The sequence below is a fragment of the Amblyomma mixtum genome, chromosome 2 (genome assembly GCF_055824585.1).
Source record: "Amblyomma mixtum isolate Tamu chromosome 2, ASM5582458v1, whole genome shotgun sequence".
Taxonomy (NCBI): domain Eukaryota; kingdom Metazoa; phylum Arthropoda; class Arachnida; order Ixodida; family Ixodidae; genus Amblyomma; species Amblyomma mixtum.
The window spans coordinates 176,141,123-176,418,325 of NC_143013.1; the positions used below are offsets into that span (position 1 = coordinate 176,141,123).

At 46.7% G+C, this 277,203-nt stretch overlaps 3 protein-coding genes, 1 long non-coding RNA gene and 1 pseudogene across 4 annotated transcripts; 2 read left to right on the forward strand and 3 right to left on the reverse strand.

Annotated features, from left to right (window-relative positions):
* Positions 1–45,865: 45,865 nt before the first annotated feature.
* LOC149361717 (fatty acid synthase-like) lies at positions 45,866–178,020 on the reverse strand. Its single transcript, XM_089568134.1, has 28 exons — positions 177,888–178,020; positions 173,710–174,036; positions 172,777–172,977; positions 163,724–163,846; positions 161,982–162,215; positions 158,668–158,969; positions 153,020–153,409; positions 151,151–151,340; positions 149,225–149,454; positions 143,442–143,645; positions 139,055–139,312; positions 125,831–126,047; positions 109,845–110,102; positions 107,500–107,673; positions 100,631–101,846; positions 99,007–99,158; positions 97,425–97,638; positions 76,887–77,212; positions 68,015–68,134; positions 63,187–63,542; positions 62,232–62,585; positions 60,488–60,731; positions 58,537–58,773; positions 53,695–53,919; positions 51,854–52,098; positions 50,405–50,653; positions 47,647–47,904; positions 45,866–45,985 (listed from the first exon to the last, which is right to left on the reverse strand). Exons 1-28 carry the CDS (start codon positions 178,018–178,020, stop codon positions 45,866–45,868), a joined length of 7,557 nt encoding a protein of 2,518 aa, XP_089424260.1.
* Positions 104,189–104,899, forward strand: LOC149361718 (uncharacterized). Its single transcript, XR_016288971.1, has 2 exons — positions 104,189–104,374; positions 104,772–104,899. It is a non-coding gene; the product is annotated as an uncharacterized LOC149361718 (long non-coding RNA).
* Positions 115,313–120,509, forward strand: LOC149361719 (uncharacterized). Its single transcript, XM_089572778.1, has 2 exons — positions 115,313–116,508; positions 120,302–120,509. Exons 1-2 carry the CDS (start codon positions 115,414–115,416, stop codon positions 120,431–120,433), a joined length of 1,227 nt encoding a protein of 408 aa, XP_089428904.1. The 5' UTR covers positions 115,313–115,413; the 3' UTR covers positions 120,434–120,509.
* Positions 178,021–203,300: 25,280 nt separating the features above from the next.
* On the reverse strand, positions 203,301–203,906 carry LOC149361720 (uncharacterized; annotated as a pseudogene).
* Positions 203,907–220,971: 17,065 nt separating this feature from the next.
* LOC149361721 (fatty acid synthase-like) lies at positions 220,972–272,192 on the reverse strand. Its single transcript, XM_089568135.1, has 7 exons — positions 271,881–272,192; positions 270,248–270,601; positions 269,247–269,490; positions 256,904–257,140; positions 254,342–254,569; positions 222,992–223,077; positions 220,972–221,094 (listed from the first exon to the last, which is right to left on the reverse strand). Exons 1-7 carry the CDS (start codon positions 272,109–272,111, stop codon positions 220,972–220,974), a joined length of 1,503 nt encoding a protein of 500 aa, XP_089424261.1. The 5' UTR covers positions 272,112–272,192.
* Positions 272,193–277,203: the final 5,011 nt, after the last annotated feature.

Here is a 277,203-nt window from a genome sequence, read left to right on the forward strand (position 1 = left end):
GGGTCGGATGTCTGCAAATGTATATTCTGCCGACGCCCTTTTTATACCGTGGGAAGGCTGGAGCATGGCACAGTTTCTTATTCCTCTAAATTTTTCTGCATGATAATCAGTTTTTTTCATCTCCCTATCTTCCTTGTAAATGCTGTACCGTTTCATGGAGGCCGCCAAAAAACTCGCGTTGTAAAGGCGAGGAAGTTCACGATACCGACTGCTGCTACATTGCTATCTTTTGCACAACATGTTTTTCCTATGCCCTTTACACTTCCTGCCGTGGCACTGTACTTCCACTAGAGAAAAAAAAATATCATTGAAACATACCACAGTCTTCGCAAAAGATGCGGCATTTACTGCACTTCCACGAACGCTATCATAAGTACTCTCCTCCAACCTTCGGTCTTCAAGAAGCATGATTTCACAGAGGTCACAGAGAAAACCTTCCTTACGTGAGTAAGGAATGTTTCATTGCAGTTGGGCTGCCTTCCGTCAGCCAGTAAAATCACTTAGAATAAGGCCCTAAGTGAAAACTTCCTTCGTGTTCCCCTCCGTAAGGCAGCTTGAATTCAAGCTACCTTCATGCGTACTTTTACCGCTCCCAGGCCTGGACGAATGCTTTCCCTTACTGCTACAAGTTCAATTATAGTTGAGCTTCAATTTAAAAATTTTTCGAAGAATTTTCCTTGTTTTATTGTTGAAAGGCGTTCGCGTAAACATCCCCAAAACTACTCTCCAATCCACACGTGCGGCATGTATTCCTTACCTTATGACAGCGCTCTTTTCGCGAGGATGCGTAAGAAGAACTACCAGAATACGCTCGCTTCCTCCATCGAAAAGGAGGCATGAACGCTACCTCACGAAAGGTTAGAAAGCGGTCGAAGCAGAGGAAGGTTCCAAAGTTTTCGCCGTAGTTTTACCAATTATAAAGCTGAATTAAGCAATCGCAGCTGCGGTTACCGTGTGTGAAGAGTTTAAGTAAGCAATGCACACAGTCTTCGCAAATGTGGCAAAGGAGGCTGAAAACCCTTTAAATTATACATAAATGTCCTCACATGCCACCTGCACGGTTAGCTTTAGCAAACCCTCAATGCCAGCCTTACCAGCTGCTGTAAGACAATATTATATTAACCCCCTTACAGAGCAAAACAAAAAAAAAGAATTACGTGTTGATGTTATGCTTGTATGAGGTCCACCCACAGGCAAGAAGACAACACGTAGGTCTTCAGCAGAAGGCTACCTGCTTTTGTAGGAAAACGTTGCGAAAGAGTGCAAGGCCTCCAAAATGCTGATCACAAGTCGTCCGTGCTGACAAAGATTTTTTCAAGAATGACAGCATCCACATTTTGAGGACATAATTCGTTGCCTCTTCTGACTTTGATTGCTTAGAATTATTAGTAAATTGCAGGCTATCAAATAAGGTAGGAAAAGAGGATAGTTAACGGGGCGGCAAGGCATTTTGCATGAAAGAAAGCCTGCAAAAAAATAAGGGGAAAATTAAATATCGTTACCCTATGATTTTACGATAGCATAGCGCCGCCGTGCGTCTGTTCTGTACTGCGTTGTACCACACCATATGTAGAGGGAATGCACGCACATAGGCATCCCGTTCACTTGCAGGGGTTTCCCACCATGCTCACAGACCTTCTCAGGCTCCATAACACAGCTTGACACATCCGCATGCATGCCGAGCGCAGCTGCCGACTGCCGCCTCGTCCGCCGCGGGCCTCCGCTGATCACGTGGTGCGTGACGTCACGACAGTATAAGCAATTAAGAATAAAGTGACAGAAGACGCTCGCCGCATTTTTGCCGCTGAGGCTTCTACTGCTGTCGCAATAAAAGATGTCATATGGCAGAAGCAGCTGCCCCGTCCTTTTCCTTAAAAAATACCTATTTCATCCCTAGAACGACCAAACTAATGACTTCACTTTTGTGTGGCGTCAGAAAGTAGACAGTTGGAACTGTATACTTACCCTTGAGTCGGGACCATGGTATTCGCTGTTAGAGATTTGAGACTGCAAAAATGCAAAACGAGCCATGAGTATTCACAAGAACGAGTGTACCGCGTTTACGCCCGCATAACTAGCACCGGACGTATGCTCGTAAGATTTCAGTTCTCTCGTTCGGCAGTTCTGAGACGGGACTATGTCATTGTATGCTACTCCTTCTAACTTAGCACCTAGTTGGCGGTGCTAACAGGGCACTCTTTTTAACGCGAAAACATTAGATTGCTCAATCTCAAGATCATATTCGCAAAACGTGCCGGCACAATGAGTCGACGTAATGCGATCGCGCTATGAATACACAACTTGAATGTACGGTTGGTTTGGTTTATAGGGGTTTAACATCCCAAAGCGACTCAGGCTCGTAGGAACGCCTTTGCCGGAATCACTCATGTGTGAGTGTAATATAATTGAGTCATAAATTATTTAGTGATTCAATGTGTCGTGAAGTTTGATTACGTGATGTCGATTAGTAATGTTAATCATGATAATTAATGAGAACTAAGAAAAATGAATTGAGGCAAATGATATTTAGGATGACAGCGATGATGGAAGTGATGATGACCAGTTATGACGTCATACAAAGTCATATTACAAGGTGGTGCAAAAACTTTAAGTCACGTGAGAAGTGAAAGCGATGACGTAATCTCAAAGTCAAGTGACAAGGTGGCGAAAGACGCACAAAGAGGCAATAGGCGCACAAAGAAGGCGCTTAATCTTTGCAGCAGCACATGCTTTTGCATTTATTCAGTGCGTGTCGCTTCAGTGTTCCGGAACGTTTCCTTTTCACCGCCTAAGGTATGGTTTCACACCTGCGCAGGTGGCTTCCCTTGTATAAAAATGTTAGCGCTGAGGTTGAAATACGCCGCATTCTTGCGCGTTCAGTTTCTATCAGCCACGATGTTGGCGAGATGGACAGTAGAGTGGCGCTATCAAAAAGACACCACCATTGCCCTTAGAGTTAGCCCCGTAATGGGGGCAGGGGGTGAAGGGTTTGTGGCGCGGTGACAAGTACAACTCTTTGTAATACTCGCGAAAAAGGCCGTTGATGGTTGGTTGGTTTTATGGGGTTTAACGTCCCAAAGCGACTAAGGCTATGAGAGACGCCGTAGTGGAGGGCTCCGAAAATTTCGACCACCTGGGGTTCTTTAACGTGCACTGACATCGCACAGTACACGGGCCTCGAATTTCTCCTCCAAAGAAATTCAACCGCTGCGACCGGGATCGAACCCGCGTCTTTCGGGACAGCAGCCGAGCACCATAGCCACTGAGCCACCGCGGCGGCCAGAAAGGCCATTGAGATGGAGTTTCCGCAAAATGGTACTTTCGAACAGCCGATTCCTGTGTAGTCTGTACTGGCTCAAATATGGTGAGATGCAGCAGCCATGAAATATGTTAACTGCCAGCTTCTATTTCATGGCAGGACTGCTGCCCGACTAGTGTTATGACGACATCAACGGCAATATGATGTGAATAGTGGCCCGTGTATCTTTTTTACTTCCATTGCACTTACTCTTTGTGCTAGTATTCCAGGGGTTTCGAAACGCTAACCGTAGTGCTCACACATTCTTAACAAACGGGCCAAGGTTTTTCAAATCAACGCTGTAGTCCGCATGTGTTATGGATGGCACTGCTGTAATCATAGCTCAAAGGTGAACGCATATGACTGAAGAAATAAATATCGGAAACGCTGCGGCAATTTTCACCACTGGAAAACATCTCTCACTTCTATCTGTTAAACTATCCTTTGCTGTTGCGCGGCTTTAAGCTACGGCCGAGGCTTTCAGAGCAGCTACAAACGGTTTCTGATATCCGCCTTAACGTCGTTGCGTGAACAGATTGAGGTTGTCATCCGTAGAATTTACTCGCTGCGGTAAGATACAGAAACGTTGGTCTCTGTGTCACATAATTTCCCGCTGAATGGAATAACTCTTTCGAAAGCCGACCTGCGTAAGCCTCCTGGGCTTTCACATCTCGATGCCACATGACGCAGGTCGGGTCGATTAAACCGGACTGAAATATCGACTATAGTCGCTAGCTTTCGCGAAGAGGAGAGCTCGCTAAATGACTCAAAAGAGCGCCATGATGCGATAAATTCGTTCCACGTTCTCGCTAAAGTAAGCCAGACTGCATTTCAAGAACTGTGTCAGCGTAACCTTAACGCAATCCCCTAGCATTATCGTGGCTAAACCTGCGTGAAAACGTTGTTAATCAAAAGTGGGCTCTCACCGAGGCCTGAAGGAGAAGTCGATACTCTGATGGAAGGTCCCGAGGTGGAAAGAGCAGCCTGAGCGGCTGAAGAGTACGTCTGAGCAGAGCGGGTCCGAGAAACTGAATTCCGGTACTGTTGCGCTCGCGCTTCTGGGTCCGCAGCTTCTTCTTTTTCTTCTTCACCTCTTTATAATGGCACATACCCACGTGGGGGGATTGGCCAAGGTGTAGTGGTATACATAAGAAAATTTACATAGGATTAAACGTTAATTTTGAAAAATGTATTCATGATAAACGACAGAAGAATATTTGAAGTGAAATAACAAAGAACATTTTGGCGAGAATAATAACAATTAAAAAAAAACTCCGAGACTTTTAAAGGAGTTAGCAAATCAACCTACCAGTTGCAATTATGTAATCATGGAGATTCGCACTAATTGAACTCAAAGCAAATCCTTTGGCGCTCGCTCCGAACGATAACAACACTGGCAGAGAGAACGGGAGCCCTAACCTGGAGAGAAGGACCTCCAGGTAAATCTTTCTCTGAAGTGCGAACTTTGGACAGTAGAGCAGGAAATGGTCCACAGATTCAACGACCCCGCATGAGTCACATAGGTTTGTCGCAGACCACCCACATCTGCATAGGTATAAATTTAAACTGGGAATCCTGCACCGCAGTCGCGTCATTGATACGTCATACTGCCTGGTTTTGCACGAACGGACGTTCCATTTATACGCTAAGTGCTGATAAACAGCAGTATTTAGTAGGGGATCGTGTAACCTGTCTGATATGTGTTGGAATCGCTGAAACCTGGAGATCGCCAGCAGACTGAAATTCGGGACGGGATGCGTTACTGGCCCGTCAAGAGCTGACCTTGCTAAATAATCAGCCACCTCGTTGGAATGAATGCCTGCATGACCAGGAACCCAGACAAAACGGACCTCCTTTAAAGTGGACGGGACAAAAAATCGCAGGAAGCGGCACAAAAAATCTTTTTGGGAAGTTTCGATGGAGACTAAAACTGACAAACAAACAGCCAGGATGATTACGTGAGATACATGACACGGAATTTTGTGCAGGGCCATTCCAAGAGCCAAAAATTCCGCAAAGAATATAGGGATATAATCTGGGATGCGGACAGAAGGACTGCGATCTTTCTCTTCTTCCTCCGCTGCCCATGCGTTAGCCTATGTCCAAGCAATCAGCGTCACCTGTCGGGAACTGATCGAAAGGGCAAGAGCGGCTGCAATATCACTTCCGGAATATGTAATACGACAATCGATTTTCAGTTAACATAAAAACGATTCAATGGCCATCATCATAATTAAAGGGCAAATGAAGCGGTTTTAGAATTCCATGAGTTTAAGTTTGCCGAATGTGCGAAATGTGCTGGTAAAGCCTGCGAAATTGTTTTGCTCTAGCATTTGAAATGGTGGCGTAATAGCCGAATAAAGTCGTCGTCGGCGTTCAGGCTTCTCTGAAGTGCACACCGACGGGCAGAGGCCCCGATAATGACGTCACGTATGACGGCACTACGTTTCTAGCGAAGAAAGGGTTATTTCATCGAAGAAAACCGACGCCATGGAAGGTGAAGCTCACAATGCGTTGTTTGGCGCCATGTGACGACGCACAGCAGCATGCAGGTGTAAGCAACGGACATTTGAAGTTTCGGCGATAATGACGTCACTGCCGAGTTTCCTCGCACTCCTTCAGCGTAGTAAGGAGAAGCCTGAACATCATCGCGGTTTTAATTGACGATTATGTCACCATTTTAAATCCTAGTGCAAAAATACTTTGCATGGTTTATCTAGAAGCTTGATAGATTCGAATTCTTGAATAACCTCGAAATCTCAAAAAACCGTTTCAGCTTCCCTTTAAGAAAAATTCTCAGTACTTTTCATCGTCGAGGATAGGCGTAAGCAAGTGCATTGAAGCGAACCCGTTGCACATTTCAGGATGAACCATAGTCCATTGGAGGTAGTTGCAGCGTGACATGAAAGGAAGTCTAAAAATTTTATACTCCTCGAGGCAATGCAAACCACAGTGACGCGTAATCGGAACTCGCGATCGGCGTCCAAGTGTGTCCCGCGCGCACAGCCAGTAGCGGCCTGGAAAGGTAAGTGAGCTAGTGCATTGAGAGCACTGATAGTGGGCGCATTTGTTTTTCAGTCCCGGACTGTCCGGGACTACTTGCGGACTCGAGTCCGGTATTTGTTTTTCTCGGGCAGCCCGAAAGCTCCGCCCACCTGCTTGCATCGCCATAGCAACGCGTTCGTTTTTAGCCTATGGCAGTCCGCGGGCTCCTTGGGGCTGCTGAGAAGGCAGCAGACGATAGCTGCGCGCCGCGCTGGCAGCCATATTAAGTTAGACTCCGTGTGCATTTTGAGTGATTTTCGTGTTCCTGGAGGTCGATATCATGCGTTAAACCTTCACATGAGCTCCGTAGCTCCTCTCTGAGCCATCGCAAGACTTTTTGTTCTTGCATCTTCGTTTATTTTCTTGAAATCCACCACACACGGACGCGCGTTCGGAGCTGCGAGCGCGTATTGTTAGCTCGTGTCGTCAAGAGGTTCTTGTTCGCTTGTTTTGCCACATGCTGTCTGTACGCTTACCTGAAAGCATCGCAGGTGAACCACTCGTATACTGGAGCAGCTATAGAGCTTGTTGTCAACATTTTTGCGGAGGCTTTCGTCTATCCGCCTTTCCGCAACGAGTTGGGCTACTTTGTGCGAACTTCGCCGCAAGCAGTAGCGGCGAGCATACCTCCGAAGCTGAGTTCTGTAATGCACCTACGCTAAGCTGACAGTACAGTCTTTAAATCGACTCAGTATCATGATCGAGCGCACGGCGTTGCTTCGGCGTCGTAGTGGCCGTGGCTTGCATCGTCTGCTAGCAGATGACAGCGTCCTTGTACGGTAACCGAGGGGGAGCCCGGCTCTGGCGCCGTGTTCGAAAGCAGCCTATGGCAAGTAGGCCATGTGACCATGACGCTTTTCCTGTCCGAGCGGAAGCCCAGACCTGCCAGCAAGTAGTCCGGGACTGGAAAAACAAATGCGGCCAGTGAAACCAAGCATTGCGTCTCATCCCTATCTTATTGGTCACATGAATGCGACCACGCTGCAGAAAGAATTCTACACCACTTGCTGCGCTACAACTGGCAACAGTGTTTATCCCACCGAAATGCGTTCACGCCATAACTCATGTAGCAGGACTGAGCTGGTCGACCTCCTGGAGGAGAACTTCTTGGTCTCGGTTTGGTAATCATAGGGCACTAGTTCAGACATTCAGTCCGATTCAAATCGCGCTTTCATAGCATACCATAAGCGAAAGCTCGTGCGTTTGCTGCTAGCACAAGATCATATTATTCTGTTACATTATCAGCATTCAGAATAATGTTCTGGAGGCGACGAAGTGAAACTTGGGACCGAGAGTGCGGGCCCACAAGAACATGCGACCTCAGATCCATCACCTCAGGTACAAGTAGTGGCTGTACTTGCGGAGAGAAAAGTGGCAGGACACTCGTATGAGACAATCTCACCAGCGTTTTGCAAACTACGCTTCCTTGGACTTAAACTGGAATGGTAGAACTGAAAGTATTAGGTGAATTTTTAAGCAAAACCAACACTAGAATGTACGCATGCACTATATAGAATTCTAAAAGTGAACAAACCATTAGAGAGCTTTAGAATAGGGGGACCCTGATGGTTTAGGGTTATGACAATAGGGGGCACATGTGCGCATGAGCAGAACAATAACCTCAGTGGCGTTACTGTTGTGCGCATGCGCACTAGCGCCTTATTGTTCTACACCAGCACACTGGCGCCCCGTTTTTCCCTTACTCCCTAGCTCCGATTGTATGCCCTTTCTAAAACTCGGTAAGCACTAAAAATGATAGAGTGCAAAGACGGACGGATTGTTTTATCAAGGTTTCGTTCAGCTGAAGGGCCAACCAAGCTTATGAAAATATATAGGATTCAGAGAGAGCGGCTTAGTAAAAATATTTAGGCATTAGAACAACTCTTGTTGCTGAAAAACGGTTAGCTGTCCATAATTTCGGTCCCTTCTTCAAGCCAGCTCTTACATCAATTCAAATAATAAACCACCCTTCTCAATGCTTAATTCCATCATCATCATCATCAGCCTGATGTCACCACTTCGCGCACTTCAGCGTGCGTTCCCAGACACCCTTAAAGCGTGGGGGGGGGGGGGGGGGGGGGCAGCGGTCTCGGACACAAAGGAGATGCCCTCGACTCAGCGTGGCAAGCTCAGCAGAGACCAGCTACCATGCGGCAAGAGGTTTCTGGTCGCTTGGTGCACAATCTTCGCCGGTCTCAAGCCAGAGAATGGGTCGGAGCCAAATGTTCACGAACAAAACTTTATACAGCATTGAGACGATACAGAGGATTTCACAATAGCTCGCGCGAGCACCTACAAAGTGATTAACAAAGCAATAAAACTCGTGCAAAGTTACACTCGAGAGAGATTACAGTACAAATCAATTATTGCACCTAAAGTGCACTAACAAGAGAGAGAGGCAACAAACTAAACACAGTTTGTTCACCGGGCACTGCGACAGTCAGACGAGCAGAGGTTCACGACGGTGCCGTCCCGCAGACTGGCACGCGCTGCCTCGTAGATCCGTGGCAGGGCGAGTCGTGCTGTCCCGGCAGTCAAGCGGGCGCACTTCTCTGAAGCTTAAACGGCGGCTCGGGCTGGCGGACTTCGGTCTACGCCCTTCATATATAGGCCATCTCTGTGTCTGTTTGTTCTTCGCGCCAAGCAAGGCGCGCACATACAAATAGTATCGGCTGTGCAATCTCCTCCACTTTCTAGCGCCGGGCGCGCGTCCCCATTGGTCAAGCGCTGAGACTGTCTTTGAGTTGCTTCGAGATGCTTCTGTTGCGGCGCCGTCGCCGACGCGCGAGTGAAGAGGGGGAAGGCATATCTTAACGCACGCAAGGCTGTGCGTTCCCCATCAGCATCGAATGAAAATGACTCTGCCATTCTAGCAGGTTGGACGTCATGGGCTGACGTAATTCCTTGGCGCGGTGTCGGCGACCTATGGTGGAAAGGGGAGCAGCACACACAAGGCTAGCGCTCTCCGAGGTTTCTTTCTCCCCTTTTTCTAAAGACGCGCGCTGGGGAGAGTCCGCGTGGGGCGGTTCTTGTTTCTTTTTTTTTCGAAAAAAATGCGCCGAATTTTGTGGCACCTGACTATGCCCAATGCAGGGCAAAAGCCTCTCCCAAGTCTATCCAATTAATCCTATTCTTTGCCAGCTGCGGCCACCGTATCCCGCAAACATCTTGCTCTTATCCGCCCATCTAATTTTCTACCGCTCCCTTCTACGGCTTACCTTCTTGTCTTGGAATCCACTACTTTACACTTAAAGGGCAAATCCGGCGATTTTTCAGCCAAATTAAGTTAATGGCTGTTTTGTGTTCCTAAGTAACGTGTACGATACAAAGTTCTGAAAACCAACCCTAAAATAGTTTTTAAACAGGAAAAAACGCAAAACTCGAAACCGAAACCGCAAAACCGAAACCGGAGAGGTGCCTTCGTGCGGTATTGACTGTGAAGTCACTGGCGTGTTCGCTGCGCTTTGAAGTCCCCGAAAATATCGCAACTACCTTAGCCGCGCTGTCGACATGACTGAAAGCGGAGAGAACAGGTTTTCCGAGACCAACGAGTCCTTAGAAGAGGACTCATTCGACGATTATGGACTAGACGAGTCACCTTTCAGGTATTATCTACCGCCGCACGGGCCAGCCGAGTCACACCACAGGCTGCGTCACCTACAGCATGGAGACGGTCTGAACTCGGGGAAATAAGTACTTGAGTCATTTCTCGTGCATGCATTTGTGACACAATTGTCAGAACAAAAGTGAATGTGATGCTCCCGCTGACAGCTGCTCGTGTGGCGAGTGCCGACCAAACCAGTCTGATGAAGGAATCGGCTGCCGGATAGTTGCCGCCGTGCACAACGTCCTTACAGCGTCCTCTCTTTGCGAAGCTTTGTCCCGTCGGTAAGCTTTTAAAAGTTAATTCACGACAGCTACAGTTCTACAATCCAACATACTCTGAGCACGCTTACCGTGGTCCGGTTCGTCTTGACGGTCGCGCTTCGTTCAGCTGGCCGTTGCGATGGGCGGTTGTACTCGAATAACGTTGGCACAGAATCTGCCTTCAAGCACCGGTGGAACGAAGCCTTAGCGAGTCCAAAGCTCTATCTGAGGTACACGCTGTCTTCATAGCAATCTAGCGCTAAATGCTCAGAGCACAAGCGGGAATTCTTCCTCGGAGACCAGCTGACACGGCGGACAGCTCTCACCCACAAGGTTCTTATCGCTAGATCACGCCCGTTGTCAAAGATGAATTCTTGCACCCCACAGCACAACAAATGTTGCCGTGATCTATCACTCTGGCGTACACATCACATCAGGCACGTTGAGATGGTACAAAATTGCGCAGGTGGTCGAAATAATTCGGGAGACCTCCGCTACGGCACCTCTTTCTTCCTTTCTTCTTTAACTCCTTCCTTTTGACGCGGTTCGGGTGTCCGTTACTACGTCATTTACTTTCCTTAAAGCCAATTTTCAGTTTTCCCCTGCACTGCCAACGCCAGCGCGCGCCCGACCAGCCTGACACGCCGACTCGACACTGACATCACAGTACAGGGTGGCCTGTAGAAGTTGCTCGATCAATCGGTGCCGCTCGCGTCAGCTCGCGTCGAGGAGCACTTGTCTTCAAAATTCACTTGTGGAAAAACTACGCCGTTTTCAGGTGCGAAATTTTACACGAGACATCAGACTACCATAAAGAATACAGACTTAAAATTTCATTTTGATCGTTGAACATCGAAAAATCGCCGGAGTTGCCCTTTAAGGAGGAGCTCATGCTCAGAGCGCCTACCATCTACACCCACCATTTTGCCTTTGCGCTCCATGCCCTGCCAAAGCCCATTTCATTACTTTGATTTCGACTGGGATGTCATTCACCCGCGTTTGTTCCCTAACTAACCCCGCTCGTGTCCGTTCTTTTAACGTTACACCTGTCATTTTTCTTTCCATAGCTCGCTGCGTCCTTAAAGGTGCACTGAAGAGGATTCTGAACTTGTCTTTTTGCCGCGGGAACTCGATCTACACGTTCCTAGCATTCTTAGAAACTGCAACTTATCGCCCTGTATGGCCGATTTCCCTAATTAAGTCGAATTAACGTCCGGCTCCCGTACTTTATTTTTGAATTCTGCCTCGTACGATGGGCGGAGTCGGCCAACGCGTGAAGTTCCTTTCTGCCAGCTCCGTGGAGGCTTTGCTTTCGCTTTATTTTGTTTTTTAGGTTTCCATGAATAAATAGTTTCATTCGCAGATAATATAGCCGCAAAATAAGCCCGCAGAAATAAAAATACGCGCGGACTATTTGCTACTACGGACTACTACGTATTACTCCGCCGATGGCAGAGCGGCAAGCCGCCACGGGACTGGGTGAAAGGCACTCCACGCGTTGGTCGACTCCGCCCACCGTACGAGGCAGAATTAAAAAAAAAAGGGCGGGAGCAGGGCGTTAATTCGATTTAATTAGGGAAATTGGCCACACAGGGCAATAAGTCGCAGTTTCTAAGAATGCTAGGAACGTGTAGATCGAGTTCCCGCGGCAAGAAGACAAGTTCAGATTCCTCTTCAGTGCACCTTTAACTTAAGCTGAACCCTCTTTGTTAGCCTCCACGTTTCTGCCCCATAGGTGAGTACCGGTAAGATACAGCTGTTGTATACTTTTCTCTTGAGGGATATTAGCAAACTGCCATTCATGATCTGAGAGAACCTACTATGTGCTATCCACCCTATTCTTATTCTTCTAGTTATTTCCCTCTGATGATCCGTATCAGCGGTCACTACCTGCCCTAAGTATACATATTCTCTTACTACTGCGAGCATCTCGCTACCATTAGCGAACTGCTGCTCTCTTGCTACATTGTGGAACATTACTTTGTTTTTCTGCATGTTAATTTTTAGCCCCAAAGTTATGCTCTGCCTGTCTAACTCATTGATCAGGCTTTGCGGTTCTGTCCTGAGTGTCTTGGCAAGGCAATGGCATCAGGAAATCGTACATTCCTTTGGTAATTTCCATTAACTTTTACCCCAACTCTTCCCATTTCAGGCTCCGGAATACCTCCTGTAAGCAGGCGGTGAATAGCATTGGCGAGATCGTGTCACGTGCCTGGCATCTTTCCATATTGAAATTTTATTGCTGACTGACTTTGCAGTCGTTATAGATTCCTTCTTGTATTTTCACGTAAGTCTGCTGTGCACCCTGACTCCGCAATGCCTGCATGACTGTGGAGTTTTCCAGTGAGTCAAATGCTTTGTCGTAATAAATGGAGGCAATATATGGGGGTCGTTCAGCTTCTGCGCATTTCTCCATCACCTGGCTGATAGTAAGATAATGGCTTATTTCGAGTATTCTTTAAGTTGATTGATTGACGTTGGTTGATTGAAGTCTAACGCTGTCATGACTGAGTTAGCGATTATCTCAGTTAATACTTTGTAGGCAACGCACCGTATGCTGATCGCTCTGTAATCTTTTGAAGTCCTTGGCGTCTTCTCTCTTATAAGCTATAATTTACGCATTGAAAAACTAATTGTGCCTGGACTTTAGACCAGTTTGTAAAGTAGTCACCCTCTATAAAGGGCGTTGATTGTTTTGAGATAATTGAAACATGGCGGCTTGTGTTTTCATTAATGTCTTTTTGTATTCTTGTACTTTGTATTTTTGCAGATTGTCTTCTTTTATTCTGTGAATTTAGAATTGAATTGTATTTTGATGAGTCTGTAACGTGTGACGGTTCTATGAAGTTTTGTACCATATTTTGTTTCACTTTTTCATGCATTGTTTTTTTTTAACATTCTTTTTAGGCGCCTCCTGCTCGACGCCATTGCGAGAGCCTGCTGTATTTTCTAATTAAATAAATAGATATAGGTTTGCAACAGCGGTTAAAACTCTTTCGCTACCGCGGAAAAATGGGCGATTTGGACTGTACTGAAAGAAAAAGTTTTTTTCACAAGAAGTAACACCCAGCACGTATTGCAAAGTATGAAATTGTAGCCTAATAGTTACACTTCTAAATAAAACAAACAGCAGAGTTTAGTGCGCAAAAGTACATGAACATTTATTTGTGAAATATGACAAGGACACGAAAAAAGTGTAAAGCAAAAGCAAAAATTTCCGGCTCCGCTGAGCCAGAACTTGTATGGAGGAAATCTGGAATATAAAAAGTGTTGCACATGTTTACAGCTGTCATTATTCCAAGTTTCAGCTGTGAGGAAAATTTATTGCACTTTCAGTGGCCGGTGAAGTCAGGCGTCCTGACTGCGGTGCCACTGTGAAAAGCAATCAGGGGTGATGTGAAGCAGAGGTAAACTGACAGGTGCTACACATAACGTTTGATCTTTGTTCCTGTCTTGTTCTCTGATTGCCGAGCTTGCAGTTTCTTCTTTTTTTTTCACTTTTTTCGGTTGGTGACAACGGGTTCTATGCAAGGATTGAGGCGTGGACTTTATCTACCACATCATACCCAAAGATTTGTTGAATAAGCTGTCCGTGAAAGCCAGCTTATCAAATTTGACATTTTAGGCAAGCTATAGAACATCAGAATGGATGAAGTTTTACTGATTATGTTCAAAAGCCAGGACACTTTCCAAGTCTTGCCATTAGATGCTGCTGCCACTGAATCCTCCGGGTCAGCTACGTGAAAAAAAAAGCGAAAAAGCAATTTTGGGAAATTATTTTTGGTGAAAGAAGGCCAGAATAGATTACCCCTGTGTTTCAATAGAGATGTAGTCGTGGCAGGTCAACAATTCTAATGTATATGATGATTCCACTGAACTTCAGCATCTCCAAAGGGTTCACCTCTTTCCATGAGCTGTCACGCAATTCATCCATGCATACTTGTTAGTATTTTCACACACGGTTTTCCCCACATCCGCCGTGAAGAACATGAAAAAAAAGTCGAGAGGTCGACCGAATCTCCAATCGCCGCTCCGCAGCAATGCGCCGATATGGACACCTGGCTCTCGTCTTGCTTGAAAAACGGGACGCGACCTTGAGCATTTGGCTCACTGTCTTCGCCGTACGTTGTGAAGACCCTGAAGCACAAAACTAAACCACTTACATCAATTACAAACTGCATGTACCGCAGAAAACGCGGAGCGAACGAAAACAGAACTTACATGCAAGTACGCGCTGACGGTCAGGACGCTGTGGCATAGTCTCGCTGCCGAAACCGAAATCTGACCTTTGTACATTATTGCCTAACTCATAACCGCTGCTTTCCTTCCAAAAAAACGAAACCGGAACCGGCCGGCGTGCACGGTGTCAGCTTTCGTTCTCGAGGAGCACGCGGCGATGCGGACGCCATTTTCTCCGGTTGATGCTGCTGCGGCCGTTCAAATTTTTATTTTTCACGGCGGCCCCTCATATCGAATTACCAAAACAAAAACTGAAATCAGAAAAGCAGTTGTTGAGCACAAAAACTAGATGACACAGCACGTCCACGACGCTCGACGCTTCGAAATCAGCTTTTTTTTTGCGGGCGGTTTGAATCGTTTATATGTGGATGATGGCCTCAGGCATGGTAGCGAAAGATCGCTGTCAGTGATTTCTACGGGATTTGGCAGAAATTCTAGGGACTTCTTTCTCTGCTGCTGGGGTGATTTGTTGCTGTGAGTGGTGGTATGGGGAATCCGAAAAGCTTTTGTTGCAACCATGTCCCTCCTTCGGGTCGCCACTATCGAATTCTCGCCATCAGCAGTAGATAACTGTGCTGGTAGCTTAGTGCGAAGTGTCTTTGCTTGGCTGTTGCACGGCTGTTATCGTTCATTATCTGCGCATAGAATGCTAGCACAAAAAAAACAGCAAGATGCGAAGGCAGGTTAAGGAGCCAAACGACGATATTATGTAACTTCTCTATCACTCGACACGTGCAAATGCCTTCTTGCATGCTTCTGTGGGAGCGGTAGCATAGCTGTGGAAGAAATAGTCTTACAGTTTTTAGCCCCTCTAAAGGCACGCAGATGATGCACGCTTGATTCGGGAAGGAAATAATGCGATTTTAAGAAACGCACTGCACGTAACATCATGTGTTCTCTCAGTGTATGGCCGAGGAGAAGGGGTGCTGCTAGGATGCTTGCATGGGCCAAGGCGGGCCCGTGCTGAGCGATGGTACGCGGTGTTACATTACCCGGGAATGAGCAGCTGTATGCAAAAGCACAATAAGTGGAGAGCGGTAGAGAGCGCTGCTCAGGTGTGAACGCTCACGCCGGCACTCTGGGGCAGTTGGCATGGCACAGCGAAACATAAATCCGCATTCTCGCATGCATGCGCAGGCGCGGCAGAGACTGCGTTCTGCGCCTGCTGTCCGGGGTGCGTTGCCCGTTCTCTTGACTGACTGCAATGTTCGGGGACACTGGGCACTTCAAAAAAGGGAGCGTAACACTTTTCTCTCATACTTTGGCGTGCAGCGATAGCAATAACATAAGTTATGACGCCTTAACAGGAAAGGAACAATGAACTCTATTTAGAATTGTAATTCCCGATTATGTCGACGTGGCAATAGCCTAGTGGGTTGAGCATTCCTCTCGTACGCGGGAGGGTCGAGGTTCGATCAGATACCCACCGATTTCCAAAAAACAATAAGCTTTGTCCTCCGCTTTACTGTAGTGAAATGCCTTGAAAATACTTCTTTGACCATACCTTGAGTGGACTGAAACACCTTGTGCCATGGCGCTATTCGGCCAAGTTGCGCTTGTGCCTTTGAAATCCATCATCATCACCTAGGTTATGGAACAGAAAATCGGTCTTGCTGGTTGGAGTGGAAGACCTCCTGCTTACATTTGAAAGTCCTATGTGCTTTTCCATTTTTTCTGTGCATTTCCCCCAGTCAAATAGATGCGCATTTTTAAGATATGTTGGAGGACCTTTTAGTGCAAACTTGGTGAACATAAAACCTGACATTATTAAGAGATCTTAACCATAATTTCTTCTCCCAGGTTAGATACTGCCTACTAGATTGTCTGAGCACCAATTCCGCATTTCCATTCTAAATAAAATATGAGGTATTACCCGACAGGAGCATCTTAGTAATAAACTTACAGGTTCTTGTACTCATTATTTACTATTTGTACTTTATGTCGAAAGATGATCGCCGGTATTGCCGAATGAAAAGTGCTGATCATTATTTTGTAGCTGAACTTTCTTCCTTCTACTCGAAGCGCTCTTTTGAGTTTTAGTGGTACATAGTTTTTTGTTCATGATAAGAAAGTGGACAGTTTGGTCAGTAAATACAGCCGGAGTTCCCTGACCAACCTCCTGCATCTCAATACCCCTTTCTCGACTTATGCCTCATGGCACACTTCCAGAATAAAAAAAAAACTACCTGGAGGTGTGTGAACAACATGTATTAATTTCACAGATCGTTTCAAGTGTTTCCGAAAGTTATCATGTGCAGAAACCAAGGATAAAAAAAAAAGTGACAATGGAATTTCGATTTGAACGAACGAATGTAGAAAATGCGGGAACCGATCGAAAAAACTTGTCGTTGAAAACTAAAACGGCGTTTTAGTTTAGAATACTAAAGAGTTTAACGAATCTGATATTTCTGTTGCCAGCAAAGGGGAAAAAAATATAGTGTTCACGTGCCTGATCTTGCCACAAAAGTCATTCGCATACATTACAGACGTAAATGAAGACCTATCCAAAGCGATTTCATGTTTTTCGTGTGTCAGGCGGCCCGGTTATGCGAATATTACAGTGATAACTCTTATGACTTACGAGGGTCGTTCAATATTGGTTGGACTGGAGTAAACTTTATTTGTGCCTGCAGTTGGGCGCTCGCGCGCCCCGACGAGGGCCTACGTCGTCTACGAGGCTGCCGTTATTCGGCGCGGGTCTCCGCTCGCCGTTGCCGGCTCGCTGGGTCCCTGCCTTTCGAGCGCCCCGAGGACCTGCTGGACGGCCCATAGCTGTTGGTCATGGTCGTTGCTCTTCGCTGCTGCCTCCAGCCGCGGTGGGATTGTTCCTGATCTTGCTTCCTTTGGATTTCTGATGCAGTCCCACAAGATGTGCGTCTGATCTGCCGGCTCCCTCCGGCAGACTCTACACGTATCGGTCGGGTAGGTCTCGGGGTACATGCGATGCATCAGTCCCGGGCTCGGTAGCGATCCGGTCTGGAGCTGTCTCAGTAGTACCGCCTCCGCTCGACTCAGCCTCGGGTGCGGGGGTGGGAGAGTCCTGCGAGCCAGGCGGTAGGCCTTCGTGATTTCGCTGTAGTCGGTCATGCGGTCCTTGGCTCCGAACCACGTCGGACGTTGTGTTGCCGGGGCGCGGTTGGTTAGCGCTCGCGCCGCTGCGTGTGCCGTCTCATCGTGGTTCGCACTGCGTTCCGACGCGTCGCCCGCGTGCGCCGGAAACCACTTGATTCTTACTCTTCTGTCTTGCAGTTTAGTCGCTCGTAGTACGCGCTCGGCCTCCCTGCAGACTTGGCCTTTGGCGAAGTTTCGCACCGCCTGTCTCGAGTCACTCAGCACCGTGTAGCAGTCTGCGTCGGCGATGGCCAGGGCGATGGCCACCTCCTCCGCTTGTTCCGCTCCGGCGCCTCTCACGCTCGCTGCCGTTTTCGTGGCGCCGGTCGACGCCTCTATGACGACCGCTGCGAAGGCGTTCCGTTGGTATTCGGCCGCGTCCACGTACCGCGCGTGCTCGTCGTTGGCGTGCAGGTCGATGAGAGCCTTGGCCCTCGCCGCTCTTCTTTCCTTGTTATACTCGGGGTTCATGTTCTTGGGTATGGGGTCGATTCTGGTCTGGCGTCGGACCTCTTCGGGGACGGGGAGCTTTGTCTCCGCATCGTTCGAGTGTCCTATTCCTAGGTGGTCCAGTATCTTCCTCCCGGCTTTGGTCGTGGACAGCCGCTCCAGTTGAGAGGTCCGTTGCGCTTCGGCTATTTCTTCGAGCGTGTTGTGGATCCCGAGTTGTAAGAGGCGGGTCGTGCTCGTGGACTCGAACAGGCCCAGCGCCGCCTTGTACGCTCTCCTGATGATTACATTAATTTTGTTGCGTTCGTGTTGCAGCCATCTATGGTAGGCTGCAACGTACGCGACGTGGCTGATGACGAAGGATTGGACGAGCCTGATTAGGCTCTCCTCTCTCATGCCAGCCTTCCGGGAAGTGACTCTTTTGAGGAGTCGCATAGCGTTGGCCGCTTTTGCCGTGAGACGGGCGATGGTTTCGCCGTTTCTTCCATGCTTTTCGATGACCATGCCTAGGATCCTGATTTTGCTGACCTCGGGGATCACGTTGCCGGATTTGGTTACGATTCTGATTTTTTCGCATTCGCGTTGTCTGGTCTTGCATCTGCCATTGTTGGTAGGTGGGAGTATGAGGAGCTCCGATTTGCTCGGCGAACATCTCAAGCCGGTGCATTCCAGGTGGTCTTCTATCGCGTCGACGGCGGCTTGCAGAGCGCCCTCGATGTGGGCGTCGCTGCCGCCGGTCACCCACAGTGTGATATCGTCCGCGTAGATGGTGTGCCTGACGTCTTCGATGTCCGCGAGCTTCTCAGCCACTCCGATCATTACCAGGTTGAACAGCATCGGCGAAATGACCGATCCCTGCGGTGTGCCGGTGCTCCCGAGCTTCTTCTCTTGCGTTTGTAGGTCGCCTGCTCGTAGCTGGGCGGTCCTGTCCGTGAGGAAGTCCTTGATGTAGTTGTAGGATCTTTCGCCCATGTTGAGCTTAGAGACTTGGGACAGAATCGCCGAGTGTTTCACATTATCAAAGGCGCTCTTTAGGTCGAGACCCAGGATTGCCTTGTTGTCGCGGGCGCTGCCGCCATTGTCTATGATTTGGTATTTGAGCTGCAGCATCGCGTCCTGCGTGCTGAGGTGCTGTCTAAAGCCGATCACCGTGGCCGGATACAGCCCTTCTCGTTCCAGGTAGTCTTGCCACCTGTTGAGCAGGACGTGCTCCAGCACCTTGCCCACGCAGGACGTGAGCGAGATGGGCCGAAGGTTGTCCGTGTCCGGTGGCTTCCCCGGCTTGGGTATCAGGATAGTCTTGGCTGTCTTCCACTGCTTTGGTAGCGCGGCCGCCCTCCAGCACTTGTTGAAGTATTTTGCGAGGTTCTCAATCGAGCTGTCGTCGAGGTTCTTGAGCGCCTTGTTCGTGACGAGGTCCGGGCCAGCTGCCGACCGGCTGTTGAGGGCGTGCAGGGCCGCGCGGACCTCCTCGACGTCGATGTCACGATCGAGCTTCGCGTTGGGTAGGCCGCCGTACGGCGCGTGTTGTTCGGTGGGCGTAGTGGGCAGGTATTTGTCATTGATGCGCCTGGTGACTGCATCGGCGCCCTGTACCGAGACAGCCAGATGTATGAGCTTGGCGAGTCTGTCCCTTTGGTGCGACTTGGTCTTGGTTTCGTCGAGCAGGTGCCGCAGCAGGTTCCACGTCTTCCCGCTATGCATCTGCCCGTCTGCCGCGTTGCAGATCTCGATCCACTGTTGCGTGCATAGAGCGCGGCAGTGCTCCTCGATCGCTCGGTTGACCTCCGCCACCTTCTTTCTGAGTCTGCGGTTGAGCCGTTGGTTCTTCCAGCGACTGAGTATTGACTGCTTGGCTTCGATGAGATGCGCTAGCCGGCTGTCCACTTTATCAATCGCAGCGTCCGTTTCAATTTCTTTGGTCGCGTCGCGTACGCTCTTGGTGATTTCGGCCGTCCACGTCTCTATGTCTTCGATCTCGCCGTCAGCGTCTGTCTTCTGGCTTCCGGCGTCTCGGAAGGCATCCCAGTCTCCTCATCTGTGTGTTTTGATGCTGGTGTCGTTGTGTTGCGGTACGCTGATTTCCACGATGGTGTGGTCGCTGCCGAGGTCGGTTCCCGTGTTTCGCCAGGTGATCGCTCCCCGGACGTCGTTCTTGACGAACGTGAGGTCCGGAGTGGTGTCCCGGGACACAGAGTTACCGATTCTCGTCGGGTGCGCCGGGTCCGTGATGAGGGTGAAGTCGAGTTCCATGGCGTCTTGGTACAGGTCGCGGCCCTTTGCTGTGTACTTATTGTAGCCCCAGGCTGGGTTCATCGCGTTGAAGTCGCCGCAGACGATTAGCGTGTTGCGGCCTGCCGCGGTGCTGGCTCTGTGTAGTATTTCCCCTGACCCACTTCCTTTGGACGGAGAGCAACAAAACTTTGCAGATTTATTAGTCCTTCTGTACGTAGGTGCCACCCAGGGACACGCACTTCTCCCATTTTTTTATGCATCTGTAAATACCTTGCTTGTAGAAGTAAACACGTAGCTCCAAAAGCCATGTTGTGACTTCGGAAATCAGAGTCTCATCATCTGGAAAATGCTTGCCCTTCAAATATGACTTCATTGCTCGAAAGAGGAGGCAGTCCGATGGTGCGAGGTCGGGTGAATAAGGGGGATGCGGTAGAATTTCAAAGCCGCAGCAGCGTGCTTCCATCTGGGCAACATGAGAGTTGTGAACTGAGGCATTGTCTTTCAGAAGGCGGACACCTTTGGTGAGCATGCCACGTCTCTTGCTTTTGATGGACTCCCGCAATTTCCGCCGCAGTGAAGCATAGTATGCCCCAGTAATCGTGGCACCATTTGCTAGGAAATCCATCAAGACTACTCCGTGCTGGTCCCAAAAGACTTTGAGCATGACCTTGCCCGCCGAGGGCTGGGCGCGTGCCTTCTTTGTAGGCGGTAAGTCCAAGTGCTTCGATTGCACCAACTGGACACTAGTCTCCGGATCATAGTAATGGACTCAGCTTTCATACTGTGCAATCAGTCTATTGAAAAAGTCCTCCTGGTTTCCATGGCACATGGTAAAAAGAGCCTGGGAGCATTCGACTCGTTCCTGCTTTCGGAAAGGTGTGAGCAGCCGGGGAACCCAGCGAGAGGATACCTTACCCATGCGAAGATGGTTCTGAATGATTTTTTCCACGGACCCCACACTAATCTTGATATTTTGGGCTAGGTCTCGAACGGTTACGCGGCGAATTTCTAAAATGGCGGCCTCTACTTGCTGGATGGTGTGTTCATCGATAATGGAGTGAGGTCACCCTGCAATCGGAGCTGTTTCCACCAGAGTCCGACCGCATTTGAATTGACGATGCCAGTTCTTTACTACACCATATGATGGGGAATCCTCCCCATAAACTTGTTTTGTCTCATCGAAAATCTCCCTTGGAGTGCGACCTTTCAAGTACAGGAACTTGATGACTGCTTTGTATTCCACTGTATCCATTATCACACCTCACACCACTTCAGCACCTGTGAAAGGAAGACCGTTATTAGTTAAGAGTTGCGTATTAGCACGTGACCTATAGGGACTTAAGTCATTACACATGCGCAGTTTTATCATCCTGCAATAAGTAGAAGTGAGTCATGGGAAATCTTTATTGAACGCCCCTCGTATAACCAAAAATGAACTTTTAACTTTATCACCATAAAGTCTTCCTTTCGCATATAACTATAATATTTTTATCCCTGACATAACTCACGAAAAGTGCATCTCAGAGACGAAAAAACAAAGATTGAAACATTCACAAACCTATTACTAATTTATCATGTATTAAATGTACTAGCTGAACGGTGCGACTAAATATTTTTATGCAGAAAACTAATTTTCAGCAGCCTTGGAAGGAAAAGAAATTTATGGTCGGTAGCGAGGCGCTGGAAGGGGTAAGGGAATATGTCTACATAGGGCTGGGACTCGAGGGAAGATCCATACAACGAGAAGAAAATGTCTAGAAGATTAAGAATGGGGTGGAGTGCATATGGCAGGTTCTCTCAGATCATGAATGGCAGTTTGCCAATATCCCTCAGGAGAAAAGTCTAGAACATCTGTGTCTTACCGGTACTCACCTATGGGGCCGAAATCTGGAGGCTAATTACGAGGGTTTAGCTTAAGTTCATTACAACACGCAGCGAGCTACGGAAAGGAAAATGATAGGTGTGACGGTAAGAGATCGGAAGCGGGCGGAGTGGGTGAATAAAAAAAAATGCCGACGATTACGTTACTTACTAATGCAAAATCTCAGCTCAGCTCATCAGCTGTTTCAGCTTTTCGATAGACTGAGGCAAAGAATTGAAGCAAGACATGTGTGTACAATTACAGACAACTTATTTTTCACACACATTCCTTCTTCAAGAAACACTCCAGTAACAGTCTTTAATTGTCATGAAGGAAGTTTTGTGGACGGAGAAATAGATGGATATATGCTCGACTTGCTGCACCAATGCCTGGTTCTCAAAGACGAGGTCTGCACAAGTGTTTTGCGAGGTTGTCATAGCTGTTCGAGCTGTTACAAGCGAGAGGAACTGGATGTTCTCCCGCATAAGTGGTAAGAAATTGTAAAATTGTAAATTGGTTTTTTGAGGAAAGGAAATGGCGCAGTATCTGTCTCACATATATCGGCGGACACCTGAACCGCGCCGTAAGAGAAGGGAGGAAGAAGGAGTGAAAGAAGAAAGAGAGGAAGAGGTGCCGTAGTGGAGGTCTCCGGAATAATTTCGACCACCTGGGGATCTTTAACGTGCACTGACATCGCACAGCACACGGGCGCCTCTTGCGTTTCGCCTCCATCGAAACGCGGCCGCCGCGGTCGGGTTCGAACCCGGGTACTCCGGCTCGGTAGACGAGCGTCTTACCACTGAGCCACCGCGGCGGGTTAAGAAATTCCCGCTTGTCTTTATATCCACACTAAAGACCCCATCCACTCTGCCACCCTGGCAGGTGGCAGCGTTTCTGATATAACGTTGTCAATTTCCAAAGCATGCAGAGCACATCTGTCACTACCACCACGTAGCTTAAATCACAATTGAGGTGTCCACTGTTCAAAGAGGGCAGTTATGCGCCTTTCCTCTGGTTCAGGTGTCCACCGAGATGTGTGAGACAGGTACTGTGCGTTTCCTTTCCTCAAAAACCAATTTACAAATTTTACCCTCTGCTTTCCAAGCCCCCGCTCTATAGGTTTCGCAGCTGTGGGAGACAGATACTGCGGATTTCCTTTCCTCAAAAAAAAAAATAGCGAAGACACTGAAAATTTTAAAGTGTGCTTGGCGAAAGCCTTGTGGTCAACCCACTGCCGCTTATTTTAATCCGGTCTATACATTCAAAGATATTACAACATATTATTAAAATTGTCATCGCCTTTACCCTAGCCCATGTAAAGGCCTGAAGAAGGCGGATGAGCGGCTCCTTCTCCGCCTTCTGACCAATACATTGCTGTGCCCAGCAGCGCTAAAACATTTTGACCCCTCCTTTAGCGGCAGCTGCCCACACTGTAGTGCATTTTCTTCTGACACCTATAAAATGGTGTGGGCCTGCCCCTCCAACCTCGCTATTCCCCCCATCCCCTACCCAACCCGGGAGGACTGGGAGGCGACCCTGCTCGGCTGCCACAACTTACAGGACCAATAAGCCTTAGTCGGGCGCGCCCGGGCGGCGGCAACCGCCACTGGGGTCCCATACTAGGGATCTCCACCTAGTGTTTGTAAGGATCGGTCCCTTACGGGCTGATCCAAACATTCCTCCTGTTCATTCTTAATATTTGTTTTCGCCACCACCACTACCCCCGAACCGCTTGGCGCGGAATCACTGGGCTGCTTCGGAGCCACGCGTCTCACTAACTCAACTACAACGAGACGTCTGGCGAAGGAGCGGTGGTGTAGCTGCCCGCGCCAACGCGCGCGCGATCGTTCTACCACTACTGTGTGACGTCACGGTTGCTATGAGCAGAAAAGTTAGCCTAATTTGGACTCCCGCACACGCGTCCATTCCTGGCAACGACGCGGCCCACGAGTTAGCCCGAGCTCTCTACTTCCGGGTAGCGGTGGAGCCACCCGACTGCCAGAACATGGACGAGCGTCTGCAAAATTATACGGAAATTGTTGAAAATTATAGGTTACAGAGGAGACTCGTGCCACCACCGGATAAAAGTCTAAACAATAGGAAGGCAATCGCATGGCGACGCCTCCAAGCTGGGAACTTCGTAAACCCGGTCTGGGCCTATCATGTTCATAGAGATAAAGAAAACGATAAGTGCAATAACCGTGGGGCGACATGGACCCTCGACCACATAATCTGGGAATGCGTTAGCTCCCCAGGGGCTAACGAAAACATAAATTGTAGAGAAACTTGGGAAGCCCTGCTGTGGAGCGGGGCCCCTGCTTCACAGCAACAAGCCATCTGCCTGGCGGAAGAAGCCGCGAGGAATCAAGACCTCTTCGCCTGTTTCTAATCGCGGACGTCCCGGCCCCCGTCACCAAGGCCTGCGTGCCGGAGACGGAGATTAGGGGCTTCCTTATCTGGTGGAAAATAAAGTTGTTATCATCATCATCATCACAGCTGCGCCTCCCACTGGCGCGCCGGTTGCTAAAGACGGGAGGCGGTTGCGCTTTTCCTTTCTGTTTTCCAAGCTCCCGCTCCATTGCTTTCCCAGCTTAAAGGGTGTCTATTGGTGATTACAACGGACAACGGCGACGGCGACGCCGCGAAACGCAGAAACGGGCGCCTGAGAGCTGCGCTCTGAAACGCGGGTTAATGACATCCAACTCGATACCAAGAGGATGAAATGGGCCTGGGCAGGGCATGTAACGCGGAGGCAAGATGATCGATGCTCCTTAAAGGTGCAGTGAAGAAGAATCTGAACTCGTCTTTTTGCCGCGGGAACTCGATCTGCACGTTCCCAGCATTCTTAGAAACATCAGTTGATTGCCCTGTGTGGCCGATTTCCTTAATTAAATCGGATTAACGTCCGGCTCCCGCCTTTTTTTTTAATTCTCCCCGTACGGTGGGCGGAGTCGACTAACGCGTGGAGTGCCTTTCAGGCAGCTCCGTGGAGGCTTTGATTTCGCTTTATTTTGTTTTTTCGGTTTTCGTGAATAATAGTTTCATTCGCAGATAATATAGCCGCAAAACAAGCCCGCAGAAGTAAAAATACGCGCGGGCTATTTGCTGCTACGGATTACTACGTATTACTCCGCAGATGGCAGAGCGGCAAGCCGCCACGGGACTGGGTGAAAGGCACTCCACGCGTTGGTCGACTCCACACACCGTACGGGGAGAATTAAAAAAAAAGTTGGGAGCCGGCCATTAATCCAATTTAATTTGAGAAATCAGCCACACAGGGCAATAAATCGAAGTTTTTAAGAGTGCCCAGAACGTGTAGATTGAGTTCCCGCGGCAAGAAGATGAATTCAGATTCCCGTTCAGTGCACCTTTAAGGGTAACGGAGTGGATTCCAAGACAAGGCAAGCGTAGCAGAGAAAGTTAGGTGGGTGGATGAGATTAAGAACTTTGCGGGGATGAGGTGACCGCCGCTGGCACTGGAGAGGGTTAATTGGAGAAACATGGGAGAGGCCTCTGCCCTGCAGTGGGCGTAGTCAGGCAGATGGTAATGATGATGATGACGACGATCAAATGTGCCCTTGATGAAATGTTGTGCAAACATATGATTGCTTTTCGTGAGAAGTACGGTCTCCTGCTTGACGTGCGGCAAGGCTTTTGTAGCGGGCGTAGTCCTCTTGCCCTACTAGAAAATATAACTGACATCGTAAATAATAAAATAGACGCTAACATAATATTGTCAGGTCTTTCGCTAAATCTAAGAATTCCCGGAACGCTGAAAACTGAAGTTGAAAGTTAGGGAATTGTCGATTATGGTATTTCTGGGAACGTACCAGTCATTCTTCTCCGCTTTTTCTCGCGAAATGTACATAAAATAAACGCAGTGAATATTGTTACGGGGAAATACTATTTACATTTATTTGCAAGCAATCGGTGAATAGTTCCTAGCGGCGAGCATCAGGAAGCACCAGCAACCTCTTCTTCTTCGTGCGACCCTTTCACGCGAGAGACCACTTCGACTTTCACTTCCTCTTCGTCGTAGCATGACCCCCGGGGGCAGGAGCGCCGTCCCGGCGTTAGGCCGGTGATAAAGGAGCGGCGTGGTAGGGCTTGAGGCGCATAACGTGAACAATGTCGGTGGGTGATGGACATGAAGAGGATGCAGGTGTATGAGGAGCAACTTCATACGTCACATCGGTGACCTGACGCACAACACGATAAGGACCATGGTAGGGAGACAAAAGTTTTTCAGAGAGACCGACGCGACGGGAAGGAGACCACAGAAGAACGAGCGACCCCGGTTCGTAGGTGACATGACGATGGCGATTATCGTACAATGACTTCTGCGCTTGTTGGGACGCTTGGAGCCGAGTTCGGGCGATTTCGCGAGCGTCTTCAGCTTGAGCAATGGCGTCCCGGGCGAAGGCGGTGACGGGACGGTCAGCGGATGGCACGAGTGTGTCCAATGGCAGGACGGCGTGTCTGCCGTATGAGAGATAGAACGGAGAGTAACCAGTTGTGTCATGCCTGGAGGTGTTGTAAGCGAACGTCACATACGGCAAGGCGAGATCCCAGTCTTTGTGGTCGGGGGAGACGTACATAGACAACATGTCTGTTAATGTTCGATTCAAACGCTCGGTTAGCCCGTTTGTCTGTGGGTGGTATGCTGTGGCAATCTTATGCTTGGTAGAACACGAACGCAGGATGTCGTCGACAACTCTGGACAGGAAATAGCGTCCGCGGTCTGTGAGTAATTGACGAGGGGCACCATGTTGTAGAATAAGACTGTGCAAAAGAAAGTCAGCGACATCGGTCGCGCAGCTCGTAGACAGTGCACGGGTGATCGCATACCGAGTGGCATAGTCTGTGGCTACTGCGATCCACCTATTTCCGGAATCCGAGGTCGGGAATGGTCCGAGGAGATCGAGCCCTACACGGTGGAACGGCTCCACAGGCACGTCTATAGGTGCAGAAGACCAGGAGGTGGTGCCGAAGGCTTCTTTCTGCGCTGACAAAGGTCGCAATTGGTGACGTAATGCCGGACTGTACGGTATAATCCAGGCCAAAAGAAACGGCGCCGTATGCGGTCGTAAGTTCGGGCCACACCAAGGTGGCCAGCTGCAGGCAGGTCATGGAGTTCTGCAATTATAGAAGACCGCAGCTGCTGGGGAATGACTAGAAGGAGTGAGGGCCCGTCAGGACGGAAGTTGCGGCGATAGAGAATGTCATTTTGAGTAACGAAGAGCTGCAGGGAGCGCTTCAAGCTTCCAGAGCTGAGACCCTCGATGATGGTTTGCAAATATGGGTCTTTGCGCTGCTCCTCGGCGATGTTGTGTAGATCAGAAATGCCAAACAGGGAAAGGATATCGTCAGTGTCACTGAGAGCAGGTGGCTCGACAGGGTACCGAGACAGGCAATCAGCGTCTTGATGGAGACGTCCAGACTTGTACACGACAGTGTACGAATATTCCTGAAGGCGTAGCGCCCAGCGGCCAAGACGCCCAGAAGGGTCTTTCAGCGAGGACAGCCAGCATAGGGCGTGGTGGTCCGTGACAACAGAAAAAACACGCACGAACAAGTATGGCCGGAATTCAGCTACAGCCCAAACCAGAGCGAGGCACTCACGTTCCGTAATGGAGTAGTTTCGCTAGGCAGGTGAAAGCAGACGGCTAGCATACGCAACCACGTGGTGTGGGCCCCGGGAGCGTTGAGCCAGCACGGCTCCGATCCCGTAGCCACAGGCATCCGTGCGGAGTTCAGTAGGGGCCGCGGGATCAAAATGTGCCAGAATCGGGGATGATGTCAGCAGCCGGGCAAGCGTGGAAAACGCATTTTGTTGATCACAGCCCCAGGTAAAGTCTGTGTCCGTCTTCAGGAGGTCAGTGAGGGGACGAGCGATAAGGGCAAAATCTTGAATAAAACGGCGAAAGTAGGAGCACAGCCCAAGAAAACTGCGCACGTCTTTCTGAGAATTTGGGCGAGGGAACTGTTGCACCGCTGCAATTTTAGCTGGATCAGGACGTACACCGGAGGCATCGACGAGATGTCCCAGAATGGTGAGTTGCCGGCGGCCGAATTGGCATTTGGACGAGTTGAGCTGGAGCCCAGCCGTACGAAAGACAGTCAGGATACTCTTGAGACGTTCAAGGTGCGAGGCAAATGTGGGCGAGAAGAGAACAACATCGTCAAGGTAGCAAAGACACGTAGTCCACTTAAATCCGCGAAGGAGTGAGACCATCATCCGTTCGAAAGTAGCTGGTGCATTACAAAGTCCGAACGGCATCACTTTGAACTGGTATAAACCGTCAGGTGTGACGAAAGCTGTCTTTTCGCGGCCTTGCACGTCAACGGCGATTTGCCAATAACCGGAACGAAGGTCAATGGAAGAAAAGTATTGAGATCCGTGGAGACAGTCGAGAGCGTCATCGATCCTGGGGAGTGGGTAGACGTCTCTTCTGGTGATGCGGTTCAGGTGGCGGTAGTCGACGCAGAAACGCCAACTGCCGTCTTTCTTTTTAACAAGGACGACTGGAGAGGCCCAAGGACTGGACGACGGTTCGATTATGTCCTTAGCGAGCATCTTTCGACTTCCTGTTGTATCACTTGGAGTTCGGAACTGGACACCCTATAAGGCCGGCGGTGCAGAGGAGTGGCGTCACCAGTGTTGATACGATGCTTCACAATAGTCGTACGAGCTAAAGGGCGGTCATTGAAGTCAAATATGTCCTGAAAAGATGTCAGAAGATGGGTAAGCGCCTCGGCTTGGTCGACAGAGAGATCTGAAGCGATCATATTGGCAAAGTGGTCAGGTCTCGAAAGAGCTGTGACATGATTGTCCGGAGAGGACGATACACAATTTGTGACTGCAGAGATCACGTATTCATCGGTAGGGGACAGCGTGGCGAGGCACATGCCTTGAGGAAGCGTCTGGACGTGCGTACTGAAGTTGCGAAAAGGTAACCACACGCCGTTTGCCGAGACTGCGACAACCGTATGGGCAAGGGCAACATTCTTTGTGACGGGCAAATCAAGGACAGGGGTGATGATATACTGGCCGTTAGGAAGAGGTGGAACAGGTTTAAACAATACGTAAGTAGCGGCTTCAGGTGGTAAGCGGGTGAATTCGGCAGTACAGAGACGGTGCACAACTGGGGCAGGTGGTTCTGAGAGGTACGGTAGATCCAACTCAACAACACTTGTAGCACAGTCAATAAGGGCTGCGTGCTCACTAAGGAAATCAAGGCCGAGTATGATGGCATGAGGGCACTGATGCTGCCGAATCTGGAGGAGCGGCTTCCGTCATTGTAAGCCGTGGAAGGTAGCGGCGGCGTGAAAGGTACGTCGGGGGTGGAAGGTAGCGTCCGCTGCGTAGTTCCGTCTTGCCGCACCTCCACCAAGATGTTACGGGGAAATACTATTTACATTTATTTACAAGCAATCGGTGAATAGTTCCTAGCGGCGAGCATCAGGAAGCACCAGCAACCTCTTCTTCGTGCGACCCTTTCACGCGAGAGACCACTTCGACTTCCACTTCCTCTTCGTCGTAGCAATATCATGCGATTTTAACTTCTTTTGAACAATTCGGGAATGAATTTCAAGCTCTTTACATCTAATTAATATTTAAATGATCAGGTTCAGATAATAATAATTTATACTTTTTTTAGCACGCTGATGATGATTCTTTGGTGGCGCCAAGTTCTAACTCCAGCATCATTGTTCCTCTAATGAAAAATATATAAAATATCTTGGCCCGGCTTCACAGCAAATATATATCGTTGTCAGTAAGATTAAAACACACTAAAGCCAAATTCTCAGCAAGGCTTTATTCGCATAAAGAAAGGCCTAAGCATTGTTCATTGGATAGTGTTAGTTATTCTACTAAATTCTAGGGGTTTGCGAATAGTACTCCTTCCAAACCGAATCGAATTCGAATAGATTAGCTAGAACCGAATCGCATAAGAACCGAATATTTTATTGCGAAAGCAATAGTACTTGCACTTTCACGCCTTTGCCGTGCCGCGGCGGTGACCACCATCGTGTCGCGGCGGTGACCACCATTGACCTTTGCGAAAGCAATACTACTTGCACTTTCACGCCTTGGACTGGACTGGACTGGATTGGATTGGATTAGATTAGATTAGGTTAGATTACATTGCATTACATTACATTACATTACATTGGATTGGATGGGATTGGTTTGGATTGTATAACCGATTCATCACCACAAGTCTAACCACAAGCACCACCACCAGCTACACTACCAGCTGAACCATGGCGTAGGTACGGATATTGCTTTCGCATTTACCGTGTTTAACCAAGCTAAGCCACAGCGAATTTTTTACAAACATTCGCTACTTGTCTGAATATTGAATGAGGAATCGTGCGAAAAAGTGAGGTGCTGCTTTCGCACTAATACCTTTGTCTGTTAAAAGATGGGACACTGATCTCGATTTCAAAGGTCGCAACACGAGGTCAGTGTATTAACTGCGCCATTGTGATGTTGCGCTCAAAAGAAAAAGTACATTTTGTTCTTTACAGCAGAAGATAATAAACAAGCGCCGCATCTCGTTGCGTGACACAGGCGAGGGCTACGTATAAGGCATGGCCCTCGTCCCTTGAGTCCTGAATTGTGTACGTGCTCAGCTCAGCTCGGCCACCTGAGCTCAAAGACAGACCTGGTCCTGGCACTAGCGCAAGTAGCAAATTGTACACCGTGAGTGATTGTAGTCACGCACAAGCATCAAAATGCGTGCAGGTGCGTTCATTAGAAACTGGAATTCGAAAATTAGACACTTTCCTTACAGGAAGTGAAGAGACTTTGAGAAAGCGAACTTACATCCATTACCAGCATGTGCCTACCACAGTTGGCAATTTCAATTGTGCAACATGTGAGAAATGTTAAAAGGCAATAGCATGCTCCTTTAGCTCTTGCCGTACCTGTGCATGATCAAATATTAAGGGGATCCAGAAGGACATGATTTCATTCCCTTTAATGAAGGATTGCTTCATTAGGCAATGGCCGTCGCGGTGGCGCAGTGGTTATGGCACTCGGCTGCTGACCCGGAAGACGCGGTTTAGATCCAGGCTGCGGCGGTCGAATTTCGATGCAGGTAAAATTCTAGAGGCCCGTGTACTGTGCGATGTCAGTGCACGTTAAAGAACCCCAGGTGGTTGCAATTTCCGGAGCCCTTCACTACGGCGTCCCTCACAGCCGGAGTCGTTTTGGTACTTCAAACCCCCATAAATCTAAAATATTAGACAATGAATTAAAACGTGCATAAAAACTATAGTTGGTTTCCTTCGAAAACGAGACAAAGGGCAAACGCTTGCTAAACGTGCCAAAGATTACCCGTTCTCACGATTTACTGAGTCATCGCAAACGGAAACGTAAAGAACGGGAGGTATCTCCGACAGCGCTTATTTGCGGGAGGGTGTATCGCACAGAAGAGTGGGCAAGTGCTGAGCTGTTTCGTAGATGTGTTTCAGTCAGCTGGAGGCCACCACAGCTCCCGCTGGGCCACGCATGCTATGCATACGTTTTATTGCGAAAGCAATTCTACTTGCACTTTCACGCCTTTGCAGTGCCGCGGCCGGTGACCACCATTGACCTTTGCGAAAGCAATACTACTTGCACTTTCACGCCTTTGCAGTGCCGCGGCCGGTGACCACCATTGACCTTTGCGAAAGCAATACTACTTGCACTTTCACGCCTTTGCAGTGCCGCGGCGGTGACCACTATCGTGCCGCGGCGGTGACCACCATTGACCTTCATTTGATTTTGATTGCATTATATTGGATTAGATTAGATTGGATGGGACTGGATTGGACTGGACTGGATTGGATTGTATTGGATTAGATTAGATTAGATTAAATTACATTAGATTGTATTGTATTGGATTGGATTGGAGTGGATTGAATTGGATTGGATTGGAATGAATTGCATTGGATTGTATAGGATTGGATTGGATTGTATAACCGATGCATCACCACAAGTCTAACCACAAGCACCACCAGCAGCTACACTACCAGCTGTACCATGGCGTAGGTACGGATATTGCTTTCGCAATTACCGCGCTTAACCAAGCTAAGCCACAGCGAATTTTTGTTTCTTTGCTCTGGCAACACTGCCATTTCGCCCAAGAGTACTTCCTGTGTGAAGAGGGCGCAATTTTCGAGCAAGCAGTTCCCGTAGGGAAAATGAGCAGCATCGAAAGGTCGCGCGTCACCTGCACCGGCGCCTTATCAAACACTGCGCGGAATACTTAGCATGTCGCGCTGCCTTATCAAATCCAGCTCGAAAGGCTTCGTTAGCACCGGCGCAAAGTTTTTCAAACGCTGCGCCATTAATACCGCAAGCGCTTTGGGGCTAGGGTCACCATCAGCACCCAAGTTTGTTTGTAAACGACAAAGCCGTGTAGACGTAGGCCCGCCTTGGGTCGCGTATGCTATATACATGACAGTTTCACACATTCGAGCTGGCTTAAGCAAATCAGTAACTCAAGCTGCACGGCTGGCCTAAACTCGTTACAGTAGGATGAGTGGCACCGAGGACGTGCGACTGAGCGATCGAGCGATTGTCGGTGCGCTTTGCCAGTATGTGTAGCCATCGACTTCAATTATTGTGTGTCAGTAGTCGTTTCAACCTGGAAGATCGGGTGCCTGTCTGCGACTTGTGTCCTTCGTGGCCGGCAGGTGGAGCGTATCGCGTTGAGATCACTTTTGCTTCACGGCGGTGCTGGCACTGGGGCGGCTTACTAGTATGTCTCACTACTCGCGCCTGAATAGGAGCTTTGAGTCTGGGTGAGCCGGCACTTATTTATTTACACTGTCAGCTGCGCATTAATCCTGCCGTTACTCAGAATCAGGCGGACCCGACGCGGCCCGGGATACTCAACACACCTAACTTTAAGCTAACAGTAAGCTAAGTGGGTGAAGTGGAAACACCTTGCACTAAGCAAATTGCGCATTTTTTTTTAATATATGAATGCCACACAGAAAAGTGAACAGCATAATAAGGATGATTAAAACTGAATTACTTTCGAAATTTTTTTGTCTGAACCCGTTAACACCGGTAAGGTCAGCTCTGAACCGGTTAAATAGGAACGGAATGTCTCTCCAGAGCCGAACCCAAAACGACACTTTGTGGGTCACCAAACTGTATTCGTCTGCGGCCTCTGAATAATTTGTAATGTAATTTTTCTCTCATGCTATTTATGTTTCGTTTTCACCACCTGTGTGAGGTCAAAGTGGCGTTTAGATCACATGATATGAAAAAACTGGAATATAATCGCTGTTCTTCATTTTTTCTCATTCCAGCTATTGAGGAAGGCTGGATTTATACTATTACCTTACGAGCAATTACAAAATATCCCATCTAATAAATAGGTGTCTATAGCCTTTTAATTATACTTGCTCGCAGCGGGACCAAGTACCACTGAGTCTAAATAGGATGGGTGCGCGGCTAACAACCCATTCGAAATTTTTTATAACTCATCAGCGCAGGTGGCATGAAGCTCATATCAGCGTTACTGGAAACCGCTCTTTCAACGAAACGTGCTGTGCAAAGTATATACCCGTGATCGTGGTAGAAAGCGAAAATCGAAGTCAAACCAACGCTTGAAGCCATGGAGGTCGGACTATTTGGTGGAGTAGCAATAGTTAGTGACGCCCCGCTCCCCCAGCTTTCCCTTCATCGCCAAAAAGTTGTCACCGTGTGCAGTGAGCCACTGCGGCGAGTGCCTGATGGAAACACAGTCGGTAAAACCCATATGACAGCGTTCCATACGACGTGGTCGAATACAGGGGCATAGGAGGAGGTACTATTGTGAGACATTCCAGCGGCTAAAAAGACAGGGACGAAGGCAGACGAGACAGGACGAACATCGGACTTCAAGCTCGTTCGTCCAGTCTTGTCTACCTTCGTCCCTGTCTTTCTAGCCGCTGGAATGTCTCACAATAGTACTACCAACCAACTAGCCCAACTTTCTACACTGAATGGGAGAAAGTATAGCGGAGAAAGAGAAAGGGACGCACTTCGAATGGCAGGATTCGGGTGAGAAGGGAACATAAAGACCTCTTTTAGGTATTCCACTGCAGTCGTCTATTGCATAAAAAAAGGACTAAGGCTTGTAGTAGATGAGAACGTAATGTTCTGCGCCATTTTGACTTCAAAGCTGTCTGAAAACATAGCAAATAAAGCAATACAAAAGGATGTCGCGAAGGTAAAAGCTACTGACACGCACGTGAGAATCATACAACCTCATCATACTCATCACAACATCATACTCTCAACCTTTCGCTTCGGCGTCCTTTACGTCCTTTCGCATAGGACCCCGATGACAGAATAGGACGCCTATGGGAAAGGTTGAGCGGGAAGCTCAAGAAAGGCGTAAATAGCCATGACCAGCAGACAGGTGCGTTGGGAAGAAAAAAGCTTGCAATCATTCCTTATGTTCCTTGCATTTCGCATCGCCTCAAGAAAGTTGGTGCCAAGTATGACGTCAACGTCGTCTTTCCGGCGGGAAGGAAGCTCGGCACCATTCGCCAATCTGTTCGTCGCATCAAGCAGGGAGGAGAATCGAAAAATGACAACTGCACGATTATTCTTCAATCGCTCATCGTGCCATGCCCAATGAGCCCAGTTTATAAGATTCCCATCTCCAGTGGTAGCAGCTATATCGGCCAAACGGGCCATTGCTAAATAAGCGCCTCTTAGAACACAAGCCAGATCTGACAGCCGCCCAGCGACCTAAGCTTGCACTTCAAGAAACCACAAATGTTATCCAATATTAGAAACAAAGTGAAGCCATCTTCCGTCATATGAACAGAACAGTCAGGGAGATAGTAGAGGCATTTTGCATTCATAAGGCCGGCGGCATGTGGGTTGGTACTCCCTGTATCGCGCAACAAAAAAGCGGAATTCCAATATAAGAATTTTGTGTGAGCTTGCTTTCGTTTCTTTTTTCCTGTATTCCTGCTTGTGCATGTCTCTTTCTTCCGCGTAAATAAACCTTCAGTTGAAAGATAGCGTCTGTCTGGTCCTCTTCTCCTTTGTGTTCGTTTCTTATCGCTATGATGCAACAAAGGTTACCATTAACACCTTTTACCATCGATCGAAGCAATGGTTTTGAGGAGGACGCAGTCATTTGCGAACAGCCTTGTGCTGATAGACATCTTGTCAACTAAAGCAATGAAAGTGTTAATATATATTAAGCCAACCACTTCTCTGGAAGTGTCGCAACATGCATCTTATAGTTCTGTAAACTATTCTACAAGTAAGGGAGCGATCCCGACATGCCCGTAACGTGGGTGAACATCTGATCGTGCTTTGAAGGAAGGTATTAGGGAGCGATTAAAGAGGAAGAGATTTCAGAAGAAAGGTAACGTTTGCTCTCGCATACTCTGAATTTCGTTACTTACACAGCATAGCGCAAGTGTATTAAATTATTCTTTATTAGCCTTTGCTGATAATTCGTGGGAGGGAACAGCGCGAAACATCCTCCTCCCACATCCTCCTGTTCCCTCCCACGATGTATCAGTACAAACTCGCCCAGTTATCCATCCTTCTTTTGCTGATAATGTAGCGCAATATTTCCCTGCACTGTATTCCTGTAGCGCTCAGCGGTGCGGAGATGTGCGGAATTCTTTTCACTGGGTAAGATTTCGTTCTGACATGCTCAGAATATAGTGGGAGTGCTCAGACCGCATCAGTTTTGCGTTTCAAAAAGGGAAAAAGAAATTACCAGCCTGAGTCGCGACGAAACGCTGTGTAAACGATTAGCAATTATTTATGATCAATTCTTGCGCAGCAGCCGCCGCGGTGGCTCAGTAGTTATGGTGCTCGGCTGCTGACCCGAAAGACGCGGGTTCGATTCGGGCCGCGGCGGTTGAATTTTTTTGGAGGAGAAATTCTAGAGGCCCGTGTACTGTGCGATGTCAGTGCACATTAAAGAACCCCACGTGGTCGAAATTTCCGTAGCCCTCCACTACGGCGTCTCTCATAGCCTTAGTCGCTTTGGGGCGTTAAACCCAACAAGCAAACAAACAAGCGAACAAAAAAACAAGCAAAAACAAGCAAAAAAACAAGCAAACAAAAAAAACAAGCAAACAAGCAAGCAAACAAGCAAACAAGCAAGCAAGCAAGCAAGCAAGCAAACAAACAAACAAACAAACAAACAAACAAACAAACAAACAAACAAACAAACAAACAAACAAACAAATTCTTGCGCAGCATACCAAACTTTCCAATTCTGTTCGCGTAGAACAAGCGTTTGTCCTGCGTGCTTCTTCTTGTCCCAGTCTTTTTATTGCGCTTTGCTAAGTTCAACATGTATTACCAACTCGCCCAACTTCCTGCATTGCGCGTAGAGTCGTTTAGTGTCGTCCAGATTCTCTAAAAACACTGTATAGGTGCAGGAGGTGCCATGTTTTACTGGTTTACTGCCGTCCACGAAGTGTGACAGTGCTTTTGCGCAGCTTAGGTTTCGCAATGTCTTCCGACGGTGCCAGAGCTGGCGGGGCAAGTTGCACGGATGAATGCGACGTGGTCTTCATCGTTCCAAGGATCGAGAACAGCGGCGTGTCGGTGGCGGACTCGCTCCTCATACGAATGCCCGGCTCTGTCTCCTCACCACTGGGCCGTGGCGTTCATCTACGACGATGGGGACGCGCTCTACTGCGACGTAAACCGGGACTCCAGTTCAGGCGAACTAGTGGGCGGGTCGTCTTGGGTGACTGCCAAAAAGCTCGAATCCATGGACATGAACAAGGTGAGTAAAAGTGGTATGGAGCAGAGGTACAGTATGTGAACTACGGGGTTCAACGTGCCGCATCTGCGCGTGGGCTGTGAAAGACGCCGCTCTGAAGGGTCCCGGATTAATTTCGGCCACCTGGGGCCCGTCGCGGGGCACTGATAACGCGCAACACAAAAGATTTTTTTAATACAACAGAATTAGAAGCCCCAAGGGGACAAAATATGTGGTTTGTCATAAAATGCGCCCATTGGCTGAAGGAAGGGCGTCACCAGACCGTATGAGAGGTCACCAGAACAGATAAGACCTGACGAAACTTCCAGTGAAGGCATCCCTAGCTGCTAGTGGTAATACTAGGTAAAACGAGCCATTCCGCACGACAGTGGGGTTCCTTATCTATGTAGGCTCGAGAGTTTCCCAAGGCACATACATGTGAGTACGAACCTGGCTATATAGTGAGGATCATCTCTACTTCTATACGTATCGCTATTATCAAAGCATTAATTCTTCACAGGATAGATACAAAATTGACTCGGCGAAGCGAAGCGCTCAGGTCTTCCATTACTCGTTTATCGCCCACAAATGTCAGCTGTGTGACAAAGTTATTGGAACGTTAAAGCGTTCGCGATGCGTCGCGCGATGACGATGCCGTCGCCCACCGCTGTCGCTGGCGCAAACCCCACGAAGCGACGGGACTCGGCGTCAGAGCGGTGCGCTTTCACAGTTGCTCGACTGCTGATACTTCAGCGTTCAGTCATTTTGCGTTAATTAACGCGACGAACAACGTTCCTAAGGCTCCATACAAGATAAAACACAATAAAAACATTGACAAAAACATATGCGGGCAATAATTTTATTTTTGTCTAATACGCAAAGTCACGTGACAAAGAAAAGTGCGCACATTTTTTCTTTCCTCCATCAGCGCGTGCTTTTTCCGTCTCCGGCCGGCGTCCCCAGCGTCCAATTAAAAAAAAAATTATTTCCGACTCGCGAGGGGCATGTCGGAACGTCGAGCAGGGCTGGGTACCGTATCTAGCCTACCGCATTCTTCAAAACAGCGTCTACACCGGTGACCCCGCGCACCGGCGTATCGTTTGGGCTCCCGCTCACATGGGCCTTGAGGGAAATGAGGCAGCTGACGCCGCCGCCCGCGCGCTCTCTCACCGGACATTCCCCTCCGACCCTGACGATTAGGAAATCGAATTTATTCCAGCTTACACCTTCAAAGACATCGTTTTACTCTATCAATCTGGCCATTGTCTTTATCCCCGCCCGTGTAAAGGTTTCTCAAAGGCGGAGGAGCGGCTTCTGCTCCGCCTGTATACTAATACTTTGCTGTGCCCGGCAGCTCTGAAACACTTCGACCCTTCTTTCTCTGGCAGCTGTCCGCACTGTGCGGAGAAGTCTTCGGACATCTACCACATGGTGTGGGCCTGCCCCTCCAACCCTGCTATCCCCCCTCACCCCAACCCAACCCGGGAGGACAGGGAGGCGACCCTGCTCGGCTGCTCTGACCTGCAGGCCCAACGGGCCTTGGTCGCGTGAGCCCGGGCGGCGGCCGATGCCACTGGGGTCCCGAACTAGGGACCTAACCTAGGATGCATAACCTCCTGTATTATACCTGTACATAAATGTTTTCCACCACCACCACGGAAACTGGCATTATTCAGAACCTGCCATGGTGAGGGGTACGTCGGATGCTGCTTCGGTGACAAAAAAAAAGAAACGACTTTCGTGTGCAGAACGGCTCGGAAGTTGCGCACCCGCAAGACCTACCGTCATTGGCTAGTCTCGCGCGCCATTTCCGGACGATGGGCGAAATTTTCTGCAAACCCAGAAACTGGGCGACGCGATGAGCGACAGTGGTTCGGCGGCCCTCAACTCATCGCGAGGCGTGTCGACGTGAATATCGCCTCATGCGGTTAGCGCCTAAGGGGCTGAAAGCGGGAGTGAGGACACGGAAAGGCGGACATTTTTCATCAGGCTGAGGAAGACTCAAACTACAAAGTAAGGGTGAGGGAGGGCGAGCCCACTTTGGAGTAAAAGAAAATAGAAAGAAAGAAAATAAAGGAGAAATGAATAAAAGGATAACCGCTTTGCCAGCCAGGAACTTGCGCTTTCGTGACCAAAGCCAGGGACGGGACACTTACGCATGCGCATTCACTTGCACAGAAAGCATACTTACGCACCTGTAGAATGACAGACGTCATTCCAGCCTAAGACCGTTTAGAGCTGAAGCGTTGGCGCAGTTTGGTTGGTTATTGGGGTTTAACGTCGCAAAGCAACTCAAGCTATGAGAGACGCCGTAGTTAAGGGCTCCAGAAATTTCGACCACCCGGGGTTCTTTAACGTGCACTGCCATCGCACCGTACGCGGGCCTCTAGAATTTCGCCGGGATCGAACCCGCGTCTTTCGGGTCAGCAGCCGACCGCCGTAACCACTCAGCCACCGCAGCAGGGCTGTTGGCACAGTTTGATGTCCAGCAGGTCTGAAAATGTTGGGAGTTGATTCTAAGACGTTCTTGCGATCTGGTTGGTTCATATTTCTGGATAGGTTAAAACTGCGCAAAAGACGAGGACATGGGCAACCAGGAACAAGGAACATAACAAGGCACACCACGGACGAACCCCGTGGTGTTTTCGGAGTTCCTCGTTGCCCATGCCCTCGTATTTTGCGCAGTTCTAACCTTTCCGGAGGTAGCTTACCAGCTTTGCACCAATTCAGCTACAGGTTGTGAACGGCGCACGCTGACGCAACACGGAGCACACCACGGCGAGATAACGAGGCCGTCGCCAGCAAACATGTGCGACCTGAGCCGTTCTCACCGCGAGGTCGAGATCGCCCACCGGAACGCAGAATTCAGCGAACCGCTCGTCGTGGCCCGGGCAACCTTTGCTATCGGTGCAACCAACCGGGGCAGTTCGCCCGCGCCTGCGGCCGCACTCCGTACCAGGAGCAAACATGGTCCTGAAATCCAGAAGCCACCGGTGATACCCCTCGACTCTGTGCGACGTATCCTGAGAATACAGTTTTGTTTGCACCTTTGGTACGTCGGGTCAGCTAAGTGAGGCACAGGACGCATTCTTAGATCAGTCTGCTTGGCTAAGATAAAAACACCGGACAGCGCCTTAGGCGAACTTCTTGACACGGGCGTTGCTGTGAGGTCGAACAGCCTCTGAGTCTTCCGTGCAGTCTTATTTCCAAAGAAAGACAATAAGAGTAGGATTTGCGTGGAAAAGCGCGGTGTGAATGAGGTTACGTACTTTCTATGAACCGTTGCTTGTTTAGTGCGTAACCTAGGTGGAGCGAAGTATTCTACGATGCTCCAGGCTAGTCGCCGATATTTTCAGGTTGAAATGGACGAGCATGACAAGCAGAAATATGATTTTACTTTTCACAGAGGGTTTTTATGTTCAATACAATGTATCTAAGGAAAATAGCAGTGCTGAACCATGCAACCAGAAATGAAGAAAGAACAGGACACAAGCGCAAGCAGCTTGTAGGACACAAGCGCAAGCAGCGCTTGTGTACTGCTCTTTCTTATTCTATGGTCAATGCATGATTTTGCGCTGCTATTTTTCTTAGGTTCATAATGCACCAAGTAGCCCTAAAAGAACTTTTGATGGATACAATGTATTTTAGCTTGGTAGAAGCGCACGTGAATAAGAATAGGGTGGAGCGCCTATGGCGGGCTCTGTGAGATCATGAATGGCAGTTTACCGATACCCGTTAAGAGAAAGGTATACAACTGTTGTATCTTACGGATACCCACCTATTGGGCAGAGAAGTGGAAGCTAAAAAAAAGGGTTCAGCTTGAGTTAGGGACAGCGCAGCGAGCAATTGAATGAAATATGATAGGTGTAATGTTAAGAGATCGGAAGCGGTTAGAGTGGGTGACAGAACAAAAGCGGGTTAATGACATCCGAGAGGAAATTAAAAGGCATAAATGGCTTACTGCAAAAATGTAATGCGAAGACAAGGTGACCGTTTGTCCTTATGGGTACCGTAGTAGATTCCAAGAGGAGGCAAGCGTAGCAGAGGTAGCAGAAAGTTAGAGGCGGTTCAAATTAAGAAATGTGTGGGGATACGTTGGCCGCAGCTGGCAAAGGACAGAGTTGAATGGAGAGACATAGAGAAGCCGTTGCTCTGCCTTGGGCGTAGCCAGGCTGATGGTGATGATGATTATGGGAAGCGCACAGCGCCTAATGGACCTTTTTCCGGGAGATGAGGAATGACAACATGCGTTCCCATACATACAATACATCGTACTTACACATCGTATAGTAGTAGTATAGTACATCTTACTATACTATACACTATACATCGTGCAGTGTACTCACCTATGCCACTTCAGGGATGTCGTATAGAGGCTAAGGTCCGCGGCAATTACTTTTAACCTGGACAAGATACAGATTCTTCAGCCCTGTTGTCTTTTTTCCCGTCACCCATACGCTTCTTCCTTAGGAGCGCAACCACCGTCGTACTCCCCCAATTACGAGGCCGGCATTGCAAACAACGGGCTGCTGTGACCTCACGATTGCCCATTGCAGTCCACTGTATCTCTTCGGAATCGAAAGACGTTAAAGCCTATGTTGGAAGCGTAGTTATTGCTTTATTTCCAGAAGTATGCCTTGTGCGGAGCACTGTGCCCCTTCAACTATTCCATGCGACTGAGAACATTGGGGAAAAGTTGCTCATAGCGATTTACCTAGTTGTCCATGCTTTGCATTACGTGCAGTTTATATTACATGCAATACACTTTGCGCGTAATGCATCCTGGAAAGGTCTGAATACATACGGGCTCTGTCACATCATTCACCTCACATTGAAACCATAAGGGTAGCATATATGAAATGTACGGAATATGTTCGGCAAGTGCACGCATTTTGACACTTTTTTGTAATACGTGGACTAAATATTTCCACAATTCTATAAGCGCGAGCCATGTGAAAAGTTTCAGTCTATACCCAAAAGGCTCTAGTGGGGGAAAAAAGAGGTAGGTTGTTGGGCTGCCCTCAAAGAATTCTCGATGGTCAGCATACCCAGGACCCATGGTATGCGTTGTACGTAAAAGGCAAGCTGTAACTTTGCCACTGTGGAATTCATGCATGATATTTCTATCCTACCTTCTACATTCGGCCCAGTGAAAAGCATTAAAAAGTTCTCAGCCGTTTTCTTTTATCCTTGCGACAATCCAGAGGCCACTTGGGAAGCACCGTGTTCCTGAAATCAGAGTGGCGGCCGCCATACGCGACCTCCGCGGCCTCGGTCCTTACCACTTCACAAAGAACAACTGCCAAAAGTGGGTGGCCATGCTGCTCGCCAAGCTGGACATCAAGATGCCTCCGTGCTGTCCCAACGCAGAGGAAATCGTGCACGAAGTTGTCGCTCCGGCAGCAACGACGATTGGAATCTCCGCAGCAGTGGTGGCAGCGGCGTTCAGTGTGGCGCGTAGCCTCTACAAACAGTGAAATCTAGACAAAATAAGAAATCAGTCGTCATATGAGGCCGATAACTACCGGTCGAGCTTGAGAGCCTAACAGCGTCTGTAGCGGCCACTGCCAGTGACCGCTTGCAGAAGTTCGCAATATTAACCAAGACATAAAAAATGGCTGCAGTTTAGATCAGCTAAGCTAGGTTCAGTATAATTGTCCCGACGACGTAGACGGCTCCGGCCGACTCGCTGCGTCCGTAGCGATACCTGCAAAGCGAATGCGGCTCCTCTGTTTAGCAAACAGCGAGTCACGTGGTATGTCACGTGGCTGCTACACCTCCACCGCTCGTCCACTTGAAGCTCAAATTGCGGTGCCGATGACCTTGGCTTGACTATGGCAGTAAAGCTATCGCTTCTAAAATTCCTTGGTTCACTCACCGTCTCATTTCTGGCTCCGGTTTTTCCCTGCCCTGTCAGGGTGCTACAAGCTGATTGAGGGTCCTGTTAGCAGTACCGGAGGTTCGGGCTGTTCTTGCTTAACCTTATGCCAAATTGCACAGACTTTTTCATAGCGTACTTTCAACAGCAGCCCTTGCAAGGGCTTTCTTCGTTGCTTCGAGGAAACCGGCAAACGCTATGTTCCGGCACGATAGAAGGAAAGCTATTTAAGAAATGCGATATGAGCGTCAAAAACGATTAGGTCACAAGAAACAACCGCCACCGTCGTGTTATTTCTTTCGTCCTTTAAAACCCGAACCACCAAGCCCTTTCCTGCGCTCAAAAGGCTTTCATGAGTGCGGGTGGTCCAGCACTAGCGTAATCTAGAATAGAAAGGAGTAACGAATGGTGCGCACGGCTAAACGCATTCGCAAGATCAATTTGAAGCATAGCAAGCTTCTCATGATAACAAGACTATAGAATATATTGGCACTGCTCTACAAACCCTCTGTTGGCTTCAGCGGTCCCATACAGGCACTTTTGCATCCCATAAATAAATAACGTATTTTTCTTTTTATTAATATTATTATTACATACCGCTACATACCCCCGCTACATACATACACCCGGTGTCTAACAGCTTGTTTTCACTAGTGAATGCATTCATTGGTTTTCCAGAGTTCAAGTTCCTCACTTTTATCCGTGTATGAGAAAAAAAAATTAATGTGATCTTATGAAGCTATAAGAAAACTAACGTTAATCATTGCCAGATTCTTGATAACCACTTTTAGTTCCCGTGGCTACCACCACGTGGCGTTTGCTTTGAAGATTAAAAAATATCCCGTTGACATCATCCATGGCATAAGAAAAATAGTAACCGAGTGGCTGCAGAACAGAACAAAACGTTGTAGCGCCCGGCGACGCTATAAAGCGCAGGCGCTGAGAACGGCGTTCCCGCGATAGAAAAAAATAAAGAACGACAGCGCGTGCTCGGAGCGCAGGCCCGGCGCGGGCAGTCCGGAACTAGAAGCCTGCCACGCTGGTCGTCTCTGTCTGGTGCTCCGCTGCGACCTCCGCAATCCTTCAACAGTGGTGACCTGGCGAACCGTGCGTTCTATCGCAGCGGCGTTCCAGCATGGCGTACTGGCAGCACCCAAGTTTCGACCCGCCGCTCCCAGCGTTCCGGCCTGCAGGCGTCGGCGGGTGGTTCGCCCAACTGGAGGCTGCGATGTACCTGAACGGCATCACCATCCAGCCGTTCAAACACGAAGTCCTTTGTGACATCCTCCCGGCCGACCTCCTGCGTCGGCTCACCTACTCTGCCTTCGGCGGCCGGCCATACGATGAGCTGCGTGCGGCCGTCTTGGCGGACTTCGGCGCCTACTACGTTCCGCCGCCGCTCTACGACGCAGCGGACCCGTTTTCGCCGCCGCCAGCCTCTGCCCCTGCACCGGCCTCGCCCGCGCCCACGCAGCCTTCATCAGAACCCGGCCCGCCTCAGCAGCCCCTCGCCGCATCGCCGCCACTCCCGTCCAGCGTCTCCAGCCCGGCTGTCTCTCTCGACGCCACACCAGGTGGGATCCGCACGAGCTCCGCCTCGCGTCCTGCTCCCACTACTATCCGACCCGCGTCTCTGGCTCTGCCTCCTTGCGCTTCAGTGGCGTTGTCGCCAGAGCCTCCTGCAGCCAAGGACGACTCTGCGGCAGCAGCCGTGCCGAGGCTTCCGGCATCTCCATCTACCTCGTCACTACCGCCAACAGCTCTACAGGCCTCTGCTGTGAGGTTGAAGCCGCCACCGCAGCATATGCCACATACCAGCCCCACTACCTCGGCGGCCACACCGCCTGCCCAAGAGGCCTCACCCCAATCCCTCAGTACGGTCAACCGCTTCTCGGATTCTGACCCTGGCAGCTCGACACCGCCGCAGCAAGCGTCTGCTTTGGTGCCTGCCTTGAGCTACCTTCAGCAACGAATGGTAGAGCTACCCGCACCGAGTAGCGCGGCAGTTGTCCTTCCACCAGCTGTGTCTGTTGCTGTCAGCCAGCCGTCTGATGTGCGCGTCTCAGCTCCACGGCCTGTCACTGGCGCAACCTTCTTGCAGCCACCCACAGCCGATCATGCCCACACGCGCATCAGCACTGGCCAGTTTCTCCGGACTGCCACTCTCGCTTCACCCAAGCACCTGGCATTGAGCCCAGCAACTTGCTCCGGCATCGTCACAGCTGTCGCCGCTATGTCGACGGTCCCACCACACCTGCTGTCAGTCCCTGGAGCCGTTTCGGCCGCTCCTGTGCTTGTGACCACGTACACGGCGCGTCGGATCCCCATCGACATCAGCTGCAATGTTCCAGCACCGACGACGCTTGTGTCCGCGGGCAGCACTGCAAACGGTGACGGCCCGACCATGGTCTTCCCTGCCCTCATGTCCATTGTCAGTTCGGCACCCTGCCTCATTCGCCCGTTGCGCAGCAGCCAGGCTCGTCCACCTGAGCCCGTGCACTCCACCCGACAGCTTTTCCCGGCCCCTGACCTGAACTTACCGGACCTTACAGCGACCCCGTGGGGACACTGTTACTCTAGCTGCCTGCTTGCCTGCCGTGGCTACTCCCATCTCTGCCCCGTCGGCGCGTACATTTCGACGTTCCGTCTAGGCGGGGGGCCCTGTAGCGCCCGGCGACGCTATAAAGCGCAGGCGCTGAGAACGGCGTTCCCGCGATAGAAAAAAATAAAGAACGACAGCGCGTGCTCGGAGCGCAGGCCCGGCACGGGCAGTCCGGAACTAGAAGCCTGCCACGCTGGTCGTCTCTGTCTGGTGCTCCGCTGCGACCTCCGCTAATACCTCAACAACGTGAAAGGCCATTAGGCTCAGTGTCAGTGCCTGGGCACTGTCCCGTATACTTGGCAATGGTTCTAACTTAAGAAGTGATATTGTTCTGGTGTCAGGAAGGACCGCTCTATGCACGAAGAAACGGTCGTTAGGAAATTGACAAGAATGAATGGTAAAATGGGAGAATGTGAAGCTCAGACAGAGAGGAATTTCCTACGAGCAAGCAAAGGCAAATAAAACACTTGGAAATGAGTGAGAACTTTTTATTTCCAAAGTCTAGATTTAAACTTAACAATACCCCACACAGGCACGGCTAATTCCACCGCTGAACCAGGTTACTGATGATAGAGGCGCAATCCTGAGCACTTTGTCCAACGATGAAGCTTTCATGAGACCCATCCACGACCTTGATGTCAACTTTCCCTTCGCAGTGCTGAAAGTAGTGAAACAGAAAACGCACACCGACGAGCTATGCACATAACATACTAATACAAAGTGCCAACACGAAAGGCACACAGTGAAGCCGCAATAAAAATGGTGAACCATTCATCAAAGTCATCCACCCGAGTGGGCGTTTACAGCATAACAAATAATGTGCAGTGCGAAGCGGGAATTTCATTTGTGTATCGCACCAATAAACTCATTTACCGAGCTGGCTTCCCTGAAGAATAAACAAGCTGCATGGGCAACACTCACAGGAGCAGCGTTAGCCCTGACGCGTATGTTACCATCGTATTCTTTCAACTGGACTCGCTTCAACGACCATCATTGGCCTCGACAGCAAGCGTTGCCGGGGCTCAAAGCTAAAAAGCAAGACATGTTGCCTCATTTCATATCGCACGAACACTTGCCTAATAAGGAAGGCGCATAACAATATAATGAAAACGCTTATATACAAACTACAACACTAGACTAATTTACTGACTCTATTCCCCTCTCAAGCTGCTTGTCAGTTTCTGAAAAAAATGTAGGTGATTTTTTAAATGCCATGAGATGAAAGCGTGAACTCAAGTGTAATTGCTTCGGTTCAGATGCACACGTAGTGATGTAAAGAGAGGAAAGGCGGTTGCGGAAAAATGCGGCGTCAGCACATTTGGTCTGCAGCAGGCTAATTGTGAGTTCAATCGTGCAAAGAGAGACACGGGGCCAAAGCTTTGAAATCCGCATGCAGAATGATGTGCATTTAAAAGCCCTCCTTTGAACTCTTTCATTGTGCACTGTTGTTTCGTAAGCCGGGCTGACAAGACGCACGAAAGTGCTTCAAGTTGTGTCCATAGGTTAACATTACAATGCGCGAACCGGACATGGGGCCGCTTCACGGTTAAATTTGAGTTTTATATTTTTGGTCGTTAGAAACACGCTTGGCGTACTTGCAGGACACTTTCTAAATTGCAGGCTAAATCAGCGAAATTATTAAGCCTAAATTTGATCTAAGTTTACAACACAGAAAAAACATAAACGGATGAACTCATTCTATCTTCAAAGTTGGCGTCACCGGGCACTCGATCTCTATGTTTCTACTCGAAAATGATGACGGCATATTGTGTGCAGCTCTCATGTGCAGACTGGAAATCCGCCCATCGCAGGTCCTGAATCCAAATGACTATGACCCTTTACGTTATAACATTTACCGTTTTTTTCGGTAGGAATATAACTTTCAGAAGGGAAGGATCGCGGTACACCTCTCATGTAACACCTGTGCTAAGCGTGCTGCCCTCGGCAAACATACAACAATCTTGATCTAAAGGGGTAGCAGTTTCTTGAACTCGGTTTAAGGGCACTTTTTTATTCAGAGGGCAATTCTCGCTCTGCGACTAGGCGTTGCGCAACAGTAAACGTTCTCAATTGTTGACATTTGAGCTAAATTTTCTTTGAAAAATTAAGGCATCGAGTGACACTTCCATTATAAAACAGACGTCACATGGAAACGTGGAGGCGTTCTTCTGCACGTTGAACTGGGTCAAGAAATAGTTAGACCTTTCTAACGAATTTCTGAATGAAGGTATTATAGTTTAGCCAACGGGCTTTCTCTGAACAGCTTGTCTCTGCGCCGTTAAGTAATAATGCTTGAGCAAAAAAAAATTAAAAGCTTACCTCTGAAGCACCGTAGTCAGGAGGCAGATGAATGCCGGAGAAAAGCGGCCTGGATGCTTTGATGAGTGTTATGTCGCCGTCGAACTTAATTTTGGGGCGATAATTCATTGCTGCCTTGCGTAGCTCGAGGAAGGTGCTCAGGGCAGTAGTGATGTCCTTTCTGCGTGGCCGCATTTCAGGGTTCAGTTCTAGGAGCATTCCCACTGCAGCATCCTTCTTTGCCTCTAAATTTTTGTGTTGCTTTAGGTGCTCATGGACCTGCGGAAACGTGTTAGGTATTGCCGCATGAAGCGGCACCCTGGAGCCACAGTTGCTATTCGACTCAAAAGTACGTACGAGAAACACTGCTCACTGTAAAGTCATATGCTACAAAAAAGAACAACCATGGAATCCTTGGCTGTGGAATGGCGTCTGATCGAAAATTTTTTCGAACTTTAAGACTGAACCTGTTCAGTCAAGTGGTTAGCTTTGTTTTCAGATCATTTTAAGCCATAATTATTATCAGCTAAAGCTACGCGATTACTTATTTGCTGCCATCTCTACGTTACCTACACCTCAGAGTTTTTTCAATATTGCCTTGAGAGCAAAGAAGACTACCTTCTATGCGAGGTTCTCAAAGAGCGCTTCATTCACAGCGGAAATGTGGGCCTAAGGACACTTCGCATTTGGCTTGACTGATCCTGCGCAAAAAATGCATGGGTTAGCCCCGGAGGTGGATTACCACATTAGCCCCGGAGGTGGATTAGCACATGGAGGTTCCCAGTCTGTGCTGGTTAGATTTTTTTTTTATTAGAAACGTTTACACCGAGATGGTGTATAAGTGACACCACGCGGGATAACCGTCAGCGTACAAGTTCGATTCGTGAGGTGGAGAGAAAGAAGAAAAAGGAGAGTGAAAAAGGGAAAGAAGCCACTAGCACTTACTATTCGTATTGTTAGAGGTCTCTATTGGTTCAAAAAAGTAGAAAGCAAAAGTGCCTCTTGCTTGTTGGAATGACCGGGCGTTTACTATCTGCATACGTACACGGTGCTTGACTAACGCAATAACCCAACAGCAGCCATAGCTTAGATCGCTATGAGAGCTTCTCGCTTTATTAACCCGTCCTACAACTGTGTAGCAGGAAGTGCTTATTTCTCACTTGAATCAATTCACAGTAAGTGAATGTGCTTTTACCAGGTTCGCGCTAAAATCACAATATCATTCCTTTGAGCCTTGCTTCGAGGAATTGCTGCGATTAAAGCAACGCTTGTCATCAAGCAAAAGCCAATGCCAGATACGAAGTGTCCAGTTCCGTATATTTTTCTCTCTAGGCATTTTACAGTCGTCCACACACCTGTCTAAAGCTCTCGGACTGCGCACCGGAGGGTGCACTTGTTCCCTTTATGAGTGTCCTAGGGCTATAAACTTGACGTCATCGCGTGTGACCGTTCTCAGGGATGAGGAGTTTAACTCCTCATCTAGCTGCATTGGGCCTGGCAGGCAGCAGAAATTGTCCTCAGTGCTCGACAGAGAGTGCCATTCCAACGTGTTAGACAAGTGCATTCTTGTAGTTGTTCACCAGGCATGTAAGACCACTTACCTAGTGGTCGCGGCTCGTAATCACGTAAGAAAGCGAAACGTCGGCCCCAAGGAGTGCAAATGCGCGAGTTCTCATTTGGTACATGGACATCGCGAACGCGCATCAACGTTTCCTTGTGAACCGTGAATACAGAACTACTGAATTCAGAAGTCCTTGTTATGTGGAAACATTTAGATGCGTAGTCTTTCCGCATTGTACTCCACATCTCTTGCATGAAGTTATATGGCATCTTTAATACCTTTCCTCATGTGGCGTGCATATATTCCTCGTAGATTCAAACTCTCCGTGTCATATCCGTGCAAGCAATAAAAAAAACACGCGGAATTCGTGCAGTGGTGACACGGAACCGTTTCACAGCACCAAGTGCAAGATTTATAGTTCTGGACACAGTGGTAAGCTTTGTAAGACAAAAACCCGGAATACCTCACGGCGCCGCATGATTTTTCACTTTGGAACGACTACAGTGAACAGCAGTGCCGTCAAAGCAGAGGCTCGGCGTGGCAGAGGCAAATACTACACAGAAACTGCGTTCGCAGGCGTCCTGTCGACAGAGATCGGCTATAATTAGCCGCTCGGTTTCATAACTTGGGGACTTGCCTCGCTCAACTGGGTTTTCTCAGCACGTAGACGCATAGGCCAAGTCAGCCAGCATTTAAAAAAGCGCTAACATGTATACAGCCTGTGCACAACAGCAGGTGACGCAGCAGTCTCTACGCCAAAACGTTTGAGACCTATTTAACCAGCTAATTGCTCTTCCATAGTTCCGACAACGAAGCACAGCCTCGGAGCTCGGGAACCGAAATTGCTGATTATAAATAATGTAATATAAATTAATTACCGCCAATATATAGACCGCGGAGCGTGTATCATGGCTTCCGAAGCAATATGCATTATTTCAAACTAAGAACGCACAGACTGAAAACTGGGTGCTTCCACGTCTCAAGATGGTACTGGCAGGGGTAACTGGCAGTCGCCGAGAAACCTTCTGATTAATGTCTGCAGGGGGAACATGTTTTTAGGCATTATTTTTACGCCTGCATTTCTTGTCTAGCTACAGAGCGTGTGAAGCTGCTAGCACGATCAGAACGTGCTGCCAAAATCAAGTTGAAGTGCACCATAGTGTTTGTTAAGGAATAAGTTAATTTCATAGCAGCACGTGATGTATGCTGCCTACGAACCTTTGAAAAATTTATGTCGAGAAACTGCATGATGTACGCGCACAGCAGTGTGGTGTCTTCGTCGCCGTCGCATTCCTTCATAACGGTCATGGCGGTCGTCACGTAGAGGGGAGCGGCATCCAGGAAGATGAGGCTACCCACTGCCACCCCGGACGCCTGGAGCTGCACTGCCATCTCGAAGGCCACTGCTGCGCCGAAGGAGTACCCCACCAGATGGTAGGGGCCCCTGGGTTGCACACTTAGTATTTTCTAAAAAGAAAAGAAAGACATCACCCAATTAAAAATTGTTTTGGTTAACTTCAAGACGACACAACCCTTAGAAATATCCAAAACGAGGTGTGAAGACAAGACCGCCTAAGTGTAGCATCATCGCGGCTTCACACTCGGAACGTATCGTGTCAATCAGAACGGGAAAGCTATTCACCAAGGTTGCTTAATTTTGGTGTTCGTCTACTGGTTCTCAGGCCGCGGAATCGAATCGGTACGACATAGAAAAGCGGCCTGGTGCCATGCGCCTAATAGCTTACCCTAATGAACCACAGCGTGCATAAACTAATCCGGAGACCTCCTGTATACGGCTTCACTTAGAGCGCCCATGTGTCACTTCGGGATGCTAAACTTTGCATACTGGGAATAACGTCCTTGTCCACACTTGGGGCGCAGTATGACCCCAGAGATAGCGATTGAAAACGTGCTGGACGTTATTCGCTTCGCAGCAATCCATGCAGAGCTACACATCAGGACAGTCGTAGAGTTTCGCTGGTTTAAAAGTGACTGTTCCGGTCGAACTAAGAAAGCAGATTCGGTTTATATTTGTTGTCAAGGGCTATATGCGATTGCACACCACTACAACGCCTATAACACAGCGGAAACACGAAGAAAACTGACTCTGTGATAGCGTGTGTGAGCCTTATTTGACCTACGTTTACCCTGCAAGCAGGAAAGCGACGAGATCCTTAGCTCTGTGCGTCGTTATGCGAAGAAATGGGTACTTAGCGAAATCATAACTTTTTCTGAGATTGCGCTGCATCTTGTAACCATTTAGTTCAATCAACAATATTTAGCAGCCTACAAATAGTGAAGCCAACCATTTTCTGACAAGTTGATTGGGCCACTGGTACCTATAAAAATATTTTCCTGGTTTTGTACCGCCATGGGCACGTTCAAGAGTGAAAATGATGGCACGATTTCTGGGGTGTTTAGCTGGCAAATGCAGGCATTTAGATGTTAATTTTTCAAGCCAATGTGAGAGTTTGCACAAAATTTCGCGCACACGTGTAAAAAATTAGGTGCTCGTATTTGGCGTTGGAAAACCAATGAATCTAAAGATTTCTCCTTCTCCCGGCCTGGATATACTAGGCTATGAAAAAAATTGCTTTGAATCGAAATAAGCATTGGCGTAAGAGCGGCTAATTGAAATGAGCTTCGGCGAAATCAGTATCGACGCACCCGCAAGTACGTGGTGGCGATCTTCTCGACGGTCTGCACGGGTGTGTCACGTGTCCACTGCACTCCCAGGGCGCGCACGGGAAGGTGTCGAGCCAGCTCCAACAGTGCGTTCACATGACCTTCGATCGGGTGCACAAAGAACACAGGAGTGGATCCGTGTGCCCCATTCATTTCGATCAAGGTGCTCTCTGGAACGAGATTCTCGAGCGGCCTTAGCCGGCGCACAGCAGGCGGTACCGCCGTATCTGTGCGAAAAGGAAGAGAAAACGTAGTCCGCATGAGCTTTTCATTCCCGCGTACTTTTTCGTGCTGGGACGGCACAAACTGAGCTGCCTACAAGTATCCTGGAGACTCCTCATGTCGGTAATAATTTCTAACTTCTGAATAAGAATAGCTTTTGAGCTTTGCTCCTGCAAAACACTAAATCCGAAATGAAAGCAGAAAGAAAAATGCAGTCTGTTTGAAGCAGAGTGCCAACTAAAAACTTGAGCTTGAACTGAGATTGTTGGCTCTTTTTTATTTGAATGTACCGGACACCCTCCGGGAGGGGCACGCTGTTTCTAGAAATGTGAAAAATGAACAAATTGAGTCCACATACGTTAGGAAGGCCAGAAATGTCAGAGGCCTGCCCGCAGCGGCTAATGCACGACGAGTTGCTTCACAGCCAGTGGTTCTCCCGTATTTTTGTTTACAATTTTATGTGCCTTTAAAAAAAGCGCGGATTTCCGTAAGAGCGCACATAAAGATTTCTGTTCTCGTGGTCGCAAGTGCCCCAATCAGTGAAATTGCGGCTATGGATTGCTACGCTTATTGTAACCTGCAACGCACCAGCACTGATCGAACCCCGCTTCGCTCATTGAACGGATCGGCTCTTCGTGTTGTAAAGCACAAAACGCGGGAATATTACAAGACACTCAACTGTTAACTTCGTAGCTAAATGAACAACCTTTAGCGTCGCCAAAGCCTGTCTAGCTCCTAATGAAATGTGCGACAGCACAGGCCACGCTGAAATTGATTCCGAGAATGCCACGTTTGAAGCAACATTACAATGATAATTTGGGGGTCCATTTTATTAAGCGGGCAGACCGCAGCGTTGACGAGCTGCTTTATTTATTATTTGATGCATTCCGATTCCATGAGCTCTGTTCCATTTAATATTTTATATGATCAGGCATATGTGTTGCTCTGGTAGGCAGGCGCTCCTTTTCCTGCTGGCAGCAGTGATATCGACGCGGGAAAAACGTTATTCTATAGTGCAGCAATCAGTGCTGCCTGGGTATGTGCTGGAAATAAAGGAAACCCGAAGACGCAGATTGGAGCCGGCATGGCTGAGAGCCAGCAGGCGACACTGTAGTATGTGCCCTCTGTTTCACGTGGCTCACTTTCCCGCTGTTATTCTAGAGTCAAAACATTGCGACCGACATTTCTTTATTTCTTAGCACATTCCATCCGTCCGGGCTTCTATAGGTCCTCATTTGAGCGAACATAGCGGTAGTGAATACAAACGCACGACTCTTTTTGTACGGACGTGAAACCTAATGCGGAACTTCTCAGTCAAGTGAAAGTGCTTTCTGAAAAATATGCACGCCAGAATAACAGGCCGTTATTATCTTGCACTTGGAGCACTGTTAAGCGTTATTCGTGGGTGTGAAAATTCACCACAATAAATTAAAAGCGTAAATAAACTTCTTTCAGTTTAAAGATGCTAATTTGGCAGATAAAGATAACTCGGATATGATCTCCTTCCCCTTTCGCTTCCTATATCGCGAATAGCTAACGAATAACAATGTCCCCCAATCTTTCCCGCCTATGGACCTTAAACGACAGTTTGTGCCACTCACCGTTGTGCCGACATGCCATAGTGTCCCGAGAAGCCGATTCGTGGGGGTCTCTGCCTTCGGTGATCTTCTTTAATTCATTCAGGCTGAGCCGTTTGATCTCTTGAATGGACAGAGTGAAGTCAGTCTCGCGCTCGATCGTTTGCTTCACCTCGACAGCCATGAGGGAGTCCATCCCCAGTTCGCGAAGGCTCGTGTTCGGGTTCAAGCTTGATGGATCTTTCACGCCTTTCACGCAGTTGATTTGGAAATGTAAAACAAAATTAACAGAGAAAAAACACAAATCATGTTGAATTTATGCATTGCGCTTTGAAATGAAAATTGTCAGTTATTGACGCCACTGCTTGGACTGTCTAATGCAGGGGAAAAATTGAATGTAGACTGGCGTAGCGATAGTTAAATTCCGTCAAGTTAAGCTTGCCATGCGGAGGTTAGCGTTTAGGTCTTCTGCACTGTAGACTATAAAGATTTCCGACTGACAGCTGTATGCAGTGACTTGGATTATTTTTTGTTGGTGCCATGACCCTCCAATGACATAATGTTGCTGGCTATTAAAAGGACCCTGAGGCTTAGATGTGCAAATCGCTGCTCTTTGTCAAAGGTCGAAGTCAGCGTTAAGGATCTAATAAGCGTACGGTCAATCATTAATTACTTTTTTTTTCATTCGCCATGAAAATGTCGCCTGTTACCCTCAATGTCCTTGCGCCACGAGCCAGAGAACAAGAAGCTGGTTGAGTAGGCTATTCTGGCCTCGCTGATCACGAGTGGGCTAGGTGTGGTAATTTTTTGGTTCATAGAATACATCGCCTTGCTAGTTGCAGCTGGTTCCTACCATCATTTCTTTTTTCAAACGCTTTACCGCAGCGAAAACATTGCTGCTTGCTTAAAAGACACTTCTGGCAATGGAAAATATGATGTTCGCAACAGTACTGGGACTCAGTGCAGTAATCCGCACCCACCTTCCTCCCCTCTCCCAAACCCCCTTAATGCGCTGATGCTTGTGGTGATCGATAACTAAGCCAGCATTCGCGATGGCGCAGTGGCACAATTATACAAGCCGCTATAAGTTCTAGTAATTTTACCGACTTTGAGGTGAAGCTGCAAAATACTGCAAGAAGAGCATTCTATCTGGTATATAGAACAGCAGTAAAACAATTGCTTTTCCTCAGTTGGAGCTGTACGAGGAAGTAAGCATGCTTTGAAGGGTACAGCCTCGTGATTCTCTTTACTACTAAGTTTGAGCCGTTGGTGCAAAAACGCGATGAATGTACCGAATGCGGCTTGGTGTTATGGGGACATCCCTTTAATAATTGCGACACAGGGTTTGCTTATTAATACACCGCGCAACATAACAAACACAACCGTATCGCTGTATGCACAAGTGCCACTGCTGGCCGTGGCCGCATCCCTATCGTAGCTTCTCGTTCAAGACTTGTTGCAACGAGTGAGACTGAGAGGTCGCTCTTAAGTTTGGCTTTGTTAGCAAAAAAAAAAACATCGCATGTGGCAGGCAACTCGATGTCTTTATCTTAACCTCCGTCTTCAGTTAGAATGAACATATTCCCGTCGGCCAGAAGTGGTCACTGGCGACCCCTCTCGGCATTTATTGAAACATTCTTCAAGTGGGTAGGTGTGCTTTGGGGAACGACACACCGGTTCATTTCTGCGCGAAGTCAGCGCACTTTTATTTCGCCGTCTTTGCATGGCCGACTACTCTGGACTCAGCACTATATTCGGCAACTTGTGCCGGCCAACAGCCCTATGTCGGCTTCGCATTGACTCTTGGGACTGGAACTTTTATTCCTTATTGCAGCGCTGACTTCCTGAACATATTCTTAATTGCACGTAACTCGTCACTAGCTAGAGGTTCGACATCAATTTTCTCATGCGTATTGGTTGCTTTGATGCCGCATATGCTAGAAGCCATTGTCAAACAGCTTTCTTCCTGCTATATTCTTCGGAATTAACGGAACTGGCTCCCTGGGTTCGTTGTAAATGCCGGTGGTGGGGCGGTTCTTCAGGGATGCTTCCGCTTCGACCGCAGTCATTTTCAGCGCCTTATTGGTTACTGTTCGTTCCGCTATGGTTTTTCGTACCGATGTTGTGATGCTTGGATGAGAAGTTTGTAAAACACCCCCACCACGGAGCACTTTCCGCTCTAGTTTTCAAGTGAATCTGTGGCCCAGTTGAATAATCCTGAATCTTCTCGTTGGCGCTGAGTATCTTCAGTATCTTGAGTGTGATGCTTAGTACCTCGGGAATATTCATTTCCGCTCCTTATAGGTGCTGAGAATCTAAGAATAAATTACTCCTGGCATTTCTCGTCTTGCGACAATCTTCGGAAGGCTGTAGAAAAGCCCCTGCGGATATGCTGGCTGGCGCCTCTAAATGCTGTGCTCTTTTAGCTGCGTAGGTAAAAATGGCAACACCATTCTTGACTTTTCCGCATGTACCTTTTGCATTGAGCAGTACTTCCGGAGAAAAACAGTACACCAAAATATATAATCTGTCTTTTAGATTGCTTTACCAATTTGTTTCTCGTCTGACTTGCGCTTTGCGTCATGCCCAACTGTTCTTTTTGATAATACTACCATACCAGTTGTGATAGTACAGAGTGTGTCTTCATGTCATATTCAATTATTGTCTGGTACTCCGTATGAGCGGTCTTATTTGTCGTGAACTGTTTCCAGCTGCCCATTAACTTCGTTAGGCCTCTGCGCTATTCCAGTCATTTGCGCTTGCGGTGCGGTGAGATTCCGTTTTGCCATGGCTACTCCATTTCATTTCACTGCTTTATTTTCCCAGAAAACAGCTGTTGTCACAAGCTGTGTAATGTGGGTTCGTAACACCTTCCCCTTCTATACTAACAGGCCCTTCATCATGAAAAACGTGGCTAGCATCCGCTTACTTCGCAGCTGCTGTGTTTCCTGTTGGGCGTTTACTCGGATTAATCTCCTCGTGTCCGCTAGGTAGCGCAGCTGCTACGCAGCCACTCTCTCCCCTGCTACTCCAAGGCAGTGTCCTTTGTATTGGCGCATGGATCAGTATCCTGGTAATGGCATCATTTTCGTTAGAATGAACGAGAGCAGCAGCTTGCCTTGTATGTTTCTCTTAAAACAAAATAGCGTTGTATATGCTGCCCTTGAAAGAACAGCACATATTCACGCGTATGGCAGGCGCCTCGCTTTCTTCATCTTCCTCTTTGCCCTCTCTTGAAAATATTTGATACGTTCGAACCGTGAGCGTAGCGGGACTTCAAACATCGGAAGAGAAGACATCGTGCTTTTGCCTGGCACTTACAGTAAAAATACGAATGCGCCCTAGTAAAACAGCACAGTATGAAACGGGCTGGAATTTCGCGTTGTGAGGTCTGTGTGTGTAAATTTGGAAGGACGCACTCAATAACGGGCTTGACGTCACGGCAAGTAGTCATCACAGTTTCTTCGCCTAACGTCTTTTACAATGATATTTTCAAATGGAAGACTGGGGTTGCTCCACCACCGGGTCTCGGCGACGTCCTTTCGATTCGCCTTGGAGGACATGTCTTCAATATGCGGAGAGTGCTTTTCATAGGCCGCCTCACCTTGGTGGGCTGCTTTGTAATATCCGCAACTAGCACTTGAGTCGTATAATGTAGTCTTCACTCACCTACATATTCCAATGCTTGACAAGCGCGCTCGACAGCAGTTCTTATTAAACCATTCTATTCTCCGGTCAAATAGAATTCGCACCAGGCAGTTTCCACAAGGGAACACCAAACATGCCCATTCTGAAGCGGCAGCTCGCACAAAGCTTTAGGGCATCCGACTGACATTTCTGTGCTCGTTTCTTCAGTCTTTCCTCTTCTTGCATGCGTAATCAGGCATTACATTAGGGGTTATACAGCAGCGAGAGCATCACTGTATATAGCCTTTCCGGAGCTAATTTCGAAGGGCATTTTCGAGCTCTGAAGTGCAGTCATTACGAATATAGCAATAATATACGTTATCAAAACGCACAACATTATTTTTTTTTTGCGCTCAAGAAATTTTGCTGCAGTATTTTGGAACCTGACAACAGAAATTTGTGTAGTATTAACAAGATTCGCTCTAGATTTGGGCAGCTTCCTGTCGGAAAAACAGAGTCAGTTCTGTCGCGGCAACAAACAACTCTTCAATACAGCATAATAATCTGTCGTAACGACAAAACCTCAAAATACTTTCTTTTATTTAGCGACCGGCTTGGTCGCATTTTTCGACTAGGATGGCATAAACCCTGCTACACTGTCACTCATGGACAATTCTTCGCCTTTTCACAAGAGTAGTTTGCACATCGACATTGGCATAAGGTGGAGATACGAAGGACACCTCTTGTTGGGGTAATTTTTAATGTCATATTTTTTTAACGCAAGAAACAATTAAAATTTTGGGTGAACAGTGACGGGTCCACTTCTTTAACTACAGAATTCCTGACCTCTCGCCCTACCGAGACGATGAGGAAGTAATTTATTCCTCGCAATGCGTATATTTACATGCGATCCTGCATCACAGGCGGGCAGCTTTAGAGGGCGTTTAAACCGGTACTCACAGGCTTACTGCGACGCATTCTCATCTAGCAGCTCATCGGTGCCGGTGCGTTTTGTGAGGGCATACAACGGTAGCGTTGACGAAGTTTACCCTACAAAAAGCCCGTTAGGTGTGCGCTACTGCACAAACTTACGATATTTGTTGGTAATGAGAACCTTATATGAATAAGTCAATTTGAAATATATAACTGCGTTAGTTGAAGAATAATTAGGCTCTGTTAAAGGGGAATTTTCCTAAAGCTCCTAGTACAGCCGAATCGAAACAGGTTGTCACAACTCACCGAAGACGTGGGCAATAGATTGGATGAGGTCACGCTTCTTGTGGACGTCCACTTTGTAGGAAAGGTCAGCCTTTACGCAACTCGAAACTACAGTTCCACCGTGGCACATAAATCTGTCCAGCACCTCCAAGCAAGAAGTGATCCGTTGTGATACCACCCCGCTGACCTCCGCATAGTCGCCTGCCATCTCTCGGAACACGCCAACATCGCCGATTGGTCCCCACTGGATGGCCAGAGCTAGAAAGTAAAAAAAAAATAGCAGAGTGCTTCAATAACTATTTCATGAGTTAACAAAACTTCTGTTCGGGCTAGATGGTGCATAGATTATATTGAAAGGCTGAAGGAAATAAAGATACTTGGCAGAGGCGGTGATAAGACGGCACGTGAATTATTAGAAGCCTTTCACATCAGGAAGAGGGGGTATGACTGTGTGAGTGACACGTCAGTTAATCCTTTGCAGGCAGAATACAGATATCTTGAGCACGCATTGTGATATGACGATCTGTTTCTTTACTGCGCATGTCTCGTTTTATGTATATATTTTCGCTCTCTTACCTGCGAATAAATCAGATGAAGTTAGCGCCTGTCCTGAGTGTTTCCTCCTCTTGTGTGCGTGTTCTTGTGCGCTTAAATTCATTTCAATATAAACTATTTCATGAGTTCAGTAGTTGGCTGAGAAGTACGGTTACCGCATTATCTTCATGTATTTGTGTTCATTACTTTACTGTATGCACTCATGTGCTTGCAGCTTGCTTACTGGTAATTATTTTGTGTTCAGGACTATTAATTTTAAATTTGCCCTGAGTCTCATCGATCATTGTTAACTGTTGACATCTGTGGTGTGCGCATTGTGTTACCGATGTTGTGTTATGCATGTTCTTTGCAGCTTTGTTTTATTGTGTTCAATGTCCTCAGCTCTAATGGGATTTTTCTCCTATGCGAAGAGGACAAGCTGGTGCCGCTGTCAGGCACCAATCTCGTTGTGCACGTCTATGTGAATGAAAGAAAATAGTCATGACGGCGAGTTTCAAGTCTGGATACCTGTTGAATACCAGTTTCTTCGCGCTTTTAGCTACGCTCTTTAACTTACGACTATGACGATGATTTGACAGCTGGACAGGAGCTCTCACGCAGCAACTCAGCACGAACTCTAAATGGTGGGATCTTTTACAGACAGGCTGATTTAGAGGCTAGAAGTTTGATACACCAGTTACAACGCCAATACGAGTCATTGTTACGAAGGCTCAGACCGATAAAGAAAAAAATCGTCGATGGCCAAGTCGTCAAAGGTGACACGAAACGAAGTTCCTCGATATGCGCCGGCGTAGGTTGCAATTCAATTTGGAGAGTCGGAATAGACAAGTTTCTTTTTATTTTGCTGAGTACCATACTGGAGAAAAATCCTGCCGTTGAGATCTCTGCTTTCAGCATGAGTTTCTGCGTCAGTTCCGGAGCTGGTTTTTCTGTCGGCATACCAATACCTTCAGGATGATGTTACATTGAGTGTTGCAAAAGTGTAAGTTGAAATTATTCCACACTAAAAAAAAGGGCTGAGGTGCATTCTTCTCCAGTGTATCGTTCTTGATCTGACACTTAAAGGTGCGAAATTAAGAAAACAAAATAATTACAATGTTGTGAAGCTCTCATCATATATTAACCTTAACCTGAGTTTTGTCATGGGGCCACACAAAACATAGTGTTTACGTCACACTTCAAAGCAGCTCTCAAGCAACGCGTAGCAGAAAATAAAAATAAAAATTAGCCAGCAACTGATGGCTTCCAGGTAAAGGGCTCATGTCCAAGTGGCTTACATGCATGTGTGCATCTATAGACTTCTAGCGTTCCCGTCAAACCTAGCAGTGCTGTAAGATGCCACTTTATTAGGAGGACAATGTATTGATTAAGCTCTCCACAGAAGTGGGGCACCTGCGGTACAAAGGCAGAGACTCACCGGGCAGTCCACCTGCGGCCCGGCGCTCACAAATGCGCTCCATAGCGGAGTTCGCATAGCCATAGTTTGTCTGCCCAATATTGCCGTAGCCAGACGATAGCGATGAGAAAACGAGGAAATGATCAAGATTCGGACACAGGCGTCGGGAGATAGTATCCAAGTTCTGGGTGGCAGCAATCTTGACTTTGAACACGCTCTCAAAAGCCTCGGCACTTTGGTTCTCGAGAAGTCCATCACGAAGCACCTGGAAACGAAGACAAAGTCCGGCCGTACCTCGACATTTTCCTCGTAAGCTTGAACGGGGCAGCACGACAATGGAAACACGGGTGTGCATGTACAATAGCTGGACTGTAGGCTTAACATGCAAATATAGTGCGAGTACTCAGCTTCTGTCACCAAGTTTCATTTTTTTTTTCAAATTGCGGGAAATTATATAAACACAACGCTGGACACACTTCCCTGCTAGGCGTATTTTGTGGACATATTCCAATGGTCTGACTGTTCAAAGGGAAAGGTGGAGAAGAAAATAAGTTATTTGCTCACGTCCAATAAACTTCTGTTTTTGAAAAAGTTCTGTAATGCATTTTTAACATCAGTGAACCTACAAAAGATATTGAAACCCGTGAACGGCTCAAAGAGAAAAAGCAACAACTTCATCAAGAGCGTACTCCCGCAAATTGCTGGATACCACAGACGTGTACTGCATTTTTTACATTGTCATGCGGTAAACAGTATACCGGACAATGATATGCTGCGACAATCAGTACAGCATGATACTGTGCGTGCCACGCGATCTCGACCTAAAGTGGCGACAATGGGTTTCCATTCTAAAGATCCAATCGAGCATGTAGCCGGGGCTAAAAAATTCACTGAACAGGAAGAGCATGAAGGCACGTCAAATTACAAATATAAAAATGCTTCCGTCATTACCACATTGTTCTCCTCTGTAAGATATCACTGTTCTCCAGAGCACGAAGTTGAAGTTTACTCTCTGTGCGTTGTGAGCGAATTGTTTGTCTTAAAACGCATAAAAACAAATAAATGCACAAAAATAAATACTACATTTAATTTGAAAGCTGTGCGTTGTGTTCGCTCGCTCACCGTTATCCCTCGCTTCGTGTTCTTAGAGCAGCGATCTCCAAGGCAGTGCATGAACTTAATGCGAAGGCTATGAGAAGGAGTAGTGTCTTTATGTGTAGTCTGGGTCATGTGCTTGCACACAGCCCCATCTGAAGGGTTTGAGAATCCCTCTCTTGAGCTCAGTGCAAGCACACCTGCACGAGGACACTCTGAAAATTAGTGATGCTCCATTATGGAAAACTCTTTCTTAGATACGCGACAGTCTTGTATTTGATCGGAGGAACAGAATTTTTTGGATGAGTATTATACTCAACCACGCATGGAAGGGCTTCACGACAACTGTTAAGCAGAGTGCTATGTTTCTGGAACATTTTTATAAGCACAAGATAAAGAGGAAGTGCAGATAATAAAACAGGTCCATGAAAAAGAAAGAGGGCCATGGGCGCAGCAAATTTTGAATGAAAGAAGAGAGAGCAGCCTATATTTTTTTTTTTGTTATTGAGCAGTAGCTGTCTTATAGAGTGGTAAGTTAGACCACCTAAGATTTCCCGTAATGAATAATTGATGAGCTGTTCCTAAACAACACTCAGAGCCATACTTGAGGGTCGGCTTATTACGGTGGACCAAAGAGCGGATCGTGAAGCATGAACAGAATTAAACTTACGACGCCCAGGTTGAAGATACCTCCGACACAGCCCATTTCCGCTGCTTCGGCGATGATTTCCTCAGAACCTTCAGGCGCTGAAGCGTCTGCCTTGCTTACAATGACGCAGGCTCCAGCCTGCCGCCACCGATGCAGGCAGAACTTCTGGTACCCTGTCCGCACTCCAGACCGGCTAGTAAGTACCAGCTTGCGGCATCCACGGTTAACCATCCAGTCAGCTAGTTCGAGGCCAAAGCCGCCGAGGCCTCCGATGACGACGTACGATTTGTGCTGGTAGAAGTAGGTACGTGGCATCGCTTCTACGGTTATGGGATTGGCGGGCATCACCGCCCGCGGGCTTTCCTCCGGTCTGATCTGCGTGCGTATGCGGATTTGCAATTTTCCCGTTACAACGAAGCGGCTTTTTGCTGCTTTGCTCTCTTTTGAAAAACTGACCTGAATGAAGCCCGTACAGGTCTTCCTACCACGCCGTGCCGAAAAGGTAGCATTCGACACCAAGCTAGCGCATATGGGGGACCTGAAGTATTTTCCCCTCAGTTCTCCGGTGGCTTTCTCTAGCCGCTCTAACCTGACTACTCTAACCGCCTGGCATGCTCAATTACGCTGATCAATGTGAAAGTTTTGGCGCGAATATCTCGAAATATACTTGCGCTGGGAAAATTCTACAAAATAAAATATATCTAAAGAGAACTGCCTCATAGTTTCGAATATAAAGATGCCGGCTTACTGGCGCGCCCAAAAATGTAATTATTCGATTTTACTCAATTAGTTTAATAGAAGCGACAGTTCGCATCTCACTTCGTGCCCCCGCGGCCAGAGAACGCATGTGCGGAGGCACATTTTACAACCACTCAGTGTCTAGTTTTAAGATATCTGTAAAGAATAATTATGAACATCCTGTACTGCAGTCATAACATCTGGCTAAATTGACAGAGAATCAACAACGGGTGCTCACCTCGAGTACAACTTTTCCAATGTGCTTTCCGGAAGCAATAAACCGGAAGGCCTTTTCTACTTCGTCCAGCGTAAACCGGCTGGTGGCCAGCGGTCGGACGGCACCCGAAGCGATGCCCTCTTGAATAAACTGCACTACGCGTCGCCTTTCTTCCAAGGCAGACGGGGTGTCGTCGTGCAAGGTTTCCAGCAGGATTCCGTGGAAGGTGACGCTCTTGAGGAATACGGACATACCCAGGGACGAGTCTTTGAACAGATCAACCTTTCCGATCTCCAGGAAGCGACCGTGGGTCGCCAGACAACGCACACTAGCTTGTAGCTTCTCTTGGGCCAAAGAATTGAGCACTAGATCCACGCCTGGTGTGCAGATGGAAACAACACGAAAAATAAAGTCGCAGGTGCATAAATGGAATATTTCCATGAAATGGGTGGATGAGCAGGGATGAATGCTGCGCAATGAGCGCAGAAAAAAAGTGTGGAAACATGGACACTGCACCAAAGGAAAATAGCCGATCACAATGCTTAAAAATATTGGTAGGGACACTTAAGCTCCACTTTAAGGATACGATGCGAAAGTGTAATGGGTTAACTCTCATATAGCAAAAGATCATTGTCTACTTTAAGTCATAGATTTCAGAGAGTCTTCGCAGTTTTGCAGTGGCCAAGCGATGCTCCACTGCCCTGCGATGGCAGGTGCTCCTAGCGGTGGGCCTTGTGCGACCCAGGTTACTTTTCGTGAGCGACCAATCATTAACTGCCACCTGCCACGGTGGGCAGTTTGCTCTCTATTCGCTGGGCAGGTTGTGATGATGCCGCAAGGTCACGTGACCTAGGTGGACCACCTGCCTCCTTGGTTGCTGTTTGGGGACCATCTGCCAGAGCCATGTAGGTGATTTTTTTTCACTCCGCTGACGCCGCCGACACCGGCCTTGTTGGTGAGCGGAGCCTTTGATGCTATTACATTAAAATTAGTAGCATTCGTAGAAGCTCTAAAATGTGTACAGTGTTTTTAAGCCGCCGCGGTGGCTCAGCGGCTATGGTGCTCGGCTGCTGACCCAAAAGACGCGAGTTCGATCCCGGCCGCGGCGGCTAGAATTTCTTTGGAGGAGAAATTCTAGAGGCCCGTGTACTGTGCGATGTCAGTGCACGTTAAAGAACCCCAGGTGGTCGAAATGTCCGGAGCCCTTCACTACGGCGTCTCTCATAGCCTTAGTCGCTTTGGGACGTTAAACCCCATAAACCAAACCAAACCAACCAAACCAGTGTTTTTAAGAAAGTCGCTCCCTGTGGGATACCGCTTAGTAGCGGGGCTTGTTCTTCCTGCGATCGCTTTATTGTTCTAATTAGGTCCACATAAAAGTGAAACATTTAAGGCCGCTACTGGGCGAAAAACGAGTGTTTCGGACTTTCGAGGTGGTTTTTAAAACTTATTGAGTTCTGCCAAACGCTGTGCAAGCACTACACTTTTTCGAATACATAAATTAACAGAACTCATTACTATGCATACTTTCAGCCACACCTGTGAGGCTTACATTTCTAAGTTATATTATCAGGTTGAGCTAATTGTTAAAAGCAGAATGATAGCCCGTAACTTAAAAACTTCAATCTAAATCGTTCAGTAGTTGAGTAACCCAGACAGGTAGAGAAATTTCGTCAAGTTGTGAAAAAGTCGCGGTCTTAAACCAGATTCAGTGTACAAAAGTCATGCCGTTTGCTTGAATTTCGGAAAGGCCTTCATTATAAACAACTAGGGCAACCGTAGATTAAAGCTAGAATGATAGTGAGCACAGTGTTAAAAGCTTTGCACCATGCACTTTCAGGGACCAGGCAAACAGGATATTGTACAGCAACCATTCGATTAAAAAAATTGGTAAAATATTTGCTTTTTACATTTTGAGACCAATTAAATTACTTTAGAGGATGCTTTGGAAGTGCTCGAAATTACCCAGTCGAATATGGCAACAGAATTTGGCAGTTACGTTTAATTGAGCAACTTGATCATAGCTTCCTGGTTCAAAGATACAAAGGTGCTCAAGAACGGCCCAAGAATAGAACAACGAAGAAAACTGCTATGAAGCTGAGAGGAATCCGCAAAGAATCGGCTTTTTTCAGCGCCTCATTCGTATGACATTTGCAATATATAAATACCGGACAATTTGTAGTCAATGAAGGAAATCATGGGACGAAGCACTGCGTTGGATGGAGTTCGCGCTGGCTGTATTTCGATAAGTTTTCTAGCCTAGTACTTCGGGACATGTAAATTGGAGTATGTAACATAAAGTCCATAGCTTCAGGAACGAGCTCGCAATCATGGCGTTTAGTGTACTTTTACTTTGAATTTACAATTTTTTTATTGTAAACTCGATGCAACCGAAAGGCACTCGTGGCCGTTGGAAAGAAGAGCTAAAACGCATTGCCATGAAAGTTGCGTGGAAAAGAGATCTCAAGTTTTTCTTACTCAAGTATTGTCAAGTAATCACTTAGGACGATAGCATTTCCGGAATTCTTGCAGTTTTTTAGAGGCCACCAAGAAACGCCTGGTGTAACTCTATACGCTGCAGTGCGAACGGAATGGAAATGAAATGGGAGGTATTTTTTAAATAACTAAATATCACTGTGCCTCTACCTGTGCCCTCTAGCAGTTGCTTGCGCAGCCTTCTTAATCCTCTGCAAATTAGGTTAACTCTAAACGATTAGTCCCTACAACTAAAGTTTACCTGTCATTGTCATTCGTAAGCCATCGACCACTTGATCCATACAATGTTCATCCCCTTGCGGCTTCTCCTGAGTAAAAGCCAGCCTTAGATATATTCTACTTACCTTCGGACCTGCTGTAACTGCAAAGAACCACCGCTCATAACGTTTGCGCAATATTGATCTTATTAATGTCCAACTTGTCATCCTTTAGGTGGAAATATTAGCCCTAGCTATACCTTTGTGCCATTAACTTCAACCATGGTATCCGCTAATGTGCGTGAAGGTCACCAACATAGTGCTTTCAGAGCTGCATCAAATATTGCGTGCGAAAACGATGGCCACATTTTGAAGGAGCACCCGACACTTTAGTAGTCTAGACACAAAAATACTGGCATACTGACAGAAGAGTCAGGCCTTTTAGAGAGTAGACGGTCTTTGTAGGACGGATGATTGCTGTACGATGGAAATATGCACTAAACCAACCTTGTAAATTGGTCATCTCGTACGCTACTGACTAATGCACATCTTTCACCTTCAATAAATTCCAGAGGCTCTTTATCAGCATTGTTAAGCCGGCTTCTGTGAATAGCTTGAATGCCACAGGGGTGACCTAGTAAAATAATAACCAGTCGAAAGAATTGCAGGGACTGCTGGTGACATTCTCTACGAAAACAAGTAGGTTATTATTGTCCGCAAAGAAGAGGGGCAGTTTTCATGACATGTAGCAGAGGAAGCAACACTTGAACGCAACAGTGTTTGCCATATCGAAACATTTTCGAACTGCTAGCTTGCATTCAGCGGCAAAAATCTGCTGGCACTGCTTCAGTAGGCTTGCTTGCACAAGAAGAGAAAAAAAATTGCTGAGGCTCAGCTTGGCTAAGCCTGGAGAATGCGAAGCATATTAGTGGCTAGGCTTGGTAATACATGGCTTTCCTTGGTTGAATACTTGGTCATTTTAATACAACCACTAGAAGCCTTCGTCGTGGGGGAAGACAACGGCATGGCTACAGCGGAACACCGACTAACCCAGAGACGCGCGTTGGGTGAGCGCCTGGATTGCCACGGAAGCCGCGTCTGCCTGCCCGGTGGAGCGAGCGTTTCACCTACACCGAGTGTGAACGCGCGTTCGAAATGCGCGGGAATGCGCGGGTGTGACGGCTAGGGGTCCCACGGCGACGGCGCGAGGTGGAGGCCGGCTCTCTCATCCGATGTCACGTGGTGTGACGTCACGGTGTCACGTGTTGTCACGTCACGGTGTCACGTGGGGGTCCCACGGCGACGGCGTGAGTGGTAGCTCTAGCAATATGCTTCGCATAAAAACAATTCTGGGACACCGCCTCACACAGGTAACGAGGTTTGCTTGGCCTGGCGACTAATTTAGGAAGAGGGACATCATGCCTCCCTATCTCAAACTACATTACTCAGTTGTTCTGCAGACAATGCGCATAAAAATGTGCACTATAAAATACACAATTTACACTACTTTGAAAACATCAACTGGCATCAGATGTGGGAGATTACCTTAAATACTTCATAATGGGGCCATATGACATTAACACGCGCAAGATCCCTTACCTACGCATACAAACGCAAAAACTAGCCTGGGTTATTGGATAAAAACTTTAATATTTGAATAGATAAATAAATAAATTTAAAATCATCATTTCAATACCTGGAGCCAATAAATATGCCATAAAATTCACAGGTGATAAATACGATTAATAGGGCAGAGTATGCGTTGGCATTAGGGATCCCATGAACTGAACAGCCGCTGCTGCTGACGCGTTCCGATCGTGCTAGTGTATGGCGTGACTCAATCCATCAATCACCCTTGACTTTATGCACCAGCCAGCTCACCAAAAAAACCATCTTAGTCAGAATCGAAATGTCTTATTAGGCGCAAGCTGGGAAATACAGCTAACTGTTGTTACGGAGACACAGAAGGGGGGACGCCCAAATTAGTGATCAGCAGGGCTTCTCGAGTCCCCTTGCACGCGAGTAGAAGGAAGAACTATGCGAATATCACCGGTTTCGTTCTCAAGAAGCTGAGTTAAAGGGTCAGCAGCGACAGCCAGCTGATGTTAAAGCTCCCGATGCCGAGAAGATGACACCACGGTCTCGGTCCCACTTACCTCTGCCTTTGGTTTCTCTGAGCACGTGTCGCTCGAAGGAGAGGTCACGCGAGTTTGCGAAATTTCTTTCTGTCAGCTGTGGGAAGCGGCGCATCAGGAACTCTCTCTTTTCTTGAGATCCTGGGAGAGTTTACAAAAAACGACACAAAAAAAGTGTCATGACCGTTACACACGATATATTGGCACTTAAAATGAATATCTGAGAAATTTTCCGTTCAGAGCTCGATGCTGTACAGCAGCCAGAGTGGCAAACCATGAAAAATGCTTCGAGTAGTCGTTTTCAAATTCAGGACGCGGGTCAACGATGCAGGAGTTCTCTGTGGCTCTTAGATGTGCAACAGTGTACCTTCCAGTCAATTGCTCTGAGAAAAGCGATAGCCGATGCCTACTCTGAATCTTCAACTGTCCGAGAAAGCTCACTTATTGACCTGCATAACCAACACGATGGCGTGCTGATCCTGTGGGTTACACAACCACATTGCATTCTTTCTAAATAACTACCAAGCTGGTTTCCGAGCCCACGCACCATGATCCCATTTAGTGCTGAAAAGAAAACCGCATGATTACTCTGCCAGACATAATTAAGGCCACTGCTCCAGGATCTGCGACTCCTGCTGAGAGAACATCACAAACCGCGTAAACTTAGGATTTTTTTCGTGAACTCGTGTGAGCTCGAAGCTGCCTGAAATGCAGCCAAAAAGTTTACCCAGCAGACACGCGACGAATGCACAGTAGCCACTGCATTGTTTCTTCGCCTGTTGAAAAACTTTTATGTGCACTTGTCCACTACTGCTTAAACGTGCTCGAAAATCTCGACGGGATGGAAGAAAAGTGGACAATTTCCGCAAGGTCATTTTCGAGCCAGCAAATTAACTGCACTGGACGAGCGATACATATGCAGTAGCTGTTTTTAAAGCCTGGAAATTAGGTCTAGTTAGTAAGGAATGATAGTTTTGCAGCACTACAGGACGGACACGCAGAAGAATAAAGCACAGGGCGAAGGCTCGCTAACAAATGAGCAAACATTATTAAATGCACGCAATATATACACTCTAAGAACTGCCGCCGCGGTGGCTCAGCGGTTATGGTGCTCGGCTGCTGACCCGAAAGACGCGGGTTCGATCCCGGCCGCGGCGGCTGGAATTTCTTTGGAGGAGAAATTCTAGAGGCCCGTGTACTGTGCGATGTCAGTGCACGTTAAAGAACCCCAGGTGGTCGAAATTTCCGGAGCCCTCCACTACGGCGTCTCTCATAGCCTTAGTCGCTTTGGGACGTTAAACCCCATAAACCAAACCAAACCAAACTCTAAGAACTAAAGGAGTGCGGGGAACTCCTTTCGATGGAGTATACGCTTGTCCCATATTTCACTCCTTTTTCCAGAGTCGCCGCACTCCTGCTAGGCGCACTCCCTCTGCAGGAGTAGAAACACTCCTTTATTACGAATGGCTGAAAAAAAAAAGCTGCGCCAGAGGGAGGATTCGAACCGGGAAACTCTGCATTGCGAGCCGAGTGCGCTACCTCTCGCCTATACTTTTTTTTTCTTTATCGCATGGAAAAACTTCCCTAGAAAGAAGGAAAACATCAATCAGACTGGTTCGCGTCTCAAGTTACCGGGCTGCTTAATAGGAGCCCGCCATAGCCCTAACTCACCACTGCATCCCCATCAAAACATCAAAATTCAGGGAGGCACACACATGCATCTAGGCACGGCAGCCAGCTCGGAGGTTCCTCGCGTGCAGCATATACCACTCACCAAAGCACACTGTTCACGAAACACAGATTTGGACGATCTTGGTGGCTCGGCATGTCTGTCCATCATACGGCTTTTCCAAAGACTGAATAGTCCCATCAACATAAACAGATCATAAGGCACAACAGATTTTTTGTCAACAGGCAGAAGTCTAATAGTGTATGGTTTAATTTCAATGTCCTTCTTAAGAGTTCGTTGTAGTATGTCCCAAAAGAACATGGCATCACGGCACAGGGTGAAGCAATGATCAATTGTCTCAGGCACGTTACACAGACGGCAATTCACATTCCAGGGTACAAACATCCCCTTGTCATTAAGAAATGTCTTGACAGGCAGCGTCGCTGTGTGTAGTTTAAAAAAGAACGTTTTAGCGGCTGCCTGAATGCACATCCGCCTAACACGCTTTAGAACACTGATGTCCAAAGACCCCAGATAAGGCTGCCGATACAATGGTGTAGGGAACAAAGACTCAGTGAGAGCCAGGGTCATCTGTTTTCTCGAGAGGCTATACAGGTAATCTAATGAGAAGCGCACAGTGAGGAAATTGAAAGTGTCAGCAACCTCCTTAAGGAATCCCCATAAAGTCCCCTCACGAGCCTGCACAGTCGGTGCGAATAAGTAAGACAAATGAAAACTAAGCCGCCTAATGAGCACAGCTACCAGAAACGGGTGGTGTGCCGATTTGAAAAAGAAAAAACGGGAAACAAGTTGATGCACGAACAGGTGAACAAGGCCCACTCCACCACCCTCTAAGGGAAGGAACAAGTTGTCACGCCTCATGGACTCCTATTGAGAGCGCCAAACGAATGTTGCAAATATTCTGTGTATTGCTTGCACCTTCCTCCTCGCACAATGCAGGACTTGAAGGACATACGCGAGCTTTGCAAACAAAAATATGTTACAGACCTGTGCCCTCGCAAACACTGAGAGTTCCCAACCCATCCAAGCCTGTGTTTGCCGCCTTAGAGTTACAATTTGTGAATCCCAGTAGGCTGTACTGTTGCGAACTTGATGCAGCGGGACGCCTAGGTACTCAAGAGGGCTACAGTCCCAGCATATGCCACCGAACTGGCTTGGCTTAGTTCCCCAATAACCCAACCAAAAGCCTTTCGATTTCTCTAAATTAAGAGCGGCGCCTGATACATCGCAGAACTGTTTAGTCAAGTTCAGAGCTTCAAGTACACTCTTTTTGTCAGAACAAAAGAGGGCGACATCATCAGCGTAGGCTAAAACTTCAACTTCACATTGAGCCAGAGAGAAACCGCGGATAGCTGCGCTGTTAATTATGCTGAGACCGAGGGGTTCCAGATATAGGGCAAACAACAATGGAGACAGTGGACATCCTTGACGAACAGATGCTTCTAGTGGTATTGGTTTCGTTGGCTCCTGATTAACAATAACCCTTGTATAGGAGTTCTTATAGCACAGCCTTATGCCTTTGAGCAAGACGTCACCAATATTCGCATTCTCCAAGACCGCGAACAAGAAATCGTGCCGAACTTTATCAAACGCCTTCGCCAAGTCAATTTGAATCAGAGCTGCTTGGCCTGTCTCATCTGATACTGTCTCTAATACTGAACGTGCAATGTGGATATGTGTTTGAATACTGCGGCCTCTAATACCACAGACCTGATGCGAACCTATCAAGTTCATAATGACGAGCTGCAGACGACTGCTAAGAACCTTGGCAAAAATTTTGTAATCAACATTGCAGAGGGAAATTGGACGATATCCCTCAACAGTTTTCAACCGATTAGTATCTTTGCTTTTGGGAATTAATATTGTGTGCCCAGAATAGAAAGTGGGAGGCAGGACACCCACATCATAAGATGCTTGGAAAACTTCCATCAAAACAGGCACTAGGCAAGGCGAAAATGTTTTATAGAATTCGCTAGTAATACCATCTGGCCCAGGAGATTGCTGGCTCTGCAGGGCAGAAATGGCTGATTGAATTTCATCCAAAGTGATAGGTCCCTTCACTATAGCACTCTTCTCATCGTCAAGTCGAGGGAAGTTTCCGAGTAAGCAACTGTAATCGAAACCCTGATTTGGATCTTCGCAACTGCCAAACAGCTTCCGATAATAGTCGAAGAAAGCAGCAAGAATACCTGGCGCATCGCTGTATGTGCAATCACCATACTGAATTTCCAATATTTCCTTTGCAAGAGCATTCTCTCTTTCATCACTTAGGTCCCGACGAGAAGGTTGCTCGTCATGAAACCTTCGGGACCTAGATCGTACCAAGGCCCCCTTATATCTTTCGGTCGCAAATTGTTGAAGATCGGCTTTTACGTTATTAATCTCTTCGAGATAGGCACCCGGGCTTACCCTCTCTAGCTCATGTAGCTCCGTTAGGGTGCGCTCAAGATCACGAAGGTGGTGTCTCTTCAGGAAAGCGATTCTTGCTGAGGCCTCAATTGCCAAGTTTTTGATATCCTGTTTAAACAAGTCCCACTTTTGAAAAACGGACAGATCACGGCGTGACCATACGTCCTGCAAACAAGTAGGTACAGCACACTGATAGATTTCGTCTGAGAGCAGACAGTTATTCATCTTCCACAACTCCCATCGAGGGTGAAGTACATGCCGAGTGTACCTCGCTATCTGAAGAGACACCATACAGTGGTCACTGAAGAAGAGGGGCCGCACCCAGTAGCCAAACACACTTGCTAACGCGTCTACAGAAACGTAAATTCTGTAGGAAAATTGAAAATGAGTGAAATGTATACTGTCGCCTTTTTCCTGTCCCACATCCACAAGACTATATTCAGAAACCAAGTCGGTAAGTAATGCAGCACTAGGGTCGTATCTCTGACATACCACTGATCGGTCCTCATCCCTACAAACGCAATTAAAATCTCCCAACAATATACTTTTTGCGGTCCGTGCACAAATGTTCAACTAATGACAGAAAGAAAAGCCTTCTATCGCGCTGCTTTGTGGGGGCGTAAACACAAATAATCCGCCACTGTACTCCTGAAATTGTGAGATCACAGCATATAAGTCGCCCCTCGTCATCTATGCAATAAGACATGGCTGTCATCTCTAGCGTGTTCGCCAGGAATAGCATACAACCTCCGGAGAAGCCTCTCGCGTGGCTAACAATAATGTTGTATTCCGGCAAAAAAGGCTCGAGAGCAGCTGCTGTCTCTTCATCAGAGGACAACTTTGTTTCCTGGATAGCGGCTACACACACACTCCATTTCTTTAAGAGATGCTGTACCTGCTGTTGCCTCCAACGATTACGCATACCCCTAACGTTAAGGGTAGCGACTTGATATGCTGCGACGCTCGCCATTTTTGGTGCCAGTCTTAACAAACGCCATCCCCTGGAATGGGGTGGCCCGCCTCCAAATTGGCGGCCTCTCGGGCAGACATCGCCCTCCTCTTTAACACCACCCTTCCTGTGGCCTCTACACATTGTGCCTTGTGGTCAGCGCCATCGATACACACCTCGTCAGCATCTGCTGGACGTTTCAAAAGTGCGGTGCTGTCCATGTCTTCCTCTGAGACAGCCAAGGCCTCATGCACTGCGCGATGTTAGTGCACTTCGCTTTGGGATGTCGCGATGTCAGTGCAGTCGCTTTGGGACGTAAAATCCATTGAAATCAAATCAAATATGCTGTATGAATGCAACGCAATAATGTATACTTGGGACGAGTGTTAATGCTTTTCAGTAGTTATATATGATAACATTTCGAGTTCAGCGGCAGTTTCGTGCGAGTAGATCGCTGGCTGGTTATAGTTGGCACAGCTCAGTAAATGATGAAACAGTGAAGGCAACATCTGAATGCCACAATGCCACGGTAAATCTTTACTGGACAGCAATTTCATGGTGCACGGTACGTTGACTCGCCCTTCGCGAACGAGTTAACTGGTGTCCCGATGCGCTATTATTCGTATTAAAATGATGTGTAGCTTCCCTAGAGCACTCGTTGATCATTCATACCGTAGTAGGAATGCCATATAAAGTGTTTAGACTAATGTTTCGCCGTCGACCGCGAAGGTTTACGGGATCTGACAGAAGTGTTTTCCTTTAATAGAAGCATCGCTCGTTTCTGCGAACCGCTTTTCCTTGGAGGTTGTTGTGCTGAAATAGATGTTGCAAAATGTGAATGGCGGTTCCGAAGAGCATAAAATATATTCACACAGCAATAAACTAATTTTTAGGATAAATTGCGACAGTTACCATGACAGTCTCTTCTTATACGCATTCTACGGAAGTGCATGACTTCGCTGAATGGTATGGACTATTCAGAACCCCGCTGCGGTCGCATTTCGATGAAAGCGAAACGCCAAAGCCTCATGCACTGCGCGATGTTAGTGCACTTCGCTTTGGGATGTCGCGATGTCAGTGCAGTCGCTTTGGGACGTAAAATCCATTGAAATCAAATCAAATATGCTGTATGAATGGAACGCAATAATCTCCAAAGTGTACACTGCACGTATCGGTTATGTACAAGGTCTGGCTCTGTGGGCGGAGCACAGCGCACTTTCTTGTTTGTTTGTTTTTGCTTATAACTAGTTTGCATGAGATGCGAGTCACAGGTCACTATATATATGGCTCCGCTGCAGTACAAAAGCTAAGAAAATAAACAACCTCCAACTCCCTCAGGCCCTAGAGGGAGTGGGCTCGCAGTTTTACTCTTTACCGAAGGAGGCGTTTCACTCCTTAGGGAATTTAGGCGGAGTAAGCTGCTGCTAAAGAGAGTGCAGTAGCCGGTATACTCTATCATAGAGAGTATCAGTTCTTAGAGTGTACGAAAATGATATGGACCGAATAAGGACAGTCCAGGTCATGGGGCAGGAGCTGATGCGCAAAGCAACGATGGTTTAGTCACACACTTTTCAATGATCTTTCTTATTCTGAAAGTTTCCATGTTTTCCTGGGCAGTATTGTGTCTGCGCTTCCAAAGAACACGAGTTGCACGAAACAACGGTATGAATTTTTGGCCTTTGATATTTTCTGTCAAGGGCGACCCCGGACCACCGCCTAGGCACAATGCCCCGGCGGTCCAGTGTAATTAAACCTGCAAGTTAAACGAAAACTACAAATCGCTCCTCAAACAAAAGTTAAAAGCGGACCGGAACGGCTCACACTACAGCCATTTTTCCTCTCCCACAATCCGGCAAAACCTTTAGTACCATCACAGACTCCACCTATCCGGTTTTCTGCCGAAAACACCTGGTCAAAGTCACAGTGGAAAGCAAACTTCTCAAGACTGTGTAATACAAGACGAATGTAAGTCAGGACCCCAATGAACTTGAGAATGAACACGTATACCTGGCAGCCGTCCGGTGAAAACGTTGGCTTTCTTATTCAGCTTGAGATCTGTACTGTCTTTGTTGCCGAGCATTTTTCCTAACACAATATTCGCAAGGTTTTTTCATACTTGTTCCATTTCAAAGAGCCTTTTTGGTGAAAAAAGAGTGGCATCATGTTTCTCAGTTTTGGTTTCGTTTCTTTGTGTGAGGCGTTCCTATGACACTGTGCAATGAATGCCGTCTCAAACTCGTTCTGTGTACTGCTAATATTGACGACGGATTTCACACGCCTTTTTATCAAATAACACGACATTCTGTCGAAATTTACAAAATGGCTTAAGAACACTTCGGTTCAATTGTGGAGAGAAGGAGAGAAACAGCTCTTTATATTCGCTGACATGCTACTGTGCGTAGGGGAGGATATAAGAAAGTAAAGATGATAGAAGCTCACGGCGCATAAAATTGCATTCAGTTTAGTTTTGTCTTTAAAGACCGCGAAGCTCAGTATATGCGTTTAATTTTATTAAAAATGCGAATCTGCGTTGACCAAGCGGATACCGCTTAAGCACTTTCGATCGCCGCTAGGTGGCGGGCGCTGACAGCTGTGTCTGACATAAAATGGGCGACTGTCGTAAAACATATCGCCTTTTATCGTGATGAACACGCCTGTGTTTTTTAGCTTTACGTTCAGTAAGACGTAGCGTCTTTGCAAAAATAACGCATAAATATGAGACAAACCTCCAGCATGGAAGGCGAAGGCACACTTTCGGCAGAGACGGACCGCCCCCAGTTCTCGTTACCAGCTTGTTTAATCCAGCGGCCGGCACGCCTAGTTGCATGTGCTTGAATATTTTGTTTCTAGGAGAACGTGAACCAATTTCGTGTGTTATGGTCTGAATAGACACCTAGTGGTTTAAGTGAAAAGCGATAGAGGCACGATCACAGACACGACGAGCGTATCCGCTCACAAGCAAATTGTCACTAGCAAGGACCGTCCGATGGAAGCGCCAGTGTTAGTTACCCTCTTGATCCTTCCTGCGGCGTGTGTTTTCTAGAATATCTCCACCATAGGCAGACATTACAAAATCTGCTGTTGTCTGCCCTATTCCCAGCATCTATCGAACATAAAGACACACCATCCCCCCCCCCCCCCTAATAGTACACCCTACAGTAATAACTTGCAAGATGCAGATGTTGGCAGAATAAGCCGCAACAGAAAAATTCACTTGTAGACGCTCAGCCGCAGCGGGAGGAAAGTACAGAATTTAAGTTTCGGCCCAGTAATTCACTCAGTGAGCCTCAGGCAAGGCAGCCGAGTTAACATGTCTAAGAAGCAGCTTTGCGGATCACAGAGAGTTGACCTTCAAAATGGGTAGTTTCTTTTTAGGTGAACGATTCGGAAAAAAAAGTTAGGCAAGTAGAAGGTGTTTAAGCGATTATTTGCTACGTAAAGAACTCAACATTTGAAGAATACCATTTCAGGGGCCAGTTAAATATGAAGGAAAGCATCTGCAAAGAACAAAATGAGATAATTCAACAGGTCGCCAATCAGTCGCGTTACAAACTGGCCGCTGCGAATTTAAGTAAAGAAGCTGAAGTTTTCCGGCAAGTACGAAAACAAGAAATATGCCAGGCATGACTTGCATACGAAAATTTTTTTCACTCAAAGGATGCTGCCCCGGATATCATACCGGGGCAGCATGCCTATACGCAACTCTATCAGTCAATGCAAAACACTTTCGTTTACATTGTATGTCGGGGCACTATGGCAGATTCGCAGTAGGTGCGAATACTGTGCTTTTCGGAAAGTAACCAGCAATGTCGTGGGTCACCTTAACAGTAGTTTGTGATGCTCACCCACAGTAGTGAAGACAGTGCATCCCATGGAGAGGGCCACAGAGATTGCCGCCTGTCCAACGCCTCCGCTGCCAGAATGGACAAGTAGCGACTCTCCCGGTCGCATGTTGCCACGCACAAGAAGCGCATAGTAGGCAGTCGCGTACGCCACTGGCACCGTAGATGCTTCTTCGAGGCTCCAGCTGTCGGGCACCTCCCATAGGAGATCGGTGTTCATCTCGACCATAGTTGCCATGCCTTCATGGGGCACCAGTCCCATGACACGGCGTCCCGAGTGGTCGCGACCAGAGAACTCCAGGCCCAGGAGGCAGTCAGAGTTGGTCCGCCTAACTACATGAAAACAAAATGTGTTTACCTCACGATCTATTCCAGGGATTACTGCACATAGCTCCCGATAGCCGATGTTTGTCACCCCTTAGCGCCAGTGGCGGTCCCAGCGATTGGTTCTAGGAGGGAGGGTGGGGGGGGGGGGGCGGACTTCCGTATATAAAAAAAGCAAAAATATAAAGAACAATTTTTTTATTTACACTCCATTTGTAAAACATTTGTTCTGCACTTTGTTGTTGAAAAATCAATGGCGAACGATATGATGCTCTACCATAACTCATGGTTTGAACGCCAATGGTTACGTTTACAATATTCATATGTAATTCATATATATTATTAATTTATGTATGAATACTGCTCACGAAACCATTAACTTATATAATTCATATATATTTACATGGCGGTCGAATTTCGATCGAGGAAAAATTCTTGCGCCAGCGCACTGCGCGATCGCAGTGCACATTAAAGAACCCCCCCTTAGCAAAAACTAATACGTTTGGAATATACGGTGGGCTATTTAAATTGTATTTTAAACATATTTTGTATTCATGAATGCACTAAAAATATGTAGGAAATGCGTTCCTGAAATTTCATGCTTGGTATTCGAAATATATTTTTAAAATGTGCCAAAAATACCTCACTTAAAGCATACTTCGAGCACTTTTCAAATACGTGAAAAAATATGTATGCAGTTTTAGCATCTTGTCAGTGTATTAAAAGTGTATTTTCGGAAATATGAAATTAATTCATCGAAAGTATACTTCAATTCTAGAAAACGGGCAGCCCTTGTAAACGTATATGTATGTAGTTTTAGCATCTTGTCAATGTATTAAAAGTGAACTTTCGTAAATATGAAATTAATTCATCCGAAATATACTTCAATTCTAACAAACGGGCAGTCCTTTTAAATGTCTTTGCACACTTCTAGCTGCCGTTGAATAGTCGAGTGCTCGAAATCGCGTTTCAGGAAATGGCATTTGCGTGTCGTCAATGTATTTGAAGTGTACTTCCGTAAATACGCAATTAATTCGTCCAAAGAACACTGAAATTCTAGCAAATTGGCAGTCCGCATTAGCATGTTTGCAGCGCACTACAAGCTGTCGTTGAACAATCTAATGCTCAAAATCGAGTTTCGGGATCGCATTTTGGTGCTGGCCATCTATTTAAAGTGTACTTTCATAAATACGCAATTAATCCGTCTGAAGTATATTTAAATTCTAACAAATGGGTTGTCCGCGTAAACATATTTGCATTACACTTCAACCTACCGTGGAACAATCTAGGGCTCGAAATGACGTTTCAGCGAAGAGTGAAAACTTTCCCTTTCTTGTCATCCTTTCGTTTATGGTAACTTCTAGCAGGAAGGTGATCACCACTTATACCCCTGCTACACGGGCGCTTCGAATGCCTTCCAACCGAATGTCATCTAACGATGGTACACGTGTTCTGTCTAAGGGAGTGCTTGAAGATAATATTACGCCAATGAATATTAACCGCGTCAGCATGAAATTTCCCCGGGAGTGCGCCGATGAGGACGACTGCACTCATACTGTTGTTTACATCGCTTGTTTACATAACATAACATAAAACGCAATCTGCGCTTTCGTTCTATTAAACAATCTGTTTTCTTTTTTACTAGTTGTACTCGTGCTTGTTTACGCAGTGCGACAATGTGTGGGAAGCGATGATGCGATCGCGCGCCTGAGAAAGCCGGGTTGTTGGCATCGCGCAGGACTGGCGCTTCTAGCTTCTTGTCCCGGCTTTCTCCGATGTGACCAGTACTATTTTTTAAACTACGTTATCCAGAAGTATGTCTGGCGACTGTTATCCACAAGCTAGCGACGGTGACGACTGCTGCTGGCCGTAAAGCACGGCTCGGCAGTCTGGGTCACACCGGCGATTCCCGTTCATCGTACGCGTGCCCTGGGATGCAAGCAATAGTTGATTTCAGGTCACTGTTGCCAAAACTACACCTGGTGACTATTTGCATTCGCTAAAGCTTGTGATTCGCTCTTCACAACCGCCGAAATCACAGATCCAACCCTGCTAACTCGCTGGGCCTAGTCGTCGCGGAAGGGAACAGAGCCGTCGTCGCCTGAAATTGATTTGGCAAGCGCTTATTGCTGGTGAGTGTTCAGGTGTGCACACGTGAAATATAGCCGTTCGTTTCGCTCATTTAGAAGCGCGAGCATATACACACCGCCGCCTCATCACCGTGCTCTCGCTCAGCCGCCGACAAGGCTGACCGTCCGCCGACCGGATTCGTCGGTGTCGTTGGCCTGAAAAACGTGTCCCTCTAGAATGATATTATAGTCAACTAGATATTTCACTATAATTACATGATGTTGTTCAGCGTGATATATACTGTCGTTGTCGGACTAGTGTGACCGCCGTCGTCGTCGTCGCTGTACACTGAAAACGAGCTGAGGCTTTCGAATGCGTTTCGAAAGTGTCGTGCAGCACCGCGGCAGTCCGTCGAGTCCGAATGTCATTCCTATTCTTGAATGTCATTCCACTCAATGTCATTCGAACATTTACGTGTGAGAACGTGATAGCATTATACCAGCAAAAGCGCCATGGGTACTTCTGGGTCCGAATAAGCCAGCGGAAAGGACCCCGTCTGGCAAGGCAGACCGGCTCCCTTACACGCCCATGTATCTGTTGGTTGACAGTTCGACTCTTGACCTGTGCCTGATGCAAGTTTCAACTAGCAATTCCGTCCTAAATTAACCCCAGATTCGAACGCGACCAGTAGGGTACTTCTGCGATAATTTGGCAGCCCACAGTATTTGCGCAAAAAAAGGCCTCACCGTGCAAAATAGTGCGTCGCTTTCGCTGGGTATATATACGGCAAGCCAAGTATAGCGCTTGTCGTAGGATTTGTGGTTTGCTGTGTCGCTGTCGTCTTGGTATGCTGTGTGTAGTTATCTGCCGTTCCCATTCAATCACGTGACCTTATAATATCAGACTCCTGTTGATTAATGATAAAAACCCGTGTACGATTTGTTCTCCAGTTGAAGAATTAACCCGTGTGATTCCATGGAGCCGCCCAGTAGACTTTTTTTAAGCCCGAGTAAACATATTTTTAATGTATTAAATGTATATTTTTGGTATATTTCTAATGTATATTTTTATTATATTTTTAATGCATTATAAATATGCTCAGCGGGCAAAAATGTACTTTTCACGTATTTTTAAGAGCGTTTAAAATATTATTCCTAGTATACTTAGAAAGCATCCGTATTGCAGTTTAAGCATAGGGACAAAAAAATGCGAAATAAATATGAAATTAATACAATACGTTTGAAATGCATTTTTAGCACATCTTCTTTTTCGCTAAGGGCCAGGCGGTTCTTGAGCCCTTACTTATGGCGTCCCTCATAGCTTGAGTCGTTTTGGGACGTTAAACTCCCATAAAACACACAAACAAAACAGGTATATTTATCACAAAATATTTCAAATTGAATGATAGCGCCAGTCATGAAGCGCAAAAGTAACTGTGAGGGCACGGCAGGACCACGATACCTTTGACAGTCACGTATGAATTGCACTCTTATAACTACCAATTTGTTGCATAACTAACATTGTTGCAAGACAGCATTAGCTTACAACATGACTTGCTGTAGCAGTAGGAAACTGGCGTGAAAAATGGCAAATGTCTTTAAATATTGCTAAGTGTAAGGTCATGCATTTTCATAGACGCTCCAACTTAATATCCCATAGCTAGTTTTATCTAGGGTTCTCGTTTGCATGCTACTAAAGCATACAAATATCTTGGATTACACCCGTCGGACGATCCTACGTGGTCAACGCACATCAATCACATCACTGCAGCGTCCAGCCAATCTGTTGGCTATCTTCAACGCTCAATGAAGCTTGCCCCAGCACATGTAAAATTACTAGCCTACACCACGTTAATGCGCCCAAATTTAGAATATGCAGCCGTCATTTGGAAAACACATGAAGAATTCCTTTCTCACACCATAGAAACTAACAAAATCACGCCATTAGATTTGTTCATTCCGATTACTCATCCTAAACAAGTGTAACCGATCTGAAGAACCGATCCAGCTTACAGTTATTAAAGCACCATCGAAAACCAGCTAGTTTAGCCCTTTTCATCGCTTGCGCTATTCATTTCCATTAAGCATCTACGTCAGAAAATATTCCCTGTTTTCAGCTCGCCACAAAAACAGTCAACAGATGTCATAACTCCGCCCAAAAACACAAGCATTTGTGCAGCCTTTCTTTATCCGAACAGCAAAAGATAGGAGCGGCCTTCCAAATGCCACTGTAATAATAGAAGACACGCTTGCATTCATACATAAGCTTAAATCTTTTGACACATTTTAGGTTTCCGTGTACCGTTCTCCTCTAACGTTGACCTATTGCACTTTGTTTTACTATGCGGTTTTTTCTGTTGTCTAATCCGTTATTGAATTTTTACCCAACGTTCAGCGCTTCTTCATGTCTTTTATTATTGTGTTTTTTTTCTTGTATTAGAAAGGATTTGAGCATTTTGTATCTTGATTTTCGGGGCTGTTTGCCTGTTTCATTCGTATTTTGAACCTTGATTTTGGCATTGTACAGAATGTGCTCTTTTTTTGTCAATATTTCGGTAAAACCAACCCCTCATGTAATGTCACTTATATGGGGTCTTTGAGGTACTAAAATAAATAAATAAATAAACCTGTAGAACGTAAAATTGTGTGAAATAAGGCAGCGGCTAAGTGTCATGATATTGTGCGCGACTTGATGGTTGATTGACGCCGAAATTATAATTAACCGGGCCAACCTGCCTACCACTGCACTCTTCTCAAATTCGGAGGGGGAGGAGCGACAAACTTCTTATACCCGCGTGCCAAAGATGAGATTCGACTGCTGACTGAAATCTGCAAGCCAACTGCCCGGCTCGTAGTTTTCCTTCCGCCTCGTTCTTGTGGCAAACAAAAAAAACGAGTACTCAAGGCCCAGTGCGCCAACGATTTGCGGATGTTGAAAGGGCGGGGGGGGGGGGGGGGGGGGAGAACCACGAAGAAAATGAGAAGGAACGCGAGGGAGAGCCACGGTCCTAACGAGGAGCGCTGCTAACTGGCGAAGGTCGGGAAGGGTGCCGGGCACATTCAACCGACTGCCCCCCGCCCCCACAACGTGCAAGTGCTCGCTACCCGGCGGTAATACTAGGAGGAGGCGGAGTAACCTTGACCCTTCAGCGTCGCGAGTGGTCAATCATCCTTGCGGGGGGGGGGGGGGGGGGGGGCAAAATCATCGCCCATGCCTGCGAAAAACCGGCGCTGTGGGCACCTCTGCCGCAAAAGTAAAAGAAAGCAAGGCAGGCCCGACTTGTGAACGTACAAAGTAGGGGAATGCTTGATGCATCACCGACGAAAAAGCTTTCCATTTCTACGTCAAAATTCAGATCTCGCCCTATGAGAGCCCGAAAACGGACGTTCGGGAAAATGTGCCAAGGCGTTTGGGGAAGGCGACCGCCCCCTCCACCCCCCCCCCCCCCCCCCCCCTTCTTGGGACCGCCACTGCTTCGTGCACTTTATCGTGTGTTCCTAGACACCATTAGACCGTATGGGGGTAGGGGTCTCGGTCACAGAGGAGATACCCTCGACTCAGCGCGGCAAGCTCGGCCAGAGATCAGCTACCAATTGACAAAGGGGATGGTCGTTTGCTGCCCAGCTTTCACCGGTCGTAACATAGAGAATAGGTCGATGCCAAAGGTTTACAAACAATTCAAAGTTCAGACAGCAAGAGACGATACAGAGAATTTCCCAATAACTCCTACGAGCGCATGCAAAATGATTCACAATACAATGCAACTCGCACAAAGTAACACTCGAGAGAGATTGAAACACAAAAGAAATATTGCGCCTAAACCACGGTGTAAGAGTAGGCTATGTCTTTCACCGTGGCCTAAAGTGCACTAACACAAGAGAGAGAGGCAAACAAACGAAACAGTTCGTTCACCAGGCACTGCGACAGTCCGACGACAAGAGGTTAACGACGAAGCCGTCCCGCCTCTTTGGACCATGGTTGGGCGAGTGGTTTTGTCGCGGGAGTGGAATTCACTCAAACACTGTGCAACGATCGACGACGCGCGCTGACATAATTTCCTTGGCGTCGCGCCGGCAAGCGAAGTGTAGAGGGCAGCAACACGCACAAGGTAAGGCGCTCTCTGAGGTTTCTTTCTCCCCTGTTCCAACGATGCGCGCTGGCGAGATTGCTCCGCGCGGCACCCGTTTTTTTTCATGCTTCGAATATGCGCTGAATTTGTGACAGTGCCCCTTTCTTTAAGAATATTGTGCAACAATATTCACAAAACACAAAATTCGCGCGCACATGCATGCGCTCACAAAGTGAAATGACAAAGGCCATGACACATCAATACACTGATGTTTACGTATAAGACACTTGACAATTGATTGACTTGAGTACACGTCGCAATTCGGTAATGCATTAACAGATTTCAAATAAGGAGCACACAAGTTCAAGGCACACTTAAGCATATATTCCCTACTTATGCTTCCGCAGTGTTGTAGGCGTTACCGAAAAAAAGTAACTAAATACGTTACTCGTTACGCTAAGAAAAAAAGAACGCGTTACCGCCCTACGTTACCTACAAAAAAAGGTAACGCGTTACCGTTACCGAAAAAAAAGTATCGCACGTTACTTTGCCGTTACTCCATGGCCATGAATTTTAATCAGTGCGTCTTCGCTGTAACTGTAACCTATAACTCGTCTTCTCTGCAAGGCTTGTTTTCCAACCAAAAGGTATCAAACCCTGACGACACGCTCATATCCTTCAAGCGAATGGAAACTCCGGATGGTCGCACTCTGCCTGCAACAGAGTCTAGGCAGGAAAAGGAGGAAGGCCGTCCTTGGTCACAGTCCTGTGGGGTGTGCGTTGTTCCTTGTTCTGGCTAGGGGAGAAGGGGGGTGGTATACCTATTGCCCGTTTCACATGATGCGACTCTTGCCACAGCGCACTGCGATTTCAGCCGCACTGCGACAGAAGGGCACGCCGCTCCCGTCGCAGAGCGGCTGCGGCAGGCTTCCAACCAGTTGGTCGCACGCCGCACAGTCGTAGCGATCGTTGCGAACGAAGGGGCCGTCAGCCAATAGAATTCAGAGGGGTGACATCACAGGAAACGACGTAGCGTAAGCCGGCGAAACTGCACCAGAGGTATTTTCACTTTGTTTGGAAGCGCTGCCGGTTGATTTCTCAACATGTCACGTGCATTATTTAACGAGCTGCTCATCGTAGTTGCGTGCAAAAGCAAAAACTTAAGAATACCTTCTTTGCATAAAGTACTTGATGTTTTAATAAAAATGCATTAATTCAATAAAAAAGTGAAACTTAAGCGTATTCTACGTTTATTATTAGTAAATTATGCCGGTGCCGCTCGTGCCGCACCAACAGAAATCGCAGGCGCCGCAAGCATGTGAAAGGGCTGTCGTGACTGGCGCCGCTGCGACACTGCGACTGGACCAAAGTTTTTCGTGCGCATCGCGTCATGTGAAACGGCCATATGTCGGGAGAAAGTTGGAGCGACAGTGTTGTTGAGCAGAAAGTTTTTAGAAAGCTTTGTATCACTGCGCCGGCACAGGAACAAAGGCCCATTTTCTTTTTTCCTCTACTACGGTGCTACAGCCGGTTGACTGCAATCCCCTTTTGTGTGCTGTACCATTGTACTTTTTCGACGGCTCTAGGGCCATCTTGAAGTAAACTGGCGACATTCCTGAGTTTAATCAGAAGAGGAAACTGCTTCCACAAAGAATGCGAGAGTGTCGCCTGGGAACGAAACCTTTTGGCTGGAAAACAAGGTTACGGATAAACTGACTTACAGATTTCTGCAAATGGTCCATTGGTGGCTCGGCATGCGTCCACTCTTTAGATGGTTGTGTGTGTGAGTGGTTTGGGGGTGAAGACAAGTGTGTGAATGAGTGTTCGTGCTTTTTTGTAGTTTAGTGCGTCGTCAAGGGCAGGTGTTTTCTTGCATGCATTTGAGCCGCAACAAGGATCGTCGAGAGCAACTGTAGATTTTGTTTATTTGCAACGTCATTTTCGGCGTTTTTTTCTCTGAAAGAGAGGCGGAGGGGGAATATTTAAAAAAAAGTAACTAGTAACGTGACACCTCACGTTACCGAAAAATGTTAACGTAAGTACGTTACCCGTTACAGTTCCGAAATGGTAACGAGTACGTTACTAAGTTACCGAAAAAAGTAACGCGTTACCGGTAACGCCGTTACTTGTAACGCGTTACCGACAACACTGTGCTTCCGTAATGAGGGCGTGGGGCTCTCCACACTGGTTTCTTGATGCAACAAGGGTCTCCGACTTGGCCTTCTGTCGTTTCCCCTTTTGAAAATTTCGGCATATCCATACATACAAGAATGCTTCGAGCCGGCATGCACATACGAAACAGGCAATTGACAGATTCCAAGGCACATGTGTTAGAGCACACAGGCTAACAATAAGGACCGGTGTCAGCACAATTTTCAACACATTCGAGAATTTGCCTGTAGGACCGAAAGGCAGCTGAGCAAAGTGTACAGCAGCATGATAAACATACAGTCTAACCTAAGTTGAGCTTGGCGGGAATTTTGAACACTGTCCTCTTGCGCTGTTTTATGCGAAGCATATTGCTAGAGCTGCCACTCACGCCGTCGGCGTGGGACCCCTAGACGTCACACCACGTGACACCGTGACGTCACACCACGTGACGTCGGATGAGAGAGGCGGCCTCCACCTCGCGCCGTCGCCGTGGGACCCCTAGCCGTCACGTCACGTGACACCGTGACGTCGTCGTGACGATGCCATCGCACAGACGCCGGAATGTCCTCGAGCGGCATTCCCGCGCATTTCGAACGCGCGTTCACACTCGGTGTAGGTGAAACGCTCGCTGCACCGGGCAGGCAGACGCGGCTTCCGTGGCAATCCAGGCGCTCACCCAACGCGCGTCTCGGGGTTAGTCGGCGTTCCGGTGTAGCCATGCCGTTGTCTTCCCCCACGACGAAGGCTTCTAGTGGTTGTATTAAAATGACTAAGTATGCAACCAAGGAAAGCCATGTATTACCAAGCCTAGCCACCCATATGCTTCGCATCTGACTAGGCTTAACCTTAGCTAAGCCTCAGCCATAATTTTTTCTTTCGCTTTTCCGTACTTCCCTCTGCGCTTCTGCTTCACTACGAACATTCGCTGGCCTTTCCTTTAGCCTTTTGCGGCTTTCCACTTTAGTGCCGCATCTTTCTTTCGAAAAGTTTTCTCTTCCGCGGAGCGTTAATCCTTTGCATTTTTACGTCCTTCCTTCTCAGGTGTCTCGTTTACTGCTTCTGTGTTTGAGCTGGTACACTCTCGCTTCCTTCGCCATTTCTTTTTCCCTTGACGATCATTACGACGTCCCGACGTGCAGAATTCGATTTGCTCTCCCTCGTGTCTACTTACTGGGTCTTTAGGAAATGTTACTCCCCTTTATGATGCCTAATATGAGGCCGCCTATGGGGCGTTCTATGCACAGAACAGTAAATTTTCTGCTGTGGTATGGTATCTGCACCTGTACTGCAGCTTCTGGCAAGCGCTGAAATGAGCCGTCCACTAGCCGCACAAGGCTCTTCGTTCCAGTGAGATACTTATCGCGTACCAAGCATCATTTTATGATCACAGCGTTGCTTCCTGTGTCTCGCTACACTTAAAATGTTTTTTGCCCTATCTTCCCTTTCCGGGCAGGCACCCTGTTCATTACGGCTTCCGGCCGCGCCTTCACTACGGCGTGCCCGACGGGAACCATCTAGGTTGGTTGGTTGGCCTCAAATAAAATGGCGCATACCCACAACCGCAGTCGTGGCCTCGTGGTAGAGTAACCGCCTCGGCTTCGGGAGGTGTTGGGTTCGACTCCCACCGCTGGCCGGGTACCCACCGGTTTCCTCAAAATGGGTTCAATGCCTCGGCGTGGTGCTCGGCTCCCTTAGGGTTGCATTGCGTGGGAAAGGAGCCTGCGTCTTCAAGCGCGGTCGGCGACTGAGGTGAACGAGTTCTGCTAGCTCCCCGAGTTTCCAGGCTTGGGCTTCTCGGCCGCAGACGTCCGGGCCACCAGACCTGGACAGCCGTCGTCGAGAGCCTGGGTCTCAAGACCCAGGCGCCACTTTTCCCATCCAGTCCGACATTTTTTGGACAGGGGCCGCCTCCGTCGACACTACTGCTTACCCGGGCTACCGGACCTGGGGGCCGTGCTCGGACCCCACAGGTGTGACTACTTCCTGCGGCTGCGGCACCGCAGCTGTGGCCTCGTGTTTGAGTGCTCTCCTCGCCTCGGCTACGGGAGATCGGGGGTTCAACTCCCGCGTCCGCTGGTCCACCCAACCGGTCAATCCAATGGGAACAGGCGGCCCTCCGGCCGCCTAGCGCTCGGCTCTCCCGGAGTGCACCACGTGGGAAGGACAGCCTGCGCCTCGAAATTCCCGTCGAATGTGGGAAAGAAAAACGCAGCCGTGGCCTAGTGGTTTGGTCGTCCGCCTCGGCTGCGGGAGGTGGCAGGTTCCAAGCCCACCTTCAGATACCCACAGTATGGGTACAGGCTCTCCCCGACCTGGTGACCGGTTTGTTCAGGAGTTGCAGTCCTGGGAGAGGCTCTGTAGACCCTGCTGTGCCCTTCGGGGACGTACCCTGTTTCGAACAGCCATTGAAGGAAAACGCTGAGAGTGCTGAACAGTACTCAAGGCGGAAAAACGTCGATCTGCATGGCGTTTCCTATAAGCAGGGCGAAGATCTGTACAAAGTTTTAGAGGGACTGAGCGCAAAGCTAGAAATAGCGACAGTCGAGCGTCACTCACTAGAAGTCGTTCACAGGTTAGAACAGCAGAAAGATAAGATACCTCCAATCATTGTCAGACTTAAGGACTTGGCTGATCGTGACCTTTGGATTTCGAAGAAGTATGCACTGAAGTCTGATGACATTTACATAAATGAAAATCTGACACGAGCACAAAAGAAGTTATTTTGGCAGAGTAAACAGAGGGGCACACAGCAGGGCTACAAGTTTGTCTGCATGCTCAATGGCAAAATTTTTGCAAGGCGGGAAGAAGGAAGTACTGCTATCAACATTGCAACGGAAAGTGATTTGGAAAACATGAACTAATGGCTGAGCTCATGCCTTCTTTTGAGTGGGATTCTCACGTAAACCAGGTTTCAAAAGAAGAAGGGTTGATTCAGGAACGAAGTTTATTGCATGTAAACATGCGTAGCATAAAAAACTGGGATTATCTATGTGCTTATATGAATAGGCGGCAGAAGAAAGAAGATGTAATTGTCCTAACCGAGGTTAATCTAGACGCAACCCAACAAAACATTTACAGCCTTGTTGGTTACTCTCATTACACTTGGTGTCGAGAAAACAGAAAAGGAGGAGGTGTGATCGTGTTTGTTAACGATACCTGGCTGTCGTACGAAATTGAGGTATCCACAGACACTGCAGAAATGGTTGTTGTTTCTCTTAACAAATTGAATGCAACTTACACTGTGTGTGCAATATACAGACCACCCAGCAAGACCACTACTTTATTCCTGGAAGAACTTAGATCACTAGTAAAAACATATATAACGAGAAGCATATTATTTTAGCGGGAGATCTAAATATAGATATAATGCAAGAGTCAAGTAGGGTAGTCAGTGACTATCTCTATCTACTGGCAGAATTCGGATTAGCTAACTTTATTAATAAATGTACTAGAGAGGAATTTTTAGGTTCCAAGATAACTACATCGTGCATCGACCATATAGTTGTTCGCATGGCAGACAAACACTGCTCTTGAGGAGTAATTAACTGAAACTCGCAGATCACTACTTTGTGGCGCTAGTAACCATGACAGAAACTTCAAACTACGAAGGTAGCGCGAACATAAGACCTATAGCTAGAAACATTTTAGACAGGAATGTAGACAATGCAATTCAGCACACAATCTGGGATGAGATGTTATCTCTGGATCACATGACTTTGTATAATACATTTCTTGCAAAGTCGCACCTGTGGAAACGAATTTATGCAGCTTTCTTGATTATACTGGGCCACATGTATTTAATCGTGGTCAGGTAGATGCAGTCTACTTTGACATGACTAAAGCTTTCTATATGGTTTCCCATGAGGTACTTCTGATGAAGATTGAAAGATACGGACTGTGCCCCATATACTGCAGATGGCTCAAAAGCTACCTTGGCAGCCGCCGTAACATGGTACGATTTTCCGGCTGTGTGTCCAACGAATTTCTGTCATCTTTGGGAGTGCCTCAGGGCTCCAAATTAGGACCGCTGTTGTTTTTAGTGTTTATTAATGACTTGCCGTTACATGTCAAGAACTCCAGAATTTTGCTCTTCGCAGATGATTTCAAATTATTCCGTAATATTAGAGATATTGAGGACTGCCGCCAATTGCAAGCTGACATTAACAACGTTGAGAATTGGTGTTTGATGAATTGCTTAAAACTGAATATTAAGAAGACTTCCGTCCTGTCTCTAACTAGGAAACGCGACACAGTTACGTTTGATTACACACTTTTGGCGGGTGAGATTTCTCGCGTGGCCCATGTACGAGACCTTGGTGTTGTTGTTGATTCAAAGCTTGATTTTAGACTGCATGTAAATTCAATTGTGTTACGCGCATTGAGGCATATTGGTCTTACGTCTAGACTAACAAAAAAATTTCGACGGCACGAATGTCTACGCACTCTATACTGTGCCCTTGTGAGACCGCGTCTTGAGTTTGCGTCAGTAGCCTGGAATAGCGTATCTGTTGCCTATTGCACGAAAATTGAAAATGTCCAGCGTAAGTTCATACGCATCTATTATGATAGATATATTGGTCGCCGTCGTTTCTACGACAATGATTCTCTCTTGGCAGACCTCAATATGTCTACCCTTGGCGACAAGCGACGCATACGTGACATGCAGTTTCTGCAAAAAGTCGTGCGCGGTTTCATTAACTGTGGGACCTTACTGATGTCGCTGAATTTTCGTGTGCCGCATGCAAAAGCTGCAAAATGTTTCGACACATTTTATCCCGATTTGCACGCCCTTTGTCCGATGACTCGTTTACAAATCTTATATAACAAAACGTTTATTGACATGGACATATTTGCCAAATTGTTGTTTTCGTGCCTGCTTTTAAATGTTTTGAAATGGTGATTTTGATGTATCTGACCTAGTGTGCGCTCGTTTAGGCCACTTGGCTGTTGAGGCACACTCAAATAAACATATCTACCTATCTAAACATATCCATCCATCCATCCATCCACCCATCCACCCACCCACCCACCCACCCATCCATCCACCCACCCACCCATCCACCCACCCACCCATCCACCCATCCACCCACCCACCCATCCATCCATCCATCCATCCATCCACCCACCCACCCATCCATCCATCCACCCACCCACCCACCCATCCACCCACCCACCCACCCACCCATCCATCCATCCACCCACCCACCCACCCACCCATCCATCCATCCATCCATCCATCCATCCATCCATCCATCCACCCATCCATCCATCCACCCATCCACCCACCCACCCACCCACCCATCCACCCACCCATCCATCCATCCACCCACCCACCCATCCATCCATCCATCCATCCATCCACCCACCCACCCACCCACCCACCCACCCACCCATCCATCCACCCACCCGCCCACCCACCCACCCACCCATCCATCCACCCACCCACCCGCCCGCCCGCCCACCCACCCACCCATCCATCCATCCATCCATCCATCCATCCATCCATCCATCCACCCATCCATCCATCCACCCATCCACCCACCCATCCACCCACCCATCCACCCACCCACCCACCCATCCATCCATCCATCCATCCATCCATCCATCCACCCACCCACCCACCCACCCGCCCGCCCGCCCACCCACCCATCCATCCATCCATCCATCCATCCATCCATCCATCCATCCATCCACCCATCCATCCATCCACCCATCCACCCACCCACCCACCCACCCACCCATCCACCCACCCATCCACCCACCCATCCACCCACCCATCCATCCATCCATCCACCCACCCACCCATCCATCCATCCATCCATCCACCCACCCACCCACCCACCCACCCATCCATCCACCCACCCACCCACCCACCCATCCATCCACCCACCCACCCGCCCGCCCACCCACCCACCCACCCACCCGCCCGCCCACCCACCCACCCATCCATCCACCCACCCACCCGCCCGCCCACCCACCCACCCACCCATCCATCCATCCATCCATCCATCCATCCATCCATCCATCCATCCATCCATCCATCCATCCATCCATCTATCTATCTATCTATCTATCTATCTATCTATCTATCTATCTATCTATCTATCTATCTATCTATCTAATATACTCGACATCATACAAATCTGTGAAAATTAAACAAAGAAAAGCAGACAGCCACTGGATAATGCAGGAAATTATGGAGTTGTGTTACTTAAAGGATAAAGCCTGGCAAAACTGTAAGAAGGACCCTGAAAACACCCCACTTAGACCGCAATTTCGCACATTGCGAAATCTTGTAACAGCCAAAACGCGACTGGCTGAAAGAGGATACCTATCCCAGGAGTTTGCACTGAACAGGAACGATGGAAAAAATACATGGAAATTATCAAACAGTTTAATGGGCCGGGTCAAACAGTCTGCGATTGAGGAGACGATCGAAAAAACTTTCCGAAGGAAGAAACACAGTCATTGTATGAACTGTTTAACGAGACATTCATTCACGCAACAGATAAGCCGCGCGTTGCTCATGGAACAAAACGTCTAGAATACAAGCCAATACTTGCATGCGCACAAACAGCGTACCTTCCCGAGTTAACAGAGGCTGAGTTGTGCAACATCATACGGAGAATGAAGATGTTCAAGCCGCCAGGTTTTGATAAGATCCGTGTGCGCGATCTGTACTGCAACTTTAACATATTAAAAGGTGTGATCCTCAAAATACTAAACGGCGTATTAGAAACCGGAATAATGCCCGGACAATTGAAAATATCGATAGTGAGGCCTCTGTATAAAAGCGGAAAAAGAAATGACTGCGCAAACTACAGCGCGATTTCTATTATATCGGCTCTTGCGCATATTTTGGAAAAACACGTGGGATCAGTTACGCAGTCCTTTTGCGAGAAGTTTTCTTTAAATAACCGGGCACAATACGGCTTTACAAAGAACCGGAACACAAGTACGCTCTTAGAAGAAGTCTCGGATTACGTTAACATCGCAATTGAAAACAATCATCTTGCATTAGCACTATTTTTAGACCTATCGAAAGCCTTTGACACTATTGATCACGCATTAATGTTGCCAAAATTAGAAAACATGGGTTTCCGGGGACGGTTTCATCAATTCTTTCAGGGATATTTCACAGACAGAGCACAGTGCGTTAGAATTGATGACAAATGCTGTAAATTTAAGGCGATCAAATGTGGTGTTCCACAAGGAAGTACACTGGGCCCATTACTATTCAATGTGTACAGTCAGGCCGGAATGAAACGAGAACACGCATATGTCATACATTTCTGCTTTCCAGCGAGATATTCCTTTACAACCTATTTTCGATTATGCATTTCAGTAGGCCCTTTACCCAGACACATGAATCAGGCTTGTTGTACACTTCAGCTGAAAGTAGGCAGGTAAAATATTTTGTTTTCTTGACATGCTCTGTTCGCGTTTCATTCCGGCCTGACTGTAGGTCTCTGAACTCGATTTTTTGGAATTAACGTCAAGAATCTTTCAGTATGCAGATAACACGGCACTAGCACTAGAATTCACTTATCTTCATTTGGCAAGCAAAAGCTTTCAGCAGGATATGTGCAAGGTAATAGACTGGCTTGCTGAAAGCTAAATTTATATAAACGTGCAAAAAAACGAAACTTCTCTGTTTTAGAAACCCGCACAAGCGAGTACTCCTAAATGAGTAACTTTTTTTGCATGGCTCACATTATGATCCGTGCACATGTAATGTCATTCCATTTGAACCTTCAGTAAAATATCTCGGAATAATATTTGGTGAGCATATGACATGGACTAATCATGCGCAGTATATATGTAACAGGCTTAGAGCCGTGTCCGCGATGATGTACAACCTCAGAGGTAAGACTTCGATGCACTTAAGGCGCGTCATATTCACGGCGCTAGCTGAATCTATTATAACTTATGGCATTAAATTATATGGCACTTGCTCTGATCACAAAATGGGAGCCATAAATCGCATAATTAAAATAATTGCAAACAGTATAACTTATGGCACTATGCTGCAGGAGGTTGAAAAGGAGGAAAAATACAGTAGACTAGGTGTACTGGAAATGCGGGAACTTTTTTATTACACAGTGCTCACACGTCATTACTTTACAAATGCTTTCAGAATACCCGTCAAGAAAAACGCTGCCTTAAGAAAGACAGAAGCTTATATTGAGCCGCGCTGCATTGCGCATTATGAGAAAAAGATCAGAAGATATTATTTGCCGCAGATATTCAATAAACTTGGTGAAGAATTTTACAATTTCAAACCAAACGTAAAATGACTAAAGCAATAAGAAAATGGTGCTCATCCTGGCAGATAAATCACTGATGGCCTCTTGCATGCTATAATCTACTTTCCTTGTTTTTGCTATAATCTACTTTCCCTGTTTTTGCTTCGTATTTTAGAGTTGTATAGATATGGCTCATTTCAAGTCATGATGACGTCTGTTCATGTTTGTTTTCGTTTTTCGCGAGTTGCATTCCTATTTGCTCAATATGCATACAAAATTTTTGTATATTACGCATGTACTAGTGTTCTTAATTTATTATTTCTTGGATAATTTTTTGTACACATTCGGTGATTCACTGTACTGCCTGAACAACCAACGAACACGCTGTGCTTAGGTTGGACGGGAAAACTCATGTACTAAATGAAGATGAATAAACCTGAGAAAGGTAGCTCGATGTATGTTACTGTGTCGTCTCGTGGTTGTCTCAGTGCCGTCCAAGTGTTACATGTCAACCCTCTTAATGGGTGATGCCCAGGCCATCAATGGCGGGCAGAAGAGAATAAAAAAAAGGGCCACAAGTTCGGCTTTGACCGCACGATGCGGATATAGGGTTGCTTGATGGCGGAACTTATCTCTGATCCGTCAAGGCTACTGTGGTCAAAAACCCTTTTCCCAAGGATCTCAACCTAGAGGAGCCGAGCACCAGGCCCGGAGAAATCTTGCACCCATTAAAGTAACCGGTGAGTACCCGGCGGCACTGGGGATCGTACCCAGCACCTCTCGAATGCGAGGCGGATGCTCTACAACAAGGCCGCGCTTCGGTGGCCAACCTTTTTGGTTGGTTGGTTGGTTGGCCTCAAATAAAATGGCGCATACCCACAACGGGGGAGTGGCCAAGACACCGGCGGTGAACTGCTGTAAAGAGGAGCTTTTGTAGAAGACGAAAGGAACTTTCTTGCAGTTGTTCAGTTCCACAAAGCCATTTTCATCTTCTTCCTCCAAGTGGTCACCTGAGGAGGCCCGTACGCATGATACCAGGGGAACGGACTTGCCCGGGTTTGAACAAGCCTCGGCTTTGTGCTCCTTCTGGCCGCACGTAAAACACGCTGTGGGACTACTATTCGTAGCGCTGTTGCGGCAATTATTTTTTTTTTATTTTATTTATTTCATACTGCAGATCGTCTTACAGATCCAAGCAGAACAAGATAACACAGATACACGAGTAACAAGTAAAATAAAAAGAAATAACAAGTAAAATAGAAAGAAAAACTAAAAATAAAAATAAAAAGGCATGCAGGATGACTATGCGCTTACATTTTATCATGTCAGAGAATTCCACTCACTGATGGTACGCGGGAAAAAGGAAAATTTAAAAGTGTCAGTTCTAGCAAAGTACGGGGTAAGTGAACCGGGATGATGGTGACGTGTGATGCGTGTAGCTAAAAACGATAAATAGGGTGCAGGATCAAGAGCCAGTTTGTTATTTATGAGCAAGGAAAGAAATTCTCGTCGAATATTTTTTCTTCTTATCTCAAGAGGTTGGATACGGTTAGATTTCATTAGCTCAGACGGAGAATCAAAAGGTGAAAATTTAGAATAAATAAATCTTATGGCTTTTGTTTGGATTCTTTCAATTTTCTTAATATTAGTATTAGTATAAGGATCCCACACCACGCATGCATATTCGAGCTTAGGCCTGATTAGTGAGTTAAACGCGAGAAGTTTAACCTGCGGGGGAGCTTTGGAAAGTTTATTTCTTAAAAAATAGAGTTTGAGAAAGGCGGACGAACAGATATTTTCCACATGTGAATTCCAGGACAGATTGTTAGTTAATGTTACACCCAGGTATTTAAAACTGGAAACTTCCTTTAGTGGTGTTTGTCCGAGATGGTACCTGTGCTCAAAAATATTTTTTTTACGTGTCACGCGAAGGAAGTTTGTTTTTTCTTTGTTTAAAGCCATGTCCCATTTCTGGCACCAGGTAAGGATGTTAGTTAGAGAAGTGTTTAGGTCAATCTGGTTATTTGAACATGTAATATCTCTGTACAGCAAGCAGTCATCCGCAAACAATCGAATCTCAACGCCCGGAACAGTTGTGTCGACGATGTCATTAATATATAGTAAGAACAATAAAGGCCCAAGTACGCTCCCCTGAGGCACTCCAGAAGTTCAGACACGTAGTGGCCTGAATTGTGGCATAGGTAGCATATCGGCTGAGGCTTTTGGATGGATCGGGCGTCGCGGCCTTCGAATTTTTAGCCGTTTTCAGAATTTGCGTTTTAATTTCGCTCAGATATGCTCCTGGCTGAGCTTCCAGGAATTTGTCTGCAAGGTGAAGCATTTCGGAAAGAGTCTTGGGTTTTCTCTAATTCGGGTCCAGACACTCTTGGATGATACGTACTCAGGAAATGTTCCTTGATGTGCAGCTCACAAAGTGCACTGTGCTCCTGCGCCATTTTCGAAAGGTCCGTCCACCGTTCAAAACAGTGATAAAATCGCGCCAAATGCTGGGATGCCTTTTCGCTGTCTGTGGGCTTCTCTGTCCTGAATTTATCTCGAAATCCCTCGGTGGTAAGTTATAATAGTTTAAACGTGGCACTTTTGAGTTAGCTGTAATTTGCTGCATCTTCAGGAGACAGTCGTCCGAATACAAATAAGGCTTCACCGCTCAGACACATGCTAAGAACGGTAGCTCATTCACCCTCTGACCAATTCTGGCTTCCCGCGATCCCTTCGAATTGCTTAAGGAACGCATTGAGGTCGTCCATTGCGAAATCAACCTAGGAAGCAACCTGCTGGCATCTAACCGCAAGCTGATACTTTTTTTCTTTAGTGCTATGAACTTACTCTGAGGGGCTCGAAGATCGTAGGAGTTGAAGCTTCATGTCAAGCAGTTGCTTTTCGCGTTCGAATTTTCTCGCTCTCTCTTTTACGGCTTCTTCTTGAGCACTCTGTTTCATTTACAGCAGCCTCTCTCAATTTCTCCGCTTCTTTTCGAGCTTTTTCTCTTTTTGGCTTCATCTCGAGCTCTTTCTCTTTTTCGGCTTCTTCTCAAGCCTTCTCAGCCTTTTCACGATCCTTTTTTTCTCTCTGCTTCACCCATTTCCGCAGTTAAGCTCCGGACATCCCCATCTAGATGCCGACCTCTAGTAGTTCCTACAAGACGTTTGGTGTTTGTAAGCGCAGAGAACGGAGAAAGAGGCGGAAGGGGTTCATGAAGAGGTCGTAAACGGGTGCTTAGCAATGGAGCGATATTATGAGGTGCCGCTTTGAAGCGGTTAGTGAGGTTCACCGTGTAGATGTAATATTTACCTTGAGAATTTCGGAGGCCGAACTTTTCAAGGTTTCCCTGTCCCGCCAGAGTTGGCATGGCTCAATTCTTAAATGAGGGACGTCCATGCTTTTGCTTTGCTGGTGATGTCGGCCTTCTTTCTGCGGTTCTGTGCAAGATTTTTTCCCTATATTTATGCTCGTGTGCAGTACAAATGCAGTGAGGTATTGGTGAGTGCTCATGTGTGTGTCCCCTTCTTGTGTCCCGTTTGTTTGCGCTGTGTACTTTCAGAATGTTAGCACGCTGACTTCCCAAAACGGCGCCACATTTTGCCTTTTCAAAAAAAAAATACGGCTGCATTTCATTGCGTATTGAGTGCCATTTAGATCTTTTCTTCCAAAGTAAAACACTTACCGGGTAAGGCATCGGATGACAGGTTTCCTGTAGCAAGCATGACGTCCCGAAAGTTCAGTGGAGCGTAATACACGCTGCATAAATTCTTCCTTTGGACACTAGATGAGGAAGTGCAGCGCAGTGCAGACTCGTACCACTGTAGGCTAGACAGGTCCCCTAGAGTTCCAAAGTTGAGGAAAGCGTATTCCATTGGCCTTTTGTTGAACCACTCTGTAGAACATGGGCGCAAGAAAGAAAAGAAAGCATGGCGGTTGCATTAGACGAAACGGAGGGAGACGGTTCAGATTGGCAGTAATACTTTCGCTGGGAACTAGTTAGACCCCTTTTATAAACCAAGTTCTGAGTTACCGCGATGGTGCAAAACTCTTTTCAACTCTTTTCTGTGTGGTAACAATGACGCTAATTACTTGGCATGCGAACCAAGTTCTGAGTTACCGCGATGGTGCAAAATTCTTTTCAACTCTTCTCTGTGGGGTAACAATGACGCTAATTACTTGGAATGCAGCTATCGATGATTGTGATAAAGTTAGATTTCATATCGTGAAAGTACCGTTTGCCGACTACTTCTGTCATTGCAGGAGATGCGTATTTTTCGCAGCAGCCAGCCCCGAAGATTCTAATGGTGAACACCGTAATTAAGCTGTTGCTGCAGCTCATTGTGTTACCCGGTCGTAGACTACAGTATGTCCACTCAAGCAGAGAGATAAAGCGTGTTCCTGCATGTGTGAAGCCTCATGCTCCTCTGCCCAGCCGAAGGAAGCGACAGAGTTAGCTGTATGGTTATTACTCATGTGTTTGATTAGTGCGCGGATCTCAGTGTCTGCGTGGATCTCAGGACAATCGAGGGCTCAGTTTTGAGAGCACCCGCCTCCCCGTTTTGTAGGTAAACCCTATGACACACATGGAAAACATAAGCTTGGGTTGCTAAGTTAAGTGCTAGAGTGTGTTTTATGGCGAACAACTGTCGCGCACTTTACATTGGAGGCTTTATTGTTTACAGAAGCTCATGAGAAGAAGGGTTTTCTGGCGGGCTAGTTGGTGCTTGTCGTTCATGATTAAACTGCGCGAAAAAAACACGGACAGAGACAGAAAACACGTCTTTCTCTGTCCGTGTTTTTTTTTTTTTTGGCGCAGTTTAATCATGACAAGACCAAGGGCGAAAATGCGTGCGCAGTAATTTGAACAAGTTTTTGCGTTAAATGCTGCAAATTTTTTGTAGAGTTTATAGCGCCCTACATCTATGGCTTTCAGTTTTTATGGCAGCGTTCAATCATGACTACGCCCACCCACGTTCCTGCTTTTACAAGTGGGAATAAGACAGCTCGGTTATTTTTCAGGAAAAAAACGCATTCACTGTGCTAGGTTATGGCAGTGGGGCTTTCCCTGACTGCATAATAAAAATATTATGTATAGTCTGCGTAACCCTTCTGTAGAGCGATCAAGCTGCGAACCGGGCAACAAAAACTCAAATTAGTGAGCCAAAGTGACCCTTTGTGGTCTTTCTGACACTATTTCTGGCACCTGGAACCTAGCAGAGCCCTCTACACAAGAGTGATGCGGACTGTACAAGATACTCACTCGAAGTTGTGCCAGTACGCCTAAAGGAACCCCATTCTCCGTCGCGGTAGACATTCATGACGAGATCTTGACCCAGTATGATGCGTAAGATAGGGTTACTCGGCCGAAAGTCGATTGTCTCTTCTGACTTCAAGCTTGCATTCATCATGCACCTGGAATGTAGTAGTAAGGACCGGGAAATGTGGAATGTGTTTAATGATCTGAGCTCTCACTCTAATGCGAGAGATCTATAACCGGGTCTTTTGGTACTTCCTTGCCGTTTAAGAAACACCGAAATAGCGGTATGACATTGGTCCTCAGCACTAGATAACGAGGCCGCTGCGCGGCGCCGCGTCCATTAGAGGGCATCGCTTTCTATTAGAACAGAAGCTGGCGAAATTAATGTCCACGTACCCCCAGAGAAAACCTAGTTTTGCTTGTCCAGCTCATGACATGTAAATCGGCCGTTGTGGTTCAGTGGTTACAGCACTCGGCTGCTGACCCGAAAGACGCGGGTTTGACACCAGCAGCGGAGAACGAATTTCGGTGTAGGCGAAATTGTAGAGGCCCGTGTACTGTGCGATGTCTGTGTATGTTAAACAACCGCAGGTGGCATAATTTCCGAAGCCCTGCACTACGGCGTCCCTCATAGCCTGGGAAACTTTGGGATGCTAAACCCACAAAAACTAAACATTTAAGACGTATGATGGCTTTCGGAAGCTGTCTCAGTCCGGCATTTACTGCATGAAGAATGAGACAGATATGGTCTACCTAACCCCATTGCACCCTGCGCGTAAGAAACAATAGTTTCTTAGACGCATGAGCAATAGTTCCTTCATGATTGAACTGCAGCGTGATACCATCTAAACCATGCCGGCGCTTCTTTTAGGGCTTGATTTTGTTCTTTTGGCATGTTGCGCGAAATTTCATGATGAACAGAGCAATAAAATGTGCCTGCTATAATAATCCACTCGATCAACGAATTTATTAACTTCGGTAGTATATGAATCATCATTCCAAACGAAATGTTTAGCTGTTAACATTAGATCTCACAAAATAAACGCTTCCATGTTCCTGGTTGTGTCATGTAGAGGGTGAATCGTGAACTACTTTATTCTACATGAATGCCGATCCGGATTGTACCGATACGTTGCGACCTGCATCATTCTTCGTTCAATGCATCTTGTTACTAAGACCCAGAATACCTACCATGGAGTTAAAAAAAAGACAGTGTTTAGAATTTCATACGATTGACATGATGAAGTCTATCACTTATAGTCTTCAGTCTGAATCACCGAATGGAGCCGGCAGGCGGTGCTTGTTGTTTTTAATCTAACGTTTTGATCTATCGGCGTAACTGACATTATACAAGAAAAAGTGCAGAGTATTTCCTCTTATGGTTGGATTTACCTATTACATTTTTTGCCCAAAGTGCATGTGCTGCTTTTAATTAATGGCTCAGTGCACTGTGTGCCAATTTTTTGGGGCCACCCTTACAATTCTGTTTCTACATGGAGTACATCTGTTCATTCTGTTACGTGGTATGAGCTGATATCTAGACCCTGTTCGAAGTCATGTGCTGAGCCGCGATATCAACATTCCTATAAGAAGAGTGCATTGTCTTCAGTATGTTCATAAATATTACCTGACACGGCATTCAGGTGCTTCCCTGCGAAGGCAGTTGGTCAGCCCAACCACACCGCTGGTGCAGCTGTCCTCGGCGATCAGCCAGAGACTCTGTCCAGACGCCTTATTTTCGTGGTCCCGAGCTTTCGCTTTCAGTGTCTCGACCCAGTCGCATTGCATGTTTTTTACCATTACTGTTTCGACTTTCACCATTTCGGAGCCAGTATCAATCTTTCTCACAAGCAGCAGCACCGAAATGTTGTTAGACTTGAGAGCAACTGTGCTGAAGCCGCGTGAATGAAGAACTGACTCAACAGTATAGATGGCATGGACAGAAAGCCGAACATCAGCCACCGCTGACAGGAACTTTTCAGCTGGAGCCAATCGCGTACGCATGGCCAGAAGCACAAACGCGTGTTGTCTACACAGCGTCGGCAAGTGCTCGAGGAAGAGCACAAGGGACTCTTCAGCACGGACAGGCAGCCATGCAATTACCAAGTCAGCTTCTGGCAACTTGCTCTTGGCAGGGAAGGCCGGGTTCCAAGTTACTAGCTGCACTCCGTCAGGAACTTGCGCTCCAGTGAGTTTTTCAGGAGACGGGTGCGCCAGCGTATATTCGGTCTTCAGTATGATGTTCTCGAACGAAGGCACGAATGGTGCAAGAATGCAGTCGCTTCCTGAAGCCACTATTTCAAGAACACGAAGCCTGTTTGCACTTGTATTCTCTTCCACAATGTCAATAAGGTTCTTCAAAGAGTCCCCTTCAAAGAGTGCTGTGTTAAGACGGTCCCTTTCTAGATCCTCTCGGTAGGTACACATCAGCGATTGGACAGCGGTCATTACGGACGATGCGGAATCGTCTACTTGCATCTGAATAGCCGCGAGGACTCGCAAAAGCCCTTGATCTGTGGCCATGTTTCCAAGATATCGGCGGATCACTTGTTCTGGAGCCTCGAAGAAGTCTTCCATTACTTCTTGTACCTCTGACTCATTCTTGCCCATCGATTGGAGCACTCTGCGCGCGACAGCGCTACAGACGTCGATATACTCTCGAACGGCGGATTCCCTTTCCTCTCTTGTAGACTCCTTGTCAACGTATGGCACGAAATGGTACTCGTTGAGCACCACAGCCTGATCCACTGTCTTTCGGGGAGTCGTGATGGACTTTACACCTTGTATGCTAATGCCTCCCGCTTGGCACTGTGTGATGTTTTTGTCGTAGACGACATCCAACCCTGCATTGACACGGGCGAGAAAATGGAAATCAAACAGGTGAATTTCGAACATGCACGTACTTAAGCCTTTTGTGTTCTTTAAGAGAAGCCTCTCTAATTGCCGGTCTTAAAATTGTATATAATGAATTTGCGGATTTTAAACATGTAGTCTAATATTACAGTTCATCTCTTTTTCTATAAGGCAATAAAGATTTTCACTTAGACAAATGCTCAGTGCCTGATCTCGAATTTTTGAGTTGTCCAAAGTTTTCATCACGCAGCATTGTAGAAGTAACGAAAAGGTATTCGGAGAGGATTATGTAGCTTATGTAGCTATGTAGCTCGACGAAGTGATACCACGATTTATTGAGAAAGAAAAAAGAAGGAAGGAAGAGACAGGTTCCAGATGCGGCAAGTGCGGTCTATATACGCACCTCCCATGCTGCTGGCGAAAATTAAAACATATAGAACAGACAATAAGGAGGTGAAGCAAAGACAGCAGGGATAGCATGAAAGAATATCGAAGGAACAGCTGTAAACAAAGGAACCATCACGCAGCACATTCACATCAATAATACAAAATAATAGAAATGGTCGGGAAAATGCACCTGTCTATGAAGCGCTCCACACGCAAGCGGTCGCTATATAACAGTTTACGCGCACACTATTTGCCCCAGGTATGCGCATGTCCTGTTAAAGTCCATTACAAGCGCGGCTCGCCATTTACTAGCAGTGGTTGTGACATTCCCAACGGCTTCTGTCAGTAAGCACCACACCCGAAGCGTCCTCTCACTGCGCGGCTACGTCCATGGGAGTGGTGGGGTGTCATGTTCAGACCGCTACTTGACTCCTTTGCCAGGCCGCTCGCAGTGACAGGGCGCTCCGGATGTAATGCAGATAATTCACCTAAACTGAGGTGACAAAATGATACAGGAATTGATGGGAGATGACAATCCTATGACGTCTAGTTGCCTGTCGACGCAACCCAGCAAACCACAAACCTCCCATAGATGTCCAGATTAAGTCTGAACGTCTATGTACCAAACCAAAATCTCTCAGACGTCTTATCTACCAACCTTTTTTCGTGGAAAAGCTGCAGACGTACCCACGACATCATATCTGCCTTAACCTAGACTTCTCGTAGATATTACTTGTCACGTCCTGGGTATGTGAGCGGGATATATAATTGAAGAATTCCATATTTTTCAATCGTTCGATATTTCGTGTTGCCTTACTGCATTTAAAGTTTGAAATCGCTGTTGACTACAAATTGGAGGCATGACCAGCGCTGCCTGTGTTTTTTCGTGCTCGCTTCACGGCAACATTATCCTGCCTAGAAAGAAGAAAAATACGGGAAGTAGTAAAGACAAATCTGAATGCACACGCATCAGGTTTCTGACTCAACTGTACGCAGTTGGTTTGAAATGCCAGTCGCTTTGGTCAGGATTCGCATTGTTATTTCATTACTATTCTTTCATTCAATTTATACCTTGTGCTACAGCCTGCAAGCTATCTCAACCACACTGAAAAGTGAGGACACACTAAAAAACTTGTTTGTTATTTAGCAGCCAGGACTATATAATAACCATTTTTTCTGATTAAGCATGTTTTATTCAACTTATCCAACTATTTAAAATACAAGAATTGGTTCAGTTCAATTTTTGGGAGTTATTTTTTTTTTCAAAAATGTCTTAAATATGCTAATCGCGCTAGCAATGATAACTATTGGAATGTTGAGCTGAGGAAAGCTTAGGCATTTGTGTTGCTGAATGTGTGACCTCATATTTCTTGAGAATAAACTTCTTGAGTCCCGCTTTTTACCATCGTGTCAACACTGTAATCATGTCCAGTGCAGGCCAAAAATTTCTCCAGTTAACCCTGTGCCAGCGGCGGCCCCCTTATCCCAGCAAACTTCCGAACCTCATCTGCCCACCTGCCCTGATCCTCTCTGCTGTGCTTGCATTCTCTCTGAATCCAGCCCGTTACCCTAATGATAATTGGTCATCTTGCCTTCATGCTACATGCGCTGCCCATATGCCTGTTCTATGCTGCGGACAGGCGGCGGCGGGGAAAGTGCGGTGAATTGTCTAAGCCGCCATCGCGTTGTAGTTCGTATCGTATTTTATCAATAATAGCGCAAACTGCGCATGGCGATTGCAGGTGTGAAAAAAGTAATATGCTACAATTTAAAAATAATTAACTTATTTTTCATGCCACACCAAGCCTGCTACTCAGTACAAAAAAGAGACGATACAAAATATGTGACAGTTTCGCACATCCGCACGAGGCTAGGTTCAGCCATGGCGGCAGTGGTAGAGCGCAGGGCGTGTGCGATTTCAGTCCTGTTCCGTGGGAACATTGTGTTTGAAGAACCTCGACACAGAATTAATTATTCCCTTATTATAGCTGGCGAGATTGTTCAACCGTTCTTTCCTTGATGGAGCTGAAGGAAGACAGTTTGCTTGCTTTTACTACTCGGCGAAGTGGACCCGTCAGTACGAATTAGGACTACAAGTCGTTTTCACCGGCTGGGATCGTGACCTTTCTTGGTGCGTACTCAGTCTCAGTTTACTCATTGAAGTGTATTTTATGCTATTTTTGCGTTCGTAATGAAAAAATTCTAACGCATTTATCGGCACGTTATATTTTTACGCTTACTCCTTTGGCTGTTTTGCCAAACTCGCTGTGTATTGAAACAAAGGCTGGTGATGTATGCAACTGGCCTCTACTACCGAAATGTGGGCATGCGTTCGGATGGTGTGCCGAAGTGCGTGTGCAAGCACACTCCGCTCAGCACGACTGCCTTTTAGTGCTCCAAGGGCAACCTTTCACGCTTCATAGACTTGCGTTGGTAAAAGTGGCGTAAATTACTGGGTTTGTTTGTTGTGGTTGCTGTGCCATTCTCTTGTCACCTGTAAAAGTGAACAATTATGCTTTCTTTTGCAGCAACCCTGGCCTATTGGGCTCGGCAGAAGAGTATTGATGCCACCGCAGCTGTTAACCTGACGATTATGCTCAACGAGAAGATTCAGTGAAAGCGCCGAGCGCAATAAAATACTGACGCACTAGGAAGTCATCTGCAGTGTTTTGGGCTCCCATGATGGCCATGTACTCGCTTACTCAACTGTATTTGAGCTATCTGGAGTGCTTGGACGTCCCGACGACTCCATAGGGAAGTCTGTGGCTGGGATGCAGTAGGTCTCCGTTCCATCTGGAATTGTAACAGGTGTCAGCTGCATCTCGTATTGCAGCTGGTTCCAGTCTGGAAATGTGTCTCTTAAAACAGTAGGACTGGAACCAGTTAGAAATTTTCACCTGGATATTGATCTATGTATAGTCATATTCTCTTTATATAGACGTCTAGGCTACGTAGACTGGGCGTACTTACATGTTCACAAATATCTGATAAATGTAGAGCGTGATGTCTGCAGTACGTACCTACAACGTGAACTGGACCCCAATTTCCATGTTGTAGGTACGTAGATTTTTCGTAAACGGTACTAATATGGATGTCTAATGGAGGTGTCTAATGTCCAGCGTAAATATCTTGCTGATGTCTATGGTACGTTTTATGGTTTACTGGGAATGCACGTCAGCCCTGCCGCGCATAGTTTATGCCAGATCTTCATGCCAGCTGTCAAAGACGAGGGTTATAAAAAATTTTAGCCTCCTCAAGAGACCCCGCCTCCCTCAAGAATATCCATGCTCAGAGGATGGCGCTGCTCCTTCTGGCGAGCAGAAATGGTGGCGTGTCACCGGGACAAATGAAGCTTCATTCTTGCAAGGTAGTGCTGGCGGTGACTTGTTTTGGGTTTAATCGGAGGAGCGTCTGTACGCGTGGACAACTTTCTAGTCCACGTGCGTGAAGGTACAAGGCCCGCAGTAAATGCTTCGAAGAAACGTTAATCTATTCGGAAAGTTAAGCTCCTTTGCGCATGTTAATAACGGCTCTAGCAGTGGGAATGAGAGAAGACGAGGGACCGGAACGATACTAGCGCTGACAATGAAGTCCACATTTCTTTAGAAGACACAGCTTGAAAAGGCGAACAAGAAAATAGAAAAAAATCAAAATAAAAACTTTTTAAAATATGCAGTGTGCTGGCCGCCGTCCACTTCTTTTCTGTCGTGTTGGCTCATTTGCGCTGCTGCCTCGAGTTACTTCATTTCGAAGTCTAATACACAGTGTATGGCAAGAAGAAATCTAGGCGGAGAAGTGGGCAGAGAAGTGAGTTGTGGAGAACTCACTGGAATGTTTTATTCTGCAGGACAATTGATTTCTTTGGTAGTTTTCATACAAGAAGGTTTGACTCTCGTCAGGTTGTACAACCAAGAGGGAACATGACGAAAAAAAAGAATTGTGAAACCCGTCTCCCAGACAGATTAAGGCGCGCTGGTATAGGTATGTGCGGTGGCTATACTACACAAAATCTGTATCACAGGTTCTTTGCCATGAATAGTGCGCAGTTGTCAAGTTCTGCAGCCAGCGTTCCGCTCGCATATAATGGGTGCAAAAGGCGGTCAGGACAGACATGTTCCTGCGCATGCATCCGAGAGCCCAATGTTTGCATTTTTTTCTGGGATAGAGTAACGAAAAACCGTTTTCTTTGTCTTTTGTTTGCTTCTTTCTTTCTTTTTGTCTGTTTATATTTTTTATTTTCAGTAGTTCTCTATATTCCTCACCACATCGAGAATAACATCGTGCCTCATATTAAAATTTGGTGTTAAGCCTGAGGTTCAACTATGTCTGACAGTAGTCATTTGTGTAGCGCTGTTTCTTTAATTGAGCACAGCTTTGACAACATGTGCCGTCAAAACAACCAGACCCGTTTGAAGTTTTTCGACCTATCGAACATGGAAGGATCAGGCAGAACTCCGTGGACAACCGTTGTGCTCTCTTATGTCAAAGTTGTACGGCAGGGTTCACTCACACGGCATACAGTACGGTGCCGAAGCGCTATAAGCAAGAGTGTGGACGTCGATATATGCGGTGTACCTTTAATACTCGAAGACAATATGTAGAGGTGCACTTGACAAATGCCCTCGGCTCATCAGTAGCAGCTCAACGGTATCCCTCAAGAACAAAGCATGTACGATAGTCTGCATCTTACCAGTACTCACCTGCTAGGAAGAAACCAGGAGGCTAGCATAAGGCGGGGTATAAAATTATTCACAGTGCAGCTAGCATGGAATGGAAGAAATATGAGCACCATATAGAGGCAGGGAAATAGCATCATTGCTTAAGGAACAAAGTGAGTTCATGGTAGCCCAACAGAAGAGGAAATATACACGGGTAGGGCATGAATCGCAAGCAATGACAGCCGATGACCCTTTTGGGTAACAGACAGGATTCCAAGAGAATACAAACGTAGAAGGAGGTTGCATAATCTATTGTTCAGGTGAGATTAAAAAACCTTCGCGACCATGATGAGGAAAGGTGATGGAGGAAATGATTAATTTCTCCTCTGCTTAGTGCTTTAGTCTTCCACGTTTCTGGTGGTTTTAATTTGCTTGGGACAAATATTAAAACACGAAATCTTTTACACGACTTCGTGCGGGCTAAATCCATTTTCATTGTCGCTTTTGTTTTTCTTACACCCTTCACAATTGTAAAAATGAAATTGCTATCGTGAAAGGAAGCTGTCCAGAAAACGATGTGACTAGCTTCGGCAATTACCTGCGTTTTGGACCTTCTCGACGGCCTGGGCGTGGAGCAGGGGGTCAATGATGCATTGCCTGATTCGAACCGGTAACCGCAACGATCTTCCAGGAGCGTACAGGATACTAAACTGCAGCATTGTGTCCATGAAGATCACCCAGTTATCGTCCAACTTGAGCTTGCCGTACGGCTCTGAAAGAGAGAGGGGATGGGAGACGGGAAGAGAACGACTGAGCTTACAATTTAAGGACACTTTTTAATTTCAGGCCTTGTCGCAGAGCGCCCGCCTCGGCTTCGGGAGGTGGTGGGTTCGACTCCCGCCGCCGGCCGCGTACCCACCGGTTTTCTCAAAATGGGTACAAGCTATGGCCCGGCCTGGTGCTCGGCTTCCCAGGGCTGCATTACTTGGGAAAGGAGCCCGCGCCTTCAAATCCCGTCACTGTGGGCAAAGAGTCGTGTGAACTTTTTATTACACCATAAAATGTTTATGTATTTTGATTTTAGCCCGGCTAAACATGTTGCAGCAAGAACGTGGCTTCTCCAGGGTTGTTTATCGCTAGAGCGGTTGAAGTTGCTCGCGACACTCACGGCCACTGACAAACTTTTTTCGCCGCTAGTGTCACATAGGGCGGTGATGTTCGGAAAATCCATCGCAATAGCAAAAAACTTAGTAACAATAAATATACATGATAACATGACCTTTCAGAGATTCCCTATTATGTCTAACGTCGTCGGTATCTGGCCTAGTTGAAATACATCTGAGATGTTATTCATGAACCGCACTTTTGCTGTTTCACTGAAGGTAGGAAATGGATAATAGAAGGGTTACTGTTGCAATGATGGGCCCCTCTTAGTGGTGCCGAGTACTAAGTACAAAGATCATTATCTGGTGATCGCCTTTTATTTTAGAGAGGCTCCCCGCAATAGACTAAGAGTGAAGGTAGTCAATTCGCTGCAATAGGGCAAGCAAAAAGAAAATGTGCTAGCGATACGAATGGCGCGTTCGGCGTTCCTGATAGGCAATGTTGTCGCTCAAGTTTGCTGAATGTACGTCCTGCTATACTCGAGGTGGAGGAGCAGGTTTTGTCAGATATAGTACCTTTTTTCTCCCGAGATGGTTTTTTTGTTGTCATTCTCTCTGCTTACATTCAAAAGTTATTTTTATTTGCTATTTGGGTGATGTGTCTCGTTTGACTTCTTTTTTTTTGACGCTGTGCTTCTTATTGCTGTGGCATACACATTCTCTTTTATTCCGTCTGCAAAAAAAACCTGGTGTTTGGTGGTGGAGAGGCTGTTGTTAGCCGATGCACTGATTGAAGAATATGCTTCAGCTTGCGATTGAGCGCAAATTAAATTTTGTAAAGATAATTAGTGCAATAATTAAGAAAATGTTGCTCCATTCCATTAAAATGTTTCGTCAAGACTGGAATAAAAGTACCGTGTACAGGAGATTTACGCATTGTAATCGTACGTGCCCTGATGATATAGCACTTAACACTTATCTCTTCCCCAAGGACTGGAGGCCAACGGCGAGTATTTGCGCCTGAGCGCTCTTTCTCAGTTGAAAACAACATTCACGGATGATACGGAGTCGCGATGCACAGAAGGTACAAGAGAAGAATAGTAGGGATTCATTTGCAAGTGGAGAAACGTTTTACATGGAAACAGATGATGTGTACGCAACGTGCTAGCGTATAGATTACAAAGGTTAAATGTTATGTCCCAAGCCTTTACAAACAAAACGATGTTCTTGTCACTCAGCTCGAACCCGACGCTTTATCACTATATTCAAGCTGAAAATGGAACACAGTGTAATGTGCAAGGTCAATAGGCATCTTTCTAAAACGCATGACCAACATTCTTCACCAAAAAGTTTGAGTATTTGAATATCGTAAGGTAATATTATGAAAATATTGAAGGCTTTGTCTATTCTTCCATTGCGTAGCAAAATCTTTCAAAGTTTGTCAATCGCTGGCGTAGAGCACTTAGGACTGCCATAAAAAAACCAATTCAGAACGTTTTCCACGCCGGTAAACATTTCCAAGCCTCCCGATCGGAGAGCTGTGGATATATTGATTGTTGTATTGAACCCTTACAATGTATGAAAAGATTGTATTCATATATTCTTTCTCGCTGAAAAATGCTTTTGTCCAGAATTTTTGGGTATAGTTTTATGAAACTCACGGGACCTTGGTAGAACGTTTCGACTTTACGTAGCCTTAAGTGGGACCGCAAAAATGAAAAAGATTTCTTCCCGCTGCTCGTCATGAACGTGGTACACAGAAAGCGATCACTAGAGTCCACTACTAAGGAGCTGAAGGTGGCCGTAGGAGGAAAATGGTAACGAGTACACAAAAACTTACTGTTTATGTCAGCTTTGAGGATGCCCTGGAAACACTCTCCATACTCATAGCCACGTAGCCGGAGCTCCTTGTAGATGTCCTCAGATTCCAACTCGTAAGCGACTTCATCGTTCAGAGCATCAGCCGACTTGGTGCCGAGAAGGAGATCGTCGCCCTCCTCGACCGTCCGTATACTGCCAGTCACCACCACCGTGCCGTCCTCGGAGATCACGAACTCGCCCGTGGCGCGCAATATGCTCACGTGGAAACGTACGAGGCCTGCGCACAATTGCCCTGCTAAGTAAAAGTATTTCGAAGCATTTATTGTCACTTTTTACAGCCTTGGCGAGGCGCCTCAACGGAGGCAGGATGGCGGCTGCAAGAAGGACTACTTTTGGGACCATCCAGAACAGTTTCACCGTTTTTTTTTTAATTTCCACGTTTCATTCGCGTCAATTGCCTGGTGGCGAACGCTTCCTGTAAACCAGAAAGTTTCCCAGTATTTGAGCCCTTTCCAATCACGCTCAGTCTACAGCCGGTTTCGCCACCCGTCTTGCAACTTTCTCACGCTCCCTGCCCTACTCCAGTCTTGCGGCTGCAACATCATCACCACCACCGCCGAAGCAAGGCACGGGGCATTGATAGCTGCGCTGTATAAGAAAAAGAAAAGTTTTTCGTAAAGGCTTCGAAACTGGCTTGTGCGCGTTCCCGCCAAAAACTCTATCAGTTCACGATAAGAATGCCTCAAACCTAAACTGAACATTTCGTTGCTCATGGATGCCTACACATAGCTACTAAAGTTTTGCTCCACATATTTGCCTTCGATTTCCCCATCTGGCACGCGTCATCGATTCCGCTTGCGTCTGAGCCTTCCTTCGCGGCACCCGGCCTTTCGGCATGGAGAATGTCAATAAAGGTAACGCAAGTTCAACCATTAATAATTTAACATACCAGTAAGCACCGGATTACCGTAGTATAGGTAGTAACGTGCTGTGACGAGGCGTGAAACGCAAACAGTCTGCGTCCGAGGCTGGACGTGTAGGATATACGCATGTGAGCGCGTATTCCCGGAGGGCTTCAAAGGTAGGATATGCTTAGAGCAGAAAAGCTCGATAAACACCCAGCGTACCAGAACTGTGCCGAAAGGACAGGAATCACTGAAGGGATCTAAGAGGTGTGTTCTGGTTACCACATAGGGCAGTGCTACACAGAGGGAAAGCGTTTGGAGTAAAACCTCTTCCTAAAGAGGAAGGACGCCAGTGGGGCAAGTGTCACGTGGTGGGAGAACATGGTACGTGTTGTGGTAAAATAAGTTTGTGTGTCTGTGTGTGGGCCAGACTTGTAGCCTGCGAGAGGCGCGGGATTTTTGGAGTATGGGGAGCTGCTCCCTATCTGTCTGCAGATCATTCAGAGAGGCATGTCTGGTGTAGTGCTGGGGTAGAGGCTTTACACCTAATATGCAAGAAAAATAGCCGATACAGTGAAGAGTTTTTTTTGGCCCAGGTTGGAGTTTACAACTCGCTGGAACTCTCATTCCTGACAGATTTGTTCGTAAGTACTCAAGTACTTCCTGACCAGCCATATAAGACATACTTGCTGATGAAACGCACGTATGCTTACCAATTCTGACAAATAATCTACTGAAAAGAAGTGAGCAGAAACATTCCTTATGCGGTGTTCACTGTGCCTCGTTGGTGTGAGATTCTCTCCATAAATGAAGCGTTTGGTTTGCTTCACTTCAGGTTCAGTCGTACTAAGCTCAGCGCAAGCGCCTTTTCATATATGTCCTATCTAAGGTGCAGATTTTGTCATGCTGTTTACAAGCACAGTGCTCCGTGGCAAATCAAGCTCGTGAGCGGACAAAGCATAATTTGCAATTCTACTCTGATCGTGAAGAAGCTATCAGTGCTTATTGCACACCAGAAGCGGGCGCGCCGTAGTCCCGGAGGGCGTGAAAGAAGAACCAGCTCCGCGCGCTGATTCGCTCGTGTCCGCTGCCGCAGATTGCAACTTCACAAGGGGCAGATTGACAAGTCGCGGATGTCAGCAAATAAATATATGAATAGGAGTAAACAGCCGGCGCACTGCATCGCTTGGATCCTCCGCGGAGTTCGACGCATTGTCGCCTGGCAGAGAAATGTGTTAGTAGCAACTAACAGGTATTGATAGGATCCATTAAGTCGCAAAGAATGGTCCTTTGGAGTATTAGTTCGAAGTGTTTATAATAATATACCTCAAGTGTAGCCCTAACCTTACCAGTGGAATGTTTTTAACAAAAAAGCAACGTGTCAGTAAATAAAGTCCTTGGAGGAGAAAACTATAACGTGCGTGCTTCAGCAGTAAGGTGCAGTGGTGCTCAGGTTCTAAGGAAACGTCTTACCGAGCATTACAAAATTGGGTTTCTAATTTTCGAAAACCTACTGAGTACAGTCAGGCAAGTTACAAAAATTATAAATATTATATTTAACAGAACACCCTCTTTTATCCACTACTGGTGGAAGGTCAGCTTAGCCAGAATGAGCCAAGGTATCAATTTTTACGAAGAACAGTATATTTGGATGGAATCGTTTTCGGCATTCTTTGAACGCATTCATCCCACTTCACTGCAGTGATCGGACGCCCTCAAAGTATTAGTTTTCCTCCTTATGAAATATTACAATAAGAAGTCTCTTCTCAAGGTCTTCCTTTCAGTGCCCTAAGTAAGAGACTTCTGATGCAATTACTTCCATTAAAATAAAAAAAACGTTGGCGGGCACTGCGGAAATCGCACTGGAGTAATGCGAAAGCACTGACACCTCCTCCCCTTTAATTGCACCTCCTTGCCTCTACGTCGATTGTGCGTCGTGTCTGACAATCGAACCACATAATTCACCTTAAGCCACAGTCAATGCACTTTACCCTATAGTTAACTCAAATTCAGTTTACAATCATTTTATTTGAATACAGCGAATTCTCTCAATTCACACTTTTGACACAATTAAACCGAAATTAATAAATTGATTTGGTATTGAATTCAATTAAACTCAGAATTAATTATGTAATGTGGAAACTCGCACAGTTAGTACGGACGGCCACAGTCCTAGTCCCAGCGGTGCTGCTCAGCAAGCCACCGTTCACAAGCGCGAACACGAACTTCGTCGGCTTCGCCTATCTTCTGCTTTCTCGCCCTCGTCGGCGCTAGCTGCTGGGGCATCAAACTCCAACTCTCGTTCTTACAATACCACCGGGGTGAAAAGGCGCCATCCTGGCGGCCTAAGGGCATGAGACGATGGCTGGGTCGTAGTAGGGTTTCAGGCGGTGTAAGGGCACAATTTCACGGCCGCGGCGGCGATTATCAGACGAAGGCGTGATGGGCTCGACCAGATAATTAACTGGGGATGTCTGGTGAACAACGCGATAGGGGCCCTGGTATCTGCTCAGCAGTTTTGTAGGCTGTCCTGAGCTGGAGGAGGGCACCCAAAGCCAAACCAAGGATTCAGGAAGATATGACGGTGGCAGACCGGAAGAAGCGGCGCGGGCGGTTTTCTCACGGTGGTGGTCGTGAGAAGTAAAGGAGCGGGTGAGTTGACGGCATTCTTCGACATGCGCAGCGGCCTGAGAGACGGTTGTAAAGTGGGACGAATCGGGGCGGTAAGGGAGTACGCTGTCCATGATGGAGGAAGGATCGCGTTCGTAGAGAAGAAAATACGGGGAAAAACCAGCAGTGACTTGCGTTGCAGAGTTGTAAGCGTATGTAACGAAAGGTAGAACGCGGTCCCAGTCGGAGTGATCGGCAGAAACGTACTTGGCCATCATGTCGCCGAGGGTCCGGTTAAAGCGCTCGGTCATGCCGTTCGTCTGCGGATGGTACGAAGACGTCGTGCGATGAACGATATGACACTCCCGAAGAAGGGCTTCCACGACGCCAACAAGAAGACGCGACCCCGATCGCTGAGCAATTCCTGAGGCGCACCGGGACGAAGAATGATAACCAGTAGTATGAAACCGGCTGCGTCAGAAACCTTCGCAGCTGGCAACGGAGCAGTTTGCGCATAGCGCGTGAGATGATCCATGGCGACGATGATCCAGCGGTGCCCTGCGCCAGTGTTGGGAAGAGGGCCATAAAGGTCTAGTCCAACACGGTCGAATGGCCAGGCCAGACACGGTAACGGTTGCAGAGGAGCAGGTGAGTGTGGTGGTGGGTTCTTGCGCCGCTGACATTTCAGGCAAGAGCGTATGTACTGGCGGACAAACGGTACATACCCCGCCAATAATACCGAAGGCGCAGCACATAGCGGGTCGTCGTGATAACTGGCACAAATGGCGGAGCGGAGATGCCTGGGGATCACGAGCAGCCATTTGCGACCATTGGTGGGGTAGTTCCGACGGTACAGCAGCTGGTCACGCACGACAAAGTGATGAGCTTGACGACGGAGCGCTCGAGAAGGGATGCGTGCTGATCGGTTGTCTAAAAAATCCAGAAGAGAAGTAATCCAAGGATCTTTGCGCTGCTCAGAAGCCATATCAATAGTATCAAGAGAAGGTGTGAGGCCGGAAATAGATGGTGGATAAGGGTCAGAGATCACAGGGGAGCGCGAGAGAGCGTCGGCGTCGGAATGTTTACGACCGGAACGATAAATGACCCGAATGTCGTAATGTTGTAAACGCAGAGCCGAACGAGCGAGGCGCCCAGATGGATCTTTGAGTGACGACAGCCAACAAAGGGCATGATGATCTGTAATGACATCGAACGGGCGCCCATATAAGTAAGGACGAAATTTTGGATCGCCCAAATAATCGCCAAACATTCTTTTTTTGTGACGGAATAATTAGTCTCCGCTTTTGTGAGCGCACGGCTCGCGTAAGCAACGACGTACTCATTGAAACCAGGTTTCCGCTGAGCTAGAATGGCATTGAGACCAATTGCGCTGGCGTCTGTGTGCAGTTCTGTAGGCGCGGAAGGGTCGAAATGGCGCAAGATCGGAGGAGAGGTGAGGAGCTGGCGCAGCGTTGCAAAAGCCTCGTCACATGCAGGGGACCAAGCCGACAAGTCCTGGCTACCAGCGAGAAGTTGCGTCAGCGGGGCGATGCCGGTAGCAAAATTCTTGACGAACCGGCGAAAGTAGGAGCAAAGGCCAAGAAAGCTTCTGAGTTCTTTCAGAGATGTGGGCTTTGGGAAATCAGCAACTGCGCGGAGCTTGGCAGGGTCCGGGAGTACACCATCATTGGACACGACGTGGCCTAGGATAGTCAGCTGTCGAGCGCCGAAGCGACACTTTTTCAAGTTGAGCTGCAGGCCAGCGTCACTGAGACAGCGAAGAACACTCTCGAGGAGGAGGAAGAAGAAGAGGAGGTTCCGCTCCGGCCGCCTTTCGGTACTGTCACCTCTTCTCGGCTTCTTTTCATGCGCAACAAGCGCCCAAGAGCTCACCTCTTATGCACAACGTTTCCTAAAGGTGAGCGCTTTCCAACCGCTACAACCATTACTAGATCCAGTCCTCTCTTCTGACCGCACCGACGTCGTAAAGTTCGCTCCTCGCCAGCCGCCGCGCTGGGCCTCGCCTCGCTGGAGGCTAGGCCTATCACCGGCAGCGCACCTACCCCAACAGCCATGGAGGTGCAAGCGCAGGGCGACAACCTCGACCCTGAAACGTCCAGACCCAGTGAGTGGACCGCAGTACTCCGCGCATACCAGGTTCGAGAACCAAGCCCGAATACCATGGTTGGATTTCCACAAACAGCCGTGTCCGCCGTCGGTGCTCAGGCCGCGGCTGCCCCTGCGCCCTTTAAGCCCACGTACCGTGCTCAACAGCAACAGCTGCGCGTGTCGCACGCAGTCTCGCAGCGAAGTAAACACCTTGCTTCACTCCCGCCCGGCACTATACGGGTAGTTTTTCGACCGAGAGGCGGGCTCGCTTTGAACGGAGCCATGGCGCAGCCCCTTATGCAAGCCCTGCAAGTCACCGCCGATGGCCGGGACCTAGGGGACATTCACCTCCGGATCCATCCTACGAATAACACATTCACCGTCGCTACCCACCAGGAGACAACCGCCCTGCACCTCGTCCAACTCAAGGAAGTGGTGCTCCAAGATACCAGTTACCCTATCGCCGCCTACATCGCACCGCCGCCAGCAGCGGTACGTGGAGTCGTCTCGCAGGCCTACTGGGCGGAAACCCCGGAGCAGATGCTACGAGACCTCCAGACCCGCAACCCGGACGCTGATATTATCGCAGCACGCAGAATGGGGAGGACGCTCTCCATATTAATCACTTTTGCGCATGGACCAGTCCCTCATACCATACGATACATGAGTGTGGTTTATAGATGCACGGCGTACAAGGGCAGTCCAGATGCCTGCACCAACTGTCGCCGACCGGGCCACAGATATGACGTCTGCCCCCACCCCAAGACTGGTCTCTGCACGCGGTGCGGGGACAAGCATGACCCGCAAGCTGTTCCTTCCTGCATCCCGATCTGCATTCTGTGTGGGGGCGAGCACCTCACGGGTACCGGCTCATGCAAGGCAAGACATACAACTCCGAAACAACGCAGCCCGCCGCCACAGAAAACAAAGCCCTTTAGCAAGAAGGACTTTCCCCCGCTGCAAACGACCCTTCCCACTACCTCTACGTGGGCCTCCAAGGCCGCCAGGACTCATTCGCCGACCTCCCAGGACCACGAAGTGACTGCTCTGCGGGAAGAGGTAAGGCAGCTCAAGGCAGCCATCTCTACCTCCACCCGCGCTGTACCCCCAACTCCTCCACCCTCATCCTCTCCACCCACCTCGCCACCTGTCGAACCTCCTTCGAAAAAGAGGAGGCCTGATGAGACGCCAGCACAACCCATAGACTTGGAAGCAAAATTTCAGGACTTCGCCAAAAACTTAGAAGCTAGGCTCGCAGAGCGCATTACTGCACAGGTCACTGCACAGTGCCAAATTCTGATTGAAACTACCATTACCCGTTTAATGGATACTGTCATAACTAGCATCATGGCCAAGGTAGAGGAGCGTTTACCTCTCCTTGTTAATAGCCTCTCACCGGCCTCTCCTCCCACAGTGCCACCCTCCACACCCCTCCTACGCCCCTCCACCCTACAGCATGGCCCCTCCGACGGACCATAATTCTTTACATATTATTCAATGGAACTGCAGGGGCTTTCGGCGTAAGCGCGATCCTCTGCTGCAGATTATCGCTACCTCCTCATCCCCACCAGACATCATCGCAATTCAGGACGCAAATGTTTGCAAACAACTTCCAGGATACGCTCTTATCCCCTCGGACTCTACTGATCTTCCTCGGGTGGTCACATACGTCTGCAACTCTTTGCATTACATGGAACACACAATTACCACACCTATCGCTCACACCTTCATCGAAATTTTACCTCCAACCCCTGCTCAATCTCCCTTGTTCGTTCTTAACTGCTATCTTCTACCACGACAGCCAGTTAATCTACTCCCTCCACTCCTCAAATCCGTGACGCAATTGGCTGGATCAAATCCCCTCCTCATTGCCGGTGACTTCAACTGCGCACACGTGGACTGGGGCTATCGGCGCACAAACCACAGAGGCACAGTTCTCTGCAATGAAATGATGGTGCTCCACTTGTCCATCTTTAATGATTTCAGCCTGCCTACGCGGGTTGGTAACAGTGTTACTACAGATACCAGCCCAGATCTCACGCTTGGAAGAAATGTGGCCCACCTGCAGTGGGAAAGAACCCAAACCACACTAGGCAGCGACCACCACCTAATTCGCATAACACTAAGCTATCGCCGCCCTCAGCGAAAATTTACCGTTAGACAAACTAATTGGGACCAGCTACGAAAATTTCGCCAGGAACATGTACAGTCAACACAGGTACCCTTCGACCTAGACACCTGGACTACCCAGTTACAGGAGGACATTCGCCAACATACCCAAACGCTAGACACTACCCCAGACACCCCCGTAATTGACAGTAAGCTCGCGCACCTCCTTCAAGCTCAAGAACGCATAACACACAGATGGAAAACTCAAAAACACAATAGGAAACTAAAACTCAAACTGGCACAGCTTCAGACCCAAATAGAACACCACAGTACCACTCTTTGCAAAGCTAACTGGAATCAGATTTGTGACAATCTCCGCGGCAATCTCTCCACAACCCGTGCCTGGCACCTCTTACGCCACATGCTAGACCCCACGAAATCTAAAACCCAGACACGCCTTAGCATTCGCCGCCTTACTCATAACCACAGGCAGGACACGAACGCCTTCCTCGCGCAGGTGAAATCAACATATACCACCCCAGGTTACCCTTGCAAGCACCCCGAGTACACGGGTCCACCTCAACCCCAGCTTGACGCCCCTATTACAGAGGCGGAATTTCGGATAGCCCTTTTGAAATTACGCAATACTGCACCCGGGGAAGATCAAATTACCAATGCTGCCATCCGAAAACTTGACGATGCCTCCATATCTCATCTAGTCACCCACTTTAACGAGTGCTGGAAGTCAGGTACACTCCCTGCCACCTGGAAGCATGGAAAAATCATATTTATTCCTAAACCCCACAAACCCATCAACATAGAGAATATCCGACCAATTTCTCTGACATCTTGTCTCGGCAAGGCATTCGAACACATAATTCTTGCCCGACTAACCACGTACATGGAAGACAACCACCTTTTTCCGCACAGCATGGTGGGCTTTCGTGCGCATCTATCAGCACAGGATGCCCTACTACAAATTACACATGACGTGCTTGATGACACGATCCCCCACCTCACTAAAGCTATTCTGGCGGTTGACCTCACAAAGGCATTTGACAGGATTCGACACGATGCCATTTTGCGAGAACTACAGGCACTACAGGTAGGCTCAAATACCTACAACTACGTTCGCGCCTTTCTCTCGGGCCGCACTGCCTCCCTGCACATAGCTGAGCTGAGCACACCACCTTATACACTCGGCGAACTTGGAACACCCCAAGGCGCGGTCCTCTCCCCCCTTCTATTTAATATTGCTCTCATCCCCCTCGCTCATAAACTCGCTCTCATCCCACACCTAAGGCATACCTTGTACGCTGATGATATTACGGCATGGACCACTCACGGATCTGATGGAGAAATTGAGGAAACTCTTCAATTAGCAGCTGACACCATCTCCGCTCATGCGTCATCTATTGGGCTCGAATGCTCCCCCTCTAAATCCGCCCTTCTCCTCATAAGACCGAAATCTGCAGCTAATTCGCCCATTCAAATCACTTTACAAGGAACCCCTATCCCCGTCACCCCCACCCTCCGTATCCTTGGCCTTTACTTGCAGGATTCCGGACGCAACGATCATACCCTTAAAACACTCAAGGCCTCCACGCAATCCGTGTTGCAACTTCTACGCCGCGTATCCTCCCTGCACAAAGGTTTAGACGAAGCGGATAGCATGAAAGTAGTGCATGCTTTTACACTTAGCCGCATTTTATACGCCACCCCATATCTTAAGCTGAACCGCATAGAAACAGAGCGAGTGAACGCCATGATTCGTCTAGCAACCAAGGCAGCCTTAAACCTACCCCGCAGCACTAGCACAGCCAAGCTCTTTGAATTAGGCATGCATAACACCATTCAGGAACTAGTAGACGCGCACCTTCAGACACAGTATCTAAGACTTGCCGCGAGCGCAACTGGCAGGCATATCCTCGCTTCCCTTCGCATCAACATTCCCGCTAATCAGACATCCCTTATAGCCATTCCTCGACACATTCATACCCCCCTCGTTGTGAAACCCTTTCCCCGGAACATTCATCCCCAGTACCACATCCCTCGCCGCATGGCTCGCGCTAAGGCCCTACACAAGTATTACGGACAAGCCCAGGACGCCATTTGGGTAGACGCCGCGTGCACAACTCATGAAGCTGTAGCAGTAGGTTACAATCCAGCCCTAGCACAGCCCCTCACACACCGCCTTCCCTCTGGCTGTACGTCTGAGGAGGCAGAGGAAACCGCCATCGCCCTAGCCCTTGTACATTCCAATGCAAACTACATCTTTAGCGACTCCAAAACGGCTCTGTTCAACTTCGCGAGAGGCAGGATTCACGCCCCTGCTTGGAAGTTGTTGAACACCCCCTCCAAAAACTTACCACGCAGGGTAGAGCTCCAGTGGGTGCCGGCTCACTCTGGGAATCCAGGAAACGAGGCTGCCGATAAATTGGCCCGAGGTTTGATTTGCCGGGCTCAGGACGGCCTCGGTCCAGGTTTCTCGAGAGAGCGGGCGCACACCTTTGCAGAGCTCACGCAAATGCCCCGCTTGGACCGTCGGACTTACCCTCCTCCACACCCCTCCCTTACCCATTCCCAACAGATCCTCTGGAGACGCCTCCAGACCCGCTCTCTCTCATCCCCTCAGCTGCTATCTCTCTACTGTGGCACCTCCCCTGCATGCACCCTGTGCGGCGACCCTCACGCCACACTCTCCCACATCCTTTTCGGCTGCCCTGCTGATCCTCCCCCGCAGGGACAGCCCGCGTTATCAAGTTGGGAGGACTGGGAGGTCGTGCTCTCGTCTCCGGACCCGCCATCGCAGCTTGCTGCGGTGCTTCGGGGTGCCGACGTCATGGACAAACACCGCATGAACGTTACGACGTAGAGTGGGACCGTGCGGTGGTCCAGGGACCCAAGGGGGGTCTAAACACACTTGCCATGATAAAGTTTTTCTCTCTCTCTCTCGAGGCGAAGAAGATGAGACGGAAAATTCTGGGAGAAGATGACAACATCGTCCAAGTAGCAGAGGCATGTTTGCTATTTAAGCTCACGGAGGATGTTGTCCATCATACGCTCAAAAGTGGCAGGCGCGTTGCAGAGACCGAAGGGCATCACATTAAATTCATACAGCCCATCAGGAGTGATGAAAGCTGCGTTCGGGCGATCGACGTCGGCCATCAGCACCTGCCAGTACCCAGAGCGCAGATCCAACGAAGAAAAGTACTCCGCTCCCTGCAGGCAATCTAGCGCGTCATCTATACGAGGCAGGGGGTAGACGTCGTTCCGAGTAATTTTGTTTAGCCGGCGGTAGTCTACGCAGAATCTAATGGAGCCGGCCTTTTTCTTGACGAGCACGACCGGAGAAGCCCACGGGCTGTGAGAGGGCTGGATCACGCCGCGGTTTAGCATGCCGTTCACCTGTTCATCAATGATGCGGCGCTCGGCGGAGGAGACGCGATAGGGGCGTTGGCGCAAGGGTCCATGGGTGCCAGTGTCGATATGGTGGCGAACCGCTGTGGCACGACCCAACGGTGCTTGAGAAGAGTCGAAGGATGCGCGGAAGCGCTGCACAAAGCGATGAGCTGGGTGCGTTGGTGTGGTGGTAGAGCGGCATCGACAAAATGGGAAAAAATATCCGGGGAGTACGGGTCGGCGACGTCGGCGGGAGGTTGAGGGCGTTGATGTCATGGGCGTCAGAGTCATCACGGACAGGACAAGCGTCGTCGAGATCGATGACATCAACCGTGCCAAGCGATTCTCCCCGAAGTAAAGTGGTGGGGAAAGGCAACGGGTTCGCGACGTACAGAGTGTCACAACCACCAGCAAGTTTGAGCACGGCATGAGGGAGCGACAGACTTGCGGTGCGCACCAAAAGGTGAGGGTGAATAAAGGACAGTAGCGTCAGAGAGGGCAGCACAAGTCAGCGGCACGAAAACAGAAGAGAAAGCTGGCACGTCGGCGTCGTCAGCGGCGGGAATAGGCGCGGCGGTAACATTGGAGGCGTCCAGAAGAGCATCACACAGCGGCGACAAATCAATGTCAGCACGTGCACAGTCAATGATGGCGTGAAAATTCCCACCCGAGGATGATGTCATGAGAGGAGCGGGCTGAGAACGAAGAACTCCATGGGGTAGGAGAGGCCTTGGATGACGAGGCGGGCAGTGCACGCTGCCAGTGGGCGATTGGGGTCAGCGCTGGCGGTGCGAAGCGAAAGTTCAGAAAGCGGCGTCATCACTTTTCTTAATTTGCGGCACAAGTTGCGACTAATGATGGACACGGCAGCACCAGTGTCAATAAGCGCGTCAACAGTAACACTTTCAACGATCACTTCAATAAAGTTCATAGGAGCGGTGATAGGGCTTGAGATGGTCGTTTACGGCGCATTTCTTGCCTCCGGAACTTCGGCGCCTAGTTTTCCGCTTGAAGGGGTGGGGACCGGCGGCGCATAGGAGAGAGCGAACGGCGTCGAGGAGACGGTGACCGATGGCTTGGGTTGTAGGAGTCGGGGCGAGGCGGAGCGGGATTCGGAGGCGGCAGAGGAGAAGAGACAGGGCTGAGGGCAATGAAGCGTCGTACGTTGGCGGGCGCCGGTAGTCGTAAGGACCGGATCCGCGCGTTCGGCACCAGCGGGCCACATGACCAGCGAGACCGCAGGCATAGCATATTGGGCAGTTATCTGGGGTGCGCCACGGATTCATACGGCGGGGACCGGTGCGAGCAAAGGATGGTGAGTGCGTGGCAGTGCAGGGGCGAGCTGCTGCTGAGGGTACATATTGACAGGTTGCGCATAAGTCGGAACAACCGGCTGAGGTCGTGGCCGGATGACTGCTTCAGCGTATGTCAACGGTGCAGTGATCAGAGGAGTTGGATTAGTGGGCGGCAGGACCTCAGCTACCTGCTTCTGGATTACACGCTGAATAGGAGGCGATAGCGATGGCGTTGGGGCGGGTTGGGAGGTAACCAGCGATAACGGACAGGCGACCCCCTTTCGCGCAAACTGCTGGATGTGCTGAAGAAGGGTCGGCTGATCGTTAGCAGGACCGCCTACTCCCAAGCTCGAAACGTAGTCGTCCGGGCAAATGACACGCCGGGTGGCATGACGCTGTTTTCGGAGCTCGTCGTAGCTGTGACACGAAGAGACGACGTCTGAGACGGTTTGAGGATCTTTAGACACCAAGATTTGAAATGCGTCGTCCTCAATCCCTTTCAGAATGTGATTGATTTTGTCAGCCTCGCTCATAGATGGATTGAGCCGCTTACACAAGTCAACTACGTCCTCGATGTAGCTGGTAAAATTCTCGCCATTCTGCTGGGCACGACTGCGCAAACGTTGTTCGGCACGAAGTTTTCGGATAGCGGGGCGGCCGAAGACGTCAATCAGCCTGGTTTTGAGAGCCGCCCAGGTAGTAAAATCTGCCTCGTGGTTGCGGAACCACAAGCTGGCGAAGTCGGTCAAGTAGAAGATGACGTTCGTGAGCTTAACTACGTCATCCCATTTGTTGTATGCGCTCACGCGTTCGTATGAGGCGAGCCAATCTTCTACGTCGGTGTCGTCAGTGCCGCTGAAGATCGTCGGGTCGCGCTGACGGACGGCACCGGTACAGATGACAGGCTGGGCAGGTTGGACCGAGGTGTCGGACGTCGTGGTAGAGCCTGGTAGCCTGGGCATCGTGGCGTAGGTCCTCGGGGAGAACAAGCAGCACCTCCACAAAGTGTAATGTGGAAACTCGCACAGTTATACCCCTGCTACACGGGCGCTTCGAATGCCTTCCAACCGAATGTCATTCGACTCGACTGCCGAACTAACGCTGCTACACGAAGTTTTTCAACGGCATTCGGTTCAGATGACATTCGAGTCGACGGAGCTCCGCGGAGACATTCTAGATTTTGGAATGCCTTCGAAACGCGAAGACAGCCCGAACCAACCAATAGCCGTCGCCGCCGCCGTCGCTTCGCCCGCCCACCGCCGCGCGACTGCTTTCGGCTCTGTGGCTGTTCATTAACTTCATTTCGATACCCGCTACTCGCTTTTTTCTGCTGTTTGTTTAGCAAATAGTTCGTGTTTCGTCTAAGTGAGTGCTTGCAGATAATAGTACGCCAATGAACATTTAGCGCGTGTGCATGAAATTTCCCCAGGAGTGCGCCGATGAGGACGACTGCAGTCATACTGCTGTTTACATTGGTTTACATCGCTTCGTATGAACAGCTCGTGCTCGTTTGCAAGACACAAAAATAAATATGCGCTTTAGTTCTATTAAATAATCTCTTCTCTTCTGTACCGGTTGTACCCGTGCTTGTTTACAAAGTGCGACAATCTGTGGGAAGCGCCGACGTGATCGCTTGCCTGAGAAACACTTGACAGCCGGGTTGTTGACATCGGATGATCGGCGCTTCTCGCTAATTTTCCCGGCTTCCTCCGACGTGCCCAGTACTTCATTTTAAACTACTTTATCCAGAAGTATGTTTGGTGACCATACGCGTTAACTGAAATGGCCTAACTTGTTAGTCACAAGCTAGCGACGGCGACGACTGCTGCTGGCCGTAAAGCATTGCTCGGCAGCTCGAGTTACACCGCCGCTTCCCGTTCATCGTATGCGCGTCCTGCGATGTAAGCAATAGTTGATTTCATGTCAGTGTTGTCAAAACTACACTCGTTGACCATTTGCATTCGCTTAAACTTGTGAATTCGTTCTTCACGACCACCGCAATCACCGATCCAACCTTGCGGACTCGCTAGGCCTAGTCGTCGCTGAAGGGAACGGAGTCGTCGTCGACTGAAATTAATTTGGCGAGTGGTCCAAGTGTGCACATGTGAAATAATGCCGTTCGTTTCGCTTATTTCTAATACGGATAATGTGTAAGCGCGCATGTATTCGCACTGTCCTCTCATCAGCGTGTTTACGCTCAGCCGCCGAACTCCCGAGGGCATGAAGGCTGACCGTCCGCCGATCGGATTCGTCGGTGTCGTTTAGCCAAAAAACTTGTCCCACTACAATAATATTAAAGTGAGCTGGATAGTTCACTATAATCACATGATGCTGTTCACCGTGATAGTGCCGTTGTCGGACTAGTGTGACCGTCGTCGTCGTTGTACACTGAAAACGAGCTGAGAATTTCGAATGCCTTTGGAAAGTGCCTTGTAGCACCGCGGGAGTCCGTCGAGTTCGAATGCCATTCCAAGTCTCGACTGCCATTCGACTCAGATGTCATTCGAAAGTACCCGTGAAGCACAGGTATTAGTGTGGACGGCCACAGTCCTTGTCCCAGCGGTGCTGCTCAGCAAGCCAGCGCTCGCAAGCGCAAACAGGAACTTCGTCGGCTTCGCCTATCTTCTGCTTTCTCGCCCTCGTCGGCGCTAGCTGCTGGGGCATCAAACTCCAACTCTCTTTCTTACAATTCATTTATTTCATGCTTAATACACAATTTACTTACTATTATTCATCTTTAATTAATTTCAATGCATCATCAAGTCACATTACACCCACAATTATTCCACCTTAATTTGTAATTAAATCACCTTAATTCATTGCAATGCGCCGTAATTAATTGATATTTATATACCACTGGCGCTTCTACAATTTCTTATTATTGATTAGATTTCTATTAACTCCAAAGCCCCTTCATTTCACCTCGGTATTCATTTCGGGCATTCAAATTTTGCGCCGGGCTTTAATTGGCTCCGCCACCTTTCCGGTCATGCGGGCCAATCTCGTGGTAGGTTCCATGGGGCCGTCGCGTGGTACGATACTACCGGCGATTGAAATTTCGAACTTCTCGCGCCCCAACCATACCCGCTTTTGGTTGCTTTTCTGGCTCGAATTAAGTAACTAATGATCCAATTGGCACTACATTTTTGCCCGGCATTCTCTCATCAACCCCAGTCGATTAGAACCACATTTTAGACGATATCTCTTATAGTTCCCCGCCACTGCAGCCGACACGTTATTTTAGGACACAAATCCGCCGACATACTCTACTAATGCTTTCGAATTAATAACAGAAAAATTATTCTGCTCTGTCTAGTTCCCGGAGTACAGTTATAACGCAAATGAAAGAATGAAATGCTAGTACACCGTATCAACCCTGAACGAAAGAACCAATAGAATCAAAACGTGATAATATTGTAGGCTTGAACTTATCTTAAAAACAACTTTTGGTGATCTGTTTTACGCGACGTAATTAAATTAAGATTTCAACATATGTGGAACACTGCAAAGTCCGGATATGAAACCTTTTTGACGTACATACTTTCGGCAAGGATGTAACCAAATTATAAACTTACTGCTCTTGTGTAATACGGTGGCTCGGTGAAAGGTGACATCTTGTAACACCACTGGCATCTTATCGAATGGCTTGCCGGCGCGTTTTGCCAAGAATTTCCAGGCTAATACGATGTAGCCAGTAGCAGGGAACAGCACACGTCCTTCAATTTGGTGACCAGCCAAGTAAGCGTCTCTCGAGTTCGCATCCATATCGACCTCGACAATTTCTTCCGACGACTGCATAAAGAATAATTGTTGAGTGTAGGGATGTGGTAGCGCTAACGTTGTGCAAAAGAAACAATACAAACATTTTTGCTGTTAGTACGCCATTGTCCGTCGCTTTAATCAGCTCGGTTGAAATGTCTTACGTTGGGTCGCATTGGTCCACTACATATTCTGAGTGGTAGTGATTTCGCTTTTCAGAATAACAGATCTTTACATAGTGCATAAAGCACCTCACAATTTGAGTGTATGAATAAAGACATGATATTAAAAAGAACTTCGAAAATCATTCGTTAGAAGGAGCTGACTGTGCTGACTTGAAAGAGGCATCGATGAACTTTTACAGTGACCGATCTACTGCAGATATTTGAGGCTACTGGAGAAAATTTTGATGAGGATTACTAACAACTTACAAGTGTTGTTTGATTGGTGACGTCACGGTTGAACAAGGCACAGAAAATAGCGTTGTTCTTAGTAGCTATTCAAGATTAGCTTTTCTAGTTTTTAATTTGTAGACGCATTGTTACATAAGAACAGCCTGACGATGAGCTAAAGTAGGTCGTGAAGCCTATTCTCTTCAAGAAACGTAAGCAGGCTCCGGCACTTAGCGTTGTAAGTTAACCACAAGGAGAGCTGATCCTCCCTTGCACCCGTAACTCCAACTTCATCTAATCACCTTGACAATTACTGGAAGTTACATGAGCTTTTCTCAGCAGCTAGTATTTCTCTAGGTAAGTGTACAAATCTACGCGCTGTTTTAACTGAGGCATCTCTCTAACCGAAGCGCCCACTTTACACCAAATAATTTTAAAGCTTTCTTCAGCCTTCAGCCAAATCATTGTTGTGATCACAACTTCCGCCGAAAGAGCAGTCGATTTTAACTGTGATACATGACAAACTTTGCTCGACATGAAGTAGCGTCATCTGTTGACCACTAGTAGCGGAAACCGCATAACTGAATGGCCTTATTTGTAACTTGTAATTTTTTGAAACTGAAAGAGTACTGACAGATTCTACGCGAACATGTATGTCGTTAGCATGCCTGACACTTCCTCCTCGCTGCAAAATATGGACTTTAGAATGCGTCCTACGCTTACTCTTACTGTTTCTAACGGCCAGAGAAAATCAATGTGATGAACCGTACATTTGAAATTCCCGTGCTGACGTTGAGTATTCAGCGCCTCGCAGAACGTGGTGGCAGCCATGCAGACTAGAAGCATTTGTTCACATTTCCTGTGCTTTAAATCTGAACTCTTGTTAAATCCACACATGTTTACGATGTGAGGCTCCTGGAACACCCTTTGCAAGCATAAGCATAGCAGCTGCAGAGAGTATAAAAATGACAGCGTGAAGAACGCACCTACTATAATCAATGATTATAAGTGTTTGATCTCTTTACACGACTAATATTACGTTATTGCAGCAGTAAACTCTGCGTTATGTTATTGCCGGTTTCCAGTTTGCAGTAATTTGTATTGTATCATTTTCAATATGTTCGGGGCTGTTATGGAACAGCTGTTCGAATATTGTTTGCCGAATTGCTCAATTTGTGTTTTATTCCACTGGGAAACCACTTTATGTGGTCTCATTTACGTCGGCACAAAAAAAGTCTCACATCTGCATAGTCATGTGATCGAAGGGCTGAAGCGACCTCGCTGATTTTTGCCTTCCTGGCAGACTTTCTGGCTTCCTGGCGACCTGGCAGACTTCTCGCGACGGGGAAAGTGGCTCTACATCACGGCTTGGCTGCTCCAGCCCTTTGAAATGCGCCCGCGCCCCGATCCCCCTTTTTTAAAATGACCTCAAATAGCATGCTCCGCACAGGGATCATTTCTCCATCCAAATGTGCCTTTGGGCACAGGCTCCGGTGAATATCATTTTCTTTTCTTAGCAAAAAGAGCGAGTTCTGACTGACAGCACACTGGGGGGGGGGGGAGGGGATCCGACTGTGCAGCCTGCTCGTTGCCCCCTCCTGCCACCGGATACGGGCCGGTGTAGTTTCGGCTACTGGGCTTTGTTACGGTGCAATGCCAGCAATGTGGATGGGACGGCCGGGACCCATCCTCCGGGGATGCAAAACCCCATGGGAGTGGCAGCGACTCCCAGGCGACTGTGAGGGCCAGTCACGCGCGTGAGGTCCGATGCCTGAGCGGAGGCAGGCCTGCGTTTATACTCAGGTTGGACCCACGAAATCCGGCTCGGAAGGCATGTCCAAAGAACTAAAGGTTTTCAAATACATGCTACCTTCCTCCGCACGCGGGGGCGTGCAAGTCTGGCTACCGACGCGTCGGTTTCTGGTTACGGAGAAACCAGGTCCGCACGGAGGTTTATAGTGGCCAGGCTCTGAGGACACAGCGCCTCGGGGAAGCGGCCTCACGGCCAGCCAGGCTTAACGGCCTTGCGGGACGCCGGGGGATGGGGGCCTAGTACGACCTCGAAAGAGTCTGACAAAAACCGTCGATGTTGTGGAGTACCGGTGGAGTAGGCCCGGGCCATCTCACCCTAAGACATGTTCTTGGTTAGTGGCCCGGTCGCCCATCCTTGAACACTTTCTCGTCAGTAGGAAAACAACAATCTAGGGGAGGAAATAAGTGCATGGATGGATGGTAGGAAGCACAGATGGGTCCCTACGGAGTGTGTCAGCTCCGAGGCCGAGGGCCGGTGAAGATCTGGGCCTCTACTGGCCGGACTCATCACACATACTTCCGGAGTCTGAAAAACCGCGAAAAGCACTCGACGGCGAGTAGCCGGCAGGTTGGAAAAGCCTCCTAGTGTCGTGGAGGAGCCCGAGGTAGCTACTGACCCCGTGTTAGGTTTTCCTGTCTCCGATGGTCGGAGCGCGATGCGTATGGTGGGCGGTCCGGCATCCCGTGAGTGGGGCCGCACCATTTGGCAATCTCGATGCTCTCCCTGCCCAGGCCAGGCAGGCCAGCAATGGAGTCGAGACAATCGAAGGATGTGAACAAAAACCTCGCTGTCCCCATTCCCAGCCTTTGTCCCAACCTATTCCCTACAACCACTCTTCCCATCCATTTGCCCATGCCTTCCGCTACTTCCCACGGGAGATCAGAGGAGTCTCCCCGGGCCCGCTCCCGCGGCTGTGGGTCGCTATAGTAGCTTTTCCGTTTTATTTTACTTTTCCACCCATGGGCCGCCGCGGTGGCTCAGTGGTTATGGTGCTCAACTGCTGACCCAAAAGACGCGGGTTCGATCCCGGCCGCGGTGGCTAGACTTTCTTTGGAGGAGAAATTCTAGAGGCCCTTATACTGTGCGATGTCAGTGCACGTTAAACAACCCCAGGAGGTCGAAATTTCCGGAGCCCTTCACTACGGCGTCTCTCATAGCCTTAGTCGCTTTGGGACGTTAAGCCCCATAAACCAACCAAACCAAACCCTTTCCACCCACGGGTGGTGAAAATACAATTTGCCTACGGGCCTGTTCTTTTATTTTCGAATTGGGTTAAGCCTGTTGTACGTAAGTGGTGCAGGCAGGGGCTAATTATTTTTATTTCCGTTTCGGTTGCCCCAACCTATTCTTTGACAGCACACTACGGCAATGCCCACACGACTGAGCGTGCACAAATAGCTTTCTGTAGGTACTCAACATCAATTCAGCAATGTCAACAAAGGCGGCTAAAGAAAACTTCCATTCACCTCCGAATAACCCTGTGCTGTGCCATCTGCGGACGCACGATTTCCTCTAGCCTTCTAATCACATTGTCATGTGATTTTCTGCAATGCCTTTTACGTTTCTGTTTCATGGAGAGCAGATCATCTATTTTTCTTTTTTTCGTTCGCATTACATGTCTCTTTATACGTCTAGATTTCCGCTAAGATACCAATACAAATAAAAATAAATATGCCTCTGCTATTTTGAGCCCTAATTAAAATTATCTAATAAATTCCCTAAAATCAGTACAAAATCGAGCCACAAGATTCATACATTCGTGTTATTCATATAATGTCAGTATATCAGCACTAAAAGCAGAGGCAGGCTTAATATCCCTGGCTTGTAGGTGTCGTATTACTAGTATGTGCTTGTTTCACAAATTTTATTTCAGCTCACTTCGTCGTCCTCCCTACATCAATCCGCCGGCACGCATTTCCCTCCGCATTGGTCATCCCCATCAAGTAGCCCGGCCATGTACGCGTACAACTACATTTGCATCGTCATTCTTTCCACGCTCAGCCAAGGACTGGAACAGCCTTCCACACGACATCGCCGCAATCACCTGCCCATCAACATTTGCGAACTGTTTAGCTGCTACCTTTAACAGCGAATAATATTTGTATCTTACGTTTTTTCTTTGTTTATTCAATCTGATTTTTCAATGTAACCCACCCCTTATGTAATACCCCCAATCCTGGGGGCCTCTGAGGTAATAAAGTGAAGTGAAGTGAAATCGCATTTGACAGCATGCCCACTGTGCTCTCTGCGTATCTCTTAATGTTATCGCTTTTTCTTTTCACAGCTTGTTGCAAGGTCATCGATTTAATATCAAAGCCTTTTGCTACTGCTTAAATTTCTGCCCCATACGTGCGCACTGGATAGGTGAAAGTATTAAATCTGTTATTTTTTCGAGATGCTACTAACGTTGTAATTACGGCCTCAAAGCACCTGCCAAATGAACTCAACCAGTGTCTTATAACCTAACCATTTCTCTCCCGGGCTCAGGATGTGCACACGCCATCTGCCCAAGGTTACTGCGTTCCCTGAATGGCTGCAATGCCTAGTTGTCTAACGTAAAACGTTTGTTGGCTTACAAAGAGCGTGCAGGTTAGTTTGTTTTGATTCATTAGATTTTAGGCTAGCGGACCTTTACCTACCACAGTCGCCAATTGTGCACTGCGGATAGATCCATGAGGTCCATATCCTTCAATTTTATCAGAAAAAAACAAACAGAAATTAGTAATGCGTTCAGTAGCGTTAGTTCTTGAGCTAGTTGTTATTCTTGATCAAAAATCAGTTTTTCAGCGCAACCGCACACGTAACGGCATTGGAGGTAGTCATAGAAATGGTTTCGGAAATGTTGGTAATAATAATTAATAAACAACGTATTACTATTTAAACTCATAGTTTTTCGGCGCAACGGCGCACGGCCAAAGAAAACAAGCAGGAAGAGAAGAAGGACGAACACAGCGCTGACTTGTGTAGTGGCTGTGATGCCTCCCGTCCTGCCTAAGTGGATTAAGGCAGCGGACTTCCTTGACCGGGGGACCACGGTGGCAGCGGTGAAGGTCGAAGACCGCCGAAGGACGACGATGCGGCGACGATGGCGGCATCAGGTGGCCGGGTCTCACCCTCGGGTCGCCGGACAGAGTGCTGATGTGCTAGTTGAAAGACGGCTGTGACCTCGACAGAGGTCTCATGTTTTGGAAATCCGGCGGGGAAGCGTCAAACACGTGCACGAGGAAGTTCGTTCACCTGCTGGTAGACTGGGGGAGATTCATTTCCAGCAGTGTTTGATTACTGAGCCTCTAACCCTTTCCCATCGACCGAGCTGCGGGACAGTCAGCACCGCCCCTGCCGTGGGTGGTATCAACCGTGTCCACAACTGACCATCTGATTGGACGTCATTCTTCGAAGTTTATTCCCCAGTCAGGGATCTGGGGAACATGAAGACTACTTAACGGGAAGTTGTTTTGTGGACTCCAGTGCACTCCCGTTGGCGAAGAAGGTACCCCGATCCCAATACTGGCAACTGTTTATTTAAGAACGCACACGCAGCTTAAATACACTCAGACCAGCGCAGGCGCACGCTGTGCAAGGTAAACAAGAAAAAGAGGAGAAAAAACTCGCTGCACTCCTTTATCGCAAAAACTTTGAAAGGAACATTTTTTCCACTGCATACAAAAGAACTGAAGTATCGCTGACACACTCTGACCCTGCTCCCTGAATATAATATGCCTGTGTCATTTCAGGGGTTGTTTTTATTTTCCTTCTGCTAAGAATCGTCAATCCCGAAAACACCGGTATGCAATCCTTGCAAGTAGCGCAGTGCTCGACAAGGTTAGCACCTTCCCTATTTCATAAGAGTAGCGAGGAGTTCTATGGATGTCGTTCAGTTCCTAAAGACAACCAAGATATAAGATATGCTTTTTCGGTTTACGTTGACGACCTTTTTTATTCCGTTCCACATCAAGAACTGTTTGCTGCTGTCAAGGAATGTATTGACGATAACGGACCCGTTCAGTTTCAGAATGCGTCGAGGATGACCGTAGAAAACTTTTTAGCGCGTTTAGAATGTTATTTGTGTAGTACGTTTATCACTTTGACAATGAGTTTTATGTGCAAAAGAAGGGGATTTGTATTGGGTCATGCGTTGCCCCGGTTTTGTGTGATATCTTTTTAGCGTGCATTGATCGCCATTTGAATAATCATTTTAATCATTCTAAGTGTGAATGTGTTACAAAAGTGTTTCGTTACGTGGGTGATTTTTTAATTCTTTTAAATAAACGTTGCGCCATTCCCAATGATGATACACTTATGAGTATACTGCATGACTTCGAAAAGCATGGCAGGGGGCTCACTTTCACGTACGAGCCCCCAATTGAAGACAGCCTGCAGTTCTTGGATTTAAGAATTAGGTTCAGCAATAAGCATGTTTCCTGGCCTTACTCGCCCAGAGGCACAAAAAGAGGTACTGCTTTTTAATTCATCCCATTCTAAAATTGTGAAGAGAGGGATCGCTCAACTCTGCTTAGAGTCTGCACTCCAAAAATCATGTGTACATGATATGATAGTTTCGGGAATCAATTGGCTAGGCTTGAGGCCGCTGGTTTCCCTGGGTCGGTTGTTGTCGCGGTAGCAGAAGTTCTCTTGAAGAATTTGAAGCCCGGGACTGGCAAGGAGGCAATAACCCCTCCGCAGGCTAAAGTAAGGCCTGAAGTGATGCCATACGTGCATAAAGTTTCCCATGGGCTCGAAAAGGTGCCGAACCGGCACAACGTGCCGTTGGTCTTCTCAGCTCCTCGGAAGCTTGGCCAGTTGGCCTGACGCATCACAGGTGAAAACGAAAAATCTGGGTGTAAAAGGAGGCACGTGAGACCCTTTGCCGAACCCGCCACAGGAGTTGTATACGAAATTTCCATGACGTGTGGCAGATCGTACATCGGGCAAACTGGGCGCTGCGTCAACGACCGGCTCAGGGAACACGCAAGAGATCTATGGAATGGGGAGGGTGATAACCTTGTCTATCACTGCGCTACTTTCAAGGATTGCACACCGGTGTTTTCGGGATTGAGGATTCTGAGCAGAAGCAAAATAAATACAACCCGTGAAACGATAGAGGCATATTATATTAAGAGAGCAGAGTAAGAATGTGTCAGCGGGCCTTCAGTTCTTTTGTATGCTGCAGAAAAGATGTTCCTTTCAAAATTTTTGCGATGAAGATGTAAAGCCAGTTTTTTTTCTTTTTTTTTCTTGTTTTCGTTGCACGGCGTGCGCCTGCGCTGGTCTGAGTGTATTTAAGCTGCGTGTGCGTCCTTAAATAAACAGTTGTCAGTCAGCGCTGTGGTGGTCCTTCTTCTCTTGTTGCTTCTTTTCTTTGGCCGTGTGCCGTTGAGCTGAAAAACTATGAGTTTAAATAGTAATCCGTTGTTAATTAATTATTATTACCAACATTTCGAAACCATTTCTATGACTACCTCCAATAAACAAGGAAGGAATAGTAATTGAAGAAAAGTGATTTCCTGGCCTATCCTTTCGTGGTTGGGATTGAATTACTTTCGCTTTCAACAAGTATGGTCGCTGCGTAGTCCAAGTAAATATTTTTCGCCACCTCATCATACGCCTTATCTACACCCTTGTTATACAATGCGTTGCTGAGTGCTGATATTTCTCATGAACCAAATCGTTTCTCCTAATATAACATAACAATCGCAGACAATTTTATAAAGCTGCGTGCCAGTGGCATTGAGCGTGAGGAAACATTACAGAGTTTTGCGGCAATATTCTGCAGGTTTTTTTGTCATAAGATTAAAGGATTATAGGTGGTCCATTGTCGAGTTTCTTTTCCGGAAGCCATCATCATCATCATCATCAGCCTGACTACACCCACTGCAGGACAAAGGCCTCTCCCATGTCTCTCCAATTAACCCTGTCCTTTGATAGTTGCCGCCACTGTATCCCCGCAAACTTCTTAATCCCATCCGCCCACCTAACTTTCTGCCGTCCCCTGCTACGTTTGCTTTCTCTTGGAATCCACGCCGTTACCCTTAAGGACCAGCGGTTATCTTGCCTTCGCATCACATGACCTACCCAAGCCCGTTTCTCCCTCTTGATTTCGACTAGGATGTCATTAACTCGCGTTTGTTCCCTCACCCTCTCCGCCCTCTTCCGATCTCTTAACGTTACACCTATCATTTTTCTCTCCATAGCTCGCTGCGTTGTTCTTAACTTAAGCTGAACCCTCTTTGTTAGCCTCCACGTTTCTGCCCCATAGGTGAGTACCGGTAGGATACAGCTGTTATGTACTTTTCTCTTCAGGGATATTGGTAAGCTACCATTCATGACCTGAGAGAACCTGCCATACGCGCTCCACCCCATTCTTATTCTTCTAGTTATTTCCCTCTCATGATCCGGGTCTGCGGTCACTACCTGCCCTAAGTAGACATATTCTCTTACTACTTCCAGCACCTCGCTACCAATTGCGAACTGCTGTTCGCTTGCAAGGCTATTGAACATTACTTTGGTTTTCTGCATGTTAATTCTTAGCCCCACCGTTCTATTCTGCCTGTCTAGCTGATTGATCATGCTTTACAGTTCTTGTCCTGAGTGGCTTAGCAAGGCAATGTCATCAGCGAATCGCAAATTACTCAGGTATTGTCCATTAACTCTTATCCCCAACTCTTCCCATTCCAGTCCCCGGAATACCTCCTGTAAGCAGGCAGTAAAGAGCATTGGCGAGATCGTGTCTCCCTGCCTGACATTTTTCCGTATTGGAATTTTATTGCTGACTTTATGGAGAACAATAGTAGCTGTGTAATCTTTATAAATATCTTCCAATATTTTCACATAGCACTCTTCCAAACCCTGATACCGCAATGCCTGCATGACAGCTGAGGTTTCCACTGAGTCGAATGCTTTCTCGTAATCAATGAAGGCTATATATAGGGGTTGGATATAATCTGCGCAATTCTCTATCACCTGATTGATAGTGTGAATGTGGTCTATTGTCGAGTATCCTTTACGAAAGCCTGCCTGATCATTTGGTTGACTAAAGTCCAAGGTTGTCCTGACTCTATTAGCGATTACCTTAGTAAATACCTTGTAGGCAACGGACAATAAGCTCATCGATCTGTAATTCTTCAAGTCCTTGACGTATCCTTTATTATGAATTAAGATAATGTTAGCGTTCTTCAAGCTTCTGGTACTGTCGAGGTCTCAAGGCATTGCGTATACAGGGTGGCTAGTTTTTGTAGCAAAATCTCTCCTCCGTCCTTCCGCAAATCTGCTGTTACCTGATCCCCACCAGCTGCTTTCCCTCTTTGCATTGCTCCTAAGGCTTTCTTTACTTCTTCCTTCGTTACTGGCGGGATGTCCCATTCCTGTGCTCGACTGCCTCCCTCAGTAACTTGATGAATTACATTCGCTACTGTATAGATTTGTGTAGAACTCTTCGGCTAATTCAACTATCTTATCCATATTGCTGATGACATTGCCTTGTTTGTCTTTTAGCGCATACATCTGGTTTTTACCTAAGCCCAGTTTTCTCCTCACTGATTTTAGGCTACCTCTATTCCTTAGAGCATGCTCGATTTTCTCCATGTTAAACTTTCTTATGTCGGCTACCTTGCGCTCATTTATTAACTTAGCTCTGCTAGCTCTATCCTGTCTGTGGAGTTAGACGTCTTCATGCTTTGACGTTTCGTAATCAGATCTTTAGTCTCCTGAGATAGCTTGTTGCTATCCTGTCGAACCATCCTACCACCTACTTCTGCGGCGCACTCTGTAACGATAGCTGTAAGATTATCATTCATTGTTTCAACACTACGGTCGTCTTCTTCAGTTAAAGCGGAAAATCTGTTTTGCAGCGACATTCTGAATTCCTCTACCTTCCCTCTTAATGCTGACTCGTTGATAGCCTTTCTCTTCACCAGTTTCCTCCGTTCCCCCTTCAAATCTAAGCTAACACGAGACCTTACCATTCTGTGGGCGCTGCAACGGACCTTACCGAGGACATCCACATCCTCTACGATGCCAGGGTGTGCACACAGTATGAAGTATATTTCATATTTAGTCACACCATTGGGGCTCTTCCACGTCCACTTCCTGTTTGCTCGTTTGCGGAAGAAGGTATTCATAATCCGTAAATTATTTCTATCTGCGAGCTCTATTAATAACTCTCCCCTGCTGTTCCTAGAACCTATGCCACAGTCATCTACCGCTTTGTCTCCAGCCTGCTTTTTACCTACCTTTGCATTAAAGTCGCCCATTAGTACAGCGTACTGTGATTTTACTTTGGTCATTGCCGATTCCACATCCTCATAGAAGCTTTCAACTATCTGGTCATCATGGCTTGATGTAGGCGCGTAGGCCTGCACCACCTTCAGCGTGTACCTCTTATTAAGCCTAATTACGATAGCTGCCACTCTCTCGTTAATACTGTAAAATTCCTCGATGTTGCCAGCTATATCCTGATTTATGAGAAATCCCACACCTAGTTCTCGCCTATCTGCTAATCCACGATAGCACAGTACATGCTCGCCCTTTATTACTGCATACGCCTCATCTGTCCTCCTAACCTCACTAAGCCCTATGCCATCCCATTTAATACCGGCTAATTCCTCCAGCAGCACTGCTAAGCTAGCCTCACTTGATAAGGTTCTTGCGTTAAACGTTGCCAGGTTCAGTTTCCAATGGCGGCCTGTCCGGAGCCAGAGATTCTTAGCACCCTCCGCTGCGTCACAGATCTGACCGCCGCCTTGGTCAGTTGCTCCGCAGCCGCTGGGGACTGAGGGCCGAGGGTTAATTGGCTTGTTCATAGAAGGTTGTGGCCAAGTACTACACGAGGTTGGCCAAATCCTGTTCTGATGAGGAAGTGCGTTGTCGGTTGTCACCGAAATCAGGCCGCACTCCAAGCCTGGTTATGCAATTCCATCGACACGCGGAGCTTTTCTTTTTCTTTTATCCGGTGGAGAATTGCGTGGCACCGGAATTCGAACCCCGGTCCTCTTGCACGCGAGTCGGGTGCTCTACCTCTACGCCATCGCTGCTCCCGAAAGCCAGCCTAGACGTTACTTGTCTGAAGCCTAAGGTTACTCGCGTAATATCTTGCAAGCAGCGGAAAGTAAGCTAACTGATTTGATGAATTTGAAGCATTTGAAATTCCCTTTCTTAGTGACTACGTTACTACCGGGCTCTTCAAAGCTTTTGGTACGCCGCTGTTATGAGGAAGTGCGTATGCGGGATGGCAAGTGTTTGCTAGCCAAGTGTGTCCAGCGTCCTTGTATTCAGCTGCCGCTTCTTGACAGTCACCCACCGCTTTTCTTCTTTAAATTGATTGCATGATTTGCTAATACTCCAGTAATTTTAGCTACTTGGTATCAATTCCTGGGCACTATGCCTCGACTGCCACTCTTCTTGTAGCTATTGCTGCATAAAAAACCCATAGGGGCGCCGACAAAAGAAGCACCTCATAAGTGGCTGAACTATGCACCGCATGCATCTATGAAAGAAACTAAATCAACTGGTTGCCAAATATTCACTCATCTCAGGGAAGTTAGCGACTGACAGCGTGTCGAACATGACTTTAATAGCGAGCCTCCTTGTCTTAGCGACTGCTGTTCGTGGCCTGCTAGCTTTATTTTGTCCAAGAGGATGCACACATGCTGCAAGGCACCCGATCTCGCGGAAGACCTAGGCGGGGTCACCTGATAATGGGTGAGCACGGTCCCTATCCGAAGATGACAGAAGTATCTCGAGGCACGCGCAGGAGGTGGTCACGGGATCTGTTTCGCCACCACGGACACTGGTACTCAACCAGCAAGCGGCATGGAAAGCTGCGCTGGATGGTATAACGATGCCGACCGCATCCGCCGATTATGTGCACGGACAGCGTCTACACATGTGAGGATGCCAGGCCCTACTGGTTCCAGCGATCACGTTCCCCAACTCTCTCGGTGGAAAAATATTTTCAAGGAAATAAGCATACATACACGTCTTGCTTAATGTTCTTGGCGATTCGCTAGTCTCAGGGTGCCCTCTGGGAAGAACGAAAGCGCATGTTTACGACACCAAAAAAAGCAATGGCGTTTCCGGCCTGTTTATTGGTTGCTGAGCATGTACCATTGAGTTGCTTGTCGCACTGAGCACCATTCGTTAATTACACACATTCATGTTCCACCGTGGAGACCACCAGAAATGGAAAGCCCTCAGACAAGGCCTGTGCAATGTGCAATAAAAACAACAACTCTGATCCTTCACTATTGACATGTAAACGTTGGTGCAATGCTCATGAAATTGAGAATCCGTAGTAGGACAGTGCATTGAATAGAGAACGCACTAAAAAGCTGGTATAAATTCGACCACCGAAGAAGCAAGTATGAAAACTTGCTTCACAGAAAAATGGGACCGTAAGGTATTACATACATAATTTTATGCGGGTCCGGTTGGCTAAATTCAAGGAACTGTATGGCTAAAGGATGGCTCAAGGAACTGTATTTACAGACATCATTTTTCGCTGTCCTTAGAATAAAGAGTAGTAAAAAATGACCTTATCGAAAATTGTTGTCGCCACCTTGGTGCCTCTAATTTCATGTCTCGTCTGCTACAAATGAGCGATACTTAACGGCCATCTAGTGGCCCCACAAAGGTATGATTCCTGTAAAGCGACACCGCTGTAGACTCCAGCAAGTGCTGGCCCTGATGGGAATCAAAAAAATTGATCAGTTTGGCACAAGAATGCTTTTCTATGACTTTATATTTTGGCCGAAGGCGAAGACAATCTGTGTATACAGTCTACCGTTAATTATTAGTCGCTGTGTCATGTCTACCGCAAATTATCAGGGCTGTTTTCTGACCTGTGCTAAGGTGTAGAAGTCATTCCACCGAGCGACAGTCCAAGACTCCGAGTGGTCCCAGCTGACCAGGTGGGCGATGCTGGGTGTGCCACGTGGTACGGGTAGCGGCACAGGCGGGTACAGAGGTGACAGGTCCAGCTTGACCCCCAGAGAGTGAAGCTTCCCCAGTGAGCCGAGAAAGAACTTGGTGTTGTCCTCATGGCGCTTCATCAGACCGAGGCAGCTGGCGTCGGGCCCGAGGGCGCGCCTCAGTACCGGCTGTGTTTCATTAAGAGACAAAGAAGAACTCAAAGGACGCTCATGGAACTTACTGCGAGAAAACTGTCATGGCAGTTTCATTTATCGTCGTTGATTAATGTGATGAATTTACTGTAATGAAAGCTTTTACTCCAATTCACTCTAAGCGTTTCTTTCACAAACAAAACTATTTGGAACGCGAAGGTTGGTGGTGTCGGGAGCTTCTATGTGGCAGCGGTGAGTGGTTGGCGGACGTATAGCTAGGAGGGGGAATGGATAGGGATTGGTGGGTGGCACTTTTGAAGGATAGCTGGTTTGCCCACTGTCTTCAAGTTCGATTTCACTGTGGCTTCAGTGTTTCGCTGCTCCGCAGGCTTCTAAAGGGTAGAAGCCTTGTGGAGGGTGAAGCTAGGTGGGTTCGTAGTCGGTGGCGATTGTGGAGTGTAAAAGCGGTGAAATTCGCGGTGGATAATGCTTCTGGAAGGTGGAGAAATACCCAGAATTGTGTTGGTTGCGTGGGAAGCCTTTTACCAAGAGGGCTGCCGACGCCGGCACTATCCCCAAGTGCCACTGGCACTCTTCACGCAGTAATAAAGTCAGCCGCAATAGTGACGGCCAAGAACAGATGGTACATAGCTTAAGGTATCGTGCTACATATAGGATTGATCAAAAATCTTCAGGCCAAGTCGTAGAGAGGGGCATACATTTTCCCCGAAACTCAAAATCTCTGAAGTGTGGGCAAGACCCCCATCCACATCTCTGCGGCTCCTAGAAGGTCCATAGGCGCCGTAAGTGGACAACTGTACCAAAAATAATTAACGGGTTATGAAAACCTTTTTCTGTGAGCGAGGTACCAGAAGTGATCATAAATCGCAGTAATGCTGAGACTGAAAATGAAATTGATATCATAATATGCACTATACTGGTATCGCGCCGGCTTTGGAGTGGCTCGGTAAGGTGAGCTGTAGTGACCAAAAGATGGTAAGCTCTCAAATTAGCTTGCACTTCAAGAAGCAACGAAGAAAACTAGTAAGGAAATAGCCCAGAAAGTTGGCTAGTTGGTGTGGATTCATACTTAGCAGCGCAAAAAAAAAACTGAGGACCAAAGCGAACGAGGCAACACAACACAAGCGCAGCCCATCATTTAGTCAGCAACAAGATTTAAAATAGTGAAATTCATGATCTCGCTGCAGAAAAGATATTCCGCTTTAACGCAAGAAGGCGACCTTCGTGTTCAAGCAATGAATGATGATCCTAAGATAGCATTATAGAGTTCGTTATATTAGTGGGAAATAGAGTAGCTAGAAGGAACCGGTAAGCTCTCTCAAGAGACGGAAGACCTGATTAAAAGAATTACCGAAGACACTTTGGGAATTCTAAAGTGTGCTCGGCGAAAGCCTTGTGGTCAACCCACTGCCGCTTCTTTGAACCGCTCGGTGCGTGGCGGGCTTCCCGCATGTGCGGGTTTTATTGTCTTTGGCGACTGCGGTCGCTTTTTCGATTGCAGTCTTTTCGAGCGCAGCTTTTTACGCCCGTTTTTCAGCGTCGCCGTTGACATTGCCTGTTCGGAGTCCATTGTGGTCATTGGCGTTGACGTTGACGTTTTACAGTCCGATCATTTTAAGGAAAGGAAGTGCGCAAACTGGCTCCCTGGGTCAATGGACGCCTGAATCGCGCTGTTGTGTTGTTGATGCGGCCGTATGAGCCGTTGTCTAGCAACTGTCGTGGGGAACCCCCGAACCGCACCGTACTGGTAGGGAGGAAGCGGGAGTGAAAGAAGAAAGACAAGATGGGGCAATAGTGAAGAAAATGAACCTTGTATTTGAGGAAAGGAAATTACGCAGTAACTGTTTCGCATATTTCGGTGGACACCCGTCATCCGTTTGTAGAAAAAGGGAGCAAGTGGAAGTGAAAGAAGAAACAGAAAGAGCGGCCGTAATGAAGAAAATGAATTTGAGGAAAGGAAATTACGTAGGAGGTTGCGCGGAGGAGAGGCCACAGTTGACACCATTCCAGTGCACGGATGGACACCGCGAGCATGGACGAACACCGCGAGCATGATCCATTAAAGGCTTTCGCCTTAAAATGCAAAAGCCTCCCAGTCTCTAACCCCTTAGAAGAAAGGGCGAAGATGGGAAAGATAGCCAAAATAACCGCCTTAAGGAATTCTATGTGCACATAATCTATCATGGTCTAAAGAACAGGAGATAGCCTAAATGAGGTCAAAAGGAAAATAAGCATAGACAAAAGTGAGATGTACGTGCTAAGAGACATGGAGGGCGATGTCACTGCAATACGGATAAGATAGTTTATATAGCCATGGAGTTCTTGAAAGACCGGTACAGTAGCTGAAACAACGAGGCTGATAATGACGGAGACAGCGGTGGAAATTAATTATACACTTCGCTGGATGTAAACACTTACAAGGAATAGAAATGGATGAGACAGCTCGTGAGGATTTGGTAACTGCTGGTCTGCTGAAGGCGGGTAGGAAGATTGCATTAGAAAAACTGGCTACACTCTATATACGATGCCTTAAGACCTCGGGCGTACCTAAATCTTGGAAGAATGTTAATATTTTCTGAACGTAGAAGGAAGATAACGGGAAGGAGAACATTTTGCTGGGCTACTTGGCTCATTGTGACATAAGTGAAACAGCGCGAAAGAAGAAGCCCGAAGGCGAAACGAAGAAGGGACAGGAAAGAGCGCTCTTTCCTGTCCCTTCTTCGTTTCGCCTTCGGGCTTCTTCTTTCGCGCTGTTTCACTTATGTCATGACGTGAAGGACTTCAAAAATTGCGTACCGGTCAGCTTACTGTTCTTTCCTTACAAGGTATTTGCTAAGGAAATCACTAAGGGAATCAGGGCAACCTTAGGCTTCAGTCAACTATAAAGGACCACTGTGGCTTTCTTAAACGCTGTTATACAACAGCCCATATTTCCACTACCAATCAGTTGCTAGAGAAAGGCGCACTATACAGGCAACTCCTATACACAGCCTTCATAGATTACGCGAAAAAAATTTGCCTATTTGAAACCACAGTTCTCATGCAGACATCGCAGAATCAGGGTCCAGAAGAGCCTTTTGTAAAAGCACTGAAAGATATACTGAGCACCGGCAGAGCTGCCATAGTCCTCCATAGAAAAAGTCATAACATCCCTATGCCAAATAATGCCAGGCATGGGTACCTGATGCCTCCAGTATACTCACCGCGTGTTTAAAGGAGACATTCAGAAACTGCACTGGGAACAGTCGGCGATTAAATTTGATAGATACCTTAGCAACCTGCTATTCGCTAAAGAAATCACCTTAGTAGTAGCCTAAGAAACGAATTGCTAAACATGATTCAGGACTCAGATCAACAAAGCAGTGCGGTGGGTCTAACACCACTGGAAGTGGTAAAGGAATGCACATGCTTAGTGCAGGCAGTGACAGCAGATGCGTACAACTAGAAGAATAAGAGTAGGTGGAGCGCATTTGGCAGGAAGACCAATATCATGAATGACAGTATACCGCTGTTCCCCAAGAGAAAAGTATTCAACTCCTCTATGGGCTGAAGGAAGCAGCCTAACGAAAAAGGTTCAGCATTAATTGAGGACAACACAGCGAGCTATGGAAAGGAAATAAGAGGGGAAACGTTAACAGACGAGAAGCAAACTCGAGTAATGGCATCCTAGTCGAAATCAAAAAGAAATGGGATTGGGCAAGGCGTATATTGCGAACGCAAGAAAACCGGTGGCCGTTACAGGTAATGGGTTGAATTGCTAGAGGAGGCAAGCGACGGCGTGGGCGGCAGGATGTCTGGACTGTGGATGAGAATAAAAAGCTTGCCTGGGTAAGGTGGCCACAGCTTGCATGGATTGAGTGATATGGAAAGCACCTTTGTCCTGCAGTGGGCGCAGTAAGGCTGATGATATTGCTGATGATAATACCATATTGCCACCTTTCCTACCGCCAGCTCATTCCACAGTGCACGGTAGAATTTAGATGTGGTCTGTCTTGCGTTTTTTCAGACTGACATAGTTACTGACGTCACGTTGATGAACGTGAGAGAGTCCGGTGACTCTAATATTAAGGTGGGCGTCGAGGTGTATTTCATAGTATTATGACGGAAAAACAGCATTAATTATTTGCAGAAAGGAAACCGTTACCAGCAAGAGGCAATGTGGGCCGATATCAAGCAACACTGCGTCTCTGGGCACATGCTGTAGGGCCTCGCTGAAGAGCACGGGCGACAGCAAGTTGTTGACATGGTACTCGGGCGAGCAACTATGGGCAAATGGCTCCTGCCAGCGGCTCTCTGGCAGCGAGGAAGACACCCAGCGATGGCTGCGAAGCTTTGGCTCGGGGATCACCTGCGAAATAGAGAAAATGCAGAGAGAGAATGGGAGCAAGGCGTGCAAGAGATGTGCTGTTCTCTCTGCGTTTATTTTGCGCACTTCAAGTAAGATGGCAACTATTGTTGCAAAGTTCTGTTTGACGTCCACTGTGGCGAGCATGGATCAACGAGAGTGCAAGATGGTACCGAGAAAATGTGCAGCATGAAACCGCTTATATACGACACTGTATGTATTAATTACCAGCGGATATGTTGAGGAGATCCGTAACTTCAGTCGAACAATTGTTTTCATGTGCCTAAACCGGCAATATTATATACACTAAGTTGTATATTCACTGTATCGAGGATCGAAACATGCTCAGTACAGCGGATCACGAGGAGGTAGCAGAGGAAGGGTTTGTGCCTTTAACTACAGTGCCACCACATCTTTTCTAAGGGAGCCACTGCTTCAAGCAACTGTTTTTTAGCATTGGTCACGTTTGGACAACTGGCGAGAGTATAGTCCACTGACATACCTGCACTGATTTTCTTCACACGCAGGTCAATCAGGCACTGTGATCATGAAAGCGCACGCACGGTGTCAAAACTTCAAGGCGAGAGCGTAAAGCAAAATCAAGGCTTTTCGAGCGCTACGCATCCTTCTGATAAAAACCGCATTGTACACGACGTCGCACTTACATTGTTTTCAACAAAGTGTACAGGCCGCGGAATATGCAGCCGGACCACGATGTGAGGCTGTTATAGCACCCATGGATATCTGTTCCCTGCCGACGCATAACGAGTGATATATAGCCCAGAGAGAAACCCCGGGCTGCAATTTCTACCGTTTCCTCTAATCTTCATTCAGTTTGATCGTGGCTTTAGGCGCGACGAAAGAAACAGGAGGTTGTGTCAAAAACGGCAATCAAGGGCACAGCCGGTCGCGGCGCTATGAGTAGCCGCCCTATTGCCGCCGCATTCAATTCAGTGGAGTTAGACGGACCATGCTACGCCAGTTCGTTGCGCAACCACTGCGCAGCTTGTTTTTAAAAGCGGCGATTGCGCCGATAAATGTCGACAGGTGTTTAAAACATGCCGTCGCAATCCGCCCTTCTTTAGCGCCGGTGGGAATGGCGGTGCACCTTGCGCGCGTTTCTGCAACGGCCTGCGTCACGTCAGCCACCGCGGCTTACGTCATCGGGAACAGCGACTCCTGACAGGAGAATAAAATAGGGCTTCAGGATTCTGTAATTTTTCTTAGAGTGCTGGGCTGCGATGCTGACGTCCGCCTGTTCAGAAAGCAGCAATGCTACTTGGTGGACAGGTTCGCTTCCTTCAATGAAAGCTATGGCAGCAGAGTCCACGGAAAATCCGTGTGGCTCACTTCACGTAGGCATTCTGTTGAATTTTCACGTATACTTGCAGGCTTAGAGCACAGAAATGATGAGAGGCAAGAGAATCCAAGGGGCTACTTCGGAAGGAGCCTGGATATACTGGCGAGTTTCAGGAAATGAACGAAAAACCGAATGCGCAGGGAGAACATGCAAATACCATCTGTACGATTCGCACCTTGTCTCCAGTTCATATTCCTGTCACCTTGAAAGCGCTATTTCGTTGCGAGTGCTGGATTTCGCTTCAAAAGTCAATCTGAATTGCTAAGTGGATGTTTCTGCGGTAACGAGATGGAAGATACCACTTGCGATATAACGGTTTCTCTAGTGCCACCGGTGGAAAACGAAAGAAGCTTTCGATAAAGGCAAGCGATTAGTAAGGCGACTGGTGCCTGGCACTGAATAAATTTTTGAGATTAGAGAGACAGGCCACCGATTTTCTGAAAGTGCTTTACTATTGCCCGAACACTTTACCTACAGCCCTTTATTTTCGGGTTATATCCAGTTTTACCCAATTCTTACCCCCGAACATACTTCCTAATAACTGGGCTAAACTCCATTTTTTCTCGAAAATGCCGCTTCAGAAAACACACAACAAAAACGGAATGAGGGGCTCCGTAAGATATATGTCCACATGAAAGGGCATAAGGAACTCACGTTATTCTGAACAGAACTGAAGGCACCGAACGAAAAATGTGGGACACTCTTGGCTTAGTCCACAGAGTTTTGTTCAAGTTGTGATCCGAAACCTCTCTTAAAGACTGTTATACAAGACGTGACTTAATATGAGGACAGTATTGAAAGGCAACTTTATAAGCGAGACTCTAAAACATGTGTGCCGATCAGAACTATGCACCAATCGCTAACCAGGCTGACGACGTCCTGCGCGCGGCTGTTTTTAATTTCAATGACTGATTTCGCAGTGTGCAAAACAGGCAGGTCTTGCTTGCACGCGAAATGCTATGTAGGAGTTTGACAGTGTACGCGAATAAATATTTGCAATAGACAAAAAAATCTAATTTGGGGAAATTGAAAATTTGTTTTTAGGAAAGGAAACGGTGATCATTCTTTTTTTTTTCCGCGCCAGCTGTCATTTTCATGCTGCTGGCCAAATATTGAGGTAAAAGTTATGCATTTTGTGTTCTGTATGACAACGAACGCGTATAGTAAGTTATATTTTCAGAAAAAAATGGAGTCGAAGAAACTCGGATCATAGAATTTCTTTTCCCCAATAACATAATTTGTACTCGAATTTGGACTAAGAATATATCGCAAGATTTTCAAGAAGCCTGCAAGAAGCCTTTTAAGAAGCCTCCAAAGATCTAAGAACACAGTGGAACGTTCGTTATATGACGAGCGTATATTTAAACAAATCCGTGCGAATTGGATATCATCGAAATTAATTACAGTGCGGGAGGTGAGGCGAACGAATTCTGAAAACTACAAATGCAGGAAGTCATCACTTACAAATTTGCTTGAAAGAAGCTAGTAGACCTACGGCTGACCGCAGACCACACCAGCGAAAGTTCATTCAGTCTTTACGGTCCACCCACAAACTGCGCTGTATCACACGATAACTTAAAGGCCTCATTTTACTGAAAACCTGGCTTCAGCCGTCGTTCTATGTCAGTCGGCAAAAAAAAATCTCGGAAGTTTGATATGAAGAAAGGAATTACTCTGTTTTCAATTTCGAGCCCACAGGGCACGCAAAGCATAGGCCACGAAGGGTCTTTTTTCTTCTTTCATATATATATATATATATATATATATATATATATATATATATATATATATATATATATATATATATATATATATAGAGAGAGAGAGAGAGAGAGAGAGAGAGAGAGCGAAGTATATGTTTCGTTAAAGGAAACATATTCATTCGACTCGACGTTTCGATCGAAAGACGGATCTTCTTCAGGAGTGATTTTACTTTGTTAATACATCCCCTTTTATAAGGGTGGGCACAGTACAGGTAAGTGGAAAACACAAAGCACATATGTGCTTTGTGTTTTCCACTTACCCGTACTATGCCCACCCCTATAAAAGGGGATGCATTAACAAATTAAAATCACTCCTGAAGAAGATCGGTCTTGTTGTTGTTAGATTTAGAATATTACTGAATATGTTATCGCTTGAACGAGCCCCTCATTCCCCTTCCCTTGTGTGTATATATATATATATATATATATATACTTGGTTGTTAGAAGTAAAAGGAACGCTTCATTTAGGTACTAATCCACGTTTCAGACAGAGCCTGTCGTTTTTCAAGACAGAAGATACATAGTTCCTGCTTCTCTTCTTAAAGGGTTTCCATCTGTACAGGTGTCGGACACATGTACCAAAACAACAAGCAAAGGTGCGGGAGAGAAGAACCGCTCAAAAGAAAAACAATTTAAAAAAGAAAATAAAAAGTGAAAGTAAAAAAAAGAAAGAAGAACGGAACTGGAAGGGGGAGAGTAGGCGTCGTCTCCCGCCACCCACGTTTGCGATCGCGGGGAGAAAAGACAGGGCAAGGAAAAATAAATAGGACAGGAGGGAAGCAGGGGCGGCGGTCTCAGTCGCTTAACAAGGTGCTTAACAAGGTGCTTAACAAGGTGCTTAACAAATAGCTTCATATCTCTTATGTTTTGTGTACACTTCACAAAGGCGCCAACAGTACAACGGGTTACTGCCACTTCAGGCAAACCATTCCACATCCTCCTTGGGATCAAAGAATGTTTGTATGAAATAATGTGACTTTTTGGTTGTAGTACTGTTCGTTTATATTCTTTCTTTTAAATTATATTCCTTTCGCTTGACCCCTCCTCGACCAATGAGCTGTTTTTAACGAATGGCTGCTTTCGGACTCTTCTTCGATTAGGCTTTTAATGCCGTGGAAAGAAAACGCCACATTGGTATCAAGTCGGTAGGCGCATGGTCTTCTTCATCCCTGCGAACGCCCTGTTGTTCTAAGTTTGGCCCGAATTACTGAAAGTCCTTAGCCGTAAAATATTTACAAGTAAAATAATACTGACGCGCAAAACTCCGTCATCGCCTCCAGTCCTGCGTGCAACGCTCGTAGCTGTGCGTTTACTGAGGGCTTCATTTGCGTTCTTCAGTGACGAAATTTTCTCTGTATCAAGTTCATGATGACTTCTATTTCTTATTTGTAGTTTTATGCATGTATGAGTATTACTGCTGTCGTCTTCTCAAGAGTGATATGTATTGAACATATGAAGTAAACACAAGTGGCGAAATTGACTAGTATAGGGTGTGTAAAAAAAGAAATGTTCGCGACACTAAGGTAGGGCTAATTGTTTCTGCGATAGCAAGGTCTGGTTATTAAGCCTGATAACCCAATTAGAAAAATTGATGGAGCTCTTAATGCTGGCAACGCTGCCAAAAGGACAGAGTTAATCCTGAGGCTCAGACGCAGGTGTCAAACGCCCAAATTGAGGGCCAGCGTCGAAAAACAAGCGATAACCATGCGTTAGTCCTGGAACGACAGTCCGTTTTCTGGCGATTTTACTTTTTTTTCAGTCTATTACACACTCCGGTCGTTTATAAATAAGCCTCGGCTGAAAAATAAATTCAGTACAGCGCTACTGCAAAAAAGAGTGGACAGTTAATTAAAAACTTGAATAAAAAACCCATTCGCAGAAGCGATTTAGCATCCATTTCTCAAGGGCGTTTACGTCAAATTCAGAAAAGACATGTATAAGTAGTGAATTCCACTAGGCGATAGGGAAAAGTAAAAAGGGTTCCTGAAATTACTGGTCAGGGCGAAGTATGGCGTGAGGCGGTGGGGGGCAGATCAAGGCTTTAGTATTTACACTGGGTTGCTGAGTGTTAAATATAAATAGTAAGTTCATCCTGGCCAAGTTGACATTGCTTCTAATGACGAGACGTTGCTAGGAGCCATCAGCGACAATAGTAAATCTAGTGTGTGATAGGAGGTGGACATAAAACTGATTGGTTTCATGTGCCCATTGTTTTTTTTTCGATCACAGAATTCCAGAATACAAAGCCTTATTTGAGGTCACGGCAACGCTACTATGTTCGGTCGTTAGTGCTGCTTGCAACCTCAAGAGCACTCAAGGACCTCGTTATCACGATGCTTTAAATTTTACCACAGGCGACGGCGTTTTATCTGGCCAGGTCTAGTTGAGGCGGAATCATTGTGGTGACCGATACTGTCTCTACGCTATGTTAAGGAATCCCGACTGCCGACAGAATTTACCTTCTTCAGGTGCTCCAGCAGTGGAGGACCGACGCTCTCGACGTACTTGCTGTGGAAGGCCACGTTCCCGCTCTTCACCTCACGCGCGAACACGTTGTCCGCCCTGAGCTCCTGGACCAGCCTGGCCACCGCGTCCGGTGGACCGGACACAGTCACCGAGTCCACGGCGTTGTGGCAAGCAGGCACCACGCCGTCACGGCAGCGCTTCTTCGCTTCCTCCCACGTTAGGCCTTGTGAAATGCGAGCAAGGAGTGGAATACTTGTGAGACTATCTTCTACATTGCACACTAATGAAATTAACGCAGAAATATAGGTGCAACGAAAGTTTATTGAATGTGTTCATTGGTGGTGGTTTGATTTATGGATTTTAATTCACACTGGGCAATTGCTGAGGACAGGCAAAATGATGTTAGCTATAGATACCCCACCACTTGTCATATTTTTCTCCGCATTATGGGCGATAATTTTCTGATGATAAAGTTTGTCACTGTGAATAATGCGCTGTTTCCAAGCAATGACAGCGATGAGAGCGAAATAAAACTACGAACCGTATGACGTGCCAGTGATGCACAACTAAGTCCTTACTGCCCGCTTCCTGACAAATATGAACCTCAGGCACGTTCCAATGCATCCAGTGGTCAGCGAAAAGCATTATTAAATGTCTGTGACTCGTCCAATGCAAGCTAATCGATCTCCATGCCTCTATCTTTCGTTACAACACAGAGGACTATCAGTCGCCTCGACGGGCTACTTAGTGGTTTTTACGTGCAGCATTCGAAAAACACTACTACTTGATCTTGAGAAGCAAATTGATTATCCAGATAAGACAGAGGATGACAGAATGTTTTTTACATTGAAGCCGCCCTGTGCGTTCCCAAAAAGCCGTCACAATTCCACCCTATAGCTATGGCGAGCGAGCTTTCTTCACCAGTCCAGCTTCTCCTCACTTTGCCTCACTTTGCTTCTCCTCACTCTCCTCACTTCTCCTCACAGACTACTCTTTGTTTTCTTGCATGCTTGAGAATTGTCCCTAGGATTGCCACTACATTAAATACTACAAGATAGAGCAGATAATATAAAAATTAGTAAAGTGATACCTATATCAGTGCCGACACGGCTGGGCGCGCAATCATAGCCGGCGACTTAAGGATATCGTGGTTGACATCTTCAGTTCGGTTTTACTGACGCGAAACGCGAATTCATTTGTTCAGTTCAAATTTACTTGCCTGAAAAGGACACTTCGCTGCATGACAAACACGGCAATGGCTGAAAACTGGGTGAACATTTGAGTTGAGAGAAGTGAGTAAACTTGGTTGTTTTATGTGAGCACAGCATTTCTGCATTTTGAAAATAAAATATATGGTGTACGCGGAAAACTTTGGTATGGGATACAACCCTATGTGACAAAGCGCTAGTTGAATAAGGACGCGTTTAAAAAATATGTATGAAAACAAAAATGAATTGAAGTGACTATTATTACGCTTGGAATATTAATATTAATATTATGGTCGCACAACTTACACTTTTGCGAACAAATACCGAGGATGTCGGACGAGAAAACATGCATACTTTTGACATATTCACTTGGACACAGGACTGATACCCGCAATACATTTTCTATTCAGCGTGCACGAAACATTCAATTTGCTGTGAACCTAGTGTGAACCTAATATTGAATTAACGTTGTTGCTTTGGTGAAACTACAAATGAATTAGACCAGACATCCAAAAAATGCGACGTTAATGCCAATGCGCTTTATTGATTGGAAATTATTTTACTGAGATTGTCCGTCCGGAACGGCATCAAGTGATACGCTATGTCAGTAAGTCGCGCCGTAGGCTGCGATTGATACCTGAAGCTTTAAGACGACAATTGGCTGATAATCTAATTGTATGCCACAGGGGAAAGGAACACAGCGGTGCTTACCGACAGCGGCCATGGCTCCCTTGGGCAGGTCAGCCAGGTCCGTACACCGTCCTCGCCAAAATGAGCACAGTACGGCTTGATCTGCAGTAAAGCACCCATCGGCGTAAGCGCAGGCAATCTCTCCCAGTGAGTGACCCAGCATGCCGTCGGGTTGAACGCCCAGTGCACGGAGGACATCTACCAGGGCGACCTGTTGGAGAGGATGTAGCGTGTCGATGAGGATCTGTCCAGGATCACTACAGATCACTGCACAGATATATACGCACGGTCGTGTGGAATGCATGGCTAGGCTGGACCGATGCATTAATCATCTGTATATGACGTCATTTTCTTTTTTTCATGGAGCAGTCCAAATAAAATGGAAATAATTTGCAGCCTATCTGTAGATTATCTTTACTCTATCGAATTTTGTAGAAAAAACATTCTAGGACGGTTCATAGTGCGACGCGCAGTCCAATCGGTAGGCTGACACATCTTTTGGCTGCTCTACGTGCATCCGCCTTGTGGACGTTTGCTCATAGAGCGTGCTTAGTCTCCCGGCTGCTATCGTGCCTTGTGGAGCCACGCCACCGGCTAGTTTTTGCTCTTTCATTAGGTCAGCCCACTCAGCGTATTACGAAGAGAACAGTCGCACTTCTTCGGCCTTTGATTACCTTTGACTGATCTTTTGATTGCCAGATTGTGTCAGCTTCACTTGCATCATTCACCGTGCATACTGTGGTACCGTTCTTTGGGGCGTAATCACACACCCCAACTGCAGCCACCGCGGTGGCTCAGGGGTTGTGGTGCTCGGCTGCTGACTGCGGTCTCAGCCGCAGCGGTCGCATTCGATGGAGGCGAAATGCTACAGGCCCGTGTATTGTGTGATGTCAGTGCATGTTCAAGGACCCCAGGCGGTCGAAATTATCCGCACCCCTCCGCTACAGCGTCCCGCATAGCCTGAGTCGCTTTCGGAAGCTAAACCGCATAAACCCATTAAATCCTAAAAGCGGCTGAAACCGTCAACAGGTTCTTTGGGACACCACCATCTGTTTGAGTCCGCAGGTCACTTCGCGCGACCGACCGATACAATGGGCCTCTGCTCACAGTTCCTTATGCTGCAAGTCTCTCCAAGAGCAGTGAAAAAACGTATGGACTAGAATCGCATTACATTGACTAGACTACAATACTGCGTTCATTGCCCTAAGACAACTTATCGGGACAGCAGCATGTTCTAGGCGGTGCTAGGAGTTCTTGTCAATTTAAATACCATCGCATGCTAAAAAAGCGCTCCCTGTTGGGGCAGTAAGATGACACACTGCTGAAAAATGCTTCATTTGAATACGAAGCACGGGTTATCGTTTCGTCGTGGGTTCTTTCTTGAAAAGCGAAGCTTTCTTAGTCGCTTTCTTGATGGTTAAGTTTCCGGCATGTCCAGGTTACATCGTACCACTTCCTGCAGCCTCTGTCTGGGTAGCACATGCACCGCTTGAAAAACGATAAGGTATTGTACTGGTCCACTGGCTGCCAGTAAGCTGAGGCTTTTCGTAGGTGTCTGTATTAAGCAGTCAGCTTGTGCACGATAACCAATAGCTATTTCAAAAGTGCTTCTCGTCCAATCTTGACACTCAAAGAACGAAATGTAAGCTCTGATTTTTCCAGCGATGTGGCGAAAGCTGGAAGTTCAGCTGTGGCAGTTTTATATAAAAAACAAGGTTCTGAAAGGAAGTACCAGGACTATATACAATTTAGCTTCTAATTGGTCACCATAAATCCTCGAGCAAGCATGAGATCTCATCGAAAGATTCGAAAGCTCAGTTCAGAAATATACTTTCACCTGTGTCATGCACTAACTAGGTATGCCGAGTGAAGCGGCCTCGAGTGGCTCACCTGAATAGACGTGATGGACGCGAGGAGCGATGCCATGGTCTCCTTTTCAGCCCTCTCGTTTGTCACTGTATCCATTAGATTTATTCCAAACTGCATAAGCAAGTCATGTGACCGGTGAAGAGAGCGGGCGAACACATCAAAGTGCATCATCTGACGGGCCATGCCGATCCACTGGCAACCCATACCGCTGAAGACGAACCACAGGGGTCGCCTCTCTGTTTGGACATCCTCAGCTGCTCCCTTCACGGCCTCCTTCCCGGCACCGTCTACTGGCACAAGCACGAAGCTCCGGAACGGGAACTGCTTCACGCTCGGCTGGCCCACGAGGTTCAGAAGAGAATAGGCAGAGTCGGGGTAGGGTCCTTCGGCAACTAATCGGTCCATGGTGTGCTGCATTATGGGTAGAATGTTGAGGAGATTTTATTAAATCCGATAATGATCCCGTGTGAACACTTTGCAAGAAGGCTTTGACACGATTCGAGTAGCAGAATGCTTGGCCTCAATATTCGCACAATAAAATTTGAACACTTGAACTTCACTTCTGAAGGTTGACAAGGGACGAGGCACTTGTTTATGGGAGATACTATCGGCACGAAAGGCAAATGGTTCACGGAAGCAAGTTTAAAACTTTATTTCTTAAAATCTAGTTCACAGTAAGCGGTTGCTCTATTCTTGAATGTCTATCATGAGGGACCTCGCTTAACCAGTTTATCATTTTCCAGACGTAACATTAGGGTGGGCTGCTATTAAATCTTGAAGAAACGTGCTCGGTCTATTCACTTCGCCGACTCATACTAAAACCTCTGTTTCATTTTCTTGATGCCTAGCATCATAGTCCTCCCTTCTCCACAAACATTGCCAAGAATTTGGGACAGGTGTCTAGTTTCACGCCACTTGGCACATCTCAAGGATCTAACGGTGTACTTTCACTGAAAAAAATACAGAGCGGCATCGAATCTCGAATACATCTAAGAACATCTTTTTCTGTGCAGAGTAGCCTTTGACTACTCGGCTGCGACGCGAGTTACATGTACTTGCGGACACATTAACTGACACCTCTACAGCGTGAATGAAGGATCCGGCTTGTAAATTGCCAGTTTTCGACATTTTCCTGTTTTTTTTACTCATACGCACTGAACAATAGAAAGCCAACTTTTCTTGTATTGCAAGCAGCTAGAAATTGGCGTTTGGAAAAGTAGACTGTGGCAAACACGAGTTTTTTCACCCAAATGAGCACTTAAATTTTCGTTGCTTCCGTAGACGTCCTTTTTCAAATCTTTGAAACACGTTAAAAAAAAATTGATGGAGGTTTAGCATCAGGAACTCGGATATCTTAAGCAAAAGCACATTTTTTTTTCTGATGAAAGTCACCGCCACGTACCTGAAAGCGTGGTTAAGTTGCTCACTGACTCAGGGAGCCTATTATGCGCTTCTTCAACTTTTCCATCGTCCATGCCAATTTACCCACTATACGCCGATGACCTATGCTCTAGTGCCGCGTTTCAGCAGCAGTGTTTGTCAGCGCCAACGCATATTGCAGTAGTGCCCTGTTTCTGCTACAGCTTTGTCCACGCCAACGCGTGCAGCCCACATCTTCCTCTCTCTCACTTTCGCCACATAGCTCAAAGCGTGAGTATTTGTTTGATAGCAGTGTTAGTTGATGAAGAAGATGATGTTCACGTACATAGCACATTGCTTTGCTGTAATAAACACCATGTTTGAAAAACAAAAAAACGGTGACAGTCTAGCGCTCTCGCGCAGTGGCCAGCGAAGCTGAGCTCTTCGCATCGCTGCGGATTCTAATACCAGTCGCGAGAATCAATCAATCAATCAATCAATCAATCAATCAATCAATCAATCAATCAATCAATCAATCAATCAATCAATCAATCAATCAATCAATCAATTCGTCATTCAATCAATCAATCAGCCTTTTATTCTCTCTATATTAGAGAAGGAGACAAGACTAAAAGCTCGGAAGCTTGACAGAGGTCCTGCCCCCTTTTTTCACGTTGGCATTGCAACAGACAAGCTGCAATAAATTCTGCGCTATACATTATAGCACAAAAGAAGAAAACACATCTGGAAAAAAAAAAGTACCAAGACAAAAATACATGCAGCGTCATGACACAAACTTGTTCAGAAAAAAATGCTTAATAACAGTATTTGAATGCTGGAAAAGGTCAAACATTTCTTTAAGTTATTTAATATCACTGGCAGCGTATACGAGATAGATTGTTCTGAGTAATATGCTCTAGGTGTAGGAACTAGCCACATTTCTTTATTTCTGGTTTGTGGAATATGGGGATTTTTTGGAAGTTCTGCAAAATTACCAACATAATTTTCATTGCTCCGCGAAGCACTTTTGAAGCTCATTAAAAGTCTTTATTCGTGTAAAACGAAGACCGGCAGGATTTCATATTTTAAAAAGATATTTTAAATGTTTCTATGAGTTAATTTTATTTACTTATTTCACCTAGCACAAACCCACAAACATCGCTAGCAAACCCACATACATGGCAAAGTCTTGCTCGGGGTTTATCCACTTAAATAGTGCTTTCGTTCTAAAATTCGGTTAGAGATGCAAAAGCTGGTGGTTTGACGTGTGCAGGAGATCACCGAAAACCTAAAGCCTGTGGAAAAACTCTTTGTGTTGACTCTACGGTTACTTATACAGAGCTCGACTTGTGTCACTGGAGCGGTTTAGCCCGCAAGGCTTGGCGGCGCTAGCTATGCACTGTTATAAATTTTTGTTAACGTAATAGATTCCATATGTGAAAGACGCAAACTCTCTTTGGCATGTGATGTGCGATGGCAGGGCCTCTTGAGCTTCAGTGCCTCTTTTGGATCGGTGTGACGCTGCACCCGTCACACGTGCAGCTTCAAAACTGAAGTTTTGATGATTGGTTCCCTGTCTCTGCGGAGAATATTGATATCTAAATTGCAGTGCAGCACAGATAACAAGCATGCACTGAAGGATGCACGCAAGTTAGGCAAACGGTCTCTGCAGGAGAAGCAGTTCCCTATCCAATTTATATGTGCTAGAGATTAGAGAAAGGAGAAAGGCGGGGGGGGGGGGGGGGGCACCGTAATTGATAAACCTTAACATAGCATAGTATTCACACATCTCAGGGCTTGTCTATGTTCAGCAAATTCAGACAAAAATTTGAAAATTAGAAAAATGTTAGATACTTTTACAGAAATATTAAAGGTGATGGTCCATTCTTCTTATAGGTAGGAAAATTTTTGCTTTATAGTGTTTCCATCGATCGCATCGAACTGTTAAAACTCCCATCGAAAACCAATAGGGAACGGTTTTGACGATAGTAAAAACTTTAATATAAAAAATATTCAAGACTGCCGCCAGGTGATCCACGGATATATTGATTGCTATAGTGAAATTTTAAATTATATGAAAAAATTCTGTTCATGCAAGGTTTCCCGCACAAAAATGGTTTTCTCCAGAAATGATGGGTATGGTTAAGGAGCGTGCTGACGGAAATGAAAATCATCATCATCATCATCATCATCATCATCATCATTTATTGGCCCTTAAAGACCCCTGGAGGGATATTACAAAATGAAAATCGCAAAAGATCCATCCATGAGAAAAAAGAATTTCCACCTGAATGAAAATAAACCGAAATGTACTTAGAAGGACACTAAAGTTAAGAACAGCTGCTAGCCGACAATCCTCAAAAAAGAACAACATAAATCAGTTAAAGAATTTTTTTATCGATATTATTCATAATACGCCGGGGCCTGAAACTAAGAGTATTAAGGCAATAAGGCCCATTTTGTATGCAGACTGAAAAAGAAACGAAATGCGCATGAAGGAAATGCGTGGTTACCCCCTCTTCCTAACGAGGAAAGTTGATTTAACTGAACTAATTTACATAAAAATAGGAGTTCAAATCGAAGTAGCAATGCGCTTTGGAATGAGCACAAACAGTATTACAAGTCGGAAGTTTTACCAGTCAACGGAAAAAATGACATCCTCTACTTAGTTCAATGCAAAATATTTTAAGGGCCTAGGATGCAAAATAAATTACCCTTTTGAGCATTGCTGCATTTATTCATGGCATCAAGTACCGTAAAACTTTAGTGCCAGCCTGCACGTACTCGGTCTTGCCCATTGTTTTGCCTATTTAGGAGCCGATCAGGCGTCACCATATTTCTGTTGAATGTTTATTAACAAGGAGATAACTTAAAATATTTTAATCCGTAGAGCGACAATTATTTCTTATCTATTAGTAGCTCTTTCATTTTTGCTATTATACTTTCTACTTTTATACGGTAGGTAAATTTGAACTCTACAAGTTTTACACCCAAGTTTTACACCTGATAAAAAGTCATTAGGTGAGGTATGGTAGTTTCACCTGCGTACAAAATATATTACTTGGCGCAAGAATTGCCGAAAACATATTAAATCTAAACTTTAAAAATCTACTCAGGCAACACCACGCAGGACACCACACTGGACAAAGCCTAAATAGATGGCGTCCAAGAACTGTTTACTTTGACTTACATACACGTGAAGCAGACCAAAATAAGAAGCATTAATTACATGAATTTCTACTTTGTAATGGTACTTATGATGATTTAGGAAAGCCAGCTCTTGAAAAAAATTGGAAAGTATTATTCTTGTTTCAGTGTTATTCCGAAAAATGTTTCGTTCTGAAAAAGCCAGGCACGTTCGGTAAATTATGTTTTGCGAAAGTGAAACTAAGAATAAGTTAATAAAGGGATCTAATAGGTAGAGGTTTAAGCTAATTTATTTAAATCTGTAGTTTTTTTGAATACCTGCAAACCGCTATGGGTTAATCCTGCCTTTGCTTACGTTGACGCATGCGACTGACGCATGGAGGCTGTGCAAAATTGGAGCCGACTCTTAAGTTAAGCCCTATGGGTATGACACGATAGCTTTGATGGGTTGACGCCCATATATGAAGAATTGGTCATTCTCGACTCTAAATACATAGATTCCTGACCGTACTCATACCACTCCTGGAGCAGTGCTGCGGCGCTTAAGCGATGGCCCTGCGATGACAGTTATACTGTCGGTGGGACTTATGCGACCCATGTAACTCTGCTCCTGGGAACTTCTCGCGACAATTCATTGGTTTAACAGCCACCTGCCACGGTGGGCAGGTTTTGACGAAGCCACAAGGTCACGTGACCTTGAATATACATCGGAGATTTTTCGCTTGCAATGCCGATGCTGACGGCGAATTTGCTGCGCAACGGAGTCATTATCAATGTTGCGTTAAAAGTGGTGAACTGAGAACAAGGCCAGTGCATTGACAGCGGACGAGAAAGTTAATAAAGCACAGTTGAAAGTTAATAAAGCACAGAAGTAGGAATAAAAGTGGGAAAACCTGGTATTTTGTTCTAGAAAATCAGACGAGGAAATAACACTATTAATGCACCTAATATGACGAAGATATAATCGGTAATCTTCTACACTGACTCGGTGCAGCTAAGTCGAAGACAGCAGAAGATCAGGTGGATTGAAGAAGTCAAACATTCTTACTGAGGTGGCCCACGGCAGTGATAGATGGTTTTAATTAGGTAAAAAAGAAGAGCTTTCTTTTGAGGTGCAATGAAAAATTTTATAATTATTATAATATCGATGGCGAATAACTTACAGCGAGGGACTGCTTGCTTCTCCCAGCGAGAAGAACGAGCCTCGGCAGCTCAGGCTTCTCACGTGGTATGCTATCAACGGGAGGTCCGTGGTTAGGCTCCAGAATAACGTGGGCGTTGGCGCCCCCGAAACCAGTCGAGTTGATGCCGACTGGTCCTCCGGGAAATGGTGTCGCCTTATCCACCACTTCAGCACTGCCGTCATCAAGGGAAGGAATGTTTCGGTTTGGCTCATTGAAGTGCAGGTTGGCGGCGATGACGCCAGTCTCCATGGCCAGAATCACCTTGGCGACGCAACATACGCCTGCGAATAGGCGGCGCATGGTGCAGACCGTCGATGTACGGTCACAGTTACGCCCATCAAACCGACCGATGTTTAAAGGCTCTCTCCGAGAGTAGAAAAGGTCGACGAAGGGGCCACCAGTTACCGTCAAAGGGGCCATCAGTCTCCCCAGTTTCACGGAGCCATTGTCATATATACATACCTCGATCAATTCATCAAAGAAATCGGCGAAACCATCAGCATTAAGTACTGTAAATTAATTTATTTATTATTGCCTTGAAGACCGTGCTCAAAAGCTGCTACATGAGGGAATGGGTGAGTTACCGAGTATAACACTGCTTGAACTGATAAGCTGAATAGAGGTGGTTAAACATGGAGCTCTTCGTGTTCCATCTTGAAAAAGTAGCAGCACGGAAAAAAGCGAGGACAAAATAGACACAGGTACGACAGGACATATGCTGCACTTCCAACTCGATTGGAAGTGCAATTGGAAGTGCAGCATATGTCCTGTCGTACCTGTGTCTATTTTGTCCTCGTTTTTTCGTGCTGCTACTTTTTCAAGATGGATCAATACCAACTGGCCAAAACTTCGGTGCTTTTGCATAGCTCTTCGTGGCAGGGCAAGTCATTTCATTCTTTTGCACGCCTACAAAAAATGAAGAGAGATGTGCAGATGTGCAGGCAGGCGGACGCTAGGTGGTCTTTTCGTGGTTTGTGCGGCTGGAGGTGCGGTAGGCAGCGATAACAGAGTCGTGTGGAACAAGTAGAATTTGTAATATAGACACAGTCTTGCGATATGATGTTAATTCGTGATATAGACATGGTCTTGCGATACGGCGTCGGTTAGTTAAGTTTTTAATGTGACAACAGCATTTTAGTTTGGTGACTTTCACGATAAGAATAGGCAGAGAAGATAAACCCAGCGGCGCTGTTTCGTATTGCTGCTAGCATATTACAAAGATTATTCCGAAATAGCGCATGCATACTATACTTTGGGTCATACAAATATTTGCACAATGTAGAAAAAGAACATGTGCGTGAGTTTTGCCCCCACAATTCTTCAGGGCAAAGAAATTGAACATTTGATATGGGATGAACATTTATTATTTCGGCTTTGTATATTGTGGTGTTCTTTGTTCTTGCCTTTTCTAGTGCGACTAATATGTTTCAAGTCTCCACTCCGCAATAAGCATGGTTGCTCGTGCAGTGCTGTATCGTCACATCTGCTCCATCTTGCGTAAGCTGTGCTCTCATCAGTAAAGTTACTAATGCAACGTAGACGATGACTCGAATTAATGCGAGCTTAATCTCTGCTAAACTGAAGAAAATGGAAAGAATCATGCATCAAACATCACAGGGTTGTCTTATTAGAAACCAAACGTTTATCTGAACCTTTGTTTCTCGACTGTTTCTCTTATTTGACCATCCGAATGCTCGATAGCATTAATGAACCGGCAGTGCCGGCTGGGGTATTAGTAAGAGAATTAGGCTGCAACACTTCACACGCCACAACCGTGCATCTTCGAGAGCGGGCACCGAAATTTTAAGAATGGGTGTTTTTCTCGGACAGCATGCTGCGAGTCTCTTTTGGTGCAGCAAAGAAGTCAGCGGGGAAGCTAGATGAGGGACAGAAGAGAAGACACAAAACGTTCACCAGAGCTTAGTCATGGTACGTTGCTTCTCGTTTTTATACATTCAGCTGTTTATCGTGTAGCATGGCTAATGCGCATATACTACATAACGAAAAACAGTGCCTTTTAAAGTTCGGAAAACGAGAATTTGCAAGATCTGATATATTGAGGACACTTCACACAGTCAACCAAGTTCCCCTCTTGTCTTCCTGCTGTGGTGTGTTGAGTGGTGATTTTTTATTACAACTGGATGATAGGTATTTGATTTAGGCTTCCTTTACTGCTTAGCATTTAGATTTTTTTTTTAAGTTTTTGGTTAACACGTTACCTTTTCTTCCTTATAGTCCATTCTTACTCTAGCCCTTTAGAACGTGGTCTGAGCCATGCATTTTCGATAGCAATAAATAAATAAAATCAGTGCCATGAAATCGTCGTTTGTTGGGATATGCAAGTAGTTAGGGCATACTGATCAATTCGCGCTACAAGGAACATACACACGGAAACACAAACGGACGAAGCGCATTGTTATTAGTTAGTGCAATAGTTTCCCTTGATGCAAATCTCCAGTAGGTTCTGGAAAACGTTGCTTCTCGGAGTACCACCACTTTCAAACGGTTGTTCTAAATAGTTTGTGACAACAGTGACGTACATAGAACCTTTTCCCTTAATGGTTGATGTGCAATATTAAGCAGCATCTGTGACAGGCAGGATAGATTCTTTCTCAAAATTTGGCGGAAAGTGGATCCCTTCGCAGTGTGGTACTTACTGAAAGCCTTTGCATATAGTACAACACTTTGTTGCAGCCTCTCAGAACGACTTCTCTATATATTAGCAGAATTAGGGTTAAAATATTTTAGTATAAGTGCAGTTAACAAGTTACCTCATATATTGGGTGCCTTCACAAGCTAATTTAGTAAAATTATCCTCCAGCGCATTTTGCCCACACACAGATTACTGATATAGTTCTATTCTCTACTGAAAGAAGCATTTTACTCCTTAGGCAATGTAGCGGGAGAAAATAGCTGCTACTAAAAGGAGTACAGGACCTGGGACACCACCTTTCGCAGAGTACGTCTTTTCTTTAGAAATTCACAGCGCTCAGAGTATCACAAGGAGCGTTGTCCTCACGCATGAGAAATATGGCGAAGTCAGAATGCTACAGAAACAAAACTCTAGGAGCCGTAACCAAGACCTATAGCATAAATATGCAGCAAAAAAATTAGTGAACTCAAAGAAGCTCTCTGAAACTGTGACAGTTTTGACACAGTCTTGCATTCTAGGAATTCATTTCGTCCTGTGAAAAACTGACAAAATCAATTCCATGTACATCACCAAAATGAATTCACTCCAGGCGCCGCTTTAATTGATAGATTAGCAGGGAACTGAACAGATATGTTCTCACCGGAGGCGGCCTCAGAGTGCCCCATGTTGCTTTTGACGGCTCCTATCTTCAGGGGACTCTTGCGTCCTGGCTTGCAGAACACGTTGCTGATGGCGGTCATCTCTTGGGGGTCGCCTACCTGAGTTCCTGTGCCATGCGCCTCAACGTAGCCCACTTGAAGTGGATCAACTTTAGCTTCTGCATAAACCTCGCACAAGAGTCTCTCCTGCATCGCACCGGATGGTACCGTGATGCCTGCAGTGCGAAAGGCAGCAAGCTTCACTCCGGCTTTCTGTCAAGTTACAGGCCGTGGTGCTTAGAACTTCATTCCTATTTTTTTTCGCCGTTTTCTGAGGGCTCTTTAACGACCTCCGGAATGGTTGGCGCGTGTAGTTCATACACACTTTTCACAGCTTCCCTGTTTCAGTCGATATGAATTAGCCTTACTGGCGTTTTGGACGCGTTTTTATGGTGCAATTTCATTTAATTTTATACCCTTGAAATAGAACAGAGCTAAGCTATAGAGGTATTCTATAATTTAATGAATGAATTGATCCCATAAAATTTTGTGGCGCTACGTTTCATTATTGTTAGCCTTGTTACATAATTATATTTCATCATTATAACGATTCGACATAAGTGAACATTTTTATATGATGATATACCTCAGTAACAGTACAGATTGCACAGCTTTAGAGAGCGGATGTTTGGCTGGAGCCCAATTTAAATCGAAAGTTAAAAAATATTAATGGATCGTGCTTTAATGATCCGTAAGAAAATTACCTCGTTACGCTTCAGTTGTTGTTCCTTAATATGAAAACTCATTGAGATTTAATGAAATTATATTTATGACTGGGAAAAAAATACTTATACACGCCTAAATTCAGTACAGTATTTCTAGTAATAAAAGTTTTCATTTTGAGACCATGTCTCGCTTTAAGCTCGGGATTTTTTGCTCTTAGTGCTCAATATTTCGCAGCGGCCTAACAACCGCTTATTCACTCGTAATACAATAAGGTCGGCAGATTTTGATTCCAGGTTTCCTCTAATTGCGGAAAATTGAGTAAGTTTATCACTGGAGCAACTGTTCTTTTGTTTCTTTCGGGCTCAACAACTTGGCAGGTCACCTGCTCTTGCTACTTATCTGATAACTTTCTGATAACCAGACTCTCTCATTCGACTTATCTGAATTAAGGAAAGCTCCCCCATATGCTTGCATGATCTTTATGGTGGCCGCAAAAACAGAGTGAACAATGCCACATGAAACCCGTGCAAAATGCGCGGATGAATATGGTAGACTGGCACTTTAACCAGGACGCTAAATAGCTCAGTTGTTCGTGAGGGAAGGGAACTGCAGTTGCAGGTGTAAAATCTGGGATGTCTACTAATTCGCGCCTTAGACTTTAAAGGAGATGCTTTCGGATCCTCGATAACTTCCGATGCCTTCTGCTTATGAACGAGGTGATCGCAGGTGAAATAAGGAATTAAAGCTACGGTGAAAGCGCCACCAACGCGAGGCTGCTCTAAATCGCTTTGACTGTTTGGCCTGTAGAGGTTTTAAAATATTGCTTAGAACTTGAGCTCTGCGTCATCCAATAGGTATTACATTTTCTGAACGTCTAGGTAGCGACATTACATTGTGGCAATGTAGGCGCTTCGGTAGGTTCGAAACCAGAGCTTTCGGCGCAGCGCTGCCGAATTTAGAGCGTATGCTTGAAAATCGCAGTAAGGTTTTTCATTTTGTTTTTTAAAGATCCGCTTACCTTCAGTTTTGTACCCGTCCACGTTCGCCTTGACATGAATCAGTTTGGCGTAGATCCGCCGAGCCTCGCACTCACGTTGAACAAAAAATACGCCTACTGTCTCACTTCTGACGTAGCCATTTGCTGCGGGCAACACAAAAAGAAGTTATTTTAAAATTCATGAAGTGCTTCGTCGTGCAGTGAAAATTGTATCGCTAGAAGTTTTAACCTGAAAGATCTGACGTCTATATATTTGTTTCACAATTACTTGAAAATGCGTTCTTGCAGGTGAGAACCCTTGAATAAGGGACGCAGATGGCGAAATATTTAATTCCATTTCATTTCCTTTATTGGGTCAATACACAAAAAGTTTTACTACAGAATCCGTTGGGCAAATATCGCACTGATAGTTTCGGCCTGTAGTCAGATTTTCCGGTAGCACACTGCGCATAACGCAGCAGTAGAGAGGCTAAAACGTTCACAAACCCGTAACGTGCAATGTATAAAAGATTTTATGATTTTGTCCTAGTAACACCTTTTTTCTCAAAAAAAAATTCTTCGGGGACTTTTGTTTCTATTGGTACTGTATTCCATATTTTACCGATAGAACGAAGATAGAAGGCAGATAGAAGGAAGAAAGCCCGTCTCAACTTCTTTCATTCATTATACTTTTCTCGACTTGGTATCCGACCTGAAAATTACATCGTTAATGATTCTACACGAGGCTCGCGCCATAAGCATGCCCTTAGCCTGAAACCTATTTTTGCACGCAGAAATACCTACAAGTTTTCTTTTTTTCCGAGAACAGTTTCTCAATGGAAAGCTCTACCGGAGAAGTCTCCGTTGCTTTGTAATCATTCTTGATTTTCACTACTGGTTTAGTAGCTGTAATGTAAACGCGTTTTAAATTGTAGTTTTGCGTTGCTTGTTTCCTGGTATTTATATCGTTCAGCACTATCGCACCTGGTTTGCTTTTCCCTCCTGTATGTATTTCCCTCTCCTGCTTGGACATACAGCAGGTCCGCAGTATTCAATAAATAAATAAAATAAAATAAATTTTGGCGCCGCTGTACTGCAGTGATAGCTGCTTATGCACATCGCGAGTTACCGGGAGAACAATGTTCTGATTACTGGCATTTCTGGTGTTGGAAGCCGGAATTACGAAGAGGCTTATTAAAAGTGCGTGTCTGAGATGATTTGCTACACTGTGATAGTCTGTGTGAATTCATATATCACTATGTTGACAGAATTATTAGCTTGCGAAAAAGTCGGAAGCTCGGTTCTTGCGCAGCTTTTTTTCTGGAAACGACCGAGAGGGACTAGGTATGTTTTATAAGTGCAGGCCCATGAGTCACAGCTCTGTACGCTTGCATATGATTTAGCCTGTCTTGCTAGGAAGGGTTTGCTGCTGTCCGGTGACGTTGAGACGAACCCCGGACCCGATAATGACCAACTCGTACGCCAACTGCAACAGATTTCAGAAGATATCAGGGAAATTAAGGATGGGCGCTTAGCTTCCATCGACGCGAAGTTGGAACGACTAGCTGCTCTGGACAGCAAATTATCAGAGTGTGTTAACGAAGTTACTAACCTGCAGAAGGTAGTCACTTTCCTCGAATCAAGACTGGAGGACCTAGAAAATCGTTCTAGACGCTCGAATTTGATAGTATACGGTGTCCGAGAAAACCCAGAAGAAAATACCGAATCACTCGATAAGCTAATGAATGAAAAAATTGTCAAGAAAATTCTTAAAATTGATCCAGTTGCCATTGAAAGGATACACTGGTTAGGTCGGCCAGTCAAAGATAAAACCAGGCCGATAATACTTAAACTACTGGACTACCGCGACAAAGTAAATGTGTTAAGAAATTGTCGTAAGTTGAAGGGTTCTAATTACTCGATAGGCGAGGACTTCTCGGTACGTGTGAGGGAAGTAAGAAAAAAGTTGTGGAACTGGGCAAAAGAGAATAAGGAAGAGGGAGACAAGGTGTCATTAACGTATGACAAACTACGCCTTCTTCTGCTTTTCTAATCAGTTATCTTTAAACGTTAACTTATTCAGTAATATTCTAAATTGATCAACACCACAAAATAAATAACTTAAAAAAATCCCCTGTGCCCTTTGGTTTCTGTGGCTGTTGGCTTCTGTCATATTTATAACGAGCCCCTCACCCCCTTCCCTTGTTTGCTTAATTACGCCTAAATGGGCAATTATATCGCTGGGATAACACGAAAGGTTGTCCAGTACACATGGAACTTGTAACTGACAATACTGACAGCCGAAAAAACATGCTAGACGACCAAGGCCAACTTGAAACTGACATCATTGAAAGCCAAAAAACATGCAAGAAAAACAAGGCGAGGGACCCGCATTACGCCCACGACGGCCGCAACATCCTCGCAGATAAGTTTTGCAAACGTTAACGCCCGCAGCATCCTGAACAAATCTGATTCACTCGAAGCGTTACTTCTTGGTATCGAGCCAGACTTTGTGGCTATAACAGAAACTTGTTTAACGGCTGATATCCTGGACACCGAGATTACACCTCCGAATTAGGTAATTATTCGCAAGGACAGGCCAACACGTGGCGGAGGAGCGGCTATTCTAATAAAAAAGCACATTCCCTTCTCTATTCTGCCAGAAGTTCAGGATGCAGAGGCAATCTTTTGCAAGATGAAGCTATGGCTCGCACTTTATCACAGTGGGGTGTGTTTATCGTAGCCCTTCATTTGACCATTCCGCTATGACTTCATTGTATAACTATATGCAGCGTCACACGCTAGGTTCTAGACTTATCTTACTAGGAGACATTAATCTTCCAGATATAGAATGGCAAACTTTGCAGTTTAATTCCCCTAGCTCTGAAGTCGTTTTAGATATTATGCTCCAATTCAATCTTTACCAAATAGTAAGCGAACCTACACGTGTACAGGGAACAACGTCTAATATACTTGACCTTATATTTTTAAGTGATCACTTTTCAGTACACACAGCAGAACTCGAAATCATTGATGGCATATCAGACCACAAGCTAGTTCTATGCGCTATCCCTACATGTAACAAAGATGCTCCTCCAAGTTCGAAAATTACATACCTCGACTACAATAGTGCTCAAGATTCTGACATAATCGATCACCTCATTGATGAATTCTCGGCATTTGAAGAAATGTATGAGAAGCCCTCCACACATATTGAATCTTTATGGTCCATGTTCAAAGATACCGTATTCTTCTGCATCCGTAACTACGTACCAACTAAAACAAAAAGAACTAGGAAACATAACCCTTGGATAACACGCGATGTGATTCATGCAAAACGCAAAGTAAAACGGCTGAGAATATCGTTGAAGACAAAAAGCAAACCTCGAAACAATAGTCGCCTTGCCAAGGCTATTAGTGATTTAAAATCAAAGATTAAGTCAGCAAAAACCACTTATTTCTCGAAAACACTGCCCAATTTTCTAAAAAGCTCTCCTTTAAAATTTTGGAATTTTCTAAAGCCTAATAAAGGACGTAAGAACCCTAATTCCCAAGAACAAGATATAAATTATGCTAATTCTATGAATAATTACTTCAAATCCGTTTTTACTGTTGATGATGGTGTTATCCCCCCTTTAAGTACTGTATATAGAACACCTTTGACACCGACAAGTATAAGCGAAAGAGGTGTGTTAAATCTTTTACTTAACTTCGACACAAAAAAAGCGCCTGGCCCTGACAACATACCTAACATATTCCTCAAACGATAGCCGCCGCGGTGGCTCAGTGGCTATGGTGCTCGGCTGCTGGCCCGAAAGACGCGGGTTCGATCCCGGCCGCGGCGGTTGAATTTCTTTGGAGGAGAAATTCTAAAGGCCCGTGTACTGTGCGATGTCAGTGCACGTTAAAGAACCCCAGGTGGTCGAAATTTCCGGAGCCCTCCACTACGGCGTCTCTCATAGCCTTAGTCGCTTTGGGACGTTAAACCCCATAAAACCAAACCAAATCCTCAAACGATATGCCGAATGGATCGCTAAGTACTTATACTTACTATTTAACAAATCATTATTGACTTCCACTCTACCGAAAGAATGGAAAATCGCCAAGGTTATCCCTGTTCACAAATCTGGAAACAAGAACGAACCCTCTAACTTCAGACCCATATCGTTAACCTGCACAATATGTAAACTTCTTGAGCACATCATTACTAAGCATATAACCACATTCCTTGAACAAGAACGCATTCTATCCCCCTGCCAGCATGGTTTTAGAAGTGGCTTATCAACAGTGACTCAGCTCCTGGAACTAGTACATGATCTGTCTTTGAGCATTGACAACCAAAAACAGAAGATATGATTTTTTTCGACTTTTCGAAAGCATTCGACCGCGTTTCACACAACAAATTAATCAAAAAATTGGAATGCACACTTGGTAACAGCCCCATTGTTAACTGGATTGGGGACTACCTCTCTGGTCGCTCCCAATACGTTGTGATTAACCACCAGCCTTCCTCATTAGAACGTGTAACATCAGGAGTACCTCAGGGATGCGTCTTAGCTCCAGTTTTATTCTTAATCTTTATCAACGATCTGCCCTCATATGTCAATGTTAATATTAAACTCTTTGCTGATGACTGTATAATTTACCGCGAAATTAACACACCAGATGACCACATGGCCCTAAACCTCGCTACAGAAGCCGTATCTAGGTGGTGTAAAGACTGGCAGATGGCCCTTAACATTAATAAGTCCGCTCTCCTCACAATAACCAGAAAAAAACATCAGTCGTCCTACACTTACGTTGTCAACAACGCCCCCCTCACTCGAGTTAACAGCTATAAATACCTCGGTATAATAATATCCCATGATCTCAGATGGGATTCTCATACCACCTATGTCACATCAGCCGCCGTTAAAAGACTCCTGTTCCTCAAAAGGCATCTTCAACAAGCTCCTCCTCCAACTAATTGCATACAACGCTTTCGTACGATCGGTACTCGAATATGCGAACGTTGCATGGTTTCCGCATACTAAATATCTCATAGGAAAATTAGAAGCTATCCAAAGAAAGGCAGTAAGATTCACGTTTAATAAATACAGGCCTACTGACTCACCCACCGAACTACTCAAGACAGCCGGCATTCTCACTCTGGAAAATAGAGCTAAACTTGCACGACTAAAATACTTTACCAGTTACTCCATAATCAGCTTAACCTTGATAAAACCAGGTACCTTATGGCCCCAGAGACAAGACCTACACGTCACAGACATTCAGGAACATTAAAAGAGCACACATGTCGTACTGACTGCCTGAAATACTCCTTTTTTCCACTTACAATAAGAGAATGAAACACCCTTGACCACTCCATTACCCGCAGCACATCACTAGATATCTTCACACAGTCAGTAGAAAATTATCTTCACTCGTAAACACACTGGAATTCTTAACCTTTGTTGACATCTTCCTTTTTTGCCTTGCTATTTTTCTTACCAGTGCTTGTTCGTTTCTAATGTCATATATATCCCATGTATTGATCATGTTATCTTGTCTTGAACTAACTGTACAATCCAACGATCCTATTGCTGTACCCGTGACTTTTATGTATTGAACCTTAATTAAGTGCGACACTGTAGTCGTTTTATATTGACCTTCAATCCTTCTTCTTGTTCACTCTTTGTGTCCATTATTCATGACGTTGTTGTAGTTTATACTTTGATGTGCCTTGTTCCAGCGCCCTTCCTGTTAAAATCCCCAGTGGATTGACAGTATCTTTAAATAAATAAAATAAATAAATAAATAAAATAATATTTTAAGTGGCAGTGAAAGCCGAGTAATGTATACGTTTCAGAACGCATATGTCAAAGCGTGCGGTACACCTCAATAACGCAAAGCATGTTGATGAAAGTTTCGAGCTAACGGTTCTAATGTGCGTTTTCCAGTTCATGTTGCAATACAGAATTACTCCTCAGACCTCATGAAATCCAGTTGATCTAGTTCAAATTTTTCAGATTGTATTTTTAATAACTCTGTATTAAGACATTTGTGAGGTGAATGGAAACATATATATTTAGAATTAGATAGAGAGCAATTTAATGTAAGCGTACTACTTTTGAACCAAGATGATAAGCGTAGACACTCATTAGTTAGGTTCCGAATGATCTGTTCCATATTGTTTCACAGAAACACAAGCCCCATGCCACCAGTGTATATCGTCAAATTCGGGCATGCAAAAATAAGAGAAAATCATTAGTATAAGAGGGGAACAAAATAAAACCACTGGGGATTTGCAGGAGAGCGGCTAAATAATATACTAGAAAAGAATTCTCATGTCCGCAATCTGAGTCCATAACGTTGTAGTTTCTGCAATAAATTTGCATTTGTTACGCAAAGTCCGCTTTTCAAATCTAAAAATATTATGATCAATATTTCATTGTTTTACAGGGGCGTATAGCGACTTTCCGATAATTCCGCGACTGTTGAAGATGTCGATCTATTAGCCCTGATGCCGAGATTAGATGGCGAAGAAATATTATCGGGATCGAGGGTTTCTTTTCAGGAAACAGATTTTTTTCAAAAACTGCGTTCATAATGTTCGAAACCGCTATTGGTCTGCAGTTTCCTGGGTCATTATGATCGCCTCCTTTGTACGCTAGATAGACTTTGGCTGTTTTTAATGCCCCTGAATATCCGCTTTCTTGCACAGCATAATTAAAAGGTTAAAGCTTGTAAGGGACAGGAATTGCAAGGTTGTGATTCAGAACCATGGCAGTGATGTCTTCATAGCCAGGGGCTTTGTCATGTTTTATGCTGGATATAGCAGCAATAGTGTCTGAGAGATTTATATCAACTAAACTGAAACAATGAACTACCGTTGGAACAACAACATCGCAATCCCCTAGAAGCATCTGGTTGTTTAGTTGCAAGCCTATATTTCGACAATATGTACAGTGTCTTCATTGAGAAGATCGGGAACAACTTGCTTAGGAAACCACCGCGGTGACTCAGTGGTTGTGGTGCTCGGTTGCTGTCTCGAAAGTCGCGGGCTCTATTCAGGTCGCGGCGGTCGAATTTCTATGGAGGCGAAATTCTAGAGGCCCGTGTGCTGTGCGATGTCAGCGCACGCTAAAGAAACCCAGGTGGTCGAAATTTCCGGAGCCCTTCACTACGGCGTCGCTGATAGCCTGAGTCGCTTTGTGACATTCATTCATTCATTCATTCATTCATTCATTCATTCATTCATTCATTCATTCATTCATTCATTCATTCATTCATTTTTGGACAGAAACCGGTACAGTGTATATGCTTATACATATTGAATTTTCCTGTCTGGATAGCCGAGGCAAAAGGCGTATTCAAACCCCTGACGAGGTCTCGGAACCCTTATTGCACACATACCTCAGACAACGGCGCGACGATAAAAAGTAACACTGCACTGATGGGGAGAAAAAGCAAGAAAGTACGAAAGGCAGGAAAAGCAAAAATGTTGTGTTGCGCTGACTAAGTAAAATAATAAACGATGGACACGCACTAACAAAAGCAAAACGACCACAATATAAGGATACACACAAGTGGTCTGCACAATTGCAATAACACTTCAATAACATCATGAAGAACAACACTAATACAATAACACTATGAAGATGGGTAGCATGGGTAGCATGATTTCAAACATGAATGCATAGCATAGATACACACTACAAAGAGCCAGACAGATTCATTTCCTATGTGTATTGTATACTGAGAAGGAGGTGTTTCACCCGTTTCCTAAATCCAGATGATGAATTTGCCTCGGATAGGGCGTCGACTAGCTGAGGGTATGTATTGAGCAGTTCGGGAATTTGATGGCCAGCTAACTGTGTAGCATACGACGTTCGAGCTCTGTTATTGACATATTTGCCTTCACGTAAATTATAAGCATAGTTCTGGCGTCTATAGGATTCAAGAAATCTTAAACCAACATATCTGACACCGTGATACACCCGCATAGCGACGCTGGACCGAAACATGTTGAAAACTGTCAATATTTTATACTTCTGAAAAATAGGCGTGGTGTGTTCATATCTTGGTTTATTTGCGATTATTCTTATAGCCTTCTTTTGTACCACGTGTAGTCTTTCAAGATTGGTTCATGTTGTAGTTCCCCATACTAATATGCAATAGAATAAACGAGAGTAAATTAACGCGTAGTGCAATTGGCATTTAAAAAAGGTAGGTGTCATAAACTTCAGTTGATTCAGCATGCCAGTGATTTTAGAAATCTCTATACTTAACCGTATTACGTGTCGAGTCCAGCTCAAATATTCATCAAAAAATACTCCGAGAAATTTGTGCACGCTAAGGCGTTTCAGCGGTTTCCTTTGAAAAACAGGATGAATCGAGACATGAGCAATTTTTTTTTTTGCACAAAAAAAATGTAGTTTTTTTTTTTCAATGTTCAAGTTCAGCTGATTGCAACAGAGCCAGGACGACAGGCCTTGCAGCCATGTATTTGCTTGGGTTATTAGGCTGGTTATGCTACTTTCTTTAAAGAAGACGTTCGTATCAACTTAAACCATAATTAAAACATTAAACCACAAAAGCATACTTGTTCTTTAGGACTCTTTCCTATAACGTTCTTAACGACACCCTGCATTTTTCATAGATATCTTGTTTCTCTTTTATAAATCTTTCACAAGAGAATTATGAAACCCCTTTTTCTTTTTTCATACCCACCAGTTTATTCCTGTTGATACGAAATTGTTGTAGATATTACTGTGCTAGTGTACCATGGACGTCTTATGATCCATATATTTTGTTCTGGCAGCGCATATTAAATATTGCAAATTTATTTCAGTGAAACGCGTCAACACTGAAGCCGTGACAAACAGATAAATTTCAAAGCGCGGCTTTTATTTTACGATTTCTTTTTCGCCACTTGAAAGGCGTGCGGCACGCCCTGCTGCCTAACATTTATGTCTTGGCTTGGTGAAAAATAAGCACGAAGGATTTCTGGACACCACAGGAAAAGCTGTCTGATCCTAGCATGGTTGCTGAGCTGTACACATATTAAGGAAAAAGCTTGTTTACAACTACAAAAATGCACATGAAGCACCTACCGCTGGAGTCAAATGACTTGCACATTCCATCTGGAGAAAGCATTCCGATGCGCAAGAAGGACAGCGTCATGGCTGGTTTGAGGCAGATATTGCACCCGCCCACAATGGCCCCATCGCACTGTCCCGCACGGAGGGCCAGCAGAGCATGATTGAGGGCTGACATTGTTGATGAGCAAGCCGTGTCAATTGTAACGCTTGGCCCTGAAGGAAGAAAGCACATTACAAAAACAAAATATCACTGAAAGGTACTTCAATTCTTGTTAGATCGCCTATTCTATGACTTCTCAGAAAAATTGCAAGAGATACCTTCCGCGACTGTTGTAACAGAATACGTATCTCAATAAAAAAGCACTTGCTACGGACGACCGTTTTCTCTCGAAATAACTTTCTTTCTAAGTGCAGGGGAAAGGGGGGCTTATTGTGGGAATGGAAATATTAAGGTGAACTATCGTTTGCGATGGTTTTTCTGCTTTCCACGCTTGAAATATATTCTCGCTTGTTGAGAAGAGATCTCCAAGCAGAACAAATTCAATGAGGAGAAGTGAAAAACGCAAAGGAGAAAGAAATACCGCGCAGGGTTTTGCCTCAAAGGTGCGGGAATTGTGCAAAAAGTACCCGCCAAAGTTACAACGGCAAGCGATGGGAAGGCGGTGACGTGTCTGGCAAATTAGCGGTATGAAAAGTTTCGAGCATGACGTTTACGCCGTGCAGTTCTCGCGCACAGAACTTCATTCTGTGATAAAAGGTGCAAGTTCAGATTTCTTGTGCTCTCGATCGGCGTTCCTTGCGTTTTAGAGCGCGCCATATTTTGATTAGGCGACAATGCCAAAAATGACGTGGCCTTTAGAAGGACGAGGGGCGGTAGCAGAGAGATATCTGAGGAGCCCGGAGGGCTGCCTATTTAGTTCGCATTTGCAAGAGGCTTTTGGTTACCTTTGAAGCCGAATGAGTAAGATATGCGGTTGGCGAACATGGTCCGCGAACTTCCGAGTAAGCCGTATCCGTCGATCTTGTCTGTGTCCAAATTAAACGCCTCTTCTGACTCAACGTAAAGGCAGCCGATAAAGACACCCACTTTGCGTCCTCGCAGCATTTCGGGGTCATAGCCAGAGTCCAGTATGGCCTCGTACGTGGTCTCCAGCAAGAGGCGCATCTGGGGATCCATAAAGTGCGCCTGCTTGGGATTCACACCGAAGAACTGTGCGTCAAACTTGGAGAGGTCACGAATCTTCCCCATTCGTGCTGGTAAGCCCAGGTGCCCTACAGTGAAGAAATGTTCAAAGATGTGCCTTCGGTGCCAAAGGAAAAAACACGTTTTTTTCCTCTGGGTGGCAAGAAAATTTTTTTTAGTGAAAAATTATCATCCGCTAGTTTCAAAAATTGAGGGAAGTAATAATTACGAGTCTGTTGAAAGATAGTCATTATATAAGCGTATGGGCAGGCGCGGACAGAAGTAAACGGAGCTCGGCGCACAAGGAAAGTTGCTTGTCAGCGCCGCTTATCCCAGCCGGGCTAAAGCTCAAAATCGCCACGCGCATGTGCAGCCCCCTAACGGCTTGACCCTCTCATTGCTCCGCTTGCCTCGCACTCGGCCAGCATCTATGTCGTGCTGATGGTGATCATGATCAGATGGTTGCGCACTCTGTAGCGAGCTGGGGGGGGGGGGGGGGGGCGGATTTGACTGTGAGGGCCTGCTCGTAGAGCCCCCCCCCCCCGCCACTGGATACCGGCCGGTGTAGTTTCTTCGGCTGCTAGGTTTTGTTCCGGTGCAAGGCCAGCTGTGGGGATGGAATGGCCGGGACCCATCCTCGGCGGATGCAAAGCCCCCTGGAGTGGCAGCGACTCCCTGGCGACTGTGAGGGCCAGTCGCGCGCGTGAGGTCCGATGCCTGAGCGGAGGCAGGTCTGGGTTTATACCCAGGTTGGACCCACGAAATCCAGCACCGAAGGCATGTATAAAGTCAGAAAGGTTTTCAAATACATGCTAGTTCCCTCCGCACGCGGAGGCGTGCAAGTCTTGCTACGAACACGTCGGTTTCTGGTTACGTAGAAACCTGGTCCGCGCGGGAGTTCACAGTAGCCAGGCTCTGAAACGACGAATCGGGAAAGCGGCTTCACGGCCGGCCGCAGGGCTGTAATGGCCTTTGCGGGACGCCGAAGAATGAGGCGTAGTACGACCTCGAAGCGTCCGGGAAAAACCGCCGATGTTGTGGAGTACCGGCGGAGTAGACCCGTGCCATCTCACCCTCAGCCACGTTCTTGGTTTGTAGCCCGGTCGCCCGGCCTTGAACACTCCCTCCTCAGTAGAAGAGGAAGCTAGGGAGAAAATAAGTGCATGGTTGGTTGGTTGGAAGCATTGATGGGTCCCCCCGGAGGTGTTGGGTCATGGTGCCGAAGGCCGGTGGGCCAAGAGGCTGAAGACCTAGGGAGTGTACTGGCTGGATCACATCATACATACTTCCGGTGTTTGTAAAACCGCGAAAGCACTCGATGGTTAGTAGCTGGCTGGTCGGAAAGAAACCTTGTCGTGGAAGGGCCCAAGGTAGTTGACCCCGTCTTAGGTTCTCATGTCTCCGGTGGTCGGAGCCCGCTGCGTTTGGTGGGTGATCGGGCATCCCGTGAGCGGGGCCGCATCATTGGGCAATCTCGATGCTCTCCCTGCCCTGGCCAGGCAGGCCAGAAATACAGTCGAGATAATTGAAGGATCAGAGCAGCAAACACCTCGCTGTCCCCATTCCCATCCACAATTCTATAACCCATCCCTGACAATCATTCAACCCATCCATCCCGCTACTTCCCAGGGGAGATCAGGGTAATCTCCCCGGGCCCGCTCTCCCGGCTGTGGGTCGCTGTGGTAGCTTTTTCCCTATTCTTTTCACTTTTCTACCTACGTGTGGCAAAATCATCATTTGCCCACGGGCCTATTCTTTTATTTTCGAATGTAGTTAAGCCTGTTGTACGCATGTGGTGCTCTCAGGGGATTATTATTTTTATTTCTTTTTTGGTCACCCCAACCTAATGTATGTGTAGCGACCTACCATTTTTGAATGCACAGACTGCGGCCTCGATAAGGTAGAGCTCGCGTGGAAAGCTCTGCCGTTAATCCGCTTCGTCCAAGACAGCTGGATGCCCGTTTACGCCCCAAATAACCCGCATATTGCGAACTTTTTCTGCCTCTTCACGTACTGCCGCAGGTTCGTGTTAATTTACTACAGTTATCCCTGATTATTCGCCCCGCCCCTGCGAGGCGCCCACGCAGGACCTTTGCATGCACCCTGTTTGTCTTTCGTTAAGAACACTGACTGTGTACTGCACCTGCTCTCATTGCCTTAGCTTGTCGGCACCGAGACAGCGCGCTGCCTATTGCGTTATCAGGTGAGAAACAAAGCTTCACCTTGCTACAACTTTTGTGTACACCTTGTGTGCACCTGCGAATGTTAGGGTGACTACAAGCAGCCGCTGTCTCACTTCCTCACAGGAATGCTGCGGCAGCGATTCTTCACTGTTGGGTTCTGCGCATGCGAAATATGGCGTATACGTACCGGTATACGGCCCTAACTAGAGAATGAGCCACGGAAGGCACATGCCAGCGATGGAAACTCCTTTGTGCGAGCTATATTACTTCACTGCTGCGGTTACATTTAGATGTCACGCCGTTTTACAATATAGGCGTTGCCACCTAGCAGCAGCATCCAGCACCTTTGGGAGCAGTAAGTATTCTTCCGAAGATGATGGTTTGGTTTACGGGGGTTTAACGTCCCAAAGCGACCCAAGCTATGAAGGACGCCGTAGTGAAGGGATCGAGAAATTTCGACCACCTGTGGTCTTTAGCGTGCACTTCATCGTACAGTTCACGGGCCTCTAGAATTTCGCCTCCATCGAAATTCGACCGCCGTGGCCGGGTCGAACCTTCGTCTTTCGGGTCAGCAGGCGAGCACCATAACAACTGAGCCACCGCAGCGGCAAATGGCGACGATGAATAGCTCTACACAAGCGCCACAATCGGCGGTTTCCTTTCATTTTAAGCTGAGCAACTAGACCAGGTTCGATCGCAGAAGCTTTGAGCTGCACTACAGTCATACAGTGTTCATGCACTGCCGCTGCATCGGTGCCTCGTAGGAACAAAATGAAAATCAGTGGTGACTGTATTAAACGAACCCGAAACTGCGGCCATATATTAAGTGCTTTGAGCTCGGTTGGTCGATAGCGAGACGCAAATCAGTCCCAGAAGGAGAGTGCAAAGTTCGAAGCTCGCTGGCTATTTACGCTGGAAACGGCACTACAGTTGTCTCAGATGAAATGGAATAATGATAGTGGGCTCTCAGTCTTTTTGGGAGCGGTCTGCGCATTCCGAAATTGCCGCTCACTACTAAGCGCATAACCATCAGATAGTCTTCATTATTAGCACGACACTTATGCCTGCCCAATGCGAAGCAAGCGGAGCAGTGGGATGGTTCCGCTGGTTGAGGGCGTGCACATGCACGTGGCTGTTTTTGAGCTTTCGTTCGCTTCGGCTGGGCGGCGCTGCCACACAGCTCTTTCCCGCTCCGTCGTGTTTATTTCAGTCCGCGCCTGTGCATAAGAGTACTAAAAATTGCTTATTTTTTCGCAGTCATGCATGAAACCAAGCTAAGTACGCTACAAGTAAAAACCGCCTTTGCGAGGGCTGACATAAAACTGGCAGCCTTTCTCAGTAAGTCATTTCATGTACAGCGCTCGTCTTTTCTATATTTTTTTTTGACGCGGAGTCTTTCGCACTGTTTAAAGCATAATCGCAGGCCAAAAAGCCGGACTTACTGTACTTTTTAAAGCTTTTGTGCCGGCCGAAACAAGCCAACAGTTGCTAATGGTTTCTCATGGGGCCCGTCTTTTCTCTTCTATGCCTTCGCGGTCTTTCAAGATTTTTTCAAGCTCTGCATTTGTTATGGAGGTTGCGCCAGCAGTACAAGAAGCTCGGTGTCGTAACTGCAGTGAAATACCTAAAGCCTAAAGCAATCTTTATGTCTCTCCAGGCCTGGTTTTTTCACTATCATTTGGTTAACACGATCGCAGCGATAGCCCCACACAGAACGCAGTAAGGAACTTAAAAGGAGCGTCAGTGCTCAGACATACCTCGAGGCCAGCGAGCTTCATCATCTGTGACCATGTCTACTCCGGCGTACAACTTCTCCTTGAGCTCAACTAGATGGTCCGCTTGGGGGAAGTGGGCCGAAAGGCCAGTGATCACAAATGCTTCGCCACTCATTGTCACACTACACTGAAAAAGAGGACACACAAGTCAGACTAGTAGAGAAGAAAGTGAATACTATCCGATGGCCATCGAGTGTCTCTCGCCGTTTCAGTGGCACCAGAAAAAAAAGATTCATAGCTTCAAGTTGCAGAGTGTTTTGTCCGTTTTATGCGAAATTATATAAATCTCCCTTGCAAGGAGTCCGGTTTAGCATTCTGCTTTAGACGAACTTCGCCATTACGAACCGGTCTTAGCAGGCATCAGAGCAGTACTGTGAGTGCTGCAGTGCGTGCATTGGAAGGCGTGTGATGAGGAAAATCATTTTCGTTCTTATTAGGCACGCACATGTGACAGTCAAATCTGACGTGTCTATATAGGACATGGACGCCAAGCAGATGGCGAAATAACCATCATGTGAGGATGAGCTTAGTTTTTTTAGCGGCAGATATTTTATGTAGTAGATTTTCTCGGTGTACAGTTATCGACAAAACTTTGCGGGATGCAGATTCGCAGAAAATAGTTTAATGATGCGTCGCCTCGCTAGTCAGTCAGCTGATAGATATTCAGGCGTCTCTCATAGCCTTAGTCGCTTTGGGACGTTAAACCCCATAAACCAAACCAACCATAGATTTTCAGAAGATTGAGCGCACATGTTCCCTCATGCTCCATTCCTTTTCATTTACTTGCTTTTCCGAGTGCACCGAAAGAATTTTTTCCGACAACCCGCATCATGCAAACTTTTATCTTTGAGCGCACGTCATAAGCGCACCGACATCGCATCAGGAGCTGACCATTTCGTAGCCTAGCTGTTATACACGCACAGCACGCCGCCAGACCAGCAGGTGGTTGGAGTCTTTTAATGAACACCTCTAGTAACGGGAGACACGGTCCAGAATGCCTATAACAAACTGGTGCATTGAATATGATGAAATTCACAGGGTGCTCAAGATACCCGCCTATCAAAGGAAGAACATAAATGTTCATGTCGTGTTCAACGGAAAGTTATTGCTTCTCAAGGGACAAAGGCATTGAGAAAGAGGAGCCGCCGCAGAACACCGCAATGGTTTTCAATGTCCTTCGTGTTGACTATTGTGCTTGAGCACACATTCCGCTTGACTCTCTGGAAACCAGCGCCGTGCGCCCACCATTGCGCACAGGAAGCCCGGACTGGCTGATTGTCCCGGCTTGCAGAGTAAGCCATCCTGGCTCGCCTGCGCAAAGCTTTCCGCCTCCTCACTAGCGTCGGCTCGAGACTCATACGACGCTTCCCCGGCCGCCCTTTCCAGTCTGCAAACCTTCAACGGCTGAGCTCCTCGACCATTCCTCCAGTTCGAACGGTGGCCAGAGCGTGACGTGATTGGAGCTTTGGAATGGGTGGCTGCCGCAACGGTCACCGGCGGCTATAAAAACAGAGACGCGCTGAGCCGCAGCAGGAGGGGGGGGGGGTCTGTTGCTTCATCCAGCGTCTTCGCTGCGGCGGACGCGGTTGTTGCGACGCACGTCTCTTCTTTCGCTCTTTCCTCTCACATTTTAACTCTCCTCTACCTACACGAGGCAGCGGTGGTGGTTTGGCACGACTTGTTCCAATCAGTTTCTGTGTCTGTTGCAATCAGTTCTTGTTCAAATCAATTTCTGTTTGGATAGGATAGTATGGAGAAATCGGGACGTTTTCTTATTTGGTACCCCTTAACTGTTGAAGACGCAAAAGTTTTGATTGAATATTGCCACGAATCTTTTCATTGTTTGTTTGTTCATGGTAAAAGCCGCTGGCGCTCGGCTTTAGCATTTTGTTTGTGGCGCTAGATGCGACCGGACATGAGGAGAAAGCCTTATTAGCCCCATTACGATAAAAGCTGGGGGCGTGTGTTTGTCTGTGTCTAGTAAAACTTGTCGCTAGGCGAGTTGGTGCATACTCTTCGGTAAACGTAAGCGCCACAGAAAACAATCATGTGAAAGGAAGACAGGATGACGCGCCTCGTTAGTCCCAGCCCCGTGCTACACAAACCATCCTAACTACCACACCCAACAACTCGTCCGGCCATGGTTGAGCAAACCACATTAACTAAACCAATGTTTGGATACCCCTTCATCACTGCCGCTCTCTGTTTTCACGGAGGTGAACCCGGGCGCATACTACGTCAATTCATATACCGACGAATATGCCTAAGAGGCTTCTCTTACGACGCACCGCTACATGGGCCTGGCCAACGACCACAGGAGATTCCCAACTGCCAGCGTCAAGAAAAGTAGGTATCTAGAAGTCCTCGATGCTCATCGCCATCAGCTGCCAGGTTTGCATCGACACGCATTAGCAACGCGGTGAACCCCCGCGGAGGGTCTCCAAGACCGCTAGAGAAAACTACACAAAGCAACATGTGGAGGTCTGGTTGATTGCCGACTAAACCAAAAAGACCCTTCGCCGACCATGCCGAATGAATAGCGCGCATACAAAAACGAGCTCGAGCTTAACCACCTTTAGTATTACACTGCCGCCCAGAAAAGCTTCGACGACAATCCCTTCCCATGATTCCCTTACCCGACGTAGCCGCGACCCGACGCGGAGGATGACGTACAACGCCAGAGCCTGGTAATCCGGACTTGGAAGTGGCGATCGATGCCCGTAGAGTTACCACTCTGGTCGGCGCAGGAGCCGTTTATTTAAGGATAGGTGGACGTTCGCCGCAGAGCTAAACAAAGTGACAACCGCATGGGATGGCCCAAAAGAACGCACTGCGAGAGTCCACATTATTGCTCCATCCGGACTGTGTATCACCAGACTGACTATCAACGAACACACTTATCCAGCTAGCTTCCTTGTTTTCCAGCAGTGTTCCCACAAAATAATCTTGGGCATGGTTTTCCTGACCGAGCATCAAGCAGTCATTGACCTTCTTCCGAAGCTGGTCACACTTTCGGGACAGGAAGCCATACCTTCAAAGACGGTTCTGAAGCACCATGCAATCTTGAGCTTCTTCAGTAGAGAAGCAAGCATCCCATTTGAGTGAAGCGTTATCGCCAGCGAATGTACCGCAATGCTGAAGATGTCGATGGCATCATCGAGAGAAACACGTTGTCATTCTTGAACCGAGAGGAGTACCGATACCCTAACAGAGGCATGACGATTGCTTTTCTGCACAAACCAGCAGACATTGGAGACGTCTTCGCCCTTCTTGACCTGTCCGCAGTTCCAGCTGACAAAGTATACGGTACTGGAAGGCCTGAAGCGGAAAATTTGTCTAGTCTTTTTACATGACGTCATTGTCTTCGCGTCGAACTTTGATGATCACCTGAAAACGCTATGAACAGTGCTGGAAGCAATCAATTCACCAGGGCCAATATTGAAAGCTGAGAAGTGCCGCTTCAACTCTGAAGAGCTGCTTTTTTTTGGCCACATAGCAAGCAGAGATGGAGTATGCTCAGACCCACAGAAAACAGCTGGTATTGCAGTTTCCGCTGGCGGTCAATAAGAGAGCTGTGCGGAGATTCCTAGGAATGTGCGCCCCTTACCGACAATTTACCCAGAATTTTTCGCGATTCGCCGAACCTATGACCCCATTGACAATGTCAGAGGCGCCATTTAAGTGGAAAGCGCCGAAAACAGAAACCCTCAAGAAACTGGATCTTCGTTTACAGTCTTCTGGTGCCCTCGGGCACATGGATCAATACACTGAGACCGGAATTTGAACTCGCAAGCATCACAGGCCTAGAAAAGGTACAGTCTATAACCCATCAGAAGGGACAGAAAAGGGACAGTCTGCAGAAAGTATTCGCATACGTTTGCCGTCTCCTGTCGAAGGCCAAGACTTACTATTGTTTCGAAGAAAAGGAAAACACACCGATTCGGACTGCCTGTCTCGAGCGTCTGGGGACAAGCCGAAGGAAGAGGTCGATTAAGACGCCTTTTTAGGCCCATAAGAAACAGCGACTTCGCACAACACCAACGCTCGTACCGCAACCTACAGCCTCTCGTCCAGTATCTGGAAGGCACTGATACTTAATCCCCAGCTGCGTTCCAGCGTAGTTTGTCTGTTTCTGCGTGCAAAATGTGATACGCGGGAAGAAGAAATACTGGAGGCTTCGCACGAAGTACCAACAGTTGGGCACCTTTGACCCGCACACTACACCGGTGCAGGAGACTACCCAGATGACACTGCTCGTCCACGGCAGGGAAGCAATGACCCTGCTCGACGCCATGCTCCTAAACGTCAGTGATGAGACAAGATCAACGCCGCCTCTTACCTTAAACGCGAAGGAGAATCCCGACGACTTGCCCGGTTAAATATTATCTGATTCATGCGGAGGGAGACGTCAAGGACGAAGAATTACAGACCGATCAGCTGACTGTTCGTTGCTTACAAGGTATTTACTAGGTAATCGAGAACAGAATCAGGGCAACCTTAGACTTCAACCAACCAAAATGACTAGGCAGGCTTTCGTAAAGTTTCTCGACAATAGAACATATGCACACTACGAATAAGGTGATAGAGAAATGCGCAGAATATATACAACCTCTACTTATAGCGTTCATTGATTACGAGAAAGCATTTCTCTCATTGGAAAGAAGGAAGGAAGGGAAAACTTTATTTACACTAATGGTTTTTCCTGCGGTTTGGGGGCATCTTCAGAGACGTCTTGGTTCTACCCCCAGGAGCCTTCTCTGTCGAAGTCGTCCGCATCTAATCAGTGGTCGGTTGCCCTCAGTCCAGGGCTCCGCTGGCCACTGCCGCCCGTTGAGCTCGCTGTACCAGACCTTGTTGGTCTTCACAGCGGTCACTGGACAGCAGAGTCTCCCACTGCTCCGCACTCGGGTTTTGTATTTTGGGGACCACGTGCATATTTTGGCAGGCCCATGTGATGTGGTATAGAGTAGGTTTTTCGTCGCACCAGGGACATTTGTCCGTGTATATCGTAGGGTGCATTTTGTTTAGTATATGTAGGTTTGGGAAAGAGCCTGTTTGTAATTGTCTCCAAGTGACAGCTTCCTCTCTGCTGAGATATTTGTGCGGTGGGGGATATCGCATTCTTCTGCCTCTATAGTTTTGTAGTATGGCCGAATATTCCCTGGGTGCTGGCGCGAGTTCCGCGGTCTCGTCGGATGCTCGGAAAGTAATGTATCCTCGAGCTATCCTGTCGGCCTCTTCGTTCCCTGCCACCTCCGTGTGCCCCAGTACCCACACAATTTTGTGTGGGATCTTGTCGTTTTGTTCTTCCTGGTTTTTAATTTTGTCGCTCGCTGCGAGGAGTATACGGAGCGCGTGACGACCTATCCTGCCATTCATGTAATTTCGGCAGGCTGCTTGAGAGTCCGTGAGTATTGTTAGTTACCGCCCGGTTCTATAGCCCTCCGCCACCGCAAGAGCAACGGCTACTTCCTCGGACTCTGCAGCTGTGCAGCCTCGGAGAGACGCGCTGGTCATTTCGCGTAAAGACGAATCGACCACCGCCGCTACAGCGATTTTGGTATCTCCTCCTCTCCAAGACGCGTCTGTATACACGGTCGTGGCTTGATGAGCGTATGTTTTCTCAATGAATTCGGCCTTCGCTTCTCTTCTGCCTCGATGGAGGTTGGGATCCATGTTTTTTGGTATTGGAGCTACCTTGAGGGTCTTGCGAAGCTCGTCGGGGATCGTTGCCGTCCTCGACATTTCTCGCATCTGCTCGCGGTATCCGAGCCTCTGCAGGAGCGCTCTTCCAGTCGTTGTTTGCAACAGGCTGAGTTTTTGCGACTCAAGCTGCGCCTCTCGTAGCTCCTCAAAGGTGTTATGTAATCCCAGGGCCATGAATTTTTCTGTAGACGTGTAGCGTGGTAGTCGGAGCGCTGTCTTATACGCTTTGCGTACCAGGGCATCCGCTTGTTGTATTTAGTTTTTGTTGAGGCACTGGTAGGGTAGGCTGTACGTGATTCGACTAACTACTAGGCTTCTTACTAGTTTTAGTGTGTCCTCTTCACGCATGCCATGTCGCCTGTTGGTGATACGGGTGATCATGCGGGCGACTTGTAGCGTTGCTGCTTTCAGTAATGTAAGAGTGTGAGTACTGCGCTGGTTTGATTGAACCCACATGCCCAAAATTCTTATTGTTGTCTTTTCGGGTATGGGTGTCCCTTCTAGGTAGACATTGAGTTTTAGGTCCTCGTTGGTTGGGACGGTCCGGTTTTGCTTGCCTCTCCAGACTCTCAGCAGTTCCGATTTCTCGGTCGAGCATGCGAGTCCTCTTTCTGCGAGGTATTGCTCTACACAAGAGGCCGCTTGCTGTAGCCTTTCTTCCTTCTCTCTGAGACAGCCCGTGTTTGTCCAGACTGTTATATCGTCAGCATACATTGCATGCCTGATGCCTTCGATGTTCTCTAGTTTTCGAGCTAGGCCTATCATAGCTATGTTGAAGAGTAGGGGTGAGATAACTAACCCTTGGGGTGTTCCCTTGTTTGGAGTGCGAATTTTGTCTGATCGAAGGTCTGCTATGCCGATGGTGGCAGTTCTATCGGACAGGAAGGCTTTGACGAAGCCGTGGATTCTGCGTCCGCAATCCAGGTTGTCTAGGCCCGTAAGGATCGCTTCGTGGCTGACGTTATCGAATGCCCCCTTGATGTCCAGGGCCATTATGACATTTTCTCTCGTCCGATGTACGTTTCGCAGGACATCTTGTATTTGGAGGAGAACGTCCTGCATCGAGAGCTTCGCTCTGAAGCCGAACATGGTATGTGGTACACAGTCGTTATCTTCCATGTAATTTTGAAGTCTTAAAGTTACAACCCGTTCGTAAAGCTTGCCAAGGCACGACGTGAGTGATATGGGCCTGAGGTTTTCAATTTGTAGCTTTTTACCAGGTTTAGGTATCACTATTACTTCGGCGTGTTAGTGATACCTAAACCTGGTAAAAACCTTACTTCTCATTGGAAACCTCAGCAGTCCTGCAGGCATTGCGGAATCAAGGTGCAGAAGAGTTTTATGTGAATATACTGGAAGATATCTGTAATAAATGCACAGCTACCATAGTCCTTCATAAAGTCAGCAATAAAATTCCAGTAAGGAAGGGTGTCAGGAAAGGAGACACAATCTCGCCAGTGCTATTCACCGCCTGTTTACAGGAGGGGTTCCGAGGCATGGATTGGGAACAGTTGCAGATAAGAGTTAATTGAGAATACCTAAGTAATTTGCGGTTCGCTGATGACATTGCCTTGCTAAGTCACTAAGGGGATGAGCCCCAAAGCATGATCAATGAGTTAGGCAGGGCAGAACGGTAGGTCTTAAAATTAACATGTAATAACCAAAGTTATGTAATCAAAGTAAGCAGTCTCGCAAGGGAACAGCAGTGCATGTATGGTAGCGAGGTGCTGGAAAAGGTAAGGAAGTACGTCTTCTCAGCGCAGGTAATGGTCTTTAATCCGGATCGGGAGAGGGAGACAACTAGAAAAATAAGAATGGCGTGCAGCGCATGTGGCAGGTTCTCAGACCATGAATGCCAGTTCACCAATATCCCTTAAGAGAAAAGTATACGAGGTCTGTTAGAAAAGTATCCGACCTTTGGCCGTTAAAAAAAACTTGCATAACTGGAGCGTTGCAAACCTAGTCATCTTTAAAGTAGTCTACTTGGGACTCCACACACTTCTCCCAGCGGTGCTCCCATTGTGGGAAGTATTCCGAAAAGGCCCTTTTCGGAATGGAGTTTAGCTCAGCTGTCGTTGCAGCCATAATGTTCTTCCTTGTCTGAAATCACGCTCCTTTCAATGGCCTTTTGATTTTATGAACCAGCCAGAAATCGCAGGGGCCATATCAGGGCAGTAAGGAGTGTGTTGAACTACAGGACTCTGGTTTTTCACCAAAAAATCTGATTCGAGTGCAAGGAATGTGCAGGAGCATTGGCGCGATGGGTGCGCCAATTTCCTGTTGACCTCAGCTCCGGGTTCTTGCGCCGCACAGCATCACGTAGGCAACGGAGGACATCCCTGTAGTACTTTTTGGTCATTGTTTGACCCTATAGAGTGCGTACTCGTGGTCTGCCACACAGAGGGTGTCAAAGAAAGCAGTCAGCATCACTTTCACATTGCTGCGCAATTGGCGGGCCTTCTTAAGTCTTGGTGACGTGGAATGCTTCCACTCTGACGACTGGGATCTGGTTTCCGGGTCGTACCTGTACACCCAAGACTCGTCACTAGTGATTATGATGAAGTCGGGGTCACTGTTTGCGGAATCCAGCATGTCCTGTGAGACTTCAACACGAAGCTGCTTTTGCTCCACCGTGAGCAGCTTCGGCACGAATTTCGCCGCAACTCTCTCCATGGCCAAATCTTCGCTGATAATGGAATGTGCGGAGAAATTGCTCATGTCCACCTCTTCCTCAATTTCTCGGATAGTCACGCGACAGTACCGCATCACCATAGCGTTCAGTTCGTCAATGACCTGGTCATTTTGGCATGTTTATGGCCGATTGGAGCGTGGCTCGTTCTCCACCGATGTGCGGCCATCTTTAAAACAATTGTAACACTGCTTAAACTGTGTGCTGCTCATAGCATCTTCACCGAAAGCCGTCTGAATATTTCGAATGGTTTCCACTCGGCTGTCGCCAAGTTTATGGCAAAATTGTTGCAGTAGCGCTGCTCCTTTCACTCCGCCATTTTCCTTGCAATAAAAACCGACGAGAGCACTGCACACTGCCTCACTCAAACGCTGCTTCCCCGCGACTGACGCTATCGGCAGGCGGGAAAAAATTCATGCATGCGAATGAAGGTTCAAGGTCGCCTGATGCAAGCGCGTTTGTCTCATATCCATCAGGTGTTTGCAAAAAAAAAAATAAAGTCGGATACTTTTCTAACAGACCTCGTATAACAGCTGTATCTTACCGGTGCTCACGTATGGTGCAAAAACGTGCAGGCTAACGAAAAGGATTTAGCTTAAGTTAAGGACAACGCAGCGAGCAATCCTATGAAAAATTATGGGTGTAACGTTGAGATCGGAAGCGGGCAGAGTGAGTGAGGGAACAAGCGCGGTTTAATGACATCCTAGTCGAAATCAAGAGGAAGAAATGAGCTTGAGCAGGGAATGTAGGGCGAAGACGGGATGACCGCTGGTCCTTAAGGGTGACGGAGTGGATTACAAGGGAAGGCAAGAGTAGCAGGGGGCGGCATAAAGTTAGGTGGGCGGACGAAATGAAGAAGTTTGAGGGAATACGGTGGCCGTAGCTGGCAAAGAACAGGGTTAATTGGTGACACCTTAGCCCTGCAATGAGTGTAGTCAGGCTGATGATGATGACGATGATGATGAGAAAGACATAATGATGAAGCTTTCATTTCGAAGTGCGGGGTTTAAGTTGGTGCGTTTTTGGCACTTCTGTATTTTTATCTGAAATTAACTTTCGTTAAAAGGCAGGGCTGACTGCATATCCAAAAAAACGCGGGTGTGCATCGGCTCAATGCGGCGCCGGTATTAAGTAATATGCTCATGTGCTATGTTAACCAGACTACGAAAAGTAATTTATGTGCCTGTGTTAAACAGGCCTTCTCATATGTGGGGATTGTCTACTATTTGTTGACAACAATGACTTCAAGAGGCAGGCAGATGAAATCGAACTTTCGATATTACCGCGTATGGCTTGAAATTTGCTTCTGAAAATCCGGACAGAAATCAGCCGAAGTGTGACCCTTGCTAAATACAGCGATAATTGATCAATACCAGGACCAGACAATGCGAGAAATTGTCGAGGCAAAAACAATCTTTGAATGTAAAGACGTATGCACGAGCCTTCCTTTGCTAGCAGCGAAGGAAAGGGCATTTTTGGATGGGGGGAAGTTGAGGGTACGAAACAACATGTGACGGGACCGATTGTCGACTGTTTTATCTACACTGTTTTATTAGAATCGCTTCATGAATGAAAATCAGTTGTCAATTCAGCGCAGCGTGTGTGTGCGTCTCATCTTCTGTCCGTGTCCGTGCGCTGGTTTGTATAAATCCTTACCTTGTCAAAATCCCTCCCGAGTCTTCGACTGCGCGTCGATTCTTATGTCATAAGTGCTGCGTTCGCTCGTTAAACCCCACAAACCATTGCATAACAATTCACCTCTTTCTGTTCCCCTTGCTTTTGCAGAATGTCGTTCTCATTACACGCTAGTTCTAGTAGATATTAGGACGGATTATTGAGATTAAATTTACAGCACAATATCATCACCCGGCTTCTTTCATACAATCGATTATCTTTTATCAGTATAGAGTGTAATGAACTTTTATTGTCTTCACTGCCGATTAATCATATCTGTACGAGCATCGACTGTTTTTTGTACGTAGCTCGACGTCAGCGCATAAGATTTTATTAAGCCTAAATTGGTTCTATTGATGGCTTTGACTATTATGACTGCCGTCTTGTATATAATACTAAAGCAATAATAGATGCTGTGAAATACACGATTATGAATATACTGCGGAAGTGTTTGTATTTGCAGTGTACTGTTTACCGCCATCAGCGCGTTGCCATATCACAGCAACAGGAGAGATTTTTATGAGATGTACTATCGCGCTCAATATGAGTTGCAACGCGCGGTCATCGACCGGGGTTCGTTCCGTGGTGTGCCTCCTCCAAACAGTCGCTCGGAATTCTGGGAGAAACTTTTTTCTGAGCGGGGGTGCTGTTTTTCCTGGAACAGCGGTTTCTCCCAGAATTCCGAGCGACTGTTTGGAGGAGGCACACCACGGAACGAACCCCGGTCGATGACCGCGCGTTGCAACTCATATTGAGCGCGATAGTACTCCCTATAGACGCGACGAGAGATTTATCAGATTTACCACCTATAGACGCGGCAAGATTTCCCTGAGAAGATCTTGATCACACGCGCCACCCTCTGGGAAATTCGATATAATAGTTGGCATTTAAGCCACATTATGTCAAAAGTGAGCAGTGAAATTTAAACTGAACGCTACTCAGATCTACATTCATTTTCATATTGACGACTGCCATCACTGAGGCCATTTTTTGCTGCCGTTTGCACAACTAGATGAAATGGCGCTGGGTATGTTGAAATGTAGTCTTTGCCAAAAGTAACCCGGCACAGGTGGTTCGTTTCTTAGCCGCGTAGCGAGGCACTCGTGGCAGCCCTTAAGCTCTGATTCTGTGTAAAGAAAGGTGAGACCTTGTCCTTACATTATGGCACCGTTCGGTCTTTAGGGCTGCTGCAAATGCTCCGTTATACGTTTTAGAAGCAAGAACCTGTTGCTCGGTTACTTTTGGCAAAGGGGGTTCGTTCACGCAATAAAGTAACTTTGGAAACTACACAGAAGCACATGATGTTAATGGTATTCGATCACGTCATGACATCTACAGTGGTTTCGAACTCATTTTGTCTGCTCGAGTCAGAGCTTTTTTTGGGGGCAAAATAACTTATTGGAAAAATGACTCACCGCAACAGCGAGAAAGTAGACTTTGGGGTCTCCTCTCTCCTCTCCGCAGTTCAGTTGTGCGTCAGCATGCTGTTGTCGATGTCCCGATAACCTAGAAGATAGGAATCGTGGACGATCGCCCATTCGCTTCCCCAACAACGCTCCCTTACTGTCCTACGCAAAGAAGCTCTAGTGTGAAATAATACGGCGATAGCAAGGAAAAATTAAAGTTGACCTGCATCTAAAGCAGTGGCATTGCAAGAAATATTTCTCGGGGAGTGTTATACGCCATCGGTACCAAAATAAAAGGGAAGCCTGAGTCCAAACAATATCTTAGTCATTTCTCGGCTTCAATAAACCCGACGGGTTAGTTGTTTCGTTTTCTGCAGTATTTAGACAGTCATATTTACAAACCATATTTTTATCATGCAAAGACCACACTCCCCGAAAATGGAGCTTTGGAAGCTAGAGAAGGTAACAAAACGAAATACAGATGTCGTCATTAGAGGGGAAATTTTGCAATAAAAACGCATGTGTCGAACCCGTTTTTGGGTTCAGATCTCAATTATATCAGACGTCACTAGTGAGAATCGCTTGGCGGGACTTTTTTAAATTCGATATTCTCAGCTAGTGCATAAACACGTATTTTACAGCCGGATAAATGGCAGCATAGCCAAAAGGAGCCAGAAAATAAATACGAACCGATAACAATAATTGGACGAAGTTGGCTTTTGTGTCACTTTTTATCAATTGAGGGGATTGCTTCCAACAAAAGGCATCGCAGGCCATTAAGGTAGTTTAAGACGTGAAAGGAAATTTCAGACGCAAATATTCCCAAGGCACGCTGCACACGTAGCTAAGGGCACGTTTCAAGAGTGTGCTATTAACCTAGCGTACTTTAACCCGGCATGCCAGCGTGTATAAAACACTTGCGATTCAAAATTCAGAGGGTCAGTGTTTTATACGTGCATGTTTCCTGGGTTGAAGTCACACAGCTGTAAAATACAGTTTATGTGCTTTACTTTGGTTTTATGGGGTTAACGTCCCAAACCAATTCAGGCTATGAGGGATGCCTCATTGGAGGGCTTTGGATAATTTAGTCCACCTGGGGTTCTTTAACATGCACTGACATCGCACGAGCCTCTAACATTTCGGCTCCCTCGAAATGCCACGGCCGCGGCCCGCATCGAACCCGCATCTTTCGGGTCATCAGCCAAGCACCTTAACTACAGAGATTTCGCGTTGGTCAGTTAGTGTCTGGCGCGCGAATACAGACGCATACGTGCTTCCAGAATGCGTGCTTTTGGAAGCATTGCACTTGTCCGACGCTGGTCATCAGTTTTTTTTTTATCTCGTGACCAGACTGTTTTGTCTGCACCAATTTAATGAATTTCAAGCCATGAATCTGTTTTTCAGTATTATACATTGTGATCTATTTTGACATTTAAAGATTTTTATTTAAAAAACAGTGAGAGGTGCATCAGTGCGGTCCGTGTAAGTATTCCATGAGCAGTCGGCGTCTGTAAAAAAATTTTAAACGTTTTACTGCAAAGAAGAGCACTTTGCTAATATGCTAAGAGATAAAATGTGAGTACTTTTTATTTAGTTGTTTATCGCCGATCGGAACATTTCAAGAGGCTGTTAATTACTGCTTCTCAACAGATATACCACCTAGCTTAAAATAAACACAATTCTGAAATCAGCATTTAAGGTTACGCAGTTTTGCCTACACGGTTTACATTTAATGCGTAATCTCAGAGGGAAGATGAAGCCGACGATCATACTCGTTGCAGTAGCTTTGTATACTGGAATAAAAGCCCGCTTGCACAATGCTTGCAGATATAACATGCTGCGCAAAGCAAACCCGCACAAATCATGGTACTATGCATTGGTCGGACATCTTCGTGGTATTTTGTATGTGACCTCGTTTTAGTTTACGATGTGTTGTCAGTGTGCTCTATTCCAGGTAAGCGCACTCTGTGTCCTTTTTTTTCTCCTGCGTGCCATCTTCGAGCTGTGTCTACGACCAGAAATGAAGCAAACTCTTTGGAATCAAAGCAGAAATATGTACATTTTTAATTTTTGAAAGGGCCGAAAGCGCTGTGAAATGGCAACTCAACTCACCTCAACTCAACTCTTAAACATTCAGGTAATAGATTACAGACTGCACAAGCTTTAGGTGCGTCACCTCACACGTTTTGTGGTAGACCTTTAACAGGGAAGATGAGCACTCGCTAGGCTCTGGCGGTGCGGAGAAACGATGATATTTGTTGCAATCACGCACGCAAACAGCCGACGGGACTGCCACCTCTTTCCCCTTGTTGTAGCAGAGGGGACGATGGTAGATAATGGTTGCACCCTAGAGCGTATCCTCTAAGGCACAGTTGTTCGCTCGTTTCTCGCTGTCTAGTAGATTGTGCGCCCTGTTTTACGACTTCTAGAATTATATTGAACTGTGCTTTCAGTTCTTTTCTTGCGGTCAACGCTGGTTTACATAAGGCTGATCTGACAAGACTGATAGGCGGCTGCAGCGACGTTTCCCAGCATTCAAATAGTTCGGGTTTATCAAGGTGCTGCTTAAGGATGATCAGTGAGATTTTAAATGAACAGGACTCTGTCGGCAATGCGCTGAACAATGTGTTTGCTAAAAGTGAAATGGAAAATAAATGCGATTACCCGCAACGCTACTCCTACCCACATAATTTACAGACGATCAAAAAATATTCGAAACAGCCTAGCAGACTCAAAAAAAAATAACTACCTGCGGTTTGGGTGCCGACTTTGTGGAAAAAGTACCAACCTTTGCAACAAGCGCAGCCTGAAACGTTAAGTGGAGGACCAACGCCAACTTTGATCGCGATTCCTAAAATGTTATATACCTCCCAGAATGTAGTGTGCGTAGTGTGCAGTGCATAAGGCAGACGGTTAACCCCTACGAATTCGCTTTAATAACAGCCGAGCACATGTCCTGTTCTTACCTAATCTCCTTCTGTCAAAGCATAATAATGAAAAGAAAAATTCATTGGACTCCGTTAATATTCCTACATGGTGGGTTCAATAACATCAGGGAACGGGAGCAACCTGAGTTGTAGTTAATTAGTTTGTAACAATCCCCCACAGTGTAATAGAAGTCTTGGGTGCGTTATCCTCCATCCGCCTCTTCCAGAGCCAATGCTGACTTATTGTGGTCCCGGCTTGGTGTGCCTCAGTCGTTATTCGACAGTCACCTTTCTTTCAACCATCCGTCTCCACCAAAAGAAAGACCCCCCCCCCTCCCCCCCCCCCCAATTGCCTGAATACTTTTCATCCCCCACAAAACCTTCTATTCAACATTTCGTCCACTTTCGGCCCACAAATCATATTCGTTTAAACGAGCAAACGAATTTACAGTGGCCCCCTACACCACTTTTTTCTTTCGTGTGCGTGCGCAGAGCGTGAGTGTCTACGAAGGGTCACTGTGCCGCTGTGGCTGCTTTGACTCACCGCCTAACTAGCTCCAGATAACTTAACTCCCTCCTCTCCTACGTTTTGTGCTCATTTTACGGCAGGTGAGTGCATGGACCTCAGCTTCTTACCTCTTCTGGTATGCCGCCGTCTATTACCGTCGGAGGAAGGCTAAAGCTAAAATGTACCATTTTGCTGGGTATACCAATGGGAAAATTGATGTGCGAAAAGCGCAGGGTGCACATGCCATTCAGATCAAAAGCCGAGATGACCTTGACAAACTGTAGAGAGATTGATATTAAACTACTATCGCGAATGTGACGAAGCAATACTACCTACCTTCAGAACTTAATCATATTGGAGATAAACTTCCTTTCGGGTCTCTCAAATCTATACACTTAAACACGCGCTCTGTTAGGAGCAAGTTCTCTTACCTAGAGGAATTCTTTGCTGGATTGCCTTTTTAATTTCCTTGCATCATGCTGACTGAAACCTGGAGCATGGGTGATCGTGGCGTTTTTAAGCGTACCTACTGGCTTCAGTTCTTTCTATCGTAACCGGTCTAGGAGTCGCGGAGGCGGAATAGCGCTTCTGCTTGATGACAGTTTTGCTGGCCATTCGCTTGAACCCTACAGCGCAATTACTGCTGTCTATGACATACTTTTTTTTGTGTATCGACCACACAGTCCTATCAGTTTGCCACCGCCCACCACATGATAATGTTCCAGCTTTCCTTAATTTTTATGACAACTTTCTTCAGTTTATTGCTGAGAATAAATACATTTTAATCGCAGGTTAAGTTAAGGTTTAAGTTAAGGACAGCGCAGCGAGCTATGGAAAGAAAAATGATAGGTGTAACGTTAAGAGATCGGAAGCGGGCGGAGTGGGTGAGAGAACAAATGCGCGTTAATGATATCCTAGTTGAAATCAAGAGGAAGAAGGGGGCTTGGGCAGGGCATGTAATGCGAAGGCAAGATAACCGCTGGTCCTTAAGGGTAACGGAGTGGATTCCAAGAGAAGGCAAACGTAGCAGGGGGCGGCAGAAAATTATGTGGGCGGATGAGATTTGGAGATTTGCGGAAATGTGGTGGCCGCGGCTGGCGAGGGACAGGGTTAATTGGAGAGACATGGGAGAGGCCTTTGCCCTGCAGTGGCCGTGGTCAGGCTGATGATGATGATGATGAATCGCAGGGGGTTATTTCATCATAGTCATGAGTTGTACTAGTTCTCTCCAGAGATAATTTAATACAATTAGGCTTTCCAATGGATTTGTTAACGTGATTAATGAACCCACTGGTGTAATTATCTACCCTTCATGCGGGAGTCCTGTCTTGCTCTATTAGCGATCATCTTCCTGTATTTCTTTGCGCAACGAAAGCTGACAACACAATAAAAACGCAGCAAGCATTTTGGTACCAATTAATTACAGATCAAACATTACACGCTTTCCATGGAGCGCTCTCCGATGCTGCAGACTTGAGTGAAGTAGCTAAACACCGTGACGCATGTGAGTCATATAACTGTTTTCTCGCTATGTTTGAAGGCATTTACAACATGCACTTTCCTCTAAAGCTGAGCCGACTGCATCGGAATATACGTAAGATATGAATAACGCCTGAACTTTATCGCGAAATTAGCGCTAAGCCTAGAATGTATCAGAAATTTCTTACTACGCGTAAACCTGAAGACCTGAAACATTTTAAGCAGTTTCGAAATAAATTAACCCTAAAATTGCGCTCGGCGCGAATAGCGCACCATTTTGCGTTCCTTCAGGTGAAAAATGACCGGCTTGATGTATTGCGGCCTCGATTAAACGTGCTGTTACACGACGTCCAGTCGCATGGTGTCCCACTGAAATTGCAAGTGAATAATGGTCTTTTGTGCTGCAGCCAACTAGCCCATGAGTTTAACGAGTTCTTTACAAATATGGGTTTGAATGGAGTACCATATGAAACGGTCCAATATGTGCATACTATGATCGACAGGTCGCTTTTCTTTAACCCTACTAGCGCAGAGGAAGTGACAGACCTATTAAAAAACATAAACAATTCTGCCAGCTGTGATGTCGATGACATCCAGGTACGGCCTGTCAAGTACGCAGCCGATGTCATTGCACCAATTCTTGCTGATCTTTTTAACATGTGCTTGATTAAAGGACTCTTTCCAGATAAAATGCAGATAGCGAAGGCCTGTGTTCATTATGCTGATTTTTTTAAAGACGTTCGCGAAAATCATACATTTGAGGCTATCGGCATTCTTTGATGCTTGTAACTTGCTGACGCCATTCCAATATGGCTTTCGTAAAAATAAATCAGCAGAAGTGGCACTGCTTCAGCCAAAAGAATATATTATGTCTCAATTTGAGAATAAGGCATTTGTGATTGGTGTGTTTGTCGATTTCTCGAAGGCCTTTGATCTTGTCAATCACAAAATCTTGCTCTAAAGGCTTCAACAATACGGTGTCCATGGACTGCCACTGCAACTATTTCACTCCTACCTCTCCCATCGAAAAGAAGTTGTTCGGATAGACAACGGCACTTCTGAAATTAAGTCTCTAAATTGCGGAGCGCCACAGGGGAGCATTTTAGGGCCATTGCTCTTCAATATATATCTCAACGATGTTGTTGATATATCCACGACTGCAAAATATGTAATATATACCGACGATATACGCCTCATCTTTTCAGGATCCGATTTGCAAGAAATTATTTATTCAATGTTACATAGGAATCATTACATGACTGGGCCACTGTTAACTTCATGCGGATTATTGAAAAGAAAACAAAACCAGTAATCTATTCAGCAAAAAATAAGTATGTCCCTTCAAACCTAAATATTCTGCTCAATAACCATACAATGTTTTGTGAAATGCTGCCTTTTGTTAATTCTGTTATTAATTTTATACCAGTGTTTGCTGTAACTATATTCAATTTTTCTAGCTGCTGTTCTGTTTTTGGAACTTGCATGTATTCCCACTCCCCTCTGTAACGCCTAACGTCCCTGAGGGTAAATAAATAAATAAGTAAATAATTGATATTGTAGAACAGTTTAAATGTCTTGGGGTGGTATTTTCATTCAATATGTCGTGGGATGGTCATGCAAGTCATGTATCACAAAGCTAGCTCAGTTTACTGGAATTATAGGTCGCATGCGATCCCTACTACATGTACATGTGAAAATGTTATTATACAACGGACTGTTTTGCTCACATCTTAACTACAGCCATTTGGTCTGGGGAACGGCCCCATGTTATACCGTACAGACGATTCACCTACAGCAAAAGAAATACACACGTCATATATACAATGTCTCCAGTGGGAACCTTTTCCGTGCTTCAAAAACAATTAAAATCATAGAAGAAACAAGACAAGAAACAATATCGACCGCTTGCATAGGATCGCCAAAACGCAAGGAAGAGACTGCGCTTATAAAACAAGGCATAAAGAACCTGGCTTGTGCCCACTCATCGCCTCAATTCGTTAAAAGAAGGGCTCTGTTATCTGCTTCCGTCTTTACTAAACGAGTATGAATTGAATGACTGATTTATTTGCGTGCACATATAAGGAGCTTCGTGCTCTGCACCAACACACTGTAGCGTAACTAATATTTTGAGCACTGCTACCTACCTGTGAACTCCATGAGTGCGGTAACACATCCATGAATACATACATTTTTTTAATTTCATTTGTGATACTTCAATGTTTTCCTGGTGAGCGTGTATGTCTGCGTTTATTTCCTTTTTTTTCGTGTTTTGCCCTCTTTGCAATATTATTTAAATATGATTGTTCTCGCTTGAAGCTAACAATGATGACTGACACTATTGTATTGTAATGCTGTACTATACATGAGTTATCTTTCTTTTTACATGGCTGTGTGCTGGTAACGGGTGCTGCCGCTTTGCCAAACCGGGTGCAGCGGGGCACTCAAGCTGTCAATGGTGCAGCTTTTTCTTGCCCCTCGCTTCCATCTGGAAATTTCTAGGCGGCAAAATAAACTGATATATATATATATATATATATATATATATATATATATATACACACACACTCAGTAGGGGTTCCGATGGCCCAGTTTACTAGTTTAGGTTCAGTATTACGAACAACGCGACTCTTCTTTGAACGTTTATTTTGCCAACGGTTTCGAGAATGGTATTCCCTTCGTCAGGGCAGGATTACAATGAATCCGTTTCGTCAATACAAGTACATAGAACAAGCGAGGAGGTGTAATCTCCGCCCTAGAAACAAACTTGAGAATAAGGGCAGGGGACCGTATAATAGACAGCACAAGTCTCACACGAGCCGCGGCTGAATAACAACCACCTGAAAAACAAACGGGGAGGTGGAAATGGTAAAATAATAGCAAAGAACGTGTTCGAACAGCACAGCGATAGAAGGGGCAAAAGAGCGCTAAACCCGGCTCTCGGCGCACAAGGAAGCCGCACCCCCCCCCCCCCCCCCCCAACACGCGCACACCCCCGCAAGACGCCGCCGGGTCCGAGCGGACGGCCTGTATCAGGTAAGCTGAGACGCTTGCAGCGGACGCGTTCGAGAGACGGTCAACACTCAATTGTCAACCGCTGCAACAGCAACCTGCGACTGTGCCCTCCGTGTATTTTTGCTTCATTTCGTCGCTTTGCTTTCCTGTCGGGCTTTTCCAGAAGACAATTTGGCGCCCTTTTTCCCATAAATATACTAGGCTGACCCAACCCGTGTCCCGCAGTGCGCTTCCCGTGAAAAAACAGCGTCCGTCGGGTAAAATACTGAGTAGCCCGAGCGCGCAATGTAAAGGAAAATGTGAATTTGGGGGAACAAAACAAAAGGAGGGAAGAGCAGAAAAATATTAACTCTAAAAATGTTTAAAGAAAATGTAAGACAAAAAATGTTAACGCACACACAGAAAGAGAAAAGAAAAAAAAAATCAGGGGGCACTTTGTCTAAAGTGGGTAGAGGCGGAAGCGTTTTCCGCACAACCTTCGCTGTTTCTGTGGCACTGGTGGCATCACATGTATTTGAGTACTAATTACTAAGTGATGGCAAATCACTAATTAATTCTTAATTACTGATTAATGCCTGAATACTAATTAACTGCTAATTAATGGCGCTTAAGCTTCGCCTTTAGGAGTGTAACGCGACAGCGCGTTGTAGCGCTGCCAGGGAGTCCACGGAACGCCACCACCCGTTCAAGCGCGATGCCTTGCCCTTTGAACGCAACGCTTTTTTAGGAAAGGAAATGGCGCAGTAATTCTCTGTCATCTCGGTGGACACCTGAACCGCTCCGTAGAGGAAGGGAGGTGGGAGTGAAAGAAGATAGAGGGGCCGTAATGAAGAAAATGAAAATTGTATTTGAGGAAAGGAAATTACGCAGTAACTGTCTCACATATCTCGGTGGTCACCCGTCAAAATTCAGGGGGGGGGGGGGCACTTTTTTTACCTAAAGTGTGGTCACTGATGTGTGGTTAAGATGTTAAGCTTCGCCCCTAAGAGTGGAACGCGACAGCGTATTGCAACGCTGCCAAGGAGTCCATAGAACGCAATCGCCCATTCGGTTCTACGCCTCGCTCGTCGGTAAATTGGTTTTTGAGGAAAGGAAATGTATCTGTCTCTCATTTGTCGGTGGACGCCTAAACCTCGCCGGAGGGGAATGGAGGAGGATGAGAGTGAGTGAAGACACCGTATTCACTAGACGTGCCTTTGTTCATTCCAAACCATCGAGCTGGAAAAAAAAAAGCTGGCATGGCGGAGTGGATAGCGTGCTCGTCTCTCACGCCGAAGACCGGCGTTCGATTCCTGAGCTCGACCAATTTCTTAATCGCTTTGATTTATTTATATGGCCTGACTAGTAAAGCTAATTAGGCTAATTGGGTAATTAAGCAATTAACTAAGCTCAGTCCCACTTACTTGGAGCATCACTATACGAACCCTTCAATTGGTTGTATGGTTACTAGCCAAAGTGCAATTGGTCTCGTTTGAAATTCGCGCACTGTGACGTCACGACCGTTTCCACCAATTGAAAAGCGTGACATTTTAAGGCGGAAGCCTTTAATGTCTCATCGTTGTAAGCAGCAGTTGTCGACAGAAAATGTCACGCTTTTCAGTTGGTGGAAACGGTCGTGACGTCAAAGTGCGCGAATTTCAAACGGGACCAATTGTACTTTGGCTAGTAACCATGCAACCAATTGAAGGGATCGTATAGTGATGCTCCAAGTAAGTGGGACTGAGCTTAGTTAATTGCCTAATTCCTTAATTAAGCTAATTAGCTTTGCTAGTCAGGCTATATAAATAAATAAAACCGATTAAGAAATTGGTCAAGCTCAGGAATCGAACCCCGGCCTTCGGCGTGAGAGACGAACATGCTATCCACTCCGCCATGCCAGCTCGATGGTTTGGAACGAACAAAGGCGCGTCTAGTGAATACGGTGTCTTCACTCACTCTCATCCTCCTCCATTCCCTTCCGGCGAGGTTTAGGTATCCACCGATAAATGAGAGAGAGATACATTTCCTTTCCTCAAAAACCAATTTACCGACGAGCGAGGCGTAGAACCGAATGGGCGATGGCGTTCTATGGACTCCTTGGCAGCGTTGCAAGACGCTGTCGCGTTCCACTCTTAGGGGTGAAGCTTAACATCTTAACCACACATCAGTGACCACACTTTCGGTCAAAAAAGTGCCCCCCTGAATTTTGTGAGACAGTTACTGCGTAATTTCCTTTCCTCAAATACAATTTTCGTTTTCTTCATTACGGCTCCTCTTTATCTATCTTCTTTCACTCCCACTTCCTCCCTTCCTCTACGGTGCGGTTCAGGTGTCCACTGAGATGACAGAGAATTACTGCGCCATTTCCTTTCCTCAAAAAGCGTTGCGTTCAAAGGGCAAGGCATCGCGCCGAACGGGTGGTGGTGTTCCGTGGACTCCCTGGCAGCGCTACAACACGCTGTCGCGTTCCACTCCTAAAGGCGAAGCTTAAGCATCATTAATTAGCAGTTAATTAGTATCCAGGCATTAAACAGTAATTAACCATTAATTAGTGATTTGTCATCACTTAGTAATTAGTACTCAATTATATGTGACGCCACCAATGCCACAGAAACAGCGAAGGTGGTGCGGAAAACGCTTCCGCCTCTACCCACTTTAGACAGTCAAAGTGCCACCTGAATTTTTTCTGTCGACAACTGCTGCTTACAACGATGAGACATTAAAGGCTTCCGCCTTAAAAAAAAACTCTTGATGAAATGAGGCGCCAAACAAATATGACATGGTGAGAGTAGTTTGATAAAGTTTGGCGCAGTGCATGTGGTTTCGAGACTTGCATGCACGCGCAGGCTAAATCATTATGAGACTATCGAGTTGAGTCGATGTTGGTGTAAGTAAATTAGAAATGACGAGGAATATGTAGAAAAATGAAATTGAAAACTGCATGGAAAAAATAAAATGGAGCACAAGAAGTTATACAAAGTTAACAAATTAAAAATAATAATAATACATGTGTGAGGAAAACGCTAAAGGTCTGCGGCCCGCGGAGCTGCCGCGTGGTCCCAATGGTCTAGGTGATAGATCGAAGGAGGCTATCTGGGATGGAACGTGGATGCTGGCAGGAGGTTGGACAAAAAAGTGCTTAGGAAATAAACTGCCAGATTCCCTGCCATTTCAAAGTGTGTCTGCAGTTGTCAAGAATTAGTTCCGGCGTATTCCGATAATAACGCTGTCCAAGGCCTATGAACGGCGGAACTTCCTACGTTGGCTACTTCAAGCAGGAAAGTCTCCCGGGATTAGCGTTCATGCCGTGGGAGAACGTGCCGAATTTATGAATGAAGTATGATTCCCTTTGTTCCCTGCAATAGGTGTTAGGGAATCCGGACTGGAGAAGGATTACACGGATGTTTTCAAAACTGTGGAGTTTCAGTCGCAGGTGCCTGGAAAGGGGCAAGTTGGGTAAGGATGGCACATGCGCTTTGTGGTTGTTGAAGCGGAACAAAATGTTGTTTTGGTCTGACCAATATACTCCTCCCAACACACCTCGCATTGAAGTTTGTAAATAACATTGCTCGAATTGCAGTCGAGGTCTTCATTTATGTGAAATATAAAGCTATCGGACTTGGATTTTGCCAGTTTGGTGTCGGAAATGTGCGGACATACTTTGCAACGGGGTTTTCCGCATGGATGGCATCCACTTTGGGTAGCGGCCTTCTTTGTTTTCGCATTGACAAGCAAGTCTCTGAAGTTCTTGTCCCTGTGGTACACCACTCGGGGTGGATCCTTGCCTATTAGTCACAACCTATTACTGTCTGATTATATCAAAATGACGGCTTGGTATGTTGTTTACCCTAGGAGCCGTTGCGGAGTAAGTAAGGATTAGGTTTGTTTTGCTGTCTTTTTTCACCTTGTTCTCTGCCAAGATGAAGAACGGTCTAAGTTGCGAGCGCGTTGATTCGCGTCATCGACTATTTCCCCCGGGTATTTTTGTCGTGAAAAAGCGCCCTTGAGAGTCCCCGTATACTGGTCAAATTCCTGTGTTGTAGAACATATTCTTCGGTGTGTGTGCGCCTGAGAATATGGAATACTTGTTTTGCAGTGCTTCGGGTGGCTACTGTGAAAATGGAGATACTGCTGCCTATCCGTGGGCTTTCTGTATAGGGTAGTCGAAAGGCAGTTGCCGTCTACCGATATTTCCACGTCGAGAAAATTAATCTTTGAGTCGGAGATACAGTGAGTAAACATAATAGAAGGATGCTGGGTATTAAAGTGCGCAATGAAGTCCAGCAGGCTCGCTTCATCATTTTCCCATACAAGAAAGATGTCACATAGGACACGCTTGTAGAAAAGTGGTTTTTTTGGCTCTTCCTCAAGGAAGGGAGTTTCCAGTGACGCCATAAAGATGCTGTGCCCATCGCAGTACCGCTTATTTGGAGCTAGTGCTCGCCATCAAATTCAAAATTGTTGGAATTTAGGACCAGTTCAAGAAGGACGGCAAGGGTTCCATCGTCCAAATCAACCAAAGAGTTTGAGCTTTTGAATGCTGCCAGCGTTGCTGCTATGCCGTCTGCGTGCAGAATATTTGTATACAGGCAGCAAACATCCATGGTCGCCAGAAGGCCTCCTGTGGGCTTGTGTTCCCGAAGGAAATGGCTTGTGTCTTTGATGTACGAAGCAAAACGGGGAGGGATCTCCTTGATGAGAAAATTAATAAAATTAGATATGTTCTCGGTCACTGCCCTGTTAATGGATACAATCGGACGGCCAGGAGGTTAACTTTGTATATTTTAGGGAGGAGATAAAACCTGCCTGGAAGTGTATTGCTTGGCGACATTGATTTTAACATTGCCTTAGTTATTCTACCGTCCTTAGCGAGTCCAGCAAGAAAGTCCTCTATTTCTGTCCCTAATTGACGTGTGGGGTCCTACGGAAGCTTTTTGTAAAACTGAGGATCATTGAGCTGGCGGTGGCCTTCTGTTGAATATTCTGATTTGTCCAGGATTACTATAGCTCCACCCTTGTCAGCCGGTTTTATTACGATGTTTTCGTCTTTACGCAACGTTTCCAAAGCCTGTCGTTCTTCGTTCGAGAGATTGTTCCGAACCGGACGTTGTTTTCCATACGCCCTTATTATGTCCTTCTGCAGCGCAGATATATACATATCAAGGTGACTATCACGGTGTTCGCTCGGTGTTCACAACTTCTCTGACACGGTGGATATCGTTTGTTGTCTGTCGCTGATGTTTTCGTGAAAATGCTCCCTAAGGCGGAGGTTTCGCGCGAAATTGTCCAGATCCTGAAAGAGCTGAAACTCATTGAACCTACCAGATGCTTGACAAAAAGTTAAACCTTTGGAAAGGAGGCTGAGCTCGGCAGGTGTGAGAACCTTTTGCGAAAAATTAACCACGTTTGTGTTTCCACCAGCTGTTTCATAGTTCTCAGCTGCGGACCTCGTATCGACAGCACCCCGAGAAATATGAGCAGTTGTGTCATTCCCTGGAGCTCGGACTGCGGTCTCACAGCCGACAGTTCCCAATCTACTATTAGCGCTTACCTCGGATGGTTTGGTTTCTGTATATCTGTTTGAAGCCAGCTTAACTCTGTCATGTTCTAGCTTTTTGGTCTTATTCCTGGTTACTTCCTCTCTTTTTTTTGCCTCGTAGAATTTAGTTCGCTCAGTTCGGCATTAGAGAGAGCACGCTGGCGTCTCTGCTCTTCCTCGACATCTCTAAGTTGGGCAACTTTCCGTTTGCTATGATTGACGACCGTTTCTGTGAGCATTAGCGATGCTTCTAATAGTATATTATCCAATTCTTCTTTTTCTTTCTCACTGAATGTGGACATGGAAAGTGTACAGCACAGACGAAGACCTTTTGGAACAGTACCCTGTGACAGGTAGGACGTTAGGTGCGATGCATGAAGCTCAAATCTCACGCGCTTATCAAAAATCTTCCTGACTGAGAGGAACGCCTGGGATCACGTCTGCTCTCCGCGGGCCGTACCTTTTGCAACAGGAAGTCAGTTGCTCTGTCCAGATGCCGCCTGCTGGGCAGCCATGGCGTACGTCCGGCGGGTGTTGTAGCATGGCTCCGGCACTGCGGGTGGCGGTGGAGGGATACTGGGGGGGTGGTGTTGACGGGGCCGCGTCTCGCCAGGGATTGCGCTGCGTGGCACGAACGGGGTCGGCTGCCAATGGTGAAGCGGGTAGTCGAGCTCCGCTTTGAAGTGTTGGGCCAGCAGTCCGACGCCCTCAAAACTTGTGTGCAGTCCGTCCACGGCGAGGAAGCGCCACAGAGGCAACGATGTAAAACCGTGTTCGATGTATCGCACACCCGGGCCGAGTTCTCTGCGTCTGCATAGCTGACGAACTCCGGTCTTGAATTTGGACAACTGGCTGTTAAACCATCTCACGAAGCCGTGATTTCATCCTCTGCTTCGGCGATTTGGGGCACGGGAAGGAGGAAGGCTGACGCCTATCGGTTTTGCCGGTCGGTTTTGGCGAATCTCTTTAATGAGTAGTGTCAGTCTCTCCAGGGACGAAGACAACCCATTTCTTGCGATGTGAACTGTCCCGACGTGTACGATCAGGGTGTTCACGCTCACAGGGACGTACTGCAGCAGCATGGGGACGTCAAAATACGTGGCGCCACAGTAAGAGATGAAGCAGGGGGCCTCTGGGTCACTTGGCGTGAAGTGGTTGTGTACGTACAGAGGGCAAAATGCTTGCCTACAACACGTTCTGGGTGTGTTTCGGGCTCAATGTGCGATATCTAGCGACAACATTCGGTTTAAAACGGTGTAGATGTAAGCATGCGCAGTTAAACTCGTAGTACTTCATCGTCATTTTTGTATTCCTGGCAGGAGCGGCTTTGGGAGCTGCGGAACACACAGTTCGATCGTTCTAGACATGTGTTTTGCCCTCTGTACTTAGTAATGGAGTCACCGATTATGGCACTGTTGATCGGATGCCTTGGATAATGACGAATGAGACGTGAGACGCTCTGTCGTTGGGTTCCTGGCAGCCATATTGAGAAACTGTATTCAGTAGTGGTTCCAATAGCCCAGTTTACTAGTTCAGGTACAGTATTACGACAAACGCGAATGTTCTTTTAATGTTTATTTTGCCTACAGTTTCGGGAATGGTATTCCCTTCGTCAGGGCAGGCTTACAATGATTCCATTTCGTCAATATAAGGACACAAAACAAGCGAGGAGGTATAATCTCCGCCCTAGAAACAATCTTGAGAATGAGGGCATGGAACCGTATAATAGACAGCACGACAAGTTTCACACGGGCCGCGGCTGAACCCCAACAACAACAACCAGAAAAACAAACGGGGAGGTGGAAATGGTAAAGTAGTAGCAAAGAACGAGTTTGAACAGCACAGCGATAGAATGGGAAAAAGAGCGCTAAACCCTAAACCCGGCTCTCGGCGCACACGGAGGCCGCCCCCCCCCCCCCCCCACCAACACGCACACACCCCCGCAAGACGCCGCCGGGTGCGAGCGGGCGGCCCGTATCAGGTATCCTGAGACGCTTGCAGGGGACGCGTTCGAGAGACGGCCAACACTCGCTTGTTAACCGCTGCAACGGCAACCTGCGACTGTGCCCTCTGCGTACCTTTGCTTCATTTCGTCGCTTTGGTCTCCTCTCGGGCTTGTTTATCAGACAATCTTGCGCCCTTTTTCCCGTAAATATTCTAGGCTGTCCCAACCCGTGTCCCGCAGTGCGCTTATATATATGTATATATATATATATATATATATATATATATATATATATATATATATATATATATATATATATATATATATATATATATATATAGTAGTAGAAGACGTTTATTCGGCCAAAATTTACAGGCCGAGCATGTCGACCGCCTGGGCGACCAGAAGTCGCTGTTCTTCCTCCCCTTCAGCGCCAAGCCAGTCGAGCATATATATATATATATACATACATAGCGAAGTATACGCTTCGTTAAAGGAAACATATTTATTCAACTCGACGTTTCGATCGGAAGACCGATCTTCTTCAAGAGCACCGGACGCGTAATTCGGAGGTCGTGGGTTCGGATCCCACCGGCGGCATGTGGTTGTTTTTTCTTCTGCTTTTCTAATCAATTAGCTTTAAGCGATGACATATTCAGTAATATTCTAAATTGATCAACACCACAAAAATAAATAAATTAATTTTTAAAAAAATAATAAAAAATCCCCTGTGCCCCTTGGTTTCTGTGGCTGTTGGCTTCTGTCATATTTACAACGAGCCCCTCATTCCCCTTCTTTGTTTGCTTAATATATATATATATATATATATATATATATATATATATATATATAAAGGGGATGCATTAACAATGTAAAATCACTCCTGAAGAAGATCGGTCTTCCGATCAAAACGTCGAGTTGAATAAATATGTTTCCTTTAACGAAGCGTATACTTCGCTATATATATATATATATAACAAACTAAAAAACGAAAACCAACATGTAACCATTCCTGCAACAGCCTCGAAAGAGGCTAGAAGTGTGTTCCAAATAAAATAAATAATATATATATATATATATATATATATATATATATATATATATATATATATATATATATATATATATATATATATATATATATATCACTGTCCGCCTTTACAATGGCGCAGTCGACCACCGTCGAGCCTGACCCGGACCCCCCCGACCCGCCGCTCCTTCTTCGAAGCGGCCGGCCAGTCGCACGGCCGGCTCCCACGGCGCCTGGGACCCCTATACCGCCCGAGAACGGCGTCCATGCCTCCTCGGCGGATTCGGCCTTGGCCCTTCTTCCCGAAGCCCTCTCCACCCTCCGGGAGTTATCTGCTACATTCACTGCAGCGCTTGCCCGCGCTTCGCTGTCGTCTGGATACCCAGTACCGCCGGTACAAATTTCGGAGTTCCGTGGATTTTCTGACGACGCCGAAGCTTGGATTCAAGTGGTCGACGCTGCTGCCCGGCGTTCCGCCTGGTCTCCGGCCACCACGCTCGCCGTCATGGAAGACCATCTCCGTGGTGCCGCCCGCGCCTGGCACCAGTACGAAGGCCGCCGCTACACCACGTGGTCGGCCTGGACCTGCGCCCTTCTTGCCGCGTTTCCACCCCTGACCAGTGCGCACGACGCCAAACTCACGACGATGAGAGTGCGGCGCCAGGATCCAGATGAAGACGTTGCTCTTTACATTTATGATAAGGTCCGTCTTCTTCAGGCCTGCAACATCGAGTGGCCCGCGTCCGCAGCCAAACAGTACATTGTCGACGGGCTTCATGATGCCACCCACGCATCGATTATGTCCACACTGGACACTGACAGCCTCTCAATCTTTGTCTACCGAGCGGCCTCCTTGCATGACACCGTCCGTCGTCGCGGGACCGTTGCTGCCGCTGGAACAACTGCCGCAGCACCACAGCAACGCCGCGGTTGCTTTTCGTGCGGACAACATGGCTACATGTACAAGGATTGTCCTCATGCTGCCCGCCCACGCATACAATTCCAGAATCACCCTCTTCCCTTCCTGCCGGTGCATGTTGGCGGCATCGGGGAGTTGACCGCACTGGTTAACACCGGCGCTCAGCGGACGGCATTGCTTCAACGTCGTGCACCGGGCCCGATGAGTCAAAGGACCTCGTCTCCTCTGCAAGGCTTGGGGGGAAGCGCTGTTCCCGTTGGTGCAGTCGATATTTGCATCCGGACTGAGGCTGGCAGCAAGGTCTCGGTGGGCGTCCCGGTGTTTGCGGACTTGCCTGCTGACCTCATCTTGGGCGCAGACTGCCTCATGTCCGGGGACGTGGCTCTGTCAATTGAAAACGGCGAAGTGCAACTCCGCTCATGCCGTGCCGTCCCTAGCCCGCCCGCGGACGAGCATGCTAAAGGTGAGCCTTCTGGTCCTCAAACCTTGAGTGCCCTGCTGCATCGACACAGGGCCATTTTCGCGGAGACTAGTGCACAGCTTCCTGGCACTGATTTGAGTGTACACCCTATACCAACCGACAATCACCCGGCCATGACTATTCCGCTGCGGCGCTACGCAGAGCGTGAGCGAACGGTCATCGCTGGCCAGGTACGCGACATGCTGGCTGCTAGGGTCGTAAGGCCCTCTTCGAGCCCTTGGGCAGCCCCTGTTGTTCTCGTACGCAAGAAAAACGGCACTCTGAGGTTTTGCGTCGACTACAGAGAGCTCACCAAGCACACGATCCCAGACTCTTATCCGCTTCCCCGTATCGACGACACGATTGACGCCGTCCGACACGCGAAATACATTTCATCTCTCGACCTGCGCTCCGGGTACTGGCAGATCAACGTAGCCAAAGAGGATAAACACAAGACTGCTTTTCGCACCCCTACCGGACTGTATGAGTTCAATCGCATGCCTTTCGGGCTACGTACAGCTCCAAGCACTTTCCAGCGCGCTATGAACATGGTGCTCGGTTCTCTCAAAGACCACGCCTGTGTCGTCTACCTCGATGAAATTTTGGTCATCGGCGGCAGCGAGGATGAGCATCTCCGGAGTCTGGATAATGTTCTTGTCCTGTTATAAAAAAGCTGGCTTCCGGCTAAACCGCGAGAAATGTAACTTTGGCCGGTCGGAGATCTCCTACCTCGGCTACAAAATTTCTGCGGAGGGCATTCACCCGCTCCCAGAGCGAATAACGGCCGTCACGAATTGCCCCACGCCTAACAGTGTGAAGCAGCTGCAGACGTTCCTTGGCATGGCTTCCTATTTACGGAAATTCGTAGCCAATTTTGCCACCACAGCAGCTCCCCTCAAAAATTTGTTAAAGAAGGGCGAGAACTTTATAAGGGGTGAACGGCAGCAACGAGCCTTTTCAAGCGCTCAAAGATCAGCTGACTCAGTGCCCAGTACTCAGCCACTTTCGCGAAGATTGGCACATTGAAGTGCACACTGACGCCAGACAGGTCGGCCTGGGAGCGGTTCTTTTCCAGCGCGACTCACAGGTTGCTCTGCACGCCGCGGCATATACGCTAGTCGTAAACTGTCCGCTGCCGAAAGCCATTACCACTCCAACGAGTTAGAATGTTTGGCGGTGGTCTGGAGTGTCGACGATAAGTTTCGCCACTAACTTTTCGGATGGATATTCACCATCGTAACTGTAAACCCGCAATCGCCTGGATGTTCACGAAGCAGCACCTCAAGCACAAGTTCGCTCGCTGGATTATCACGCTCCAAGAATACACATATGATGTGCGGCATCGGGCCGGGGCTCTTAACCTTATTGCAGATGCCTTGTCGCGAGACCCCAGTGGTGACGCCTACTCTCGAGCTCGGCACAGCGAAAGTTGGCTCTTGTTTTGTCAGCAGGATGTAAAGAAGGCCCAAAGCGAGGACAGAGACTTGGCGGCTATCATGGCTTCCCTTGGGGACACCGGGAGCAACTGCAAGTTTGTTCTGCGGGATGCTACATTATACCGCCGACATTGGCTCAACAACCGCAAGGAAGAACAGCATCTCCTCGTACTTCCTGCTGCTCTCCGCGGGCAGGTGCTCCACGCTATTCACGACTCCCCGAAAGGGGGGCACATTTGTCAGCGAGCCACGTTGCGAAAGGCGCAGGAACGCTTCTGGTGGCCAACGATGAGCAGCAACATCCGCGCGTACGTTGCCAGCTGCGAGGTCTGCCAGCAGTACAAGCGTCTTCCAGGCTGTCAACCCTGGCTTCTAACGCCAATCCCTTTGCCTGAGACTGTATTTGACACTGTAGAGATCGACCACATTGGACCTCTGGCGATATCAGCAGTGGGCAACCGTTACATATTAGTGGCTGTAGATTATCTGTCAAAATTTGTAGAGGTTGCTGCTGTACCCTCCCTCGCTGCACGCTATGTCGTCGAATTTTTACAAGACCGGTTCGAATGGCGGCACGGGCTTCCACGAAAACTAATATCGGACCGCTCAACCACCTTCCGGAGTCGCGAAATCCGTGCCTACCTGCGCCGGGCGGGAGTTGAACACCACTTCGCATCGGCGTACCACCCTCAAGCGAATGGTCTCACCGAGCGGACGAATCAGACCATACAATCGCGACTCGCTCCCTTCTGCATGAATAACAAAAAAGGCGAGGCAGACTGGGACCAGCACCTCCGAGCGGCGGCCTACGCTGTCAACACTTCTGTGCAAAGTTCTGCAGGAACAATGCCTAATAAGATTGTGTACGGACAACAGCCTCAACTTGCAGGAACGTGGAACTTAGCAACACCTGTCAACATCGGGACCCCTGTACCGCGACAGGCAGCTTGTCAGCGCATCAGATCGGAAGCACGGAAAAGAGCGTCTCGTGCGCATCAGGCGCAAAAACGCAACTATGACCACCGACATCGACCAGCTCCTCGCTATAGAGTGGGAGACGAGGTCTGGGTGCGACGCGGTCTGCAATCTTCATGGTGTAAGCTGACCGCGAAATATGATGGGTCCTACGTGATCACCGAGCGCTTAGGTGACAATATGTGGCGTGTGTGTACTGCGGCGTTTAAAGCAGGCTCGGACGGGCGGAGGAGAAACAATTTCGCAGTGCACGTGTCGCAGTTGAAGAAAAGGGTCGTTCGCCTGCAAGACTGATTGGGACTGTGCTGTGTGTTCTTTTCAGGTCCGCAGTCGTGGCCGAGTGTGATGCCGAGACAATAAAGATGAAGAGAAGAGAGTAGCGGGCGGAAGAAGACGAGGAAGTGGACTAAAAAAAATGCTAGGCAATCGAGCGGCTGCTCAGCACAGCGCGTCTCAGTGTCCGTCTTTAATATATATATATATATATATATATGTATATATATAAGATGCGAAATTGAGAAACGCTTCTTTTAAGTAAACGTTTATGGGAGGTCGACGTTTCGGACAGAGCCTGTCCTTTTTGAAAAAGGACAGGCTCTGTCGGACAGGCTCTGTCGGTTCGGATCCCACCGGCGGAAGTGGTTGTTTTTTCTTCTGCTTTTCTAATCAATTAGCTTTAAGCGTTAACATATTCAGGAATATTCTAAATTGATCAACACCACAAAATAAATAAATCAATTAAATATCCCCTGTGCCCCTTGGTTTCTGTGGCTGTCGGCTTCTTTCATATTTATAACGAGCCCCTCATTCCCCGTTCCATGTTTGCTTAATTGCTTAGCGAGGGCCTCGGTTCTGGCAGCCTTGACGCCATAGGAAGCATAAGAGGGTTCTCACGCAGCTTCCACCCTCTCCGTTCGATGACATTCTACGTCACACTTGCGGTAACTCAGGACGTTCTACGTCCGCCGCTTATGAACGTGGGTGGCCCTGATGAACACTCTCAAGGTTAGGTTACTTGTAAACATAAATACCCTCGAAAGCTGAAGATTTGACAGCCGTCGCCGTAGCTCAGAGGTAGAGCACCGGACGCGTAATTCGGAGGTCGTGGGTTCGGATCCCATCGGCGGCAGTGGTTGTTTTTTCTTCTGCTTTTCTAATCAATTAGCTTTAAGCGTTAACATATTCAGTAATATTCTAAATTTATCAACACCACAAAATAAATAAATCAATTAAATATCCCCTGTGCCCCTTGGTTTCTGTGGCTCTCGGCTTCTTTCATATTTATAACGAGCCCCTCATTCCCCGTTCCATGTTTGCTTAATTGCTTAGCGAGGGCCTCGGTTCTGGCAGCCTTGACGCCATAGGAAGCATAAGAGGGTTCTCACGCAGCTTCCACACTCTCCGTTCGATGACGTTCTACGTCACACTTGCGGTAACTCACGACGTTCTACGTCCGCCGCTTATGAACGTGGGTGGCCCTGATGAACACTCTCAAGGTTAGGTTACTTGTAAACATAAATACCCTCGAAAGCTGAAGATTTGACAGCCGTCGCCGTAGCTCAGAGGTAGAGGACCGGACGCGTAATTCGGAGGTCGTGGGTTCGGATCCCACCGGCGGCAGTGGTTGTTTTTTCTTCTGCTTTTCTAATCAATTAGCTTTAAGCGTTAACATATTCAGGAATATTCTAAATTGATCAACACCACAAAATAAATAAATCAATTAAATATCCCCTGTGCCCCTTGGTTTCTGTGGCTGTCGGCTTCTTTCATATTTATAACGAGCCCCTCATTCCCCGTTCCATGTTTGCTTAATTGCTTAGCGAGGGCCTCGGTTCTGGCAGCCTTGACGCCATAGGAAGCATAAGAGGGTTCTCACGCAGCTTCCACCCTCTCCGTTCGATGACGTTCTACGTCACACTTGCGGTAACTCAGGACGTTCTACGTCCGCCGCTTATGAACGTGGGTGGCCCTGATGAACACTCTCAAGGTTAGGTTACTTGTAAACATAAATACCCTCGAAAGCTGAAGATTTGACAGCCGTCGCCGTAGCTCAGAGGTAGAGCACCGGACGCGTAATTCGGAGGTCGTGGGTTCGGAACCCACCGGCGGCAGTGGTTGTTTTTTCTTCTGCTTTTCTAATCAATTTGCTTTAAGCGTTAACATATTCAGTAATATTCTAAATTGATCAACACCACAAAATAAATAAATCAATTAAATATCCCCTGTGCCCCTTGGTTTCTGTGGCTGTCGGCTTCTGTCATATTTATAACGAGCCCCTCATTCCCCGTTCCATGTTTGCTTAATTGCTTAGCGAGGGCCTCGGTTCTGGCAGCCTTGACGCCATAGGAAGCATGAGAGGGTTCTCACGCAGCTTCCACCCTCTCCGTTCGATGACGTTCTACGTCACACTTGCGGTAACTCAGGACGTTCTACGTCCGCCGCTTATGAACGTGGGTGGCCCTGATGAACACTCTCAAGGTTAGGTTACTTGTAAACATAAATACCCTCGAAAGCTGAAGATTTGTCAGCCGTCGCCGTAGCTCAGAGGTAGAGCACCGGACGCGTAATTCGGAGGTCGTGGGTTCGGATCGCACCGGCGGCAGTGGTTGTTTTTCTTCTGCTTTTCTAATCGATTAGCTTTAAGCGTTAACATATTCAGTAATATTCTAAATTGATCAACACCACAAAATAAATAAATCAATTAAATATCCCCTGTGCCCCTTGGTTTCTGTGGCTGTCGGCTTCTTTCATATTTATAACGAGCCCCTCATTCCCCGTTCCATGTTTGCTTAATTGCTTAGCGAGGGCCTCGGTTCTGGCAGCCTTGACGCCATAGGAAGCATAAGAGGGTTCTCACGCAGCTTCCACCCTCTCCGTTCGATGACGTTCTACGTCACACTTGCGGTAACTCAGGACGTTCTACGTCCGCCGCTTATGAACGTGGATGGCCCTGATGAACACTCTCAAGGTTAGGTTACTTGTAAACATAAATACCCTCGAAAGCTGAAGATTTGACAGCCGTCGCCGTAGCTCAGAGGTAGAGCACCGGACGCGTAATTCGGAGGTCGTGGGTTCGGATCCCACCGGCGGCAGTGGTTGTTTTTTCTTCTGCTTTTCTAATCAATTAGCTTTAAGCGTTAACATATTCAGGAATATTCTAAATTGATCAACACCACAAAATAAATAAATCAATTAAATATCCCCTGTGCCCCTTGGTTTCTGTGGCTGTCGGCTTCTTTCATATTTATAACGAGCCCCTCATTCCCCGTTCCATGTTTGCTTAATTGCTTAGCGAGGGCCTCGGTTCTGGCAGCCTTGACGCCACAGGAAGCATAAGAGGGTTCTCACGCAGCTTCCACCCTCTCCGTTCGATGACGTTCTACGTCACACTTGCGGTAACTCAGGACGTTCTACGTCCGCCGCTTATGAACGAGGGTGGCCCTGATGAACACTCTCAAGGTTAGGTTACTTGTAAACATAAATACCCTCGAAAGCTGAAGATTTGACAGCCGTCGCCGTAGCTCAGAGGTAGAGCACCGGACGCGTAATTCGGAGGTCGTGGGTTCGGATCCCACCGGCGGCAGTGGTTGTTTTTTCTTCTGCTTTTCTAATCAATTAGCTTTAAGCGTTAACATATTCAGTAATATTCTAAATTGATCAACACCACAAAATAAATAAATCAATAAAATATCCCCTGTGCCCCTTGGTTTCTGTGGCTGTCGGCTTCTGTCATATTTATAACGAGCCCCTCATTCCCCGTTCCATGTTTGCTTAATTGCTTAGCGAGGGCCTCGGTTCTGGCAGCCTTGACGCCATAGGAAGCATAAGAGGGTTCTCACGCAGCTTCCACCCTCTCCGTTCGATGACGTTCTACGTCACACTTGCGGTAACTCAGGACGTTCTACGTCCGCCGCTTATGAACGTGGGTGGCCCTGATGAACACTCTCAAGGTTAGGTTACTTGTAAACATAAATACCCTCGAAAGCTGAAGATTTGACAGCCGTCGCCGTAGCTCAGAGGTAGAGCACCGGACGCGTAATTCGGAGGTCGTGGGTTCGGATCCCACCGGAGGCAGTGGTTGTTTTTTCTTCTGCTTTTCTAATCAATTAGCTTTAAGCGTTAACATATTCAGTAATATTCTAAATTGATCAACACCACAAAATAAATAAATCAATTAAATATCCCCTGTGCCCCTTGGTTTCTGTGGCTGTCGGCTTCTTTCATATTTATAACGAGCCCCTCATTCCCCGTTCCATGTTTGCTTAATTGCTTAGCGAGGGCCTCGGTTCTGGCAGCCTTGACGCCATAGGAAGCATGAGAGGGTTCTCACGCAGCTTCCACCCTCTCCGTTCGATGACGTTCTACGTCACACTTGCGGTAACCAGGACGTTCTACGTCCGCCGCTTATGAACGTGGGTGGCCCTGATGAACACTCTCAAGGTTAGGTTACTTGTAAACATAAATACCCTCGAAAGCTGAAGATTTGACAGCCGTCGCCGTAGCTCAGAGGTAGAGCACCGGACGCGTAATTCGGAGGTCGTGGGTTCGGATCCCACCGGCGGCAGTGGTTGTTTTTTCTTCTGCTTTTCTAATCAATTAGCTTTAAGCGTTAACATATTCAGGAATATTCTAAATTGATCAACACCACAAAATAAATAAATCAATTAAATATCCCCTGTGCCCCTTGGTTTCTGTGGCTGTCGGCTTCTTTCATATTTATAACGAGCCCCTCATTCCCCGTTCCATGTTTGCTTAATTGCTTAGCGAGGGCCTCGGTTCTGGCAGCCTTGACGCCATAGGAAGCATAAGAGGGTTCTCACGCAGCTTCCACCCTCTCCGTTCGATGACGTTCTACGTCACACTTGCGGTAACTCAGGACGTTCTACGTCCGCCGCTTATGAACGTGGGTGGCCCTGATGAACACTCTCAAGGTTAGGTTACTTGTAAACATAAATACCCTCGAAAGCTGAAGATTTGACAGCCGTCGCCGTAGCTCAGAGGTAGAGCACCGGACGCGTAATTCGGAGGTCGTGGGTTCGGATCCCACCGGCGGCAGTGGTTGTTTTTTCTTCTTTTCTAATCAATTAGCTTAAAGCGTTAACATATTCAGTAATATTCTAAATTGATCAACACCACAAAATAAATAAATCAATTAAATATCCCCTGTGCCCCTTGGTTTCTGTGGCTGTCGGCTTCTTTCATATTTATAACGAGCCCCTCATTCCCCGTTCCATGTTTGCTTAATTGCTTAGCGAGGGCCTCGGTTCTGGCAGCCTTGACGCCATAGGAAGCATAAGAGGGTTCTCACGCAGCTTCCACCCTCTCCGTTCGATGACGTTCTACGTCACACTTGCGGTAACTCAGGACGTTCTACGTCCGCCGCTTATGAACGTGGGTGGCCCTGATGAACACTCTCAAGGTTAGGTTACTTGTAAACATAAATACCCTCGAAAGCTGAAGATTTGACAGCCGTCGCCGTAGCTCAGAGGTAGAGCACCGGACGCGTAATTCGGAAGTCGTGGGTTCGGATCCCACCGGCGGCAGTGGTTGTTTTTTCTTCTGCTTTTCTAATCAATTAGCTTTAAGCGTTAACATATTCAGGAATATTCTAAATTGATCAACACCACAAAATAAATAAATCAATTAAATATCCCCTGTGCCCCTTGGTTTCTGTGGCTGTCGGCTTCTTTCATATTTATAACGAGCCCCTCATTCCCCGTTCCATGTTTGCTTAATTGCTTAGCGAGGGCCTCGGTTCTGGCAGCCTTGACGCCATAGGAAGCATAAGAGGGTTCTCACGCAGCTTCCACCCTCTCCGTTCGATGACGTTCTACGTCACACTTGCGGTAACTCAGGACGTTCTACGTCCGCCGCTTTTGAACGTGGGTGGCCCTGATGAACACTCTCAAGGTTAGGTTACTTGTAAACAGAAATACCCTCGAAAGCTGAAGATTTGACAGCCGTCGCCGTAGCTCAGAGGTAGAGCACCGGACGCGTAATTCGGAGGTCGTGGGTTCGGATCCCACCGGCGGCAGTGGTTGTTTTTTCTTCTGCTTTTCTAATCAATTAGCTTTAAGCGTTAACATATTCAGTAATATTCTAAATTGATCAACACCACAAAATAAATAAATCAATTAAATACCCCCTGTGCCTCTTGGTTTCTGTGGCTGTCGGCTTCTGTCATATTTATAACGAGCCCCTCATTCCCCGTTCCATGTTTGCTTAATTGCTTAGCGAGGGCCTCGGTTCTGGCAGCCTTGACGCCATAGGAAGCATAAGAGGGTTCTCACGCAGCTTCCACCCTCTCCGTTCGATGACGTTCTACGTCACACTTGCGGTAACTCAGGACGTTCTACGTCCGCCGCTTATGAACGTGGGTGGCCCTGATGAACACTCTCAAGGTTAGGTTACTTGTAAACATAAATACCCTCGAAAGCTGAAGGTTTGACAGCCGTCGCCGTAGCTCAGAGGTAGAGCACCGGACGCGTAATTCGGAGGTCGTGGGTTCGGATCCCACCGGCGGCAGTGGTTGTTTTTTCTTCTTTTCTAATCAATTAGCTTAAAGCGTTAACATATTCAGTAATATTCTAAATTGATCAACACCACAAAATAAATAAATCAATTAAATATCCCCTGTGCCCCTTGGTTTCTGTGGCTGTCGGCTTCTTTCATATTTATAACGAGCCCCTCATTCCCCGTTCCATGTTTGCTTAATTGCTTAGCGAGGGCCTCGGTTCTGGCAGCCTTGACGCCATAGGAAGCATAAGAGGGTTCTCACGCAGCTTCCACCCTCTCCGTTCGATGACGTTCTACGTCACACTTGCGGTAACTCAGGACGTTCTACGTCCGCCGCTTATGAACGTGGGTGGCCCTGATGAACACTCTCAAGGTTAGGTTACTTGTAAACATAAATACCCTCGAAAGCTGAAGATTTGACAGCCGTCGCCGTAGCTCAGAGGTAGAGCACCGGACGCGTAATTCGGAGGTCGTGGGTTCGGATCCCACCGGCGGCAGTGGTTGTTTTTTCTTCTGCTTTTCTAATCAATTTGCTATAAGCGATAACATATTCAGTAATATTCTAAATTGATCAACACCACAAAATAAATAAATCAATTAAATATCCCCTGTGCCCCTTGGTTTCGGTGGCTGTCGGCTTCTTTCATATTTATAACGAGCCCCTCATTCCCCGTTCCATGTTTGCTTAATTGCTTAGCGAGGGCCTCGGTTCTGGCAGCCTTGACGCCATAGGAAGCATAAGAGGGTTCTCACGCAGCTTCCACCCTCTCCGTTCGATGACGTTCTACGTCACACTTGCGGTAACTCAGGACGTTCTACGTCCGCCGCTTATGAACGTGGGTGGCCCTGATGAACACTCTCAAGGTTAGGTTACTTGTAAACATAAATACCCTCGAAAGCTGAAGATTTGACAGCCGTCGCCGTAGCTCAGAGGTAGAGCACCGGACGCGTAATTCGGAAGTCGTGGGTTCGGATCCCACCGGCGGCAGTGGTTGTTTTTTCTTCTGCTTTTCTAATCAATTAGCTTTAAGCGTTAACATATTCAGTAATATTCTAAATTGATCAACACCACAAAATAAATAAATCAATTAAATATCCCCTGTGCCCCTTGGTTTCTGTGGCTGTCGGCTTCTTTCAGATTTATAACGATCCCCTCATTCCCCGTTCCATGTTTGCTTAATTGCTTAGCGAGGGCCTCGGTTCTGGCAGCCTTGACGCCATAGGAAGCATAAGAGGGTTCTCACGCAGCTTCCACCCTCTCCGTTCGATGACGTTCTACGTCACACTTGCGGTAACTCAGGACGTTCTACGTCCGCCGCTTATGAACGTGGGAGGCCCTGATGAACACTCTCAAGGTTAGGTTACTTGTAAACATAAATACCCTCGAAAGCTGAAGATTTGACAGCCGTCGCCGTAGCTCAGAGGTAGAGCACCGGACGCGTAATTCGGAGGTCGTGGGTTCGGATCCCACCGGCGGCAGTGGTTGTTTTTTCTTCTGCTTTTCTAATCAATTAGCTTTAAGCGTTAACATATTCAGGAATATTCTAAATTGATCAACACCACAAAATAAATAAATCAATTAAATATCCCCTGTGCCCCTTGGTTTCTGTGGCTGTCGGCTTCTTTCATATTTATAACGAGCCCCTCATTCCCCGTTCCATGTTTGCTTAATTGCTTAGCGAGGGCCTCGGTTCTGGCAGCCTTGACGCCATAGGAAGCATAAGAGGGTTCTCACGCAGCTTCCACCCTCTCCGTTCGATGACGTTCTACGTCACACTTGCGGTAACTCAGGACGTTCTACGTCCGCCGCTTATGAACGTGGGTGGCCCTGATGAACACTCTCAAGGTTAGGTTACTTGTAAACATAAATACCCTCGAAAGCTGAAGATTTGACAGCCGTCGCCGTAGCTCAGAGGTAGAGCACCGGACGCGTAATTCGGAGGTCGTGGGTTCGGATCCCACCGGCGGCAGTGGTAGTTTTTTCTTCTGCTTTTCTAATCAATTAGCTTTAAGCGTTAACATATTCAGTAATATTCTAAATTGATCAACACCACAAAATAAATAAATCAATTAAATATCCCCTGTGCCCCTTGGTTTCTGTGGCTGTCGGCTTCTGTCATATTTATAACGAGCCCCTCATTCCCCGTTCGATGTTTGCTTAATTGCTTAGCGAGGGCCTCGGTTCTGGCAGCCTTGACGCCATAGGAAGCATAAGAGGGTTCTTACGCAGCTTCCACCCTGTCCGTTCGATGACGTTCTACGTCACACTTGCGGTAACTCAGGACGTTCTACGTCCGCCGCTTATGAACGTGGGTGGCCCTGATGAACACTCTCAAGGTTAGGTTACTTGTAAACATAAATACCCTCGAAAGCTGAAGATTTGACAGCCGTCGCCGTAGCTCAGAGGTAGAGCACCGGACGCGTAATTCGGAAGTCGTGGGTTCGGATCCCACCGGCGGCAGTGGTTGTTTTTTCTTCTGCTTTTCTAATCAATTAGCTTTAAGCGTTAACATATTCAGGAATATTCTAAATTGATCAACACCACAAAATAAATAAATAAATTAAATATCCCCTGTGCCCCTTGGTTTCTGTGGCTGTCGGCTTCTTTCATATTTATAACGAGCCCCTCATTCCCCGTTCCATGTTTGCTTAATTGCTTAGCGAGGGCCTCGGTTCTGGCAGCCTTGACGCCATAGGAAGCATAAGAGGGTTCTCACGCAGCTTCCACCCTCTCCGTTCGATGACGTTCTACGTCACACTTGCGGTAACTCAGGACGTTCTACGTCCGCCGCTTATGAACGTGGGTGGCCCTGATGAACACTCTCAAGGTTAGGTTACTTGTAAACATAAATACCCTCGAAAGCTGAAGATTTGACAGCCGTCGCCGTAGCTCAGAGGTAGAGCACCGGACGCGTAATTCGGAGGTCGTGGGTTCGGATCCCACCGGCTGCAGTGGTTGTTTTTTCTTCTGCTTTTCTAATCAATTTGCTTTAAGCGTTAACATATTCAGTAATATTCTAAATTGATCAACACCACAAAATAAATAAATCAATTAAATATCCCCTGTGCCCCTCGGTTTCTGTGGCTGTCGCCTTCTGTCATATTTATAACGAGCCCCTCATTCCCCGTTCCATGTTTGCTTAATTGCTTAGCGAGGGACTCGGTTCTGGCAGCCTTGACGCCATAGGAAGCATAAGAGGGTTCTCACGCAGCTTCCACCCTCTCCGTTCGATGACGTTCTACGTCACACTTGCGGTAACTCAGGACGTTCTACGTCCGCCGCTTATGAACGTGGGTGGCCCTGATGAACACTCTCAAGGTTAGGTTCCTTGTAAACATAAATACCCTCGAAAGCTGAAGATTTGACAGCCGTCGCCGTAGCTCAGAGGTAGAGCACCGGACGCGTAATTCGGAGGTCGTGGGTTCGGATCCCACCGGCGGCAGTGGTTGTTTTTTCTTCTGCTTTTCTAATCAATTTGCTTTAAGCGTTAACATATTCAGTAATATTCTAAATTGATCAACACCACAAAATAAATAAATCAATTAAATATCCCCTGTGCCCCTTGGTTTCTGTGGCTGTCGGCTTCTTTCATATTTATAACGAGCCCCTCATTCCCCGTTCCATGTTTGCTTAATTGCTTAGCGAGGGCCTCGGTTCTGGCAGCCTTGACGCCATAGGAAGCATAAGAGGGTTCTCACGCAGCTTCCACCCTCTCCGTTCGATGACGTTCTACGTCACACTTGCGGTAACTCAGGACGTTCTACGTCCGCCGCTTATGAACGTGGGTGGCCCTGAAGAACACTCTCAAGGTTAGGTTACTTGTAAACATAAATACCCTCGAAAGCTGAAGATTTGACAGCCGTCGCCGTAGCTCAGAGGTAGAGCACCGGACGCGTAATTCGGAGGTCGTGGGTTCGGATCCCACCGGCGGCAGTGGTTGTTTTTTCTTCTCCTTTTCTAATCAATTAGCTTTAAGCGTTAACATATTCAGTAATATTCTAAATTGATCAACACCACAAAATAAATAAATCAATTAAATATCCCCTGTGCCCCTTGGTTTCTGTGGCTGTCGGCTTCTTTCATATTTATAACGAGCCCCTCATTCCCCGTTCCATGTTTGCTTAATTGCTTAGCGATGGCCTCGGTTCTGGCAGCCTTGACGCCATAGGAAGCATAAGAGGGTTCTTACGCAGCTTCCACCCCCTCCGTTCGATGACGTTCTACGTCACACTTGCGGTAACTCAGGACGTTCTACGTCCGCCGCTTATGAACGTGGGTGGCCCTGATGAACACTCTCAAGGTTAGGTTACTTGTAAACATAAATACCCTCGAAAGCTGAAGATTTGACAGCCGTCGCCGTAGCTCAGAGGTAGAGCACCGGACGCGTAATTCGGAGGTCGTGGGTTCGGATCCCACCGGCGGCAGTGGTTGTTTTTTCTTCTGCTTTTCTAATCAATTAGCTTTAAGCGTTAACATATTCAGTAATATTCTAAATTGATCAACACCACAAAATAAATAAATCAATTAAATATCCCCTGTGCCCCTTGGTTTCTGTGGCTGTCGGCTTCTTTCATATTTATAACGAGCCCCTCATTCCCCGTTCCATATATATATATATATATATATATATATATATATATATATATATATTGTGACGAAGACGAAGCTGGCAGTGGCGCGGGACCGAGCGCTCGCGCTAGGCCAGCGGCCATTAGATCATCTCTTAATCATGGTTCACCACGTCTCATTCTTCGGCTGGCTACCACGTAATATTTCGTGTGAGGTGCTGGGGTAATCATCGGCATCCTGGTCCTGGAGCTTCGGCGTCCTGTGTCAACCGTGGTCGTCAACTGTGTTTCCTAGGCCTACGTCGCCCGACTTGCCCCAGCCTCTCTGACCTGAGCAGACCTCGCCGTTGCTCCCTCGCCCCGTCCTCCGCCCTGACCACCCGACACGATGAACTGGAAGCGACCCTTGACCGACGCGACCTGCCGACCCCACCGACCCAAGACGCTACACACACATGAAGACACCGTTCCCCTGCCCCAGCCGTTCGGCGCGTCTCAGGGCCATGGCGATCGGCTCCTGGCGACCTGCGGCCCGGAAGCTTCATGGACCGGGACTCATTCTCTCATCTTTCTCATCGTGGCGGCCAGCACTGCACCAGCTTCTACATACTGTTTAACCCCCCACTCAAGACCATCGCCATTTCGCACTCTGTTCGTCACCGATCGGGACGATCGCTCGGAGGCCCCGGGTAGTGTGACGAAGACGAAGCTGGCAATGGCGCGGGACGGAGCGCTCGCGCTAGGCCAGCGGCCATTAAATTATCTCTTGATCATGGTTCACCACCTCTCATTCTTCGGCTGGCCACCACGTAACTATATATATATATATATATATATATATATGAAAGAAGCCAACAGCCATAGAAACCAAGGGGCACAGGGGATTTTTTTTAATTAATTTATTTTATTTTGTGGTGTTGATCAATTTAGAATATTACTGAATATGTTATCGCTTAAAGCTAATTGATTAGAAAAGCAGAAGAAAAACAACCACATGCCGCCGGTGGGATCCGAACCCACGACCTCCGAATTACGCGTCCAGTGCTCTACCTCTGAGCTACGGCGACGGCTGTCAAATCTTCTGCTTTCGGGGGTATTTATGTTTACAAGTAACCTAACCTTGAGAGTGTTCATCAGCGCCACCCACGTCCATAAGCGGCGGACGTAGAACGTCCTGAGTTACCGCAGGTTAGACGTAGAACGTCATCCAACGGAAAGGGTGGAAGCTGCGTGAGAACCCTCTTATGCTTCCTATGGCGTCAAGGCTGCCAGAAAATTATAGTGCTGTGATATATATATATATATATATATATATATATATATATATATATATTATGTGTTCTCGGAGACACCGAGACGCTGTGACGTATCTTACGGAGTATTAAGGCGTAGCCTGCACGAAGAAAGCGGGGCAACTTCTGCGTCTTCAGGTGCAGCATAGTGACGATTTTGGCCCGCTGTTTTTTACACAGAAAAAAGGGCGAGGGAAATGAGTTCTTCTCGCTGCTTCTTGAAATCTTGCTTCTTTTTTTTGCGGTCTACTGTATGCTTAACAATTGAACATTTTATCTTGCTTGTGGCTTGACAAGTGCTGTGATTCTAGTTCTACCCTGGTGGGCGGTTCCTTGAGGGTATATATGTAGAGGTTGGCGCCTTTCTGAAATAAAGTTGCAGTTCAGCGCTCGTGTTTGTGTTTTCTCGTCCTGTGTCCGTGTGTACCATGCGCTGTTGAAATTATTATAGTGTCGGCGCATGTAGGCATAAGTACCCGTGACGGTTGGCACACCACAGTTTCCCCAGGTAAAAAGGACCCAGACTGGCGACTTATAGCGAAGAAAGAACAGAGGGGTCCTAGTACGGCTCCAATCAGTTGAGGTGGATGGTGTCGCGGCCACGGCGGCGCAAGTCCGCAGACGGTGCAACGGCTGAATGATGTAATTGATTCGAGAGGTTTTCTTTAGAACCAGGTAGGTACCATAATATTGACCAAGCAGTTTCCCCGAAAAGCCAGGAATTGTGGGTGGCACCCAGAGCCACAGAATGGAGTGGGCAGGATAAGATGTAGAGACCTCGGAGGTGTGGCGGTCATGGTTTTGCTGCCACTGATTCTGCGTGGTAAAGGAGCGAGCGAGCTGACGGCATTTTACGGCGCACGATGAAGCGTCGGAGAGGGGCGTGGACTCAGGAAGGTCGTGGCGGTAGCGAAGAAGAATATGCATCGCGCAGGGGGGCTCCCGGCGGTACAGAAAAAGGAGGGAGAGAATGCAGTGGCGATTTGCGTCGCTGTGTTATATGCGTAGGTGACGAAGGGAAGCACCTGGTCCCAAAGGGAGTGGTCGGCGTTGACGTACATGGCCAGCGTGTCACCGAGGTTTCGGTGGAAGCGCGCTGTTCGCCGTTCTTCTGAGTGTGGTAAGAAGCAGTTTGGTAGATAATGGAACATTCCTTGAGGAGGGCCTCAAGAGCGTCCGCCAGAAATACGCGACTACGGTCGCTGACCAGTTCTTGATGAGCACCATGGCGAATAATCAGGTTCTTTAGAAGAAAGGAAGGAAAGTCTCGGATGGACTGCAGTCGGTAATGGAGACGTTCCAGCATAACGGGTCAGATGACCTACGACCACGGTATTCTAATGCTGACCAATGGAGTGGGAGAGAGAGGGCCGTAGAGGTACATGCCAACGGGACGAAATGTGGGGAAGGGCAGGGTAATAGTTGTAATGAAGCAGGCTAGTTGTGAAGAGGACTTTTACGCCGTTGACGGGAAGGGCAAGACGCACGAAGTGGCGAACAAAGCGGTACATGCCACGCCAGTAGAATCGCGGCTGCAGACGCGTGTAGGTTTTCAAAACGCCGACGTGTGTGCACTGGGGGTCGGCATGGAAAGCAGCGCAAATGTCGGTGCGTAGATGGCGGGGGATGACTAGGAGCAATCCGCGTCCGTCGAACTGGTAATTACGACGATAGAGCAGGCCGCTCTGACTAGAAAAGTGACGGGCTTGACGGAGAATCACACGGGATGAATTATCGGTAGCGGGACTAGGAAGAAAGTGTAGAAGGGTGGCGAATCATGGGTCTTTACGCTGCTCGGTGAACATGTCGCCAGTTACAAGCGAGGACAAATCTTCAGTGAACACCGAGGCAGGCGATGAAGCACAAGTTAGCGGCGAGCGGGAAAGACCATCCGCGTCACTATGCTTGACGCCAGAGCGGCAAATGAGATGTATGTCATACTCATGCAATCACACAGCCCAGCGAGCTGGGCGGCCTATCGAGTCTTTAATTGGCAACTCCGGGGACTTTTCAGCCATTTTAAGTTAATGGTTGTTTTGTGTTCCTAAGAATCTCCTGTAATGTGTACGATACAATTTTTACAAAAGCAACCCTAAAATAATTTTTAAACAGCGAAAAACGCAAAACTCGAAACCGAAACCGCGAAACCGAAACCGCGGAAGTGCCTTCGTGCGGTATTGACACTGACGTCACTAGCGTGTTCGCCGCGTTGCGAAGTTCGGAGCCGAGCTGTCGACGTGTCTGAAGCGCGGAGAACAGCTTTTCCAGGACCAGCGAGTCTTAAGAAGACGACTCATTCGACGATTTCGGACTGGACGAGTCGCCTTTCAGGTATGATCCACCGCCGCGCTAGCTAGCCGAGTCACACCACAGGCCGCGTCACCTGCAGCATGGAGACGGTCTGAACTCGGAGAAGTAAGTATTTGAGTTATTTCTCGTACATGCATTTCTGACCCAATCGTCCGAAAAAAAGTTAATGTGATGCTCCCGCTGACAGCTGTTCTTGTGGTGAGTGCCGGCCGACCAGCCTGATGAAAGAATCTGCTGCCGGAACGTTGCCGCGGTGCACAACGTCCTTACAGGGGAATGCGCATCTCGAACATTCCTCTTTGCGAAGCTATGTCTCGATGGCTAGCTTTTGGAAGTGAAGTCACGCCAGCTAAAGTTATCCAATCCAACATACTTTGAGCACGCTAACTGTGGTCTGCTTCCACTTGACGGCCGCGCTTCGTTCAGCTGGCCGCTGCGATGAGTCGTTGTACTCGAAGAACGTTGGCACAGAATCTGCCTTCAAGAGCCGGTTGAACGAAGCCTTAGCGAGCCCAAAGCTCCCTCTGAGGTACACGCTGTCTTCATAGCTATCAGGCGCGAAATGTTCCGAGCACAAGCGGGAATGTTCTTCGGAGACCAGTTGACACGGCGCACAGCTCTCACCCAAATGTCGGGAAGGTTCTTATCGCTAGGAATTCTATGGTAGATCACGGATGTTGTCACAGATGAAGAATTTGTGCAGCCCACAACCCGCACATCAGAAGTTGCCGTGACCCATCAGTCTGGCGTACACATCACATGAGGCACGTTGAGATGGCGCAAAATTGCACAGGTGGTCGAAATAATTCCGGAGACGTGCACTACAGCACCTCTTTCTTCCTTTCTTCTTTCACTCCTCCCTTACGTCGCGGTTCGGGCGTCCGTTACTGCGTCATTTACTTTCCTCAAAATCAATTTACAGTTTTCCCCTGCACTGCCAACGCCAGCGCGCGCCCGGCCAGCTTGAGACGCCGACACGCTAGTGACGTCACAGTACAGGGTGGCCTGTAGAAGTTGCTCCATCAACGGGTGCTGCTCGCGTCGAGGAGCGCTTGTTTTCAAAATTCGCTTGCGAAAAAACTACGCCGCTTTCAGGTGCGAAATTTTACCTGAGATATGAGACTACCATAAAGAATACAGACTTAAAATTTCATTTCGATCAATGAACATAACAAAATCGCCGGAGTTGCCCTTCAAGAGAGGCCAGCCAACACAGGGCATGGTGGTCTGTTACGGGCGACCGTAGACATCAGGACAAAATTTTCCAATCGCCCAAATAACGGCCAGATATTCTCCTTCTGTAACAAAATAGTTTGCCTACGCTTTGCTCAAGGTCCGACTGGTGTAGGCGATTACTTACTCACAGAAACCAGGCTTGCGTTCGGTGAGAACAGCTGCGTCTAATACCGCTGGCGTCAGTGTGGACCTCAGTAGGCGCAGTCGGGTCAAAGTGGCGCCGGATAGAAGGCGAAACCAAAAGGCGACGCATAGTGTCGAACGCGTCATCGCATGCAGGCGTCCAAGCCGAGAGTTTCGAGCTGCGGACGAATAGCTGGGTCAGAGGCGCGATGATCGAGGTGAAGCTCTAGAAGTACGAGCAGAGGCCACCGACGCTACGGAGCTGCTTCAGTGAAGTCGACTTCGAACATCTGGCAACAGCAAGAAGCTTGACGGGGTCGGGAAGGATACCTTCTTCAGGAATGACATGTCCTAAAATGGTAAGGAGTCGGTCAGCAAAGCGGCACTTTTCGAAATTCAGCTGAAGCCCAAGATAAGCGAGACAAGTGAGGACGTTGTTCAGTCAGAGGAGATGAGAAGGAAAATCTGCAGAAATGACGACGATGTCACCGAGATAGCAAAGATAAGTCACCCACTTGAGTGGATTGAAGTTAGTGTACATCAGGCGTTCTAAAGTTGCCGGGGTGTTGCAAAGGCCAAATGGCATGACGTTGAACTGATATTAGCTGTCAGGTGTTATGAAGGCAGTTGTTGAGCTATCAACATCAGTCATCGACACGTCCCATAAGCCTGGGTGTAAATCCAGCGAAGTGAAATACTCGGCACCCTGCAAGCAGTCCAGGGCGTCATAGATGCGTTGCAGAGGATAGACGTACTTGCGCGAAGTGTTGTTGAGCCGGAGGTAGTAAACACAGAACCTGATGGAAGCATTGTTCTTTCGGGCCAACGCAACCGGAGACGCCCATGGAGTATTGGAGGGCTGTGTGACGTCCCGACGAAGCATGTCGTCCATGTGATCAGATATGACGCAGTAGATGACCGCATAACCGCTGCACCACTACGTCAGGAGTGGTATGAGGGCTCCCAGCAATCTATGAATGCAAACAAAAGAATAACCAACTGCGCGAATATGGATTTTGAACCATTAACCTATCATGTCGCAACCTTGGAGTCTAAGTGTATCTTCCATATTTTAGGAAAAGAAGTGTCGCCGCATCACGGCAAACTTTCGAAATTAGAATAACCAAAGGTGCTAGAGAGGCTAGATGGTATTTCATTGCTGTGTGGATTGAATGCGTGACAGTCGTTGTGTGGCTGCGTTCTTGTATACACTGAGCGCATTCAATCTGCACAGGAAATTTTTGGAACTGCCGCAATAGCAATAAAAAAAAACGTGGTGCAGCTGGAACGTGAGCAAAATTATTGCATATTCTTGGGTTTCTATGGGTCGACAATCTAAAAGTATCCCGCATTTTCTAACAACAAATTCCTAGCCGCTGTAAAATACTTTCCCGAAAAAGTGTTCATCAAAGGTATTTCTGCGGTCTCAAAAACGTGCATAATGCAGGTCTTTAATCTGCCCTTTTTCCGTAATGAGCACCGTAATAGAAAGTAATCTACAGATTTCCGCTATTATCGCCACCAGAACAGTTTTAAGACACTTTCATGCAGCCATTTGACCATGTAAAATCAACCAATGTAGGGCACACTTAAACTTCCAATTTCGGTTATGCTGCGGTAATGTTGATTGCTGAATGCTCATATATGCGAAAATGAGCATTCTCTACTTTACATGGCACAGTGATAGAGCAGTTAAGCGGTTAATCGACACGTCACCGCCCCAAGGGGCTGTTTCAAACACAACCATCGACGAGGTTTAACGTAAGAAGGTCAGTTGACTATAGGGGGACTACTTAGGTTGCTTACCTGGGGATTTTTCGCACGTCGCCTCCGATAAGGACGACGATGACGCCGGATTTTCCATTGAGCTGGACCCTTAATGCTTTGGCGTCAAAATCATCAGATTCTGCCGTTCCTTCTACATGAAGATGTAACATATGCGGCGGCCCACGTTGGCCGAATATGCGATTTGCCTCGATGTACTGAGGTTACATTAAGTGCACAGGCGTAGCACGTAAGCTTCGAGATCTCTGTGAAATACAAAATATTTTTACGAAGAAGACGAAGCCGGCAGTAGCGCAGGACGGAGCGCTCCCCCGGTGTTGCTCTTCCGTGTGCTTTTCTTTTGCCTTTACTATGTACAGGTGAATAGCAACCTTTGCCTCCCGATTCTTGGCCGATCCCCCAGTGTGGTTATGTGCCATCCTTTCAACGGCTAACAGCAACAACAACAAAAAATCATCTCTTGTCCATCGTTCATCAGGCCTCATTCTTCGGCTGGCCGGCACGTAACATTTGGTGCGAGCTGCGGGGCTCCCTTGATCGCCATCCTGGTCCCGGAGCTTCGGCGTCCAGCGTCTACCGTGGACCTCAGCCGTGAGTACCTGGTCCACCCCACCCGGCCGTGCCCCAGCCCGCCCGACCTGAACCGACCTCGCCGGTCACCCCTACCCGGACCACAAGACACGACTATCTGACGACGTTGCCGCGACCAGAGTGACCCGAACGACCCAAGACCTTGCCCACATGCCAGGACACCGCACCCCTGCTCTGCCTTTCGGTGCGTCCAAGGACCTCGGCCGTCAGCTCCTGGCACCCTCCGGCCCAGATGCTTCATGGACGGGGACTCATTCGCCTATCGTCTCATCCACCGTGGCGGCCAGCACTTCACCACCTTTCCACTTATTCTCTGCCTGGAAGCCCATCACCATATCGCGCATGCCTTCGTCGATGTCTTCTATTTACGATCGGGTCGATAGATCAGTTATGAAGAAGAAGAAGCTGGCAGTGGCGCGGGACGGAGGGCTCACGCTAGACCAGCGGCCATTAAATCATCTCTTGTTCATCGTTCATCACGCCTCATTGCTCGGCTGGGCGCCACGTAACAATAATGCCGCGAATCCTTGTAATCTTTTGTAGTGTTTGATTGCTCATGCTTGAAGAATGCCGACACGCCGCTTTATCGCTTTGTTTGTGACGCAAAACGCACCTAGATTTATCTCGATTGATTGCATCCAGGCGGATCCGATTCTACTTTGCGCCAGAATGTTCTAGTAACTTTCCAAGCTTATCTCGATTGTTCTCTATCAGCTTAAAAACGAGCATGGCCGACAGCGGCGGGCATTCAGTTAGACGACCGCCGAGCATGCTTGTTGCTACGCCGCCGCCGAATGATTCAGTTCTTTGCGGGCGCAAGTCAGCCGAATAAAGAGTTTCGTTTCGAAGACATTCTCGATGTGTTCCTGCTCGCCGGACTGCAGTCACCACTACGTGACAGTAATATTGATAATCCTTGCTACCTGCCCGTCTGTTTTGTTCATGCCGAATTTTCTGGACGTGTGCTCTCCGTGCTCGGTAATGAACCGCAAGTGCAGAGAACTCAAGCAGTTGTTTATTAAAAAGTCTTCTCATCCAAACTGCATGTGATTTTAGTTGCCCCTGGTTCGAATTTGTCGTGAGCTCGTCTTACTGAACATTCACTCCAAAGGTCTATATATGATATCTCACTATGAAGAGACTGTTAAGAAAGAAAAGGTTTCAAAACAGAAGAGCGCCACTGCTTGAAGGGAACACCTAGAAATCGCGATATTTGTTTGTATGCATCCATTGATTGTAGTTTATAACAGAGCGTGTGAAAGGAAGTAGCATGTACAGTCTTTGTCAAACGTTTAGAGCCCAGGGGGTTCACTTCCAAGCTTTATACTGGGACTCCAGGAGCATTCATGGAATTCCTACCTATTGCAGGAGGCAGTACCAGAAATCTTCTCATGTCCAGGAAATTTGGAGCGCTAGAGATCCATTAAGAACGACATACTGTGGCTCGAAAGAAAACCCCCTGGGCTCCAAACTTTTGACAAAGGCTGTACACACACACACACACACACGCACGTACGCATGCGCGCAAGCGCAAGCGCACGCACGCACGCACGCACGCACGCACACACACACACACACACACACACACACGCACGCACGCACGCACGCACGCACGCACGCACGCACGCACGCACGCACGCACATACACACACACACACACACACACACGCACACACACACACAGCCCCTCTGCGGTGGCTCAGTGGTTACGGCGCTCGCCTGCTGACCCGAAAGACGCGTGTTCGATCCCGGCCGCGGCTGCTGAATTTCGATGAAGGCAAAATTCTAGACGCCCGTGTACTGTGCGATGTCAGTGCACGTTAAAGAACCCCATGTGGTCCATATTTCTGGAGCCCTTCATTACGGCGTCCCTCATAGCCTTAGTTGCTTCGGGACGTTAAACCCCAATAAACCAAACTAAGCACACACGCACGCGCACACGCACGTACTACTGTGTTCATCATGGAACGCATGCTCATATTACATATATAAGGGTTGACAGCTGTGTACCGTAAGACGGGATAGTTATTTTACTCCCATCCCAGCCACTCCAGGGGCTTCATTGCTCAACTGATGAAATGAATGTTCGTATTAGTCAGTACGTATTCCGCATTGCTTTCATTTACGAGATTAAAAATATTTTTATACCTGACATAAAATCATGGAGACTGCAACTTCCCACATCAACATCAGCTCGTGCATTTTTTGGCTGACTTGATATTTAAGCCGGGAATCTCTGCCGTGCTGCCTTCATTTTTCTAATACCTTTCTTTTTTCGCGAATGTAAGACTTACGCCTAAGAGAGTGCATTCGAGCAGCTGAACAAAAATAAATGCATGCCTGTTCCCCGAAACAAAGCTGAAAACCAAAGGATCAGTTCATATGTGTCGCTATTCGCCGTCTACTTTTACTATAGCGCCGGGATTCTCTCAACCTCCTTCATCAGGGTGCATGGCAAGTAAGGCCGGCTGCCAGCTTTTCATACTATTCTAAATATATACTCCAAAGCTCGCACAATGGCGCGTCTCAAACAATACATTCAGCTCCATACAAAAATTGCCGTTATTGCCTCTAAGTAAAACAGCTGCATTTCTTTCTGGTAATGAGAATTGCGTTACGTTCTACGTACAGCCTAGAGTTCTCGGTGCCAGTACTGAAAATTCATCTCACTAACCCGTTTCTCTGCAACGATGTTCGCCGCCACGCTCGCTTTGATGTTTCCCCGCCACCGAAAACTGGTATCTATGAGTAGCGGCGCAGTCTTTTATTTTAAGGCTGCTCGTACAGCCATACAGCCATCTCCGCCTGCTTCTGCCACAGGAAACGGGTTGAAACGAATCAAGTAAAATTGTCATTGCTATTTTATCTGACTTGGACTTTGAACTAAACGCAGCGGTGAAAAATGTTCCTTTTCCAAGTGTGGCTCGCCGCCCGCCGCGGCTGTCACATTTTGATTTAGAGGCCCGTGTACTGTGCGATGTCAGTGCACGTTAAAGAACCCCAGGTGGTCGAAATTTCCGAGGCCCTCATCTACGGTGTCCCTGAAAAGGCTGGGTCACTTTAGGATGTCAAACCCCATAAAACCAAACCAAGCCTTTTCTCATTAAGGAAGATCAAGCACACACATGGTAGATAGACGCGCATCAGGGCACACTGTATCAAATGCTGAAACAATGTTTCAAGTTCATTCGCTCCCGCGTCTGGCTGAAATTAGTTGAAGAGTTGCGTAGTTCGACGCACCATCATACTTCTACGCTGCAGCATGGATTTTGTTACATTGTTGGGTAGCCTAAAAAAAGATGCCCAGGCTTAGCTTGGTTAAGCCAAGAATGCGTTGCATATTGCGCGGTCTTTTTGCGCGAGGTATTGCTTGCCGGCACTCGATTTTCTCAGCAGCTTTTCCTCCGTGACGTATGGATGGATGGATGGATAGGAGCGCCCCCTTTGAAACGGGGCGGTGGCCGTTTTCTTCTTTTTTTCTTCTTTTTTTTCTTTTTTTTCACGTGGTGTGCTGACGTGACGTCACGTCACGTGGTGACGTGACGTCACCAAACCACGTGACGTCACGTCACGTGGTTTCGTGGCTGCCCGGCCGCGCCCAAGGGCTGAACTGAGTGATTGCAATATGCTACACATAAAAGAGAGCTGTGTTGAGCCTAGAGAACTGCACTGGTGAAATAGTAGCTTTGTCCTTCCGACGAATAGTTGAAGCACATGACACTACCTAGTACTGATTTCAAGAATCACTACGTTAGGATGTTAAAAAGTTATTTTCATGAGAAACATGCTCATGTACGACAAAAAGCAGTTTTCCGTGAACTTTGAGCAGGATTCTAGAAAATGCCGGCGGGGAGCGGACACTTGGTCTCTGACCTCGGGCCTTTGGGCCATCGCCGCTATACTGTGTGCTTTGTTTGTAAACGGCATCTCTAATATGCACTGCAACCCTTACGGATGCCTCCCGAACGCCCCTCAGTGTCTCCAGCATTTAAGATTCACAAACAATTGTGTACCTAATTAGCATCTTAACCACACTTCAGTGACTAAAGCAGCAACACCGCGCTAGAGGCTTTCGCCTCACCGCACTTTTGGGTAAGAAAGTGCCCCCCTGAATTTTTTAGTCGCTACAGACAAGGTTCACTTGCTGATAACAGTCAGCGGTACTTTTAACGCACAACTACAGTGGTTACGTGAATAGGTAGGAGGTGTAGCTTAGCCATCTGTCAAAACAAGGAAGAGGAGAACTTACTACCGTAACTGTTGTCGTAGAAGACACGTCTTGTGTGTTACCGCAGCCGCTGCATTGGGGTGAATTTAAGAGACAGCAAGCCTATTCAAAGTATTAAACGCTATGTGCATTGATCACGGAGCAGAAATTATGCTGGCGATATCGGCAACTCCAATTTAGCGCGCCCCAGCGCTTAGCCAATGCCGAGGAAGAGGGCGGATGCCACCCTAATGACGTACAGAACGAGGTCCTATATTAAAGCTCGGAGAATTCGACCATAAAAAAGATGGTCGCCTTAACTCCTAGCTTGAAACTCTTTCCTTCAAAGTAGCCACCTCGAGCATGTATACACCCACCCCAGCACTTCTCTCATGATTTCACACAATTCCAAGTCGCCAAGTGCGACTGCATTTTGCAGTTGCTGCGATTCCGAGTGATTGTCTAGAAATGTACTGAACAGAAGCTCTTTACACCATAATATTATTGTCAGGAGCAGGAAAAAGCCACAGTGGGCAAGGGCAAGTGTGGAGGAAGGTACAAATGTATTGTGATGCTTTTAAAAGTCACGAGCTGTTGAGTAACTATTGATGTGTGACAAAGCGCGGTGTTATGGCGGAGTAGACAGTTATTGTTCTTCAACTTTTCACTAAGTTTGTCCCGAAAAATGTCCCGAAACTGTCCAGTTTGGCTGTCCTACAATATCGCAGCCGTCATGGGTAGTTCGCCTGTGATCTGAAAGGATAGCCTCGCGAATTTATGCTACTGTTTTTAGTGTTATCCTTGCTCATAGCCCCCGAAGGACGTTCGGCCACCTTGAAAGATTTTCACTATAAAACATCTTGCTTTAGATTATCAAATTAGCCTCGAAAGGTTTTTGTAGCATACAGTTAGCTTCTGCAACAGTGTTGTTATATTTCGAACAGGCCCTGTGCAAGGCAAGCACACAGACTGCGGTGACCATTACCTATAATACGTCGTAGACTGGAAAATGTGTGCCCTTCAACGTATTTCTTGTTGAAATCTACTGTTTCTGATGAAATGTAGAGTGAAATATTGATTTCTGGACGTTGACATAAAAATTGCGAAAAAATATTGTATTTGTTTATACCCTTAGTTACGTATATTTGTAACCGATCATGGTACCAAAAAATGGGCCGGAGAAATAAATGCTAAACGAAGGCTAAAATAAATACTGGCCCCTGTCAGCAGTAAACTACAATCTTCGCCGCAGCCTTACTGCCTAGCGTGCGATGGATTGGCCAGATGACACCAGTAAGGCCACAATTTTGTCACAAATGAATCAAACAACAGACATACATGGTGAAAAAGAACACCAGATTTACGGCCACTCTTACTGGGTCATGCCAAATATGAAAGTTGATAACTTTATATTATACTCTGTAGTATGCATAAAATGCCTTAAGCTTCAATTCCTAAGGCCATTCCAATTAAGGCCATTCGCACTGCCCATGTGATATAATAGATCTATAAGGCGCCCTAGAATGTGGTGCGCATTTTTTTTTACAATGCATTTGAGGCTCACGTCTACGCTCGATGACAATATTGATTGTAAATTTTTTGAAGTAGTTCAGTTTGTGATGAAGGAAGAAAAAATTAATATGTCAATTTCATTGCAATATCCCTGAAAACTTATTAGGTTTTATTTTATTGCACCCTCAGACTGCTTGATGCCTAATTAGTTAAAATGTATTGACGAGAATTCAACAGGGCTCGTATAACTATTCATTATAACGAAGAACTTATTTATAAATTAGATGAAATCCATACGAATATATGTGAAAAAAATTCCTAAGTGTAAGCTGTAGCGTCCGAGAACTGCTCTCTCTTTAAGTTTATGTGTGTTCGCCATGAACGATTAGTAGTTAAATGAAATGGCGCATAGGTGCAAGATCCATGTTAAGCAGAAGGACGGAATACGGTTGCTGAGAACGCAAAATAATATGAATGAAGGTCTAGCGGGAGCCAACGTTTCGACGACAATGCTTGTTGTGTTCCATGTAAATGTGGCCGCGACCGGGAGGGGTTAAAAATGAATTCACACTGAAAGGAGCAATGGGGGGGGGGGGGTGATGTTGAGGGCTTGGAATGGAGGGGCCGGTAAGGTAAGGAACGGGAACTTGCGAAAGCTGTTGTCCAGGCATGGGTACTGTGACTGGTTTCATGAAGATGACAAAGTCTAGTTGACCTGAAAGTGATCAGATAATGAAGCGCAGCAGCAGTGCAGAATAAAACACAGGAGGATTCTAAAATATAAATAAATAAGGACACAGCAGCATAGAAAGAGAGGATGCGGGACAGAATAAATTATTTCCTGTCACAGAATGACAGAACGGAAATAAGAAGGGCACGGGACGGAGGTAGGGGTGAAGAAGAGGGCTTCTAAAAATTAATAGTGGCTGGTGCAGAACAGAAAGAAAAAGTAGGCAAAAACAAAAGCGACAAACGTGACAGAATTCATAAAGAAGCGCTATGGAGTACGGGCACGGCAGCTGCTTTTTGTTTTCAGTTTGTTTTCAGTTTGTTTTTCTCTTCTTGTGTTTCCGTGGCTCTGGCCAGGTGCTACATAATATTACATGGTGACGTCAGCCACGGAATGTACCTGAGAGCTTCTTGGTTCGCTTTTGAGGCGTTTAGCCCTCTTTGCTGTAGTGTCTTTATATGTGAAATAGTAACGTCTCCCAGGATGCCATACCTAACAGGTTCGGAATCAGATGGGAGAAAGAAGCATGGACGGTAGTAGTTAAGTTGAGAAAATATTCTGAAACTGCCGTTGGGAGCTTCGTTGCTCTCTCAGTGCAGCGCCAATTACATTTCCTCCTTAACCAGCCCGTGAAAGGGGCTCTCCAAAAGGTGCAGTAATCCAAGAATATTACAGGATGCATCTTTACGAATATCCTCCAGCAATAATTTTTTCCAATGGGTTTCGTAGAAGCTGAGTTATCTGTATTAAAACACTGAATATCAGCGTCTGCTGGCCTTTATTATCTCTCCTCTCATCATTTTTCTAAGCTCAAAGTTCAGCGCTCCACACGTGGAAATTCCCCGGTGAGCGAAGGTTCCTGACCCGCTGGAGCGACGCTGGTGACTGGCCGCCGTCATGGTGGCAGCTGCGGGACGCTTGAAAGAATGTAAACAGTATAAATCAGTGTACTGAATTTCCAGTGCTCCGGAAGAGGGCGCCAGCATGAAAAAGTCGTCGAACTACGCACAACAGTGTCGGTTCAGTGCTGCGGGTAGAAGAGTATTACTTTGCTCAGGTGTTCATGACCAGATAATGTAGGGATTGAGCGAGTTTACGTGCTCACCTCTTAAGGAGTTTTGAGGGTCCATTTAAGCATTGCCTTGTATTTTTTTGTGTTTTGTAGCTGGCCTGATTTCGATGCTGCCGCTTCTAGAAGTGAAATGGTTTAATATAGCCTGTTTCGATGAAGAAAAGGCCCTTAGCTTTGGAATTTGCTATGGATTCGCTACCATCTTTTTTGGCAAAGATTTAATACCAGTATATTTTCGACTTAGTATTATTTGCTGCCTCTAATGATCATGTGCAGGGAGCATTGAGGTATACAGAATCAATAGGGGATGGTTCGCTTTATGGACTTTTGGTGGCCATGCGCTAGTTAATTCCCTTTTTTTTTCTTTGTGAAGTATTCTGTAATATGATTTTTCGCGCAAATTCTGTTTAATCTTAGTGATGTTCACATTCGTTCCAGACGTTGTAGTTCCAGCAGTATGCGAAACCGCGCTTCAGTGAGCGCTTTAATTAGCGTTTCACAATTTTTAGAAATGTTCGTTGCTCTATGGAAATGATTATCATCTCACTTGAGTTACACATAAAAGGTATGACGGGACAGCTTTAAATAAGTACCTGAAGTGGCCTGGGGTTTTCTTTGCATATCACTCCTCAAACACTGAAACATTCTTACAACACACATGAGGCCTGTCTTGAACCAACCCGAACGAACGTGTCTCGATGGCCTATAAGGATATAGAGCGCATCAGGCCTTTTAGTTCTAATATGTTTACTATCATGTTTTTGCCACGTAGCGCCTACCTAGGTGCTCTGTAAATAGCTTTTTTGTGTGTATACCCAAACACATACGCATATATATCCTTTATGCACAAAACCATGCAAATAAATACCATGAAAGAAAGAAAAAAACAGTGTCTCGATGGCCTAGAGTTAGCGTGTTTGACTCGCGACCCAACGGCGACAGGTTCGACTCCAATCCTAGTACCCCAGTTTCTTTTCAGCGCAATAAATTTACGTTCTTGCATGTCATAATAACGCTTGAGTGATGATGCAACCCTATAATCATAATTTATACAATAGCCGCCGAGGTGGCTCCGTGGTTATGGCACTCGTCTGTTGGCCTGAAGAATGCGGGTTCGATTCGGGCCGCGGTGGCGCCTTTCGGTGGAGGAGAAATGCTAAATGCCTGTGTAATGTACGATGTAACTGCACGTTAAAGAACTACCTATGATCAAATTTACGGAGCTCTTCACTATGGGTCCCTCATAGCCTGAGTAGCTTTGGGACGATAAACGCCCATAAACTACGAACCAGATTATGCCCTTTACTCGCAATTGCGATACCTTTGTGGTCTTGGAAAGCGTGCATAATATTTACTTATTTTTTCAGCTCCGTTTCCTTAATCAGCAGTTGACTTTAACTTATTCATAGATTTGGGCTATTTTCACAGCAGAACGTTTAGTGCAACATTAAACATTATTGCAACATTATTTAGAATGCATGCAACATTATTTAGTTATGCAACATTATTTAGAAAATGAAAATGATACAATCCTTCCTTTCCTTTAGGATAAACGTCTCCACCTAAGCGGCCACCTCACGCGGGCTGAAGATGGCATTTACTTCAATATATCGAAGTTCTCCTCAAGTGGATAGGTGCCACTAGTAAGCTTAGAATTCTATCTCTGACAACAAAAAAATTCACCATCAAATCATTCTTGATGTTCCTTGCTACCAGTGCATTTGTTTTTTTGGCACCACCGTTTTTTCACAAGCGCGCTCCTTTCTAGTTCGTGAACCGTAAGGGCGAAGCAGTCACGGCATCGTTTATCAAAAATTCTGTTTTCCTGCAAACTGCGTTTCTCTTTTGTTTCCTTAGATTCCGAGTTATCGCGAGTACATTGTAAATTTAGCTTGTCTCATTGATTATACATTGATAAACTCTAAATATGATGACGCGCCAGATTGTGGAGAGAATAAAAGGTTTGGGGAATAGAAGAGCGTCAATGTCCAATTAACAACCTAGAAAACCAGCTATTTGTTTTTATGTATAAAATGGTTTGTGACACAAAGCTGCTGTGTCACATTAACGCGCATGAGTGCATAGAGGCCGCTGATAGAGAGCTGCATTCGAGACCTCTGCTTATGCTTCCAGGAAAGGGTCTCCAATGCAGCAGCTGAAATTGTCATTGCTATTTTATATGATTCAGCCCACGACCTCCTCGTACCAATGAAATTTTTTTTGTTGTTCTCGCGCGGTAGTGTACGTCTGTCAGGCACCATAGAAGCAACTGCTGAAAAATGTTTTCAGTTCATTCTTCCGACCATCCGGTTAAAATTCGCTGTGCAGCTGTGTACCTCGACACGCGACCATACGTTAGGCTGCAGTGTAGCTATTATCATAAGGTTGGGAAGCGTAAAAAAATCCCTGACGAGCTAGTCGCTTTATAACTGAGATTAAAAGTTAAAATGTCTCCATGCATAATGTGCGCATGTCTTTGAAACGTGTGGTCTATTGGGTGTGCGGGTTCACGATTATGTTGTTAACTACGAGTAGGCATGTATAACTATCCGTTAGCCCCGTGGTCGCGCTGTTATTAACATCCACACCAGAGTATTGATCATGACATATAACGAGTCACTTCGCGATTATTTTATAAGGCCAGTTCTGGGAGAAATTTGCTGATGCACGAGACTAAAAGCTTTCCCAGAGAGGGAAAGGCGGCTCCATGCGACTCGGCCATTTAAAGGGCATTTGAAATGAAAACTGCACCACTCTTTATACACTCTAGGTTGGCGCGCTATATTAACAGAGGGCAGTACTTTGGCTATTACATTCGATTTAGAGGACGTTGGTGCGTCGATAGCAGACAGCGGTACTCTGAACATGCGAGAAGTGGCTACTTGAAGCACAAGAGGTGGCGCTGAATCAACTGTGAAAACGGAGCAGAACAAACCTATTACCATCACGTAGTCATTAGAGACAACATCTGCTGGGAAGTTGTGATATTTTTGGGTGGTGGATTGAACGCACTCATCTTAGAACCAGGAAGTATTTAAAAGTAGTGAACTGTGCGCGGATTAACTGCGGGCAGTCTGATGGGCCGTTGTTGACCACGTGTTTGGGAGGCACGGGTAAACATAACTTACGGGTTTCTGTTCTTTTTGTTTTGCGAAGTAATCCGTAATAAGGATTTCGCGCAAATTCTGCGATATCGCTGTGAAGCTTATACTCGTTCAAGCAATTCTGAGTTCTGCAGGATATAAACGCATACATAACAAAGTGTTTTTCGAAGCCTATGACAGTTTATAAAAGTATTTATAGATTTTTGGAAAAGAGTATAAACTCAATATTCACAAATGTTTGGCGTGCGAAATTCAGAGACTTGATTCCGTTGTATCCTGGTATTCCTGCACATATTACTGGCTTATTTTGCACATCGCATCACGAGTTTATATGAGTAGGGACACCACATATCGAAGCTTTGTGAAGCCTCTTGTACTACTATTGAAAATGCAAAATTTATTTTATCATGTATCAGCTAAGGCTAAGGCTTAAAAATAGTTTAAAATAATATTAAACTTCTAAATAGTTTAGGGCCCATCCGTACTAAACCTGGCGGTGTGGACAGCAGCAGCACGCCGATGTAGACACCCAACATTTCATTTATTATGAGCCTTAGGGAAGACAGGGGACAATGATGACATCAAACAAACCGTGCCACAGATCTTGATGCTGCTAGCTAAGAATCTTCGTACAAAATCAGGGCAAAACGAGCGATCGGTTTCTGGCGATAAGCTGTAGGCAGTGCCGCCTTGGAATGCATCATCAGTTCATAGGGATGTAGAGTTTTTGGAACAGACTGTGTACATCTGAATGTGGAAATTTGACATTTTGCTGGCTTTTCAGCTGCTGGTATGCTCTAAGAGCTCTAAACCCCCGCGAGCGGTGTGCGCTCTCTTTCCATGGGATTCACGAGGCGCTTGTATGTGTCATTTCTATTGTACCGTCCTCTAAGTTTCAGGCACATCTGCGTGCTTTGCTGCGAATGCAGGCGTAAAGAATCCCAAAAGCGTCTGCCAAGCGCTCCCTTTAGCGGCGGGCGATCGCCAGGGCCCCGTTACCACCGGCCGACCTCTACATCTTTTTTCGCATTTAAATTCCTTTCTCTCACTCACCAGGGGACAGGTTCGTGGATGGGGATCACCGGGAAAGGTGCCACGCTCTTTTATGGCAAGTTATCTGCTGCCAGTAAGAACCCAAAGAGATAAGGCGGGGATGCGGTTGTTCCAGTGAGTAACCGAAATGATCCCATACAAGCTATTTTCTTGCGAAATAAGCCTGACCACTCTTTTCACTATTGCCGACACATTCCTGACTAACACATTTCCTTGTTTTGGTGCTCCCTACATAGTCTCACAGCGCTGACGAAGATTGCGATGCGATCGGCACAGAAAACTGCAATGTTCACGGCTTATACGTGACGCGACGAAATCCAATGTAGAGAGTAAATCATTTCGGCTTACGTGTAGCGCAGGCAAATCTTGGCAGTGTATTCACTAGCGCACCCATGTCAAGAAATATAATGAGTCACACTGGAACAGGGAAAAACGGAGTTCAATATTTACTTCAGGGGACAAAGGTGCTGCTGGAGTGTACGTCATATCATTTTCTTTGGTGTAAATGCTTTCATTACACTAGATCAGTTACGCGGTGACATCGGAACTGCAGATGCTTTGCTAAGCCATGTCAGCTTGCCGTATTAGGCTTTAATGCCGATATTCCGGCGTACCATATGCACGTCGTAGGGCCGCGGCATGAAACGCTTAAGAGAAGCTTGCGGCGCGGTGCGAGTGCCCAAGAAAGCAGTTCAGGGCGGCTGCAGATTTTGACAGGGTAATAAAATGAAATAAATGCGAAAATGTCTGTTTTAAACATGACATATTTGGTTTCAGCGTTCTCCTAAAGACCCATATGAATATTCAAGGTCTAAATAGACCTCCAGCAGCTAAAAACTAGATATACTTGACGCCTCCGAAGCACTGAATCGCGATTTCAGAGGAATGTCCGGCAGAACTGCGGGCCCATCGCTTCCACATCCGTGTCCCTGATGGCCGCTATCTTGGTCTTGCTCGAAAGCTGGCGCTCTTCAGTACATTCTGGCTGTTCTCACTATTGCGATATCTTCTTAGAACGGCCACGTTCGGCCACTTTGTGAGGCCCCTAAAACGGCCATCGAATGGCTGGCGTGCGCACTTGAATTGCGATTATCTCCTTTTCGTGTTTTTTTGCCAGAATGAATAGCTTTACGGTAGTTTTCGTTACGTGTTATTGTGCAACTTATCTTGCTTTGATTCCGTTGAATTCAGAAAGAACTAAACGCTTCAGGTGTGATATTTTTTAATTGCCGAGCCAAACATAATAAATTTTCCGAATAACATTGTCACTCAATTATGTTGTCGAGCCCGCTTATGACGGCCGCATTTACCACTTATAACGAACGCTTCCTTCTTACCAACACAGATGCTGCTACTGCCAAAATATTCAATTGGGAAATTGCCCTCCATCTCAAATACAGCAAATAACTCTGGAACCACTACTCAGTTATAGAGAACGAGGAGGGGCTCTAAACTCGCCCTCTCCGTCGATAAACTTGCGCTTCTCGCTAGCGCAAACATCGAAATGCGTCTCCCCGCCGCATTCACATCGCGTAGAGAACGGATGTGGCGACCCAGAAAAGCAATGAAAATGGCGACCTTCAAACTATGGATAACTGCCGGCCAAGCAAGCACCAAAGGGCCAGAAGGCCTACAGTGTAAATCAGAACACGCGTGTGTGCCAGCTCTCCAAATTGGCTGAAATAGGGGCGGCTTTGAAGTCGAAGCCATTGCGCTCGGTTGGTAATCAGCCAACTGCAAGAATGTTCGAACTTCGTATACAATACACGTGATATGCCACGATGGAACAGCAGGCCACGTAGCATGAGTCGCCTATGCAATGGGCTTTCCACCACGCGCGACGCGATAAGTGCGCTGCGCTATTTCTTGATGGGTGATTGGCCCAGGAAGCACAGATGAGAGAATCGACAACGACCGCAGACTTGTTGCAAAGCGTCATTGATGTAAAACTTGTCGAAGTTGTTATCTGCGGCTAGGATGACTTCATTGGGGGCGGATTATAACGCCGACATCGCGGCGTTAAACTGTAGGCGAAGGACGAGTGTCCAACTGCCGTAATCTGCACAATGCGATAACAAGCATGCCCACCTAGCCCTAGCAGCCATGTGCACTACACCGGCGGTTAGTTACATCGCGTCTGCAAGATCGCCAGAGCCTGCTCTATCTTTACTATGCCAGCTGCATCGCCCGCTTTGCAATCGGATCCGTCGTTGCAGTTCGTTTTCGCGCTGTGGCGCTACCCAGATGGTACGACAGCTGCGTCATGCTTGCGTAAGGTCGCGCGGTGCAGACGTTCTCGTTATCGCTCTGTCCTACTCCTAAACCACGCGTCTGTCAGATTCTTGCTTCCGGTCCCCACTTGTGGAGCTCCCACTTCAGCCGCGGCTTGGCGCTTTTTTCAATGTTAATCTGCTGGACGGGCGCGCAGCAGATTTTCTCGCTGTCTTCTGAGTTGGGATGAGGCGTTCGCACTGCCTATCACTTGAGGATGGCGACTGGCATACTTGGGCGCTGCTAGAGGTGTGTGCGCCCCTTATTGCCGCCCCCTGCCAGACGAATGGGGCGTTCGTTCGTTTCCTGACGCCATTGTTTACGCACATTGTTTTGCGCTGTGAATGGCGTCGTCCGCAACGCCGACGAGTTGTTCTCCCTGCAGGAGTAAAATTACACCGGTCAATTATGCTAAGTACGGCTGCTGCTTTGAGTTTCGTGTGAAGTGTGGGAGATTTTAAGCCCATTTATGTGAAAATGAGGAACGCCACTGCAGATGACACGATGACGCGGCGCGAAGCAGCCCTGCCTTGTAATCGGCCTTTGCGGAGAGTGGGCCTGGACACATGCTGAAGCGGAATTGATTTTAGTTTTATCTGCCTCCTTTTCTTCAGGCCCTTTATTAATTTTGCATAGTCTGATTAGCGCCTGCTTGTATTCAGGACCACGAAAAACATCCAAAACTCATTGGTATCAGCTGCTTTTCATTGGATTTGAGAACCGAGTTCGGTTTTTGCTGCTTATTACAAGATTACCTGTAGGCTACCACTAAGAGAGAACTTTTTTTTTCTAGGTTTTATAATGATGACAGCTTATCCGTGAAAAGCTAGAGCTACGACTTGGTGGCAATTACTACCTGGTAGTTTCTAAAAATGCCTTCTCGGGAAGATTTACGATGCCTTTTTAGTTGATTCTGCAATTTTTCTTACTAAACATGATTGAATAGCAAACCAATAAAGGAAAACTTATTAATATCTACTTTTACCCTCTGATTTCACATTTCCGCCAAGCAGTTTCAGTGCCTCTCCCAGAATGTTTCAGCTTTGCAGCTAAAAGACAAACATGATTTGAACAAGCCACCACAGCCTGTTGATGTGATGCAATGCCGCTGCACCGCACTCTCTGGGGCAGCTTTTGCAACCAGCGTCTGCAGCAGCTCCACGATGACCAGCGCCACGGTGAGCAGCGCCACGAACGGCGTGCCCTATGACGCGTCCATACCTGACAGTCAGCCGTTATAGATGCAGAGCATTCCTCAAGAACAATGAAAGAATGTTTCGACAATGTCTTCGTCCGCTCTCCCTCGTCAGGCGCCGCTCAGTTGGTGCTTCCTCCCACAGACGTAGAGCAGGCACGAAGGCTAGCTGACTGGCGCGATTAGGAAAAGAGGATAGGAGAGGTCTTCGGACGGTCGGATCGGCCGGACTCGGCAGGCATTGTAAAATTTGAGGAGGCGCTGGCATCGTCAAGGGTCTCCAGGAAAGCAGCAGCATGGATTAGAACGGCGGCCATTATAACGGCGCACCAGATGCGCGTTAAGCAATCACGCCAGCTTTGTCTGAAATAATATTTTTGGTAATAATATTTAAAGTCAATGAAGTACGAACCTTGGATACAGTGAACGCAATACTCGCGACCGTCAGGGTCGTTATAAGTGGCCTTTACTGTATTTTATAATTATTGCGCTTCGACATAATTAAAATTTTTTATTATATAATAAATATCAAGATATATAGTGCATCTACGCATGCCAGGGCTTTGGGTACAGCTCGATTTCATTCTTAACTAAAAAAGTATTGAGCCAAATGTCTTAACACCCGATAAGAAATTACGTAATTAAGCTTCAGTAATTTGATCATATTATACGGTCTAATTCACATATACTGAAAATAACTGCATTTTGGAAAATAGAATGTTTAATTTCACACTTGCACACGAGTCTTTTTTTTAAGATATCTCCGCTAGAAAAAAAAATTAATTTTACGACAGGCGCATACTTTTCATTGTGCTACAATGCGTGGTGTGGTGCGTGAAAATATAGTAGTAAAATAAGAATATGCGCTTTGTAAGCAAGTAGTCGGATAAGAATTCTGAATGTCTCTTTATGAAGTTTCTTTATGAACATCTCTTTATGAAAATATTCTGAAGTGTTCTTTATCGCTTGGTGATCTCAGCATTTAGCTATGATTTCAATGGTCTGATGTGCACTTCCCAGAGCGACCTGCACATACCGCTTCTCAATGTAGTTCGCGCCTGCAGGCCCTAGAAAATTCGGCTTTCGCATTGCTTACGCGTTTCTACAACTTCTGGAAGCCAACACGTTTACCGCGGCATACATGCTGGTGTACCCTTTTTCCTGAAACAACAGCGTTACTTCGGTGGATCAACTGCAGTCTAAGGGACGTAAAAACGCATTTCTTCCCTCGAATATCGCCCGGGTTGGAGAGTAGATTTCGTAATACTGAGTGCCTGTCGCAACTAAATGAAGTTACTCGACTACCTTCTAGCCCCGAGCACATGTAGGCGTCGATGAGGGTGAAGCGAAATATCACAACATAGAAATAACGCAGCATAAGATCCTATCGTTTCATACACACCTGTCATGTCGCTCGCTAACTCAGGAGCTGCCGCAGCTCTCGCGGTTATTTTGAGTGTTCAGCATTCCGTGGCATGTAGTGGTAACTGTGTAAACTAGGAGTGTTTCTCCAGATTTCGTGGGCTTCGTTCCTTTATGTCAAAGCCCTGGGAATGGCTTCTATGTGTGAAGAAAAAGAAATAGTGCACCAATAAATTTTTAAAGCAAACTATAATATTTACTGCAGGCCTTTAACTTGTACAATGCGGTGAACTGTTATCAGCAAAAAAAAAATAGGTGCCGAAAATTAGGTGCCTCTATTGTTTTAAATCCTCTATGACGTCTCTCATTGCAGTGAAATATACTGCCTCTTTATTTGAAAATTGTTTTCCCTTGTGTCAACCACTTGAAAAGATAAGCTGCTTTATCTTGTTCTCTTAGAACAACCGCGTGTTTTGAAAGACGCAATTTTTACGAGCAGTTCTAGTTTTATTTTGAAAAAATTTCAAACTTTCGCAATCTTTAATACTTTAACACATGTGTTCCGCCTGCTTTGGAACGCCTGCATGCAGAAACAGATCAGGTACATTAAAATATAAGTCACCACTCAGAAAAGGCAGAAAAAAACATTGTGGCCAGCGCGTTGAAATTTTCAGTTAACAATCAGAAAACAAGGACTTTAAAGAAAAGAAGAAGGAAAACATAGTTTTGCCTATGCGCACGGACTTTGGATGCACCAGGCGCGTGCAGTGCTGTATGCAGTCAGCGATTGCGTCGTTGTGCCCTGGTTGATAGGAAGATATTTATTTTTCCTTAACTGTAGTCCCATTCGAAGTCGTTTGCAGATGCGCGTGCAGCCGCAGCGCCCCCCTGGTAAATTCTACTCTAGCGCAAGCTCCACGTTCGAGGAGGTAGCAGATAGAAACTCGCAGCTCTGGAAAAGACCTATTAAAAGTCGAGCTCCGGGCAACAAACATCCATTGGGAAATAATACGAAAAACCTAGCGCGGCAACCTGGCGCGCATTCATCACGTGTTCTCCATGTGACGCAGAGGAGAATGCTTATGGCGCACACTGACATCCGCCCAAGCGCATTTTGTAGTTTGTAGTCGCCGCAGCAAGCAGGCTGTAATTACGCGCAGTTGTTGCAAGGCATGAAAGATGCGGCTACACGTATGTGTGTAGTAGCAAAATAATAAAAAAAAACAAAGTCGCAGTAGGCTGCGACATAAAAACCAGCATGATTCTGTTCCAGTCGGTCTAAAGCAGTGCATATATCGCATGCTAGATAATGTCGTTGTTGCTACAGAAGGCTCTTTACAGACGGTGCTTGTTTTTTATCTGAAGAAATTTTAAACGACACGGAACATTACTCGGAGTGCTCTGTTCATGTATATTGTGCAGTTGGCTAACATTTATGTACAGTAGCGGCCATAATAACACAAATGATGCTTCGGCTACTAACCTTCTATAAACGTCCTAGCTAGCGATTTGAACGGATTCCGTTTCATTGCGTCTGAAAGTTTCCTCAACATGGAACCTCAATATTGGGATTCTAAACTGCGCCGCAATATCGACACTCATGGCCATGGTTCAGAACAAGTTCAGTGTTGGCACTGGTTATCCCAGGTCATCTGCATGAGCTTCTGCATCCCGAAACATACCCCGAGTTTTCTTCGCCAATGCTCGAAGCGGTACCCGAGGGATGCATTCACGGCAAAAGCTGTTCGTCTTTTTCTAACAGGTTAGTTTAACTCACAGTTGTGAATTTAACTGTGATTTGCATTGTTTGTTTGTGCTAGCTTGTACAGGCGTCATATTTGAGTGTACTTCAGGGCGTGTTAACTAATGTCTTCCTGTAACTTTGATAACCTGATAAGAGGAGCATAATCCGGCTCAGTGATAACATTGAAATTGGAAGCCATTGTCAGGAATCAAAGACCTTCTCCAAGTGAACAAGCGAACTAACATGAGAAGTAGAGCTAGACTACATACTTTGAATACATATCAGAGACTGGCTTGAAGTGCAGGAAACAGGAAATACTTTCGTGGACTGGTCAAAGCATGGAAGTCTGCGACCGCTTGGTTCGAGAAATATATGAACAGATAGGTTGACAAGGACTACAGATCGTAGTGAAAATTTTTATCGACACAGTTATGCGATCTATAACTCTACTGAGGAGGTGAGTACGGAGAGAGAAAATTCAGCAAGGAAACATGTTCAGAAGAAAATAGAAAACGCAAATTTCTAACGCACTTCACCTGTCAACCAAGGCAAGTAGCAGCTAGTAGGTGGAGGCTTCATCTGCAGACGCGAATGCATTTTTGACAGCTAGCATTTTCTGTTGGGGCACTAAACCGCGCCCCATGACTGCGTTTTTTTCGATTTCGCTCAAAGGAAGAAACTTCTCAGAAATGCTGTTAAGCAGAAGGCAACTAACGCATACATTTGTGAGGACTTCTCGCCTACAATGCGAAAAATTAGAACTTGCTAAGGACTGCTGCTGAGGACAGTATTATTTATTTATTTATTTATCCTAAAGATCCAGAAGAGAGCATTACATAGGGGGGGGGATGATTAAAACAAAGCACTCATAACAAATCAATCATAAGAAATGATAGTCAAAATACAGAAGGCAGAGTTTGGGTAACATTTGGTAAAGTGCAGAATAACACATTGAAAGAGCAAAATTCAACACATTCAGAAAGTGAGTAATAATTAGGGCAAAATAAATAACTACAAATACAATGGCACACAAAAGAGGCTCCGGAGCTGTTCAGCACACAAGAAATGGCATAACATAACCGAAGCAAAAAAAGGACCGCCAAAAAGTTACGGCCGTCATAACACGGTAAGTAATCTAGCACTCAATGACGCATTTTCCGTGTTCAGAAATGTTAGTAAAGCTGTTTGAAAAGTTGATAATTCAGTATGGCCGACAATACTGGGTGGCAATGAGTTCTTTTCATTTATTGACAAAACCAACGCTGACTTCTGGTATTTTAGTGTGCGAGCGAAAATCGGACGTACCTTATGCGCGTGATCCAGGCGAGCTGAACAATGAGGTGCAGGAAGGATATGATTTCGGGAGAATGGCGTTTCGCTGTAGTATAAGGTATGAAATAATGACAACCGGGCGAACTTTCTACGTGTAGCTAGAGGTTGAAGATTTATGGCTTGTTTCAGTGCTGATACGCTTTGATGAGGTGAGTAAGATGACAGCATGAATCTGACGGCTTTATTTTTCACTGCTTCTAGAGCATTTGTAAGAATCGCGTGGGACCTAAGATTGGAGCATGCTTTAAGTACGATTATTTGGTTACCAACCACGAGGTGCATGTGTACGACAAAGAGCAAACCTAAACACATAAACGTATCGGCGTTCGCTAACGCAATGAAAAAAAAATGCTTATTCACAGAAAATGTTGCTAGACTTACGCACAGCTATTTCAAAAGTATGTTTGATTATCAATAGGAAGTTTTGTTTTTCAAACATTGCTTCATTTTGTGATGTTAAGAACTTTAAAGGATACCATTTTAACAGTACTGCATATTGGAGGAGTTGGTTGACATACATCTTGCAAACTTTTTGGCGCGAAAAACACGGACAGAAAGAGAAGACGACACGAGCGCTGACTAACAACTGGAAGTTTATTCGAAAACACGTAGAATTATAAAGGAAGAAGGTGCGATAAAATCGTTCGTCAAAAACCAAAAGAAGGAAACTAAACACAACAATCACCGCCAGCCCCTGCTATCAAGACGCAAAGCACTTGTCCAGATATGCTACCTCTTTCTCCCGTATAGCAACAGACGGTTTGGCCACGCACGTGTTATGAGCCTTGGTGATACTGTATGCCTCATAAATTTCCCTACACAACACGTTGTCATGCTTGTACACAATCGTAGGGTCGTCAAGGTCCGGCGAGCACATGCAGGTCCCGAGTTCCTTGCACTGACGGCAGTGAGTTCTTGTGCTCCTGCAGCCGCACATTAATGCATCTGCCGTCTGACCGTAATAAACCTTCCCGCAGGCCAAGGGCAGCTTGTACACAACCTCCTTTTCGCAGGCGGTGAACTCGCTAGCATGACTGACAGTGCACTTCCGCGGGTCCTGTCTAGGCATTGTCTTGTCTAGCCTGTTTCGAACTGCCACGCGAGATACCATTTTGTATTGAATTTTTCTGTGCTCAGCAAATCTGTGCGTTTCTTGTACTTTATTAAGGCGGAAGCCTTTAATGTCTCATCATTGTAAGCAGCAGTTGTCGACAGAAAATGTCACGCTTTTCAATTGGTGGAAACGGTCGTCACGTCACAGTGCGCGAATTTCAAACGGGGCCAATTGTACTTTGGCTAGTAACCATGCAACCAATTGAAGGGATCGTATAGTGATGCTCCAAGTAAGTGGGACTGAGCTTAGTTAATTGCTTAATTACCCAATTAGCTTTACTAGTCGGGCCATATAAATAAATAAAACCGATTAATAAATTGGTCGAGCTCAGGAATCGAACCCCGGTCTTCGGCGTGAGAGACGAGCATGCTATCCACTCCGCCATGCCAGCTCGATGGTTTGGAATGAACAAAGGCGCGTCTAGTGAATACAATGTCTTCACTCACTCTCATCCTTCTCAATTCCCTTCCGGTGAAGTTTATGTGTCCACCGAGAAATGAGAGACAGATACATTTCCTTTCCTCAAAAATCAATTTACCGACGAGCGAGGCGTAGAACAGAATGGGCGATGGCGTTCTATGGACTCCTTGGCAGCCTTGCAAGACGCTGTCGCGTTCCACTCTTAGGGGCGAAGCTTAACATCTTAACCACACATCAGTGACCACAATTTAGGTCAAAAAAGTGCCCCCCCCCCCCCCCTGAATTTTGTGAGACAGTTACTGCGTAATTTCCTTCCCTCAAATACAATTTTCATTTTCTTCATTACGGCTCCTCTTTATCTATCTTCTTTCACTCCCACTTCCTCCCTTCCTCTACAGTGCGGTTCAGGTGTCCACCGAGATGACAGAGAATTACTGCGCCATTTCCTTTCCTCAAAAAGCGTTGCGTTCAAAGGGCAAGGCATCGCGCCGAACGGGTGGTGGCGTTCTGTGGACTCCCTGGCAGCGCTACAACGCGCTGTCGCGTTCCACTCCTAAAGGCGAAGCTTAAGCATCATTAATTAGCAGTTAATTAGTATTCGGGCATTAATCAGTGATTAACCATTAATTAGTGATTTGTCATCACTTAATAATTAGTACTCAATTATATGTGATGCCACCAGTGCCACAGAAACAGCGAAAGTGGTGCAACGCTTCCGCCTCTGCCCACTTTAGATAGTCCAAGTGCACCCTGAATTTTAGTGTAGTTTCCATTGCTTTATTGTCGCGTTGTCTTTCTTTCCGTGTAGTTGCTTTGTTGTGGAATGTTACTGCATTTGACTTTACGCTTGCAGTGCTGCTCATGACGTAGGGTAGGATTCTAGATTAGTTTCGATAGCACGAGGTCTTTAACAGGCATTTCTATAGCACAGTGCACGGCAGCATTCGTATTTCGTGTCCACCGAAACGCGGCCGCCGCGGATGAGTTTGAATCTCGTATTGTTGGGAGAAGGAGCCGCAGGCTACAGCGACTAAGCCGCTGCGGCGGTTGGTTGCCTAATTATTTTGTATATGCCTGACACTTTCTTGTATCTAAGTCGACAAGCAATTAAACTGGTATTTTGTACGCGTTTACTTTCTCTGCTGATGGTCGCCTTGTAGAGGGGGCTCCTCGATTCTGTTCTTCCGCTGTTCGCGCAACTTTTATGCTTAGCCCCGAGGGTCTGGCCGAGGGAAGAAGCTACATAACTAAGAACTAAGGGCAACACAAGGCCTGCAATAATCAGAATAGTTTTTTTGTTATGCACTAATTCAAGTTTGACAGGTGATTTGCCTGAATATAGGCTCGAGGGTAGCACTTAATTTTCAGCTTAGAAACGTGGCTTGCAGTGGGGCAGAACGCAGGTATAGAATGTATTTGAACCCATCACAAGAAGCAGCATTCACCAGGAAGTCGTACTTTGTTCCCGTAAAGTACATGATTCCACATTTCAAAGCGAACGGTAAGGGCCAAGGAAAACCAGTAAGAGATATTTTCTTTAATATTTTGGTCCCAGCAGTGGGCCCTATTCACAATGGAGACATGCCCCAAAATCGTTTTTTTTTTAAATGCGCTTGACTAGTCTCCACAAAGATCGTGCGTATATCTGGTTAAGATTTCCGTCGTTTAGTTTTACGTGTGTAACGTGGTCTGTATGAATAAAGTTCAAGATGTAACCATGATGCCATCAGTTTTTCGCTTGCGACGATTCTTGCGTTCTTCCAATCAAACTAGGGCCATTCGCAACAGCGTACTTACGAACGTACTGTAGCAGTGCTGTTACGAACGTGTTCTTTTTATTCACATTTATTAGCGTGCAGCTGCAGTCGGTTTTATTACTTCTTGACGCACTGGTCTCAAGTCCACCTTGTACTCAAGATCATTCACACTGTGACAGCAAGAGAATGACCTCAGAAAAAAGCTACAAAGTAAGCTTGAACATACAGGAGGCGCTGCAAAGAATTGATATATTTTATTGTGCAAGTGTACACAACAACCAAAAATGGTGAAACAGTTCGCACGTGCCACAACTAACTTCCAGAGTAGCCGGCTTATGGTCGATAGTTGGGTACTGCTGCGAGCCTTGAGTAAGTACAAATGTTGCACGGCATCCATCAAAGACCTTGATCTGAGCTCTTCTGCGGAAGCACTGAAGACAGTAAAACAAAAGTTGATAAACAATAACACTGTCAACATTAAAAAAAAAATTTATACGAGCTATGGTAAGGTGCAAGCAATGAAGGGCATGAAAGGTATGTGAAGAAAAAGGGGCAAATTAAATAGTTATGCCATAAACTGACATTAGATTTACAGAACAACGGTAAGCCTGATTTAAGGCATTGGAGGGGGTATTGCATTTGTTACTTTTTGTTTACATTTCGAGTGTGCCCCCCGCCAAGCGTTCAGTGACGGAGCAGCCTTCTGCTGCCAGGGGTTCGGAAGCAGTCGCGGTGAAAGGACTTTTTCTTTATGGGCTCTACAGACTGGTTTTTTGATTAGATTCCAAAGGTGCCAATATTTTTCAAAAGAACACTGTGCTGAAAATGAAGCCAGTCAGTGTATAGAGATTATAACCTTGTAATAAAAACAGGGCGCATTATCTGTAAACACAACTTTTAAATAATACAAAACGGCAAAAAATTTAAATGTGCACATCGCAGCCACAAGCCGTTTTCACAAGCCAAACATCAAAACGGTTTTTGCGAGCCGCTGCCGTTCCTAGCGAACACATCGGTGACCCGACGGCGTACTATTGACCTCTTAGACACTGCAAGCCTGATAGTCGTGATGTTTGCAGCCTTTATGTTAGCTACCTTGGTCTGAAGATGCATTTTGCCAACAGCACGCCTGCGTTCTTCGTAATGTTATAAAGGACCGGTTAAAAAAATTTGCAATTACAAAACTAATACGTACTGCTCACCTATTTCACAAGTTAGACATAATTATGGTTTCTGGTGATCTCTGCGGTTTGGCCAGAACGCCATTCGCTTCTAAAGAGTCATTTAAGAGCTATTTTTTGCAATTAACAGCACGATGTGGAAGAAAAAAATGTTCACTTCGTAAACCCAATTTTCTCTTCAATAAATACGTCTGTTTTAGCCGAACAAATACCAACCTTCTCACGAGGAGGCAGTCTTGTATCTAAGTTGCCCTACTTGTATCTAAGTTGCCTACTTGTATCTAAGTTGCCTACTTGTATCTAAGTTGCCGTCGGCATCGCTTTAACAAAGACAGCGCAATGTGATGCCTGCTGAGTTCAACGCGGTAGATCGATTAACCAAATGCTGTCGGGCTTTTCGGACTGCACTGCGCTACGTGCAGTAACACGGCTATTGTAGCTTCTACAAAATGTGATTTCCACGCGTCCTGTGTAGGAACTTGTATGGCACGAAAGCAACTACTGACGAGTAAAAGAAACAGAAGAGCTGAAAGGGAAAATTGTTTTTGTTTTTTTTTTGCAGTGGCAGTGGGGTCTGACTTTGAGAGCGCTAGCGGATTTCGGTAGATGAACAACTACTGCAAGCAGTGCTCCTGGCATAAGAGCTTGCCCAGATGTACCTATTACTTTTTTAGATCTTGAAGTATGCTTTTCACTAGTTTCTCGCCCAAGAACTTGCAAGGGTCTAATATTTATGTAATTGCGGCTGTAGAATATTTTTTGGGCCATGGTGCTCTTTGGCAAAAGGAGTCCTTGCGCCATAAATATGATATTCCTGCACCACCTGGGCTGTGCAGCTATGTGAAGTGAGTGCAGACCCTCGGTTACGCCTGACAGCTCACGCTGACCGCAGTACAAGTGCTGAAAGACTCCACAGATAATTCTGCTTAGTTCGAACAAAAAGCGAACTATTACCATGATTTATTTTTCATATCTTGCGATATGCTGTTTCCTATATATATTTTTATTGCTTTAGGTGCACAACACAGCAGCAAATCATGTACTAGTGAGTACTGTATTCGTCTGAACTTTTTTCACACTGCAATTTGTTAAATATTTGTGTCGTAGAATGGAAGACACTCGTCCGTCACTCCTGAGAACAACGGAGAAAACAAAAACTTCAGAAGAAACCTTCCAACCCCAATAGACGCAATCAGAGCACTTTTGTTTCTAGATGCCTTAGTTAACTGAGTGACAGCTGCAGTCTCGGTGCAGGCACGTGCGCACCTGCTCTCGCAGTCACATATGCAAAAAAATTGTTCTGGTGGAAGAGGGCATTAAACAGAAAGAGTTCGAACGCAGTGTTCGTTGCGACTCAGGTTCATTTTGGCAAATTATTATGTGCCTACTTAAAATAAGACACGGATGCTGCAAGTGCAGGAATCGATCTCTTTTAAACATGAGTTGTCCAGTCACCAAGAAAAATGGACGCTTCGAAACCGAAACCAACTGGAGTTCCCTGCCCTGAAGGATAGCGAATCCGCAAGCGGCGACAAAACTCAGCCGTGTTTGACGTCGAGCGCGAACATGACAGATATCGGGGTCCAACCCAGCACCAGCGTCAGCCTCTCGCTCACTTATTCATGTCTAACCATGTGCTTAACATTCGCAAATATTTCTCCTGGACAACACTCAGAACGCGGGCGAACTTTCACCGAACTGGAAAGCTACAATTCGCTTCGAGCTGAGGTTGATCACGAATTGAAGGACGAAAAACAGAGGGAAGGTGGTAATATAGGCAGGTGACAGCTGCGCTGCGCCCGTTTCCTTTGTTTAGCGTGATTTACTTTATAGCAATGTGTTTCTCGACGGAACGCACTCCAAGGATCTCAGTTTCCACTCCAAACAGGTTCACTGTCATGTAGAAAAAAAAATCTGCTCTGCTGCTTGAAGAACAGGGCTACACATTTTCAAGCGCATGGTCGTCTTAAATAGCAGGTGACAGGCCGTGTCGATGTTCCTTGATTGCTGATTAGTTAAGCAATGAAGTTTCATCGACATTTGCCCTTCCCGACATCAAGGACAGATATCTTTTGATTTTGTTACGTAAACGCGCTATGCTACGTCCACTGATTTTATGCATGCAACTATATATAGGAAAAGAAGTTTCGGTAAGCATAGCACAAACAATATAAACCTGCCCATCGGAAGCGCCGCGATTTTTTCGCTGCTGATCAAAATGAAATAATGCTCCGTTGTATTCTTTGCCCTCCAGAACCTTTGGTTCTTCCACTCACCTTGCATAGGTTGCGCTGCTGCAGAGTCTCCAGACGCCGATTCGCTGGCAGCTCCGCCTTCGCTCATCTTTCTTAGTTCGTTGAAGGTGAGTCGGCCGATCTCTTGCATAGAAAGAGTGAAGTCACACTCGCGCTCGATTGTCTGCTTCACCTCGACTGCCATCAGCGAATCCATTCCAAGATCACGAAGGCTCGCGTTCGGGTTCAGGCTGGACGGATCCTTCACACCTGGATGTAAGCGGTCGACATGGCAACGTTTAAAAATTGACACTGAAGTAAAGAATAAATGAGAATAAATTGGTAGCTCGAAGTTTTGATGCCGGCAATACGCGGTTTGCCAAGAGCATGACGCGAGTTATTCAATACTTTACGTAAAACAGAGCAGAGCGAAATATATCTTATTCAAAAGTCGGCGGAAACACTTAACACTGCTTCCATGTGAAAAGGCGTAAGCCCACCGCTCACTTTGTCGACGCAGACGCCGCGCGCTGCGGCAGGATGTGACCCGACGCCACGCTGCTGACAATTCTACCTCTGCCTGGGACGACGTAGCCGCCGCGACGCCGCTGCACCCCTTCAGATCTCCGCGCTAACTTCGTGAAGGCAGTCGCAGCCGTGGCGCGGCCCGCCTTAAGAATATGGCGCGATAGTTAATGCTTCAGTGCCAATATATGCAGAATTGGTCTTTCTGTACTTAAAATTCACAGATTGCTGGGAGTTTTATACCACAGCTGGCGAAGTGGTGCAGCGGTTAAGCCCTGCGCCACTGCTCTGTGATGGCAGGTGCTGCAAGTGACACACGCACACGCACACACGGGCTTTCGCTCAATGATGCAAGTAAGGCTTACGCCTCAAAAATTAGCAGCGGCGCCATGGTGAATTTCTAGTTTCATTCGTTTCCTTGTAGCGTATTTCCTAAATGTGAATTTCTACCCTCTTAGCTTGTCAGTTTCGTCTGCGCTGACTTTTAATGCGTTAGCAATAGAACCACCACTTCGCAAAAATCTATCCGTTCCTCTGACTGATGCCTCGTTTGGCAGGTGGCAGAGTGGAAGGAAGACGGAAGAGAGAGAATGGAGACGAGGAGAGACTGGAAGGCGGCGAGTGGAGGAGAGTAGAGACAGGATGCAAGAGAGGAGAGCAAAGATATGAACCTACGGCCGCCATCACCCGTCTTCAACGCTTTTATTCAGCTTTAGCTTGTAATTAAAACCTACACCTAAACGCATTGGCCATGAGGGTAAAATAGCAAAAAAATGACGCTTGATTCGCGTTATGCCAAACGCGAATTAGGTGCGGTAGCTGTTGGGTTTTCATCTCGGTTACGGTGTTAGATCCAGTGTTCACGGATGGCAGTTGCTCGAATAACGATAATGGATTAATATCCATATTTGCGGACTTGGTCGCTCTCATATTCTTAGATCCATCGGACTCTTCTTGCAACTTCTGGCGTAGTGACGCATTGCTTGACCGCTGCGAAACTGCCCTTCTATGGCAGGTGCTGCAATCGGTGGGACTTGGGTTATTACCCATGTTCCTCTTCTCGAGCAGCCTCTCACGATTAAAGGAGCTGGTGCCTGACACGGCGGGCAAGTTGCTAGGTATGTATAAAATACCTGGGCAGGTTGCCCACCACCGGCGGGAGGGCAGGTGAGCAGGTGAGCGCCACTGCCCTGAGATGGCAGGTGCTGGTATACCTGTGGTTTTTATGTGATCCAGGTTGCTGCTCCAGAGCTACTGCAATGGCATGCAGGTTCTGCCACTGGAGGAATTTGTGCGATCCAAGTTGCTTTCGGGCAGACACACCCTAGACAATTTTGCTAATCTCTGAACGTCCGGATTAGTGCTTACGCAATAATATATAAATAAAGACGCCGCCGCGGTTGCTCAGTGGTTATGGTGCTCGGCTGCTGACCCGAAAGACGCGGGTTCGATACCGGCCGCGGCGGTTGAATTTCTTTGGAGGGGAAATTCTGGTTTGGTTTGGTTTATGGGGTTTAACGTCCAAAAGCGACTGAGGCTATGAGAGACGCCGTAGTGGAGGGCTCCGGAAATTTCGACCACCTGGGGTTCTTTAACGTGCACTGACATCGCACAGTACACGGGCCTCTAGAATTTCTCCTCCAAAGAAATTCAACCGCCGCAGCCGGGATCGAACCCGCGTCTTTCAGGTCAGCAGCCGAGCACCATAACCACAGGGAAATTCTAGAGGCCCGTGTACTGTGCGATTTCAGTGCACGTTAAAGAACCCCAGGCGGTCGAAATTCCCGGAGGCCTTCACTACGGCATCTGTACGGCATCTTTCGGACGTTAAACCCCATTAAGCCAAATCAAACCATATAAATAAACACATCAAACTATTGAGCCATTTTGGGTGAATAAGTACACGTGTGCTCTCACCGAAAAAAAAAGAATAGATTGTTTTTTGAGGTAACGCTAAAAGTAAAGCATTAATTATTGAAAGCCATATCTGCAGCAGCTCTGCTTCAGATGAATTCAGCAAGAAAACGGTGACTTCGAGGTGTCATGGCAATAAACTCTGAACACATGTTCCAGACTCACCGAAGACGCGCCCGATAGAATCGACGAGGCTTGGCTTCTTGTTGACGCCTTCCTTGAAAGTCAAGTCAGCCTTCACAAAGCTGGAAACCACGGTTCGTTCATGGCACATCAACTCGTCCATCACCGCCAAGCAAGAAGCGATCCTTTGCGGTACGAACCCACTGACCACAACATCGTCGCCTACAACCTCCCGGAACACGCCAACATCCCTCACGGGGCCCCATAATATAGCGAGAGCTGAAATGACAAAAACACAGTAGTTTTAGCAACACGGCGAGTTTTCTCAGCAAATATTGTTGGTTCACACTTCTCCCTGCACAATTTAAACCTCATATGGGTTTAGTTTATTGTTGCTGAATTGCTCTTCACGTTTTGTTTATACCAAGCCAATTGCATAGTGAACTCACTGGATGAAAACCTATAGCGTGACGCGGTTGGTTGTGCAGTGCGTCTTCGACAAGCAATTTTCAATCGAAACGTAAACGGCTGTCTGTGAGGACACTTGTTAGTCACCGGTTTCAGTTATCAGCTGCCCCCAGCCAACGAATGAGAGCAGCGGCCGCAAAGTTCGGCAATGCGTACGTGAAATGCACCGTGGATTTCACAGCCTTGCGCTGCATTCTAGTGCGCCTTACCGGAATTATCGCAAAATGAAAAGCGGATAATGGTCCTTTGCAGAATACGACAGACACGAAGCGCGGGTACCGAAATTTCTATTCTGAAAGCTTAATGTCTCAATTGAAGCTTTCTTTCATTGCAGAGTGCGCAAGATAGGCCGATAAAGAGCTAGTCGAAACCGTTGCTAGATTACCGCGTTTGCAAAGCTTTCTATCATAGACGAAAGCGGCACAGAAAAATGTTTGAAATATTGAAATAGGTTAATTTGACGGGAAACTGTTTAATTTGCTTTGACGCTCTAGTTAATATCAGTTCCTCCTACAATCCGCACCCAGTGCATAGTCCGGAAGACTCACTCCTCGCTCAAAGAAAAAAAAAAATTGCTCTCTTGTCCGCAGCCAGGGCGTACTGCGCTGGGACTGAATGTACAGGTGCCGTCAAAAGTAAATGGAAGGCAATATTAACGGAAAAATTTAATCATTGCCCGCTCAACTCATGCATCCTTGAATCCATATGTGCAGACTAATTGTGATTGTGCGAATTGCACTGTGCACCAACAAACGTGGACTATCACGCTTTAGATTTAAAGAAATTAAATTTTTTTGAGGAAGTCGCCTTCAATTTACTTTTGACGGCGACTGTACAGTCCACGAATCTCTTTGAGCGCCGAAACGTCAACTTTTTTGTGCGTTAGCACTACGAGTGCCATTACGTGAAATGCCCGGCTTGTGCCTCTGAGTGTTCGCCGAGTGAAAGCTACGAAACCTGCAGCGAGCCGAATGCGAAAACCGCATCACCCCTCTCACGAGTGGCGAGGGGGAAAATGGTGGTGGATACGAGGATCGAATTTATATTTCAACATATCAGTAAATTAGTCTATAAATTTGTCATTTTCTCGAAATACATTTTTATCCTACACTTCTAACCTGATGCCATCTCTCTGCATTTAAACCCCCAATCTTCCAATGTCTTTTTGCTGACTTCCGCCATACATTTATTCATGTGACCTTCTTATCTGAGAACATTAAGGCCTCAAGGAGAGTGACTGCACCTCCACCGACATTCGAGTATAACATGTTCAATTGTTTCTACAAATTCACGGCACACTGCATGTGGGTTACTTTTTTTTTTAACTTCGTGTTCTACGACACCCTGATCTAGCTTCGAAGAGTAGAGCACTGCCTCTCGATTTATCATAGAACGATTCCTTCCCACTCTGCCTTTACTAATTTCGATATAATTCTACACCTGGCTTATTTTCAATTCAATTATTCCAGTTTTACGTTCTACGTTTTTTTTTACCTATCGTTTCAAGCCCTTGACTTCTCCGTCCTTGTGTCCTGCGTACTTACTGGTTGGCTTCCTAGTCCTTTTCCGCCCTTGTGAGTCAACGATTTATCTGTATAAGTATTTAAATACTTTAGCTGCCCGCCTGTTGCCATCCAATTTCCTTAGGCGTTACTCATATAATATTTCATTCTGAGATTCCTGCGCTTCGAACAATGCCTGCAGCCCGCATCCCCCTGTACTGCCTTGTTTGTGGTTTTGCCGTGGACACCTATTGCCAGCCTCCCAACAGCTCTCTTTTTTATTTCCAGCCACGACTGAACTTCTGCTCTGAGGCGGAGCGGTGCCCTAGGCGAGCATCGAGAGCAGCGAGAGGGAAACGAGAAACAACTAAAGCGAAATATTGGGTGAAACTTTAAGAAAATAACACATGGCCAATCGGAAATGAAACAAATAGGCAGGCATGAAACGAAAAAGGATCATCGTAAAATCTAGTTTTTCTTACTCATTTAATCGCATCAGACTACGTGAGCATCTATACAATTTTTATCTCTTTTGTTTTGTTAGTGCGGGTTTGTTTTTCATTCCTATATAAGTTTTCTATGACCTGCTTTATTCAGGCTAATGGGGCAAGCAAAATCTTAAATTTATATATTCCAAAAGGCTTCTATTGTCTGCCTTCTCTGCTCAGATTGGTATTTTTCTAGACGAGATGCCTTAAACACTGTCTTCACAATATTTTTCCAGTCGAGCAGAACTCAAAGCATCACAGTTTGCTGAATGCGTGTGATAGCAGCCAGGCTATGCGCATGCCTCAAGAGATGAGGCGGTGATGATCGGTCACGCGTTTTGTTTTGCTTGCGTTGCGAGGAGACACTGCATATTATTCTGAAGATGTCGCAGAGTCATTCACAGAGCCAGTTAACTGTGCGATGGCAAGAAATGCAAGTGCAGCGTAAGAATGACCGCAGAAATCTTTATGATATTCAGAACTGTGCACGAAACGCTAGGCAATTCTGAGAAACTATTCTTCATCCGGCACCTACAGTAGACCATAGAGCATGAAAACTGGAGAAAGTTTTATTGCGTTCGAATCGGAGCGAAAGCACGGATTTGGGCTACGTAGAAGACGGCTGTGAGCATTCAGTGCCGCGGGACAGAGCAGATGGAAGCTGGTGAAGAGGACGCTCTCCAATGCACAGCGCGAGAGTGTAGTGCAGTTTGAAGCGTGGCCCGCATGGAGCGTTTTTCCGGGCGATTCGTCGGCGTCGATGGCACCGGTGCGTTTTTTTGCCGCCGGAGAGCACGTTTTTGCCAAATCGTCGGGTTCTGTCGAGACAGATAAAAATGTCGACGCCGCGCCGACGCCGGGATAGGGCAGCGACAGAGGGCCAATTAGAGCCGGAGCGGGCGTCACGTGACTCTGGACGGAGCCACGCCGGCCGAGAGAGACGCGCTCGCGAGCTCTCTCTGGCACTGTAGCTTGACCACCAAAATTGCGTCGTGCTTCCCGGAAAGACGGGCGTTTGGCAAACCGAGGGTACCGAGTACTAGTTAACTATAGTACCGAGGCTTGGGCTTCGGGTATCTCGGCCGAAACGGCCGAGCAGCGTGTTGTCTTTCGGAGGAGTCGCTTTTAGCTGGCCGCGCCGTCCATCAAGGGCACGCGTAAACGGTAGCGCCATCTAGTGACAAGACGCCAAAGCGCATCAACGCTGTGTTGAAGAAATTTTTTATCCGTAATTACTGATAACTACGATGGGTGCATTGCGAGCCTTATTCGTTCCAAGAAGAAAAACTGCTAATAGATGACAATGTAGCAAGTGACTAAAAGCTAGACAACTGCTTCACCAGGTGTCGTTCTTGCGAGGTAAGCACAGTTAGGCCTAAGAGCTTCAAAATCGCCAAATTATCTGAAAAACAAGGGCTAGTTATCGCTTATACCTCTACGCGTGGGCGAACTGTGCGAAGTAAAAGCGAATCGCTACCATCTGAGCGAGCTATCACGTCGAAGAATCCAGCGGTATTTATTCCGAAGTGGGCGAGCAGGGCGCAGCCTTCTTGTCAACGTATCCCGTAACGAGCCCGTAGCGCGCGCCGCTCGGCTGCTGACCATGCGGGAGTAAATTCGTCGACGCCGGCGCGGGCGTTGGGCGCGCTACGCGATTTCGCGGGTAAAAAACGCTCCATCCGGGCCAGACTTAACACAGGACGTGTTGTGTGCGGCGATAGCCTAGTGAACAATGCGCTAGGCTATCGTGAACAGCGCGCTTTGGTGGGGGGAATATATGCTGCCCTGCAAGAGCCGCTTGCCTGGCTACCCTATCTGGATGCATGTGTGTGCCTCTAAGACTTTTGATGTTTTGGAAGGTGGGGTCATGCCTGTCAAGGTAGCCTGGTAGCCGGTAGCTATGCGGTCACGGTAGCCTGGTGGTTTGTGGCGTAAGCATCTTTAGATTTTTCTTTTCGGCACTATTTCCATGCAATAACAAAATGCAGCGATAGCCTACTGGTCTCGTCGAGCGGTACTTAAAAGAGGTCTGTTCGCGCAGCCGAGGGTTCGACTCCCTGTCGTGGATATTGATGCAAGTTCTTTTTCTCGTTTTCATGGTTTCACCTCTAACTCAGCTGAAGGTCAAATTTACACGGTCTGCAATTGAAGCCGAAGGTCTCGTAGGGAAGCTTTTGCGTCAAAATTACAACAATTAGGCATGATTTACCGTGGACTGTGTATCAAAATGGATGGTACTGAGCTTTTATGCAACCTGCAGGGACTTTCTTCCTATGTTAGACCTTAAGATTAGAGTGCATAAGCAGGTACAGTCTTTGTCAAAAGTTTAGAGCCCAGGAGGTTCACTTCTAAGCTTTATATTGGGACTCCAGGAGCATTCATGGAAGTCCTACCTAATGCAGGAGGCAGTACCAGAAATCTTCTCATGTCCAGGAAATTTGGAGCGCTAGAGATCCATTAAGAACGACACAGTGTGGCTCGAAAGAAAACCCCCTGGGCTCCAAACTTTTGACAAAGGCTGTACATCAGTGAAGAAGCCCGTTTTGTTTGTTTTTTTGCGGTGAATCCCAGACGACCCCGGGCGCGCCTACTCGCGCAAACAACACCTTTTTATATTGCACGTTTTGGCGCGTTGCTAATGCCGATGATTTGAATGTGGTGGGTGTTACCGTCACCAATATATGTCCCGCGCCTATGGACGCGCCGTGATTTTCTTGACAGGGTTTATGCAAAAAGCGTACTGGCGCTAAAATACGGACACAACACACACAGGGCAGGAATGGCGCCTGTCTTGTGTGTGTTTTCTCCGTCTTTTTGGGCCTGCACGCTTCTTGCGTAAACCATGTCATGCTACAACCAACTAGCTCAAATCAAAGCCTTGCTTGATTTTCTGCTTTATCGCATTAGTATGCCCCAACGAGTGACCACCGGGGTCAACACCTGTTTTTTTTTATCCCAACTGGAAAGCACTGAATATTACCCCCTTCGTTTTCTGTTGTGATCAGATAAATAGGACACACACATACGAAAGGTGGCAGGTGAACGATTCGCATTCAAAGAAACACTGTAATGAAGTTAACGTTGGTCGATATCCATTTTTTGCATCGAATAAAGGAAAGGCAACTCCACGAAAAGAGATTTTTATGAGCTGAGGAATAAAAAAAAACATGAAATAAAGCAGCACCGTTGCACGTCGTTTTTACAAGCCGAATGTGATGACTTAAACGTGTTCTTTGCATGGAAATCACTGAGTCTAGGACATGGTGATATTCGCTTAGATAACGATAACAAATTCTTTCATAATCGGCGTCTATTGTTCAAATTGGCTGGAAAGGAAAAAAATCTTGCTTTTTGTGTTCAAACTTCTCAGCAATAAATTCTTCTTTTTGATGCCCAGTAAGCATCAATACAGCTGAGAAGAGATGCACCATCATTTATGAAATAAGAACAAAGATGGGACGATTATCTGTCAATATCTAATGAAGAAGGCGAATTAAGAAGACACCTCTACCAAATCACCGCACGAAAGTGGTCGTGACCGCCACACATAGAATTTATTTCGTAGTATATACGCGGGTATCATGAGCTGTTGGTTTACTCAGAGGCAGGTTTTTTTGTATGTGCAAGCGCAAGCGCAATCGCTTATCCCGTCGGAGGAGCAGGTAGGCTGGAAAACCGTGAGGATCCTGAACTAACAGCGCATCATAAAAACCAAGCTAAAAAGCCGCTTTGATTATAAACTGTCAAAGCTACCCATTTGTATTGTGCTATCACAAGAAAATTTCGGGGGAACCATATATGAAAATTAAAAAAATGCCTGCAGAGGATGCACCGAAATGACCTGGAAATAACCTGGAAGAACAGTTCTGTTTACAGTCATCTAAGTTGTGAAGGAAAGTTGCTTCTTTGCATGAAAAACTCTATGAGGCAGTGCTTGCGAATCCCACATATTCGTTCTTTATTAGCAGCGAATCAAAAAGTTTGTTGCTATTTTGCCCTTTAAAGGCGCATTTGTGTCTGGCAATGCATAGGGCAGCAAAGAGAATGATGAATGATCGGAAAGTCGTTGCCATCATCGCGAGCCTAACTACGTGTACTGCAGAACATAACTTCTGCCGTACCTTCCAATTGACCCTCTCGCGGGCTAGTGCAGCCACCTACTCCTCGCAGACTTCATATTACCATCAGTCCAGATCGCTAATTGCTATCATGTGGTACGTTTTCCTCCTTTTGGTATCTACTTCGTTGCGCTAAGGGCTCACTGCATGATTGCCTTCGAATTAAAGGCCTCACCCATGGCAATTTGTATTGATTTCAGATGGGATATCATTATATAGCGTTTCTTGACTGACCCACTCTGATCTCTTTCTGTAAACGTTTATATAGGTCTCTGTGTTGTGCTTAACAAAATTTCCAGTTTTCTCATTATCTTCCAAGTTTCTGTCCCATAGCCGAGTACTCCAAATATAAAACTGTTCTGAATTCTCCTATTGATTAATACTGGCAAGCTGTTATTTGTGACGTGCGTGTAAATACAAGTTGCACTCTATCCCATTATTCTCCTAGTTATTTTGCTGAGAGGGTGGGGTAAGCAGTCACAACCTACTCGATGTGGATGTATCGTCTTTCAACTTCCAATCCGTCGCCTGCCGTAATAAACAAATGTGCTCATATAAGTATTGGTAACGACTGTAGGTTTATTCACATTATTTGAGACCCAGAGTTGCGTTTCGCCTGTCCAGACCTTCTATCATGATTTATAATAAGTCCTGAGTTACTTAGCAATACAAAGGCATCAGGAAATAAGATACCACTGAGGTAATCGTAATCAATTTTTTTCTCAAGTCTTTCCGATCCAGATATCTGAATACGTCCTGTAAACGTCCTGTTACTGCTACTGATTGCTACTGTGGACGCGCAGCCGCGAGATAGGTATTTTTCAATAGGTGCGTGTATGCATATTCCACATACTGGTTACACCCTGGTCCTGCATTCAGTGCTGAGGTCTCAGCGAAGTCAAATTCCCTCTCACAATAAGGCTATCTACCAGGCAATTTTCTTGAACCTTCACAGTCTGCAATAGATACGGCGGTTCGCTTTTGTAGGCAGGTGGGTCGCACAGTAAGGCGGACATACGTACGTGTTGGCGAGCAGCTAAATTACAAATTATTACCTAAAGTTTAATAACAAACATTTTTATGCTTTATTTTAGGGAAAAGATCATATCCGGAAATCGAAGCCTGTCAGCTCAGAAGCTCAGTCTAGTTTGTAAATTTCCTCTATCGGCAACGTGCTACTGTATGTCGAACGCCAAAATCAAGCGTTCCAAAGCTCTTTGAACTCGCTTTCCCGCGTGAATATTTATAAATTGGTGTCGCTGCACGTTTTATAGACGGTAAAATCACGTTAACAGCTTCTACATTATGAAGTACTCAATTGGCCTGTGTACTTGCTGGAATAGAAATGTGAAAGCTACCATTTTACCATATTTAAACTAGGAAAGCCAGCTCAATGAATTTTGAAGTGCGTATCTTTAACGTCCGATATTTGAAAGCACATTGCCGATAAATAAGATTTAAAAACGGTATCAATCCGCCTTCAGTGTTGACAGCCTTCAATTTTGCGGCATGATCTTGCTCCTTAAAATCAAACATAAACATGTTAATAATTATTTTGGTAATATTTGTTCTTTTGACAAGCACCATCACACATGTATTGCCTGCCTTGCACAGCAATCTTTCCAAATGCACAGAGCGAGCCTAGGTATATAAAACAATTTTCAAAATAAGAGCCTGTAAACGTTTAGAGAAATCGCCTGGTATAGGAATTGGTTATATTATGTGCATTCCTGCAGCCCCTGTCTGATGATGTGAATATGGACAGTTGTCGGGTAGCGTTTCCGGGTAGCCTTGTCCTTTGGTTGACTGAAATCTAAAGTTCCTTTAGATTGATAGCGATTACGTTAGTAAATGTTTTGATGATAACATAGAATAAGGTAATTGGTCTCTAATTTCTCTAGTCCTTATATTCCCTTTAGTTTTGCAACATATTATTGGTAGTCATCATTCTAGGTTGTGCTACGCTCGAGGTTATGAGACAATGTTCATACAGGTTGGCGAATTATTTGGCAAGAAACCCTCAAGGCCACCGAAGAAACTTCGCAAGAATGAGCGTCAACACGGACACTGCGCTAAGAACAACCAAAAAGGTTTTAATAAGCTGATAAATAAAATTTTTCCTTCCCTTTCCATTTTAGGGCAATCTGCCCACTACCGTTCAAGAAAGCTGCTATTACCTAATATAGACCAGCTGCAAAATTGGAAACAAAGTATCTGCTGCTGGAAGGTTTCAACCTCTAGACCGGACCTGCACCATGCTGTTGAAAACATTTCCCACACGAGACTGATATTTCATATACGACGCCCGCTCTTCACGTAATAAAGCTGGGTGGGTGTCTTGTCGTGGAGGGATCGAAACTTCGGTGCATGTCGACACGGGAACATAAAACCCTTGCCGCATCCTACATATAATTGTTATTCTACTCATAATAATATTACGGGAGTTAACTCAGCAACAGAAGCGAGAGGCCGCAGTCAGGGAGCACAAAAAAATCAGGTCACCTCAACACTCGTACTGCAGCTTCCTCGTTGTCGTCAACAGCCCCGCGACAGTCCATCGCCTTCTGCGTCCTGCCACTGCTTACCGTAAGAGTACGCCCCCTCCCCTCACGTCCCCCTCCGCCCCGCGGGATTAAGCACAGTTAAGGGCTTAAGACGGGCGGCATGCACGAGCTGTGTGGCCATCGAACGTGGAGGAGAAAACGGCAGCAGCATTTAAGTAGCACAAGCTCGTAGACCGTTTGATGCCATCATGTCCATCATGTGCTCGAAGATTGCAGAAGCATTGCAGAGGCCAAAAAGCATGGCATGTACAAAAGGAACAGCGAGAAATTATCCTTGTTTTCTATCATTCCGGAATGCCTTGGCCCAGCTACACCACCATAAATTTCTGTTCGGCCGAAGTGTAGCGTATGACCCTAGCCATAGCCTCCGTCAAACTGCATCGTACTGCTATGTCCAGCTGCTGAACACGTTTAGTCTTCAATTAGGACATGGCATGATGCTGCAGTGTTCTTCGCAGAATGCCCCGTATACAACTATCTTTGTGAAACAAGTCACGTTTTCTTCTTTGCCCGAGTCATGCCTCTTTTTTTTTTCTGTCACACCCTGTTTATCAGCCCATTTTTCTTCCTGTGTATTTGCTCATGTTCTTTTTTTTCGTCACTATTATGTCGTATTTATATTCTATTTTTTATCCAATGTTTTTCTGCATGTATTTTGTACTTCGTGATAATTTTTAATCAGCTTTTAGAACGTAACAGTGTTTGTTTCTACGCATTTTTGCTTTTTTCTAGCAACTGTTGCACATATTTATTGCTCCCTCCTTACACAATGCCTCCCTGGAGGCCTGTAAGGTATCTGTAAATAAATAAATAAACATCCTTAGCTTCATTAGTGCGATGCGCAAGCAACATAACTATCCTAGGCAAACTAAGAGCGCAAATACGCACTACAATTTAGAGCTAAAGCCGTTATAGATTTGACTTCAACATATAATCCTGCATTATAACCTGCAATCTGCAGCGTCAGCTGCAAGGCCTTAATTACTTACTGAATTAATTAAACATAACCGATTTCACTTGGGCTTCGCAAACTAAATTAAAATGATTTACCCTCATGGGAGGCAGATGGCAAAATGCACAAAAAGAAATACTCACTGCACACTTAGTGATATCAGGGAGGGGAAAGAGAGATAGCGGATGGGAGTCGATGGGTGGCCTAACAAAGATATAAAAGATTTCGTTGATTAATGCGCTTAGCCAGTAAGCTTAGCTATAGAAAATTTTTAGCGCGAAAGCTTTACTTTACGACCAAAGCTGCAAAAGCACTTTCGTCGCTTAAGCGTGGCCTTGAATAAAAATTTTTGAGGTGCATTTAAGTCACCTTACATGCACGAATGCGAAAGCTCTGCGAGGTCCGCAACCAGCACCATGTGCTGGGCCAGCAGTGTATATTGCGAGGGGAATTTTCAGTGGGTGCCGCATGATGGCGCTACGACTGCCCGCCAAGCACAGAGGAAGTTTACCGGAAAGGGAGGAAATTTGATGTGCGCCTGATTGCGACATCTGTATTAACGTGCTCACAATTACAAATACAGACCAAAGTACCTATCTCGCAGATGAGTTTATAAGAAGAATGCATTCCCTAGAGGCGCTTTTATTCTCCTTCAGACGTCGAAGGGTCGTGGCGGACACTTTGGCGTTTGAAGCTGAATAAAGGCGACTCTGGTGAATGCTAGCCTGTGGAAGAGCAGCATGACAGATCGCAAAGCAGAGCCGCCACGTTCATCGATGTCTCTGTTAGGAAAGCAGTGCGGTATGGTGCGAGGAGTATATGCTGCGCAGGATCGACCTACTGCCTGGACCCTTTCCTCGATGCATGCGTGTGTCTTCCGGAATTCTGATGTGCGGGCAAAGTGAGAGCAGGATGCTGGTGTGATTGTGTATGACGTGCTGAGGGATGCGACCTGGTAAAGTCGAACTTGAAGTCTGTCTGGGTGGGTATACTGCCATGCAATAAATAAAAAATAGCGTCGTGGCGGAGTGGCACTGTCCCCGTATCGCACGCCGGCGGTCCGGGTTTGTTTCCCACATAGACCCCTTCATTGTAAAAACAAACAAAACTGTGAGAGGGAGCCCACCCCAAACGAGAGGCTATTGGAAGTGAACCAATTGAAAATAAAGGAAAACGGGCAGCGGCCTAGAGAAAATTTAAGAAAAACGAATTCGATGAAAAAAAGAGGCACAAACAATGGCCGGGCAAAAGTGAATGTCAGGGCAAGAACCATGGCGGAAAATTTTAAAAACCAAATGGTTGATTGAGAAAAAAAAAGATATAATAACAGCAAATAAATCGATCTTTAAAGCATATGGTAAGTACTCTAATTCAATATTTAAATTCACAAACAAAAAGAAAATGATAAAGAGAGGCAAAGAGAGACGACGAGTGCCGAATGCTTTCGCATTCTCCCAGTGCATGTCGCGCAGTGATCTCTAATTTTTTTCTTTTCTCATTATTGGGAGTTGGAGCGGACGCTTTTGCGGACAGCCTCTGTCCACAACTACCGTCCGCGCCACTCATGAACTAAGAAAGGCTTTCGCCTTAATAAAATAAAAATTGCGCAGACTGGGTTTAGTGCACACGCTGGCTTCGCTGGCCTTTGCACGCCGGCACTATGCTACCGCCGCAGCCGATTACGCCTGGGTTTAAACTGTAACACACTCTAGGGCTTTGCATTGCATGTCGTCGTCTTCATGAAGTTTTACTACTATCGAACTAATATCGTCAACAGACGTGCGAACGACCCATCAAAGCAATACCATGGGCCCACAAGTCTGAGCACATGTCTTCGCACGTCTATTCGGTTTAACTACGTTCAAACCCTACCACCTTTCGCTACAGGTCTCCAAAACAGTGAACAGCTGTGGGGAAGAGCAAAACAGAACAAAGTAAACATGGATTATTCACTTTGGTCTGTATTGAGCTCGCGCTGTCATTTTCTTGCTCTCGTTTTGTTACGTCTAGAGTCAGGAAAAGGAATAAATTTTGTCTATGCCTTGCGCGAAATGTTTCAGGGTTTGGCTGTATGACCAATGGAATTTTGTATGGCGCTTAAAAGAAAGTGTTTTCGGTCACTAGACCGACAAGCTTGAAATGGCGCACCGTGTAGTGTATTGTTCCCTGTACGGAGTTTTTGTGCTGAATTTTTCCCAAGATGTTTACGATTTCCAGCAGTTCCGAATTCTCGATCCATAGTTTACCTTGGAAAGTAAGGAAAATAGACGTGAGCAGTATGAGCAGCTCTCACCGGGAAGTCCGTCGGCTGCGCGGCACTCGCAGATGCGTTCCATGGCCGAGTTCGCGTAGCCGTAGTTTGTCTGCCCTATGTTGCCAAATCCGGAAGAGATGGATGAGAAACAAACGAAGTGATCAAGGTCCGGACACAAGCGCCGGGAAATACTGTCCAAGCGCTGGGTGGCGTTAATCTTGATTCTAAAAACTGTCTCAAAGGCTTCCGGGGTTTGCTTTTCGAGAAGCCCATCCCTGAGGACCTGTGAAACAAAGACAATATGACAGATGGTTTTTGTTTTATGGCGTTTGACATTCCAAAGTGACTCATGCTATGAAGGATGCTGCAATGAATGCGTCCCGACTATTTCGGCCACATGAGATTATTTAATGTGCACTGACATCAGACATTACACGGGTCTCTAGCATTTCGCTTCCATCGAAATGGGACCTCCGCGGCCGGGATCGAACGCGCTTCTTTCGTGTGAGCAGCCAAGCAAGATAACCACTGAACATCCGCGGAGGCTATATATGAAAGAAGTCAATGTAGAGTCTTTGCCAGAAGTAACGATCATCGCGTTTTGCTTCCTAGTCGTATTTATGGCAGCCCTTAAGCTATAAATGTGTGTAAAGTAGGCAGAGCCCCTGTCCTCACTTTTCTAGACCTTTTCGTCGGTACGAGTGCTGTAAGGGTTCCACAATAGAGCTGGGAAGCAAACCGCTTTTCTCGGTTACTTTTTCAAGGAGAGTACATGCTACATGACTGTGCGCAGAAAAAGTGCCGCTACCGTGACCATTCTTGAAATCGAGGTTACAAAGCCATCATAGTTTTTTTTTTAATTTCTGGGCGGCAGAGTACCGCTACAGGTGCTGGTAGTGTACTCACACCTAACTCTGGATGACGCAAGTAGGGCTGCTGCGACAATGGCTGATTATGCACCCAAGAAATGCGACAGCATCCCAGCACGAAGTTCTCTCCCCACCCCGTAGGTGCCGAACGGTCGAATGAATTGAACTTACCACGCCCAGGTTGAAGATACCACCGACGGGGCCGACGGCAGCTGCCCTCTCAATGATTTCTTGTGCCCCTTCTTGAGTTGAGGCGTCGACCTGAGACGTAATGATGGTGACTCCTCTCTGCTGCCACCGCCTCAGGCAGAGTCTCTGGTACCCTGTCCGCACTCCAGACCGGGAGGTAAGAATCAAATGGTGGCATCCGCGGCTCACCATCCAGTCGACGAGTTCGAGGCCAAAGCCGCCGAGGCCACCGATGATGGCGTAGGACTTGTGTTTGTAGAAATATGTGCGTGGTACTGCTTCAACAGTGAGACGCTCCGTTGGTATGACCGTGCGATTGCTCTCCTCGGGTTGGATCTGTGCACATCCGTGATATTATATTTTGTAATTTGCCTCAACTAAGCATTTTGCCGTACTCTCTGAATCCTTTAGCAGGACAACATAATGACTCTCAAAATTTTCAAGCATTTCCTCAGCTTCTTGACCCAACGTGGAATGCACTCTGGGTAACTTTAGAAGCCTACTTTTCGTGCAAAGCGTTCTAGTCCGTTTTTGCACCGTTTTTAATTATTGTGTGGCAGTTTGTGCGAATGCCTCAAATTAGAACCAGGTGCCACAGATTGCTCAGAAAAAGTACACCGATGTACCGAAAGCAAATGATAGCGTCCGCAAGATATTGACCGGCGTGAAATTTCAGAGCTGCAACGCAAGGCCGGCCAGCTGAAGCCAGCACCCGTGCGGCTACCATGGGGCCAGAAGACTATACCCCAGACATACTCCGGAATTTTGTAAATACACAGCGTTTCGCAGCTCCCGTGAATTCTCTCACAGCAGGTGGGCAAGACGAGCTAAACTACAGGGCCTAGTTCTGTACAAGAAAATGACCCCCGTTCAAGCGACCACTGTTTTCCGCTAATTAGGCTTTCTTTCACCGATGTAGGGGCTCATAGTACTGCTCTATATGCTGCTCCCACCGCACGTTAATGTACAACAAAGTCCTCCGGTGGAAGCCAACACAAAAATGTGACCAAAAACCTTAGCAAAAACCATTAGCTCACTCTCGTTGTATTCTGCTGCACCATCTTCTCAACTGTGAGCCCGCTTCAGCCAACCTAGCGTGGCTTTGGCGAGACAGCGATAAGAGGAAGAAAAACAAAACACGATAGTTGCCAGCGTGTAAATCTAGTGTCTGAGCATTAGCTGGGGTTTCAGATCCAAGATCTTCCTAAAACCTCTATGCTACTAGTAGCCGCAGAGTTTCTTGGGGTGCTGCAATTTCGACATGCAAGCCACCGTCGCTAGCCCTCGGTCAACACAAACCCGTCGCGCCGTTGTTGCCGTGCAGCACTTTAGCGCGTTCCCACGGTTTGTGCTGCTGATGGCGGCGCAAAGCTGAGGAACGCGCTAGGAAGATCTCATGATCTAAACAAGAAAAAAAAACAACATTCCATTGAATTGCCGAGGATGCCTGGAGAGGGTGGAAGCGTTTTGCGCGTTGCGGTCCGGGGCTCTCGCCCACCTCTCCCAGTGAACTTAACAGCCCGCCACAAATATTTAGCGAAAGAGCACAATCCTACAAAAGGAGGCTCACACCCTTTGGTACGCCATGGCGCTCATTCGCTCGTGAAGCACTCACCTCGAGTACAATTTTACTAGTGTGGGGACCGGAGACCAACAGCTGCAACGCTTTGTCGGAATTCCCGAGCGGGAACTGAACGGTGTCCAGCGGTCGCACAGCACCAGAAGCCAGGCCGTCTTGCACGAGCGCCACCACACGGCGTCGTTCTTCCGTTGCCAAGGGGCAGTCATCAAGCAAGTCTTCCACCATGATGCGGTGGAATGTGACGCTCTTGGGGAACACGGACATTTCGAGCGATGAACCTTGATGTAAATCTGCTTTTCCTATCTCCAGGAACCGGCCGCGCGCTGCCAGGCAACGTACGCTGCCTTGAAGGTTCTCTTGAGTCATCGGGTTGAGCACAAGGTCGACGCCTCATGTGCAGATAGGATAAGAAGAGTGCAAATGATAATAACATGAATAAGATAACGTAAGATAGGACAATAAGCATAGTTCAGTGTCGTGCAGAAATCCGTCGCAAAAAACAAGGAGCTGAAAAACAAAGCCTAGATATCAAAAAGATACATGCTTACCTTAGTAATCAAAGAAGTATGTTTTTTTTTAACCTTTACGGTTTTTTTTTATTTTAAAAACGGCGAGAGATACATCGGAGCGGTTTCTTCAGATGGATTCTACGGCAGTTAGAAATTAAGTACCCTATATGGATTATTAATTAAACGATTAATTAACATAAATTCACTAATAAACTTTTTTTTATTTTATGGCCAACTTGTGCTGCGAAACTGACGGCCGTCAAAATCGAAGAAGAGCGCTGTTTTCGATTCTCTTAAACGGAAATGTGCTCCAAAATACCGAATGCCAAAAATGCGCATTTTAAAGTACCTGGGTTCGAATCCAATCGCAGCAGCCGCGTTTTGATGGAGGCGGAACGCTAAAGTCGACCGCGTGCCGTGCGATGTCAGCGCACGTTAAAGATCCGCAGGTAATCATAATTATTCCTGAGGCCTCCACTACGGCACCTCTTTATCTCTTTCTTCTTTCACTCCCACCTTCATCCATTCCGTCACGGCGCGGTTCCGGTGTCCACCGAGATGTCAGACTGATACTGCGCCATTTCTTTTGCTCAAAAATCCAATTTACCACCTTACCATTTTTAAAGACTGAAGAGTTTGCTTTCCCCCATTACATAGTTGTACAACGGCGTCGCTTCACAAAGTATCGTTGCCTAAAAGGGGTTACCTTTTTCTACATCATAAAATGGTGCAACTCTGAGTTTATTTGATGCATAAGAAGTGCCAGAGACGTCTTTCATAAATATGCAATATCGGACGTTCGGTATTTTAGAAAAACTTTGCGGATTAATCAATTTAAAGAAACAGCTCATATTCGATGTTGATGGCCATAAATGCTGCAATACAACCTTGTTGAAATAAATCATACGTGATTTATTAGTTGGGTTTAGTTAATTATTCGTCTAAATATTCAACCATACTCATCAATTTTCTGATATGTCCTACGTGCCATTTGACGCCTATAAGCCCTCGTTTCTGCCTAAAACAATTATCGAATGAAATGAGCTTGATCGACACGTATTTGTTAAAACGAATTGACTAGAAACCTTTGATTTGGTTTTGGTTTTATGGGATTTAACGTCCCAAAGCGACTCAGGTTATGAGGAACGCCGTACTGGAGGGCTCCGGATAATTTCGACCACCTTGGTTTCTTTAAAGGGCACTGACCTGACACAGTGCCCGGATTTCCAGCATTCCGCCTCCATCGAAATGCGAGCGCTGCAGCCGGGATCGAATCTGTGTCTTTCTAGTGCGCAGCCTTACCCTAACCAATGAGCCACCGCGTAGAAACTTTTCAATAAGAGTTGGAACTGTGCTTTATTGACTCGTGAACGCTACCCACCATGTAGCAGCCCGGAAGGGCTAAGAGCATTAGAAAATAGCGAATAAATAAAAAATAAATAAATAAGTAAATAAATAAGTGGTACATAATGCACGCTGCGCTAAATGCCGCTAAACATAGACTGCCGAAGTATCTCACAGTTTTTAAAACAAGAATCTTTAAACGTGAAGAAAATCACACTTTTGAATGATTAATCGTATGTACTACCAGGAATATCCCTTGAAAAATTTCGTTCACAGATGTGTTAAGCACTGTCGTGGTATTTTAGTTGCTAAATGTGGTCTACAAATTTTACCTAAGGTAGAGAGGGGCAAAGGAGGATGAGATTCTGAAGAGCACGAAATGAAGAAATGCAGGGAGGGAAGCCTCTTGTAGAGATCCATGATCGCCTGGCGAAGTGCGCTCATCAGTAAATAGCCCTCAACATCGAGAAGAAAGCAGAGGGGTAAGAAGGACTGCTTGGTGTAGACGCTGTGGTAAGGTGGCGGATGTGAATCTAATAGAAAACGACCAGTAGAAGTAATTGATTTACCACATCTTTATACTGTAAGTGTTATCGTGATTCAGGGATTCTTTGGAGTTGCATTTTATATTTCGCATTCAAGTGCACGATATCTGTAACTTCCTGTAGTAGACCCCAGGTGCAAAGATTAGGTTATCAAGAATAGTTACTGGATTAGTTCGTGAATACCGCTAGAACACATGTATGCGCTGATATTCCACAAACGACAGAATGAGGAGGAAAGGGCGAAGCTAAAAAAATACGTGACGGCTGCCTTCCAGCGGCTTCATCGCTGACAAAGCGGCTGAGTGGGCGACTTTTTCACGATCCCTCTATGGCCGTAACGGCGGCCGTAGAGTGCACAACTGATACCAGCCTTCTGGGTGGAAGAAAGGTGGCAGTCGGTCGCACCGGGGGCAACGAAGTCGTCAGCAGAGCCCGTTACACGATGCGCATGGTCAGCTGTACTGCACTGCGGCCGCTTTTAGCAAGGCTCTTCTTTGCGGTGCGTTGCGTGCGAGCGCTTTAGCTCGAAGACACGGTATGGAAGAGAGAGAAAAGGCGCCGCCTGAGTTGCAGGCATCTGGGCTGGCAACGAGAACGAGGATGTACCTGAAGCTTGTACCTTTCAGCCGCTAATGCAAATCAACCCGTGTTGATTAATGCGCGTCGGCGCTAAGCTTAGCTTCAAACCTTAAAATTTAATCTGAAACCCGCATCTTTGCCCCAAGCTTAAATAAGGTAAGGATTGAGAGCGTCTCCCACTGACTTGCTGACGGGAGCAAATTTAAACAACCAATAGTCGTTGGAATGGGATCGCAATGAAATGTGAATGGTAAGAAGGCAGATTGGCCAGAATATAAAGGAAATTCCAGAGGTGAAATTAAAAGATACCAATTTCGCTGCAGAACATAAAGCATTTCCAATCCAGTAACATTTTGACAAGTAGGTAAACGCTGACGACTCAATCGCTGCTTTTACTCCCTCCCGCGCTTTCAAAGCAGAAGTCCTCTTACCTCGACTTTTCGTTTTAAAGTCCACATGTCGCTCAAAAGAAAGGTCCCGCGAGCTTGCGATGTTTTCCTCCTCTAGTTGTGGGAAGCGGCGCATCAGGAATTGTCGCTCTTTTTCTGATTCTGATCGTAGAAGGAGTAAAGGCAACAAACACTTAAGGTTATTTAATATTGTTAGAGGCAGTCAGGTACAAACCGAGCATCTGCAGCAAAGATACTGCGCTTCCCTATACTGCGCTTCTAACTTCGGGTACTCAAGTCGATGCTCTCATTACCTTGATCTATGACCATATCCGGAAGTTGAGCGTTTACTTCTTTTCCTCTCCTTGTTATGCTTCAGGCCCTGCGCATTCTGTTGTGTACCGTTGCCTCGGTAGAAGTAGAAAGCCGGGTCGCCAAATGTATTTTGGGCCATTTAGCAAGGACGTTATCAAGAATGTTGGGAAGCTGCTACCTGGCGAAGCAAAATCATTTCCCATTTCGCTTTAGTTAAAGAAGTGACGCTTTTATACAAATAATAGTGCAGACAAAGTAACTAGTTTTGTCACAGCATTTAGGTTCTAGGCCGACCCCTTTTTCACGTAAAAGGGAGTGGCCTCAAAATTTCGTCTTTAACTATGGTTCATTTCTTTTGAACCTATTCAAAATTTGAACAATGCGAGGCTATGAAAGCTATGCAATTTTATAACTTTTTCAGATATCAGAAATGCGAGTTTTGACAAATGCACAGCGGTAGTCACATTGTCCGGGACGCACGAAATGCAACAGGAACAGGGATCACCATTATTTAATATTGTCTTTACTTAAACCAACAAATATTGTCCAACATCGCATTTGTACAGCACGGTTGCTTGATTTCACACTGCAGACAATATGTTCATATGTACACATTTGTGGTTTTGTAGACGAGTGGTGTAACTATATACCGAACAGATTTGGAGGCTCTCTGATCGAACCTTTGCTACATTTATCCTGTAGAAAAAAAAATAACGCGGTTAGTGTCATGTCATGTGTTACTTGGTGACCACACAAATCAATCAGACAGCTGAGCCGAATTCTGGGTCACGTGCAGTTGAATAAACCTGTGACGAAGTAATGTCAATTATATCCTCCTCACTTTGATTATTGCAAGAGCTGAGCAATGTAAAGGAAAGCATAAGCGAGTGATTGCCTCGTTTCGCGTTCACACCTTGGTCCACCTACCTGCCACTCGGCATTTGTGACAACTCGCGCCGGTTGCCACAAATGCCGCTAGGCATGCGACTAAGAGTTTGGGGCTGTCCACATCAGTAACGAGGGCTTTTTTGTTTACTTCTTAGGACAATGAAGCATGGCCAGAAAATTCTGGCGAGGTCCAAGAACATTGCGTTGTTGCCGTTCTTGCGTTCTGCCCGATCGGCAGCCGCTGACGTACAAATATGTTAGTCCGGTTGTTCAAAATACAGGGCCATATGTTCACTGCTACTTGAACGTTTATTGTGTGCTTTGTTACACTGCAGATAATTTTTTCTTATTTTAGGAGAACTTAGACCTTAAATTTGCTGAAAAGGAAAAAAAGGATTCATTGTTAATTATTACTGATATTGAAGAATTACAAGGAAAATTAACGTATTTTTTCTGCGTCCGTATATATCGTCAGAACGTCAGGTCACGGCAAGGGAAAGCAGCAAACCGGATTCACATCGCAGAAACATGCCCACATGTTCTGGACAGGCGCTTTTTTAAGTCGAAGTTGATCATGAACGCAATTTTATTTGGACATCATGAGATTGCTGCATAACAATCAAGAAATCCACGCAACCCTCCTCGGTTTCTGCTTATAATTTTGGGCTATATTTTGCCAAAAACACACCTCATAGGTTCCACACAGAAGTCTTAAGTAGTCAATGCAAGCTCAGGACCAGCAAGAAGCAAGATTTTACTTTTCATCGGAAGGTTAGACCGTTCTCAT

Excerpts from the sequence above, each read along its gene's own strand:
- LOC149361719 (XM_089572778.1), top strand. The coding sequence starts at position 115,414 with ATGGAGGTGCAAGCGCAGGGCGACAACCTCGACCCTGAAACGTCCAGA. Across the intron at positions 116,509-120,301 it reads TGACTGCTCTGCGGGAAGAG|GGACAGCCCGCGTTATCAAG; the intron begins GTAAGGCAGCTC and ends CCTCCCCCGCAG.
- LOC149361721 (XM_089568135.1), bottom strand. The coding sequence starts at position 272,111 with ATGTCCGTGTTCCCCAAGAGCGTCACATTCCACCGCATCATGGTGGAA. Across the intron at positions 270,602-271,880 it reads CTAGTAAAATTGTACTCGAG|ATCCAACCCGAGGAGAGCAA; the intron begins GTGAGTGCTTCA and ends GGATGTGCACAG. Across the intron at positions 257,141-269,246 it reads CGCAGCCGACGGACTTCCCG|CTCTCGCTATATTATGGGGC; the intron begins GTGAGAGCTGCT and ends TTGTCATTTCAG.
- LOC149361717 (XM_089568134.1), bottom strand. The coding sequence starts at position 178,020 with ATGAGTGGCGAAGCATTTGTGATCACTGGCCTTTCGGCCCACTTCCCC. Across the intron at positions 101,847-107,499 it reads CGAGAAGGTCCAAAACGCAG|GGTTGGATGTCGTCTACGAC; the intron begins GTAATTGCCGAA and ends GTGTCAATGCAG. Across the intron at positions 97,639-99,006 it reads GCGTACTGGCACAACTTCGA|AGTGGTTCAACAAAAGGCCA; the intron begins GTGAGTATCTTG and ends CATGTTCTACAG.